The 231,165-nt window shown below is 33.9% G+C and overlaps 13 protein-coding genes across 34 annotated transcripts; 8 read left to right on the forward strand and 5 right to left on the reverse strand.

The window, feature by feature from the left end:
* The first annotated feature begins 16,798 nt into the window (after positions 1 to 16,798).
* Positions 16,799 to 28,259, forward strand: LOC105346965 (collagen alpha-1(XXV) chain). Of its 6 annotated transcripts, none has more exons than XM_011455788.4 (13): positions 16,799 to 17,205; positions 21,360 to 21,417; positions 21,534 to 21,623; positions 22,474 to 22,581; positions 22,737 to 22,826; positions 23,277 to 23,357; positions 23,578 to 23,649; positions 23,901 to 23,927; positions 24,630 to 24,695; positions 25,106 to 25,162; positions 25,489 to 25,518; positions 27,428 to 27,542; positions 27,705 to 28,259. In XM_011455788.4, the coding sequence occupies exons 1-12, from the start codon at positions 16,942 to 16,944 to the stop codon at positions 27,529 to 27,531; spliced, it is 1,047 nt and encodes a 348-aa protein (XP_011454090.2). In that variant the 5' UTR covers positions 16,799 to 16,941; the 3' UTR covers positions 27,532 to 27,542; positions 27,705 to 28,259. The 6 variants fall into 6 exon arrangements, with proteins under 6 accessions (XP_011454090.2, XP_011454088.2, XP_065944188.1 ...); XM_011455786.4 differs by having other exon boundaries at positions 27,425 to 27,542; positions 27,705 to 28,075; XM_066088116.1 differs by having other exon boundaries at positions 25,474 to 25,518; positions 27,425 to 27,542; positions 27,723 to 27,861.
* A 35,747-nt stretch (positions 28,260 to 64,006) lies between these two features.
* Positions 64,007 to 80,198, forward strand: LOC105346964 (macrophage receptor MARCO). 2 transcript variants are annotated; one of them, XM_011455784.4, is made up of 13 exons: positions 64,007 to 64,621; positions 71,700 to 71,751; positions 72,178 to 72,267; positions 72,898 to 73,005; positions 73,233 to 73,322; positions 73,826 to 73,906; positions 74,227 to 74,298; positions 74,818 to 74,844; positions 75,100 to 75,162; positions 77,332 to 77,388; positions 77,916 to 77,942; positions 78,129 to 78,269; positions 78,883 to 80,198. In XM_011455784.4, the coding sequence occupies exons 1-12, from the start codon at positions 64,328 to 64,330 to the stop codon at positions 78,233 to 78,235; spliced, it is 1,068 nt and encodes a 355-aa protein (XP_011454086.3). In that variant the 5' UTR covers positions 64,007 to 64,327; the 3' UTR covers positions 78,236 to 78,269; positions 78,883 to 80,198. The 2 variants fall into 2 exon arrangements, with proteins under 2 accessions (XP_011454086.3, XP_011454087.3); XM_011455785.4 differs by having other exon boundaries at positions 64,013 to 64,621; positions 78,144 to 78,269.
* Positions 80,199 to 84,978: 4,780 nt separating this feature from the next.
* On the reverse strand, positions 84,979 to 87,527 carry LOC117689232 (E3 ubiquitin-protein ligase TRIM71-like). Its single transcript, XM_034469555.2, has one exon. The coding sequence runs from the start codon at positions 87,471 to 87,473 to the stop codon at positions 85,587 to 85,589; it is 1,887 nt and encodes a 628-aa protein (XP_034325446.2). The 5' UTR covers positions 87,474 to 87,527; the 3' UTR covers positions 84,979 to 85,586.
* Positions 87,528 to 88,981: 1,454 nt separating this feature from the next.
* On the forward strand, positions 88,982 to 97,189 carry LOC105346963 (uncharacterized). Its single transcript, XM_066088021.1, has 2 exons — positions 88,982 to 89,015; positions 94,775 to 97,189. The coding sequence occupies exon 2, from the start codon at positions 94,776 to 94,778 to the stop codon at positions 96,594 to 96,596; it is 1,821 nt and encodes a 606-aa protein (XP_065944093.1). The 5' UTR covers positions 88,982 to 89,015; position 94,775; the 3' UTR covers positions 96,597 to 97,189.
* Positions 90,252 to 94,174, reverse strand: LOC105346962 (uncharacterized). Its single transcript, XM_011455782.4, has 2 exons — positions 93,660 to 94,174; positions 90,252 to 92,476 (listed from the first exon to the last, which is right to left on the reverse strand). The coding sequence occupies exons 1-2, from the start codon at positions 93,664 to 93,666 to the stop codon at positions 90,300 to 90,302; spliced, it is 2,184 nt and encodes a 727-aa protein (XP_011454084.3). The 5' UTR covers positions 93,667 to 94,174; the 3' UTR covers positions 90,252 to 90,299.
* A 2,002-nt stretch (positions 97,190 to 99,191) lies between the features above and the next one.
* Positions 99,192 to 110,337, forward strand: LOC105346960 (protein Wnt-4). Its single transcript, XM_011455781.4, has 4 exons — positions 99,192 to 99,928; positions 107,362 to 107,621; positions 108,275 to 108,546; positions 109,107 to 110,337. Exons 1-4 carry the CDS (start codon positions 99,855 to 99,857, stop codon positions 109,566 to 109,568), a joined length of 1,068 nt encoding a protein of 355 aa, XP_011454083.3. The 5' UTR covers positions 99,192 to 99,854; the 3' UTR covers positions 109,569 to 110,337.
* A 6,424-nt stretch (positions 110,338 to 116,761) lies between these two features.
* On the reverse strand, positions 116,762 to 124,383 carry LOC105346959 (stabilizer of axonemal microtubules 5). Its single transcript, XM_034469553.2, has 8 exons — positions 124,272 to 124,383; positions 122,731 to 123,292; positions 122,309 to 122,415; positions 121,432 to 121,663; positions 120,381 to 120,499; positions 118,021 to 118,222; positions 117,807 to 117,895; positions 116,762 to 117,556 (listed from the first exon to the last, which is right to left on the reverse strand). Exons 2-8 carry the CDS (start codon positions 123,287 to 123,289, stop codon positions 117,398 to 117,400), a joined length of 1,467 nt encoding a protein of 488 aa, XP_034325444.2. The 5' UTR covers positions 123,290 to 123,292; positions 124,272 to 124,383; the 3' UTR covers positions 116,762 to 117,397.
* Positions 124,384 to 124,610: 227 nt separating this feature from the next.
* On the forward strand, positions 124,611 to 131,560 carry LOC105346958 (vesicle transport protein USE1). The gene is made up of 6 exons (XM_011455778.4): positions 124,611 to 124,726; positions 127,547 to 127,599; positions 127,792 to 127,870; positions 129,454 to 129,577; positions 130,038 to 130,204; positions 130,910 to 131,560. Exons 1-6 carry the CDS (start codon positions 124,631 to 124,633, stop codon positions 131,090 to 131,092), a joined length of 702 nt encoding a protein of 233 aa, XP_011454080.3. The 5' UTR covers positions 124,611 to 124,630; the 3' UTR covers positions 131,093 to 131,560.
* A 4,600-nt stretch (positions 131,561 to 136,160) lies between these two features.
* On the forward strand, positions 136,161 to 147,880 carry LOC105346957 (zinc finger protein 608). 5 transcript variants are annotated; one of them, XM_066087747.1, is made up of 6 exons: positions 136,161 to 136,319; positions 141,314 to 141,879; positions 142,102 to 142,252; positions 142,580 to 142,667; positions 143,064 to 146,243; positions 146,699 to 147,880. In XM_066087747.1, exons 2-5 carry the CDS (start codon positions 141,424 to 141,426, stop codon positions 146,236 to 146,238), a joined length of 3,870 nt encoding a protein of 1,289 aa, XP_065943819.1. In that variant the 5' UTR covers positions 136,161 to 136,319; positions 141,314 to 141,423; the 3' UTR covers positions 146,239 to 146,243; positions 146,699 to 147,880. The 5 variants fall into 5 exon arrangements, with proteins under 5 accessions (XP_065943819.1, XP_065943820.1, XP_011454075.3 ...); XM_066087748.1 differs by having other exon boundaries at positions 146,702 to 147,880; XM_011455773.4 differs by having other exon boundaries at positions 143,064 to 146,230.
* A 1,061-nt stretch (positions 147,881 to 148,941) lies between these two features.
* Positions 148,942 to 165,743, reverse strand: LOC105346955 (microtubule-associated protein futsch). 3 transcript variants are annotated; one of them, XM_011455768.4, is made up of 4 exons: positions 165,532 to 165,743; positions 156,369 to 156,461; positions 155,975 to 156,007; positions 148,942 to 154,248 (listed from the first exon to the last, which is right to left on the reverse strand). In XM_011455768.4, exons 1-4 carry the CDS (start codon positions 165,674 to 165,676, stop codon positions 150,539 to 150,541), a joined length of 3,981 nt encoding a protein of 1,326 aa, XP_011454070.3. In that variant the 5' UTR covers positions 165,677 to 165,743; the 3' UTR covers positions 148,942 to 150,538. The 3 variants fall into 3 exon arrangements, with proteins under 3 accessions (XP_011454070.3, XP_011454069.3, XP_011454071.3); XM_011455767.4 differs by having other exon boundaries at positions 155,975 to 156,010; positions 165,532 to 165,742; XM_011455769.4 differs by lacking the exon at positions 155,975 to 156,007 and having other exon boundaries at positions 165,532 to 165,742.
* A 734-nt stretch (positions 165,744 to 166,477) lies between these two features.
* Positions 166,478 to 172,260, forward strand: LOC105346956 (cilia- and flagella-associated protein 141). Its single transcript, XM_011455771.4, has 4 exons — positions 166,478 to 166,672; positions 167,329 to 167,369; positions 168,528 to 168,657; positions 169,504 to 172,260. Exons 1-4 carry the CDS (start codon positions 166,586 to 166,588, stop codon positions 169,603 to 169,605), a joined length of 360 nt encoding a protein of 119 aa, XP_011454073.1. The 5' UTR covers positions 166,478 to 166,585; the 3' UTR covers positions 169,606 to 172,260.
* LOC105323811 (semaphorin-2A) lies at positions 172,120 to 216,259 on the reverse strand. 10 transcript variants are annotated; one of them, XR_004601555.2, is made up of 22 exons: positions 216,142 to 216,259; positions 208,188 to 208,339; positions 201,488 to 201,680; positions 194,498 to 194,591; positions 194,025 to 194,076; positions 193,799 to 193,864; positions 193,044 to 193,151; positions 191,486 to 191,579; positions 189,413 to 189,565; positions 187,949 to 188,070; positions 187,750 to 187,858; positions 187,003 to 187,054; positions 186,155 to 186,308; positions 184,326 to 184,518; positions 183,684 to 183,796; positions 182,541 to 182,695; positions 182,154 to 182,231; positions 180,736 to 180,821; positions 180,105 to 180,338; positions 177,499 to 177,610; positions 177,333 to 177,383; positions 172,120 to 175,939 (listed from the first exon to the last, which is right to left on the reverse strand). XR_004601555.2 is itself a non-coding variant. In XM_034469548.2 (21 exons), exons 3-20 carry the CDS (start codon positions 201,606 to 201,608, stop codon positions 177,504 to 177,506), a joined length of 2,091 nt encoding a protein of 696 aa, XP_034325439.2. In that variant the 5' UTR covers positions 201,609 to 201,680; positions 208,188 to 208,339; positions 216,142 to 216,259; the 3' UTR covers positions 172,120 to 175,939; positions 177,499 to 177,503. The 10 variants fall into 10 exon arrangements, 2 of the variants coding, with proteins under 2 accessions (XP_034325439.2, XP_065943821.1); XR_004601546.2 differs by having other exon boundaries at positions 172,120 to 176,956; XR_010714703.1 differs by lacking the exon at positions 182,154 to 182,231 and having other exon boundaries at positions 172,120 to 176,956.
* On the forward strand, positions 209,932 to 211,961 carry LOC136269514 (piggyBac transposable element-derived protein 4-like). The gene has a single exon (XM_066087751.1). It carries the CDS (start codon positions 210,164 to 210,166, stop codon positions 211,916 to 211,918), a length of 1,755 nt encoding a protein of 584 aa, XP_065943823.1. The 5' UTR covers positions 209,932 to 210,163; the 3' UTR covers positions 211,919 to 211,961.
* Positions 216,260 to 231,165: the final 14,906 nt, after the last annotated feature.

The following is a 231,165-nucleotide window of genomic DNA, read 5'->3' on the forward strand; positions in this document are numbered from 1 at the left end:
TCTCCCGTTGTGGTGACTTTGCTGCCCAGGTAGGTAAACTCCTCAACATCCTATATTGGTTTGCTATCGATAAGTACTGGATTTCTGTTGGTAGTGTTTACTCGAAGAACCTGTGTCTTTTTGGTGTTGACTTTCAATCCGATTTTGCTCGCTGTTGCTCCAAGCAGCTCTGTCTTCTGTTGGATGTCCTGGTGTCTGCTTGATAAGAGACTCAGGTCATCAGCATAATCCAGGTCCTCTAGGATTGAGGTCAGTGTCCATTGTAATCCCTGTCTCTTGCCTTCTGTGGTGTTCTTCATGATCCAGTCAATTGCGAGGGAAAATAGCACAGGTGACAGAATGCACCCTTGCTTCACTCCGGTGTTCACTGCAAAGGGCTCTGTGAGCTGGTTGTTATAAATCACCCGGCACTCAAAGTTTTCATAAAGGGACTGGATGATGTGAACCAGTTTCTGAGGTATGCCATAGTGACGCAAGATCTTCTAGAGAGACTCACGGTGTAAGCTGTCAAAAGCCTTCTCGAAATCGACAAATACAGCATACAGTGTGCTGTTCCACTCACATGACTGTTCCAGTATCTGTCTTAGTACGAATATATGGTCAACACAGGATTTTCCCTTTCTAAATCCGGCCTGCTCTTGTCCAAGTATGTTGTCTACAGCTGTTGTGATGCTTGTGTACAGGTCACGGTAAAAACAAGTTTGGATAAAAGACAACAATCCGATAAAATTAACTGCCATCTGCATATCCCAACAACAAATAATAATTTAAAGTTAGCGTATACAAATAGACAAATTTTGAATGTTATTTTTTAGAATTTTTTAGCCAAATAATGATAATTTAACAGAGAAAATTTTATCCTACCAGTTTGTATGACGTGAAGATTAAAAAGGAGGATATGACTGAATATAGAAAAGCACTTAGTAATAAACTATTTTGGAACTCAGCATGCGCAACCCGGATAATTCGGAATGAGCATGGAAGGTATACTGAGATAAATGAGCATATTCTGAGACTGCGCTTAAAAGGGGCATGGTAACGATTTTGGTCAAATTTATGTTTTTTGATTTTAATGTTTACAATGCTTCAGTAAGGCATTTTTAATAGGCAACCATGCAAAATTTGGGTGTCATTTGATGAGTCATAAGCGAGTTACAGAGCTTACAATTCATTGCTATGTAAACAAAGCGTTTGTTTACATTTTGAATGTTGAAGTAAAAATTCTAGTTTTGGAAGTAAAATGAATGTGTTAATCGTTAGGAAATGTTTATTTAAGCTTAAAATGAATAATAAGATAGACAAACCAGCTTTGAAAAGATTTTTTACTGGTATATTGAACCTATGTAAACAAAAAACAGGACACGAGCCAAGTTTACATGACGAAGAATTTTAAGCCCTGTATCTTGCTTAAAACTCAACGACTAGCACCCAAATTTCATTTGATCATTAGAAATGCATTCCTAAAGCATTGCAAATAATAAAAAAATAAAAATAAAATTTGACCCAAATCGTGACCATGCCCCTTTAATATGCGCTAATACATGTATTTACTTTACGATTACTTCTGATGTAAAAGACTCGGCAAACTTTAATACATGTATTAGTTGTTATTTATGCCATATAAGTTGTATTTTTTTTCAAAACTTTTTTCCCAAGATTTGATAAAAAATTTAAAGACACATAATGATTTGTTTATTGATTGATCAATTACATGTATATAATAGTAATACCAGCATCAACGATTCCTTTCACACACCCAAACAGATTGAAAACAAATCCAATGTAAATTCTCTGTTTGAAAACTCGTTCAAATCTTATTTTATATATCCTGATTTTTCCTATCAGCGTGAAAGTTTTGATAAATTCATTCACATGATTCACACACAAAATTTTTCCTATCAGCGTGAAAGTTTTGATAAATTCATTCACCTGATTCACACACAAAATTTCATTTTTTTTCTCCAATTTCGGTCCGTCTTGGAAAACAAATTATAAAAAAGTGGCCTTTTAAAATTCCCGTAGACAAAATTTCGGCGTAAGGATTTACGAAAGTTTTAAAAAACTGTAGAGAGCATGACTCTAAGTAAAATGCTTTTAAAAAAGGATTTCCATGGAGAATTTAAATTTATACTCGCCAAAAGGAAATTCCCCAAAATATAATTATAATATAATGCTTGTGTTCATCATCATGACACCATGTTACTCATTTAAACCAACGTTTCAGAAGTGTCGGCGATATTTGGCGACAAAAAGACTTGACCTCCTTTTTAATTAGTCGTGCGGCAATACTTAGGGGAAAATAGCAAATGTATGCCTAGCAATAACACGAGTTTAGACGTGAACACCACCGAAATCAAAGGTTTGTATGATTGACAGTAACCCCGCTAGAGGGCAAAAATAATATTGTGGGGAAACCCAACAGGAACAAAAATATATATTTAAGTACCACGTTTGAAAAAAACAATCAGTAACAGTACTAGTGATAAAGATATACTAAGCAAGAGGCCTACAGGCCTTGTCGGTTACCTGAGTATAACAGCCCCTAGACTGACCTATCAGATGATCTCACATCTAATTTTGTTAGCTTCCTTTCGGACTGTAAACCCTAATTCGAGACTCCTCTGACCTGTTACCCCCGCATTTTATTATTTGATGTTTGAACAAGTGAAAAGCTATCAATGTGACAGCAAACTGGGTTTTGTGTTATGTGAACTGTATCCATAATCCATGTCAACCCTGAATTGATAAACACTACCTACCGTATCCAGTGAAATGGAGTACCCTATATGCAAAATTTTGCCAAAAATGACTAAATTCAAAAGCTGGTATTTTTTTTCCAAAAATTATCAGAAATCAAAATCCAAGCAATATGCACACCTCTGATATATGAACAATTGATCTGCAAAAGAACAACTTCCTATCTTGAAAACTGTAGGAGAAGTTATCCGTACAATGAGGGTACCTTAATGCAATATTTACCAAAGCTGGTATTTTTTTCAAAAAATATTAGAAATCAAAATCCTTGCAATATGCACACCTCTGATATATGAACAATGATCTGCAAAAGAACAACTTCCTATCTTTAAAACTGTAGGAGGAGTTATCCTTACAATGAGGTTACCCTATTGGCAGTCGCCCGCCCGCCCGCCATTTTCACCATTTCAATAACCGGATTTTTCCGTTGGAAAACCCGTTTAAAATTATTTTTAAAAAAAAAGGGGGGGCAAAAGTCGGAGGAATCTTGGATTAACTATACCCAAATTACTTTGTGGTTTTCAACAAGAGGTTAGAAATGTAATATTGTTAACGGACGACGCACGACGACCATTTGCAATAGATCATCTGAGTGACCCAGTTGACCTAAAAATACTTGCAAGGTACTAGCTGCAGAACTGTAGCTCTCCAGGAAAAAAAATATTGACAGACCAGAGAGCTACAGGGCCACACATTGAAAAAATTGTATAGTTATTGCGCAGAAAAACGTGCGCTAGTTTTGGACTGATTTACCTTAATTATACTCAAATATAATTAAATACTCATATTCTGTGAAAACAATTAGTACCATTAAACTACTACTGATATCGGCTCTTTATTTGCCTCAGACTTTCTCCGAAACACGCTACCGACCTCGGAAAATCAAGTATGTTGAATTTACATCGAGATCGAGAGTCGCCATTTTTACATGTAAACAAAGTGCACCACATGCATTTACGGGACTGGTGATGGTGTTTTAAAGACTATCCGAGGCAAGTGAAGAGACGATATCAGTAGTAAATTGCATGAAGAATTTAATGGGACTAATTGTTTTCACAAAATTTGCGTATAAATAAGGTAAATTAGTCGAAAACTAGCGCACGTTTTCTGCGCAATAAATATACAGTTTTTCAATGGGTGGCCCTGTAGCTCTCCGTCTGTCAATATTTTTTCCCCGGAGAGCTACAGTTCTGCAGCTAGCAAGATACCTAAAAAGTGCATCTTATAAGAAGTTTAATTAGTGTCATTTTTATCATTAAAACTTAGACAGAAATGTCTGTAGTACTCAGGTGTCGTTAGTTTAAAGAATATGTTTGACACTCACTGAAGTATTTAAATCATCTTAGTAATTTTGATATTGGTTATTAAAAATATCAGTTTTGTTGACGGAAATTCCAACACTAAATCGGTAGTAAAACAAATCATTCCTATTCGTGTACCCCGGATTTCGTGATTTTATTGTTAACATAAATTTCTATTATTCAGAAAGTTCACCGTATTCTGTCGATTTACATTAATTATGGAAACATCAATACACTTCAAAAATCTCACAATGGGCAGATTTTCTTTGTTTGCTTTTTATCTGTTCTTTTTGTTTTCAATAAACACGTTTAGAACATTTTTGCGTTATAATGGATACTGAAAGAGTTCTTTACGATTCTAAAACAATAGTTGAAAAAGACAATAATCATTTTAATTGTCATTTATTTACAAATGCTTGCTTTTATAATGAGGCACCTTGACCTTAACGATTCACCTGAAAACAAGCATAGAACATCATTGTAAATGATCTATAGAACGGCATATAATTTGTTAAATACTGTCCATTGTATCCTTTTGTTGGTGTCAATGCATGACAATAAAGATGTACTTCACATTAAGGACATAGTTATTTACTCATAATACGGTTGCGACCCACCCTAATCCCAAATTGCGTCGTTTGACCAGAGCTTAGGGTTCTAGGCATCACAGTGCTTAATGCGTTATCTAGTTCAAGATATGAGTGGCACGTTTACATGTATGTATATATTCGTGGAACTAAATAACTCCAAAACGATATCCAAAATTTCTGCTAATAGAATGTAACATACTTCTCTTCAAGATGCACTAGCAAATGAAACATACCAAACTGTGTTCAAAATATGATTCGTTCACAGTTTCGTTATGCTTAGCTGCCACAATCTAACTTGAGACCTTCAGAGAAAAGAGAGTTGGAGACGACGAAAGACCTTGTTTGGAGAGTAGTCGATCAAGACCAGCATCAAGTCATCCATGGAGAAGGCTTACATAGGCATTGCCTCCTGCCTAATCCATTTAGGTAAATGTATTTTTGAATAATAAAATATGTTCAAATCTATGAGGTCAACCAAATGAGAAATTCATGACCTCTGGTTTTATCTCATGGTTCACTGTTAATGCAGTGAAAACATTTGTAAATATTGAGGTGAATTCATCATGCATCAGACACACGCCTTGAAGTGGAGAACTGGTTAAAACTATACAAATGTGTATGTACGTGTTTTGGCGAATCATTCATACACAAATAGTACCATCTTCTAGCATGTACATCAAAGAAGAGCAAAATCTGATCACAAATACGTTAATATGAAGCCCAATTGAACAGATTCTTTTTGTTAGTAAAACTTTGACGAAGACAATATATTAATGCACCAAATTCCGCCAGTTAGTCCGCAACACTCATTCCCTCCACAGTCTTCAAGGCTCAACGAAAGCACCTGATGAAAATTTCATCTTAAAATATGTGTGACATTCCATTTTTATAGTATATTACAATAGGAAAGACGTTGTGAAGTTTATAGTTCTTTTTGACCAGCCAAAAAGGTCAGGTACAGCACTGTTATAGACAACGAAAAGCAAAAACTTTAAAAGCCTTTTCGCTTGCAGTAAGCTGGATCTGATATCCAAATATAGATCCACAGCTCTAGCAAGTTCTTGGTGAATAGAGTTTAACGTTGTTATAGACATAAGACAACCTTTTCTTTTTATCTAATATTTGAGAGGAATGAGCTATGGTTAGCATTGAGCAGCAACAATCACTTGTTTATTTTAAAGCATAAGAATTTAATTTCATTCTAACCTATACACTACCGTTTAATTAAACGCTATATATCCAACTATTTGATGGTTTTGCTGAATATACATTTAACTTGGTCACACCCAACCGGAAATGTGTAAACAAAAATATTATAATAAATAATTATAGCAATTTGCTTATTAATTGTGTCTAGAAATTATATCTTTTGTCAAAATCAATGGTTTTTTATTTGAGCTCATGTTATTCTCAATGGTTATTGGATGATTTTTTATAGCAATCCATTTAAAACTGTATAAATAGGTCGTCTTTTATTATTGTAGTCAGAGCAATGATAAAGGTTAGGCTTATTGTGCAAGAAAGATAAATCAAAATCAATTACATCCGCCCACACTAAGACTGCCTATGAGTAAGAAGTTAAATAACGTCAAATTTGACACATTTTTGTCTGTGTATATAGATACCGATGCAAACCGATGCAAAAAAATACTATTTACGCTTTGTCATTTTAATATATTTACATTCTTAATTAATTTCACTACACTTTCCTTAGTTTGATTAATCTAACTGTGTCTCGGAAAAAAGCACTCACCACAGATAGAATGCCTCCCATATACCCGTAATGTCGCAGAAAATTGCAGAATCGCCCTGGAACGATTTTGGAGAAAGTTAATGAAGTTGCCTTGAAATTAACAGTCAAATTCATCACAACAAACCTTTTAATCCATAGAATGAAAGAATTCAATACCTTTTCACCAACGTACACGTATTTTCTTCGTAAAACTGGGTCCGTAGGACATTATTCATTTTTACAATAAAACATATTCTATCTTCACTCTCCTAACAAATATTATGTAACTTTTTTGCATGTAATCAAATATTTTTTGTCATCACAAAGACAAAAGTAAGTACTTAGTTGAAAAGTATATTTGTTATTTTATACTTTCTCTCATAAGAAATCATTATTATATATGAACAGAATATAAAGCAAAAGTCCAATGAAAATTTACCCGTATTTGTATTTATTCATGCAGTTGTGATATTGTGGAAACATAAACTAAAGATCCTATTAGCGTGAATGTATTGCGCAAGCGCATGTTTGTAAAATCCAAAAAATCCAGGTGATTTCCGGGATTTTTGAGGAATTTTCGTTGATTATGAGTTAGCGAAGCTTAACTGAGAAAAAATAAATTGATAATCTTCAAGTACCAATGCTGTTTGAAATATATAAAACAAAAGACAGTATTCTTCCGATTTCTCGGTATTAAAGACCAAAAATTCGAGTATATTATTTTAATATAGTAGTATAGATATTTCCCCTTGTCTTTGCATTGGAAATCTGCGACATTCAATTTTCTATGAATACGTCTTTCCGTGTTTTGAATATATTTATTTTTGTTAGATTAAATGAAACTTTTAATCTTACATAACCAATTTGTTATTTACTTTTGATACATTAATATATATCTACTCCTTAATAAAAAAGACTTTTCTCCACAAATGTTTGGCACTATATTTTTGTCGCGGAAGCTAACTAAATAACATGTTACCATGGCTGTTCCATGTATGTTTCAAATACCTGACTTAAAACGCAAACAATGGCTTTATAGCGGCCATACACAATATTTCATACAAATAGACATCAGTATGAAAATACAAATATAAGCACTGAATGCTTATTTTGGATGTCGTCAGTCCTATAACATACCATGTCGGTGCAGACAAATTGAACACCGCGCGTTATCGCGGTATTCAATTTGTCTGCACCGCTTGATGTGTCATAGGATTTACGACATCCAAAAATAAGCATTCAAAGCTCAAATTCACAGTTGCTCCTCCTGTTGGCTATAGTAAAAAGGGTTATAAACATGGGGCATGATACAAAAGGTCGAACATCTAGAAAAATGAATTGAATATGCTTCCTCCATATCATAACACTTAGTACATATAATGCTTACCTCTAAATGTACTATGTTTATGCTGTTACGATAACAGTATACTTACTTCTTGCCTAAAAACTTTCCAGGTAATGAATTTTCAAAGGAATAACTACCACCTTTGATCATTAAAACAACTCTGATGTTAAATCGTCTCGTCACAGGAACCCATGAACGACAAGAGGTAATCTTGTAATTTTGTTGAAGAAATCAGAATAAAATTCATAAAAAAAGTTTACTGTCCATTTTAAGGACAGTATGGTCCTACCGAACGAAGTCAATCGTTATATCTTTAAAAGAACAGTATCTGATCTTATTTTAAAAAAAACAACTGCATCTGTAGATCACAAATTTCTCAGAATATTTGGCTTTATATAAAACTAATCATGTTTAACACTGCGAATAAACAAGAGACCGTACACATAAGATCCAGACATAACATTAAAATCAATTAAAATTTATAGGGTCTAGAACATTTGTCGGAATTTTGACAGAAACTTAGCAAGAAGAAAAAAATGACCCGCATTCAATATAAAGGACAGATATATATTTTGTAGATAAACATGTACGAACGAAATATATATTGGTGGAAAATGTGTTACATGAAAGAGAATTAATAAAGAAGTAACACATTACTGTTTCCCTATTCTGTGCATCTTCAGTCGAGATCTCTTTTTTGTCGTCTCAGAATGCGTCGGTGGGGTGTTAATGATACGGCGCACGAATACACTGCCGTGGTGAGAGATCTGGAGCTGGGAAATTGATTTGGCAGAAATTAGACAGACGTTAATGAATGAAAGCAGGGAATAGATGGCAAGACAACGTAAAGAATTGCGGTTAGACATGAACCTATCCGTTGTTTACGAAGGATTATTTTCGAGACACCAAAATTTATTTGCAAGATAAACACATGGCAAAGTGTGCCACCAGTATTTCATTTTAGAAGTATATATGGAAACCACATGGGTAACGTAAATACTTTTGGCAACGATCAAAGGTCCTTTTGATAGTTAAATGATTCTCATGGGTATTGCAGCATGCAAGTTGGTGTCCAAAATTGCTTAAACAATAAAGGATGGATGCATGGAGCAGCCATTGCACAATTCAATACAATTTCATAAAATGATAAGGCATAAATGATCAGTGCCATCTTTCCTAAGATGACATTAAGAAAGAAGAACTTATTTGAAACCATGGCATCATGTTAAAGAAAGAGGATAATGTCGCAAGCAATCCTTCTGTTCAATGCTTGAGCTCAAACATAATTTTGTGGAATGTTTTACTAAATTACCGAATTTAACTCGATAAAAAAGAATATAAAAATTAACATTCTAAAGATTAACTGAAATCGCTTATTTCATGTCCAAATACTATATATGAAATACATATAAATTTTCTAAAAGTAACTAAATATCAATACTGAGACGGGTATTAAATGAAACTATATTTTTCTGGTTACTTAAAACAACTTATTTGTTAACTTATTGGTATCAAATACTAGTATGCCCAACTCTTGCTAGCATCTGGATAATCGATACCATGCTATGTATCTAAAGCTACCACCGTATGACAAAAAACTTGAAACTGTCTTAATGGTTTCTAACAGCATTTTCTTCAATACACGCAACCAGCTCCAAGACTTACCTTATTTTAACTACACTGTTCAAAGACTTTAACTTACACAAACATATTGGTTTTGTATAAAGATGACTGTACCTTGATAGCAAAACACATCTTGATTTTAAATTTTTTTTATGAAATCCCCTCTTCTTATCATTCAGGTAGATGTCTGATGGTAGCTCATTCTGTGGTATGATTTACACGAGTCTTTAAACTCATTTTTTCATGAGTCTTTTTACTAAACTTCCTAAATTTGTTCCTGTGCCTAGGAATAGACAATACATAAAGAACATTCCATGAAGTGAAAAGGAAAAAAAATGCTCGTTGGAAAGACATTTTAACCCATACAAGTTAAATTTTTTAAAAAATATGGAGGTGTTGAAGTAGTGGTAAGACGTTGATGGATAGTGTCCGTGTCAGTAGTGCCAATCCAAAAGTGTGCTACATCCACTGATAAATGCTGTTGGCTGGTTATAAATAAAGATTAAATCATAGATTTTTGCATAAAACATACATCATTTATCATAGTTATTAGTTGAAATTGTTGTATTGTGTCTACAAAAATCAAAATAAATAATTTTTTTCTTTGCTTTTTGCCGAATTCATGCATGGTCAAAGTACAAGAATATCAGAAGATTTGAACTCGGATACTTTTCTGTGCGTTAGTTAGTGGGACGCGTACGAATGCAGAACATAATTAATTTTAAAAAAATATTATCCTGCAGGAAGACTAGAATGGACTGTAGTATTAACACAAAAAGAAGTTGGGGAATAAGATAGCAAAAATGCCTTTTTGGTTTAGTCGTAAAATACAGTTTCCAATCCCAGTCCAATCTATTTGATAATGTTATAATACAAGTTTGTAAGCACAATTTCTAACAATATTCAGTTAAAATACTTTCACAAACGATAAGAAACAAATATAGTGTTAATTTTGGTAGCATCGAACCCACAACATTCAAGGTTACGTAAGGAATGGTGCTTTAACCACTCAGCCATTTCATTCAAAACAACATCTGTTGTTTGAAAGCTTTAAGCGACTTTGGCCACGAATTTACGGATTCAATTGTTGGGAAATGATATTTTTAATGTAGAGTGGGTCATCTCTTCACGTGTTTTGTTGATTAGAATCTGTTTGTTTTCCCGTATTTAGACTATGACAAAAATATGGAGCATAGATCCATTTTATGAAAGATAAGGCATTGAAGTTCTAAAAATGACTTTATTTGGAGGATTTGATATGCATACACCAGTTAAAGCCAACATACTCCAAGTATTAAACATATTTAACATGTTTAAGGATTACAAATAGATGTAAATATGTTAAATATACAATGTTTTTGAATGATTTGTTAAAAAATTATCAAATCTGTTGACTTTTAAATTTTTCAGTATTGTATCCTTCTTTATAAGGCATTTATTATTATTATTATTATTATTATTATTATTATTATTATTATTATACCACCCGCAAACAAAGTTTGGGGGGGTATATAGGAATCACCTTGTCCGTCCGTCCGTCCGTCCGTCTGTCTGTCTGTCTGTCTGTCCGTCTGTCTGTGCAATCGTGTCCGGTCCATATCTTTCTTATGGAGAAACATTGGAAGTTCTTACCTCACACAAAGATTGCTTATGACCTAAGGGTGTGTCATGACCTTGACCCAAAGTCATTCGGGCAAGGTCAATCACTGGCAGAAAAAGTGCAAAATTCGTGTCCGGTCCATATCTTTCTTATGGGGAAACATTGGAAGTTCTTACTTCACACAAAGATTGCTTATGACCTAAGGGTGTGTCATGACCTTGACCCAAGGTCATTTGGGCAAGGTCAAGGTCACTGGCAGAAAAAATGCAAAATTCGTGTCCGATCCATATCTTTCTTATGGGGAAACATTGGAAGTTCTTTCTTCACACAAAGATTGCTTATGATTAAAGGGTGTGTCATGACCTTGACCAAAGGTCAATTGAGAAAGTTCAAGGTCATTGTTTCAAAAAAGCTAAATTCTGTCTGTGTCATGTCTTGTATTAATGGAAATATTAGAAGCTAAAAATTAACAGTTTTCAAAAATAAAGCAGTTGTTATTGATAGAAAATGGACAGTGAAATCGATTCATCCAATATTTTCTATAATAGCAAAAATACACGCGTAATGATTTTTTTCTTAGCGGGGGGTATCAATTGTGAGCTTGCTCACAGTACCTCTAGTTATTATTATTATTATAAGGTATTTTACATGCCCTATCCACCCATCTTCTTTGAAGGAGAATATTTAAAAAAATTAAAAGAGTAAAAAACAAAATAGAACAAATCTTAAATGGTGTCATATTTCTACATGTATTATAGATCATGTTAAAAAAATCCGTATTCGTTTTGTCAATATATTTGGGTTTCACTAAGGAAGGACTAAATGAAGAAATTTTGGATTTTGTACCTCATACCGATTTGTTGGTGGTAGGTGTATTTTTCTATATTGTCAAATAGTAATGGAAATAGGAATCAGAGTATAGAACTTTGAAGACGTAACACTGCTGTTAAAAATCATATTGGTCAAGAGGTACTACATTTGCAGATTTTAGAACATTGATTTCTTCATGGTCGACGCCATCTAAGTTATCTACCCTGCTGTCGAGGAAAATTATCGGTTAATAAAATCTACTTCCTTAATTTTAGCTTGTACAATGTATGTTTTTTATTGAATTCAAATTCGACGCCTTTTGAACATGCTATGTTTGAAAGGCATTACATAAATAATGACGTAATGATATAAACTTCCGTCAACCTCTAAATAATTTGTTGCAATTCTGGAAGCAGTAAATGCAGAATGCTAATGCAATGCGATGTTTGGGTTTGATCGTTTTATTGTTACAAAGGTGTTGGAGGTCTGACCACAAGATGCAGTGGATCGAAAAATACTTTTATTATTAAGGTTCAGGCGTAAAGTCAGAGAAAGAAAACTATGCAAGGTGTCAATTGGTTCTTCTTGCTTCTTATTTACTTGAAAGAGCATTACAGCATACTGTAAGAAATACGGAATTTTGAAGAGAAATATCTATTGTATTCATGAAGGCAATTCTTCATAGATCCATGAACGGTACAATGATGAAAATAAATTGCAAAATAATTGAATCGAGAACCCTTCCCCTGAAATACAATTAATAAGTATACGATTTGAATTTTTATTTTATCGTCTATTTGTTGTTTTCAGTCGCATTAAAGCAAAGAAAACATTTAGCTCCTTGATCCTTATGAATTAGAATTAGTTGGCATGTCACACAAATTGCTGACTCTGGAAGTTTTTGTAAACGAGTTTTAGCTTGACAGCGATTGAGGATTGGTCCGTATCTGGAAAAGAGACTGATAAATGGAACCCTGGGAAATAAAAGTAGAAAGAGAAACGAATCTTTATAAATGAATCTACATGTTTTGTCAGAGTAGAGAAACTATATCTATCAGAAGTAAGGGATGAAAGTTTTAATCAGCACTGCGGACGCGGCGCCTGGGCTTTTCAATTACGTAGAAAGCGTACTGTAATATTAAAGTGATAGGGTAATCAACAATGGCTAATGCATCGAGAAGAGCTCTGTTGCTGATTGCTTCAGATAAGAAAAGAGGTATTCTGGAAACTTTACTTTAGCAACATTAGCTTAGCCTTGCATTTATGCAATTCTTTATTTGGACTATAAGGGGATTATCATTGCAAACATGTGATACCCTAACAAAGAGCATTTGAATATTTTAACGTTTTGGTGCCATATTATGCCTATAGTGAAGCATGATAGACATCAGAAAGTTAATTACGATGAACCGTTTGCATGAAATTGTACAAAAGGCCATATAACTTGAAAAATCGGCATCTTTTCATTATATAATATGGGCAAATCATGGAATCGTTTCTATTTATAATATTTGTAACATTATGTTTTACTAATTGAGCTGAGATCATTAACCTGATTAGTTACTTCAAACCATGATTAATACAACCATTAAATACTTGTATCGAGAAAATGGAATAGGATTATTCACCAAGTAACTATTCTATTCAGTATCTATTGTATATCTGAAGATTTATTTAAGTGAAAGAATCAAAGTACTGAGAAGCCTTGACAATATTTTCTTTCCCTGCATCCTCATCAGTGTTTTGAAAATGTCAAAAATCTTCTGACTTGGACACAGTAATGTAAGATGTTCCAGGTTTTCGCATCACTACAAAATAAAACTTTGTAACTTTACACAGCATCGAGACTGTAAAAAAATAGATGTTATCAATATAATATTTCTATTGGCTTGTTGTAAAGGTAACAAAGCAACCTTGCTGATTATTGTGTGCTATCATGTACGTTGTTTTTGCTGTGAGAAATCGTGTAGTTGAGAATAATTGGCCATAAAAATGTAGTCCCGTATTCCTTTAACATGGTTTTTGTGATATTATTGCAGTGAATTCCGGTTAGATAAACAGTTCTTCTATTGGAATTGACCAGAGTTCCTGACTAAAGCGTTGTCTCAGTGTTAAAAGTTATGGCCTCTAGATGCTGTAATCATCGATTTTCTTGTTTGCAAATGATTTTATTAAACACAGCTATAACTTTCTAAGTACTTTAACCTGCAGACTTTAATCAAATGCATTTCTCCAAAACAAATTGTATTCCGATTCATCGTTAGAATTTCATGTAATCCAATCACTTTAAGTTTTACATGTACGTAACTGCTCCTAATCAAAGCCATGGCGATAGATAATGCGGGATGATAAAGTGTTAAGGTCAATGAATTCAAATCAGCTGTTTAATTGTTACTAAGTTTGTTCTAAGTTTGTATATTTAAGGATGATCGATGTTCAACTAATTTAATAAGATATCAATCAGACCTTTCTTGAAATTTTAGATATATTTTAGCAATAAGCTGTTATTTAGTAGAGAATAACAAATAGGTTGGCATAAAAATTTGATTATTTTTTTTTACATATTCATGTAGAGCTCTAAGAAGATTAAGAAAGTCCAAAATGACCACGACATGATCACGATTTTGGTCAAATTCAGTTTTACTGTTTTTATCATTTACAATGCTTTAGGAATGTATTTCTAATGATCATCAAATTTAAGAATCAGGCGTAGAGTTGTGAGCAAGATACAAGGCTCACAGTTCTCTCATGTAAACAAGGCTCGTGCCCTGTTTTGCTTACGTAGGTTCAATATACCTGTAAAAATCTTCTTATTCATTTTAAGCATGCATAAACAGTTCCTAACGTTTAACACATTCATTTTAGGTCTAAAAGTGGAATTTTCACTTCAACATTCAAAATGTAAACAAAAGCTTTAAATTTGTTTGCATACCAAAGAATTGTAAGCTCTGTAACTAGCTTATAACTCAGTGAATGACACTCAAGTGTTGGTTGTCTATTAACATGAATTACCGAATCATTGAAAACATTAAAATCGGACAAAATATTTTTGACCAAAATCGTGACCATGCCCCTTTAACCCCTGGAAGACACCTACCTATTCGAGTATTCGATGCTGTGATTTGTATAATAATGTGTATACTTTATCGACATTTTTGTCAAGTCTATAACTAATACATTTTATTCAATTTAATAACTGTGAGGCTGTCTGCAAAAGATGCGTATAATAAAATTGCATAATATTTAAATAAAATCCTCATAGCCCTGCAAATATAATTTTTGACGGCTTGTGAACAAAGAAGTTGGTAGTTGATTAATTCAGTTTATATTGATTATGTGCTGTCACCACTAAATGCGTGCATTCGTTTTGCATTTCGAAAATTAATACAAAAAAAGAAGAAATCTCAGAGGATGGACCCAACAGACCTTTTACAAAGGATTCATCATTTGTTCATGACAATTAAGTAGAGCTTCAAAGTAGTTAACGCATGTTTAGTAAAAACAAACAGCTTTGTTATACAGCATAAAGGAAGTAATGGAATATGAATTTCCGGAATTGGGGTATTTGTCTTTTTCCAATTTTGTAAGAAAAACAAAGTCTGTAATTTTGATGTTGATGTGATTTGTTAACGAATTTTTTCCTCTCTGATCACAGTCACGTATTTGCATTCATACTTTAATCTGAATGCAATTTGAATGGATCTTAAGAATTGGAAATTTATGTACTAGTAACCGAGTTTAGTCTAGTATTGCAGCTTATATTGAAGTGTGAACATGGTTAATTTGAGCTTTTCTGCAACAGATATCCATACAGAATGATAGGCACAGATGTATTCAATTAATTCTGCAAATAGTTCGCAATTTGCATACCCTAAAGTGTTGCTATATGTTGGTACCACAATATTGACAATTTCTATGCCATGGCCTTTTTATCTGATACAATATACATCATAACTTTTTAAAAATGTGATTAAATAGGTCCAAGTTTCACGTTTAATGATATCGATGTGGTACAGTGTAGAAAACTTTAAGCGAAAGTTCAGCGAAAAAAAATCTGGGCTTTGTATATCGCTCTTGTGACTCGATTTTCTAAAATCAAACTTTGATCATAGAACAAAAACCCCACTATTCTAGACAATTAACATAAAAAATATTAAAATTTGAAAATTCTTAGCTGTTATCGTGGGCACGCCACTGCTAGAATTATTTATAATGAAATTTTGATGAAAGCCCTATTACAAAGTTTATCGAAATAAACACATCGATCCCCAATTTTTGTATTTTCTATTCGTCTTTAAAGTTTTCTTTTAACACCCTCTACGTTAATGGTAATTAAATATTTAAAATAACGCGAAAATTGATGGATATTGCGTTTTGTATACGTATGCATATCACGAGCTCCATATAACTACAAGTAAAATATTAACTGTTGAAAGAAGGATTTTTTTTTATTCTTGACGGCAACTTACTTTACAGAACAGTTATTGGGGGTAAAGAATTTGTACATATAGTTTAAAAAGACCTTGAGGTGACTGAAAAAGAGCTCTGATTGAATATCCAGATAAATATTCAACAATGAAATTCCAATAATAAATCTTTCAAGTTTTTTTAATATTAAATAATAATATGGCTAAAAATCAATGACTACTTTAACTTTTAACTGTAGGTGGATCTAGTGAGTACTTTGATGACCACAAATCGAATTCATTGACAAACTCGAAAGCTGATTTTGCATACAGGTGACCAAATCACATTAATTGGATAAACTATCCCTGCCATTCTTTTAGAATTTTGTTCCAACTCTTATTGTTTTAACTTTAAATGTCTACACCGACATCCCAAACTATCGATTGTAGCGGGCACCGTCTGATTTCATTTATTGTGCAGAATATGTACGTATAACGGGAATGACTTCGGAGGCATATTGGCTGCGCTGTAAGATGGACCTTTTAGTCTGAGGTATGGGTTATTCCGTGACTTTCTGGGTGTGTTAGATAATGGACTTCCGAAGGCGTAAAGAGATCCGGGCACCTTCATCTATAATGAACGACAACAAGGAAATATCGCCATAATCATTTTTTTTAAACTCATCAACATACGAGGAGCATTAGAATTTTCAAAAACATGCTTTAAAATCAAAACAAATTTACCTTAAGTATTGTAAATGTCGTCTGCAAAATGAAAGAATGGAGAAAAGCCGTGAGATATTGGAAGTTACAAGGATAGCGTTTCATGTCAAAGTCCTGTATGGATGTTTGATTGTTCACTTTTCCGTGTCCGTGTTTATGGCAGTTACCTTGTTCAGAAGTCGGGATTGTGACCAGACTCCTAACGTCGTGAATTCCACTGACCAGAAAGGGTTCCATGCTTCACATAGGACCAAAAATACTTACAGTGAGAATACAGAAGAAAACCTTCATTGGGTCCACCGATTTCGGAGGTCGTATTATGTAAGTAACCAGTAATTTTCATAAACTTTCATGTTTAGGCATTATGTATGAAAAAATATTGTTTACGGCTACTCCCAAGTTGCCAGAAATCACGCTTTAATGAATTGAAAACTCGTGTATATACATTTTGTTATATTATCTTATATATATTTTATTCCATCATACTTCTTTTTCTTGTATTGATATTTCATCAGATAATTGACTTTCAGGCAAAATCTGAACTCCCATTAGCTTATTATGAAAGGTATTGTTGTAAATGTTGCATTCAAGGTATTCCATCAGTCAGGATTTTTCAGATTGCTTTTTAAATTTTTTGAGTGTTCAAGAGAAACTGATTAGATGCATTGTATGATGAGTTTGGATTTCTAAGGCAATGCAATGGTAGAAAGAGGACTAAATTATTACAAGAGACGTCCTATTTTCTCCTTTACAAATCTAAAGTCATTCTTAAGCTAGAAGCAGTGCATACGGTCCCTTCGGGATTATCGTTTTGTTCCCTTTAGCTAAGCTAGAATTTACTATGAGGGATTTTTTTACGACCTTTTAGATTCCGAATTGAATAACGGCAAAAAACCTTGGCTTAACAACATTAAAATGGTTTTATTTTTAATATACTCTAGTAAATTATTATCTACAGTTCATTTTCAATCAATGAAACTGTCAATTTCATCAAGTTCGCCTTTCACTGTTCTGATCATTACTAGTATTTAAAAGAAAATTTGTATATTTCCAGTATAAAAGCAAGTGTTGTAGTTATTGACATGCATTTAAAACTGGTTCTGGGAGCTCTTTTTGAACAAAATATTCTTTCTAAGTACACCGCCATTTTAATGCCCGTCGTAAATGCCCTATTAATAATGCCCTTATGAAATATAATGCTTTTGTTTTTCTGTGCCCTATCTTTTTTGTGTGGCTGTCCGTCTATTCTTCTCATCAGTATTGCACAACTTAGAAAACGGGCATACTAGTATTTACATATGTAGATTGGCACTCGATTGAACGATTACGCATCCATGTACTTATATTTAACAACACAACACTCTCCGTAAATATCATCGCAAATATGGCAAGTCTAAATATGCAGCATGAACATTTGCAGAAAACAGCCACGTTCGAGGTTATTTGTTTAACAAACACACCTTGCCCCCCACCCCCCTTGGCGATGTGTTATACGTCTATGATAAGTAACAATATGAGTTAATATCCACTCACTTCTTTGTTTATTAAAAACGTCTATACATGTTTTTATTACATGTATTAAACAGTTCATCTGATGTTGTTGAATTAGGATAGATTAAACTGAACTAAAGAAAATGAAGTTTCGCTGCGTTTTCACCCAACTATAAGAATAAACTTACGAGGTTAATATATATTTGCCTATATTAACAGTACTGTTCATAATTTAGAGAAGAATTTCCAAATTTGCTTGGAAAAAGCGATGACCTAAGTGGACTTTTGATTGTCTGGATCATCGTGGTACATATTTTTGCAACTTGACCGAGAGTTGCAGAAATGTTCACCTAAATAGACCGCAATTAGACTAATCGAATACCATCGTACATCGGACCAATGAAAATGCAACAAAATCAATAATTAATGAGGTTGATTAGCTTTCGTTCGTCGAGTACCGTGTAAATTCAAGAATTATTTAATCAAACCTAATCTTTAACTAATCTTCTAGCTCGTGGGAGCGCATTTTCTGGAACAAGAATCCAAGTCGGCTCCAGTAAAATCAAGATGCCTTGTGTAAGGACAAAACAGTTAAGGATATATATACGTGCGTAGTTTGTCTGCAATCACTGAAATCATACAACAATCTTATAATTCTGTATTAATGTTATAAACATCCGTTGCTGATCCAAAAATCGTACTTTGCGTTAAAAATTGAGCTTTATTAACAACACAGATATGTGATACACACACAAACACGTATTATATATATATATATATATATATATATATATATATATATATATATATATATATATATATATATATATATATATATATATATATATATATATATATTGTGTGTGTGTGATATGTGATATAGACGAGATGGCATTTAAAATGTAACATATGGGGATAGATAATTTAAAATTTACAAATTAAAATGTTTTCCGTACACCGTATAAGCTATTCATTAGAAAGTGATGCCTAATCAAATTCCATTTTTTTGGAATGGTTTTATTGGGGGAGGAACTCGCAAGACCTACGTTATAACAATCTCTTTATTAGAATAGTTTTAATTGTCTTAAAAAGAATTGCATAAAATTCCAATGTGCTTGCAGCCAAAAACTTAATAACAATTGAAATCCCCCATGTGTGGCCTTTAACTCCAAAAAGAGATAGAACTTCAGGAAACCATAGCAGTACGAGATGGTGGCATTTTATTTCATGTTATAGAGGATAAAGACAAGGAAAAGAGTATTTTGACAGGGAGAATATTTATGGTTAATCACATGAGTAAACATTAGACCACTGGTAGTTTCTTTATATCCGATCTCCGGATATTAGGGCTAATTTTTCGTGATAGATGGACGCTAAAACCCTCGTACTCGCAAGCTAATGGACTCCAGTCTGTTTTCACACATCGAATAACATTCAATTCAACGTAACGGTGATATTTATACAGTCCAGAATGTCGCATAAAAACATTGAGTTGCTCAGCAAGAAAGCCATCCCAAAAAGTTTAATAAAAAAAACTGGCAAAGACCAATTACAATTGCCCACCATCAGAAGTGTGGACATTCACAGTTCTTTGCGTGTAACATCGAATTAATTTCGTCGGATCAAATGAGTTTCTGGCTATGTTCTTACAAACTTATATCGATTATCAACGTGTCAGCAGACCTCAACCTGAAAAGAAATAATTTTTCAGTCTTGAGCGAGAGGCAACGTTTCGCCAAAATTATTTGAGCTGAAAAATTCCCTAGTGTGCTTTGTTTAATCTACAAGAATGCCTCGTCAATACAGAATATCGGTAATTACTTACAGCATGGGAAAATGGCTGGACGCATATATGCTCATGCCTGAAGATCTTGTAAGCAGATTCGTCACAGAAGGGTTACCGCATTTGTCGGTGATTTCCCGTCATGAAAAAAGATTCCCAACAATATAATACATAAAAGGCATATGTTCTAGATGAGCAACTGTAAGATATAACGCATAGATATGTGAGTTTTGAAACAACGATAATAATTTTATTTCACTTTATTCATGATCAGCTATTTTACTTCTCTATCTAAAACTATAGCAGATAAACAAAGTTATCTTAAACTCATTGTGATTTTATGTGGCCATGAAATAAAAGGCTCGGTAAAGCAATATCAACCAAACATAATTTACACTTTTGCAGATAAAGCTTTTAAGAAAAAAGGTTTGAAATGTAAAAAGACAATACAATGTTGAACTACTGCTTGTTTTAAGCTCGGATCGGCGTGAAAGCGGAAGTGAACATTGTATGCCAACAGGTGCGCGCAGTGTCAGACTATTTGCTGAAGCAATCAAACCCTGCTCCGCGTCAATAATTCATATCAACGGGCTTTGTGCCAAACCATTTCTGTACTGTAGGGAAAAATGAACACTTTATGTTCGTCCCATCCTTATACCATTTCATTAAATAAATCCACCGACTTTTATACATTAATTTCATACAGTATTTAACGAGTGATTGACCGCTACGAACGCTAGATTTCAGAATCGTCTGTATAAAGCCTTAAATATATATTATTAATGTACTTTATTGTTTCTTGTCTGGTTGCGAATTGAATTTAATGCAAATATTGCAATTTCTTGTTCGTTTACAGAACTTATGCATTTAAAATAGTCATCTGTAACCTTCAAGATCAGAACTGAAACAAAATCCTACAAAATGTGGCCTTGATTCAAGTAAAAAATACTTTTAATAGATTTCTTAAAGGGTTTTGTGTTCGAAATCCCCCGATACAAGACCTGTAGACCATATATATGTGTCGATTTTTCTGGTCATGGAATCTCGTTACGTTTAACACTGCTTGATATATTGCTGATATACGTCCCTTCGAGAATTTTCAGCCCATTCATTACCAGTGTTGAAATCGAATGCACCAAACTCCAAGTCCATCTGTGACTTCGTTGTGAGTAAGATTAATGACAGTTTGTTATGTTTATAGCTTCTACAGGACGAAAATTGTGAAACATTTCTCCGGGTTTGTCGCAGTTCACTAGGGAGTAAGTACATGTACATCTATTTTGAAAAGCCTTCATCATTGTCCTCACACACACTTTAAACTTTGATAAAGCTTTGTGGTGCGATTTATTTTAAATAATGCTTTCTTGTTTTTCAGACTCTTTCTTAATAAAAGGTAACAAAGGTGATCGAGGGTACAATGGATTTTCTGGAGCCCCGGGCAATCCAGGGCAAACTGGACCCAAAGGTGCGTAATACAGCGGCAGAAAGATTAATTATTAAGAGGGAATGTACATTGTCGTATTTTTCAAATTTAATTAATTTATTTTCGCCCCTCTCGCTAAAGGCAAACCTAGGGATAGAATAGCAAAAAAAGATATTTTTACTCAATACTTTTTTGGACCCCTTGAGTGGCAGACATCAAACTTAGAATACTAGAACCTTCTAAAGTGTACTGTCTCCCGTAAAAGATAATTTTGTTCTATACTTGCACCATGTTAACCTCCTAAATCAAACTTGGAATACTTGTACCCCCCCCCCCCCCTTTTTGTAGTAGAGGATCATTGTTTATTTCTTCAGTCACTGGGTATAATGGACACGACTCACTCAGTGGTATTTGTAAAACACAACTCATAATTCTGACAACTCTTTAAAAAATAATTATTCGTTTGTTTCTATGGTTACTTACAAAGAACTCTTAAAAATAAACATGTATATGTAATAAAAGACTTAAAAATATTAATAGATATTTACTATGTTGAATCAATAAATCAATCTTTATATTGATAATAAAACAAAGCCCTATCGAAATAAGCGTATTAATGGATACCATTTTGATTTGACAATGACTACCAGTATATAAAAAATCTCTGCAAATAAGTATTTGGGAAGTACATAGATATAACTTTGTCTGCCCGTCCGTCCATCACATTCCGTAATGTTGTTCGGAACGAGGGTTGTAAGCTCTCTTTCAGTACCTGAAGTTAGGCTTTGTTTTGTCTTTAATGCATAAAATTCTTTAACGTGAATCGAGTTTTATAACTTGTACCTACCTTAGAAAAAAATTATATAAAATGAGTTAAACTTTTCATTTATAGGAGATATGGGAATCCCGGGGCTTGAGGGTCCTATGGGTCCTAAGGGAGAAGAAGGTCTACCTGGGCTGCGAGGTCTACCTGGAGAGAGAGGACCCCAAGGGGGAGAAGGTACAGTAATACGGCTTATAACTGTAAATAGTTCAAAGTCTTTCTGTAAAACTAAGCAATGAAATACATTTGGGATTTAAGAATTCGGCCTTGCATGTCTGACGCGCATTATTTGAGAATAACCATGTTTGATACCGTGAGTTTACAACATTAAGGACGTCCCGGACTTCCAGGATTAACAGGTGCCAAAGGAGATAAAGGAAAACAGGGCATTCTGGGATTTCCCGGAAAAATCGGGGAGCCAGGTCTGTAAACTTAACACGTTGCGACTTTTTGTTATACTGTAATTTAGAAAAAGTAATCATTTACTAGTATGCTCTACACTTTCGTTATGCGTAACTTAGATAATTATGTAATATCGTTTTCTATTAAAACTTGAGAATATGCATATTAAGAAGGCTGGGTGATAAACAAATTATCCGTCAGATCTACATGTACCAGAAGACATGGTTCTTCTATTTAGAAGAAAAACTCAAAATATTTTAGATTAAAAACTTTTAATATTTTCCCATTCCTTCACAGAGCTTCGCTTCTAGGAAGATTAATATTTAGTTTTAAAATAACCGAACCCGTCCAGACCTCTTCAAATATTTTTTTTATGTCAAACACGTTTCGTTGGATAAAAAATTGTTTGGAAAAACTATTTCTTTTCGGTAACTTAATGTATATGTATATTTATTTCAATCCCCTCTCAGGGCCCCGGGGTGACAAGGGATCTACCGGTGAGAGAGGCCTCATTGGTCCCAAGGGATTCGATGGACCCTCTGGCCCACCTGGTTAGTACCCATGGATAAACAACCTCAGATTAAAAGTAAAACTTCAGCATCGTGATTTAAAAGAAAATAAGATTTAATTTAAAATTCTAAAACTGTTCAAAGATAACGCAAACAAACAAATTTTCGTACTGTTTTTTAACCTTGTATCAGATGTTGCAATCGCAAATTATTTGTGTCTAAAAATACGTTGTGTTGCAGTCATAACTATTTTGGATTTCAGGTCCAGCCGGACCAAAAGGATATAAAGGTGACAAAGGACCAACTGGCATCAATGGTTACCCCGGAGACAAAGGTAAGGAACTATGAAACGTGAATAAATTAAATAATATTCTTTTTACGGTTGGAATGTAGTCAAACTTCACATTTTTCTTCGGTGCACTTTATTATAAACCTTTTCAAAAGGGCATGTGAACAACTATTTTTGATTAATTTTGTTTTACCATGTTCAAGAGTTCTTTCCTTTTAAGAACTGTATCCATGTTTTGTCGATTTCAATTCAGGTCAGGACCGCGTATAAACAGAGGTTTCTTATTTTATTTGTAGGAGAGGTTGGTGAGAAAGGCGAGAGAGGTAATCATGCATCCATTAATGAAATTTGGCCTGTCTCAGAGTAAATTAGAATCGATATTCACATCAGCATCGGAAGGCTTTCCGGCTCATCAACGCGTCAAATAAAGCTCTTAATTCAAACAAAATTTAATAAAAGGCATTGAGGAATATATATTTCGAGCGGGCAAATTCGTTTTATATACAATCTAGCTGCTCGAGACGAGAAAATACTAAAAATATACATTTTTTTGCGTATTTTCTCTTTGTAAGTCGTAGAGCTATACACTCTATCACGTAACAATTTGTATCTGGTCATAAATCATGCATAAAGCATCGACATCCGGGTAATTTGTGCCAAAAATTGTCTCCAAAAAATCGAATTGATACAAAATGTATGCGAAACCTAAGAACGCCTAATAAGTTCATTTTGTTTTCGTACCTGTAAATTAAACCAAAAAAATCGCTACCTTGTGTCAATGAAGTTTGTAGAGAGTTAAAAAGAGTTGAACACAAAACAGGGTTCCATGCTTTTAAAAAAATAAACGTGTGTGTTTTCGCATGTAGGGTTTGAGATTATGTATACAATGTACTTGAATTTTGAATTCCGCAAAATTTTCCGAACGCAGATATAATCCGATACCCACTCATTGGTCTCTTTTATATTAAATGTAATCTTATGTTACATTTTCATATAATGATCAACCTCTATATTGTTATGTTTAGGTTACCCAGGATACCCCGGACCAATGGGGTTACAGGGACCCAAGGGTCAAAAGGGAGAATGTCAAGGTAAAGGCAATTCTCAACATAGCACCAAGCGATTCTTACAGAATTACACTTTTCCTTCCATTTTTTTCCCGAAAAAAATAATTGCATGTACACAGTGTATTTCAATTAATTTCATTAATTTACAACAATTTTTTATGCAACAAGAAAATTAAAAACAAAAACCACACATATTTATATCAAACAGTTCTCTTGGAAAATCCAATCTCAACAATGCACATTTATCCAAAAATGGCTTTTAGCACTGTGATAATTCATACTTTAAAAACCAATATCTCGGCAAATATACCGGTACCATCTACAATGTAGGCTCTGGTACATGTACAGATTTTATTAAGCTTAGATTTTGCATAATAGTATCTGTAAGTTAGTTTGTTTGACTATCAGTAACAAATCATTTATTTCTTTGAAAGTTTCAACAATTAAAATGGAAAACTTAAGAATGGGAAAAGACGCCACGAACCGTCCAGGTAAATATTAATCTCTGGTTTTTAGAAAATAAATTAACCAATCAGTTTGTTGAAACTAGGAAGAACATCGATAATATAATTGATAATATCATCTGACTGCAAATGCATTCTAAATCTATATATTTACACTACTGAAGAAGATGTCAATGCACTGAAATGCACGATTGTTAACATCTATTGATTTTAATAAATAAACACACATTGGGCAATCAAACTATTGTAAATGATATAAACAAAGATAAAGACAACTATTGCAGGAAATGAAAATACACACAGACCATTTTCAACTTCTAAAATACATTTTTAAACAGTCTTTTGTTTTACAGCTCGCACTCCTCCTCAAAGGAATACATATGGTAAATATATTTATGACAAGATCTTATAAGAATTTTAATTAAAAACAAAACTAGTTTTGATCTATGTATGGCCTTCTTTCGTATGCATAGTGATAACTATTTCCTAACTATAAAATTACTAAAATTAAAACTTAGTCAAGTTTACAAGCACCAAATTCTATTTTTAATAAAAACTTTCGGGAAGACAGTATATCACGCATTTAACTACATTGCTGGACTTAAAATTGATGCCCTGACTATAGCACGGTGGCATTTCACATTTGTGAATTACCTCATCAGTGGCATCAGATTTAAGAGCTAGGCGGGCTGTCGGGATCGTAATGAAATAATAATTTTCTGTGTTTATTGATTCCGCACGGTACTGAGTTTGGACTTACAGTTATCACTTCAGAAACCCGGGAGGGGCTGTCACCTGAAGCTGACCCTAGGTTTATGGACAGCCTTTCAATGATTCACAAGGTTTCTGTCAGATTTTATTTCTGATGGGATCATCATATAGAAGGAGATTTTATTTCAGACCAATTGCACGACACTGCATAGACATTCTTAAGGAATTTCAATTTTTTTAATAGACTATGGTACATTTTACAGTAATATGAGAAAGGTACTAAATTCATTTGATGCAAAATTGATGGAAACTAATAATAGCTTAAACTCGATGTTCGGTGTACATTTAACACTGTAGAATATCTTACTGTTTTTTGGAGTGTTTTTTTACATTTGCAGAATATAATTTTATATATAATTTAATATAATATTATAATTATGTGGTGACAGTATATAAATATTGACATCTACTGGCACTTAAATATATGCAAGTATAAATAACAGCAAATATAAGTGCTGTTTATTAATAATTACATTTATGGTACTGATTGATATAAATGGGGAAATATATAAATCTCAAATTCATCATTGTATTCAACACATTTAACTTTCAAATTGAAAAGTTTAATAATTTTACATGTGGTGTTCCCTAATATCAAGTTTGTTTGAAAATCTAACTAACTGCCTTTTTAACATTATATTCAAATTCAAATTCATTGATGCCTTTGCATTCGTTCAGTTAGAGTAATACGTCGTGTCCAACTGAATACATCCTGTTAAAATACAAAATTGTATTTCATAATTGAAAATGAATGTGAACGTGTCAGAAGTCAAAAGTTTACTTGCTTTTACATCAGTGTTCCAAACTGGTCAAAAACTCTTCTTTTGGATAATATATCGAAAGGTATAAAGATATGACTGTTTTCTTTTAATTATAAAACATGTAGCGCGTTCTTTTTGTTATTTTTTTACGACCATTGCAAACCAATTTGTTTGCATTATCCCGTCCAAAGAAAGACATAGCATTGTATTTTCTAATTGAACACCTGCCTTTCTTAAACTTTGTTAACGATGCACTTAGCAATTTCCATTTTTTTAAATTCATATGGTACATCAAACTAAATTCCACATCAAAGCAATTATTTTCCATGTGTAATTAATTGAACTTGACCATGATTTTTAATGTAAAGGTCATTTAAAAAGATATCTTTCTTCAGTTTATACTATTTAAATAGCAGCTCAAAATCAGCATAATGTTTTTGGATCATATCTCCAAGCTATTTTCATCATTCAATCTCAATTTATATAACTTTCTAAGAATGAATTATATATTTTGATTTTAGAGTTTTAAGCAGAAGAAGTACATGTACATTTTAAAAGTGAATCCATCGCCTGTAAAAATCCTATATTCTATCTATATTTCGTATAAAACCAGATGTAGTGAAAAATAAAATTTACATTCGAAAAGAAAACATACCAAACATGAAATTGTGAGACCGTATTAATTGTACTCTACAACTCATTGCAATTCCACCCCCATAGTCATTTTATAGAAATCGCCAACATTTGTTTGTTTCAGCAGGGATTCCGAATCAAGATGGCGGCGTGCGAAACGGGGCAGAGTCAATACTAAACACTATCTACGTGATGCTCTATTCATTTATTTTCTTCTATGCATTCTGTTGACATTTATTCTGGTAAGTGTCTCTCATTAATTCACTGAAAGCATAATAGAATATTCACGTAAAGGGTCACATAAAGAGAGACCACATGTACTTTTGCAATTGAAAGCTATTTATATGCTTATTTTGTCATACTTAATTTCACATTGTTTATTTGTATTTATTTATTATGGTTAGCTGAAATTTTATTGGAAGGAATGTACCTCAAAATCACCAGTGGCCAACAACAAGACTTGATGATCATCTGTATCCTTATCCCACAATCATTATGTTGTTTAGTGTTTGTGTGGAATAGAGCTCATTCTTTCAATGATATCTCTTCGGAATACTGTTTTGGATGGTTGATAAGGAGTTGAGTGATTATGTAAATGAATTAAAATCGTGATGTTTTCACACTTCTATATGCAAATATTGAAGTTCCTTTGGTGCATGCGTGTCTGTCTTTACACTTTGGGTGAGTGGCTTTCTCGAGCGACATCCCGACTACGCGATGTCTTCATTGATTACATTATGTGTTTTCTTAAGATAACAAAGAGTGCTTTCAATTCATCCGATTCACAGAAAAGTCACGTGATCTACGAAGTGATTGTGATGTTGGTCTCAGAGAAGTACAAAGATCATTATGTTACCTTTGGGAAATCTATGTAAAATGCTTCGAAGAGATGCTCGTTTTGATTCGGTATTACATTTATATTGCATACTTTTTATATCGTTTAGTTCGGGAGGCAGCTATAAACATGTCTTCTAAAATTTGAACCATTTGTGAATCATTTACTATATATATGTTCATTTAACAGTTTGTATTATACTCGTTTTGTTTTGCTTTAATTGTAATTATTGTGGAAGTTTCTTAGCAATAATAAAACGTATTTGAAATTTACACTCTTGCTGTAATATATTATAAATGCTCCCAATACATGATTTATGTATACATAGAAACTTACTATTGTTTTTCATCAATAGTATTGAGCTTGTAAGAAACAAATACAATGGTATCAGATACATGTAACAATAATGACACATTTATGTCAAAGGCAAACGTTTGATACGTACATTGTATGAGCCTATAATATTTTGTTCTCCTGTAAGTAAAGTATCAGACATTCAAATTGGACGGGTAGATAAATGGGCAGACAGACAAACAAATTGTCACAATGTCTCAACAATTTCCCACTCAAAACTGATGTATTTGTCTATGTGTATGACAGTATCAATACATTTTTTAAACGTATGTTACGTGTAAAGATTTAAAATTAATACGCACTTTTTATAAAATAGCAGGATCAGATATTCGAACCCAGATTAAGAACACTGTAAATCCATGCACTTGTAGTTTGAAAATGGTTCGGCAAAATTACGTCTACAGAGAAACGCGTACGGACATGGTGACGCCAATAAATAACCCTTTTCTTAGCTTCAGCAAAAAGTTGTTAGGTGTTGGCTCTTGTTAGTTAAAAAACTTGCCTACATAACAGCAGCGGAGTCAGCAGTAGAAACTGCTGACCAGTATTACCGATAACTTGTATTGACCTTCATATCAATGAACTGCCTTGAGAATTGTTGACCATTGACCTGATTTTACCACCTACAGGCTCCCTTCTGAAATATTTCATATTTTTAAAGTATCTAATTATTTTCCCAAAGTACTTGTATATGCTACGTCGATTGTTGTCACGTGATCATACTATTTCCGGGCGTCATTAGGCGGTAGGTCGAGTTTTCATTAAATGTTGGGTGTTTCTGCAGAGTTATAATTATGGACAGTCATATTTAATTTGAATAAGAAAATAGACAAAAACTAATGAATTATTAGTACGATAAAATGGTATTTATTCCATTAATAGACAGTATCAGAGTTTTTGTAATTTTGTATCTAGAACAGAGGCAGTCGATCATAAAGGAATTGAATTAGACGCTAAATAAAGTTATGAGGCTGCGATGTATTATTAAATACATTACATTTGTAAAACTTTAACTCCAATATGTATCCCCCTAAATTTACGATATATTACTCTGTGTTGTCTTTCGTTTTTCAAATTTTCTATATATATATATATATATATATATATATATATATATATATATATATATATATATATATATATATATATATATATATAAAATTTTACACGCAAATTTTATATGTGATTAAAGCATCTACATGTACATCTATTTACATTCTGTAATTACTTTGTACATATGCCTTTGAGAGAAGTTTTCATATGATTCAATTTTTTTAAAGATTACACTATACACACCTTTAACATAATTTTACTATTTTTATGAATCCTATCGGCTTGTATTAGCATACATAACAAATATTTCTCAAAAGTAAGTTGGCTTATAATTAACTTAATCAGTAGTGGCTAAAACTAAGAAAATGAAATAAAATGTAGTTTAAGTAAATTATTAAGATTTATAAAAATCGTTTAATTTTTATCAAAATGCAGAGCCATTTCGGAGATATTTTTGTACATCTACATTCGTAAACAATTTAGTTTTTTCTACCTTCGAGCTCGGTGTAACTAAATTGTTTTTGTAATGTAATTAGCACAAATGAATCAAACTGCTCACATCATAAAACTCGGGTTTCTGTAATCATCTACTCCATTTTGATATTCCGAATTCGGAAAGTTAAAAGTTGTGCAAAGTGTAAAATGCATGAAAAATTCCATTAGTGACCTACAAAGATGAAAATCGGGATTTTATTCGTCTGTCCCAAGACATTCAAATTAATCTACGATGATGGAAAATATAGAAAGGGGTGATGGGATATGTGGAAGAAAAAGCCATTCTACGTTTACCAAATGAATATTTCTCTTTCATAGCAAGTCTGAACATTGAATAAACGGATTGTTGACGCCAATATTATGCCGTCTTTGCATGTTCTTGGGTTTTATCTGGGGTCCCATTTGTTTTTAAACATTAGTTATGTTAACATATTTGAGAAAAACTTTTGTTTGCTAATGGTAACAGATATTTGAAAAAAAAATTGTAATTAGCATGAGTTAAACAACATTTTTCAAAACAGCGCTATCGAACCAACAGTGGACCTTCAAAGCATGAACTATTGATTTAAGTTTTATATATACTTGATACTACAAATCTTAATGAATACTATAATCCTAGAAAGGTCCTAACTTTTATAAACGCCGTACAAGCCTGCCACCTGCTCCAAACTCTAATAAATTACATGTATATATGTCCAATTTCCCTTTCTAATTGGCCGAAAGGCAAACAAGTAACCTATGAAATTAACACATGTGCATATGGTTGCAGGAGAATTTGGGCTTGACATCATCAGTAATCCATTGGGAAATTAAGCCTACCTATCCTGAAATATGGGTATACATGACATATCTATTCTGATTAAATTAATTCTGTCTTGATGTTGCCTAACATGGACATGGTTATATATTTTTAATTACTATTTTTTGTAAGGTTGGAGAAAGGACTTCATTTCCTTATTTGATATATCTTATATAACTGGATGAATGATAAATCCTGATTAATCTTTTTTCTGTTTTGTGATTGTTTCACGTTTGGTACCCCTCCCCTTCCCAATGCCCTTTTGGTCATAGTTCACCTCGAGAATTTGTTTCGATCTTATGAATAATTCATGTCCTTAGCCGATTTTCCCCTTCACACTTTCGTAAAGGAGACTTCTCCAATCGAGTTAATTCTATGCTCGATTCACATGCATTTATTCACAAATGCATATTATTCATAACAAAACTCTCGTTTTTTATATCTCTATATAGACTATCACTAAAGAGTTTGGTTGTCGCATTGTTTAACTGTAAGGAGTAAAAATTAAAAAAAAAATATGGAAACTTGAAGTGTTTTTATACCAATTGACACATTTTTATGACAGTACGTTTCAAGATCTAGATTCAAATATCCCCAGTTCTCCTCCGTATCAAGTTGTGTGAGGTTATAATTCAGCACGTGTTGACCTTTGTCCGACTTTTCCGGACAACTTGAAAAGCAATTCGTTTATAATCATACTTCGTCATCTTTGTCGGTTACAAAGGTTAAATGTGGGTGTAAAAAGCGGGAGTTTCTAATCAATACAATAGAATGTGCAGTTGTTAGATTGATGATGACATTGAATTCACTAGAAAATCGAGCAATACCCCTTATTGAGTTTTTCTCTCGCAGGAAGCAGGCTATGTCAAGGTCACGAGTTTAAAACCCGGACGATTTAAATTCTACCAAGTGGTCTTAATTACATTGCAATCAATGGATGCCATAGAATACTAAATGGTTTCAGAAACAATCTTTCAGGCACATTTAGCAAATTGATAAATTACATTAGCCATATTGATCTGTCCGAACAGACCGTTAAGTGATCAAAGAGGGAATAAATGCATATTAATTATGAGAAATATGTTCCTCAATACCAAAAAAAAACAAAAAAACAAAAAACCCAGACACAAAGACAGCAAGAATACTAGTATCTCGGGACGTAGAAATCATACAATTTATTTGGGTAAAATGCTTTTATAGAATTAATTGTGATTGTCGTCACTGATTTTGTAATTAAACTTTGCGTGAATATTAAAAATGCATGCATGGCTTAGTTTCGGGACATATGGTTAGATGTAATAGAGAATTGAGTTCAAGTTATAAACGCTGATTTAATATAACTTTCCTGAGAAAATCGAAAGAAGAGTTCAATATCAAGAGTTTTTAATATATATATGCAGAAAAAAATCATTCAAAAAAGGTCTCTTGTGATTTATGTTCTAACAGTACAGATTAAGGCATATAAAAAGTCGTTTCCTAAAATACGAATAAATTTTTATTATTGAATCCTTTGTACACAAGAATTGATACTTTGATTATATAGATTTTCTAAACGAGTCAAAGTTTTTCAAAACCAATAGGACCACACATCTAGAATCTGTATCGAGTTCTACATACATGTACCACAGTGAAACACAATGTTGATATACGTTATATACGTTTTAATTCAATTGTACGAAAGCCCATTGAGCTCATTTTCTTAGGTAAAAAAATATTTTTTTCGCGACTAAACGCGAAACTTTCGCAATATAACGCGTTAGTTTCGCAAATAAACGCGAAACTTTCGCGAATAAACGCGAAACTTTCGCGAATAAACGCGAAACTTTCGCGATATTACGCGTAACTTTCGCGATATAACGCGAAACTTTCGCGAATAAACGCGTAACTTTCGCGAATAAACGCGAACATTTCGCGATATAACGCGTAACTTTCGCGATATAACGCGTAACTTTCGCGATATAACGCGTTAGTTGCGCGAACACATTTTAAGTTTTATATAATAAAATACATTATTATTCATTATTATTATAATATCCGTGTTACGTTAATTTATGAAGACACAATTATCTTTTTTGCATTTAGATATTAATAAATCTGATAAAACTTTATCATAACATTTTTATATGTTATATGTCCAAAGTAGATAATAAGTTTGAGCATCATTTTACGATTTCCTACGTCTGAATTTATGTTAATTTGTATAAGGTTAAATCTAATTCATTTACATCTTTATAAAATATTATTTTGTTTTATTTAAATTAATATATTTGTTTTCAGTAATTATTCTTCATAGGGTTTCTTCTATGAAATAACAATATTTGTATTTAAGTTTCGCGTTTATTCGCGAAACTAACGCGTTATATCGCGAAACTAACGCGTTTATTCGCGAAACTAACGCGTTATATCGCGAAAGTTTCGCGTTTATTCGCGAAAGTTTCGCGTTTATTTGCGAAAGTTTCGCGTTTATTCGCGAAACTAACGCGTTATATCGCGAAAGTTTCGCGTTTATTCGCGAAAGTTACGCGTTTAATCGCGAAACTTACGCGTTATCTTGCGAAGTTTCGCGTTTATTCGCGAAAGTTTCACGTTTAATCGCGAAACTTAAGCGTTTAATCGCGAAAGTTTCGCGTTTATTCGCGAAAAAAATATATTTTTTACCTACGAAAATGAGCTCAATGGGCTTTCGTACAATTGTCCCCTAAAGCGAAAAAACAATATAATTTTATCTATGTAATGTAAATTTGCACCAGCAACAACATCAGGAAATCCCCAGACACTTCTTGGTTTTTCTCTAATTTTTTGGTGATGATAATAAAATTATCACAAGCTCATCACTAATTACACAGTATTACGCAGTATCTTACAAGCCTTAATGCAGGCAATGGATTACAACGACCACATCAAACATCTTTACGAGTTGTTTTTGTTTTTGGTCAGAAAAACATAACCGCCCTTGAGCATGTGGTTTCATTACAAAACTTAGTAGTCTTTGGTAATAGCTAAATGCCATTATGTAAATACTGTTTTTGATCATTCTCTGTTAAGATTCGAGATATATCAAAGCACTCAAAAATATCAGAATTATCGACAGACAAAAGCCTCGAATATATAGATACCCTGTAGTCAATATATTCCACATTGCTTTAAATTTGTTGTACAATAAATTTCACACATTTAGTCCATTTCCTAAAACAATCATAAAGTAAGACTGATCTCGGATTCACTAAATTTGTCATTTTTCGATGTCTGTGTTTGCACAGAGACATAAATAACAGAGATTGGCAACAGCGCCATTAACGTGTTTTGTTGTTGAAAATGGTACGGGACCAACCTTACTTTGAGAACTACATTTTAGTAAACTGAGATAATGATCTTAAATCAAAAGTATATTGTTTTAATGAAAAGTGTGCATAGGTTTTAGACATTTTTGAAACAAAAAATTGAAAAATAAGATTAATATATAGAAAATATATTGGCCAGCTGTAAAACATAGACAAAATCTGGGACGACGGGTAGCCAACTGCCTCCTAAAACTCCTTTTTTAATATTGTTTATAATGAAAACATAATATTTTGAATGTTTTGGTAATAGGTTTTAGCTGTTTATATTTCGATATAATTGTTTATTAGAAAGATATACTGATATACTAACACTTTACAAAAGGGACCGCGGGATTTCGCGAGATTTCGATCAGTTTCCAATCTCTTGTTATTTATGTCTCTGGTTTGCACAATAAATCCCAACCCTAAACCCATTAAAACACATAAAAACATTTACTAGTATACATGTACCAAACTCCAACGTCAATGTATTTATACTCCAACATACTATGTACTGAACGCAAATATTAGACTACATCTAGTAAGCTCTACATATCTAGATAACCTGCTAAAGGCAAAAAAAATTATTGGATGCTTTTATAAAAATTTTAACGTTATAAATATTAGAGCAAATTGATAAGAAATGGAAAACCAATTTAAGGGGGAAAGTAACTTTTAACAATTTTACGTCGGCTTCATTCCCTGATGCTAAGCTTTCTACACTGTACACTCTCTTATTAGCACCACTTTAGATTCGAGCGCCAATACTTTTTCATCGCTAACAAATTGTTTATTGGAATATATCGGTCATTTGTGGGTTGCCTTAATGCATTCAGCAAGCCTTAATTAAAATTTCAATTGAAAACCGAATTCAATTAAGCGTTCATCGTCAACATTAAGTAATTAGCTTCTTAGTTAACCGATAAAATAAGTTTAATATTTCATGACATCAGATTTAAACTTAAGTTGATTTATAAATTGTTATACAACATCTGTGGAAGAAAAAAAATAGTGATATCGTCTGGATCTTACATGAATCAAAGTCTTGCAAATACTGTAAGCCAAGCTACTTAGATGTTTAGTTGTACACATTTTGTTCGAGTGAGACTTGAAAACACGTAATATAAATAAAACGCTTTTGATAATTTTGATATTGTGGTGGTTGTCTTCTGTGATTTGGGCAAGAGTGTTGAGTCTTGTATGTATATATAATTAATTGAAAAAAATTTAATCAGTTTTTAAACAATCATTTGCTAGAATAAATAAACTCGAAGTATTTCGTCATCAAGAATGAAATTTTTATAAAATATACCAAAAATGCAAATTTCAAAGAAAACCCCTTTAAATTAACAACACTGCAATCATTACGTACACAGTTGTTGTATAAATCAATTAAATTCATTTATTCACTCAAATAACCATATATTATACCATATATCCATTTTTACAAATATCAACGAGGATCAGAGCTACATTTATATGTATAACAATACATGTATGTTCATGGGCAGGCAATATCATGCTGTAGTGAATATACAACGTTTTTAAGAAACACAGACTTTCAAAATTGTATTCGTAAAAAAATGATCGACTTATCGGCATTTATTTGAAAAAGAAGTCCTTAGCTAAAATTATTTTTGTCATTTTTATACCGACAGGCAATATTTCACCAAAGTGATTCTAATAAGAATAATCTTAAAAAGTGAAATATTAGATGCGAGGAGGGTAGAATTGTCAGCTTGATATCACAACCTCTAACTATATAACAAATTGCTCAATCTTTCTTTACGCATTTGTAGTGCATACTCTAACTATTGATCATATTTGTTCACTTTTTCGGAATATGTTGATTTGAATGGGTGTATTAGTATCAAAACCTCCAAATAGTGTCATATTTTAGAACCTCAATGCCGTTTCTTTTATAGAGTGGATTTGTGCTCCATATTTTTGTTATAGTCTAAATAAGTTCAAATGGAAAACAAGCCGTTTTTAAATCAACAAAAAATTTGAAAGATAACCCAATGTACATTAAAAATATCATTTATATTTGTATACCAACGTTTCAGAAAAACATATTTGTAAATTCGAGGCCAAAGTCCGGAAATCAATTAAATTCAAAACTGAATATAGTTAGAATTTGTGCTTTTGCAAACCTATAACATTATCAAATAGATTTGATTGAAAAAAAATTAAATTCGAAATTGTATTTTTTGACTAAACCAAATGGGCATCTGTGCTATCTTATTCCCCATTCTTCTTCTAAACTGGTGTATAGGAAGGGTGACAAAGGTTTCTTTTAACGGGAAACAAGGGAAGTATGTACACTTTACCATGAATCATTTAAGAATTGTCAACTCCATGCTATTTAATTTAGATAATGGCAAAAAAAAATAAAAATAAAAACTTGCATCGGCTCATTAAATACGTATATCGATGGGAATTTAAAAAAAATATTGTCCTCCTGAGGCACTTAAGCCCTCCATCAGTGTACTCGATGGTTGGAAGAAAACCAATCACCTTGAGATTTAACGCACCTTCGTGAGTTTGAATAAATTGATCACATAAATATGCTGTTTCTGTAAACATTCTATTTTTAATTGCAAAAAAGAATGTTTGCTTACTGTCAAGCATTCATCAGGGTCGAATCATTGAAAATAAATTAACATTGGTCCCGAATAATGTTTGTCATAAAACATTGTTTCACGTACTGAAATTGTGAATCCTTATTATACAAAAACACTTGTTTACATGATGTCGTCTTTTGGTCTTGAAGCAGTCGAATAATCCAGATTCATTCACTAATTTGACACCAAATGATTATACTTTTAGTAAAACCCAACATGTCTTTGCATCATATAACATGTGTTCAAATATATACATATTCATTGCCCTGTTTAATGTATACATGTACGTATCATAATTGCAAAATAAATGAAAACATTCCCCTTTTTAAATAATATCAATTCTATGTTAGAATCTAAAATTTTTATAAGGGTCTGGCCACGCATGGTCACCAATTTCTTTATATTTTATACAGGGACACGCTAAGTGTAAAAGACAAAACGACACTGAAAGCTAGTTGTTTGGGGTAACCGTTGCCATGGTAATCCAGACTAAAGATTGAAAATAGCAAAACGTACCTATTTGAAGCCATATTAGAAGGTTTTGCCAACTAATGTCAACTATCAAAGACAAAAACCCTTAGTCCTAATGTCAGTTTTTATTTCATAGAAAAAATTGATGGAGAAACTGATACTTTTCTAATGTTACCATGAAAACAGTTAAAGTTTTTGAAATTGTTTTTTTATGTTTTCAAAATAAGTCAAAATGGGAAAATTCAAATTTTTTACATCCCTATCAATATCTATGCATTAATACATTTTATGTATGAATGTATGACACCCGTTGCTATGATAACAAGCTTAAAGCAAAGAAATAGGAATTGCTGAAAACTTAAAGGGGATTTTGATATACTCAATTCCTGAATTTTTAGAATTATAACAACGTTTTTTGTCTAAACCTCTACAAATATGCCTAGAGTTTCAGTATATACCACAAAAAACTTTGTTATACATCACAGAAGTGTTGCTGCTATGGAAATTAAAGTTGCATAGAAATTGACATAGAAAATTTTACTTTTTGAAAAGTCCATTGCAACAGCAATTATTTTTTTTTAAATCAGATTTTTCACATTGCTTTAAAGTTTAGGACATTATTGATTTTTTCTCATCAATAGATATTTGTTTTATATATCTATACTTTTTATGTGAATAATAACCATTCAAAAATGACTCAAAATATTATAATTTACCTTCTTTTGTAGCCTGTTACTATAGCAACGGTTTTTAATTTTCATTTTTAAATTCTTAATTGCACAGTCATAATAGTGGGTACAAAAAATTCAAGATTTGCATTTTAAATGAAAAAAGCATAACCTAAATTTCTGTTTGGTTACCATGGAAACACTTTAATGATATGAGTTCTCCATAAATTTTTATTTCTCTTGAAAAATAAGAATTTTTCATCATAAAATATTTACCCTTGAAACAACATTGATGCCTTACTCATTATATGTTCTCAAATGTGCACCAAAATGTCATTTTTACACTTATACTATCTGGCAACGGTATCACATAGCAACAAAGGCTTTTCTTACTCATCAAAGTCTACAAACTCTGAGTCTCATGTATGAAGAAAATCCGTGACTATGTGTGGCCACCGAATTTTGATTTTTACATAGAATTGATCTTAATACTACAGGTAACATAGAGAATCACAGACTGAGGTCTCATATCCTTACACCAGACGGAGGATAGTAAATAGAACCATTAAAGTCTAACCACATCATGTCACGCGAAGTACGCAAACAAGCACTTTCTAGGCCTGCGATTCACTTACTACAACAACGCCAATTTCGTTTTCTTGGTGTTTTCTTCAAATTCAACTGTATAGAAAGATTATGTAAATCGATATCTATTTTTTGCAAAAAGTTTCTCAAATCATTCGAATGTATATGAACATACATCATAAGATACGGGGTAATATAAATAACATCGCAAGATTTTGAAAGTTAATCAAAATATTTAGAATATACATCACATTGAACATGTAGGGTGTCCCATAATATTTTATACCATTTTTACTTTAACCAAATTATAAATGCATTTTAATAAATGTATATAATGTAAATTTTTACTCAGCTAATTTCACAAAAAATCATACATTTGTTTTACAAAATGAGCATGTTAATATAAAAAACATAACAAATTAAAAAAATATGCTCTAAATGACGTGCTCTTTGAGGACGTCAAGTCGATGACGAAAATTTAGCTGTACAGCAGCGCATGTCTCAGACGAAATTTTCCAAATTTCTCTACGAATTTAGATTTTGAGTTCTACTGCAGAGTCTGTTGCGGTTTGCATACAAGGTCTTTAAGATGTCACCATAAAAAGAAATCCAAAGGGCCCAGGTCAGGAGAATGCCAAACATTTGCGGTTTCAAAAGAAATAAAGTGTCCATTAAATGTCTGATGCTGCCAATCAGTAACATGTTGGGTGGTTTGTAGCGTCAGATCATCTTGTGGAAACCAGATTTTCTTTGGATTAATTCTTCTTTCAAGATAACGGGTACCGTTAAATGCCAGAGTTTCATCATTTTCAAAGCAAAAAAGGCACAATTACCACTGTTGAACTCATAGCAGCCTTAACAGTTACTTTTTTACCATGTAAAGGTTTATGAAGGTAAAGATTAGGTTTTTTGCTACCCCAGTAACATGCATTTGTGTTATTCACATTTCCATTGCTCAGAAATGAGCTTCATCAGAAGACCAGATGTCTTGAGCGATTTCAGTGTGTTCTGTCTCCATAAAGCAAACATAAGACGACTTTCAATATCATTCTGTTTGAGATGCTGCATGATGGATTATATTCCTTACGGTTTCAAGTGGAGATCAAATCTTAAGATTCTGTTCACGCTAGACCTATTACAAATTACCCTGTGTTTACATCACTTAACACTACATCTTCAGTAAGTTTTCTCACCTCATGTATTGCAGCAGGTTTTCTTACGGACCGTGGTCTGCCTTCATTGGAATGTCTGGTGTCTTGTATAGACATGTTTTCTCAAATCTTCTTACAGTTCGAAGGATACATGTACATTGCTTACTGGGTTGTTTTAATCCGGGGTATATCTTTTACATAGTTCTCATTACTTTAATGGAGACTGTGTTTTACAGTAAGCATTAAAAGGCCAGTTGCTTGTTCTCTTGTTAAATTCATAATAAACAAAATCCAAAAAACACAACATTTAGAACGTCAAATTTATTGCTTTTTTCGCCTTTGGCAACAGTTTCAGGCAGAAAGAAGCCAGTTCAATAAATGTTTACATTTTTATTCTCAATGTACAAGATGGCCCCACATCCAAGTGAAGTTCAGCAATTTGTTTAAAGAAATAAGTTAAAAGAACAAAAGATACATTAGCCACATCCAGTTTACGATGTCACAATAAACCAAATGAAAAATTAAACGAAATGTTTTTTCTTGTTTAATGAAACGAATGGTCTATATTAGGTATCGGTTGATGCATAATAACACAGACTCTTTTTGATGATAAGATTTTACAATATAAATTTCAATCTCAATTGGTTTCTCGTTTTCAGAAAAAAACATATTTCTCAATCAAGCAATGACAAAGCAAAACTTTAGTTCAGGGTTATAAAAAACAAATGTCATTTCATCAACACATGCAGATGTGCATAGATGCGCGCGTAGGTATGAACGCGATTGGTGAGATTCCCTATACTTGAGTGAAAGGGAGCCAATCTAATATGGGCATACTAATAATTTAAGTGTTAGTAAGTGGAACGAAGATATATTAGCCGAATGTGAATGTTGTCAAACGGTCGAAGACTGTGAACATCTTTTATTTAGTTGTAAATTAGTAAAACACATATGGCAAGAGGTGGGAAATTTCTTTGATTTTGGAATATCATGGAAGATATTAGTATTGGGGTTCCATTATGTAAATTATGTCAACAATAGAAGGTTAAATAATATTTTGTCATTTATCTGCTTTTCAATTTATAAATAATAACTGTCTTGTAGAATAAATCAAGAAAGAATGTCAAAAGAAAATTTAAAATATTTTGTGAAAAATAACATGCACATGTACAGACAAGTGTATACACCGACAAACAGACATATATATGCACAAACAATCTCGAATACTTTATTTTAACATCCATGGAAGTTTGAGTATTTTTAGTTAAGAAGGGGGGGGGGTGAAAGAGGGTCGAGAAAGAAAGGGGAACACTAGCTATCAAAAAGTCATACATATGCAAGTGGACACATACTAGTAGACTTATAATTTCTTTTGCCATAATTTGCTTACGATTTCCTTGCAGCTATTATAAACACATTTTATAACAAATCACAAATAGTTTGCCAATACTTTTCATACTCAGCAAATTTTCGATTCGTAGGCAACAATAGTTTCTCAATATGTATTCTATCAGTGACAGTTCGTTTTGACATGAGCGTCGAGAGTTTTGGGGCGTTCCTATATTTCCTGGCAACAATAAATTGTTTTACTGTCAGAATCAATAAGTTTTGTAGTTTATACATATTTTTATTTTTGAATTTACCAAAAAGTATGAGTTTTTTTTTTAAAATCAAATGTCATTATAAAAATAAACTTGCTTCTTATCCATTCTTCAAAGTAGTGACATATTTCTCTGACATGAAAACAGTCACAAATAAAATTTCTATAGTTTCTATATCTTGATTACAGAAAGAGCAGGCTGGGGAATCAATTATATTGAGGTTAAAAAGGTTCTCATTTGTTGGCAAAATTCTAGGTTAAATCTGGAATTGCAACCATTGAATTTGGATTCTTTTTAGGTTTTAAATGGGAGTTCATAAATATTATTCCATTCTATTTCTGTATACTGTAGATTCCTTATTTTACGCGAGTACTTAAATCCGCGATTCAACGATTTACCATCTAATCGCGAGAACATAAAATCGCGAATGCCGAAGTTTTATTTTAGTTTCATGTTGTTTACATGTGTTCCAAAATTAAAGGCGAGATTTTAAAATTCGCGAAACGAGCTTCTCGCGATTTTACGCGGATATTAATTCCTCGCGTTTAATTAGGAATTTACAGTAAGCAAATCCAGTTTCTGTCCACTTCTTTACTGAATTATTCTGTTTTTGTTACCGATAAGGATTTTAAGGGTGAATTAAATCTTTTAATTTGGAAATTAAAATTTAAACAATATCGTGTCTGGAAAAGAAAGGGAAAATCATATATTGTGATGTAACATAAATTCATCGAAATTGTTATTGGGAGTTGAGAGCAGGTAGTGCAATGATCTGTCGATTGAAGTAAGCAAGACGTTAATATGCATATACATATGGTATTCAATGGGGATGAAAGTACCAACCTAAATGTTTAAAATATGGGCTATGTTTCATCAAAGAGGTCGTTCACCTCACAAGTCACTGCCGAAAGCATCATGGAATACAATATATTGGAATGACGTTTTCTTAGCAGTGCTTGCGGCAGCAGACGACCATTAACACGCCTTTTCCCGCCAACTTATCAATTTCGTGTGAATGCTTTTCGATATTCAGTAGTCAAGGTTAAGGTCCATGAGTATGTTGGGATAAATTCCAAGGACAGCTTTTTACATTTCAATTCTATAGCCAATCTCAATCAGCATGTACTGAAAAGCAAGCCCAATGAATGTTTTAAATGTTTCTTTAAATATTGATATTTTGTGGAAACCCTTGCCAAGGTATGTCAGGTCCTAACAAAGCCTACGTAATTTATATTGATGTATAATGTTACATGTTAACCTTGTTTTCTACAAACTACGTCACATATTTGTAATTTCTGTGATTAGCAAAAGGCTGAATCATAATGTTGAATCTTGTAGCTTATTTTTTTTTTCAATTTGAACTTGCTTTTCAGCTCTTGTAAATACAAACTGGCATTTGATAATCGGAAGCTATTTACAGCCTTCACCTCAAATGAGTGCTTCTCATAATGAGCCAAAGTGTATAGATCCATTCATGTGGCATAGGTAAGAGAAAAATAAGAATCAATCCGTGTAAACATACATACATGTATTCTGCAATTGTTAATTAATGCCCGATGTCAAGAATGACTTAATGTTCATTACTTGCAGTAAGGGTTTATCTAATTGTGTCATTTTGTAGGAAATGCGATTTAGGAACGCCATGTTAATTAAACAGGTCTTGATGAGCCAAGTGGTTAACTGAAAAAAAAGTCTGAAGTTCTGGTTTCGATAAAGCAGTTTGCCGTTATAAAAGATTTCTCTATATTTATCTTAGCAAAAGGCTAAGCATTTGTATAACTGAAAGAAAAATTTAATTTAAGAAAAATTTGACACATCTAAAAAGGACAGTTAGCATTTTCACGAAGATAATGTTTGTATATATTAATGGCTGAATATATAAAAACTTTACTTGTATGTAGACACTTCATGGTTCCCTGTTTATTTTATTAATACGGTATAAACTAAACCTTTTAGTGCCAATAGAAAGTCTATTTAGTTTCTTGAAGTAAACACATGTTCAACACATTTCAGTGTAAATAAGTGATGCCTATGTTACAAAAAGCTTAGTGCGATTGAGACATTTTGCTGAATTCCGCACTTGTCTTATACTTAATATCAAAAGACTACAATGAATGTGTTGATTCATTACAGTGTTTATTCTCTTAAAAAACTATTCTCTTAAATGACAGATTTTACATAACTTTAGCACGTTCTATTGTATTATGTATTTGGGTTTTTTTTAAAATCACATCGATGAAGTAAATGATTGATGAGTTTATATATAATTATGTTATATATAATTATATCAATTTGAACAAATGTATATCGGGTCATGAAATGTATGGCATAGAATGTGTACAGTAAGCAAAATATTAACTGAGAATCTCTGATGTTTGGTATCTTAAGGGAATTCCTTCCATTAGAGACCGGAAACGAAAAATACCCTGCGCAGTGTCAAATGAAATCAAAATATAGAAAGCCTTCTGTTTACAATAACCTGAATTTAATAGGATATACTGGTGTATCGCAGATAGTCAATAATGCAGATGGTTTAAGTGCACTACCTCGCCTTGGATGACACAATACAATTGCCAATTGATGTTTTGCAACTCACATTTGGCATTTTTAGCTGTTATTTAATGTATTGTTTGACATATATTCTATAGGTTTAGGCGATCACCATCTGGATAGATCACTTTTGTATTGAGAAAGAAGCTTGAAGTCTGACCCCCTAGTTGATATAGATATTTTCCATTATTTTCGACATTTCCAATAAATGACATCTACTTTGCCTTTAAGGTGGTATGGGACAACTCCATATTGTGACGTACTTTCGATCGAAATAGATAATAAAATAAAATATAATTTAATAAATATTTTCTTTCTCAAAATTGTTACTTAACAGCGAAGCTCAACGGGTTAGATCATTCATTACGAATCTCTAAGTCTTGAGTTCGAACCCCGCTGGGTTTTTTTTTTATCATTTTTACCTTTCAATAATAGTTTAATAAAAACGTATTTTTGGGGTCAAATATTGTAGAATTTGAAAAATCTAAACCAATGAAAGTATTTTGATCGAAATGTTCTATTATCGACGTTAATATCAACAGATGTCCACCTTTTATGATCAAGCCTTTAAAAGGATCAAAGGAAATCGTCAATTTACGTATCCATTGAACCCTAGTGGGGCCAAAAATTGTCTAGGGCCACAGTCTAAACACCCAAGAGTCAACAATATGTCAAGAAGATTGCATAAAAGTAAAACCATATATTATTAACCTTGAGTTTTTTTAAAGAATAATTTAATTTTTTTCCTATGTAAACTTTGAACCCCTCCATTGTGGTACCACCCTACCCCCGAAGATCATGATTTGAAGAAACATGAATCCACACTACCTTAGGGATGCTTCCAAACAAGTTACAGCATTTCTGGCCAAAGGAAGAGGAAGATTTTTCTCTATATATTTATTCCTGTGTAAAAATTTGACCACCATCTCCATTATAGCCCCCTCTATTCCCTGGGATATTGATTGGAACAAAATTGAATCTACACTGCCTGAGGATGATTTCACATAAATTATAGCTTTTCTGGCCAATTAATTTTTTAGAAGAAGATTTTTTTTTAAAAATTGTCTATATATTACTTTATAACTTTGACCCCCATTGTGGCCCCACCCTACCCCTTGGGATCAGGATTTGAAGAAAAATCTACACTACATGGGGATATTTCTATATTAGTTTAAGCTTTTCTGGCCAAAGATTTTTTGAGAAGATCTTTGAAAAAAATATCAACAAATTTTCAGAAATTTTTAGTTATCTCCCTTTGAAATTGGTGTGGACCAAACTTGAATCCCTTTTACCAAATAATGCTTTGACTTATCTTTGGTTGAGATTTGGTCCAGTGGTTCTTGAGAAATCGAAAATGTAAAAATGCAAACAGACAGACAGACGGACGCCGGACAAAAAAGTGAACAAAAGGTTCACTTGAGCTTTCAGTCCAGGTGACCTAAACAAAAACTATTGACAGTCTAGCAAATAATGCTCTGTTTTCTTATTAAAATCTTATTGTATTATTTCTATATTTGACATGACGCCCTAAAGCAAGTTTGACTGAATGTTTATTTCTTGTAAGAAAGAGTTTTCTTACGGTATAAATTTTGTAGGAATTGGAATCTTTTTGCAATTTAAGAGCGCCGTGTTTACAGGTCTCAAGCCCACGTGGTTAATTGGGGAAAAAAAGTCTACATTTGAGAGTTCGATTTAACAGTTAGCCATTGCAAATGGATGCTCTGTATTCAGCTTAGCAAAAGGCTAGCCATTTGTAGTAAACCTTATAAAGAATTTAATCATATATAAAAAGTTGAGACAGCATCTTTTGAAGGATAACCTTTTGAAATATTGATGCCTGAAGATATGAAATCTTTGATTGTATGCAGACAATTCATTGAAGTTTACACAAAAGTCATATCCAACACATTTCAGTGCAAATAAGTGATGCCTTTGTTACAAAAAAGTTAAGTGCAATTGAGACAATTTGCCGAATTGCGCACTTGTCTTCTACTTTTTAAATATCAAGAGACTGAAATGGAGGTGTTGTCTTAAGAGAAGAAAAAACTCATTACAGTGTTAATTCTCTTCGTTAAAACAAAACAAAAAACCATTCTCTTGAATGATAGGTTTTTTCTTTTCGTTTTATCACGTTCTAGTGCATTATTTATTTGCTTTTTAAGAAGAAAAAACCACATCGATGAAATAAATGTTTAATGAGTTTGAATAATTATACAATTTGAACAAATGTATATCGTGTCGTGTAATGTATGTCATAAAATGTGTACGGTAAGCAAAATAATAACTGAGAATCTCTTAAGTCTGATACCTTAGGGGGATTCCTTCCATTAGAGACCGGAAACGAAAATTACCCTGCGCATTGTCAAATGAAATTAAAATATACAAATCCTTTTGTTTGACAATACCCTTTCCCTGAATTGAATAGGATATACTGGTGTATCGCACGTATTTAATGGTGCAGTTGATTTAAGCCTTTGAAATATATATTTCAGGGCTTAAAGGAAATCGTCCTTTTTTCCGCATCCATTATCTAATAAATGACTTTAGACCATACCGTGAAACGTTTTCAACTGTCATAAAATTAAAAAAAAAAACATCGACAGTCTAGCAAATTAAATACATGTAAATGTCCTTTTTCTTATTAAAATCTTATTTTTCTTTATTTAATATGACACTCTTGTGATTCAATGAAACATTGTCTCTAACACTATAATTATGCCAGGTAATTTTTACTGATTCTTATTTGATGACATTCGGATAAGCACACAACACACTGGTATAAATTCTTTAACATTTAAGTATTCCTTTTAACGGATGATGAGCATGTGATATCAATAGTCAGCATCATAATAAATGAAAGTAATGTTTAAAGTCCATCACGGTACATGTATCGATAGCATAGGTGTCGGAACCAGGGAGCGGTGTTTTTTGCAAAGTTAGACAAACCATAACCGATTTCCTATTTTTTTCTTATTGTTTGTTTGTTTTTTATTTTTATTTTTTTTGCTTGTCAAGGTTTCTGAAAAGTCTAGCCCCGTCCCCTGATTAGGATAGGTCACGCTTTTCTGAATTTAGTGTATATTTGCTTTCCAAAATACGAGTAATTCAATGATTCAATGAACTGTACTCTTAGGAGAGAGTGTAACTTCTTTCTGAAATTATTTACTGTGTTACTGAATAATTATTTACACCTCATGATAACACTCTTAGTGTTTATAATATTACAGTATTACAGATTTACAAGATGCAGTCATATTACAGTATTGCAGATTTACATGATGCTGTCATATAACAGTTTTACAGATTTACATAATGCTGTCATATTACAGATTTGCGGCAATACAGATGTACATGATACTGTCCAGACATGGTAACAAAAATATTAGGGTAGGTCACGCTTTTCTGAATTTAGTGTATAGTTGCTTTCCAAAATACATGTACCAGTAATTCAATAAACAGTACTCTTAGGGGAGAGTGTAACCTCTGTCTGAAATTATTTACTGTGTTACTGATTAATTATTTACACCTCATGATAACACTCTTAGTGTTAATAATATTACAGTATTACAGATTTACATGATGAAGTCATATAACAGTATTACAGATTTACATGATGCTGTCATATTACAGTATTACAGATTTACATGATGCTGTCATATTACAGTATTACAGATTTACATGATGCAGTCATATTACAGATTTACATGATGCTGTCATATTACAGTATTACAGATTTACATGATGCAGTCATATTACATATTTACATGATGCAGTCATATTACATATTTACATGATGCAGTCATATTAAAGTATTACACATTTACATGATGCAGTCATATTACAGTATTACACATTTACAGTTATACATGTGTATTTGTCAGAGATCTTATAAATATTGAATCAACTGTGATCAACCGAAGCCGTCTATTTTCTTCTATTTACAAGGTAGAATTCATCCCGACTAATCGCCAATAATCCTTTTGAACATCTTTTTAAAAGCAGATGACAAAAGTTTTACTCTGTGACAGACTTTAAATGAGACTACATCAATACTTCTAAAGAAGCATACATGTATACTGATATGTCAGATAGAGCCAGGGGTTCATGAAATCCTCCCGACTGTAATTGTCTTTGATAGAAAAAAAAATTTTGTTAATTGAGTTCTTTTTTGTAAACCATCATCCAACAACTGGGCGACGACAAGGTATTTGAAGTGATGTCATCAGAATATTTCATAAAACAAATCAAAAAACGATACTTAATAGAAACAAAAGACATTATATTGCATGTTGAGTGGAGTTTCGTCAGTGCAAATCAATGAAAAAAGAAGAACAAACATTTTATTCATTTATATACAGATGACAAAAATTTAAAGTACAGGTTCTCGATAATACCGTTACAAGCAGAAAACATGTCCATTCATATAGAATCTAATCTTGCCAGATCTGATGAATGTCTTCTATTTGTTTAAACCCAATCACCATCCCTGCATTTCCTAGCATATCGGAGCAGGAATTAGAGAGCTCTTATAAAACTAGCACAACTCGACCTCGTTTAGTTAATGGAAAATTGGTTCCATTTTCAAGATGATGACTACGCAAACAAGACAGGTATCCTATGTTTTACACGTGTAAATAGTTTCAATCTGTATTTATCGCCATCACATATTGCAATACAGTAAAAGTAGGGTACTGATGTCCTCATGAGTACATTGACGAAGCGAGGTAAAATTTACATACTGGCGATGCATGCTTCGTTGTTTTATCGCTCTCTACCAATGAGGGGTGGGGTTGGAAGGGGTTAAAACGAGACTCGTCATTCGTGACAATAGACAGGAATTGCCATCATCATTACAGCAAACCTACATGTTTGGTGTACATGCTATTACATTTTGTGTTTTTAAAAGAAATATCAACATCAGGGGGACATCCATAATAATAATGCATGTACATGTAACCAACCTTTATATTATTAACGATATAAAGCAACGTTAACGTTAAAAAAATTTGTCCCTAAAACTTACTCACCCATCAACCTGTATAGGCAATGTCTGAGCTAGGCTTTTGAGGTATTGGTCGACAGATAAAAATGTTTTGCAGTAAACTTTTTGTTTAAAAAATGTAGTAAGTACCAAAAACTACATAATAACTGACGCTTTATTTAATTTATTTATATCAGTTAAGTAAAAAACATTAAAACAGTAGGCAGACTGCCACCACCTAAAAAAATTGTTTATCATGCATAGCAGGTTTTAGGAAGAAAAAAGAGAATAATGCCAAATATTCATTTCCTAAAACACACGGAGTCGTTAAGGGCAATGTTCCTAAAGCATCTGAATCTCCGTATAATCGCATCTCATTTCTTTGTAAAGACCAAAACGTGGATGAGAGTACCTAATTTGTCATCATCTAATGGTATCCTTCCAACTGCCGAAGACAGTGGGTGGTTTTTGTAGATCAGATATTAATCCGTGAAAAGGTTTTTAAGGAAACAATCATCGTCGTCCGAGTCCCCCACTGAATTAAATTGATTTCTGTTTTGAGGTATAGCCCATTTTTATGGAAGTGCTAAGAAGGTGAACAAAGGAAAGATACTGTTGGGGTTATTAATTACATGTAACTAAAATATGCCAAGTCACTGTACAATTTCTGACGGGAATAGATCCATCCAATATGCACAAAATTCATCGAAATATTTAATGTTACAATAAACACTTTTACGTTGCTATATAACAAAGTCAACATTCTCATTGAACTAAGAAGAGTTTTAATAATTTGAATTTACTCAGTTTAAAGTAAATCCATTGGCCTTTATAGTTATTTAAATGATATACATTGTAATTATGTAATCTCAAATAAAAAATATATAAGTGAAACAGTCCAATTTCAAATCTAATAAAATAGTAAGATAACTTTTGTAAAGCTATTCGGATAAAGGGTGTTTTGTTTGTTAGAGAATGATTAAGCCAAAAACTAACTGGCTGGATACCTTTTCGGTTACACTGTACACATAAGGGATTACATCTACCCGATTGATAGTACGTGTAAGTATTATTCAGAAGATTTAAGAGAGCTAAATATCACCATCAATACTATCATTTAACTCAGGTATAGTAAGTTGCAGCAATTGAAAGCTCTGAAAACTCTTCGACAAATGCATTAGGAGCCGAAACACACAATGTCAAAACGATATAGATCGATACATTTTATTTAAATTAAGAAAATTTGGTATGTTTTTCAGTCAAACAACGCCTCGAGTCTAAAAAAAAATGCCAAGGTCATTGTAAAAACATAAGCTTCGAGAATGTGACATGTGTCGTTTAGCAAAGCAAAGTTTCATCTCCCAGTGCTAGAGGTAAGTCTCCACTGAATTGGTGTAATGAGTCGGAGGGAGTCACGCAACTGAACACATAGAATCGGAAAGTTCGTACAATTGATTCATATATATGTATTGTTTTAAACAAAAAAGTGTCGTGTTTCTGATCAATGGATGTTCATTGATGTTCATTCTGAGTTGTAACCGTCGTACATAAATAAATGATGCTCGTGGAACATTATCAGGCAGTATCGTATTAAACATCAAACACTTGCAACATTTCTTCAATGTCAGATGGTGATAAAGCACATAATAACGTTTGCATAATACAACATGGCAAGTTGGAGAATTTTTTTTACATTGTTTTATTATTGTATACTACCTATATTTTAAGTAAAAGTCCATACCCAAACTATTATGTACCTATTGCCTAGGTTTGGATGAATAATAATATGGAGAATTCTTATAAAAGATTTCTGTCATTTTGCACTTATACATAAAGGTATCCTATTTTATCTTATGGTAATTTACTCAGTGTTAATTTTAACACGAATATCTTGTTACATGTACGAGAAGATGAGGCATGAAACAAATTTTGGCGTTTATATCGTTCACTACAGCAAGCAAATGCCACGTCTAGCATATTCAATGATCCAAATGTAATGTTAACAATACATTACGCTGGTAATTTGGAGTTTCGTAATGTAATACCTATAAAAAAAATCGATTTTGTTATATTACGCCGATTATTTTTGGTTCATCAAAACTGACATTACTTTTGGATCAACGCTCGTTTAACAAAAACTCGAACACCAAATTCCAGCCTGTTTCAAATCATCTAAGAGTTTCTTGATATTAACCGATTTTTCATGCTTCTTTTAGAGGGTATATACATTCGCCATTAGAATCGGTATTTTTTCAAGATATATGAAGCAGAGGCAAGTAAATATTATTGAACTACTCAACACTACAGGAGTTATGTTAAGCTAAAAATAAAGTTAGCTTTGATCCCTGATAAATGGCAGACCCTTTCAAAATTCATATCCATTGTTTAGTTTGACAAACTTCAAAGGAATGAAAAATTGAACAAATATGTTTATTTTTCACAAGCAATAATCTATTGTTGGCGTGCACTGAAGTCCTATTTTAAAAATAGATTTTGAAGGACGAAATCACGAGGTACTTGTTTAAATATTCATAATTTCCGTTCGATAATTTTGTTTTGAAAACAAAGTTTGTACACTTGAGGTTTTGCATGGAAATGCTACTTCGATGATCGGGAAACCATTTGATTGGACACAATTAAAAATATTTTACCATTTCCATGTAAATGAAATTGGTTGTTTGACATAGAATCCGACAATAATGTAGAGGAGGGTTTAAAAATACCATGGAAATATCTCGCTGTGACGTACGTGTGACAATAAAAATATTGGTATTTGTAATTAAATATCTACTTTGATTCATTGAAAAAAGACTGTGATGGGGAATACATGTACCTAAAACTCGTAGTAACCCCTAAGATACTTGCAGTTTTACTATGTCACTTATTTAGGGTAAGGGTAAACCAAAGAGCCAAACTGCAGAAACCATCAGACAGCAAATGAAGTGTACTTGATCAAGAAGATAGCATTTAAATGCACCAACTAGCCATAGCTGTATCTTTGACGCTTTTCTCTCCTGGGACGATAATAGAGGGACAAAAACATCACAGCACTTACAACTCTTTGTACTCGATAAACATGACACAGAACTGTGTTGAACTTGGGTTGACTCTGCTGAAATTACGATCTGTTAGAGATTTTACCTTTTTTAGGGGAGATATTCCTTTTGATAACATGTGGATTTCTAATGAAGAATAATAGAATATTAGTTTTATTTGTATTACGCACTAAATAAACTATTTTTGAGTGTATAGGTCACGAGGACTGTAAATTGATAATTTTTGAGTTTCATTTCTTCCATTGTAATCCCTGAACAGAATAAAATAATAAGACAAATATATACACACACCCCTCTGCCATAACCCTCGCCTTACATGTGGGTGACATGAAATATTATTAAAGATGACAGCTTTGTGTTTACATTTTTCTTAATAAGCAGTAAGTTTTTATTCTGTGTCAATGGGCGTTGTTTAAACATGATATATAATAACACTAAATGACCAATTTCGCCGTATTAAGAACCCCTACCCTCTATGGGTGTTTTGGCCCCGCCCTAGATTCAAAAATTTTAAATGTTGATAGATCGCATTATTTTCTTAGTTTATATGCAGTCAGTTTTTATTCAGTATCAGCAGAAATAAAGAAGACGATTTTTAAAAAGATTTATTATGCATTAACACTAGATGATCATTTTGACCCCATCCTAGAGTCAAAACCCCAACCTCGGGGATATGAAATTAGAGGGCTTTCTGGTCTACAAAATTATGAATTTCAGTGTGGGAGTAGAGAAGATAATTTTTGGGAGTTGATTTTAATCAACTCTCCTATGCAGTTACTCAGACAAACCGAAAATGAAACAGTGTTTGGACCTCAGCACAAATCATTGCTGCTGACAATACTTAGTTCTTGAAAATAATTGATAAATTCGATGTAATGTATGCTAATGCATTGTTTTTTAAGGAAACTTATTTTTAAATACCTTGAAAATAGTCAGATTTTAAATGGTACGAACAATTTAAATATTTTTTGTAGTTGGTATGTATTCCTACGCCAGAGTTCAATATAGTCTCGTTCAACTCGACGCTCGGCTGTCTCCGTAAATCCTTGTCGGAGATTTATGGTGTCAGCCGAGCGTTTGGTTGAACGAGACTGGAGTTCAATATTGCTTGGATCCATACAGTTTTCGAGAAATATTTCTATTACTGATACATAGTTTGATTGAATTAATTTTATCTTTAAATATTATTTAACATGATTCATATGGGGGTTTCTCGACATTCTTGTCGAAAAAGTCCAAAAATTCATATTATAAAAATGTGCGTAATTCAAATTAGAAACTACATGTACTTGTCATGCAAAATAACATATCATTGATTTTAAATAAATAAACATCGACAAAATCAACACCCGTCAGTTCTTCAGTACTTTGATAAACATTATATGCATTAACACTTGTCTATCCATCCATTTGGCCCTTCGCTAGAGTCAAAACCCATACTCCATGGGAAATTTACAATTTTAGAAGAGGTAAATTTGAAGTCAGTTTTTCTTACAGATGTGTGAGAGTAGAGAAGAAGATTTTTAAACATTCAAGCATTAAAGCTATTTAGCCCTATTGCCCACTTACCTTCCGTACCCTTGACCCAGTTGCCATTAATTTTACAATTTTGGTAGAGGAGTTCGTGGAAATCATAACCATGTATTCAGCTTTTTAATCCCACATGTGTTGGAGTAACGAAGGTTTTCTATGATTTAATACATTTTCACTACATGGCTATATTAGTCCTGCCCTAGAGTATCAACCCTTAACTCAGGTGTCATGAATTTTACAATTTAGGTAGAAAACTTCATGGACACCATAGCCAAGTATTTAGTTTTTCTCAAATATATCTGGGAGTACAGAAGAAGATTTTCTTAGAGTTAATACACTATTACTATATGGCCATATTGGTCCCACCCCAGAGCCTGAACCCCTGACCGAGGGGCCATGAATTTCACAATTTTGGTAGAGGACTTCATGGACCTTATATCCATTCATTCAGGTTTTTCCTCAGGTGCCTATGTGTGGAAGTAGAGAAAAAGAATTTTGAACATTTGGCTTTCTTTGCATATTTGGCCCCGCCTTTGGTGCCCCGGGGATGGTAGAGCCATGGATTTTACAATTTAGATTTCTCTTACCATAGAGATGCTTCATACCAAAAATGGTAACAAATGGCCCTGTAATTTTAAGAATTTAAAAATGTAAAATTGTTAACGCAAGACGACGGACGAAAACATATAGCAATAGGTCACTTCAGTTTACTAAGATGACGTAAAAAAACAAACAACAAACAACAAACAGACAAACTGACATAATGGCATTGATGCAGTACTTAGTAAAAGGTCATTACATGTATATACAAAGTAGGAACATATATTCTGGGCATTCATTTTGCAATATATGTAGGTAAACATAAGTAATGTCATAGGTTTATCAATCGTACACTTACTAACAGTTACCAAATGTGTCTGCGTGTATGTATGCCGGTTTTAAAAAAACAAACTGCCTGTCAGTCAGTCTTTCTCTTTGTAAAAAATTGAATAACTTGTTAAAAATTATAAACCATTGCAGCTTTTAAATTCCTACATATTTAAGATTTTTCACGCGATAATCAACACGAATTGTTTTGTTGTAAAATAAGTTTACGTGAATTTATAAAAATGTCGTGTCGCAAGAAATGATACTTTCACAAAGTATTGCAAAATAAACCATTTCATAAATATTGATAAAGGCAGTTCGTAACCAACATCATAGCGCACGATGGCGCAAAACCAGTTGGTTGTTATTGTTTGTTTAAGAATCGAAATTATTTATCTGTCAGGATGGTGTATATGGTTAACAGTGTGTGGTTTGGAATTTAATAATTTCTGATTTATTTAACGCGTTTTTCATTCATGAAATCCTTACATTTTCTTTATTTAAATAGGATAACACTCGCACGAACTAGAAATATCTCTTCGGGGAAAACTTCATTTCTCTCTTATCACATAATATTAAGAATCATGTATTTGATTTAAACAACATCGCAATTACGAAAGTGTTGAGCCTCCACCTTTTTTTTTATTAGTCTAAGACAAGCTGCTATGTCACGTGATAGATTGATATTCAATTTTAAGTTTAACTTGATCAAATTCAGCATTGTAAGTTACACCATATTGGAAACTTTTATATCCTTTCAAATGTTATATATATAGGACCCAGAGCCCCTGTGTTGTGATACTGGCCGTGATCAATATTTGAATTAAATAGTTACGATAAGAGCTGTTACTGAATGAACAGTTTATTGTTTATATGAATGAATGGAATTACGCTTTATGTTTGGTTTGAACATATTTTTTGTTAGATATTGAAAACAAAAAAATAGGCACAAGTTTTGAAAACGTTGAACGCCCTTTCTTATATAATCATTGCATTGATAAGTGATATTCGATATTAAACAAAAAGTATCAAATATCAATAATATATGACATGTATACATTACAGTGGTTGACGTCATAATTCAAAAAGTAAAGTGCATTTTGCTTGTTCAAGGCACGAATTACTAAAAAGCTCTAAACCGACCACCGACCAAATATCGTATATAACTGTATATGGAAAAATTGTTTTTCATTTTCTGCAAGACAAATGGAATAACCCCACTCTAAAAAAGACCCCCCCCCCCCTCCCCAAAAAAAATAACAAACATGGATGTCTACAATGTGTAAGTAAACTAAAACACTTATTTCGTATGACTAACTTTTATTTTTCGACAAGAGCACAGCGGACTGTCAGTGATTATACTTTTAAACAGATCTTTATTCAAAACACAATTTTGTCTTAATCTTGTTTGAATTTATTCCAATAGCCTTCTCCGAAAGGAAAAAAAAATGCCGTAAAGTTCTAGAATTGGGAAAATTGTTCATAAACGAGCGTAAAGTTGTAAAATTTCTAATTTTAGACAATTTACGGGTATTGCATTCCACATATCTATGGCTGTTGATGGACAAGATGATTTGTAAATATCAAGTCTAACCTAAAAACGCTAAATTTTTGATTGACAGGAAACAATTATATTATAGAAAGCAATTATTCCGAAAATACATGTATGTCTGTAAGATAACCAATTACCATACCGTGATAAATGTTTTTAATTTTTGGGAGTTGGTTTTAATCAACTCTCCTATGCACTTATTCGGACAAACCGAAAGTGAAACAGTGTTTGGACCTAAGCACAAATCAATACCGCTGACAACACTTAGTTCCTGAAAATAATCGATAAATTCAGATGCAATGTATTCTGAAGCATTGTTTTTTTTTAAGAAAACCTATTTATTAATACCATGAAAATAGTGATTTTAAATGGTACAAATAGTTTAGATATTTTTTGAAGTCGTATGTATTCATACGCTAGACTTCAATGTACAAGTCTCATTCAACCAGACGCTCGGATGTCTCCGTTAATATCTGACAAAACAGAGTTTCTCTTGCTTGTCGGAGATAAACGGAGACAGTCGGGCGTTTGGTTGAACAAAACTAGAGTTCAATCTTGCCTGGATCCATACAATTTCTCAGAAATATTTCGATTACTGATACTACTTGCCACGCAAAATCACATATCGCTGATTTTAAAATAAAATATAATCGATAAAATCAACTCCCGTCAGTACTTCAGTACTTTTTTTTAATTTCCTCTACCAACAAGTGCTTCTTACCCAGTTTCAGAATATAAAGAGTTTTGGTATGTTATAGCATAATCAGACCTTTTACTTACTATTTTACTATTCTCGTTGCTTCTAACAATAGTTTTACTGAGCCTTGTTGAAATAAGTTTTAAAAAAACAGGTCCTAAAACTGACCCGTAACTTAAGTTAAAGATTTGAAGTTGGAATAGTAAAAAAAAACCTAATGTCTTTCATTTTTAATGTTACATGGCAAGAGCAGTAAAACGTATTCACATTCAACAGAGTGTTTTAACAATGTGTTTAGCCATGTATGAAGCTTATAGAATGGGAATTCTCTCTCACAGTTAATCCCCATACTGGTCAGAGACAGTCTATCTAAATAATTAAAGCGCGCGCCGTAATTTGAGATGAACACGATGTTGCGTATGTAAACGTCCGCCTCCTCGTGCCTAGGGTCATCCAGGAATTAATGGTATATCATCCCGAAACTGATTACTTAGTGGCTGGATGCACCAAAGAGAGTGCAGCAATTAGCGAAATAAGAAACTCGGTACGAGTGACACAGTGTTCAGAACAGCGAAGAGTAGGACAATTAAGATGCAGTTGCTATTTTTAATCCGTGGCATACGTTAAATGATGAGGTCTGGTTACATAATGGTATCTTCATCTTCTAGCTTTATGCATTATTTAAACGTAATATCCGATCCACATTATGAAAAATCGTTATGCGATTTATTTTGCTTCACTTGGCATTATGAACTCCCATTTATGAAAAGCCATTATTTCCGATCATTATGATACATGGTTCCGTTATTTTACAATCGTACAATAGAGATTTTTTTAAAAAATCTAATTGATCACCTACATATATTTGTTGAGGATTCATTCACTTGAGGAAAATATTTATTTAAATAATTAAAACTATCTCGCTTCAACGTATGTTTATATTCTAATGTTAACCTTTTTTTAAATTATAAATATATAGAACAATTGCTGCTTCGACATTTAGATTTCTAACTTGTTATATTGCTTTCACATAAATCGGTCGTCTGTTCAATAGTTGTTGTTAGTGGAAAGGTCTTAACTGAATACGTTGAAAGATGAAAAGGCATTACAACAATGAACATTATTATACCTTACGAAAAATACATAAATTACAATTTGTTGTCATTAAAAAAAAGAACTTGTGAAAAACAGTACGAAACTGGACATAGTAAGCAACTTTTTTTATTGTTTATTTAGTTGTTGAGTCTAGCTAGCGTTGGTGGTTGTGCAGACGATTCATGGTTACTAGAGCCCTCTATCGGACAAGGGTCGTCATGATTGAAAGAGAACGCGAGAAAGTGGCCATAAATCGCCCATAGGTCTTCCGAATTGGTGGCTACAAGGTGCGAACGGAAACAGATAATTTTACCAAGATAGGTTCTACAGAAAAAAACCAGAAGCCAGATAAGATAGCTGGCTGCCATGCGTCACCAGTGTCTGTCTCTTGCGAACAAGGAAAGCGTTGCGTAAGACGAATCTTTCCCTGTCGAAGATTCTCCATTAATTCACCAATATTTCCCTCTAATTTGATAGTGTTAGATTGTTTTCAACAGCATCGTGAACGGGCAATAAAAAAATCCCGATAATCATTTATACGAATCGTATGCAATATTCTTCTTATGAAGTAAGATGAATCTTTTTTATGCTTTCTTGATCTTCCATATTAAAGTAATTTGCAAGTTATTCAGAGCTGTATTCGACAGCATGCATTCTTTTTATATTATGTTAAAACGGAAAGTATTCTGACACTTAAAAAACAGGACAGACAAATGTTTTAGTCATATGATATGACATAAAATGATACAGGATTTTTTAAAGCCCCTGAAAATTTATAAAAGTGCAATATGTACAATTTAAAACCACTATTCTTAGATGTCTGTCCATTCATCTGGCTACCCCACACCCATGCCTTGTTAATAATTTTTTATGAATAAAAATATTTGAATCTCATACTTGGTCCAAAGGTTGGCTTGACATGAAGGTTGTCACGCCGCTGATCTAAAGTCACTGAACAAGGTCAAGGTCACATGAACATCATCATCATCAACATGGCACTTAACAAAAAGTGAGGTCTCAACGGGGATATTGGGGGACATCTTAAGTTTAAATTAATTACAAAAAAATATATTTTTTTTAAAAAACCCACTCTTTTTAATATGACTTCAATTCTGCAAACCCGAGGGCAATTGTTTTAGATCGATAACATCTTGGCGACAGTTTTATATTCTCCAAAACGGAAACTTGTCGAAATTAATTCAAAGAAATACAGTTCTTTCTTTTAAAAACCTTATTTATTATAAGGAAGAGATCTTTCTCACTCAGGGGAAATCATTTTGCGCTTCTAGCTATATACTAGATGTATTTCAAGCTGTATGGTTAATTAAAAGCTTAAAACGTGTTCTCCTGGGGTTTTCTTCAAGCATAAATGGTGAATAATTGCAGCGAACAAAAATAGACCCACCTTGTTTAAATTTTGTATGCAACAAACTTTCCAAACTTGCCCATCATGTACGCCGATTTTCTTTCATAAGGTTTTCTAACTCATAAGTAAAGAGAGCATTCTTCTCTAAATTAGTATAAAAATATACGTGTACACTTCAAGATTGCCTTTTACAACGAAACTGACAAACAAGTCGTAGGACATTTACAATTTAAGCATTGAATGGTTCTTTTTTTTTTTACGTCGTCATATGACAATTACTGCCGTCATGTGAGGAGACAAAATGAATAACGCGCGTTAGCGCGTCATGACAATTTGTCTGCTCAAGTGACGGCAGATATTGTCACAACGACGTCAAAAATAAATCATTTAATGATAATATTTACATCACTTTATTGATAAAATGTATTACTTTATTAAGTATATCGGTATAAATTGCAGATTGCGTAGGGAGTAAATTAGTAACAGCAAGAACAGCTGTTCCTAAAAACGGTGTACATTGGTTTTCACATAGACTGTTGAGATGAGCATTGCAAATTGCAATTAAGTATATCGGTATAAATTGCAGATTGCGTAGGGAGTAAATTAGTAACAACAAGAACAGCTGTTCCTAAAAACGGTGTACATTGGTTTTCACATAGACTGTTGAGATGAGCATTGCAAATAAATTCATGCATAATAACTCTTGAAACTTTGCATTTAACGATAGATGGAAAAACACAGTAGAATGTAAATATTACAAAATAACCCTATCGTCATAAAATGTATCTTGAAAATTCTTACATCTACATGTATTTCAATCTCTTTAATATGTCTGACTTTGATATTTTCAAAATATTTGTTGGTTTATAAAAAAAAAAAATGAGCACTTGTGTCGTACATTGTTTGGTAAACTGCAGTCCTGGTTTTCAAATTCGTTTGTTTTAGCTTCTTTTTTTTTTAAACTGTCTTAGTTTGATGCCTGCAACAATTGCACTGGTCTGCCTTATTGAATAATCGTCTCTATGTTCAGTCTCAGCGTCAATATCTAGGTGCTATTTATATAGCTTGAATAAGGACACTTTTCCGGAGATTTAAGTTCCGTAGACACAGTTTTTGATATCTTTTTTTGCAGTAATTGAGTAAGTGCACACATTACTCACAATTAGTTTTTGCAGACTAATTCTTTCTTGCTTTTGAATTAGTTCAGAAATTCAGTTAAGCATTATATAGCTTTTTGTTGATGAAGTGGTAATCAAACAAAGGCCGTTCAAAGCGTTCTGACATAGCATCAAAGCGTCCTCTTTCGATGAATTACCCGAAACGAAGGCACGCATAATCTGAAAATGGCTGTACTATCGATCATATCGGGTTTCAGTTTAAACACTTACATGTATTTGATAAAAGAATATCTTTATTAAAACTTTACCGGAAAGCTGTTAGTTTTTAAGTTGCCTAGGTTTTGCAGTCTATTTGGATGGCTGTTCATCGTCGTCCTAATTTACCACTGAAACTACTTAAGCCAATCAAGACTAGATTTGGTTCCTAACATTTGAAACGAAAGGAGATCAGCAATTGTAAAAATTGGGACCCATCGTTGAGTGGCTTACATTTTTGGTAACATGGCTACTGTTCGAGACATACACTAGGCTAATTGAAAGAAGTGGCTCTCTTTTGATAAGTTTGTCTTTTTTATGAGCAGCATATACTACATTCCTCTATTAATTTGCCTTAGTACTTTATGAAGAAACCGTCCTTCTTTGATCCTTTATTGACATTAACTGTACCCAGGTAAGTGTTTAAATATCTTTTTTTGAACGAGCATTTACTTAATAAAATATTACAGCTATACTTTATAGGACATTACATTCATTTACCTCTCCTATTAAAAGATAAAAAAAAAATTACGAATTACGACGGAACGAATGACAAGTCGGCATAATTTCTTAAGTCGACGTTGTCTTCAGACGCTTCAGTTTTAATCAATCAATTTATCCAATCCTGTCGCCAAATCTACTGGAGAAGATGGAGAAAACAAATTCTATCGTCCTGGTAAGTTACGTGATCGACTTCATTTCTCTGGGTCATAAAAACGTTTTACATTGAACGCTCACGTAATGGAGTTGATTATTTTTTTTAGTTATTCTTCTAAAATTTGATTGATTTTAGTGTTAAAGTTTTGTCATTCGACAAAACATACGCAGACATTGCATGTAACGAAATAGTTAGTTTAACTTCTGAAAATTTCACTTTTTATCTTATGCAAATTTTACTTAAGTGCATGTTTCTGTGCAAATTGAATTGAGAAAGAAATCCTGATAACCATATTAATACAAAAAAATAGACAAATGGAGAAACAAAACCTGTATTTTACGTTATGCCTCAAAACCAACAAATTTTAACTAGACTTTGATCCGTGCGTGCAGGGGTTGACATTGCATATCGGACATTACGAAATAGGTACAGCGACACACCTCATTATTGACATTTACATAACAAAGCTATAAACCTACAATAATGATATTAATTAAACTACACTTTCCTTAGTTTGAATAATCTAACTGTGTCTCGGGAAAGGCCCTCACCACAGTTAGAATGCCTCCCATATACCCGTAATGTAGCAGAAAATTGCATGCAGAATCGCTCCGGAACGATTTTGGGGAAAATTCATGAAGTTACCTTGAAAATAACAGTCAAATTCATCACAGCAAACCTTTTTGAGACTGCAAATACCTTTCAACTAAAAAATTTAATCCATAGAATGGAAGAATTCAACACCTTTTCACCAACGTACAAGTATTTTCTTTGTAATGTCTTTTCTGATATATTTCATTTTATCAAATAAAATATACATGACTAAGTAGTCATGTTGTATATTTTATTTGATAAAATGAAATATATCAGAAAGGACAGTAAAATTAACTGGGTCCGTAGGACATTATTCATTTTCACGATAAAACATATTCTATCTTCACTTTCCTAACAAATATAATGTAACTTTTTTGCATGTAATCAAATATTTTTTGTCATCACGAAGACAAAAGTAAGTACTTAGTTAAAATGTATATTTGTTATTTTATACTTTCTCTCATAAGAAATCATTAATATATATGAACAGAATATATAGCAAAAGTCCAATGAAGATTTTCCCGTATTTGTATTATCATTTGAATTTTCTGAGTTTATTCATGCAGATGTGATATTGTGGAAACATAAACTAAAGATCCCGTTAGCGTGAATGCATTGCGCTAGCGCAAGATTGTAAAATCCCCAAAAATCCAGGTGATTTCCGGGATTTTTTGAGGAATTTTCGTTGATTAATAAATAGCGAAGCTTAACTGAGAAAAAATAAAAACAAATTGATTGGTAATCTTCAAGTACCAATAATGTTTAAAATATATAAAACAAAAGGCAGCATTCCTCCGTTTTCTTAGTATTAAGGACCAAAAATTCGAGTCTATTATTTTAATATAGTAGTATAGATGCTTGTAACTCTGTGTTGTGACGTTCTTGTTCATGTGTATAAGGTATAAAACTGTTGAGTTCACACTTAATTAACTGTCTATGCTTTTCACAGATCGACAGAAATCAAAAACCAGGTATTACAAGTCAAACGTATATCAAATGTACATCCAGTAATTGGATGCAAAAAAGGATAACTGTTCGAAAATCTTTTGAAATAATAGACAAAGTTAGATTATCATCTTTGTGAAAAAAATTATTCTGTGGTTGTTGTTAGGAATTTTATTGAAGAATTTATGGAGTAAATTACAGACATTTTATCTTGTTTTTATTATGAGTAAAATCTCATTTGTTCTTTCACGTGTCCCTTGTGGAAATATTTCATTTTACTTTTGTGTTTGATCTACAAAAGGTAACCCGAGTTCGCCGGAAATGACAAGTATCACAAAGAGAAATGTTAAAGATGGAACCTTTTAAAAATCAAACTGTAGCAGATACAAGTTAAAGATTTTCTATATCTCTGTTTGCTGGCTTTTGTCTCGCTTTAAAACCTACTGAGAGAGTGATCCTAAATGTATAGTTAAACAACAAAGGCGAAATGACAACTCTATACTTATCGATATCACAATTAGCATAGAGAATAGAAGTCTGCTGGTGCGAGAACTATCATCGTTTTACGCATTCCCACCTAATGAATATGAACCTTGCAGTGTCATACCCGAGAATAGCGTTCGAAGAGACTCGTATTATTAAGTATCTTCCAGTTCGTTTACTTCTCAACACCATGGTTTATTTTTACGATCCAATATGTTACTTTATTAATTTTCTTTTGCCGACTTCGTTTTTCCCCTATAGGTTTAAGATTTATTTGACTTTAAAAGCAATCTTAAGCTTAAGGGAATGGCCTAGTCCCAAATTGTCAGTGCAGATCACTAGTGAACATACCAAATAGATCATTAAGTGTGGATCAAGAAATTGAACAAATATCAATACTTAAACTTTCATGACAATGCGGTATTTTATCAACAATATTGCCATTGTATACCTATTTAGGTTACTTTTAATTGAAATCAAATATTTTCAATAAGCCAATTTTTTACTTGATTATATTTCGCATGTATTTCTCATGTTTGCAGTTATTTCTGGCAAAGAGCAACATTTCTGTCTGAAGCAAATAGTAAAATGTGTATAAAATATTCAAAGTCAGTTTGGTTCTCTACTGTAAAGAAATCATGTAGCACAATTTATTGCACATGTAAATGATTCAGAGCTTTTGTAGTGGAAAAAAATGCTGGAAAAAATAATAGCACTGCTGTTGCACCTAAGTTAAACAAATTCATATTTATTGGCTCTTTCTAAGCTTTATCCTATCCAACATCAAAATGCATGTATCTGTAATATCACCACGCGGCGAATCTTGGAGCATCAAATTAGAAGCTGGGTGATATTTATCTCACACCTTAAAGAAGTCCGAAAATAGCAAGTATAGCCAGACGCGTGGAATCTGAAACGTGTTTTTTCCAACTTCAACTTTGTCAGCAATTAAATTTGCGTGCTGAGTATTTAATTTAAAAAGTCTATAGACTCATCACCTATGTATTGATTGCGACTTCGACACATCGCGCGAGTTGATTTATCGCTTACCGTATATAGAGAGAGAAGACCAGCCCTGCTCTCTCTAGTATATCATTGGAAGTCCAAAATCGGGTTCCTGGCTTTTGCAGTGTGCGTGTGCTGTAATGCACTTCCTTGGGCGTACAGGAAGTGAAGATCCATTTGACCTGCAACCGATGCCACCAATAACATTACGGAAGATTTTGTTGACAAATTAATTAGCGGTGGAATAAGTTAAATACCATGAATCGCCCGTGTGGATAGGCCGTTTTATTATTTTTTTGGTACTGAAAATGCCAGTATGGATAAATGTAAATATCGCTCACGAGAAGAAATGGAGATATTCAATATATCTCTTCATCTGAAGATTTTATATGGAATTTTGCTCATTAACTGTTCAGCTACTTTAGTTATGGTAATGTTTTGGTATACCAGCCATGCTGAGGGTCAAGGCCATTGTAACCAGGATTCGAGTGACCTTCAAAGTGGACAGAATATTCCAAGTAGTGCGATAGCCTTAAGACATAACTTTACAAAAAACGAAAAACCAAAATCTGAATTTCCGGAAAGATATCGAAGAGCCTTTTCATCTGAGGTGAGTATATGAATGTAGTTATTTTTATGAATGCATATCATGTTGGCTTTATTCGTTGTTGACTCTAGAGTATAAACGGCAGGGAAAATGTATACTTATATGAACTGTGTTCCTCCAAAATAATACTTATTCATTGCATTTATTTCACTTTGTGACACTGATTGTATATTATTTTGAGTGGACCTGTAATAATACTCCAAAGCAGAAACAGAAAAAAATCTGACTTTTGCAAATAACCAATTGATAACATGTATATTTATTTTTTAAAGGAATAAAACTGACGAAGGTGCTGAAACTTAAAAAAAAGCTTTGCAGACAAAGTTTCGGTTACAAAAAGTGTCCAATGTTATATATCAAGTCACTTTTGGCATTTTCTGTTTGATTAAAATGAGGAAATTTAAAAAAAGTAATCAAAACCCCACTATATTTATATGTGATAACTAATCCTTCCCTTATACATAAACTTACTTTATTTATATTTAGTGAGACACTATTTTTGATCTTAGGGTGTCGAAAAAAAACCCCAAAATCGCTGAAGAATCTAATGATATACTTTTTGATAGTTATTCAGCTTTGTATTCTGTTGATTTATACCGTTTTAAAAATGTTACACGGTTTTTTCAGAGCGAGTAAATCGCGCTCTAATAACACAAATTCTCGCTGATACTTCATTCCTACAAAACATTTTTGGTAATTTTATTTTTGGTCTTCAATACAATATTATAGTATTAATTCGTGTGATTTCAAAACCATTTTAAAAATATTCTACATTGTCGCTGCGGAGACAATTATGACACGAAGTTCTGCACCTTGTTAAAGATGCCCACAGGGTTATCTATCAAAGAGATATAATTCCTTAGTTCTTTCCACCATTTCATCACAAAATGTAAATTAACAAACAAAACACCCGAGTTTTTCAATCAGAGTAGCTTATCTGGACTGATCCTCAAACAAGTTTTAATTAATGAGCTTCACCTTTGATAATTGCATCCATTTAATTACCAACGCGCGTCGGTGTAAACGCGCATCATGATACTAACCACCCCTGCCTTTGTTCTCTTCAAGACAGATTATAGATGTTTGGGCTTTAATGGACAGTATGGAAATTTGGATAGAGTCATCAGTTAAATGACATTTAGACATCTGTAGGATGTTGTCTGGAAAAAAGAAGTTCTTATAACCGACATTTGTGTAATCCTGTACAAGTTTATTGATTTGATTCTGATTTAGCAGTTTCTAAATAATATATGTTCGCTGTCTACACAAATGACATAATCTCAGATACGGTTCATACACTAGTAATGCTTTGCAGTTGAAAATATTTTACAAACAGAAAATTACAAAGTAACTTTGTTGTGTTTTCATTGTTAAACTGTTTAATTTTTCAAAAGAAGTAACTACATTGTTTAGAGTTAAAATGGAACCCCTCAGAGCAGCATATAAGAGCCACTTTCAACTGTTCATGCAATCTGCAATTGTCAAAGTCAACAACTTGCACAATCGTCTGAGATCTTAATACAGTATGCTTTTTGTTTGGAAAGCATTGATGGATACATGCACACAATCTCCAAGGCACAGACCAAACATTTGCTGCTAGATAGTAGAACCATATAATAGATTTTTTTTTACTACTTGACAGATATTAAATATCAATATATGTCTTGTACTCTAGAGGGAGAGTAAATGATTCAAACACCAATTCTTCTATGAAACCAAAACTCTTCCGTCGTTTGGAAAACCATCCTCTGGAGGACAATTTGATTTAAAAGATAATTTCTCAAGACAAATTGATTGAAAACTGTTGAGAGCTTATACCCAAGTGATTTTATTTTTTTACGAATGTCATAAATTCATACCAATTATTAGTTTTTACTTGTACAATTTTTCATTTTGATCAACATAGTCTGCAATTTCATCGTGGATTTAATTGAATAAAGTTCGTTTTTATGTGGTGGCATCGTTTCGGCGAGAAAAGAGGAAATGAAAACTGGGGAGAAAAACTCAATTTTTTCTCGATATTTGGTCCATCTGGATCAAAATTAAACTGTAGTGTTGAAGTTTCCTGCCAAACAATCATGCATAATTAATGCACGCTACTAAGAACGGAACCTCTCGCGTCTTAATAGATTGGTTTCGAACTTTATTGCTAGAATCGATACGCGTTTGTAAAATATTGAGATGTAAAGCCGCTCCTTAAAGTATTAAATTTGTTTATAAGCTCAGAAAAGGCGCGAAAAAGAAGGAGCTAGAGCGCCGACATTGGGGAATTTTCAATGACAGAGTCTGTCTCTCTTTCACACGTTTTCTACTTGTATCGGATATTTAATTTATTTCAGGTTGAGATATGTTCAGGAATAAAATCGTTCTGTTGCAATTTTTATCTTTAAAAAAACCCCAAAACAATCAGTACCGGAAAATTGACCTTATAGGATTTTGTCTTAAGTTTTTTTTCGCAGTCGTGCATTTAGAAAGTACTTTAAGCGTCTAATTTTCAGACATCCACGTTAAAACTAATACTTTAAATGTTTTATTTCACTTTTGCCTTTGGTAGGAAGTGAAAGGTATAGGTCTGGTACATGTAACATGGGAACTATCCTACCTTTGATCTGTAAATATTCATTCTGATCAATCAATGTGGCTAATGTAATTTATCAATTTGCTAAACGTGCCTGAAAGATAGTTCCTGAAGCCATTTATGTTTTGTCCATTCCATTGATTGTTAAGTAATTAAGAACGCTTGGTGAAATTAAAAGCTGTTGAAGCCTGAACATGGAGTGACCCTCTAGTACGCCGTCATTGTGGCCTCGGTCTGAGACGCGATGGTTCCTATACACTGCTTCAGTCTCAATTAGGCAAATCGAACACCGCCCTCATCAAGAGATTGCGAGAATCGGAATCAATACTTGATGAAGATAATCGTTCTTTTGACGGCTTTCTGCATGTGATGAGATATAGGCCTCGCCAATTTAATGGCTATTCTTCTCTGTATCGCCAGTGCATATATATATGTTTCAACAAACCTTGATCCTCTGCTGCACATTCAAATTCAAATACCTGTATATCCAGTGATAAAAGTTATCATTCGTAGTAACATGTCTTTGTTTAATTTGATTCGATTGCATATAATGTAGCAGGCATAAATACCATATATTATATAAATGGTGTATAATATAGATCTGTGGATCAAGAGGACATGGTCAAATACTTCGTAGTTTTTCTAAGTTTTCCCGCGTAAAGTAAGCTGTACTATCATGATAGAATAAATGAAAAGCTTTCTAGCGATCACTTTTAATTCAACACTGGATATCTGCAAACTGAAAACGCTTGATTTGGAAAATGTCATTTATGTAAACCCTGTGATGTATTGACTATGAGTTGCCATCCTCTACTTACAGTGCTAATGCTGAATTTTAATCATGTTATGCAATCCCCTTAAGTGCTTCGTAGGCGCCAGAATTTACAATTCATGAGACATGAAAACTTAACTCTTTCAAATTTGCATCATGGGCATCTTGCAACGTAAAAAAATGATTACTTCTGAAGTTACTTAGCTTTTTGGGATCAACTGAAGAAGATTAATCTTTTTTCTGGAATATCATCTTTTTAAAAGAAAAACTTATGTGTCGTTGAAAATTTGTGTCCAGACTTACGCAAATCTGTCATTGATTTGCATTGCAAACATTATGAGATTTTTAGCTTTTATTGCATTCCCAGTATCTCAAGAACCGTCGAATACTGTATATGAAATGGTTTTGAAAGGGAGCACCGTAATACGACATTTTATTGAACGCGTTAAGGACTCACTTAAACCAGTACTGTAGCTAAAAGTCTCATTGCCATCCATTTTATATCCCATCACCGGAGATTAAATCTAATATCTTCAGATAACTGTAAATAAGATCCTTAGCTTGTACTTTATCATAGATAAATGATATGAAACACTTTTCTTTGTCAGACGGTTTACCAAATACCCTGTAATTATATCATTTAGACTATGGACGGATATTTCTCTTTTTGGCGAAATGTGAAATAAAATGCAATAAACTCCATCTCTTTTCAATCGTAAAACCTCGGTGATTGGCCGGACCTGTTTGCCGTGTGGTCACATGATAGACGATTTGTCCTTTACTCCCTTGCGTGCAACCAGACCGTACTTTCTGGCAGCGATCTTTTAAGATGGCGAACACCGGCCTTTCTGAACCATATTGATTAATATCCTTTGTGTCAAAATGCCGACAAAATATGTATTAATGCCCATTTCCCTCAATTTCTTTGTCCACTCACTCAAATTGAATATAGAAGTTCAGATGAAATATTTTAGTGCTTTATGTCAGCAGAGATAATGATTCTTTTACAAAACGACATTTTGTTCTGTTGGTTAATACATCGTCAAAGCTGGCGGCATTGACCGTGTGCATCATAGCCAGTAAGACGATATTGGAGCTAGCATGTGATATAACCCTTATCAAGAATAGAGATGTCACCCAGACAAGAACTGTTGATGATAATTACTGAGTTGAAACCAATTACTTAATTTCACGTGTATTTTGAGCCCGACCATGTGCGTTCCGCAGAATATTTGATTGATGACTAATGGCTTGCATACATAGGTTATTTTTTAAGTGTGAAACCAAAATATCGGGAGAGAGTGTATATATTTGACATACATGTATTAGTCTAATAAAGTCAGTTTCCTATATTTGTCGACACTATTTCTAGGTTGTTTGACAAATACCAGTAGAATACCCAAATCTGGCCACCAAACAAAAGCAGTAGAATTCATATTAATTTTTGAAAAAGTGTTTTCAGATTTAAAAAAAAAATCTGTTGTTCACAATAAGAAGGGGGTAGGGGTTATTTGAAATAAAGTTCTTTAAGAATTATGACAACATGAATATCCAAAAGACTTGTTCATGTGAATACCTAAAGCTGTAAACTCCAGTGACTGGTGAATCGAGTGAACCCATTAATTGCTATCATATTAACAAAAGACAGATCATTTCACAAAATCCAGGTATCTGAATTCAACATATAAGTTACAATATCGCAATGAAACACCCAGAAACAATTACAGGAGTTATGTGGTCCTTGTTACGTGTTACATTAAACGCTTTCATGGACACAGACACCACACAGGAACGAGTCGCGATCGAACACTACACCGTAAACACGGCAACAGAGTCACGATCGAACACCATATCGTCGACTGATGCTATCGGACGGATTAATATAATAAGTTTTACGCTTTTAATGGACATTCAGTTTACTTAGCTAATCAGCTGATGAAACTTAATTGGCTAATGATATTGCTGCCATTTTATTGCGATTTTTGTTTTGTTTTCCGTGTATGCGGCCCTAGGTCTCTTTATATAGCTGTAATGTCTGATGACTATCAGGAGTGTCTAATTAAGAGGAATACTGGCTTTTTGAGACTCCATCATTGAACATTTTTCGACATTATGATTAAATTTATTTTACTCTTTCACGTTATATTTGTTGACTTCGAAATATGATTGAAATTTATGGGTTTTACACGTCGTAAAGTAGAATAAATTGACATGGAATCTAACTAAAGAATAGATATTTTGATAACTGTTTGATATACATTACAGATAAAGAGTTAAACATATATTGACCCCATCAAATTGTATGTCAGTGGTGTAGGAAGATGAGTTCTTGTTTTGGCCGCATTATTATATATAGCGCCGGTTTTTAAGATAGTTCAAAAGAACTATAATTAAAAAGGGGTCCCATTTCATGTTAAAATATGAAGTGGTGATTTTTGACGAGAGCATCTTGCATTCAGTTGGCTTTATTTGAAACAAGGTACTCCTCAATATAAATTATGTTTAATAATCTGAAAGTAATATATAATTAAGCAGAATTTGAAAAATAAAAAAAAATGACTGAAGATAATTATATTTAAGTATATAAATTTGAGTCGTATTGCCACATACCATGTACCCACCCTTATAACTCCGACTATAGAATACGTGTGAGTAGTTTGGGAGGACAGCATTTTATGTTGGTACATTTCTGTTGGTGTTTGCTTCAGAGACAGAAATATTGCAATTCTTTGAAGGCTTCATTTTGCGACTAGATTTTGTCGAACCTTCATTTGATCTGTAATCAGAGATCGGAGAATCACTCATGGTTTACAGTGGCACGATGTTCAAGAGTGAATAAACAATTGGTTATGGTTGATACCCGAAAAGCCACGTGATTATGGATATGTGTGGATCTTTATGAATGGGGGACAATGAATATTGCTTTAAGTGGATATCAAGGAAGGTGCAGCGCCTACGCCTTCAGTGAAATGTTTTGTTAGGGTGTGTAACATTGCAAACGATCTATCACCGTTTAGAGGAGTGAAACTGTAAACAACCATGCTTGTCCAGTAATGAAATCATTATTTAGTGTCCCGATTGGCTGAGAATCATTGGCATCGGAGCCGATGATTGCGCCATATTAAACCCCGCAGATCAATGACCACGTCTATTCTCTCCTCACAAAATCCCTTCCTTGACAATCAAATGGGTATTGGTGTCTTCATTACCCTGTCATGTTGTTCCATCTGCGAGTCGTGATGTTGGCTAAGCAAACATTTATCAACCCTCCCAGAGCGGGGACACAATATGTCTATGTCGGCCGTGTCGTGAGAACTCTTTGAACATATATATATGATTAGTACTTTCACTTCTTCAGATGTCACGCCGGGTCCCCCCGGATACCGGAATATCGAGATTATTTCCCAGGATTCTATAAATCACACGCATTAATGAGAGAACAATACATGATGCCATTTTTCATTCCATCTACTGCTTAATATATTAAGTGTTTAATGGGTTTAATACTTTTTAATGAATTTGTTGAGATTCTTCCGGGTCGGGTGTTCTGTCAAAATAAGAAAAAAATGGTCTGCACGATGATGTAGTGTTTAGAAAATTTGATCTAATTTGTATTTATATTATATTGTACAACTAAAATGTTCACCTGGTGTTTAAAAAAACCTGTGCATGAATAAAATATGTTTCATCTATAGATAAGAATATAATAAAATGTATGTGTTAATTTCCAGATGCCATCAAATTGTGCCGTGTTCATTCGTGATTGCAAGCAAACGATTCAAGGTAAATTTTCGTTTTAAAAAACTCATTCTATACTGGCATATACTGTGCCTACAATTATTAAGTTAAAGAGTCATACTTGATCAGCAAGAGTATCTTTGTGCCACTGGATGGAAGCCTATCACCAATACACCTGTGTTTAACAATTAATGAGTTTTATAATTAATTACTTGAACTGAGCTCAAGTTCAATAGGTCCTGAACTAATCTACTTTACCGCCATTTACCTGATTAGATTACCCGTTTTAGACGTTACTTTATTTGACAAATCACGCAGTTCCAAATAAAGAGAAACAGTTTTAAACCTGATGTAGTCCGTACATGATCTTTGTGTCTGCATGTATACTTCTGTATTCTATATGTTCACAATTTTGAATTGCACATGAATTTTGACTGATAACTTAGAAAGAATTTTAATCTTTGACTATAGACTCCTTCCTACTGAAAGGACAGAAAGGTGAGAGAGGTTATACTGGGATACCTGGAGTTACCGGAAGCCAGGGACAGAAAGGGTCGAAGGGTAAGTCACGTGATCGAGATCAAGATTCTCTAATATCCGTTGCCTGTAACAATGATACAAAAGATGATATCTTGATCAACTTGTCTAATATCTTCTCGCCGAATTCTTTTTAAAAATGGAATAAATTCTTAAATTGAAATTTGTGTTAAAATGTTACAAAAAATACAGTGTATGCACGTGCACACTCGAATGGGATGCTCTGAAGTGAAGGCAAAATATAATCAATACTTAAAGATAAGTACATTTATGTGACACAAAGCAAATAGATATCAATTTTTTATATGAATGAGTAAATTTAAAGGTTCAAAATTAAAAAAAAAAACTTATCTATTTGAATCTATTATGTTAAAAGCCTCGCTAAAATTAATCCCGATGGGATTTGTTGATAATGACAACGCGTCAAAATGCTGATGTCTCAATATTTCAAGCTTTACAAAATTAATGATATATCATTCATAATCTAATTTTTTATTTAGTATCTTTAGCTGAAAATAAAATTCGAACAAATGGGCTAATGAATGATTAACAAAATTTTGAAACAGCCACTAAATCGACTTCGTGGAAAGTTATTAACGCAAGTCGTATTACTTTTTGATCATTTGGAATAAATGAAACGTTTGTTTTATACAGGTGACAATGGAGCCATCGGACCGATAGGACCCAGGGGACAGATGGGAGACGCAGGACTTCCAGGCCTGAGGGGCTCACCCGGGGACCAAGGATATCCGGGGAAACCAGGTTGGGGTGGTTTTTTATCATTCGTTTTATTGTGTATTTTACTTTTCATATTTACTACTTGTACAAGAATAACACAATGTTGAGGTAGTTCTGAGATCAATGTTGTTATAGATATCAATTTGATATTATATCAACAGGATTTAATTAATAAACAAATGTCACTGTATAGAAATAATGATCTGATTGCCACTTGGTGATAGTTAATGATATGGTCCTTCATTGTTCAGGAATCCCCGGAGAGCCGGGTTTGCCGGGTCCCAAGGGAGACAAAGGACACATGGGACTTCTCGGATTTCCCGGGGATAAAGGTCCTCCAGGTAAGTGACGTCACAAGAACTGACTTTTATTTAAATTTCTTAGTGTGTTTGGTTTGTACCGTGATTCAGAAATATGACTGATGGAAAGAAATACGTAAAGTTTGTGAATTTCAATAATAAGCACTTGGTCACACTCATCTTTGTCATGCATATTGAATATGGCTCACGCACTGTATGTACATACATGTATTCCCAAAAGGAACATATAGTGAGATACTGTGACAGTACAACAGTGTCATAAAATAATTTTCTTCCCTGAGTTTAATAATTTTTTGTTAATTTAAGGCGAACATGTCTACCCAAAGTACCATACTCGTCACTTCTTATTTATATGCAAAGTCAAATCCTTAGCATTGTATCCATACACAGTCTAGTTTTATCTAAAAATAGAAAATGCTATTATAGTGCTGAACACTAGGTAGTTATTTATTCATTTTCTTATATTATATCAGGTTGGCAATGTTAATTTTTTTTCTTGCACCGTTCAACTCTTTCTATAACAGGACCAATCGGAGAGAAAGGTGAACCAGGTGAGAGTGGACCCCAGGGACCCTACGGACCGGTCGGACCGACCGGACCCCCGGGTAAGTTACAGTGCCCTCCCACGCGTAATTAGCCCCCATAAACACTCCCTCCTCGAGAGAGCCACTGTGTGTTAAATTCTGTGCAACAAAGTCATGTATGCAGTATATTGCATACATGGTTTATGAATATTCAGTTGGAAGTACATATAGGATGGTAAATGAATCAATTGAGTACGCATATTGAAACACTTATTGATAATTATAATAGCTGTACGAGTACATTTATATTTCATACTTGGGCGTTTTTAAAGTGTGATGAACAAGTATTGTTTTAAGGCGTGGTTTTAATCCATTATAATGATAAGTGTATTTGATTACAGGACCCATTGGTTACAAAGGAGATAAGGGGGACACTGGTTTGATTGGATACACAGGGTACAAAGGAGATAAAGGCAAGAAAAACTACTCTACCCTAATACAGTCAAATAAACAGACTTAACGTGCACAAGAGAACGAATATATCGGCATAAAACCAAGCCTAGAGTACAACTATTAATTATATATCAGTCTGAAGAACTGTGTTCTGTCTATAGCCCTTGTTATCATCTCTTTATGCCTTTATTGCGATCAAATAATGCATGAGAAACGTTGTAAAAAAATACAGTTTGAGTCGTGATGATTTAAAACAATCATGAACTTTTTTCATGTCCTCCCCCACGCACTTAAACATACATGAACTAGTACGAGAGTGATGAATTCCATTGACAAGAATGTTTGATATTCTCATGTACTTCCATATTCCGAGCCATCTGCAAGTGCGAGATGATATTTGTTTTATAGTGTTAAGCTGTGAACACATGCGGACACCTTCTTGTCAATGATATCGACTGAATTTTAGTTGTGAACTGTAATGGGTGTTTGGTCGAGTGTAAACTTCATATCTAACCAAGAATTTCATTGCTTTCTTACAGGGGACGTTGGACCAAAAGGAGACAAAGGTGATTAGGTCTTGGTTAATCTCGCCCGGACTTCCTGTGCAAATTTCTAAAATCAATACACAGCAGCAAATGGGTTTATAAAGAATTTACGAGCTACATAAAATATAACATAAATGATTGATTTGCATTAAAGTAAGACTATAAAAAACGGCAATATCTCCCATTTATAGATATGCATGGAAGCATCGAATGTGTTAATGCTTTTCAGAATAAATCTTGAAATAGCCTTTTGTAATTTAGTTAATTTTTTTCAAGGTTATGGATTCCCCGGATTACCAGGACCAATAGGACAAAAAGGAGAGAAGGGTGAATGTAAAGGTAATGTTTCTGTGTGAATGAATGTAAAGGTATTGTTTCTGTGTGAATAAATGTAAAGGTAATGTTTTTTGTGTGAAAGAATGTAAAGGTGATGTTTCTGTGTGAATGAATGTAAAGTAAAGGTAATGTTTCTGTGTGAATGAATGTAAAGGTAATGTTTTTTGTGTGAAAGAATGTAAAGGTGATGTTTCTGTGTGAATGAATGTAAAGGTAATGTTTTTGTGTAAATGAATGTAAAGTTAATGTTCTTTGTGTGAATGAATGTAAAGGTAATGTTTCTGTGTGAATGAATGTAAAGGTAATGTGTGAATGAATGTAAAGGTAATGTTTCTGTATGAATGAATGTAAAGGTAATGTTTCTCTGTGTGTTGGTAAATCTGGGCTGCGTTCAAGATCGTAACAGCTAGCCTATGCGCCAGGTCGTACATATCTAGATCTATCGAACGGACCGCTAGGTCTTAGATTTGAAGTTCGAAATAGTTAACATAAGACTAATTACATCGACAAAATTTGTTAATTTCAAACGTAAATATATATGTTAAAATTGGTTATAACTTGAAAGATGAACAAATTATCTCTAAACACGTCAGATAGATTTCATATTTGTTACGATGTGGTAACTGAGGTGGCCATCTTGAATTTGATGTTTTGTATAAAATATTTAGGCTACGAATATCTACGTAACGGCTAGGCTAGCTTACTAGCTTGAACGCAGCCCGGGTAATGTTTCTTTGATAGAGGTCAAATGTAAAGGTCATGCGTCAGTCTATGGCTGACTGTGAAGTTGTCGAATCTGTCGATATAGATGACAGGCCATTCATCAGTATGGTGAACAGGGTATATAAAACTTTGTTACTCAGTCAATTGAACGGTGACCTAATTTGTAGTGAAGGAGATTGAATTTAGACTAGTCTTTTAGGCCTTTTAGACATCATTCAGGGGACTGACATTGTTTTACTTCCATGATGTGATGGTAATTTGGCAGTCTGTATGAGTGACTGTCACAATAATTATTGTTATACTTTCATGTTAAATACTGAAATCTGATTGATTAAGACGCAGTTCATAATCCGTTCTATTACCCTCAGCGTTAGCAACACACTTAGCAACGGGTAACATTAAAAATTGTTACATGCGCGAAAATTATGCGCGTACGGTTCGCTGTAGAATTCACGTTATTCCTATATAAAAGCAGTAAAATTTTCTTAAATATTAAGACATTCAGTATAACAAAATAAATAGTGCCTGTTTAGGAGGATAACTGTTGAAATTGACATCCCTAGAAAACCATTGTCAACCTCCGCTTCGCGTCGGTTGACAATGGTTTTCTCGGGGTGTCAATTTCAACTGTTACCCTCCAAAACAGGCACTATTTATATAATGTGAATGTCAACTATTGTGTTAGCAATATTAAACTAAACTTTCAGTGTAGACAACTATCAATGCAGTGAGTAAGATTAAACTGTAATGGCATTATCAATATGGATGAATTTTATGTTGACGTAACATTAAGTAAAATAAAATTATGGAAATGTGTCACTTTGAGAAAATATCAGCATAATGAGACAGAAACAATACCAAGGTAACTGTTATGTAATATTATGTAATATTATGTGTCAGTGAGAGTAAATGTTGATACTCTATGTCGGTATTAGTGTAAATATCATTATGTTTCGTGTTACCAAGAAGTGATTAGTTTTTTTAGATATGCTATGTGTTATTTTTGTTTTTGAAAAGTCATTATTAGTTTATACTCATACTTAATGGCGGCGGAAAGGGGGGGGGGGGAGACGTTAATGCGGAACGAAAAACTTATTATTAAAAACATGCTAAAATACGGAACAAACTAGTTAAAAACAAAACCAACAACCCCTTTTGTAAAATCAATAGACACCGATGCAAAACAATCAGCCATGTGGTTTTGTTTAAAGCTGGTCTGTTTGGTAAGTTGTTCGTTTTGCAGTAACGTCTGTTTTTTTTACCCCTTCCTCTTTCAATACATACTTATATCATTGTTTCAACCATTACAGGGAAATATTCTTATTTAATCGTTTTACTTTATTTCATAATCTGTTGTCTTAATATTTCATGAAAAATCAAATAATCTTACAAAGTTATCAAAAATATGTACACTTTAAAGTCTATGTTTGTATTTCTTTCTATTTGCAGCTTCTTCCTTCAAAATGGAAAACCTGAAATTGGAAAGAGATGCAACAAATCGCCCAGGTATATAATTTTGAAAAATATTCATCCAGGTAAACGATGACACTTTTGGTGAATGGCCAGGCATTTTTTTTTAAGATGAAAACTTTTCCGTGAGTTTAGCGGAGGTAACAAGTCTTCAACCAAAGTTATAAAGTTAATGGTAACCCGATCTCGCACTAGTCTGAAAGCACCCACAATGTTTACATGTTAATCATTGATTACAAAGACGAGTGTGACATCAACGTGAATTGATCTAGAGATGATTTGTAGGTAGAATCCACACGAGACTGTAATAAATGTACGGTATAGATACAATCTACGTACAAAGGTAAAATACCATTTGGTAAATGTATATCCTAGTAAAAGCATCGGTTCCCCGCTGAACATCAAAGAAAAATGAATATACAGGACGTGTGTAATCAAACCTAAATAGTATCATGTCATTTGTCATTACACATTAAACTATATTCAAGTTTTCCAAAACAATTAAATGTGTATACCATTTTTCTTTATGCATCTTTAAGTTTTTCTCTTTTTTGTTACTTTAGTTCGCACGCCACTAAACGACAAATTCGGTAAGAAACTTAATTTCTGTTAAAATATAGTTAAATACATGTAGTAACAATCTGTAATTTTCTATCGGTTTCTTGGCATCTGCAATCTCATTGCAAAAAAGATACTCGTTTTCTTTATAAAAAAATAACAAAAAATGTGTAATAAATCATTTATTTCATAAATATTCATGTCAACTCTATCGACAGAATTTATTTGTTTAGTTGAAAGTCCACATGGAAAGAACAACCACCCACCAAGGCGAACCTCTCAACTGTCGGTAATTGCGGTCTTGATGTTCTATGCAATCTGTTGACCTATTGAGCGAGGCAAACGGCACGCTTATACACGTGAGTGACATCAAAATCTTTATCGCCAACTAGCTTTTTCCCCCGGAATCTATCTGCCTGTGTAGCTGGTACTTTTGTTACATCAAATGTATCAATTTAAACTTAACTATAACAGTTCAAGACTGTTATAGTTAAATATTTCCATTATTCGTTGTACAAGCCAGTGATTTGTTTGATATGTTAAAGATTTTTAACATTCAACTTTTTTCAATAGGGAAGTAATGGAAGGAGTATAACGAAATATTTCTTTTTTTATAGTAGAAGTAATTATGCCTAAATTAGGGTCAAACAGCAAGAAAAATACCCACGTGTGTTCGCAATTATTAAAAAAAATTTCTTTTTCTTAATTATATTTTTTAAGTCATCAAATCATCTAAATATAAAGTAAAGCAGTATTTACACTGTTCAAAATATAACCCGCTTATTGAAAAGAAGACTTTAATTTTTTAGAATATAAGTTTAAGATTTTTCCCTCTTTTTTTATTGACTATTGATATCAATTTTCAATTTGGACACCGTAGAAATTAAATTTCACATAAAATATATAAATTTTTGGAGATTTAGAATGACCATTTTTGGTATCTGTTAGTCGTATTCTTGACCTATTTCGTAGGAGATTGTTCAGCTCGAGACAAACAATGGACAGCCGCTGAAGCAATCCAGGAAACAAGATCAAAGGGAAACTACTGTGTTCAGCACTCTCTACTTGTCAGATACTATCATTGAAAATTATGAAATGAACACAGAACCATGATGGACAATTTATTACTTGTACATTGTTTCCTGAAATAATGTGATACTAATTTGTGTTTCGTCAAATCAACCATTCATTATATAATCAAAGACATTTTACGGAGACCTTTTTTAATATCAGTGATTTTACGATTAAATGCAATTATCATGAATGAATGTATTAAAAATAAAACATAATTAGAACACTTAATGTGATCCTTTTTAGAATTGAAAATAAACAAAATATGCTTGACAGTTTCAACATATTTTTTCAACATTGTCATAACAATATAGAATAATGATTGTATTTAACTTGTGCGATATAAACTAAACCAGTTAGCCTCATGATATTAAGGGTTGTATTTCTTCAAAGTTAAATTATATACATATCCTCGTAAAAAATGACTCTAATATATCTACTGTCCATGTTATTTTTGTATTTTTATTAAACATTTAAAAAAATGCAAATAATACTTAATGTATTAATTATGATTTTCATTGTTTAGTTTAACAATAAACGTATAGTTTATAGTCCTGTGTCAGTTCAGTGCTACTAGAAACCGTGTATACTAGAATTCTGATATGGTATATAACTCCTTTTGTTTTACCAGATGACAAATATAACGTACATTCGAACATTAAAATTCCTTTGCTGTTAATACAAAGCATTACTGATCGTTTTCCACTTTTAGATAGACAGACTATGATTTTGCCTCAATTAAGAATGGCGATGATTTTTTTTACATAAAAACCTTACCCATTTGATGTAAATTCAGATGCTTAATTCGACTGGGTTAAGAAGATATAAAATTTTGGTCATTTATTTTCTTGCCAGGAAAGTATTAACAATTATTCACGTGACATCCACAGCTTATTCTTAGACAGATCAACAAAAATGTTTTGAGGGTCAACACCTGTATTGTTTCCATCAAGTTCACGATTCTCAATATTTTGTGATAAAAATTGACCCTGCGAGTACGAACAAAATGTGAGCAATTATGACGCATATGTTTTCCCCTAAAAAGCTATTTATATATAGCCCATGGGAGAGTTATCCTATTTAAAACAGGCAAGAGTAGGAATATCATTACTAACAAACGTATTACATGATAAATATCAAACCAACTCCTGCTAACGATATACACCATGATGACACAATTAGGAGTGAAATTGTAGTTATAGATATACTACGCCAGCCATCAATTGGAATTGGGTTTGCACGACCATTTTTATCATTTTCTCTTAAAAATTGATCATTTTATTCAATACAACAGAGCAAGGGTTAAAAGACAGCACTATCTCTCTGAAAGTGAGCAGAAGTTAATAATTTTAGTTATTACATGTAATAACATTTGTATGCATGTAGTAGGTTTTTTATTTTTATAGTGTATGTCTCCCCTACATGTTAACCAGTTGAAACAAATTTAAAAATCCACTGAAAAAACCCAGAAATACGACCAGTATCTGCTTCACCTTTTCTCCACAGATTTAAAAACTCTCCTTTTCAACCTAAAGTTTAATAAGAATGAACATCTCGTATTTCAGCAAAAACAGAAGAAATAATCAGACATAAATATGAAATAAATAAATATCAAATAACAAAGCGATGTGTAAAATAAGGTGTATATAATTTATTTTCAATTCATTCATTATCTCTACAACAACAAAAAAGAGAGGGGTTTCCCGGGGCTTCATCCTCACCAAATATGAAGGCCCAAATATGGGATACAGGGTGTTAGCCAGCCCCTTGAAAGATATCCCATTATAATTGTATTATACGAAATTTCCTATTTTCGCCAGGCTAGCTCAGCCTGTTAATGGTAGTGCAAACCCAATTCCTTTTGAGGGTCGACTGAAAGTTCCCGGGGCCACATCCGCACCAAATATGAAGGCCAAAAAAGGGGATACAGAGGGTAAGCCATCCCCTTGAAAGATACCCCATTTTAACTAGAAATAAAAAAGAATTTTCTCTAGAAAGTTCCTGGCACTATATTTTTTAGTCACGGAAGCGAACTAAATAACATGTAAATATGGCTGTTCCATCTATGTTTCATAATCCTGACTGAGAGCGTATAATGGCTTTACAGCGACAATACACGTAACTATATTTTATAAAAATATACGTCAGTATGAATATAAATATAAGCATAAAATGCTTAAATGAGGCCGATTTTATGCTTTTTAAAAGGGGTATCATCATTGCTGTTAAAAACTGCCTCACTGAAACAAAATTTTAATTAACCCCACTTATATCATGTCTAGAGTAGTCGAGTTGAAGATTATAATGCAGAATGGCATTGAAGAACATCATTCTGAAAAAATTAGGTCTTTGATTTATGAGGGAAGTTTGTAACTTTCATGTTTATTTCATTGTTTTTGCAAAATCTTCGTGCTGTATTTTCACGCATGCGCGTCTCTCTATTACAACAAAACTGAGATTTGAAACTAAAATTTGAAAACTTTCATCTCGACTAGTGACTAAACTCCTTTATAAAATTCAAAAAATGCTTTTAATCATAACCGAATAAATGAATTAAAAGTATGAGATTTTACGTATATCATATGCCAATGGCCCCTTTTCATACGAGAATTAAAACAAAAATGCCCCATGATTTTGAAAATTTTCAAACAAAAAAAATTAATCTGCCGACATACATGTAGCTTGATTAGTGCTTATTAGCTCACCTGAGCTGAAAGCTCAAGTGAGCTTTTCTGATCACATTTTGTCCGTCGTCCGTCTGTCCGTCCGTCTGTAAACTTTTTTACATTTTGAACTTCTTCTCTAAAACCGCTTATCCAATTTCAACCAAATTTGGCACAACGCATCCTTATGAGCGTGCGAATATAAATTGCAGAAATAAAAGTCCGATCTGTATGCAAAGCGGAGAAAACCTTGAAACTGTAGAAAAAGGGGGGGTACATTTAAAAAATCTTCTTCTCAAGAACCACTGAGTCCAATTCAACGTAGTTTAGCATAAATTATCCTTATGGGAATGAAAATATAAATTGCAAAAATTAAGGACTAATTCTGTTTCAAATCTGAGTTATTACGAAAATAATAATAAAGGAAAGGCGTGTTTCGATCAGTTTAATAGCTTCGGGTTCGGCATCCGGTAAAATGGGTAGGCAAGACTTGACCTGGGCAAAACAAAAGATTGGCAGTTATTAATCTGCCAATCTCATTAAAATTTCAGGATATTTGATGGACCAGTATATTTGTATTCGCTGTAAATATTGCTGCAAAATAATGCGTATTTGGAATTGACAATTGCCGATCTGCCCCGGCTTTTATTTGCCACGGCCCGGGTTTGCATACCCATTTTACCAAGACTCGTATTCCATACTTCTAAAACGAGGTTCTTTGTTTAAAGCAGCCATGACATTATACGAAAAAGGGTCGATCTGACTATGATGAATTTGCTTGTTGTGCAAATACAATTCATTCTATCGGTAATTCGGCATTATCTTTTGCGTGATGGTAGATTAATGCAATAAGTTTTGTTGAGATGCTCGGCATTTTCTCGAGTTTATTCAGTTTAAATAGAGTTTGATATCGCTGACGGAAATATGTAGGTATATACATGTATATATATATGATTCATTTCGAAAAAATAAATTGTGTTCTTTATTTGTTATAGTGCATGTTTCTTGTGTTTAATTGTTTACAATTTCTATTTACTAACCATATTTGAGTGTTAAGCTTCGAATTATAAGCAAGATACATAGATTTGCTCTCAATTCTATGTTTGTACACAGATCTTAATAACTAAAGATTAAAAAAGTAAAAAATTTGTCAATATTTATTAAGAAAATTTTCAAAGTCTGTTCTTCCAGAAACCAACTTTAACAACTTATTGTACAAATGTATTGTAAACTTAACCTTTTTTTCGTCATTATTACTCCTACTGTACATGTGATCCTTGACTGTGTTTGTGTACATTTGTATAAACTGATTTTGAACCTCAAATACCAGTGAACTGGTCTTGAGTGAATAAAAGAATTGAAAATCTTAGGCCATTCTTTTTTTTCCATTTTAAATGCTGAATAGGAAATACCAAGTTAAAAATCTTAAGCTGAATGTAATAAACTCATGTGAACAAATATGACTCAAACCTAGGCGAACTGTGAGCTCTGTATCTTGCTTATAATTATACGATTGACGCTGAAATTTTGGTTGAACATTAGAAATTCTTTATGAGTTAGAGTATGTTAAATACTTGTACAAACAAAATAAAAGAATGATAATCTGTATATACCTACTCTCTGGGGCCCCCTCTTTATACAATAAATAATGTGAACTCTACATCAATTTTGATAGTTTTTCAGACACGAGTAAATAAAAAAGACATCTTTAAAACAGTTTCCATAGTTCTGACACATTTCTGTTGCGGGGATAAAGTAATTATCGCTATTCCTAAGAAAATATCACAGTGGAAAATTATCCTGGTTTGTACACGAGGTAAATAACAGTCATTTAATTATAATGGAGAAGACAAATTAAATTTTTGAATGTTATTAATTTGAGGAATTGAGCACATTGAGGTAAAATTTTCTTCTTCACATCTATACATGTAGGATTTTTTAAATAAAATACAATAACTATTATATTTTTTAAAAAAATACAATAACTAGTAAGTAGTTGATGAAAAAAATGTACCTATATGCTCTAATATATTTTGATCGCTTTACAAAGTGGGGGGAGGGGAAGAACGAAAATATAGGGAATTGGAAGTTAACAACTTAACAGTGTACCCCTACCAAATGTTTAGTTTTATATCTTGCGTAGGATTTTCTTATTCTGGTAAAAAATAGTATTTCATGAAGGTACAATGTCAAAGATTACGTGTATGCAAAAATAAGTGTAAAATTCGAATATTTTACAATATTTATTTTTTGTTATTCTACCGAGGGACCATATGGCACAATTTCTTTTGAACGCCCATTGTTGCTCAGGTGAGCGATGTGGCCCCATGGGCCTCTTGTTAATTAATAGCCTTGGTTGTTATTTTATTGTGATTATTTACGCATTATTAATGACCCATTAACCGGGAATTTTGTTCTGGTTTGTGACCCTATTCTTTTATTGCTCACATAGCAACAATAGCAATACCATAATCTGCTTTATGGGGACATATACAAATCAAAGTACTGAAGTACTGACGGAAGTTGATGTTATTGACTATTTTTATGCTATAATCCACGATATGTTATTTGCTTGGCAAATAGTTTCGCTGTATATGAATAATATTGCGCACATTTTTTCTAATATGAATTTTTTGGCTTTTCCAAGAAGAATTCTAAGCTACATGTATGTATTGTAGAACCCCACACATAGTCATCTAATTTGACTCCAAACATAATAAATGTATCATTTGTATAAAATTTCAGGTCAGCTGAATATATCAGGTCAATTCAAATTTTCGAGTCTTTCATATTTTTGCGTAAATAATTCATATGGATGTCATTTCATGATATTTTTCTACCACATTTCAAATATAATAAACACATATACAAAGTCATTTTATTTGACGCAAAACATAAAAGTATATCATTTATATAAACTTTCAGTATGTCCCGGTCCAAACACTTTTCACTCCAGGTTTGCCAGAGTAACCCGAGGTAGCTACAGAGACCCCCGCTCTCGCCGAGGCAGAGCAGCCGTGTACCGCAGGCCGTCCCGGGGTAATATATGCCTGTACAATAGGTTTTTCAAAGTTTTCTTCAGATATTTTTTTTATGTTTAGCATATAGCCACTTTTAAACAGGGTGATTTATAGTCATATTACTTTGGCTTTTTAGAAGATTTGCAAACAATTCCACTATATACATATTTCTTTGTAAAAATTCAACAACCCGGCCCCCAAATGTCGCCACAATGTAACCTCAGGGATCGTTATTTGAACAAAGTTAACATAGTTTGAATCTACACTATCTGGGAATGCTTCTACACAAGTTACTGCAATTTTTTAGAAAAAGATTCTAAAATATTTTTCTTTATATATTCCTATCTCTAAATTTTATCCCAAACTGTAACCCCGCCCTTCTCCCGAAGATCATGATTGAATCTACACTACATGGGAATGCTTCCACACAAATAACTTCGAAAAGATTTTGTTCTCTATATATTCCCATGTTGAAATTCGACCCCCCAATTGTAGTCACAACCTATTACCGGGGATCATGATTTTAACTTTGAATCTTTATAAAGGATCATGGTACAGTAAAGAAATATCGTAAAAAGATAACCGTGTTTCATATCACCTTCTGCTTTATCGTGTCTATGCTTTGTTAATAGCCGTGTGAACAAAATCGGTTTTTTTTAAAGTACAAAAACTTATATATGGTTTATATCTGCATATGGTAATATACATGTACAGATAAGAATCTATTTTAATAGGAATTTAAAATTTTATCTTTATCAGAGATATAATTTTTTTTTTATTCAAAAACGTTGTTCAAAACAAAGAAGCTATTTCTAATCCACCTAAAGTATAATAAACTGTACAAAAAAGAGGTAAAGAATATTTTAAAATATTCTGTAAATATCTGGAGAGTTTAAATTCAAGTCATCAATGCAAATTATATCTACCATGTGGTTTCAAAAATCTTTACAACGCCTTCGGTGTTTGCAACAAAAAACCTTTGACTGTTTTTCTTAAATTTTATACACTGTGGTGAATCAATGTCAAATTTTTTTAAAAGATGTCCATCATCCGATAGAATATGAATTTTTCCACTGTCCTTACCGTTAACAAAGATAAAGCCATTGTTGTCGATAGCTAGGCCATATGGTTCTACGTTTCTGTAAGTAAACATCCTTTTGTAGTTTAGGCTTGGATTCTCTTTAGTGATTGTCGGTTTGCCACAGTCTCCAAAAACTACGAAACCATCATTGTCGACAGCAATGTCATAGGTGATATTTTTTACCCGAGATTCAAGGTGGATGAAATCTGAGGTGAATTCCTCAATGGATTCTTCGGTGCCAATCAAATATCTGCCTTGCCTTTTTGCAATCCCTCCACATTTACATGATAGATCTATTGTTTTTTCTATAGCTAGTGTGTTTTCCTGTAAAACTACTACTGCCTTTTCACCTGGTATTGTGACGAGTGTTCGTCCATCAGATTCAAAATATGCATCCCATGGTGCACCAGAGAGAGGTATTTCCTGAACAACCGTTCCATCCTCGCTACATACCATACATTTTTCTGAAGAATAATCACACAGTAACAACTGACCACTTGGAAGAAATCCTCCGCCATTTATATCGCTACCTGGAATACTGAACTTAGCAATTTCTACAAAAGTTGCATGCTGAATGTCATTAAAATCAATATTTTTTTCAGTTGTTTTAGCACTGAATAAAGTACCTAGGGAATTAAGTTTTTCAATAACACTACTCACTTCGGCACTTATGCCAAGTTTCTTTTGAATCAAAGATAAACTTTTGACAGCTTTCAATATTTGTTTAGCATTCAAACACTTAGTGACAAGTTCCTCTTTAGTTTGAGTCGGTGCATCTTTTGATAATTCATCTAACCAATGTGTTAGATACATCTTCCTTTGTTCAAGTGACCTAATTGATCCCTCAAGCTTTTGTCTTACATCCTTCGAAACCTCGGCCAACTGATTTAAATATGTCTCCTCCAGGTTTCTCAATCCAACAACCATTTCTTCAATCATATTCTTGATTTTCTCGGAGCAAGTGTCCGTTTCGTCATCTACATCAAAAATATTCTGTTTTCCTTTTTGGATAATTGTTTCAACCTTCGATAAAATATACTTAATCTCTTGAACTACTTTCAATTTTGTTTCATCTGAACCCTTTTCAGCAGCTTCTGAAAAAGTAGAAAACGTTTCACATTGTTTGTGTTCGTTGACAATGCAGAGAGAGCAGCACCCTATTTGATGAAGATCGCAAATTAACTCGATATTTCTCTCTTCGTGTTTTTCACAAAGTCCTTTAAAAGTTTTCTGTGATTTTTCTAAAAATTTAACAATGTCTGTTTCAAAGTTTGTGATGGGTAATATCTTATGGGACTGCAATGCTTTGAACATGTTGTGCCTTTGAACACATTTCTCACAAATTGAGTCTTCGCACTCTATACACCAACTCTCTGCTCTAATGCCATGCTCACCCAATATTTCACAAGGTCCACATGTAGTGTCACTCGGTGATACTTGCTTACGTATACACGCACTTAGGAACGAATTTTCCGGGAATCGACTCGCCCAGTCTTGAGTTGGATATTGGCGCAAAATTCCGGGTGCTGGTACAAAAACGCGACACACTGGGCAGGGAAATCCAAAGGCTGGGTCAGAGTCCTGGCATGAAGACTCGATGTGGGCTGATAAACAACGATGACAAAACATATGGGAACATGGCAAGGACCTCGGAGTCTGAAGCTTGTCTAAACAAACAGGACATACCGTAAAATCGACGTTAGCATCGTGATGGCTTGATGTTGCCATTTTTACGAGAAACTTTTCAAAACGAAAGTAGGTCGGGTTTATGTATTTATTTTTGTAATCTAGATCCCGATTTTTATTGCTGCTGTTCAGAGACTCGACACACCAATATCTATTTTGTTGGATGTATAAAGTAACATTCAAAAAAATATGATAAGAAATATTAGATTGAAAATATACATTTCCTAAATTTTGTCTGGCGGTCCAGAGATTTGGCTATATACATGTAGATTCACTTAATTATGTACCGACAGACAAAATATTTTTCATTTGACAAAAAAAAAATCCGTACTTTTTAATTGTTCCTGAATTTTTCTTTGTTGTCACGCGATTTTAAAGCATATTCTTTATCATACATGTATGGTAAAAAGCATATAAAATAGAAATGTTTTATTTAGTTTTCAAGATTTCTTTATCATTTATTCACGTTTATCAAAAATTATATTGTAGAGTGTTTAACGAAAGTGAGGTTTTAACATACAAAGCAAACAATCTTTGAAAATAAAGTTTATATCCACGGAAGATTGTTTTGTTTAGTATGTATTTTTAAAACACATAACAAAGAGGAGATAATCCACATTAATTTTGCTTCGATCTCTCGCAAGTTGACAACCAGTATTAATATGTATACAAGGTCTAAAACGGTGAATCCTTTCATGTAGATAAACTTCAAAATGATATTCATTTGAAGATTATTTACCTATGTTTTCAGAGATACAATTTCCAAGTGTTATTTTATTTTGGTTATAAGTAAGATTTTGACTTTTTAAAGATTCAAATGAAGAGAGTAGTAGTATGTAGTTAAAAATGGATGCATCAAATTTGGAAATACTCAACAAATATCATTATTTTGGCTTAATATTTTTTTAATTAAAAAACATGTATATTCTTGGGATTTCTAAAGACAAACTGACTGTTCGGTATTCCTTTAGAGTGACAGACATGATTAAGATTATAATTGGTTCTTTTTTTTAAAATAACGCTATTTTACACTATAGTCTGTCCCAAGATATTTATGCAGCACATTTGGACAATTTTTAAAAAAAAATACACATACCTGTGAAAGAAGTGCACTTGTAATAGTTGAAAAGGATAATTTCCAAGATAATTTCATTGACAAATTATCAACTGTCACTCAGAAAAATTCACAGGAACGAAAACAGATTCCTTACGGAGATTTATAATGGGGAATGTTTACATCTTTACTCCATTCGGAATACACTCGGAATACATCGCGCAATTTTTCAACGTTATCATCCGGGCTTGCTGCAATACAAAATCTCCGTAGGCATCACATTTTTTAGCATTATATTGAAACCTGATACGTTAACAGGGGCGTTTCGACTGAGAAATCTTGGAAATTTTTTTATACTTTTGAATGAACATCATTTGAACCCTGAGGTATTTATAGATATCAAGCAATTAAGCAAAATGTGAATCCAAGATATCTTGGGACAGACTATAACAAATTACACTAACAAGTTTAAGTTCTGTTTATTCACTCAGGTACAAGAGGAACATATATACAGAATAAAACTAAAAATCGTACATGTAAGAGGTCTATATATACATACTCATACAATGAAAAAATAAAAATCGACATATACCAGGTTTAACCCATTTAACCATATTTAAGCAAGGCTTTGGTATATAGGATCAGTTCATGAAAACAACTATAGTAAGGTTTGGAAAACTATTTTATTAACTGAGTATTTTTAAAAATCATCTCAAAGATCCCTGACAGCGTAATAAGGAAGGGTTAGTGTCATACTTAACTCTACGTTATATGTATGTACATGTATTTCCGAGTATAACTGTTATTTCCTTATCAATTGTAATTTATAAAACAATAGAAAGATGAGTTGTATAGCTCTTTCTCCACGTACATGGAATCACAGGAAATATATCAGTTATTTTATATATTTTTCAGTGTCATATATAAATGCAACAGATACTAAAGGTAGAAAGGGTTTGTCGGTCATCCATTAAAAACAAAACGTATAACAATGCCGATACAAAAGAGTTACACAAATGAAACAAATTTCAACTCGTTTAACGCCAATATATATTTCAGTGGGTGGTTTTTTGGTTGTTGTTGATTTACGTTGATTTACGTCAAACCTTTCGTACGATTTAAACAAGAACTGCTAAATGTGTTTTAAATAATAATGTCAACTCGTTTTCTTTCTAATATTGGAATGCGCTCAGCACTTCTTATAGAAACTCATCGAATATTTAGCACACTCAACAACCATTACCAAGTGTGCGAGATATCCGAGGAGAACCAATGAGCTGTATGAGAGACTTGATCATTCTACACAAGCTTTGCGAAGCTTGTGTAGCACGACCTTTGGTGAGAAAATGAGACTTGATGCCATTATAACAATTTTACAACATCGCTAATCATTTTAATTTTTAAAAACACCCAAAATTATATATATATATATATATATATATATATATATATATATATATATATATATATATATATATATATATATATATATATATATAATTTTGGGTGTTTTTAAAAATTAAAATTAAAATGTAAAAAACAACCAGTCCCTTCTTTAAGACAAAAGAAATAGATTACATGAAAACAACAACAAAGAAAACAATCAAGCACTATAACTAACAATACTAAAGAAAGTAACAACTACATTTAAAACAGTTTTTAATCACAGTCCTTATGAAGGTGTTGGCAATGCCGCCAATCGCTCTAAAGTTATAATATATATATATATATAGATATATATATATATATATATAATTTTGGGTGTTTTTAAAAATTAAAATGATTTTATATATATCAAAGAAACTACGAATTGGTTACACTGGTATCAAAGATCGAAGCATCTGAGCAATATAGAACAAAACTGAAGTTCTGGTATACCATTCTGGTCGGTCCGAGTTGTGTACACTTTCAGCCGATCTTCTTTTGTGGATATGCGCTAAACAGTAACACCGCAACGCTTCTTCGTAGTTTCCCAACTTCACGAAAGCAACGCCAAGCATGATGTAGGCCATATATTGTTTTCCTTTCGTTGTTCTCTGCAGAATATCATTTAGCATTACTGACACAATTCCTACCATTTCTAGGTTGCCCATGTTAGTGTAACACAGAACTTTTAAAAATCCTGAGTACAGTTCAGGTGGAATGGTAAGAATTGATCCTGTGTTTCTCATCATAACTACCTCGAGTGCGATCTCCATTGGAATAAGAGGCATTGACTGATAGACTGCGAAGTCGTATGAAGCCGCTGACGACACCTTTTCCATGATACTCAATCCCTGTCCACAGAAGGAATGAGGGTACTGTTGATCAAACCTAACAACACCTTCACATATAGGAATATGTATACAGCCACGGTCCTCTCCCAGTTTTTCATCATATTTCTTGATGTAATCAAGAGCCGAGTCAAACCTCCCTATGCAGTAGTAGGCAGTTGCAAGCGTGAGATTCCCTTTGCTGATATCCGAAAAACGAACAAGATGCAAGTAACGAAATGCTTTACGAATGTATGCGTACCTACTTCTTGTTGTGTTTTTCGTCAGTGAAATGTTGAGATATATGAGCGCGAGCTGATATAAAGTATGGAATCGACGCAATCGCAGTATATCAAGATCTAAAGTTTCCAAATTTCTTTGAGTTTCCCGTGTTAGAGATTTCTTAAGTTCTAGTTCAAGTACCTGTACTGAAGGTGATGCTGGGGTTTTGGCAATTATTTCGCTGACTAAGGCTGCGTCTATATTTGCTTCTCCATATACTGTGTCTTCATCCCTTCTTGAAGATTTCAACACTTTGAAGTCCTCCTCCGGGTTTGAGATAGGGTATGAATTAGGTGTTATCAGCCGTCTTGCATTTTGTAAGTTTTCCTTCAAGTAAACTAAGGAGTGGCATTGCAACAGGCATCTCCAACCTTCGCTGTGTAATTCATAAAGCTTGCTGCTAATACGATCAAGTTGCCATTCTTGTACCTTACCCATGAACATGTTGTTTTGCCTGATGAAATAATTTGGGCAAAATCCATTCTTAGTCCATTCAATCAATCTTCGAAAGCAAATGTCAACGCAAAAAATCAAACGTTCTGGTTTCCAGTACTCAGACGGCGTTTCTTCAATTGTCCAAAATACTGCTGTTTTGAGAAAATAGGAACATATACAGTCTTTCACTCTCTGATCTTGTGAAAATACCTCTTGATTCAAAAGCTTGAAAATGCCATACGTCAAGAACTGTGTGTTGTTGAAGGAGTAAATCAGATGTTTCTCTGCTACAGAAAAAGACATCCTCCATTGAAGAGGATCCCCTATCCAAGTTGAGTTTCCCAAATCATCCGAAGAAAAATCACTATGTAGTTTCTTGGATCCAATCGCCATTAAATGGCAGCCGATATTTTTAATTTTTCTAACTAGTTTCTGCGATGGCCACCCGTGTTGTCTTTTCCTTTCAATCCATTCGTTGGCGCATGCAGGCCAATCTTTGTATTCCAGACAAAATGCCCTATCATGATCTCCATGCTCTGTTCTGTCTAACACACAGGGTCCGTGAAGAACACCGGTGGGATTTAACCTCTGGTGCCATTTTACATATAGTTCACTAGATAAGAAGTTAACCCCAGATACCCTTTTGGTAGATTCTTGAATTTGTTGCAAAGGCGCAGAAGGAGTCAACACAGCAAGTTTTACATACCCAGGTGGGTCATCAGGAGACAATACCAGTCGCACGACTGCCACGTACACGTTGACATTCTTTGGAGTTTCTGCTACAACTTTGATCAGTTTATTAACATACATTATGTCTACATCCGTTCCTCTAATGCGGAATCCTTCCGCACACCCGCCAGATCTGATAACTTCCGTTTGGGCATTGCAGTATTCGACTAAATCCATAACATCCATGACGTGTCGCCGTATTTTTTGCACATCTGGATCCCCGACTGCATTCACTAAATTGTCCGCAATCAAAAAGGACAGATGAGGATCGTCTAGCCACTTTGAACAGTGTTCTAATTTTAAAAATGAAGATACGTATTTAAATCAACAGTAAACTTGGATTTCTGATCACTCATGAATACAAATACCAAGATCTGTATTAACAATTATGAATAGCAATTCGTATACATTAGAGATCAATAATAAATCAACAGAGGCGGATCCAGCAATTTGAGAAAGGGGGGTCCAATCGATTAACATCAAAACGTGTAAAATCTAGCGCTGGTTAAGGTGGTATGGGACACCTTTCGATTATATATTGTTGATAGATTCGATAGAAGTAAATGATAAACAAATTACTTTCACCTGTTTTTCAAATTTTACAAAAAATTGACCAAAAAGTCTGATTTTATTGTTTATTTCGATAGAAAGTAGGTAATAACAAGCAGGTGTCCCATACTACTTTAACCTTTTATTCGTCAAAAGATCGACCACTGAGAGACCAGATAGCTCCATATATGTAAAGGTTACTTTAGCACATGTATCTACAACTACTTAGAGTTCTGGCCGTCGGGTTAGTCTGTTTTAAATCTTTTAATGTAGCTTTTGTTTTGATTGATCAAGATATAATCTATGCAAAGGCAACGCAACTGAAATTTAGTTTGCTAAAAAATACATTTGAAAGAAGTTTTTATGAGTAAAACGATAGGGTGTACTCAAACGTGACTTCATTTTACTTAATTGCTTAGGTTTCTGGCTTGTCAATTCAAAACTTTATGAACTACAATCGATTCTATTAAGAAAATCAAAAGGAAAATACCTAGTGGATATTAATAAAAATCTCTGTATTTAGCGATAATGTTTTATGTAAATTTTTTTTATTTTCCACATTCTTACTTGAAGAAATCAACATTTGGATGCTGAAGAAGAAAGTTTTATTTTTTCTATAAAATACCTCCTACAAAATAAATTTTGTTTATAAAACTACGGTTCGTTGTACGAAATTTTAAATAAGCTATTTCCAAAATCACATAGATTAAATATTTTTATGTTAGATAATTATAGTATTTAGTCTATAGTATAGATTAAAGATGAAAAAATTGCTTCTAAATGAGCATTTTAAGTTTTAAAAATCATGTCCTAGAGATAGTGGGTTTCAAACCCCTTAATCCCCCCCCCCCCTTCCATCTATGGATCCGCCAATGTATCAACCTGCTAAGGAAAATATTGTAGAGATTAGTTTGAAAACGTATTTACCTGTCATCACTTTCTGTTCGTTGAGAATTTCGTTGGTAGCCAGATGTGTCTCGACGTTTTTGTAAAAAATAGGGTAATGCAATACTCATATACGTCGTCATACAGGGAAATAATACAATCTACAGAGCCTGTCCCGGAAATATCTTATATAAGACTAATTAGGATGTCCTATAACATATAGTGTAATTCTAAAATCACGAACTACAATGAATTCGTCATTAATACTGTATGTACTGACGGTGGTAGTGTGTGTGGGGGGTGGGGGATGCCCTATATATATCCCATAATTACCTCAACTAAACTATAAAATATTTTAGCTCTATGTGTTTAAAAAATCCATTTATGTATATATAATACAAATTTAGCTTTTTTAAAGAGCTTAACGTATTTAGAGCAAACTCTAATTAGCAATATGTTATCCAGGAAAATTAACCTCTTTTTTCTATACATTTTATAAATGTCCCCTTCCTCTACAATACATGTGGAACTTTTTTATATATGCCGTAAACGTGCGTGCCTAAAATTGTTGTTTAGTTGAGATCGAGTAGTAGTAGATATAGCAGGGGAAAAGAGATCTTGGGAAGGGTTCATATCATTTCAATAAAATCAAAGTTAATACCACATTATTCAGCATCTTGTTTTCTTGATATTGGTTTAACAATTTGTACATGTAATATGCATATTTTTTTTACATTGGCCATACCGTATCAAATTTTCACTTTTTTTGCATTTCCATAAACAATGCAAAAAGAAAAAAAATTCCATAGATATTATAGAATATTGCTTTCAACTAGCTGTATCGATAAATTAAAGCCTTTTTTCATTTATAGCAAATTTTATTCTTTTTTCGTTTTCTCACTTTTTAAGATTTGAAATCTACGAAAATTATTAAGTCGTACTGAAAAAAGATCATCAGAAAATTACCTCCCTAGCACCAAACAGTATTTCAACCAATGAAATAAATGTAAATTTTCACATCATGTGTTTTCTAAAAATCACATAGAAGAGGAAGTGCACAACCCGGGACTGTATATTATTTCAACTCTTTATAGTCTTTATACAGTCTTCCAAGGAAGACCGTAATCATCTAATTTTTTATTTATCTTTTTTTTCAGGATGAATGCCCTTCTAAATGGTGCAGTATTTGAGGAATTCCGACGGCATATTTTACCATCCTCGGAGGAAACGTTACATTTTTCACAAGAAAACAAGTCACAGTTAACTTTTCCTTCAGATGTCATCGATCCAGACAACGTGGTAAGAACTCAAAAGTTCTTCAAACGAGCTGATTCTCTTCACGAGACAAAACTCCTTCGTGTATTCGATAAACTGGATCAGGTGAATCGAGTAGACCCTAAAGATCCAAAGACAGCGGAAGTGGCGAATGCGGTGGTGACTTTTGTGGAGCGGATCATTAAGAAAATTGGAGAAATCGACCCGCGATTCACCTCAACTCTCTTACGCGGTGGAAGCTTTTTCGATGACGTAAAGGTGGGAAAACCTGACGAATTTGATTTCACCGCTAAGGTAGAGAGGCTTTGTTCTGCATGCGACGCACTTGAGTCACGGTTTTCGAAACGCAAGAAAGGATTTGTATACCTGGTGGTCAAAGATGTCGGGTTCATCCAGGATTTCACGGAGTTCGTTACTATGGCAGAAGAGGATGGAGTATTGAATGAAGGAGAACAGATCTTGTCCCTGCGAAAAATTGAAAATCATTTCAGTGAGCTGGTAGATAAAGCACTTCATTCCATTGATGTCCCAAAAGCTTTGTCCCCAGCAGGTGTAGAAAAAGGTCTCTTCTGGCATTCTGTTCACAACGGTCCGTGCGCTACGATTAATGCTACTTACCGTTCTTCAACGTCGTGGGAAGAACTAGGTCTGGATATTGATATTGCTCCAACGTTTGATTTACCAAAACCTTTATACACGCCACCTGTCCTAGAGCTTAGAACTTGGAATAACATGTCTGATTCTAAAAACGAGTTGATGTCAAAGTTAACTGAGATGCTTCACTTCAAGCTCAAAATTATGGTTGTTCCGTTTGCCTTTGATAAGATACTTGAAACGCAGAACACGGACATAAAGACATGGTCCTACAGATATAGCGAGACATGGCGAGTGTCTTTTAATTCGCTTGAACAATTCGTCTTTTCACAGTACGACTTTGAATCAAAGGAAAAACAACTTTACAGAGTGTTGAAGATTCTGAAAGAGACATTTATCCAGAAAACAGAGGATCTAGAATCAAGAGCGGGAACATACGATATGAAGCTTGATGAACCACCCAGCACGACCTTGACCTCGGTCACGGCGGTGCCACTCGGGGTGGTGCCTGCCTTCACAGTAGAACCACTTGCAGGATGGCGCCAGGAGTTGGGCGATGACTCGAGCGATGATTCTGACGACGAGGCGTCATCGAACTCGTCATCCGGTCGTAGGATTAAGTACGAGGTTCTCTATGATCGATCGTCTTTATCGTCTAACTCCGATGTGGATGACCATAAACCTTCAACCGAAACTGGAGAAAGACCTAGTGGAACAGTTGCTTCCTCTGAGAGTGTTTATACGGAGCTAGATTTAAAGAATAAATCTGTAACGCAGAATCCTACATCAGATGGTGACAACCTGAACTCTACACAAAACTGTCGTAGCTCAAAACCACTGATTAAAACCTATTATCTAAAAATGATATTTTTCTTTATGAAGTTTATGCTTACAGACAATGAGATATGGACACGTGAGAACTTGCCAGCATTGGTGGTATTTGTGCTGAAAGCTCTTTTCTTCGTCTACTCATCGAATCAGAAAGCATTCAACAACTTCTGGTTTCAAGATATGATCGACCTCCCAGCCAGACCCTCAGTGAGTTTGGAAATCCTACAGTCACTGGAGGATATTGTGGATGAACTCGAAAGAAGAATGCATGATGTTTAAAGACGTACCTTTTTGTAAAATTTATGTAGTAAAGCCAACATAAGCCCCGATAAATCACTTATTTTAAGAGAAAAATTTTGTAATAATCACATTATATGGATAATTTTATTTAATTAACGACAAATTATATGCTAATCATAAAAAGGGAGTTTTGGCCAAATATAGTTTGCGCTTTAGAAAATTTAAAGAGAAACAGAAATTCTACAATTGTCTAAATTGAATGACAGGATGCCGTTTTATCAGGGCACTGAAGAAAACACTGCGGCACCACCTTGGATCGACTACATCATCAATGACGTCATTTTAAAGCCAATGTTGACTTCAAATGAGTGTCTTTTGAATGTTTTGTATTCACATAACACATCGTATTTAAAGGCAATAAATGTGAATATATTTCTGGTAGGAACAAGGTACAGTACATAAAAATTGGATAACAAATGCTGTCAAACAAGGGTCTGATCTTTCAAATTCATCCTAAGGGACATTACTAGTGGTAAGTTTAGAACAAAACTTCTAAGGTTTAAATTGAATGACTTATAAGAATTATTGAAATCCGGAAATAGTCTCTCAATATATTTTTTGTTTAAAAAGGAGCTTTTGTTGTCTGCAGATTTTATACTAGTTTTGTTCAGTCGAAAGTTAAACAATATAACTTGAGAAAAAAGAAATAGATATTCATGTAAATTACACACAAATTGATTAACAGTTCATTGCGTTCGATGCAGGTTTTTAACAATATATTGAACAATTCTTTGATTTAAAAAATCGCATTTAAATATGTATATCGATTTGAATCGCATGCCAAACATCGAAAATTATCTCTTATAAGAAAATTGTTTCATTTTATGCACCTTCTATCAACAAAGACATTTTTCTCCTTTTTGATACCCCCCCCCCCCCACCAAGTACATAATTTTCTTGACCAATTGCATGAAAATGACGCTTTATTTTTATAGAATATCGTTATTATAGACATAATGTAGATCATAAAGTTAAAAAGACGAAGCAATTCATTAAGTTAACATTCTCACAGTATCTAAGAGTATCAAGCGATTTGAAACCTTTAAATGTAGAATTACCCATCGCTTTTGGTTTAAACGCAAACTTGCTTGTGACTTGATGCTACCCATGTGGTAAAATCCATGCAGGGACCTCGCCAAAAAAAGAATTCTACATATGCTGTGCACTGCAGTAATTTGCAGTTTTATACATATGAGTTGCTTCCCTTTCCACATTGACACTGGTAGATTCTATTACAGCCTACTCAATGGTTTAACCATTTTGATAATGTGCATTTCTATGTCTTTTCAATTCTAAACTATTACACAGACAGTATAGTTATGTTTATACCATAAAACAGGTTCAAATCTCTCTCTCTCTCTCTCTCTCTCTCTCTCTCTCTCTCTCTCTCTCTCTCTCTCTCTCTCTCTCTCTCTCTCTCTCCGTGGTACACGAAAATACCGATTTTCTTAGATCATGTTAATTTCGCAGGTCCACGGGTTAAAATAACATAATTAATATCGCCTGATATTACACTTCTGATAGATCTGAAAAAATTCTTTGATTTTGTTTTTAAAAGTCATAAATCACAATTCAAATGTACAAGGAATTTTTATTTTTAAAATTTTATTCCTGGGGCCATCTTGAACATTTTTTAAAATAATTCCGGTCGTTAATTTTTAAAACTTTCGTACCCCCGGGTGGTCTTGTACACCTTTGATATTTTTCTTATCTATCACACTTGAAAACAATCGGCCGTACACCCATTAATTGGATATTTGTCGGTAGTGAAATAGATAAGTAATCTCTAATGAGTATCAAACATTCTTGTTTGTTCAGCGATCTGAATCTAATTTTTGTATAATACCACTCAAATTTTAATTTAAACTATTTTAGAGTGATGTTTGTAGCATACCAGAGAGAGACTGAGAGGGTTTTATTATTTTGCTTCTGAAGTTCTGTAGCTCTCAATATATGAAATTGTAATTGCAATAAATTCGTTATCTTATTGAAATTCTTCAATTTTCATGACACAATTTGTTAACATTGTTGCATTTGTCTTCAGTTTGAAAAACACAATCTAGAAAAAAATCTGATATTTACTTCGTAAAAATAATATGCAAGAATACACCCAATAAAACAATAATTATTTAAGATATGTTTAAAATTTTCTTTAAATACTATAAGCGGTATGGTATACTTTTTTATGTCAATATCGTGTCAAAAAGCTGTGAATCGCTTGAGAATCTATTATTATAGTCGACATGCGAAAGCGTTAAAATCTTCCGAACAATGGATGAAAGGTAGAAATTTCAATTAAGCAATTAAGATTAACTGTCAGTGTCACTGTAACAAAACACACGGTGAAATTTTTTTCATGAGAAAACTCCAGACTTTTCACGGCGAGTTTTATCGCTATAAAAACAAACGGCGCTTCGGTGTTTTGCTGTGAATAGAAATCTTTTGTTATCAAAGTAATTCGAAAGATATCTACTGCTTGAACAAACGGCTGGGTTAACAAGAAGGTGTTTTTTATTGTTTCATTCTGAAATTAAAAATAATCTTGTTAATTTTTTCGTCTCGAGTAACCTGCCAGACGTTTTTATTTTCAATCTGAATGGGCGGGCGTGACGAGGTACACTGAGCAGCGCTTTGCTAAATATTCCGCCGATATTTTCAGAGACCTGTGACGATTTAAGATCATTTATTTATCAACCAGGGACCCGGACCAATCAGAATCCACGCACGTCGAACTGCTTTCATTCATATTCCCACCCCGGCATTGCGTCTGTCAAATTCCACTACTCCGCTACAATTACCGTCACCCAAAGTTTTTAAAAAGAAAAACATGTGAAAAAATGGATTTTTTAAAATTTACCTGAGGATATAGACTTTTTACACGTACTCTCTAATTAACGTGCGGTTACTTTGATCCCGGGGCAACGCGACCGAATCAAAGGGACACTACAGCGATCAGTTTGTTCCGTCTAGATCTAATTTATGATGTATGTAATTTTATTTTGGAGGGAAAATGTGAAATAGACCTCTTCGGAAAAGGACGATATAGGTGTAATAAATTATCTATTTGACTCGGACTTATCACTGCCGATATTTTCCCACCTTTATTCTAACTATCGACACCTTCAGACATCGGTGAAGAATTCGACTGAAATGTGTGATAATTTCTAATAAGTGCTGCAAAGTTTTCAACGGGAAATTGCTTCAGTTTTTTGTTCCTGTATAATTTTTCCAACCGGAATGAAGACCCCTGAAGTCTCCTGGATTGTTCTGTACCTGTTTTCCGGAATTTACCTCGCACAGGCATCATGGTGGTAAGTTTCATTCAAATTAATTATCTTAATTAATCATTTACATGTTAGAATCTTCAAGTTAATGTTTTAAAATTCTTCATCACTTTAAACCATAACAGTTCATACTTAAAGATAATTTGATATCCAAAATTATCAATTTTAGTGAAAATCTTCTTTTGAATTATTTTTTTTAATACAACAGAATTTTTGGTTTAGCAATTGCAAAGAATTGTTTGGACTTTATGTCTACATTGTATATGTTACTGATATCTTTTAGAAGTAAAGTACAATAACAATTTATAAATATATTTGTACTTGAATGAAAACCACAGGACTTTTCATTATTGGCAAATCTTTTATACGAAACCCAGTTTTCCCCGGATACCAACCAATATTAAAAGAGATCGCGATAAAATACAGGACAGAAGATTATTGTTCAATGGTCAGTTGTCAGAAATAAAAACTGGAGGAAATTAAAAGTAAACAACAAAATCCCCACAAAAGACCGGCGTTTTATGCCTGGGTCCAGAGTGAAGTGACCTCGAGGAATAGGTACAAAAACCCACTCATATTTACTTGACAATAAATACAAGAATGAATACTTGATTAAAAAGTACATATATTATAATAGACAAGTCACAAATTAATTCAAACACGGTATGTCAAGCATTAGGTACATTGTGCCGTCGATTTTGAAAAATCTCTCTCTCTCTCTCTCTCTCTCTCTCTCTCTCTCTCTCTCTCTCTCTCTCTCATTTAAGATGTAAGCACGCCTGTTTTTAGAATTTTGCGAGCTACACCAGATAAAGATGGAACACTAGTCTGTTCTTTTCAGACATCCAGCGAAAATTCCTACATGCTAATTAGCCAGATTAAAAATCTATTGCACGTTATAATGGCGTGCAATTAAGTGAATCTGTTTTCAGTCTATCTCGCTTTCTTTGTAGTAAAATCTGCCGCAATACATTCATTCAACAGATGGATAACCGTTTGTTGGGTCCAATAAGCGTCATCAAATTTCAGAAAATTCTTTTTGAAATTGTGGTTTGGCATACAATTTTATAACCGATTATCGCGTGTTTCAAACTATTTACTAAAGCTTTTAAAAAAGTGCAAGATATGTTACCCCTTTTGCAATATTACATTTTAACAGTACTTTTCAAAGATTTTCTTCTGGAGACTTAACTTTAACAATGCTGTTATTTCGTTAACAGATACGCAAATTGTTTTTCGTTTGGTTGACAAAGTATTCGAAATCTCGTTTTAAAAAATAGCCTTTATAATTGATAAATTGGTTTTTTTCTTCTTTATTCCTTTTTTTTTTTTTGAAATGTGACACGCTGGTCTAGTGATTGGATTAAAATCGCTGGATTAGGGAGGATTAATCTTAGATTCTTGTTTATAGACATGGCCACGATTTTCTTTTCTCCGCCACCGAGAGAGAGAAAGTGACACCCCAAACCCCTTAATCACAGCGTAAACACTAGTGAATTCAGTGGATTAATCCCCCACAAAAGCCGATACAAGTTCAGCAATATTTATCAAATCAGTCGAGTTCTCTTGTAAGTTTTATTTATTTTATCAAAAGACAAGTTTAATCGCAGTATGGCGTTGTTGTGATCAACAGGGCGGTTAGCACTGAACTTTTTAAGTGTAGAAATCAGCTCTGGTGCCGTGCCTTTCAGCATCTACAACACTCTTTTAAAACATTCTTTTTTTTTTCTTTTTCTCTCATTCTTTCCCCACAGAGAGATTTCGAAGAACAAAAAAAAAACTCATTCCCTTCCCGTTTCTTTTGCATATGCCATTGGTTTTCTCCCATTACAGACAAATTTCACTGGAGAATTTTCATCACCCGAATTCAGACATTCAGAAAAAATAATTAATAAATCAATAGATTATTCAATATAGACACACTTCTGATTTTTACATGCATTTATTTTATTTAAAAAGATGAACGGGTACAGCTCAAGAAAAATAGATTTATCCACAGTCTGTACATTCAATATTTGAGTATATATTTTATCTCCATTTTAAAGAGGGCATTCGATGTTAATGCCCACTGCCGGTAATTTTGGCATATAAGTTTTCGTGATTTTGAGTTTAAATTTCCTAAACAGAATAGATTTGTTTACATTAATTACTACAGGAAATATACTAGTATCCAGAAGTTTGAAGGTTAGAATCAGCGGAGTTTATGTTCCATTCATTTTGATCTTGCCAACATGCTGCTATTTTCTATCAATCATATTTGAATTATCCTTTGAATTAAACCTAAAACAGAGATGTTCTCAGAAAAATTTGTAGAAATGATAGGATTAAATACGGAAACAATATAAACATAAAAACAGATCCTGATACCATTAATCTTGACTATTAAGATTTAGTATTTAATAGAATATTAAGATAAAACAAAGAATAAAGTTGGGTTCTTGTTCATTTATTTCTCTGAAACAATTCTAGTGTATTTTATTTCACGAAAATCGCCGTCTCATACCAGCATATAGAAATGAAAGGTATGCAAAACGTGGAATTTAAAATTGTGTGTTTTTACCATTCAAAGGCTAAAATTGCCCTGTCTTCGAATTAAACGACAAATTATGGGGCAATTGAACTTGAATCAATCATACGAGATATATTGATATGAGATATATGAGATATAGAGAACCTTCGTGGTAATGATATGTTTGTGTGAGAGTAACAAGTCTGTCTTACCATTGCGCACTTCAGCCGGCCTTGACATGCGAACAAGGAAATTGACACTGTTTTCTATGGCGGGTATAATAATAATTAGTCAAATGGTCTACATTCGATGATCTGGGGTCTAATTGTGGGGTGGTAACTTATCCAAATTGTGAATGAATTCTGGCTTTATTCATTTTAATTACCCCATCATGTTTCATTTGTGGAGAATTAACCCGTGGGATATTAGTAATCCAATTAAGTTACCATGCAAAGGGCTGGCCGGGTGTAGGATTTCCCGTGGACCATTTAACTATCTGTACCGATGATTTAAATGAGCCAGGTCTGAATGCTCATGTCGATTATCATCATTTCTACATAATGAACCCGAAAACGGGATATGACGGACAAACTTCAAATTTTCTTTAATGGAAAAAATCAGTGGATTAAATTTCAAAGACAGGTCGTTTTTCTGAATTAAATCGTAAGCATCTGCAAACGTTATATGTCCTTAGTGCACGAGACAAATTGAAATCGGGTACCTCTTGAGTTAAGCACTCTACCGGGGGCTGAATTATCGGGGGCCTAATCTCGGACCTGGATCTCTATTGTATTGGAGTATCGGCCAGAACTGGAAACATCACACCTTGTGTTGTAACAACAAGGGAAGCACCCACTAGACAATTGGGTGGTACACATCAATTGCCGGCTATCGATAGAACCTCCCCATTCACAAAACACGAAGCAAACTACAAACGGTTATCAAGGATAATGCAATGCATTTAAATCAAATCATTTATTGTTCCACAATATTCATTTAACTTTTGAGAAACTGGAACAACTTGGGGGTTTTGCCAGATACGCAAAATGCACGTCCATCTGTATGTCTCGATGCCAAAATCGATGGATGATTAACATCAGCGTATACATTTGAGACATTAAACTGACTTACTACCATCGGTTTCTTTGTTTGTCAATAGTCATGAGCTAGTATGGTGACAATACTTTTGAGGGTTTAGCAAGAAACACATTTTCTTGAAGAGGCAACATCGTCCTTAACATCATTTAGAAAAAGAATAGCAGTTTGATAGCAAAAGTCTACCCTAATGGCCTTTATGATAGTCAGTTGAAATATTGGTGAAAATACCGGCAGTAAAATTTTTGATTTTGAGACAACATTATTTAACCATTAATTTAATTTTCTTTAAGCACAATGATTCCATTCACAACTCCGCATAAATCATCACCACAAATATGTAATAATTTTAGAAGTTTCTGACAGTGGTTAAAACTACAACCTCGGTGGTCAAACCATATATCAAATTAATGTCATACAAGAATGAAGGCCATTACAAGGCAAGGATCCTAGGAGGGTTATAGAAAAACGGTTGATAGCCGAGATCACCGAATTCAATCGGACACTGATAACATTGAGGAACAGTCCCGATAAACCCCGATAAGCTCCCTTTGAAGCCTGCGCAGAGGCAGATTGGCGAAGTAATTCGCTCACTTTCTTTTTCCGCACGAGCTCTTTGTTTTTTGTTGGACATAGCACTTAAAAACCAAAGATCTGAGATTCTTTTTTTTGTGTACAACATGGAGTAGATTTAGATTTAAAACATTATGAATTACATTCGAGTTTTTTTTATGTCTGGTGATACAACCATCCCAGACAAACTTGTTCACATGCACATTGCAATGTGCTTTTTTTACCGGATTGTTCCCCGATTTCATATAAAAAAACCCTCTAGAAAACAGATCACTTCCGAATTCTGCCTTCAAAGAATTTATCCGACGTTTCGTTTAGAGTGTCAGAAATTATTAATTCCTGTGTATAGACCATAAAACATACGTCATAACACAGATGATTCATTTGAATATTTTAAATACATGTAAATTAATTTTGATTTTCGACAAGAAATATTTTGATGAAAATAGTGCACCGGAGATCTTTTGTACATGGACGTGTGGTAGGGTAATAATTAGATCCTTAAAAGTTGCATTAAAATTCTGATAATTTATCTTATGCGATTTGGTTAGCTGTTATAGTATTTGGAAACAAATGAAGTGTAGTTTTTACGTAGTACGTGCCAAAATTCTTTAACCATAAAATATGACCGCTTCTTCAATAACGTCTTCAACTTATGGGTGGCAATTGATATACCGAGAAAAGCGTTTTGTCATATTTACTGAACACTCGATCTCTTTATAATAAAAGGAAATTTTTAGTCATTAAACAGTGACATAACAGAGAATTTTAGTATCGGGTTCGATGTGTAAATATTTGTCAACACACAGATAGGTGTCATCGACTTCAACGAGAAGTGCGTGATCTCGTTAACGAGACAATACGAGATGATGTCATTGCATAAAGATTTGTTTTTGCAATATAAAAATCAATCGGAGAAATTTTTAAATCTCATTAAAATAGATTTTGACACAGTATCATATTACAAATATTTAAGGCCCGGATTTTAAATCGTCAAAACGCACTCGCAAGTTATCCATCATAAAAAGGAGAGAGCTGTCTGTGTTTACCTGACCAGACAGGGTCGTGGAATGAGTGAAATAATTGGGTCCAGGTAGCACAGTACTCATATTGAAAATTCAGCTTTGATGTTACAGAAATAAAATTATGCAGTCCGTTTATTTGCATAGACGTTTGAATGTGCAAAGAGGAATCTTTATTAAGAAAAAGAAAATAGGAACTGGATCGCTCGATTTAATTCTGTTTAAATAACAACCATAGAAATATATCAATGATCAAATTAAGCTTGATACTTTACAGCATTTTCTCCATCTCTTAGCAAAGTTTAAATGGAGTTGCAACAGTACTGTCGTATAGATATTTCCAGCCATTTGGTGTAGTAATAAAAGAACCGCTTTGGTAGAATTACAAAATTCCGATCGCATCTGTTGGGTTTTTATGATTGTGTTATCACTAATATCAGTTTTACTTGATTCTGACTATTAGGGTTATTTGTGCTAATTGAAGGGGAAAAGAATTGATCCATCATCATCAAACTTCTTTCTAACCCCATCATGGCTTTGCATGTACTTTTCATAACGAATTTTTATTTCACTTATTCTAAATTCTTGTTCGAGCAGCTTTTTTCACAGAAAACTTCTATTTTCAAGGATTAAAGGGGAAAAAATATCAAAAAGCGGGTATATATGATCAAAGGACTCGACGCCTCAAAGAGTTTATTGTCTGATTAAATTTGCCCTATCATATTCAATCATCTCTTCGCCTCATACTTAGATACAAAGTAGAACCACAAAGTGTTGGATTCATGCATAAATTTATAAGATTTTATCAAATGCTTATAAAAAAAACCGCTCACAACTTCTTGTGAAGGGAGGTCTATATACACAGATGAACATTGCCTATCACGTGGGGAGCCGAATTGGAGGAGTTTCAATTAGAACATATTTTATGAGCCGCTTTTACGAGCACCTCAATAGGGTTTTTACGGCTATAATGATTCCGGCTCTTTTAAGCCTAATTTATGAGATCATATCATAATTTTCTGCTGAAATGAATTGATTTACCGTTCTCCATGCTGCTAAGGTTTTATGAATCGATGGTCATGACAGCGGTGACGCTGGCGTATAGGGAGAACTTTCTTCTGGATGTTATTTGCCCCCAATGGAACGGTTTCCATCGTCGAGCGAATTTATGAGTTTGTTCGATTAGAAATCCCGGAATGAGATTAACCTACCGAGTCTTTATGGCTCTACATGATATCAGTATCAACACTACTAGCAATGAATGATTTTCCCTATAGATAAAGGATTTACGTCAAAGATCGGTGAACATTCTAAATTTGAATTATGTTCTTTCTGCATGTTTTAATATCGGGGGATTATGTAAGTATAAGGGTGTTTTCCAGTCATGTCGACTCTTGAAATCGGGGGAACACAATTTTCTCTATCCTTCAGACGCAGGATGTCCTGTGTACCAGCGGGAATAATTTCTGGTCTCTGTGTTTTATGAAGCTCTATATGAACACTTATAAGTGAATTATTGGATGTGATGAGGCCACACACAGATGTTTGTTTAGAAGCCAATTCCTGCCACTTCAGCCCCAAGCACTTAATCAGTCAATTATTCTCTCCAGCTAGTTATTCTTTGAGACATTTAAAATATAAGGATTCTTCTCTTTTCTCTTCCTTTGATTCCCTGAATATTTCGTTTCATGCGAACTGGAAAGTTCATGTCTCTTTGGGCCATCACCGTCTTTTCTCCAAAAAACTTTGTCCCTTTTTATATTACCTTTCAATAACACCCCACTTCTGTCATTTAAGAAGGCGTTGGTTTGCGCATACCTTGTAACAGTTAAAAAGATTTTAAGCGTACAATCAACCGATTGGTTTATCTGTATGTAATGTGCCCTCACATTGACAGCAATATGTGTATTATGGTATCAAGTTTCTTTAAGATTTCTTGAACATGAATGATGCGTTTTTCTTCCAAATTTTTCATTTTAAATTACCCACCCACATAAAATTATCGATAAATTCTGCTTCTCAAACGTAACAGTATTTTTGTTTTTCAAATAAAATAAAATATATAAATAATTTTCAGAATACTTTTTTGAGAATGAAACACATACCTTATCATTTTACGAAATGGGATACTTTGTAAGTTTCTGTTGACCTGACTTTTAAAAAAAAATATTTTTCTGGAAATGAAAACGGTAAATGCACTTATTTTTTTTAGAATATAAAACTTGAAAATGAGATTCACGTAATAAATTAATTCATTATAGGTACCTGGGAATCATCGGGTCCGTTCGACCGACTATGAGGGAGATTGTGACGTCAGAAAACAAGGAAACAAATTGTGCTAACATGAATTTTCTGTCGGAAGATCAGCGGAAGTTGTGTGGAAAAGAACGCCGCCTACCCAAAGTGATCAGTGATGGCGCGTCTTTAGGAATCCAGGAATGTAAACATCAGTTTGCCAATCGTCGATGGAACTGTTCGACTTATAACTCAACAGACGTATTTGGTGGCATTTTGAAAAAGAGTAGGTTTCATTTTATCCAAAAGTACTACATATACATATTTTGATACATGTGTTACTTATTACATAAGCTGAGAGACGATTCATTACAGCATACTTTGCATGAGCATTTCAAATTAAAATTATAGTGACCAGTGACCATTTAATTTAGACCTCTGTTTAAATGATAATTTTTATAGACAAAGAAATGATTTATTTCTAATGGTGAAAAATAATTTGATTTATTTAGTCTTCAGTTGTATTTTAAAAGGCATAAAACTGTCATTAATATAGTGAGAAATTTCTTAAAATGAACGTGAGCGGAAGTTGATCAGAAGTTCGTGTTGTGGTCAATCGGGGACACCACTGATAAATTACCAGTATTATATACAATTATTATCGCGCTCTTTCCCTGAACTCGACTAGACGTATTAGATGATCGCTTTGATCGACAGATAATTTGATTAAGGAAAACAGAGAGGTGGTTGGAATCATTGATTATCGATACTACATTGTTACGTGTCATATTACAACAAAAACATGTCATCAATTTGTGACCGAAACTCCAATTTAATAACAAGCTTGATATAAAAAAATTTCTGTAGAAATTATAAGCTCGATGTGAAATCGAAACAACATCTTTATAGCTGACTGTATAGAATTTTTCTTTCTTTCAGAAATTCGTGAAAAAGCTTACATTTATGCTATATCGTCTGCTGGTATCATGTACAGCATCACCAGGTCATGCGCCAAAGGTGAGCTGGACAACTGTGGCTGTGACATGAAAGTCAGGCGGAAGGATACACAGGGGCAGTTTGAGTGGGGCGGGTGTTCCGAAAACACGAAATATGGCGCCAAATTTTCCCGCAAATTTGTGGACACAAAAGAGTCGACAACAAAAACAGCAACGTCACTGATGAATTTATGGAACAACGAAGCCGGGCGGAAGGTAAAGGATACATGATATGCAAAGAAAAGAAAAAATATATCTTTTTGATTCAACCCCGAAAATCTATTTTTTATATAAAAACCACGGTGTATCATTCTCCTGGCATATAATAATCATTGCTTGTCTTTTGTTTTGTATTTTGTACCGATACAAATATATGAAAATTGTAGAACAATTTAGATCAGTTAGTATGAAAAATGTAATATATTGTAAGATATTTTAATTACAAACTTGTATTATACATGTATATAAGAACTAGAGATATAAAGTAAAAATACATTAAGGTAGAAAAATTGGTTTTTCCTTTTCGCTTTAACATATTCATATTATCTAGATTCGATATAGTGTGGTTCAACTGTAGTTTCAAATCTGGAAATAGAAAATAAAAAAGCATTATAGGTTTTTAGAAAACAAAAAATATTTCAGTGACTTAAATAAAAACACAGAAGATATGACTGAAAATCCGACAAAATAAAAAAAACCCACTGTAGATATAACTTATTTTATCCAACGGGAACTGCAAAAAATTTTATTATATATTTTTCTCTTTTCTTTTTAAGGCTGTCAAGATGAAAATGGACCTTGTATGTAAATGTCACGGAGTCTCTGGATCTTGTTCAATCAAAATCTGCTGGCAAAAGATGAAAGATTTTCGGTCAATTGGAGCATATTTAAAAGACAAATTTGATGGTGCAAGCCTTGTTCAATATATCATACAAAAAAACAAGTTAAAAAGAATCAGGAAAAATATGAAAAAGCCAACGAAAAAAGATCTTGTATATTTAGAAGAATCTCCAGATTTCTGCGAAAATAATCCCGAAGCCGGGTCACTCGGAACAAAGGGAAGGCAGTGCGTTAAAGACGGTTATGGACTAGATGGGTGTAACTTGATGTGTTGCGGGCGTGGTTACCACACCACTGTCGAGGACATTCGAGAAGACTGTGACTGTAAATTTGTCTGGTGTTGCCGAGTAGACTGTAAAACTTGCACGCGTAAGGAGGAGAAACACTTCTGCAACTGAGAGATTCTGGGACTCTATTCACTGAGAATTCCCGCCAAAAACCCTCCATGTACCTTCATGTACTTCTGATGAAACCGAAAATCTGTCATCGGTAAATTAGAGAACACTGTAGAAAACAAGAGACACAACAAAGGCGTTCCGAAAGAAATTCAGATGCAGGGTTATCGAAACGTTTATACTTCAAACAGTGTTTCATGTAATGTTATGATGTATAAGATAGGTATTTCCGAGGCGATTGAAAGATTTGAAAGATTCTGATGTGGTTTTCAACAATATTTTCAGGATGCGACCTTATCTGAACTTCTGAACCGCCGAGTTCGGGAATTCTTAGAACGGGTCGACAATCTTAGACTCTCAAAGAAGAGAGAAAAATGTGTGAACTTTGATCATATTCATACGGAGTTTTTACTGTTGAATCTCTGAAAACCAATTGGCTTGGTTAGCGAAAGAAAAAGGAAATTCCTGAAAGTTGACGGAAGTTTGTGTTGACATTGCAAATATAATATGTCTTCCGCAGCTTGAGCATCCTCTTTAATTAGATTGGAGGTTAAGTCGATGAGAAAACTCGGACGTGAAATGGACACGTAATTCTCCTCATCGAAAACAAGAATCAAAACCGAACCGAACCACGGGTACACATTGTATTTATTATATGTTATATAGAGTTATTATATTTCCTGTGGTGTGCATTGTTTTGTTATTCGTGAAGTTTTACTACTGAACAACTGTCTTAAAAATACTTTGTTAATAAATGAAGTACTACATGTAATTCCTTGCGCAGATTATATATTTTTTGTTGATCTTGCAGACTTCTACATCAGCTGTACAATGAATCAGCTAGATTTTCTCAATTCAAGAAACAAAACCAGAACCAGGTTGGCTCTAAGTTGCGCCTATTGAACCATGTTTTCTCGCTAAAATAGTTTTTAAAACTATAAACTAATTCGTTCATAATCAAAAAGCAAATCATTTTCTATTTGATTAATATGAAAAATCACATTCATTCACAATAAATGAGTGAATTCAGAGAGGGATACATTTCTTGAACAAACAGAAAGTCGGACATTGAAAATCAACTATCTGGCACTAGTCACTCGTTAAAATAATGGATGTTTCAGAAATTTGTGCAAATAGTTAAAAAATAAAATGTAACATTTTGATAAAAAAGAATATAAATCAGCTTGCAAGGTCGATCGAGATTCGCGCAAAATCTTGCAGCGACTTTCTCTTTTCTTGAAGCCTGGTGCAAAGGAATGCAGCAGAGCTTTTGTTAAAAAGACTCAAGATTTATTTTGAACAAGATAGCTGGTTGAATTATAAACATTCATAGAAAATTTTGGAAAAGCTTCAAAAATCGAAATAATCAAGAAAGTGGAGGATGTACACAAAAATGATATCAAAGACATGAATTTATAATGAATCAGAAACAACGCTCTTTGTTGCAACAGTTTGGCAAAGAATGCAGCTAGCGATAAATAGCAGTATCTTAAGCTTGCTCACATACTTGTCGAATTTTATGAACTTTTGTTTTCTAAATGCAAGCATACTTTTAAACATTCTTAATCTAAAACTACCTAAAATTGTTTCTCTCACGTACTTGTCAATTTTTATAGTCATTTACTTTCTTAACGCAGGCATATATTTACACTTTCTTATTTCAAAAGTACCCCAAATCGTTTCTCTCGCCCCAGTGGTCAGTGCGAACGATCCTGTATAGTCAGCCGTCCTGTTGGTTTCGCTTGTTTACAAGTTAAGCTTCAGAATACATAATGACTCGTAAAGAATTGAATTTTAACCTTGGGGGTATGAATAGTTTGTTATTTCTTCCGTCTGTGAAATGGTCTTTTATTCTTCAGGCAGGTCGGCATTGTTCGAGTGGCATACTTGGTCGAATTATACAGTGGGATATTAGAGCTTTTAATTGTATTTAAAAAGTTATCCCGGGAAAAAATCACAAAATAAATAAAGAGATTCTCACAATATCGAGATAAGATGGCATTCGCGTCAACGAATGAAATGAAAAAATAACAAACCAAACATGAACATTGCACATGATAGGCTGTCATTTCGAAGCCGAGGAAACTCTAGCCAGTGTAAGTTTTATCAAACTCTGCATTGGGAAGAAATGTATTGCAGAGATGTTAATCAAACATGCACGTGTGGCAATTACTTTACCGATGCCATTGCACGTACATAGAAACTTTATTTCTCGTTTCTTTGGGGTTGAATTAAGATGTAACAAGTTGCACTTGGATTTTCAGATTGTTAGGAAACATCTGTCTGCTAGTGCTTAGAGTCGAAAATAGAATCCTTTTTTAATTTTTTTTCTATGCTATTGTTATCTCAGGAAATTAATCTCGGGCCAAAAAAATGTCAAAGTTCTTGTTAAGTGCCGAAGTTGACAATAAGTTGTATAACTGAGATTAATGTGAATGTATTAGGCATTGGATGACACGCTAATCTATGGTGGTCGCAGGGTGCGGTCTGGGTATAAAAAATGTTTCGTCATTCATTCTCACAGAGTTTGATATTGAGAACTTCACAATATTTGTTTCTTCTACTGATAAGATCGTGTACAAAAATAAATATTGTTACGGATTCCATCAAGAATGAGATCACAGCCATCTATAATGAACATATGGTACTTCCATGTGACCCTACACGGTCCAAGACGTAATGGAAATCGTGAAAAAAATAAGTTAAAGGAATCCCCATGAAAATATATAATGCGATTATTCAATTGTACTGTCAATGTTTCAATAAACCAGTCAACGGTTATTCAAGTGTGTGTACTAGAAATCATATATCCCTTCAGAATGTACTCTTAGCTTACTGCTGTTGCGTGGTACAGAAAGCTTCGTTGATTCCAATATGGCAAAAGACAATTTTTGCAAATTATATAACCCCTGAAAGCCAGATAAAGAAAATTGTCCTAATGGCCCCTTAACACCCCTATCTTGTTTATGTGAGTTATAATGGTAATTGGTTTGAACACTTTTCTCTCGCTTGGAATGGTTTTGAAATATCTCAAAACTCGCATTTCTTTACAATGAATGTGTTCTTTTAGCCTCGCGTGTTTTTTCAGATTTTAATAAGACGGTAATCTTGCTGGAACAATATTGTTAAATTCCTCACAATCACTTAAATGACAAATTTCTTTAAACTAATGAAAATCAACACAAGTGACGTGCAAATATTGACACATACCCCTTAATGTTATCGTTCCTTGATACTCTTTGTGAAAGTCAAGCTTTAAATCTATACGGACACTCTGATAGAATTAAGCGTAATCATGACCTAGGGCATCGATCGGTCATTGATTGCATTGGAGATAAATTGCTCTTTAATTTGTTCTAGACAAACGTATTCATGTCTTTGAAGAGGTTAAATGTAGCGAATTGCTCGTCTCTGGCGATCTCTGCAAGAGACAATTTTTTGAAGAGGGCGCTGCTGACACAAATAATGTCTAACGTTAGATGACGTAATTTTCTAACACTGAAAAGAACGTCAGATTTTTATCTGAAGATTCGATATATTTGGTTAAATTAAGTCAAAAACAAAATTAGCGAAAAAAATTAAATATCATAACTGGACCCCTGATATACTAGTATTTTTTTTTCGTACATCAATCGTCAAGGTTCAACTAATTGTTTTAAACAATGTGGAATACATTGTATATTGTATGGCATTAGTTCACGAGAGTCAGCTGATATAAACGTGCATTCCGCGTGTGTTCCTTTATCATCTTTTTTACAGAAGTGAAGACAAAAATTTGGATCGCAAAACAAACTGGAATCAAAATTGATATTATTTTCTACTTGTACTAATTGTTAAAATTAGTCTTCATCCTATCTTCCACATTTATCTTCCAGATGATAACCTCTAATTCGAGCGTGCATTTTTGTCCATCTTAAAGTGTGTAAAACTTGTAAACAGGCCTGTGTGAAATGGAAGGTTTTTGTAAAGACAAACACTGAATTATCTTTGATTTCATTTTATAGCTTTATGTTTTTGTAATATAAGACGAACAACTTCTCGAGGTGCGCTCAGTCGTGCAAACCTAGTCGACCCTTCTTGGCAAAAGCTGCTTCATTCCACTTTCATTTACGTCGTTTGGAACCCAGAATATTCTTAATTGTCGATGGATTATTCACGCACACAATTCCTTTATTTTTGTTTCGATCGTTTAAATTAGCTTAATTTAAAACATATTTGTAACAAATTTCAATTAATTACAAGTAATCAAAATATTAAGCTTTCAACTTCACTTGTTTTATTTCATTTTTAACCATATCAATTGTACAAAAGGTACAAAACAAAATGTATTTACAAATTCACAAATACCTAACATTATCAATGTTACCAAGAATTTTAAAATAGATATGTATTGCTTAGTATTGTCCTATATTAGGCTATATAGCTTCTGATTAGCTTCACTGGACACACTCTCCGACGACTTAAAAAGTCATCTCTACTTTCAGTTCCAATTCAAGAAATTCTTTGCAAGTTTTTGAGAGTCTTTTTAACAAGGAATTGTTTCTGCATGGTGGTACCTGTTGTAATCTTTTAGAAATGCATTACAAACCCGTCGACCGCAGGTGCTCTGTCTCTCCCCGGGACCGCCGTGCCGAGCCGGCCTCGCTTTGATCTTGGCGATCTAAAGATACAGATGTGGTACGCATGCTCGTGTACATACACCAGACTGTCATTTCGTCCGAAGACTTTAAAGGGATCTTTGAATTTGCAGGGAATTTGTTAAAAACTGCTGATGTGACGAAAAAATGAATGAGAATGTTTAACGCATACGTCCGTTTACAAACGAATTTCACTTTTTCTTAGTATCACCACCAGTCAAATCAAGTATATTGGGAAAAGGGGGGTTCATCTCTCTTCTTAACCACCTAATCCATAATTGTGGTATATAATTTTAAAAAATAAAGGCCTCATTACTTAATTCTGTATAAATTCTGAATAAACATACATGTTACATATTTACGCATTTTGGTAGAATGACTCTAGCATGGCTTTTTTTCAACAACCCGAAGAGCTTTTAGATTTTTTTTTAAATATCCCACTTGTTTTGAACAGTATTTTAACTAGTGAAATCATGAAAATTTTAGCATCATTTATTTTCTAGCAATCAGAAAGGAGAGTACGAAGTAGTCCAAAGAGAGTAAAAATGTCGTCTTCCACAGAAACAGAAACACGTTTGACTAAAAGAAGGAACACATCGTCTTAATCGCACAATGCACAGCTGAAGACTTTCAATCTAACATTATGACCTCGAAGGAAAATCATTTTTCTAACTATAAAATTATTTTAGGTAATTTTGAATATACGAGTTATTTAATTTTCAGGTTAAAATATGATACAGAGCCCATCAAGGAGAAAAAGGACAGAACCGCGTACTGATTGAGCCTTGAAAAGCTGACTTTGTGGAGTACCTGTCACCGGTGTCACACAAAAGGATGCCATGTGTTCTTTACCCCCCCCCCCCCACAATAAAAATACAAGTCAACGACCGGGCGAGCAATATTCTCTATAAGCATTCTGGATTTGAGTCCCAGATAATTCTATCCCCCTTTTCCTGTGATTTGTACGTTTATTAGAGCTTGCAGAAGTCTACAAGATCTTCCCCATCAACAATTTACATTGTGGCATTTTTATGTCAGGCTTAGCGTAAATATTCCACGAAACTCCCCTCTCTTCTTGTTTTTCATTTTGTCGAATTGTGATTGAATTCTAACATCGACAGCACACCATCTCATAAATGTCACCCCCGCCATTTTTCAACAAAGTGACAGAAGGCACTTGACAAGTTGTAAGAATGCAGACGGTTTACTGGTTAGCTTTCCAATTAATGGGCCTTTTACACAATGATTGCCAATGTCGTTGCTTTTTTCAAGTCCTACATTTCAAAAGATGATTTGATGTATGTTTTTTTTTTTGGAAGAAGCTTTGTTTGTATTTTTATATTTTCACCTGCGCAATATTCACAAGCCTTGTCATTAGAGAGAGAGAGAGAGAGAGAGAGAGAGAGAGAGAGAGAGAGAGAGAGAGAGAGAGAGAGAGAGAGAGAGAGAGAGAGAGAGAGAGAGAGAGAGAGCAATAATATATCTAGATTGGAACTCATATTTCTGAATTTTAGTGTAAATTAAATTTGAAACTAACTTCTTATCAAAGATATATCTAATGAATTATCAAACTACATAGGCATGCAGATATCACTAGAGATAAGTGAACGCACGCTGGGAAAGGCTTGCTTTTCTGGTCGGAGATGCAGATCCATTTTTGTTTGGGTTTCAGTCTAGCACTGTCGATTTGAATTGAACTATTGCACAATTTTATCAGTGAATTGTTTACAAATTGTTTATACGTGCTTTTAATCAGCCCGGAAGAACGCATATAAACGCATCAAACCTCAAATTGGACGATGAAATAGATATTTATATATGTCAGTCACAACGAGAATCGCTGCATAATTACAACTTGACAAATTAAATAAATGTCGGGTCCTTGTGAGGGAGCACCCCCGCTATAGCAACCCGTCTATGTCCGGGGTTGACACCTATACGACTCTCCCTTTTATACCTGGATGCAAACTGCACTTGCAATTTATCTTCCAAAATCATACGATATTTTCTTGTAATGACGTAATTTTTCTTTTAATTTTTTGAAAGGAGGGCCTTTGGCACAGATTGATTCAGTTTCACCCGGTACGTATCAAATAAGATATTTCATGCAGAAAAGTAAGTCTGACATCCATTGTTTCTGTTTTCAATGAATCTTTACTTCAGGAAGTCATTAAAAGATAACACAATTGTGAATACTGAACACATTAAACATAAACAAGGGACAGCACTTTCACAGCAACAAACAACTGGATTTAAATAAAGCTACAAGCCCCATCGCCTCTCCTCTAAATATAAACAAGTTTGGACAAACTTTAAACTGTACGGGACTCGGCACATATTGATAAAAATTATGTGTATACGATAAAAACTTCAAAAAGGACATAAAATGCAACAACAATTTATAGCATCCGTAAAATAAACGATAAGAATAAATCTCTTCAAAAATACAAATCAACAAAATAAGACATTTATTATTATGAATAAGTTAAAAAAAATCGTAATACTGTTAGGGTTGGTATTATGCATGTAAATGCTAGTACTAATACTTTTCGACGCATATAGTTAATACTGATGCTTGCAACATACATATAAAAAAAACTATAAGGCAAGACGCAAGACTTTAATACTAGGTTGAGCATTCAATAAATATTATTTAATATAAACTATAACCCAGGTCAGGGTATCTGTTTGCTTGCTAAATTAAATAAAAATTTGCTCATAAAAGTCATACTTGTGATTATCTAGGTTAAAAGCAATACACAACTACAAAACATGGCGGTGGTCTATAGTTATGAAAACTACCTCCATTAACACACACACTATAAAAAATTTCAAAGACCCCTTGTAAATATACTTTAATTTCCTTGAATCTTGCTCTCGTTGATTTCATTTTGATAAGAATTTTATTAATATACTTTATATTCCTCAATAAACATTTATCATTTATCCTGATGGGACCCGGGTCTTATCTAGGTTTTCTTGCTATATTTAACCACATTGATAATGCACAAGTGTTAACAAAATAAATCAGGGGGGATATTAATGTTTAATTGCATTTCCCCCTATACATTAAGCACTCTAAATTCAAAGTTAAATACTTGACAGCTGACATTTGCAAGCTCTTGTGAAATTTAGTAGTAGAAGTGAAAGACTTCTGAAATTTCAAGCTTGCAAAGAGAGACAACTCTAAAATGTCTAGACAATTTTCAGTGTTCCCAGAGGAACGGAACTTTTCTGCAGCCTCTGTGAGTCGTAGACATGTTTCTCTGACGACTTTGGGGTAAACATCACTTGATGGGTCGTGTTGTGCAGTTGAGACCCGCCCAATGGGGGCAAGATGTGGGACATCTTCAACTAGAAAAAAAAGTACACATTGTTTCAACGCATTAAAAATACCAATATTACATGAAGTAGCATTTTATTTATTGTCAAGAATTAATGCTAAACAAAAAAGATAATTTTTCAAACACAGATTTGAAACAAGTATGCAAAGAATTGTTCTGTGACCTTCATATTCAACATTTTATTCATGAAGACAAGGAAATGTGGCTCTCCAAATAACAAAATCGTTAACCCTATTTAAAGATGGACAGAGAAATCTTACGTTTTCCAGGGCAGGATTGTGCATGTTCATCCTGCCGATCCTGGGGTCCTTAAAATCCATGAAGGAAGAAGTGGGCTTCACCTCGTTCTCTGAAATGTCAACAAAATATATGTAAGAGAGAGAGAGAGAGAGAGAGAGAGAGAGAGAGAGAGAGAGAGAGAGAGAGAGAGAGAGAGAGAGAGAGAGAGAGAGAGAGAGACTGACTCTGGCTTACTATCATAATAATCCATTGGGATGTTGGTCTCCTTGTGGAACTTGGTGCGGTCGTACGTATAGGGAACGTTGGCTGGCTTGAATGTGCTATGAGTGGTGGTGTCATAGAACGTTTTCGTCAGAGGTGGCTCCTCAAATTGCACGTTACTCTTTGTTCTAAGGTTAGCTCCCGAGACAATCCGATTGTGAAGGCCCAAAGGTGGCTAAAATTACAGCAGAAATTACAAGACATGCGCTTCTATCAAACATTTGAAAAAATCGCTGAAAAAGTTATACTATTCATGTATGGTGCTTATTTCTGAAAATATTAAAAGTTACGTCTAAAAGTAAGTGTATCTACATGCATATCAAGGTGGTATATGACACATCCATGTTGTGACGTACTATCTATCGAAATAAACAATAAAATCAAGTGAAATTTATTAAAAAGTTTCTTTCCCAAAATTGTCACCCAACAGCGTAGCACAGAGGGCCAGAAGGTTCACTACGAATCTATAAGTCATAAGTTCGGATCCCGCTGGGGAATTTTAAAATTTTACTTTTCCAAAAAATTTTAAAACGTATTTTTGGTGAAATATTGTAAAATTTGAAAATTCTAAACCGGTGAAAGTACATGTATTTTAATTATAATGTACTTTAAGGTCAGACGACACGTTCCTCGAGAATATTTTTTGTATCTCCTTGTAATAAAGAGTTCCAATAAAAAATATTAATTTTATAATTACTTTAAAAATGATCAAAATTTACTTGAATTTGATTATATGTGTACATAGTCGAGTGGTTAGAACCGTGTCCGCTATATAGCGTATAGGTTCTAGATGTCGTGTGTTCAAAGTCCCGCCCCGGCGGAGATATAGTTCTAATTCAGTGAATTTCGCTGTGCTGTAAATGTATTTATTTTTATATCAGCAATTCAATTGTATTTTCAAGAAGATTATATAGGAAATTGCAATCTCTAGTATTTTGCAGAAATGCCTGGTAAGGTACCCTATTTTTTTGCAAGAAAGCTTGTCAAAGTAGTAGTAAACCATTAACAAATTCCTGGAAAAAATTACCTAAAATTGAGGAACGTGTCGTCTAACCTTAATCCATGCTTATATCGACAGATGTCCCATACCACCTTAAGTTTGAGATAAATAATTAGGATAATTGTGCAAGGAAAGTTGGCTGAAGTACAAAATCATGTTAGTGAAAGGAAACTCTATATAAAACCGTTCTACTTTTCAAAAAAAAAATTAAACTGTTTAAATTCTCCGGATACACATGTCGTTCAAACCTCTGAATATTGTATTTTTCATCAGGCAAAATAAACATTAAACAAATCAAAATAAAGTACGTTGAACATAAAAAATAAATAAATCTAACTAGAAAATGATAAAATTATCAAAATATACTGTTAGTAAAGGTTGTTATGACAATAAGTATATATGATAAGTTGTTAGAATAACCTAATCGGAATCGGAAGTGATCTGTTTGTGTATCACTCAACTATATGACACAGTATTAATCTGGTTTTCCGATTTCGATGAAGCTAGTCTTAAATTGTAAACGATTAATGATCTTGAAATCCCATTCACCATTATGAAATATTATAAACATTACCAATCTTTCTAGCGTTCTAAGCGGGTGAATAATATTTTCGCTACAGATAATTTCTTTCTACCAGAAGTTACATCCCTTTTGGACTCAAACCAAGACCCCAATTAATATAGATATTTCTATAATCAGTATAAATAGAGTGATCTAAAAGAGCTGTACAATATATTTCTAAAAATGGCTTACTTACGACATGATGGAATGCTGTAAAACATTTATTAATCAACACAATGTATGGTTAACAAAGCAATGAACAGGATGATAAGCAAACAGAAGTGATGGCTGAATTTTTTATGGTCACTTGGGATAGCTTTTATAAATTCATTCATAACTCTATGAACATAAATTAGTAAACTTTAAAAAATCACTACCGGTATATATTCTGTCAAATACTGATGTTTTACGATGTAGATGGATTTTTTCTTGTTCCTTCTTAATTCTCAGACGATGCGTGTATGTACATGCACAAATTTTTATCACAACACATTATTATATACATGCAAAAATCGAGAAAATGCAGTTTATATTGAGAATACGAGATAAAACTAATTTCTGACTAGAAATTCCAGCAAAGCTTTTCTGTTACGAAATAATTCGACTATTACTTTAGTATTTTCACAATTAGTATTCATATATATTGAAATGTTTTCAAATATTATTTTTATGTGGGTAATATGATGCATGATTAAAACGTCAACATTGCAATTCATTAGCTAACTTCAAACAAAGCAGACGATTTATTTTCTCTAACATTATTAAGCTTACGTTGCCATGGTAAAATCTTGATGTCGTCATGTTGACACGTTCGGCAACTCTGGATTCCTGGAGGTCCCCCTCGGGGAAATCGCTGTGGTTCCGGTGTTTCCCTGGACGGTACCTTTCAACTGTACAAAAAATGCAACAAATACTTCAGTGTTATTTGGTTATAATATATATATATATTTATTTTTTATGCAACAACGCAATGAAATGGGACTTTTTTGGTTTCAGAAATAGAGAAGTATCATATAATGTACGGTTATAGTAGTAATATCATAAGCCAAAATTGGGGTTTGATTTATACGGCTTAAGGCTGTAATTTACTCTGAAATTCTTGTAGTCAATTGGCAAATCAAAATTGTTCAGTCTGTCCTAAATTATTTGTTGGCCAAGGGCGCCAATCCAATTCTGTCGATATTTTTCATATCAGACAAAGACTTGTGTGTCCCTTCCAGTCTTTTGCCAGATCAAAAATGTCTCTATAGGCATTTTCATCTCTCAAGTATACTCCCATAACCACACAGAAAAACCTATACATTATGTACATGTATCTATCGTGGTATGGGAGATCTTGAGATAAACAATAAAACTAAATCAATTTTACAGTTTAAAACTTGTTGGTACAATATTTTACCGTGAAATTCGTTTTGAAAATTCTTAAAAAGGTACAAAATTAAAAAACCCAAGTGGGTTTCGAACTTATTGCTTGAAGATCTTCTTTAACCACCGCGCTGCGGTATTACATTATGGTCTTGAACGAAAAAAGTGCCGCATTTACAGGTTAAGTTAAAAAAGTACATTTTTTTTATTCTTTGTTTGATATATAAAAAAAAACAAAAAACGTCACAATATGTAGATATCCCATATCTTTGTCATGTTGTAAATTTAACGGGTGGCAGTAAATACAAAATTTTGTAAATTTCGTATTTACTGCCACTTGGTAAATTCAAATTTACAACACGATACCTTCTTTACTTGCTGTCATTATATGGTATATAACGCAAGACCAGTGAAAAAAAGCCTCCGAGCCTTACGAGGACAACACCGGCATACTTACACTGGGTGGACGCTGGCTGGAAGGAGACACTGGCGGTGCTCAGGTAGTCGTTGTATCTGCCGTGCCCGTCCCTCTCCTTGAAGTTGGTCCTCCCTAGGTAGGCGCTGACCGCGGACTTACAGTACGGCTTGGTCTCGCTCTTGTCGCTCAGGAAGGGGTAGGTGTCCTGCATGGTGGTGGCGTTGATGGTCACCTTATCCGGGTCTCCGACAGGGATGTTGTAGCCGTAAGGCTGTTGTAAAGAAATAGCAACTTACAACAGGGTTGTTGTATATAGCGTTAGGTTGTGTAAATAGATCATTTCTTATAACAGGGATGGTAATAACCTACAACATGGATGTTGTAACCGTAAGGCTGTGTAAATACATCATAATTACTATAGGAATGCTGTGTAAATACTTCATAATTACTATAGGAATGCTGTGTAAATACTTCATAATTACTATAGGAAGGCTGTGTAAATACATCATAATTACTATAGGAATGCTGTGTAAATACTTCATAATTACTATAGGAAGGCTGTGTAAATACATCATATTTACTATAGGAATGCTGTGTAAATACTTCATATTCTACAACAGGGATAGTGTCGCCGCAAGGCTGTGTAAAGTTACACTTTTTAACGCAGGCAAGTATAAGGTGGCAATGATTGCATCAACTATTAAGTGTCTTTGGAAAAAGTACTAAGTAACCAAATATCGTCTTTTAATTAATGTAGTACTCAATAAAAAAAACTTAATTTTTTAAATAAACTAATTAGAATGTTAAACTATTATTAAATATTATTTATCATATATTATTTGTATTGATATTTCAAATAATTGAATAGGACTGTTGTCAAGTAAGGCCCCTCTCTCAGACGGACCGGATCACTTACCGCCGGCAGGGTCTGCACGGGTTTCTCCCACTTTCCCTGGAACTGATCGCCATGGGACGTTTTAAAATTCGTCATTCGATCGTCTCCCTTCACTGTTGGCGGGCCGCCTAAAATAAAAAATTGCTTTCCGATGTTATTCTAAGTATTTCCTAAAAATTATGAAGGAAAAATTTTTCTATCAAGTGATGTCGATGAATGAAAATAATCTGCGTCATTTTGTATGCATCTTAAATATGATAATTAGGTCTACGTACATATTACATATGCTATTAATAGCGTTTAAATATTTGATAAATTCAAAAATAAACCATAAAAATTCCATCATGATTTACATGCATGACCAGTCAAACATCAAACAAATTAAAATTTAACCGTAATATACATTTTTCTTGAGAAATGCTCGAGAAGTAATATCAACTGACCTTCATGCATTGAGGGTGCCCTGTGGGTCACGTGAACTGAAGTATCGTGACCCATGAAGCGGTCACGGTAATCCGAGCAGGGTTCCAGTGCTTTATCGGGGTCACCTTGGGGGATATGGCTGACTGACGTTGAAGCCGCCGGCTCTGTCCGCTGATAAGCTGACGTCATCTTGGGTTTAAAGTATGATGTATGCATTGTCTCAAATACATTCACTTTATTAACATCAGTATCCATCTTAAAATTCGTAGATCGAAGCTTTTGATGGATGTCATCTAAAGCAACCGGCTTTGGGAGATAGCGATACTCAAAGGCATGGACAGTTTCAGAGGCTCTGTCCTTGAAGAAGGTGTCATCTCGGGTCATGACCTCAGCAAGCTTTGGTCGCTCAGATTCTTTTTCTCGGCCGTAGTGCTGGTATGGCGGATAGTCCTTCTTGAAAACGCTCTTCATAGACTCCTGTAGGACGGACATATCCTGGGCCACTTTAAAGTTGGTGGACGCGAGAAAATCCGACCCCGTGTGGGGATTCGTGAGCGGGGTCGCCATAGACTGTGACATGTTCTGAAAATCCCAAAATAATAATGTCTGAACAAAACACGATTTTTCCTTTACAACGTGGACAGAACATTTTTGTTCTGTCAGCAAATCAGCAAAGATTTTTCTTTAATTTACATACAAAAAATTGAATTAACATGGAGATGGCCCCCACTTTTATGGGACCATGTAAAAAATTGAATTGAAAATAATGAAATAAACAGTTGAATTGAAGTTAGAAGTATACTTGTCCCCCCCCCCCCCCCCCCCCCCAATAGGATTTTGGAAAGTAACGATTTTTTTGGCTTGTCAAGATTTTTTGGATGAGTCTGCCCGCCCCCCCCCCCCCCCCCACTTTCAAATACGATGCTACGTGCCTGTATGTGGTAATGATTACGAAACTAATGCTAGAGATCTCACTGCTGTCCATAAATTTATGACAAATTCTCGCGGGTTAACATAATACTGTGTTTTCCTATTATTTTTTTTTACCTTTATTGTTTATAGTTGATAGAATGTTCTATCGTGAAAATGACAGGAGTCCTACGGACCTGACCGTAGCCTGGTCTCAGTAAGATTATTCGTTCTAGTTTTATAGATATATCATGTTTCATTAGGTGAAAACCTAGTAAGTTGCCAGTACTTGTTTTCAAACCCACTGTAGATTATGCTTACATCGTACAATAAAATATGCATGGCAAAAATTTTAGATTTAGAGGGAAGAATTTAAAAAACCTTGCAATATTTTGCCATGGAAGCATAAGAAATTCTATATCTAAAATTTAGAGCTTTTAAAATTGGTCTAGAAGTGTGACTCTTGAACTTTAAAAATGTTAGTTTTCGATGAAATATGTAGTTAAAAGAAAAAAAATGGCATACTTTTTAGTACCTGAGTGCGTACATGTATGTTTACAAAATCGGGTAACAATCACATCACTTTTTCAATCGTAATTGCGTTCATTTTACTTTTAAAGACATATAAATTTTTATTTTATTTTTCATTTACCTTTTTGATAAATCAGTATAAATCAAGCAATCATAATCTTTTCATTTCAGTAGAGGAACCAAGGCAAGTGGGGATTTTTGTGTATAATTTCCATAGCTACATGCTACTTCCGGTACGCAGTTTTTAGATAGGGTCTTCAAGGTTTGTCTATTTATTTTTCCTCAAATAAATTTTATCTCTTGGCTTGCAACATAGATGTCATTAATGAAATCCAATATTAAAAAATTTATTCACCAAACATGAAAACAGTAAATAAAAAATCAATACGATTCAAGGATCTTTTGTATTCAACGTACAAATTGTCTACATCTATTAGCTCTTCTGTATTGAAAACCATTAAAATCGCCTTTTTTGCCAACATGGCGTCAAGAACTGAATTGAGTTTTAAAAAAATGTTAAGTAGGTGTGAAACCATGGCTAAAGACAGGAATTCTGGAGAATGGAGGTTTGAAAAGGTGGATTGTGTTTTTGAAACGATATGTTTTGTATAGATATGGTATATTTTAACGGAATCCACGAATTATGAAATAATTCCACCATATGTTTTTTTTGTTTCACTTAGCAGGGGCCTGCGTTTAAGGTCCATTTGTATATACCATGTTATACACAAGATCTTTTTACAAAACAATTATTCTTTTTACGATTTATAAGTAATATGTTAACGGTGTTAACGTTGGACCAAGCGCAGATTTAACACAATGCAGTTTGATTTTTGTCAGGTTGGGACCAATCTCCCAAATGGGATATAATAGCCCGTTTGGGATAGAATAGCCCAAATGGGATATAAATTTAAAGTGCAAAAAATAAAAATGTTTGATTTTGAACATTTTGATATAAATCCGTATTAGAATAGATGAAATACAACAACTTTTGGTAAACAACTTTTTTTGCAGCTGTACTATTACAGAGATTGATCCCTCAGTATATTCAAAACTTCTTGGGGATCAATCTTACCAGGGTTGGCAAAAAAGCGGGAAATACTCATATTTCCCAGGACGGTGGGAAATACTGGTAATTCCCGGGAATTACTGGTATTTCCCGGGAAATACTGGGAAATAAAGTACAACTACATATTATAGTACTTCATACTTAAGACATTAGTCTTAATTAAATCTGTAGGGATGTAGACAATAGTACACCTTGTCAGCAATGACATTTTATAATGGTCTTTGATTTTAACAAGTTTTGACTGGTCAGTAATGCATTGGTTATCTCTTATGAATACTCAAAACATGGTTCATTCATATACCATTGTAATTTGTTTTTAAGGCTTTAATCAGGTATAGGTGCATCTACACAGTTATCATAAACATGATATCAAAGGTTCCATTTTCTGGTTATTTGGTGAATATGAAAATGGGGCAAGAAAATAGTGAAAAATAAAGTGTGACTGTGTCACTACCTCAGTATGCAACACACCTAAGAAGAAGCCAATTAGCCCCACTCATAGTATATATCTCCCCAAAACAGGAGCACAAAACTGTCAAGTGTAATTATTTATTAAAAACAACATGTGTGATTATTGAATTTTTACTACAACACCTACACTAATTATAACAGTTTATTTTGTGCTTTGAATTATAAATCTGTAAAACACAAAACTTGAAGTTAAAAAAACTGAACTAAAATTTGTACATTAGCAGCTATAGATTTTTGGTTAAGAAGTTTTTCTATATGTCTATAGTTTGTAAGATTATCTTACAAACTATAGACATATAGAAAAACTTCTTAACCAAAAGTTGTTGCATTTGATTCACATTATTGCAGATTTATATTAACATTTGTGCTATTATACCCCAAAGAGGCTATTATATCCCATTTGGGAGTTTTGTTCTAACCTGTTTGTAGAACAAAATTTATTTGAAAAGCACACAGTACGATCCACCTGGTTGCCTACTCAAATCATTAGCCAAAGTTTAACTAAATGTCGGATGCTCAGTCTACATTATGACGTCATGTTTCATGCATAAAACGTACAGGTTTTGTCTTCGGAAATAGTCGAAGAGAGTAACGTTATTCTGAACTCTTTTTTTTTCTTCTTTCATTGTTTATCAATTTAATTCATATAAATGCCGTGGTAATAAAATTGAATACTCTATCCAGTATCTAAAAGATCAGTTCCTTGATGTTAATGTTTTTATTTTCCATCTGATAATTTGATAAGACATACATAGAACTAGTTTTGTTTCTTGATTGAAGCACTTTTGAAACTTTTCTGGTGTCCTCTTTTATTTCTGTTAATTCAAATCACCTTCTATTGAAACACTGGAACATTTTAATTTAATCGAGTTTAGTGGCAATAAACATCGAAGTAGCAGTCAATCAATGATCAAACTAACTTTTTAAAAACAAAATGGCAGCCAATATGGCGGCGAAAAGGCTGGAAGAAACTTTTTTGGCCTTAGTACCCCTGATTCAACTTTCATTTTTCACAGATTTTCTTATATATATGTGTTACCATTAATCCTCGCTTCGCTGCGCTCGGTATAAGACAGGTGAAATACAAGTTTGAAGAATGAACTACACAGACCCAATGATTCAAGAACCCTAATTAATTTCTGGTCATACTACACTCTGTCCAAAGATATCCTCGATTCACATTTTGCCTAATTACTTGATATTTATAAATACCTCAGGGGTTAAAAGATGTTCATTTAAAGCATGAAAAAATTCCAAGATTTCTGCATTGAAACACCCTCTTTAGTTTATTAGGTTTCAATATATGGCTAAAAAGTATTATGTCTGTGGGGATTTTGTATTGAGGCAGACCCGGATGATAACGTTGAAAAATTGTGCGGCATATTCCGATTGACTTCCAAATAGAGAAAAGATGTAAACACTCCCCATTATAAATCTCCGAAAGAAATCTGTTTTCATTCTTGTGAATTTTTCTTAGAGAAAAATGATAATGCGTCAATGAAGATATCTTGGAAATTTTCCCTTTCATCGATTTCAATTGCACTTCTTTCACAGATTTGTGAATTTTTATTAAAAATCGACCAAATGTGCTGCACAAATATATTGATACAGGGAAATTTTGACTTGCTGAGATTTGGTCGAAACGTCACAAAATACAAAGTGGTATCAGAAAAGAATGAATTTCTTAGAGCCAGCTGGTGTCAATCTTAAACCCACCTGAATTATTTGAATTCTATTTCATTGACTGCGAACAGGCTGATACTTTGCTGAATTCAGCTCTAAAAACTTATAGTCAGCGTGCTGGCGGTCAATTATCAGCTATGATTAATGCATTTGACCTTGGTTTTACATTTTAGTATGTTGACACACTGCAAGAATTACTCAGTGAAATGAGGAGGTCTCGAGTCAGGTATACTGCTTTTGATATTGATATCTGTCACTTACAAGTACAACTGTAACTTTTGCTGTTATTGTTACTAAAATGCTCTCATAACCAGTAGGGTGTATAAATGTAAGCAATGGACATCTCTAAATATTAACATACATATTGCTTTATTACAGAAGCGTTTTTCTAATTTTGTACCGGTGATATTTTATTTAGCCGCCCTCCTCAGGAAAGTTTGGATGAGTACAGTGAAAAAGTCCAATACCTGAAGGAGTTAGTGGATTCTGAGAGAGAGGTAAGACTTACAAATCACTATAGAAACATGTACCCAGTAAGATGAATAAGAGTACCTACTGTACAATGATAATTTTCTGTCAGCCGAAACTTAATTCTGAATTTTATAGGTAAACTTTTAAATTAAGCAAGCAATTTTAACTACATATACCAATGCTCTTTCAAATGTCTAAACCCTAAGTTTCATTCCCGTTAGATAAGGAGGTCTTTGATTGATTCAATGATTTACAAGTAATATTGGATTGACTTTAGTTTCATACATGTACACCATTAACAATTACATTAACCCTGAACAAACTTTTTTTCTATAGAACTTATTTTGGTTACAAAAAAGACAGCCAAAGTTGGGTCATATTGTCCATGAGGATATAAAATCTCATAAGTACATAACAATTTTTTTTAAGTTTATAAATAAACAGGGCCCGCTCTGCAACGCCCATTAGTAATCAGTCTGTCATTCCATCTGTCCATTCTTCTGTCCTTCTGTTCATCCGGAGTATATCTTCTCTCCCCTTGCCCCTTGGCCCAATTGAGATCATACTTCACCAACGAAATGCCTCTGGGTAAAGGGTATGCAGTGACCTTGAACCATGTTGCTAGGTTTAAGGTTAAGGTCATAGCAGCATTATATATAAAATCCTTGTCCAGGGCATATCTTCTCTCCCCTTGGTCGAATCTGGCTCATACTTTACTCACAGAGTGTTTTGATTAAAGAATACGCAGTGACCTTGAATGAAGTTTGTAAGTCAAGGATCAAGGTCATATTTGACCATGCAAAAATCAATTTTTCTTAGCATATTTTTTTTACTGAGCCCTATTTGGCTCATACTTTACATAAACAGAGCTTTTGAGTAAATGGTGTATTGTGACCTTAAACCAATTTTCAAGGTCAAATGTGAAGGTCATAGCAGAGTTGTATGAAAACCCCTTGTCTGGAGCATATCTTTTCTCCCATTGCTCTAATCTGTCTCATATTTCACCCACATGGTGCATTTGATCAAAGGCTGTGCAGTAACCTTGAATGAGGTTTGTAGGTCAAGTGTCATATTGGAACACACAAAAATTGTTTGTTTGTTTTTTCAGAGCATTTATATACTTTTCAATTAGCCCTGTTTTGTTAACACTTTACTTAAACAGAGCTTTCTGGTTATTGGCATGCAGTGACCTTGAACCAGGTTTATATGAAGGTCATAGCAGATATCTTTATAATCAGTTTAAGACCATAGATCATTTCCCATTTGCTTAATCTTGCTCGGATTAAAAAAAAAATCCTGTACGTAAAGGGTAAGAGATTGGATTAGAAGTTCAATGCCAGCTGAAAATTTTTGAAGTTAAAGGTCAAGGTCAAAGTAAAATTTTCTGAAATTCTTTTCATCCTATTGTCCATTATTTAAGCGGGGCCCTTTGAGCTTGTCACCATCTCAATGTTGTCTAGTTTATAATCATTGTGAGTATTCTTCATTTTGGAATTTGTTTTTATACCTTGGGTGCATGTGCACATATCATCTCAAAACTGAGTGCAATATCTAATTATGTTACACAAATACAGTACCGGTAGTAACTTAAATGATTTTTTTTTACAAGTCTTCATCCTTGAACCGAAAACCATTAGAAGACAGATTGAGTAACTCCAAATTTTCCCAAGTGCAAGAGCAGGCTCGCAGTTATCAAAATGAACGCTATGAACTCTTAGGACCAAAAAATTCAGGTACAAGAGAAACTTGAAAAGAAAATATATTTGCAAGCATTTTTAACTTGTCAACATGGCACACTGAAATGTGCTGTTTCTGAAGGATGAAATTGATAAGTTCATTTCATGATGAGTATTGAATATTAAAGAAATTTTAGCGGTTTGCTAAAAGAAGATTAATTTAATTAAGGTTTTGGTAATTTGAAACACCAGTTCATGTACTTCTTCTTTAAAGGCCTTAAAATCATGTAGGTAAACTGGGGTATCAGTATCATGATATTAAGATTAATGTACTGGCATGTACAAATGTTTATAATCTCTGTTTTACTTTATAAAATTCTTCATATTTCTGATAATTTAAAGTGACATTTATGATTAAAATGTAAAGCAGCAATGATTTTTTTACAAATAGGGTTGGATCATCTATAAAATGATTACCTGGTACTTGATTTTTTATGTCAAATGGGTGATTTTTCAGATTCTGAGTTAAGACACCGAAAACAAGCAGATGGTGAAGATGCAGAGACAATCATAAGACATCAAAGGGGGATGCATGAAAAACTGACAGAGGAAATGTTGAACTTGACTCGTAGTCTTAAACAGAGTGTGAGGGATTCTGGGAGAATAGTTCAGGAAGACAATAAGGTATTCATTGGTGCATGGGATGTCCAGAAAAGAGGCAGAGCTTATTGCTGTTTGTTCTGTCATTCAAATGACATAGTATAATTTTTTTTCCATGAAGTTTTTGTTTCTAATGATGTCACAATGACATGCTCTGTTTTGACATTGTCATTTGACAAACAATTTACATTATTTTGGATTTGGGATTTGGATGAAGAAAAGATTCAGTAAAGAAATTTATTGAACAACTTTTTTCAGTTGTTTATTATAGATTGCAAAATTTTTCACATTTACCTTGGCTTCAAAAATATTTTATTGCAAAAAAAAACGTAATTTATTTTGTTAATTAAAAAAATAAAATAAATGTACCTACTGTAAAAGTGGTTATTTACACTGGTGGTTAAGTACGCGTTTTCTATGGTCAAACAATACGTGTGGACATTAAATACACAGAGGTGTAATATGCTACTCTAGAATGTTGAGTTTTTTAACATATGCGCAGGGTTGTTTTACTCGGTTTTAAGCCAACCTCATAACTAGTGTAAATTTCCCCCATGCGTAAATAACCACTTTTACAGTATTATGAAACCAAAACTAAAAAAATTGCACCTACAGAAAGAAGCAGTTTTTTGGTGGCTTTAAAAAACTGGTTAATAGTTGGATAATTGCAAATAAATACATTTATTTCATTAAAAAATATGTTGCCTAATGAAATTTTACAATTTTTAGACTTTAGAAACAAGCATGAAATTGGCAGATTCAAACACAAAGAAACTCAAAGTGGAAAGCGATCGCCTTGAGCAACATACCAAGACTTGCTCATGGTGGATCTGGATCATGCTGGTGCTCGTCACTCTCACATTCCTCTTCATGATTGTATTCATGCGCTTATTTGGCAAGAAAGCATCTTGATGATCCCGACCTTTAATCGTGGACTATGTGCAATTGTGATACATTTTATGTTTGAGCTGGTGCTTGATGGTAGTTTTTAAACATAACATTGATTTAACTGTCATGATTTTTGTTCAGTTGACATCTGTGATAAACCTGTGAACATTCTGTGAAAAAATATTATATTTTATTTAGGGAAATTGTTTGTATTTATTGACCAAGCTTAAAGCTTTGCATGTACCAATAACCCATCTGAGTTTTATGTTATTTTTAAATCATAAATCATGCGCAGAGTTTAAAATGATAAATATGCCAGACCTGTACTTAGTACGATAATTATTATTGGTTATTTCTATTTTCCAACCCAATATTTATCTGATGAATGTCAGTGTTTTTTTTTACTGGTGTGTTGATTTTAGGCTGAGATAATTACAATTATTGTACATGACCTTTGTGTTAAACATAATACAATACTGATATGATTTACAATTTATTGTTATTTTTTATGAAATGACGTGGATGGGGAAAGTTCAAATACCTTTATCAGAAAGAGGAAAGAATAAGGAGCCACATAATTTAAAAATTATACTCTGTCCCGAGTTTTTGCTTCCACCACTTTTTGCTTGATATTTCGAATATCATAAATACCTTTGAGTTCAAACTACGTTTATCCACTAAAATGAAAAATGTCCAGATTATCTGTTTTGAAACGCCCCTCTACCGCTTCAGGTTTCAATACACATCCTAAAATAAAAAGTCTACGGGGATTTTTCATTGCATCAGCCATTAATAAGCCGGAATGATAACGTTGAAAAATTGTGCGAGGTGTCCCGAGTTCATCTGAATGGAGAAAAGATGTAAACATTTCCCATTATAAATCTCCGTAAGAAATTTGTTTTCGTTCCCGTGAACTTTTATGAGTGAAAAATGATAATTTGTCAATGAAGATATCTTGGATATTTTCTCTTTTATCAATTTCAACAGCATTTCTTTCACAGGTATGTGTGTTTTTATTAAAAATAATCAAAAAGTGATGGAAGCAATAACTTGGGACAGACTATAAGTGATTTTGTGTAGAATTTATGTTCTTTTGTATGTTTGGTGTTTTGTTGGATTTGTGATGTTGTTTGGTTTTTGTGAATTTTTGTTGGATTTGTTGGCTTTGTGACGATGCAGATTTGTGATGTGTTGGATTTGTGAAATTGCTTTGGATTTGTAATTTTTGTGAAGTGTCAGATTTGTGATGTGTTGGGTTTGTTATGTTGTTTTGGATTTCTGAGGGTTTTTTTAGGGGGATTTGTATTTTTTGTGATGTGTTGGATTTGTGATGTGTCAAAAAGAATATGAAACATTGGCTAGCCTGGTCTAATCTGTGTTCCATGATGATGCAGTAGCTGCTGACGACCAACAAAACAGCTGTTGTATAAATAAATTAAGGCAATAGCATAGGTTGTTCAAATATCTTGATGAAGGATTGACAGTGGCCAAATACCACTGTAAAAGGTTTAGAAAGACTGGTGTCCAATTACATCCAAGGAATCATGTAATCAGTATTTAACAGACTAATGTTAAGGTATCCGATCCATATTAGGACCAAATTTTTCCAACCTTGAATATCCATCATATATTCAATACTTTGATATTTATTTAAGGCATTTAAGTGTAGAAAAAGATTCACCGAAAGAAATTTTCAAAAATATTATTAACTAAGCAGTAATTAATTAATGAAGATTGCATTAAGGTCTATGAAGACGAGTACATTTTTTAAGATAAAAAAGTAATTACTAGGAATATCAAAAAATGCTTTGGTGGAAAGATGTAATATATCATAACAATCACAAAGACTATTGAAAATAAATTTTCTACCGTGTACATTTTTTTAGAATTAATTTTTATAGAATAAAAACAAAGGGGGACAACTCTTCAAAAAAAGAAAGGGGTCAATTAATTGGGACACATTCCACTCGTACATTTTGATACTTTAATAGGAAAATTATGTCCAAGTATATTGAGTATTAAGCTCATACATATCTGTAATGCGCCCAGATTCATTGAATCTGAGGCTATTATGGATCGGATACCTTAAGTAAAAATATTTGCATTTCAACCAAAAGTGATAATAACATGAAATTTTAACATTAACTGTAAAACTAAGTACATGTTACAATTTCTATTCATGTTTATTTCGTCGGGTAAAAAGGTTGGACGGCTTATAAATTTGATGTAAGAAATAATCGTGTTTGGAAAACAAAATGAAAACAATGTGTCAGTTATATTTTTTTTTTACATTTTATGACAAAGTTAATATTATACGTTGTGTTTGGGTTGTTACAAATTTAGAAAATAGAGAATAGATTAAAACCACAGGCACCTACTGATGTTTTATATTTTTTCTTATGAGAATAATATATTACGTTGGGTGCCTGTGGTTGGAACTTCGCCATATTCAGAATGAACATTAGTTAATACAGTTTTTTTTCTGTAGACTAGTTATAACCCTGGGTTGATACACTAGACTATTGATGAGGCGATCGTGTGACAGTCCTGGATAATCATTAAGTTGGTTGGGAGTATCGTTTTCTGGGGAATATTACAACTTGATGACAAACAAGAAATCTGGAAACGTTTATGAAATATCAATTTTATGCATGTATCGTAAGAACCTATTGAATATGTGTATATATAATCATACCAAAATCAATAAATCAAAAATTGTTTTTAGGTCCAAACCTGCGTTAGAAAGATGATAGGCAAATGTATTGAGTTACAATTGTATAGATGATTTTTAGGGATGAGGTCTAAGCTCTTCCAGATCCATCGCAGACAACCAAGAACAAAGCGAAAACTGATTAAACAAGTTGAAATTAAACGGGAATTAAGAATCTGATTGCATCCACCCCAAAAACATGAAAACCATTGTGAAATCTGAAGAGAGAATTATACTAAATTATGAACGACTTTGATTATCTAGAATAACCATGTTTTTCCCCTCCACGTTTCTATTGTATGCAGTGTACGTATTACCCCCCCCCCCCTCCCCCAACACAACTTCGAGCTACATACGAATCATGTACGTGAATAGTGAACAAGTTCGAATTGTCACTATAGCGTACTTTTTTATTTCATTACAGTATTTAATTACGAGTGAGAAAATGAGTGGGTAAATAACTAATTAATGGATATCCAAAGTGGACACCCTTTTTGACCGGAGTTCAAATCTAATTTTCTAGATGTCATGTTTATGCTCAACCGTTAATTTGTTTTAATTTTTAAAAATTTCTTATGCCATCCTTCTTTTTATTTTCTTGTTTTAACTATAAACTGCACGGACTTCTTTCTTTGGGAAGCATCGTGGATCAACAGTACTTGCACATAGCAGATCGATAACTGGTATTTCCTTGATCATACCAAAGCATTACAGAACAAACGCCAGGAAATCATTTGATATCTTACACAATCATGTGAAAAATAATACTTTCTTTATATTGAACACATTTTATTCAATCAGACAGCGGAAACCGGCTAGGCACGGGACTCCGTGTACTTGTTTGCACGCAGTCAGTGCCCGTTACAAGTACGTAGCAAGGAGGAGGGAGTGGGGCAAGGTGGGGCTACCCCAACAACTTAACAAGCAAAATAAAAACTTGCTTCGTCAAATGAATCTTCAAACACCGTTTATTGTGGGGACTGAGTCAGTCATGGATGTGTCATATCTTTAAAAAAAAGTGATCTATATGTTACGATTACCTAAAATATTAAGTTGTCCATAGAAAAAAAAGGGGGGGGGGGGTTCGTGTGAAAAAAATAATGCTCAAAAATAGATCTGTATATTATTAGATTCCACTCAATCAGCGGGAAGTTAAAAGCACTGTTCAAATTAAATTGTCACCAGTAATCGGATTAAATGTACTATCGAGTGGCAATTACGTATAGTAGTCCCTGTACATTCATATTTTGTTATATGTTAATATGACAGATTTGGTATCTTTGTGCTATAAACGTTTCTCAATCTGCCACCTGTTCACATATAATCACATACAATTATATATATTTACGATAGAAATACATCAGTAAAAATGCATGTATATTCATAATAGTATTGGCATTATTAAGACCCGTAAAACGATTTAAAAAAAAAGGGGGGGGGGTACATGTATATAAATGTAAGTATATAGTTGGTGATTCCCTGTAGACCAGAAACTGTCATATTTTTATCACGCACGATTCCATTTTTAATGTTATATACATGTATGATAAATAATAGGAGTGTAAAGGTATTTCCACTATAATCTTGATATTATCAAGACCTTTTGTGGGCGAAAAAATAAAAGTAAGCATATTAGTGGGTAATATTGCAGCTATCGCCATTTGAAGCTTCTATTAATCAATTTTGGGGAACGACATTAAAATCAAAAACCATTGGCTTCACTGGAAGAAGTCTAGAAGATCGTTGTTTTTACTTTAGAATTCTAAATATTTCAAATGCAACTGAAGCTACTCGAGAAGAGATGAATGATTTACAGGCGCGTAGCATCGGGGGGGGGGGGGGGGGGGGGCCTGCCACCCCCACTTTTTCTCGCAGCAACTAATTTTTTAAAATTTACATATAAAAAATTGAATTATCATGGAGTTGCCCCCCCCCCCCCCACTTTTTTGGGAGCATGTAAAGAAATTAATATGAAAATAAGGAAATTAGGATTGAAATTGAAGTTATATACTAAGCCAAATTACGTAAGACATGTACACATATATATGTGAAATCCTTGGGAGATAACTTGTGACAGTGTTAACTCTCCCGGTGAGTTTCCTGTCTTACAGTTGTCCCGCTGGCTTATAAGAGAGAGAGAGAGAGAGAGAGAGGGAGAGAGAGAGAGAGAGAGAGAGAGAGAATTGTCAAACGATGTCATTTTTAAAGAACTTTTTATACAAACTTCATACCCTATGGTAAACAAATATCTGTTCAGCCTGTTTAGTGGTTACTAATTTTGTTCTGCCCGGTAGCTATCAACGGGAAATAAATATACAATAGCCTTGATCGTTCAGAACACAAAACTCGCAATTTCATTGGCCGAGGAAAATAGCTCTTAACCAATCAGATCACCATACTGTACACTCTAGTTTAGACAGTAGGAGCTGAGACGAACAAAGAAGGCCCGATTAAAAATCGTCATCTGTCGCAATGTAGACAATGTCTGGATTAAAACGAACTCATTTCTAACAAGGGACATCTTTATTCTCTCCATCAACAGTAAGTATAATTTGTTTTTTGACCAGACTACCATGTAGTTCGTGGAAAGAAATTAGATCGGTGAAGTGTTTCCCGGCCATATCTGTGTGTGCGACTGGGGAGTACTGTTGAACTCGTAATGCACGTCCGACGGCGTTACAAGATCACAACGCAAAAATGTGGAAACTGACGACATTTTCTAGACTATGTAAGAGTGGACTTATGTTTGGTTTGTATGAAGACTGTTTCTGCAAAAGATATTGACATAAAATTAGCAGATCAAATGTGTGCGTATTAGGCCAAGCAAAGTAAATGTTTGAGGAATTTTTACAGGTCAAACAGTTCTTTAAATGGCAGTCTATAACTCCTAACGATATGCGGATTTCTCTTTCTCTTTTTCTCTCTGTGTTATTTCAAATATGTTTATATTTAGACAGGGTTTGTTACTTTTGTTGTTTTTTAGGTTAAGCAACCAGGTATAGTAAGTGAACAGTTGACTTTAATTGCCTATCGTTTAAATAGTGAATTAATCATGTCCTTTACCAAAAGAATGTGTTAACATACCAGAGTCGCCTAACCATGACCCACTGGGCCCTTGTACGTACGTGTGGAATACTCTCTTTTAAAAGTTGTATTTAATCTTTAAAAATGTTACGCTATAGTTTACACGGCCAACAACTGGCTCTGAATAAAGAGCAAGGATTTATAAGTTACATAGCAGATCTTTATTTGTGTGCCTGGCAGTCAAGCATACAATCCCCTCTATTTTTCACATATCAATGCAGGTGTAATGTTCTTAAAGTGGTTAAAAAGAAGAAAAAGGTCCCTGTCTGGTCAATGTAATTTATTCTGTTTTCATATCTACACCTATATATGGTGGGGGGATTTAGTCCATACAGCTCTATTTAATTAGGGAATAGTGAGAATCGAATGCAAACAGATAGGATCATTATACTCATGAAATATTAATGAACAGGTCTTTTTAAAAGGAAAAAAATGTTCAATTAGCGAAAATTCTTCTTTGAAATTCTGCAACAATACTTGCAGTGTTACTGTATTTTTTGATATATTACGACAAGCAATGAAAATTTTCTGTTCAGTTGTATCATTTCAAAGTCCTGATTAGAGTCATAATCATAGTACATAATTAAAAGAAATGTCACTACCTACATCAAACAACCCAAAAAGAAAAAAGGAAGAAAAGAGAAAATTCTAATTGGCTTAAAAATTGAATACTAGTATAATGATTAATTAATAAATTGCAGTTAGTTATTGTAAAACTTTTTATTAGACAATTTTTAATTAATCAATGATAATAGGCAAATTAATATTACCGGGTGTGTGAAAGAAAGAAATGCAACAAACCTTCCTTATAATTGTCACAAACTTAATAAGCAAAATCCGGAAGACATGCATTATGCCAAATTTGTTTATAGGTTCTTATTTTGGGATATCGGTACTTTACATTGAATTGAAATGAAATAACTGGTACACTAGGTATGACTAATATTTAATATTATTTCAAAAACAATGAACTCTCTTAGTATACGTATACTCAGAAATTCAACATGAATTACTACCGGTAATTGAGAGAACATTTACACACAAAATAATTTGTCTTCAGGATGTGAAAAAAAAAATGTGGCTATTTTCATCATAGCTATTTGACAGGATGTATCATTTGAATGTCAGAAATTCATTTCTAGTCTCTTTATAGCACTGAATTGGATATTTGCATTTTTTTATATTGAGGAATAACATTGTGAAGGGGAAGGGATATAAACATTTAGTAGTACGTATTACTGATTCGAGGGGTACTTTTGTAATCAAATAGAGATCATTCTAGGCCTGAAAAAGAAGCAATTGATTACTTGATATCGCCTTTGTAGCTTTAAATAGCCCCGATATTGGCAAGCGAAACCTGTTACTTGCGTGAAAACTTCTCGCTCACTCATTTTAAATAAACTGAGAATGCATTTGTTAACATGTACCAACCTCTGGAAATTTACAAGTAATAAGTACAAGTAATTGATTGTTGAAGAGTATGATGGAATTTTAGGGTTGAGGGGAGAGGGAGAAAGAGGTGGGGGGGGGGGGGGGGGCTCTACATGGAGGGTGAATAAGAGATTCAGGAAGATTATCTCTTAAAACATATATATTACATGGATAACAATGAGGCCAATGGTGCATTGATTTTCTTTCCCAAGTGATTGTATATGTGGCCATGCAGCTATCAAGTTATGAGGGAATTTACTACTGCATACTAAAATACATTGCTGGGGGGAAACTTAAAGCATTATCATCTGTACTGTACTTGGTAGGGATTAAGAAAGACATGTGTTGTACAGTTTGGCAGGAGTATTAAGGTTTGTGTTTTTTCTTTTACACACCTCTATGAATAAGTCTGAAGGCAGTGCCAGTTATGTGTGTAAATAGCCTTAAAATGATGTTAAGTGATATAATCTTTACCTGTGTAGAATGAAACTTGATAAATAAAGCTTTAGGTCATGCCAGATAATTACACCAGGCGTAGTCGTACATGTGTACACACAGAGGCGTGTACCATGCTTCAGTTCTCTTGATACTTCTTGAGGACGCGCTTTGTGTGTGTACAGTGTATGAATTACAACCGATAGTCAAATTGTGGGATCTTAGAGTAGCACTAGCACAGTCAGTTGTTCCGCGGTAGGAAGTTGGTATGAAGTACATGCATCATGACATATTGTATGTCAGTTCTATATCAAGTACCTTGTTGGTATAACATGTCATGTACATAGCTTTCATATAGAGGTAAATATTTATTTATTACATCAGCGTTATGAAAAACTTAAGTTCATTATCACATGATCATCAAATAATTCCTCAATTTGTTGATTTGAAAGCAAAGCATTTGATCATTAATCTCGAACTGCAGTTGTTTTTGATGAAGTGACAATTTTTTAAAATGTTTAAATGCATTACACAGAGATATCTTATGTACTCCCACGATTACCGGAGAAGATTTTACTTAGTCATGTTAACGACAAATTTGCTGGAAATATGATGCCCGATGTGTTATGGTAGTTGAGCTTTAGTTTACCTGGCATGAAAAGCAGTTTAATAATCTCTTTAACACAAACAACCCGTCTACTTCATACACACAGCGTTTTTGTTTGTCTTAGTATTTATTATAACGCTGCGCTTATATATACTCTACAGATGATATTTAGAATAGTGACCAGACCTCTTCTTATTTCTACCACTGAGATGATAAAATTGATATGGGTACACAGTGAATGATCTAGCAAGTAATTAGCCTTCCAACATTATGATTAATTTTGATCAGTTATTTGATGTACCGTATTCTTAGAAACGACATCCCTAATCCTTTGTACACAGAATATGGTACATTACATCCAGGGCATTTATTCTATGATGTCAAGTGGTATGTATTTTCCAGGTAATCGGCTCTGTCAAATTGATAACAGGGGTACAAGTTCCCCATTGCAGATTTGTTGTTGATCAAGTTCACAGCATCAAAAAGTCACAGAAGGTCATTTCCCTCTCAAGAGAGGAGTGCAGTTTTTTTAAAGGAAAAAATTGGTTTTCTGAAGAAAAGAGATTTGTTTTCTCTCAATTTTATTTTACTTCAGTTTCTTTCATTTTTTACATGTAATTACCTCAGGCTATTCACACTTTTTATGAATGATTTTAATACATGTATATATTTAAATCTTTATTATTGCAATAATCTTCAAGCAGGTTGTTAATTTGAGACAGCAATTACCAGTAAAGGTGTCATTTGTGGATAATTATGCTATCTACTCAAGTTGAATGTGGTGGTTTTTAAGAAGTTGTCAAAATTCTTCATGATGGTTGTAGAATTGATCAAGTCATAGATTAAAGACCGGGCCATAAATTTAATTTAAAGCTGCATGGTCCAATTTTATTGCTATTACAATATCAAATAATTTTCTATACAGACCATTATCTTAAAAAGTTATAGACTTTCGCCTATTTACACTTGCAGAATCGGTTTCATTTCAAAGTTAGAAATATTCAAAGTAAATAAAATAATTTCTTTATGGACATACAAAAAAACCCAAACCAAACTGCATCATGGGAATGTTTAGAAAATAGAACTGTTTGGTTCAACATCAGTGGCGAATTTTAATTTGAGGCAAATAAACGTGCTGTCACAAATTTTGTACATCATTTTTTCTTTAAAATGTGACTGAATTGACCAGGAAAACTACTGCATTATCTTTTATTATACACATCTTAGAATAACCATGGTTTAATAGCGGTCTCAAAATTTTTATATAAAATCTGACCAAGCAGGTTTTAAAAAATCCTTCAATGATCATAGACTTACCTTAATATAAATCATATTCATGTATATTGTTAATGATTGTCGTTGAAAATATTACGTTTAGTCTCAAGGCGACCGACTTCTTTTGTGCCATAATTAAGTTTCATGCAGAGTCAGGATTCTGCTCTGGGTGTGTCCATTTTAAACTATCTTTGGGTAAATACATGTGTTTAGTTTGGGAGTGGTTTTCTATTTTCTAGCTCTTCCTTGCAGTACATGTAGTGACTTTCTGTGTGACAATATGTGTGAGGAGTGGGTAGTGGGGACATGAGGAACAACGTCTGGTTTTAATTACATGTATTATGTTTCTAAGATCTTTCAAAATAACTTATTGTTTTCAAACCAGAGTTGATTCTTTGTATTACATGTGTATTGAAAAATTTATTTACAATGTAATGTAATGATGACTGTTATAATATGAATCATATAAACTGTGAATATATTAAGTATATTGTCAATAAGTCATGGAGTACATATAGTATATCATTTAAATTGTTTTCAAATCAAAAGGTACTCTGCATCATTATATTGTTTAAACCACTTAACTAATTTACACATAATATAGGTAGGGTAAGTCGTCTTGTCTGTTGGGAGCTTTAACATTTAGAAATGACATTTTTACAAGGCTATACACTTGATAACCTAAGACTTTCTTTCATTGCAGATTTGATTTGTGCTGTGGAAATTGAAAGCAGATCTTAGATGGATGAAGGACACACCCGGGGAAAGATTTCCACCCAGTTCTCCCTGGGACTGTAACTTCCCTCGAGAACGATGAGTGCTGAGCACCAAGCCACCGTTGATAAAGGCTTGAGAATGAAAATAACCAAACGCACAAATAAAAACTCAGCAGCCATGAAAAACGAAGGAAAAACGGAATCTCAGAAAGGGGGGGATCAGAAGAACTCTCAGGGTGATAGAGGAGAAGGGGGAGCAAGTGGTGGCACGGCCAACGGGGGGACAGGTAAAGCTAACCCAACCGGGGAGAAATCCCCCAAAGTGAAGGGTGTTCACAAAAAGGACAGGGGGAAGGAATCCAAGGGAGGCAAATCCAGTGAAGGGGGAACAACTGGGTTAGCCTCAGTGAGTGCATCACTAGATAATGCTTTCTCTCAAGTTTCACTGGAACCAAAACTAGGGGAAACCGCTGATCCATATGAGTTCAATGCCAAAGTTGAGGATGGCATCAGTATTCCTGTAAAAAGCAAAGGAAAGGGAGACAAAGAGAAGGTAGGTTTGTTGTGATTAAATTGTAAACTTACTTTGACTACCGGTAATTAATATATATGCAAGTCAAATACTGGCACATGTATCTTCAAACAAATGTCAAAAGATTGAATTGATTTCTGATTTGTCTTTACCAGTATATTGACTCTTTTTTTTTTTCAATTTGTCAGCTATTAAGCATGATTGTGTATTTTTCACCAAATGATTATCACTGATCCGTTTCAGGGTGAGGGTAGCAGCGATGGAGTGTCTGACCAGTGTGTTGGTACAGATACTTGCTCTGTAGCCACGGAAACAGAACCAGATTGTTTGGGTCCCTGTGAACCGGGTACACATGTCAACCTGGACGGCATTGTGTGGCAGGAGACAGAGAATGGTATGTTATATCAGGTCAAAGCTGGCAGTGTTTGTGTGTGTGGTGGGGGTGGGGGTGCACAAAGCCAGGTCTGATTTTGTAAAGGCTGAATCAGTGTTTGATTATCTGGTGTTGTTCTCACAAGGCAAATGTTCCAGGATAATTCTGGAAATGCATGTGTAAAATTAAAATTGCCTAGGATATGGGCACAATTTATTTTATGGTCCTGGAGTTGGATATTTTGTGAATGAGTATATCACAATCTCTTGTTTTAATGATGATTTTAATATTTCATTTCAATACAGTTACATTGTATGTTCTTACAACATTTGTACTATTCTTTTGTAGGTGTCTTGGTTGTAAATGTCACATGGAGAGGCAAAACCTATGTGGGAACACTGTTGGATGCCACGAAGCATGACTGGGCGCCTCCAAGGTACTAACAACTTGGTTTAGAACTGCACCCTGTATCAGTTTGGTGTAAAAAGAACAATGTATTCTATTTACAACTGATGCTTTATATTCATGTTTACATTAATAAAAATTCATTGGGATTTTTGTATCCTTGTATGTTAATAATTATGAAATTTTATGAATGATTGACATGTTTTTGGTGATCATTTTCAATCAAACATGTTTCAAAATGAATTACAAAGGAAATTGATACTTGGAAAAATATTATCCATGGATAAATGGGTTTTGTTCATTGCTATTAAACCAGCATTTAGAGAATGAAAAATGTTTAAACATCTGTATTGTAGCATTTACATCTGTGAACTGAACCAGTGGAAACTATTCCAATTGTATAATTTTGAATTCTTTTGTTTTTCAGACCAAACTGTGAATCGCCAGTGAGTGACTTTGAGACAAGAACCCCAAAAGGCAGAGGGGCCAAGAGGGGTCGTGGTAATTCTACAGGGACCCCAGTTAATGAAAAACTTATGGAAGGGAGGAAACTGCGTAAAGGCAGACGGGGGAGCGCATTCACAGCCCCACCCAGCCCTGCCAAATCGGACATCTCAACTCCAAGTTCTGGTGTGAAACGTAAGGGACGCCCAACAGACATAGATTTATCTGGGGAAAAGTCCAACAAGAGGAGTAGGTCTTGTTCCCGTGGAAATTCAGGCGAGGCCGAGAGTCCGTTGTCTGGACTACTTGAATGTCCTGAACCCTCATGTAATAAAAAGTATCGAAATCCAAATGGTCTCCGATACCATCAGTCTCATGCTCACTCCTCTGTGGGAAGTGGGGCGGACATTGACGATGAATCGCGAGACATGATGGATAACGAGGATTCCAATCTGGATGATCTGGATAGTAACCTTGGTGATAACAACTGTGATGTAAATTCTAGTGCTATAAATAATGACCTCAATCCACTGGAAATGGAGGAGGAAAGTAACTGTAGTATCAAAAGAGTGGAAGATGAACTGTCTCGTGATGGTAGTGCAAATAAGACCGAAACAGAAGAGACTGATAGTGCTACTGTGACTCAAGTTCCTGTCAAACCAATCAAAAAGGACATCATAAGCGTGGCTCCACACATACAACCCACACCTACAGTGGCTGTGGCAACAGCCACTCCTTTCCATGTCGCATCTACACAACAGGTTTCACCGAGTTTTGGGAACACACTTTCACAATCAAAATCTGTGTCAACTGGCTTAGTAACCCCAATCTCTGCTACCATAGTAACAGGCACTCCTATACAGGCCTCCTTGCCAATGAACGATCAAATGGCAAAGCCGCTCATCAGACCAAAGACTGGAACTGGTCATCCCCGTCCTATCATGCCTTCAAATTTCATTGCCTTGACAACTAACACGGCTCACAGTAGTTTGTCGCCAGTGACAACACATGTTCCAAGCACAACACAACTGAAGCCGATTCAACCAAAGCCAACTGTAATGGGAGAAACGCCACCTGCTAGCACTGTTCTTCTTGGCCTCAACAAAGAAAGGAAACAGAAACCAAAGAAGAAAGCCAAGGATTCCGTGTCATCACCAATATCTTCTACATCAGCAATATCATCTACAACTACACCTACCTCATCCTCACCTTTTGGGCCAAGTCACAAAAAGTCTCTAGGGAAGTTAGATGGTGGCAAGCATGAACCTCAAGGTGTAATAAAAGTAGCCCCTATCATAGCTAAGCCACTCGAGATAAAGACAGAGAAAAGTGACCCTGAGCCTATTCGACCTCTTGGTGCTAATGTGGGAGTGATTCAAGCTCAGGTTCATCCAATGAAAGGAATCGACCTGTCATCCAGGAATTCTGAATCATCCCCAAGTGTTTTAAAAGTGACACCCTCTCTTCATGTTTCTGAAAGCAATAAGAGTATGTCAGAAAATGTGCAAAGTCCGGCATACTCAGACATCTCTGATGCAAATGACGGGGGATCACCAGGTCCCCCGCCCACTAGTGATAGCCCACAAATCAGAATGGAGGATCAAGTGCCAATCAACAAGTCGAAAGACTTGCCTGCTGATGGAAATTCTGCGTACAGCATGTATGGACAGTACTACTCCCAACCGAATTACATGTTACAAAATCTCTCTCCTTCAGCCCACAGTCCATCAGGCTCACAAAAACCTCCTAGTTCTGGATTAAACAAAGACCATACAGGAGATTCTATGCAATCCTCGAGTACGGATGCACCCCGAAAAATAAAGGAGGAGGTGAAAGACGACAAGAGAGATGGCGGTGAGGCAGGAAAGATGGAGCCTGTGCGTCCGTACTCTCAGTCCGATTACCATCAGCTTCAGCAACAAAAATGGATGCATATGTATTACATGCAAGGTATGCCCCAACAGTATCCTTACATGCCTAACTATGGACCAATGATGGATCCAGCTTACCACATGCATATGATGCAGACAGACCATATGTATAGGCAGAATTTTGAGAAGATGATGGATGACCCACGCAGGATGGCAGAGTACATGAATGGTAGAGACTACAAACCAAAGTCAGATGATGGAGGCCCAAGGTCATCGTCCGCAGGGCCATCTAGCTCTGAAGGTCACAAGAATAATTTGGACAACAGAGAAGAAACTTCTGATGAGAGAGCAGCACGAGACAAACAGAACGAGAATCACCAGATAATGAGAGAGAACCATGATCTCAAGACACAAATGGATAGAAATCGAGGGGAGCCTCCTTCTGGTAATGACAGGGTTCACCCAAGACTGACCGAGGAACAACAGAGGCGACAGGCCATGTTCCAACAACAAAAACACATTGAACAGCAAAAGCGTGAGGAACAAAGACGATCAGAAGTGAAGACTGAAAAAATCAGTGACTCTAAACGAGATGAAACCCCAAAACGGGAAAGTGAATCAAAGACAAAACTAGAAAATTCTCGTGGATTTGACGAGAAAAGCAGGGGACAATCATCGATGGATAAATCAAGAATTACAGACACTCCAAAATCAAAAATAGGAATCATGGGTAAAGACTCCAGGCCACATACCCCATCATCAACACTTCCATCTTCATCATCAGGGTATTACAATATGTACCATAACCAATTCATGCAGTCTCCACCCTACGGGCATGTACAGTTTGACCCCTCACATCCCATGTATCAGAGAGGCATTAACCCCAGCATGATGTACCCTGCGGGGGGCTACATCCAACACCCCTCACAGCTGGGCTACAGGATGGGTGAGGATTCTCTGGACAAGGACCCAGCTAAACCAAAAGTGCCATTGGAACCAGACGTCAAAGTCCCTCCAGAAACTACCCATAATGCTTTGTACCATTCAGGAAGTAGTCATAAAATTCATGAGCTTCAGGAAAAAGGACGTCGCAGTCCTCACCGGGCCTCTCCGGTGCTGGGAAAGTCCGACGGTACTGTCGCTGTGCCTCCCGTGTCTCTTTCAGGGTCCGTTGATAAAGGACGGGAGTTCAGCAAGTCTCCACCCACCCAAAGGCATGTTCACACCCACCATCACACTCATGTTGTAGAGGCAGCCTATCCTATGTATCCATACACAGGTAACTAAAAAAAGTACGATTCACTTTTTTATATTTTTTAATAAGTATTTGATGCATTTACTTTCATTAAATGGAACTTTAATTTTAAAAGAAATGAAGTCTTGTTGCATTTTCAAAATTTGTCACTAGAATTTGGAAATGAAAAAAATGATTGTAATTTGTTTATGAAGTTCTGTACAATATTTGGCCTTAAAATTTAGAAAAAAAAAAATTATTGAATATGTTGATTTAACGTATGTATTTATATTTGGATAGCAAGAAACATTAAATTGGAATGATGATTTAATGTACAAATTTTGGCCTTGAAATTGGGATTATATGAAAGTTATTGAAATATGTATATATACACGTTGATATAATGTAATGTATAATGTCGGCCTTTAAATTTGGAATATAAAGTATTACTGTATTAATGTATTAAATTTTTAATAGAGAGAATTATTTGATATATTTGTTATTTTATTTTAGCAGGTATTCTTCCTGGACCAGTCAGCCAGTCATCCACACCATCCTCCAGTTTAAGTCATCCTTCGTATCCACCCTCCAAGTAGTCCTCCTGTTGACCCCCTCCCCCCACATAGTCTGTTTCAACTAGTCACCTTACAACAAGTAGTTCAGCCTAGTCAACAGTTATCTTCCCCTGAACATCTCACAACAGCAGCAGTTATCTTTTCTTGAACTCGGAATTCAATTTTATTTTCTGCAATCATTTGAAGTATCAACGAGAACAGATTAACAAGTGTGTTTTCACTTGTTGTCTTATCAGTGTTATTTGTGTTCAGTTGTATTTTATGTGCTAGTGTCAAATCGAAGAAAATAAAATATGTTTCAATGGATATGCTAGCACTATATAGACACTTTGTGTAGGTTTTCCAATTTTGAATGTAGGATCAACAAGAATTTAAAAAAAAATTCTTCTAGAAAGTATTGTATATTAAACTTTCAAAACACTTTAATTATATAAAACATTTGTGAAAATTTTGCACAGATTTTGAATCTTTTCACCCGAGTTTAAATAAAATATAGACAAGTTCCTTGATTGCTATACATATATCTTTATATGAAGATGCCTAGTATGATACAATACAGATATTTTTCATAACTATGTGCTAATAGAAGTAGCCAATATGACAGTATTATCACATTCTGAAATGTTGATTACATGTGTATACTTGTGAATCAATGTGGATAATCGAAAGTTGGGTTTTTTTTTCCTCACCAATCATACACACCACATTCTGACAATGTAATAGTTTTCAACAAAGTTTGTGGCTGCAATATACACATCACATTTGAATGTGATTTTCTTTTTTACAATCTTAATATTGTATATTCCTGTTGACTTGGGATCGTTATTTGACTTTTGTCCAGTGGGTGGTGTATTGTACGTGTACCGAGTAGTAGCAAATTTGCTGAGAGTGAGACGAGAGTGTGAATGAATGTGCAAGTTTGATAAGAATGGCTCTAAATATATATAAAAATTTTGGAATTTTCCAAAAATGTGTTTGTGAGAATTTTTATATATGTAATCAATAGCTTGTACAGGATATGTTGATAGATTTTATTACAAAGAAACTGCAGCTTGCAGTTTAGCATCAGGGCATCTGTGAACCCTGTTTTATATATTGAATAAATTTTTCTGTAAAAATATTCCTGTTATGCTTGTCTATAAATTTGAGTTGCTTCCCTTTCTGTTGGGAAGAAAATGTTGACCAAATCCAGTACGATAACAACATGGTTGTTCGGAGCAATATTTTACTGTAACTTAACCGTGAACAGACTTTTCAAATTTTTCCTGTCAGAATAGTCTCCCCTACATTTACCACAAGTATCCATTTTCAAATTTATAATGTGCTCACACAGAAATTAAGGATCGATGGACAGCAATGTGGCATCACTCTTTAAAAAAATTAAGCACTTTGAAAAGTTTTTTCAAATCGCATTATATTTGGGACAAAATGAGCACACTCTGAAAAAAATTTTCAAGTCATGATGTGTGTACATTAACATTTTTTTTTTATCATCATTACACTTGATTCGTTGACTATAAATCACAAAATATTGTCTTTGTTTTTAACCGACTTCGTTTAATTCAGATAGTGTTTATATTTCTTTGTAAACATTGTTCAAAGATACAGTGCAATTACCAAAATAATATACAGATTGATTTCTTCAAGAATGCATCTGCATCTTTCCTTCTAAAACATCATATTCCAAACATACCTGTATATCTTTCTATAAGTTTCTATAACTTGCATAACTCAGTGCTGTGGTTTGAGCAACTGGAGGCGGCTTAACGGATAATGTTTGAGAAAAACCAATATTCCTTCTAAAAATTGTCACAGACTACACGAAATTTTGCCTTTGCATACTTTTGTTGTGATCGAAGCAGTTTTTTTGTTCCATCTAATTATTGAACAAGATGGTTTTAATTCTGTTTATCTAAAGTTCATACATGTACTGTATACAGGGATATATTCACTCCTATTTAATTTTCACCCCTTTAGCCCTCGTTGTCAGCAGGCAAATTTAAGAATGAGCAAATTCTGATTTCTCAAATGATCTCTTTTTAAAGCAAACAGTGTCTGTGCAAATTCAAAACAGGATAACTCTTTACAAGTGTAGAAGGGCGAAAATTACAGAGAGAAAATAAGCAATTATACACTATAACGTATTCATACTAAATGTTCTTTGCAATAAAAATCAACCAGTTATTAAATGAAGGCCAGATTTATTTGCTTTAATGCACAGTGAGATATTGGCACAAAAATGGTTAAGGAATGAAAAAAATGACAAACATTTTATAAATATGCGTACAATAAAAATTTACAAAATGTAAAAAAAAGAGAAAAGATATTGACAACATAGCACTATCATTCACAACTACATGTATTAATACATCAAATAAGGTGTTATCTTTTATACATGTTGAAAATAATGGTACATGTAGTAAGTCACCAGCTAATGTTTTTCTTGAAAAAATTCATATCAAAGACACAATATCAAGCCTTGTGACTTGCCACAACTTATTACAGATGTTGCTTTGGTTTACACATTTTCATCCATGATTGAAATATGTTGAACTTATAATGCATTTACAGAGCCCTCATTATATGACAAAACACCTCCTGGTTATCTGAACTTTGACATTCGAGGTGCACTGGTTATCTTTACACTCAACAAAAACAGTAAGTACTGAAAACCGACACTTCTGATTACTAGATATTGTATTTCCTTGACTAGATTTATATTATTCTGTTGACAAAAAATCCTATTGAAAAACAAACAAATTCAGTCTTTTTCTTGCAGAAAACCCATTCCTCACAATACAACATATACAATTTAATACATTTATTTCAGCAGCCACAAGTAAATTAAGAACCAGCCTGATCCTTGTTCAAATAAAAATCTGCACCTCACAACTCCACTTTTTGCTACAGTGATCAAGTAGCATATTAGTTGCACCACGTAATTAATCTCCGATGTGCATGTCATATACTGCATTACAACAAAACCATGTTACATTACAATCACCTCACATTTTACAATTACCTTATTTGCATTACAATTAAATATTGCTCCAAGTCACATTAATGTTACAACAGTCAGGTGCTATATCAAAGTTAGCAGGATTAAGTTTTCACAAAATCCAGTCTGTACATGGCAAAACCTACAAACATCAGTTGTAAACATGGTAATTGGACTCGCACTGCAGCAGACACAAGTTATGTATTACTCTCTTTTACTCATACATTTCATTACATATCTGACAAGCTTCATCTTCCAACAAATAAGAAATAATCCAAATACAAGAAAAAACTAAAAACAAAATTGAAAAACTAATTTGCTGAACAACCAGAAGCTCAGAAACTGACCTTTACTTGTGCAGTTTATTTTTCACTTGAAACTCAAAGAAATGGAAGCGAAAATGAATTATTGCATCAACACGAAAAAAATCACAAGTCTTGTATCACACCCATTATATGACTCTCGATCAATGACATGGACCCATCATTTCACATTGAACTGAATATAACAAGGAATTATTTTCACAACACAAACCATACGCACTGCCTTTTCATCTCCACAGCATACACTGCATTCAAATATAAAAGTAACGAAAAAGGCCATCAAAGCAAGCACTACAATGAAACATGTCACAACTAACAAGTGCTTGATAAACAAGGAACATTTTATGTTCCGCTGAAACTTCACACACAGAGAATTTAGGCACAGTCAACTAAGGAAGCTTGCACTTTCATCGTCATCAACCGATTTCATGCATCATTACACATCTGTAATCTTTCTTCAACTGCACAGTTCTAACCTATAGGCCAGACAGCAGGTCTCATGCTCTTGGAGCTGTACTGTACATCTGCTTGCAGAAGGTGCTACCTCAACTTTTAATTCTGTCAACCTCTCTTGCTTTTCCACCATCCACTGTCTGAGGACATCTGTATCGTAGGTGGGAATCAGTGTGACTTGTAAGTCTGGCTCCTGCCATGATGCCTTAGCATCTAGAAGAGCATTCAAGGTTTGAGTGTTGGGATTCATGGAACTATATACATAGTGCTTAGCTCTGACTCTCTTGAAAAACTCCACATCACATGTGGCAGGATTGCCATGGTTAGGGATGTAGGCCAAATCCATATAATAAGCATGCAGGGCGGGCAGGGATGGCATCTTTGTAGCTGATGGAGAGGCACGAGTAGAGCCGGTGGCAGTGGCAGGTCTCTTGGAGGCTGGTTTAGTTTTGGGCTCTCCCACTGTTGCACTAGCCGGCCGGGGCTTGGAAGTGGTAGAGGAGGATGTTTCTGTTCGAGATGTGTTTAACTTCTCTGTTCTCGTGGTGTTTAGACCTCCTTTCTTTTCCGTCAGAGACTTGGAAGTTGCAGCCCTGCTAGTTGCTGTTTTATTTGTTGTATTTGAACTTTTGGCTGGTTCTTTACTTGAACTTGCTGGCTTAGGGTGTTTTCCATTGGCCACTTTTTCAGTTTTCTTTACTTCAGCCTCTGCTTTTTCCTCAGGTGGAGGTGGGGATGGTAATCCCATAGGTCTTCCCCAATCTTTGTCTGCATCAAATTCGCCGACGTCTTCTTCCCCACTATCACTCTTGGTTTCCCCTTCACCATATGGATCAAATTCATATCCTTCCTGGCAAGGAATTTGCCTCATGCTCACTGGGTCTTTTGCAGGTTGATAACCCATACTAAGCTGTCCATGGAATGGGTCATCTGAAGCAAAAGGTTTCTGTTCTGAAGAAGGTTGATTTATCTGAGCTTGGTCTAAACCATTAAATGGATTGAGACCCATTCCCATGGAATCAGTCATTCTTCCATGGCCTGCATCATCTTCCTCCCGAATACTGTCTAGTGGTGCTCCATTGGCCTGATAATTGATTTCCCTCTGTATGCTATTTTCATTTTCATGAAATCCATCATCAAATATGACTGGTTCAGTGAAAGGTTTATCCTCTGCTGGGACTTCCTGGGGACCACCACCATGAGATTCGTCATCCTTTTCAGATTCACCTTTATCTTCAGCCTCACTCTTTTCTTCAGATGTATTAGTCTGTTCCGACATTTCATCTACCCCTTCATCTTGGTTTTGTGAAAGGTCTGTGAAACCCTTGTTTTCAAATGCAAATGGAGAAACATCCTCTTCTCTGTCAATTGGTTTGGCATCCTCCTGACTACCTTGACTCTCTGGGTCAGCCGTCACTTCTGCAGAATCACCTTGACTATCCAACTCATCAGCCGAGTCATCGCCATCTTCCACCTCTGCATCTTCCTTGTCCAGTGCATCCATGGTAGCAGCTGCTGGCTCCACAGGTGACTGTAGAGCTCTGTCTGCACTAATTGCATCAACTGATGTACCTTCATCATCCATCAAATTTTCAGAAATTTTATCAACCTGGCCAGGAGGAACAACATCCGGTTCTCCCATCAGGTCTTGTTCTGGCTGGCTGAATGATTTAGCCATGTCATTGGGAAATGCTTCTGGGATTACATCCGGCTCTTGTTGAGAGAATGCCACTGGTGCAGAAGGCTGAATGAGTTCTTGCTCATCTGGGACAGTATTATTCTTCATGGAAAATGGATCATCCATTAGGTTTTGTTGCTGTGCTGGGACTCCACTGTCAGTTGGTAATCCTTGTGAAACATTAGAAAATGGATCAAAGTCCAAAAGATTTCCAGTGGCTGCTACCTCTGGTTCACTTGGGACTTTGACATCTTTTTTATCAGGCTCTGCTGTAACGGGAGGTTTTGCAGAAGCCTCTGATGTAGGGGTTTTGGGTTTAGTGGGAGTAGCAGCTTTGTTTTTGACTGGACTCTTTCTGGTTTCTTTCTCAGGTGAAGCCTTTTTAGGAGTAGATTCAGCGACTGGTTTTATATCCTTTTTGGGTGTTGACTTTGAAGGCGTTCCTTTATTGGAGGACTTCTCCTCTGGAGGCTTAGAGGTCTTCTTTGGTTCTACTTTTGCTTTCGGTGCAGTATGTTTTGGAGATTCAATGGGTTTAGCTTTGTGCTTGTCTACAGTTTTATTTAGGTCTGACTTGGAGCGTTGGACATCTTTCTTCTCTGGTTTAGTTGCTTCAGCTTTACTGGACACCTTGGTGTCACTTACAGACTTTGGTGGAGCTTTATGATCAGTGGAAGGTCTTGCTTTGCTTTGACCATTTAGAGATTTAGAGGAAGCAGCTTTGGTATCATTTGGGGGTTTTGCTGCAGCTTTTCCAGCCTCAAGAGAGAGTCTTCCTACTGCAGGTTTGCCAGAAGATGGTCTTGTTGCTGCAGCTGGTGGTTTCTTCCCGGCTCCTTTTGAAGACAAGTCTTTAGCACTGCAACTAGGGAATTTCAAAAAGTCTAAATGTTTCACTTTCTCTAGGCCCTCAGCAATTTTGTGCTGAGGTGCATTTCCAGGGAATAAGATTCTGATGATTTTTTCACTGGGATTAGCTGGTTTCCAGACTAAAAGAGCACAAATGGACACAAGGTTTGGCAGTGGCATGCCTTGAGAAAGTCCAAAATCTGCACCATTTTTCTGCCATTGTTGTAAGAATTCCTTCAACTCTTTGCTATCAGCGACTGGATTCAGGACATACATATCCAAAGTGCCATGTCCTACTTTATGATAAAGGTTGACAGGTGCTAGTGGACTACTGGAGTTGGCTCTTGTGCAGGGATGAGGAGCAAGTCCAATCTTCTTGCATGCCTCTACGATGCCTGTGCCCTCTTCAGCTACATTGATTTTCAGACTCGCCAGTTTCAAACCATTCGGAGAGGCTGGCTTCTCAGTTGCATTCATGTAAACATATCCTATGTCAGTGCTGACTTTGCCTTCTGATTTTCTTTGTAGTAATGAAGACATACCAAATACATTATCAATGCCTAAGTGGGTAATCAACATTGCATCTATTCTTTCAAGGTGTCTAGCAAAGTCCCAGAAGCATGACTTTCTGCGGAATCCACCATTGATGAGCAGGTTGAATTCTCTCATGGCAAATAGAGCCGAGTCGCCTTCACAACCTGGGAATATATACATGGTGGGGCTAGTGAACTTTAAACTTCCTACTAGGTCTGTGGATTTCATTAAATCAGTTATGGTCATGGGTTTGACAAAATTTGATATGTAAGCAGCAAACTGGATAATTCCATGATGGTTTGTCTGTGTCTCTGTCGGAGTAACAGTAAATCCGTGATCTTTAAATCCAGCAACTTTCAGGAGATTAACTTGTTTCCATTCTCCCTCCTGGTGACATTGAACACAGAACTTCTTACTCTTGACCTTGAGCTTGGGGTCATTCAGAACACTGACGACCTTGGAAACGGAGAAGATGTCATCCTGTAGGACCCAGGCCCCACTGCCCTCCATGTAGGGTCCAGCGAACACCAGGTGCTTGTACGGCATGTCGATGCTGAAGAAGTTCTTCAGGGCTGCGGTCAGGGTCTGTAGCTGGGGGTTGACCAGGATTTCAGATGCCATCATCTCAGACCTATGGCGAATGACCCTCTCTCCTGAAAGGAAAAACACACAACTATAAGTTTTGATGTGAAATTTAGCAGACAACTTAGGAAAGAATATTGATGTATCAAACAAGATTAAATATAAAGAGTCAATAATATTCAAGCAATCAATGGACATCCTGCCTCCTTGATAATTAAACCCCTTGGTTTTTACAAGACTGAAAAAATATTCATTTAATGTGTCTGCCATCTACTGTCAGGAAAACACTAGCAAATGAATCCCTCCACAATTAATCACAAATTTTAGATATATTATACATGTACTGGTATTGAACAGTTCTTTGCAGTCATTACTAATTAATAAAGATAACAATTGGTCATGAAATTTTACGAAAGGATGATTTACAACTTATAGTACATATATATTGTTGCAATATAATTTATAGCACATTACATTTTTTTTAATCCATTGAAAGTCACATGCAAAATACTCATATAATGTCTAAGTAGACATTAATTATAGTTACACTTATGTTCAATGACCACCTACTAATGTATATACAAATAACAGGCTAAACTGTTCTGATACTTATGGGCACTACAACAAGATTAAATAAAGCACTTGGTTTGTTTATCAAATCCAAAATAACTCCCAAAGTACTATATTTTTTAATGGCTTAAAATGTTTGTTCATGTATCTATACATATACATGTATATTCTAATTGATATGGAAGTCCAGACTACTACATTGAGGAAATGAAACCCCGTTTGGCCTCTGGTGGGTGCTAATTAGAGCGAAGACTACAGGAAGCAGAATGAGAGCACTGTAACAGAAATGGGAGTAAGCTCTAACAGATGTAGGAGTGTAGAACAATTCACCAGATGATCAACAGAAGCTCACCACATCTGTTGTCTGTCAGGACATACTGCTGTAATCAGCAGCTGAAGCTCAATGAAGCCAGATCTACCCCCCCCCCTCCCCCTATCTACTGGTACTCTCATGTTTACATATCCAGTCTGCATGAAGCAATGATCCAAAAGTTTACCAATGAATTTAATTCCTTTAGTCTCAACATGTCTTCTATGCAATAGAGTTTACAACAAACGTGCATTAAATCAAAGTGCGAAGAAAATTTTTTGATTTGCATGTTGTATATAGGTACCGTAATACACATTTACTATACAACAAATTCTTACTACATTAAAAACAAAAATTAACACCATTGTACCATAGCCCAAGGAAAATAAAAATTTGACAAAATCATTTCCTGTTTGAAATAAAAAAAATATGCAAAGCGGGATTTGTTCCAAGGTCATGTTCGCAATACTGCAGGAAATTCTTTCTAAAACATCTGTAGACTTCAATGATGTCATTTCCCACTTGGCACTGCACATTTTGGTACTTATGTAATTTTTTTTAAAAATTTTATACTTCCCTTTTAGGCTTTTAATATATAATTTTCTCTTTGCTCAAAAGCACTTTTGTTATAAATATAAACAACCTTTTCAAAATGCTTTGTAACAGTCAATGTGTTGTACTCAGAAAATCATGTTACAGAGAAAATACACAATTTTCTGCTCTTGTACTAAAGTTTTCAATATTCTGCTTTCTTAATCAAGTTTCCTTCAGTGATCACCTGACTACCACCAACTTGTGCCATTTACTTCTGATTTTAATTAACCACCTGTCTAATTGATTTCCTGCAGTAAAACAAACACCTTGTGTAGACTGGAGGAGAATTTCTCTGTCCGACAAAGCTAGCAAAGTTTACTTACTAGCACCATCTTGGTGCGGTCCGACAGGGTATACTGCTAAAAATGAGTGATTTATTAGAGACTCAATCCTTCTAGTATATTCAATCTAGCATCAGCATTACATAAACCTACTTGCTCTGTTATATGTGTCTAGCATCTATATGTGTATTAAAAATGCATCTGTAGGTCAATACAGGGCAAGATTGCCTTTTACCTACACTAAGACTTGTAAGTAATGTCTAAAATATTCCAATGCATCCATTATTCAATTTCTGCTCTATATATGGTAAGACAATGTGCATTCATTACCACTATGTCAATATTCTTAGTTCAGAAAAACCTTGTTCTGCACAAAATGCTTATATCAGATAGAGGTGGAGAGACATTGAGACAGAGAACTGATGAGACAGATTACCATTGATCCCCTCCTCTCCCAGTGCTGCCCGGTTGGCGATGCCCGAGAGTTCCTCATTGATGTCCACATCCTCTGATCCCCAGTACTTGAATGCTACAAAACACAAGATTCAAATCTCAGTAAGTTTTAAATTACATAGGCCTGCCTCATAAAATAAGTTACACCCATGTCATTTTAGGTTTCCTTTAGAACACTTCATATCCATACAAAGTGTAAAATACACTCTTATTCTAATACTGGTACATGTACATGTGCAAATTAAGGTACATAAATTGTACATGTAATACATTTACCAAGTAAATGTAGTACCTGTACATTATGTATTACTGAGGAGTGGGAAACCAATGTTTGTGCCCTAACAACAGGTTTCAATAGGTTGTGGGGGTGTATTAATTTTCTTAATTTCACTTTAATGAAAACTATAAGCAGATTACTGTGGATGTAAATTTTTGGAGGAGAAATCAGTGAGAATTGAGCTACCACAAACATTAATGATTCAACTGTACTCCAATTAAAACTCTAAAAATAATTAATGAAACATTCAGCCCAAGATGTAAAATACTGTTCATGCCGAATTATGTTTCAATTAAATGAATACGAGGCTGTGATGGCGAATATTGACCCTTTAGGTCAGTCGCTCTATGAACAATGGAGTGCTGTCCTGAATTAATTAGTACAGCTAAATAAATTATGTTAATACAACAGAGATTCATCAAATTTCCTTGCTTTGTTATATTTTTTTTGTATGACTCAATGATCAGAAAATTATGTTTGTCTTGGCACCAAAAAGGCATATGACAATGCACATCTGAAGCCAAGGGAACTGGCAGACTACACTTGACAGGAAGTGCTGTATCTGCTGCATCCTGGGATACATTACAGACAACTCCCAAAACAAGTCCATCTGAACAGAGACACCAATTATTGGGGATGTTCCTGGGTATTATGTACATAGCCCATTACGCTGGCTATTGATTTACTTCTACATTCGGAATAAAAAGCTTCAATTGACAAATAGTGTTTTAAACACGAGACATGATCTTTATCAGCTGTTGAATGCAATCTGAACAATGCTGAAATGTATTATTTACTTCTAAGCACAATTTCAAGCGATATATCTTGTAAATGCTTTCATACTGTTGCTGCAGTAAAACTGATATTTGAAATATTGGAGAAATGATTTAAAAGCAATTAAAAGGTTAATTGGTATAACAAATGTGGTTATATATTGATTATGAAAAATTACATCAATGAAGGAGGGAGATTTAGAAAAGGTCACATTCATTTGAAAACTGCCAACATGGCAAAAGCTTTACAATTCACATTGTTCTAAATTCTTCCTGTTCAAGTTTTTAGACTTTATAACAAAAGCATATGAACAGCATATTTTCCCTTCTTAAATTCCTCTATAAATATTTGGGCAAGTTTAGCATCTACCGTAATGAAAATGTAATGTAAAGATACAGTGTTACAGATCTGTAAATAATACCCAATTTCACCTCTATAAGTCCTTCAGATAGGTGGTCTTTAGTATTACATTTACTTAATATTCAAAATTACTAAATTTCACACGTTTTTTAGTTCATAGTTTTATCTATGACTCAGAAATCCACAATTTAATACAAAACATTTCATAGGTTTGAGGCTTTTTTTTTAAAATCCTCAACATGACATATACACAATGCTAGACAATAAATAAACAAATTCAGATTATTCTACAGTCTACTCTCACCAATTATACAACTATGTTAGCCATGATTATTTTTTATGCTTATCAATTTAGTTTAAAGTTATTATTTCAAATGTAAAGGAAAGAATATTTCCAACAAAGAGTCTATAGAATTTTCAATGTGAAAGGTGTGACATTCATTCAAACAATGATATAATGGTGAGAGCGCTGGGATAGTTGCGTGAGGTTTCGTAGGTAAAACACAGAACTCATTGAGGCCGATATATTATGCGTGTTAGACATTAGTCACCATTGATAAAAACTCGGCAGTCAGTGGTGGAAATAGGAGCAAACAGGTACATTCCAGCGAATACCTGGGTAAATACTCACTACCTGTGGATATTGGAGTGAGAAACCCAAGCACTTAACACACCTATGTCATTCATAGAGCTAAACAGATTTATGGTGATTTTAAAACTAAAGTGATCTCCAATGTTTGTCATTGTCAAATTTCACCTGTGAAAACTGTTCTGTCAATTCCCTGAATACTTAATTGTCTGCACACTTGTCAAAATTTGCAATATCCTCGTCTTGATTAAATAGATGGAGTATTTCAGTTGGGATTACTGGTTTTTTGGGGGGGTAACCTTACCTATCAAAAAAAGTCAATGTTATTTTAGCCTCATATCCTTTTTGAAACTCAATGAAAATTGAGGCAAGTACATTGTATTTCAAGGGAATGAGAACAATATGAGTTCTGAATGAATAACAAAGTATCAAAGGAAGATATTTTTTTCATATTTCTAGTAAGAGAATAATATTCTTTAAAAAAGTTTCTGAACACCATATACATTGCTTTCTGATTCAGTGGCACATCTACAGCTCAATTTCTTTTAACATTTCATTTTGACTTTGAGAAGTGCACCACCATTGTGCATATACAATAACCTCCGCAGATCTATTTAAATCTATGTATGATTTAGAGGATTGTGTTTACTTATAATCTCCAGAACTTGGTCCCCCCCAAAAATTTATAGGCGCCCTGAAAGCTAGCCACTTAAGCCTCGGGACTGGCTGACTTTATGCCTTGGAGATAATCTATTTGTTGTTGGATGATAAATAAAACTTCCCCTGTCCGTCAACTGAACTGTCGAAAAACCTATTTCTTCAGATCAAGCCTGTTCATACTTGTAAGGGGGTAAGTCTTGAGATCGGAGTAAGGGGGAAAGACCTGGCCCTCCCGAGAATCATGTCCACCCTAAGGAAGAAAGTGGAGGAGAAAGTGAGAGAGATCAGATTGGTAAGATGTCCATTTCTTTCCCTGTCCAAATTCTTGTGTCATTTTTGATGGATATGTGGTATACATGTATATTGGTATATTACATGTAGTACATAAAACCACAATGATTTGAACCATTCTGTGACACAACTTAATTCACTTACGTATGCATGCATGTATGACTGACTGGAATTTTGCACATGTAATTATTGATGATGGGGTACCCTTATCTCGGTAATTTGTAACTGATAAATCAGCCATGTGTTGAAGTTTAGCTGATAACAGAAGATATGTGTTAAAGTTATGTAAAGAATCTTCATCAATTTCAAATACATGTACTGATAAAAATCCATAGGATGTATAGAAATACATGTACAAATATCAAGAATTTGTATAATTCGAAATATTGAATGTTTCAAATGTTCTGTCAAAAAATGGATCATATCAAGATGCCAAGAATTTTTGATGACCAGCAAGCACTGATTGATGAAAAAATTTCTAGCATTGCGTAAAAGTTTGTGCGCTTTGAGATGAATGGGCCAGATAAATTTTGTCACCATCCCCCTATCCCCGCATAAAGAGTAAGTACCCAAGGTCTGTTTAACATGGCAGTTTATGGATAATCACAGGTAATCAATTGATGAATGGATGTGTTCACACACCCTGACATCAGATGAGAGGCCCACTGCTCAGTGTGGTCACTGTGTGACCTTACTCTGACCCTTACTTCCTCACAAACACCATGTTGACACTGAATACCATCTCCATTCTATCATCTAAATTAAACGAGAAACTTTTAGAGAGCTTGTGTCAATTTTAGAATTATTATCAAATTTCTACCAACTTCTTTGATTAACCTGATATCAACTATTAAACTTCTTGGGTTATAAATAAGATAAAAGACAAGATCCAGCCAAGAAAATTTTGCTTCAGATCAGAGGTCCATATCAAAGAGAGGTTGCATAATGTAGCAATACATGTACAACTTCTCTTACCCCCCTCCCACCCCCCCCCCCCCAAAAAAAAAAACCAATCATTTAATAGATCCAACTTTTTGAGTTCAAGATATTTGAAAACCGTTAAGAGTTTTAACCTTTTACCAAGTTTGTTGTGATACATGTAGCACAGAGAGATAGACGATAATAGGTGATGACATCTGGCATAGTGAACAATTCTGCTTATAAAAACAATGTTGCTTTATATAGTTTTGTAAAAATAGGGGAGAAAAGTATGCGATTGATTTAGAGTCTCTTTCAATAAAGTCAGATGGGGTTCACCCAAATCAGAGTTAGATGGTACAATAAAGTAAGTGGACAGGAAATTTGAAGAGAAATACTCAGAGCCTCTTGATCAGAGTTCCCGAAACCAGTCCAAAATCTGTCGGACAATTGTCCTGTAAATATTCAAAATTCACCGGACATTTGTAAAATCTACCGGACATTAAAACTATTGCAAAAATATGCAAACTAAAATAAAAAGAGTTGTTTAAAAATGTTTCAGACTAATTTATTCAATTTCTTATTCAAATTATTCATGATGATTATTTTATTTCAGAGATAATATATTAGTTGAGTATTTCAATAAAATACACTTGTTATGAAATTTTCTTTCCCTCTTCTTTTCTTTTTCACCGTGTTGCTCTTTCTATACTTCTTCTACATCAACTTTTCTTTTCGCAGTACTCTTTGTTGCCCCCGGTGTCCATTTAATCGACCTCGAGATCATGATCAAATAGGATATTGACCAACGTGTGTAAAAGAAAAAACACGTAAATCCGGATTAACAACACCGCACGTTTTTATATTTTTTATTGCATGTTATTGAAATACTCAACTAATAAATTATCTCTGAAATAAAATAATCAACAGTTTTAGACTCTCTGTCTCGTAAATTGTTTTTTATACAGTGCCGGTGTCATATAATATTTTGATACCCCGAAATATTGAACCCGGGTTCAATATATTATGCGATATTATGAACCCGGGTTCAAAATATCGCTGCGATATATTGAACCCCCCCATAAAATATTGAACCCCGGGTTCAAAATATTATGGCCGCGACACCGGTCTGTAAAATTTATCGGACATTTTGACTGATTAAATTTAGATTTTACCGGACCCATTCAAATTTTACTGGGGATCCCCGGTGGACCGGTGCGTTTCGGGAACTCTGCTTGAAAATGGAGCTTTATTAAGACTTGTATCACTTCATTTACATTGTTCTTCATCATTGAAATCTTTTTGTCCATGCACAATGTACACATATGCTGCAAGAACAAATCTGATAAAAATGTCAAATTATAAATCTGTTTGAGTTCCAGTGACATGTTTCAAGTCTGCAGTTTTTTTCTACATTAACACATATTTAGGAGACAGAGACAAAAGTTTGGAAGAACGCCCAGTTATAACCTAGCTAGCTAACAATTTTTTCCCCTCTCATGATTGATCTTTAAATCCTTTCGTTAAGGATTTCCCTCTAATGATATACCACACTGGTAGTGCTAATTACCCATGAAATATATTGCCCTGATTAACATTGAGCCCTAGATCTGGATTTTCTATCAGATTCTTGTCTTTTATAGACAAGATAGAACTGTTATCAGTGCTGGTGTAAACACGTAGATCTGTCATTCCAGTTTGCATCTGTGCATAACTGCAGCAAGCAGCCTCTGGAATGCATGCCCCTTAGGGTAGGGAAGATCTCAAAACATGAAAAAGATAACACAGATGGTGTAGGAGTCTGGATTAATGAGAAGTGTATCAAACTCTCTTAAATCCTCTTTACTTTTCTTCTTACCTAGGGATTTTAATGTGTAGACTTACATATGAGTAAATATATATCTGTTACCAAAAGGTAGAAAAGTATCTTGGGGCATCACAACTCACAAACAAGGACACAGCTCAAAAACTTCAGTTTAAATATAAACATATCAAGGGATATCTCAGAGAGCATCTCAAAACTTAAGCTGGGCTTTTCAATTTCAACCCATAATCTGATTTTTGGCCTACATAAAATAGCAATATATTGATGGATTATTTCCTGATGAAGTCACTGATCCCTAATCACATTCATAAGGTCAAGACCCTCAGGTTAGAGCCAGCAACATCTGCACCTTAACTAGGAACATGATCCCAACAGACCTGTACTGGACAATAAACCATCTGGCAGACATGTTTATGATAGAGCAGAGTAATTAATGGAAGTTATAGAGATGCTTTTCTGATCACTGAATCCAACAAGCCAGTCTGTCTGCAATTCTCTTACAATGACCTTGACCTTTGACACCTACAAATAATAACTTACCCAAGGCAGCCATTCCGACTGATCTAGACTTCTCCTTATATTATTTACAAAATGATTTACAGCAAATATTGGCACTGACAGCTATGATTATTCATCAATAAGCAAATATCTACAATTTCGTATCATTGTCACTTGATGTGATCAGCATGGCTATTTTTATACTACTTATGTCATTATGGGAGCAATCTGATATCAATGGAGCTTGATAATGGATGAAATCACTCACCCCATGAACAGATACAAAAATCAATATATACAGCAATACAGATTACAATAGTTTTCTGTCACTTTACTAATCCTTCTTCAAGTTTTGACAAATAATGGTTGTAGAGGAAACTTAATCTTTTTAATTTGATTGCTGTGTCTGTAAAATGCTGATTTGTTTATGTATATATAGTTGTGGCCCAATTTCAAAACAAGGTCAGAACTTCATGATGTGCACATTTCTGCTTTTGCATCCTTCATTCATCTAATGAGAGCTTCGAGTCCTTGTAATATGTTGTATTCTGATTTTTTTGCCATGATGGCATGTTTTTGGAGGGGTGGTACCGGTAAATGGTAATGTTTTGAGACCCCTGTGCCTTTACATGTTCTATGAAGCAGAAGAGACAAGCAAGCTCTGAAGCAGTGAATGATCAATTGTTAGACTCCTGTTTCTGCCACACAAACCAGAGAGCTGATTCATCCCCAGTCAACCTTCTCATCTCCATACAGAAAGCTCTGAATTGGGGGCAAACATACAATCTGACTAGTTAATGAACAGTAGGAAAAGCAATCTCTTCTTGTATCGCTGTTCTGAATTATTTCTTTAACAAGAGAAGACAGCCAAGTTCAACAACTTGACATTACATTGTATTTTGTTTCACGATAGTCTACTAGAGCTAGAATGCATAAAAGGAACATCTTTTCAATGGAATGTAAAAATATAGGATGGATGGGAGTGAGGGTTGATTAAACAAATAAGTTCATCATGAAGTTACACACAGCAAGATGTTTTCATCTAAATCCTGTCCATGCAGTCTTATTTACACAACATAAAATTTCTCTTCACTGTCTAACATCATTCATGGAGAAGATTTCCAGCTTCAATGAGAGAGAGTCTAAACACTTTACATCTGTTTCTCTTTCACATTCTTCCAAACTTGTGTTAATTCAAAGAGCAACAAACCAAACCCACTCGAAAAACAGTCAAATCTTGACCTACTCTGTACCAGAGTGTTCCAAATCCTGGGGTTGTCAATAAGAATATACCAATATTCCCCTCTCAGATTCAAGAGATCAGCTGATATGTCAATCAAATCAGCTCAAAAAGTAGTGTGATCCTATACCAGCACTCTGTGTGTGTGTGTGCAGTAGATACTAGCTGCGCCCATTTTTCACTGTCACAGCTGCCACCATTGATATTTTCTAAACACAGTTACTTACAAAACAGCCCCCTTACAAAGCAGGTTGTGTTACTTCACAGTTTCCTTGCTTTACTCCAACAAAACTTTTTACCTGCAGGTGTTGCATTACAGTTATTGAAATTCTGATAGCAAGATTGTGTTGCACTTCATATTTAACAGAAAAACTAAAATATTCAATATCCCTGCACAAAAAAGAATCTGTTCTTCTCTTATTTCTTCTAAATACGTGCACCACAAAAATCTGCTAAAAAGTAGGTGGGACAAAAATTAAAGTATAATGCACTGTGAGGACCTGAAGTTTGCATTACATGAAAATTCCGTTAACATCCATGCCATGTATGTGATCAATTTATATTCTTGAATACACAGAATTTCAATTGAAATACAGCACTTTACACATTTACTCAGCCTCTTAAGAAGCTTTTAAGCTCTCACATTCAACTGTATGACTTTTGTCGGTCTTCTTTTTTCCCCCATCTAGCACAAAATTTTAAAGAGCATAACGTAATCATACATGTGCCAGTGAATTAATTGACTGCCATCACTGCAACGGCCAACTGAGAGTTTTGTTTTTATTCACTGCTGTTAATTGCTGGTGCAGTGTCTTCATCCTCCAGTGAACTTGTTGTGATTTCTGACTCTATAGGTATGGTTTAACAGATAACTTTATCAATCTACTATTACACAAGGGGTAAACAGAGAAGGCAGAGTGAAAAATCAACTTCTTTGGTGATAAACCATTGAGCTGTTATCATTACAATTAGAGAAAACCCGCTGGGAGGCTGATAAATAGGACGATCTGAAAGCCCAACAAACACTTCCCCCATCATCAGAGAGTTTTGAAACATGGTGGGCTGATAATACAGTTTAGTATCATCTCTCAAATAAGTTATATGTACCACTCACACTGATAAACAAAACAGAATATGCCTGACAGCGTCACTCTGTACAAAAAGGGGTGTGGAAAGTATGAGTGTACTTTTAAATAAAAGCAAAAATATGCCATGTTTTGCCTGGGCTTCAGAGCATGTCTATCATGATTAGGATAGAATACGAGACAGCATTTAAACTTTGTCAAATCTAGTTTCATTTTCAAAAGCATATGAATCATCCCAATCGATTAATGTAATGCTGGCAGTCTGAAAAAGTTATGTCCCCAGACAGAGACGAGTATAACAGCAAGGGAATAAACACACATTCTGTTATTGCAATGTTTGTTTACACATATACCGGCGTACAATAACAGTCGCCGAGGTGCTTTTTTTTTCACTACTCCATTATCATAATCTATGTCAGCCTGGATTGCAGTGACTCACGCCCGTCAACACTCGACAGAGCTGGAGATCACTACACACAAACCATTTAATTTTTTTCTTTTTTTATTTTACTATTTGTATAAGGTCCGAAATTCCTTTTTATAACTTTTGCTTTCATCTAGCATTATTTTTATAACAATCATCGCATAAATTGTCACTTTTGAAAAAAGGTATATTTGATGTCACCTACCTCGAGTGATCTCTCCTAAAATTTGAGTTTTCTCATCTTCTGTGCTGGGTTCCCCAATCACTAGCAAAAGTGCCGCTCCCTTATCCACACCTGGAACAATGCTGTCACTCCCCGCGATAGCGCCTGAACCGTTCTCAGACTCCATCTTTTCTGCAATAAACCGGTGCGAGCTCAACAGGAAGTACGTTCACTTTCGGGGAACTTCTGTTGTTATCGCCGTCTGTCACCAGATGCTGTGCAGTGTTCCGAATATGCATTAGGTCATACTTTCTAATATTGAGCCGAACAATTTTACATCAGAGGTTATACTAAATATGAATTGATAAACAAATACAAGTTTAGGATATTTAGGAGCTTTAATTATCACATGCATAATGTTACTCATATAAAGTGTAACGTATTATAGGCTAAGTGTCAACTATTTTTTTTGACATTGAGATTATGGATCTGTGACAATTTATCAGTCAACGATAAAATTTAACAGGGCTTTATTGGTCTATTCACAATATCACTATTTTAGAATTTTTATCTATACACATTAACACGTTACGTACGTGTTGACTAATTAAAGTGGTTAAAAGAAATATTAACAAAATAAATATTATCAAGTCAATAAATATATAATTGAAGAGAATAAAAACCATTATAAATATTTAATAGTACTCGATAAAAAGTACATTGAAAGTAAATTTAAAAGAAAGTTGAGACATCAACGTACTTAGGTATAGAAACGAATTCAATCAAGAACGATTTGTCTAATTAGCCATTATAATATTCATACGCATACATTTGAACTGGCTATCATTTTCTTTGGAGGGAAGAGGCAAATTAAATCTGTATTCTATAGAAAAACAGTCGGTTAAAATAAATACTTCTTTTGCAAATCTAAATGCATAACACATAGATTAAGTTAGTAATGATGAAATGTCTACGTGGTTATTTTTTATAGCGGCGTTTGTTTACTGTAAGTAAGTAAATTGGTCGATAGCAACCGAATAGGAATAATTTCACCCATTTATGTAAAAAGAAGTTATTACACACTAAAGCCTCCAAAATGAGTATGTCAACAACTTTAAGGTTCGAACTGAACACGGGTAACAATATGAAGGATGCGTTTCTAAAACAACAAGAAAGGATTCAGGTAAAAGTATACAAACCTGTTTCGAATTTTCTCAGATATATATTTTAGGAAAGATAGCGGAAGAGAGAAAGAATGAGAGAGAGCGAATCAGATAGACAGGAAGAAGAAAAAACTCCTTAGTAGTATGCCAATCGTGAAGTGATTGGTTATGTGTCATGTGTCTGCTTCTGGATTTGATCTTTTCAATAACTATTCCTTAGAACTACTGTCATAAGGACTGATAGGGTTGAAGTTTTAGTTTACCATATTATCAACAATTTTGCAATATCATATAGTGCATGGAGTACGTACCTTCCAAATTCAGAAAAAAAACATGATACAGTGCATTTTTACGTCATTTTTTGTATTTAATTTTATGTGTTGATAAAATGATGTAACAATGCACTGGTGAGAAATGGTGCTTGGCATGTACTGGTCGCATGCCAGTAGTTAATTGTTTTTAAACGGTAGTATACATTTAATTATACAATTCCCTTTGCATAGGGGCCTGAACATATACAGGTAGATAAACAACTTTATTTGACTTGCAAGCATTCATAGTTTATTATACACAAATTATGCACAAAATATATTTTCACATACGAATGTTTTCTTGTAACAATTCTCAAAGATTATAACTCTATGCATAGTTGACATATTTCCTCCTTTTTTTGTAGAAAGATGAAATGATGGCAGAAAGAGAAAACATTGTAAGATTGTAAGTAAACGGAATCAGATTTAATTTGATATATAATGATCAAATATAAGAGTATTTTTTATAATATACATTCTTGTCTATTAATCCTAAATTTGTGATAACTGTGTTTCAATCATAAAATTAGTAATGGATCAATTTTTTAAAACGAATTCATGGGTTCCATACACTCACAAATATTCAATTTACATTCCCAACAAATTATGAAACTCCATAAGACTCATGACTGTATCTATTACATGTATATGTACGATTGAGCAAACCAGCAAGATTTAATGCCCATGAATCTGGAAATAATTTCAAATAGAAACAAATCAAAACAAAAATATATACTAGTACTTAACATTGTATAGTGGTGATTTTAGGTAGAATGCCCAAAATGTGAGGTAATAGACATTCTTTTATTAATTTTATTAATCAAATTTTAATTTTAATAATGTATACATGTATATTGACATGTACATGTATATGTGAGAAAAAAAATTGTTTTAACCAATATATCTTAGATTAGTATACCTATACATGTACAATGTATTTGGAAGACTGCTTATAAAAACAACGTATACCGGTATATGATTTCACCTGTTGTATATTGGATCTTTTAATTAATATGCTATATATTTATCTCAAAGACCTTGAAACCTGCTCCCTTCCACAGGACTGTTAAAGCTGAACACCGCTCGTAAATAGGCACCGTCACACAGATACCTGGTATATAAACCCTTTGATTTCGTTACACCCGATTGCACACCTGAACCTCGTGGCCGACATGTAGTATTCCTTTCGTGGTCTTTAGATTTTATGCATTTTTTCCTATCTTATGTTCATTTTCTGTTCGTAAATAATGCATTGACCAATTTATTTGATGTTAGTATTCTCATGGCTTCAAAAAGGTGCGTAAAATTTGATAATTTCATCGCGACCGAGTAACACGGCGAGGCAAAATGTACGTCCACACAGGTGAGACCTCTACAGCAAAGTACTTTGAACTGTTTAGAGGTCTGTCCCTTATATAAGGGTTGTAGGGACAGCAGTGATAAAAGAGAAATATGGCGGACAGTGGCTATTTACGAGCGGTGTTCAGCTTTAATAAAGATTTTACAGTACCCCTATAATTAAATTCTGGTTTTCTAACTGATTAATTAAATTGTTCATATTTAGAGAGAAAAACACCAACTTGCGAGCAGAGTGGAATGAGAATTTAGAAAAAGTTTCCTGGAATAAAAGAATCCAAAATGAAAACAAAAAAATTCAAGATGAAGTCAGACTTGCTGCAAAGGCAGCTATTGCGGTAAGTTTAAATAAAGCTTATTCAGTTAATTAAACTTGTACTATACCAATATCTTGGTAAGTTCAAAAGTTTATTCAGTTAAACTTGTAATTTGCCAAGGGAGGATAGGCTAGTTGGTTGGTTTGTTGGAGTACCAATATAAATTCAAAAGGTGGAGGAGGAAGAGGGTAGCAAAGATTTTTTCTCTCAGATGACCTATTGTGATCCATGTTAGTCAGCTCATCTTAACATCTGAATATATTCTTGAAAGAAGTCCTCACTTCTGTGTATTGGATCAGTTCAAAACTCCAAACTTGTTGGTGAAAATTCACTGGATATCAAAATGTATATTTTGTATTTACATGGGCATAATATGCAGATTTTTAGTTAAAGGAATTATCAGGCTATGACATGAGGTCAATGTATTTACTGGTAGTTGTAGTTTGATAGAGAAATATATCATAAATGGATAATTCAATGAATTGAAAATAGTAAAGACCTGGGGTCTATACTTGGGGGTAAGGGTGGGTGGGGGGGGGTCTTGTATACAAGCACCTGTGGATGAATGTAGTACTCTTTTAGGTTAGTATGCTTGGGCTATCATCACTGTATTCCCTCCATAATTTATTAATAGAATTTCTTTATAAGGTTCAAGACTCCAACTCCATAACCAGGGTATCTTCTAGATGGTCGCTAATTAGTTTCATGTTTATACATGTAATACACTCAGGTGACTGTTAAGGCCCTTGGGCCTATTGTTTATAGTTTTAAGATGTGCAAAGTGATCTGAAAAATGCAGCTACAAATAAAATTAAACATGAACATGTGAACTGAATTTTCTTATCTTTAGAAGTTTTGTGTTTTTAGGTTCGAAGGAAAGCTCTGCAGCAACTTATCCAAAAAGAGATTGACATGTATGAGCAGGAACTTAGCTTACTGGGTAAAACTTTCTTCAAACAAAGGATATGAATCTCTACAAGTCTGTTATCTAGGACTATCACTCTGGCTGTGAAACTTTACTTATTTGTAAATGAGAACTGATGGAATTCTTTGTGAATATAATCTGTCTCAAAGAGGGGTATATCAAAACATTTTCCAGCATTATAAACTATTTTTTTCCCTGTCGATATGTGCCTGTTTTTCCATTTTTTTTTTTAAATTGCCTTTATTGGTTGCAAGTATAATATTATACTGCTGAAAATGTATTCTTTATGACTAATTTATTCTTTCTTAAGCTTATATGTTGTGTGCCTTATTTACTTTTCATCTTGATTATCATATTTAATGAATTGATTGAATTTTTAAATGTATTTCATAATGCCATATAATATATAGCTAAACCACATTGTTTATGTCACTGTATGGTTTTTTTTACCCAAATCTTCATGAGATGTACTTTTCAAAATGTGTAAAAAAGTTCAAAATTTATTCTTAAATAAATATTAATGATTGAATATACACATTGTGCTGAGACTCGGGTGGTCTTTAATGATTACAGAACTTTCAGAAATGTCAATCTGTTTTGTTGACTCTTGAAATAAAAATTGATATGTTTCCATATGTTACAACAATGTAGATTTGTATGTGGTATATTCCATAGAGTGGTGAAAGTACAATATACTGTAAACATATTATATTAAGCATGTTTGATATTTGGCGGAAAATTATTTTTTAACAAGTTAGCGTGGATTTAAATAAGATGTTTTTTAATGTGCTTATTCTTATACATATATGCATGGCAATTAGCGATGCTTGATTAAGTGGAAGCAGCTTACTGCCAAAAACGCTTTAAAGAACACGGCCAAATGTAATACGTTTACAGTTGTGCGCGCCAAAAGTCCTAATGAGAGCCTTCAAAATTTAAATTGCATTGGCCAAAGTACAATATCCAGATATATTATACAATTACAATCTTTCGATGAGGTCAATTTACCTAAAGAGAAAATCAACCAAGGACAAAATCCATGCAAGGTTGATATACTCTCATTGGGTCTATAAAAACATAAATTGACCACTATATGCCAAACGGTTGTAATTGTTTTGTTGTAACAAATCTAAAACTAGTATTTCTCATGATCATATCAGTAAAATACTTGGTTCACCATATTGCTTTTTTGACATCATAATATCACACCAGAGCCTGCAAGGTTCAACACAATCATGTGACAACAATTGACTAATCATATCTGGGGGGGGGGGGGTGATGTAATAATTCCTGCTGCTTCGAGTATGAATGTACCTGATCTTATACTAATGATAGTGTGAATCTATTTAATAAGAGGTGCTGAAACAAATAAATTGCCCCTTTTGATACAGAAGCCAGATGTACCAGTGTTATATATATTTTGATACTGCGAAATATTGAACTTGGTTTCAAAATATTACACGATATTATACAATATTTTGCAGGGTTCAAAATATATTACACAGGTACTCATTCATTGGTTAATGACTCCTACAGTACAGTGCACCAATTCACAGCATAGTGTAAATAATGATTGTATGCCACAATGGGAACAACTTCTTACAACTTATCTACCACCCTCTCCCTTTCCTATATTTCCCAAATTGTGCAATATCCTGAATACTGCACCATCTACCCATAAATCTCCCTATCCAAGCATCGTAAGTAAAATAAATGTAATGCGCAGCAGAGCAACTCATATACTAATATTTAGCTGATAATTAAGGTGTTATGGGCTACCTGTCAATATTAATGTAGACAAAAGTACATTATAATCAAAATACTTTCACCATTTCAGAATTTTCAAATTTCATGATATTTAACCAAAAAATTTTTGGAAAGGTAAAAATTATTTTAAAATATCAGTGGGATTCAACGCGGGAGTTAGATTGATAGCTAACCCTCAAATCCATTGCGCTATGCTGTTGGGAAAGAAAAAAATATACTTGATTTTATTGTTTTTATCGATAGGAAGTAAGTCATCCGATACCACCTGAAGGTCCATGAGCCTGTATTTCCGGGTTATCCCCTTGGAATATTGTGCCTTTAATTTGACAACATTGAAGGGTTTTTATCCAAGGATTTGTGGCTTTTTGACACATGCACTTGGCCTTATAAACATATCTTTTTTATAAATAAATATGTATAGTTTCCCTTACTATAATTTTAGTAAGGGAAAATATCTATCATTAAAAAGAAATGTTTTTACCTTCAGTTACCAGTGCTCTAAGAGTACTGTATACAGTGTTATTTTCGCCCTGTGTAATTTTCACACTTCTTTACTTGCAAGCAGTTTTGTCCTGTCTTGAATTTGCCCAGACTTTGTTGTGTTTAAAGAAGGATAATTTGAGACATTGGAATTCGCCCAGTCTTAAATTTGCATGCCCACGGACAACAAGGGTGAAAGTGGTGAAAATGAAACAGGGGCAAATATTTCCCTGTATACTGTATTAAAATGTGTAATTTAGGCCCCCAAATATATATGCAAGACAAATACCAATAAAACCTTAAACACAAAACAATGTCATAAACTTTATTCAAGACATGCAATAGATTTTATAAATTAAGTAAAATAATGATCTGAACAAACTCGAGGTTAAGCTCTTGGATGAAAGGAAAAACATTTTTACATGTAAAATTACCAAATTCAAACCTCTTAACTTTTACATCTGTGAACACAAAGTATATTACAGCTGTAATGATGACCAAAGATTTTGTACACAAAGGAGACTACATCAGAGATTCTGAAAAAATGCAGTAGACCTTATGTTGCAAATGTACAATGATCCTTTGAATTTATGCCTGAAATAAATAAACACAACTCTTTGCTCCAATTATAAACAAGAGGCCCAGGGGCCACATCGCTCACCTGAGCAACATTTGCCTTAATTCTGATCAAATTAGCATTACAGTATCAAAATATCTTGACAACTAAGTACAGTAGATCTTGCTAAAAAAAAATTGAAAATCTGCCAATTTTTATCCACCTCTTTCTTTTGGTAAATACCAAGCCCCTTTTGTTGTTGTACCTGTAAGATGATTTTTCTCTTTTCCTATATACCCCCCCCCCCCATTTTGTTGCCCCACTTTTCTTTAGGGTATCATGGTTTCATCAAACTTATATCTGCATAACCTGTGCTTTCACACTAAGTACTGAGTTTTGGACCGAAAAACTTTCCCAGAATATTTTTAAAGATTTTCTCTATACATGTTAAAAATTCAAACCGCCATCACGGCCCCGCCCTACCACTAGGGACTGTGATTTTGAATTTACACTACCCGAGGATGCCTCTACACAAGTTAAAGCTTTTCTGGCCAAAAGGTCTTTAAATAGAAGATTTTTAAAGATTTTCTCTATATATTCCTATGTAAAACTTTATCCCCCAATTGTGGCCCCACCCTACCCCCAGGGATCATGATTTGAACAAACTTGAATCTACACTACCTGAGGATGCTTACATTTAAATTTGAGCTTTCTGGCCTAATAGTTTTTGATAAGGAGATTTTTAATATATATTCCTATGTAAAAATTGATCCCCCCATTGTGGCCCCGGGCGCCCTTCCCCCATGGACTATGATTTGAACAAACTTGAATCTACACTACCTGAAGATGCTTCCATTTTAATTTGATCTTTTCTGGCCTAATTGTTTTTAAGAAGAAGATTTTTAAAGATTTTCTCTATATATTCCTATGTAAAAATTCATCCCCCTATTGTGGCCCCACCCTACCCCCGGGGACCATGATTTGAACGAACTTGAATCTACACTATCTAAGGATGCTTCCACTCAAATTTGAGCTTTCCTGGCCTAATAGTTTTTGAGAAGAAGATTTTTAAAGATTTTCTCTATATATTCCTATGTAAAAATTCATCCCCCTATTGTGGCCCCACCCTACCCCCGGGGACCATGATTTGAACGAACTTGAATCTACACTACCTGTGGATGCTCCCATTTTAATTTGAGCTTTTGTGGCCCAATAGTTTTTGAAAAGAAGATTTTTAAAGATTTTCTCTATATATTCCTATGTAAAACTTTATCCCCCAATTGTGGCCCCACCCTACCCCCAGGGACCATGATTTGAAAACTTGAATCTACACTACCTGTGGATGCTTCCATTTTAATTTGAGCTTTCCTGGCCCAATAGTTTTTGAGAAGAAGATTTTTAAAGATTTTCTCTATATATTCCTATGTAAAAATTCATCCCCCTATTGTGGCCCCACCCTACCCCCGGGGACCATGATTTGAACAAACTTGAATCTACACTACCTGAGGATGCTCCCATTTTAATTTGAGCTTTTGTGGCCCAATAGTTTTTGAAAAGAAGATTTTTAAAGATTTTCTCTATATATTCCTATGTAAAACTTTATCCCCCAATTGTGGCCCCACCCTACCCCCAGGGACCATGATTTGAACAAACTTGAATCTACACTACCTGTGGATGCTTCCATTTTAATTTGAGCTTTCCTGGCCCAATAGTTTTTGAGAAGAAGATTTTTAAAGATTTTCTCTATATATTCCTATGTAAAAATTCATCCCCCTATTGTGGCCCCACTCTACCCCCGGGGACCATGATTTGAACAAACTTGAATCTACACTACCTGAGGATGCCTCCACACAAGTTTTAGCTTTTCAGGCCAAATAGATTTTGAGAAGAAGATTTTTGAAAAATACCAACAAATTTTCAATAATTCTCAATTATCTCCCCTTTAAAGAGGGCGTGGCCCTTCATTTGAACAAACTTGAATCCCCTTCACCTAGTGGTGCTTTGTGCCAAATTTGGTTGAAATCTGCCCAGTGGTTCTTGAGAAGAAGATGAAAATGTGAAAAGTTAACGACAACGACAACGACGACGACAACGACAGACAACGGACAAATTGTGATCAGAAGAGCTCACTTGAGCCTTTGGCTCAGGTGAGCTAAAAATGCATCAAACACTGATCATAGATTCTGAATGAGTAACAAACTGTGATCAATTAATACATGTACCAGATTAACTCTTACTTCGTTTAATATCAAGGTTAATAACGATTATTTGTTGATCTATCAATTTTGGAAGTACCATCAATATGACATTACAAACTTTGTTTCATGCATTTATAAACAATATAAATTTAATCAATACAAATTCTCAAGTTTTTTAAAAATTGAAATGCAGACTATACCAGTACTTGTATCAATAATTAGATTTAAATACACATGCATTTTCCCATCATAAGTACAAGCATTTTTCCATCTACCAGTTATTGAGTTAATATGTTTATACATGTATTGAATAAATCCTAAATTACATGCAAAATATAAACTTAAGATCTGAATGTTTATCTTGTTCAAATATTCTGTTCAAATCATTTCAGTTTGAACATATGCCTAAACATCAAATCTGCCAAAGTTTTACTGATGCAATTTAGTGAATGACTGATTTTGACTACTAACAAAAACTTAAAAACAGAAGTTTTCTTCATTATACCATACATATCGCTGGTCATCTTGCCTGCACTGGTTATTAAGTCTAGTAGATACTGCACCAGTACTATGGATATGAAATTCAAGGCTGATGCATAAATCTACTTATATTTCTAAAGTTGCAGTCTTTTACTTTATGTAACTACATGTATACCTCTGAATAGCAAGCCACATACCAAGAAGCCTCAAATATGAAATTTTAATTAAGTCTTGTACATACATAGTTTGCAAAAAAAAATCCCAGTTATCAGTTAACATGGTTAAAGTATCTGTAAAACTTGTGCTTTGTAGTTTAACAGAGAAATAACAACGATGGTTCGAGATTGCAGAATGTGGAGTGTGTTAAAAACTTGTAAATCCGAAATACACATTCATGTGTCAATCAAATGAACTTACAAATGAACACAGTATCATATGGCAAGATATATATTGCAACCAAAATCAGATTCATTACTTGTTGAATCTTAAATCTTTTTTATTTGTTTTTAATTACCTGACCTTGAAAGTACTTGTACACAAGATACAGAACTTCATTATCATTCTGCATTTATCAATAAGTACAAATACATTAGTTCAAATTAAGAAAAATATGATTAAACTTCTACAGAGGTTGTTGGCTTTGAACACATACATATTACAAAGAAATTTGTATATCACGAAAGTCCACTAAAAGCCTTCTACAGTGCTAACTGTTCTGAGGATGGAATAAGCACTAGCTTTAACTAAACTTTAAGGCATTATATAATGCATTATTGTGTATTGTCCATTGGCTAAAAAATAATTCAAACTAAAACATTATACAAATTCACATTATTTTACTCGACAACTAGATTTCAAGAAGAAAATTCTTCAAAGATTTCTGCAGATACCAGTAGACTGAAAACAATGAAAAGCGTAAGTTATATCATTTTGTTAGCTGATTAATTACAATACTTTTAATACATGAGACAATAAAAGTTTAATTACATTTTATTTATTCATGAGTTAAAAGTATTAATACCAAACTTAAACCTTAATACTTATTTGTTAAAAAAACTAGTGAGTTGATTGTGAGGAGCTATCACTTCTTTAGGTAAAACGGCAATTAATACAAGGCAAATTTACTCGTTCATACTGGAAAAACCAAATTCTAACATAAAATGACCCATTTGCTACTGGCCAAACAAATAAACAAAAAATGCAAAGATATAAACATATGGCTAACTCACTATGGAAGCAAACACTACATGTAGCAAATTTGATTAAAGCTTTGATTCTAGCATGTCCACATTGCTATCACAGTGTATTTATCTCCCCTTTCAATGCTCGGGTTGAGTTTCTTTAGTGGAAAACACAGGTATATGTTGTATTGGATTCCTCTTGAAGTGGACAACACAGCTACATTTTGTATAGATTCCTCCTCACACACATCAATTATGGGATTTATCTCTGACTAGACAATTCTTGCGTATAAATACTGATCCTGTGTAGATCCTGTGTTTCTTGAATCCACATCAATATGAAATATTCTCATATAAATGGAAGTAAGTTGCATTGCATTACAGCATTTTTTGTAGTACCATGAAAACAATTTCCGTGCTCAACCATAACACAAATGTTGAGTACACACACACAAACAGATAGACACATGTACTAACACACGCACATACTCCGGTATGATGCATGTTTCCATGGTGACACTTATTCAAAATGGCAGAAGTTAAAAACAAAAAATTTTTGAATGACTTGGGCATGTTCCAGTAATAGAATATGACCTGGAATAATCTTCTTTCACAGTTCTCCCTCAGAAAAGACTGGAATTAACCAGTTTGGATTGATCCAAGCCAATTCACACTGCTGTAAAGTTTCATACAAAATATCCTAAAATCCAAAGTTGAATGCGCATGCATTTACCTAGAAGGAAAAAAAAATTGTCATTGATGAAAAAAGGAAGCTATAGTTTGACTTCATTCCAACTTTGTACATTACTGTAGCCAAGTGGTCATACATGCAACAAAATATCTACAGAAGGCAATTCATATAGTTACCTTCTTTTGATTTGTTTACAATGACTTTGCACACTGATATTTACTTGATCACACATTTGCCTAAACATGGCGTTAATATCACTTAAGTAATGAATTTTGATACATGTACTACATGTACATATCTTGATTTGAAAATAAATATTAACAAATTCTGCTGAAATTAAAGTATTTTATCATCTCAAAAGATTATAAGAAACAGCGTTAAAACATATGTAATGAAAATATTCTTTCGTGAACTGTACCTGATGGAATATGACATTTTATCCGAGTAATGTGTTTTTCTTTCCCCCTTTCTGAGATAAAAAAACACATACAGCTTGTTTGATAAAAAATTCCATCATAAATTATTTCAGATCATGTGTTGATTACAGGTTATATGACTGAATAAAGAAATGTCTGTACTACTACCTTTGTTAGCAAGATCCTTGATTGCAGCTGGCAGAGTATTTTTTCACCTGATCAAAGACTTCACACCACTCTGTAAACCTAGCTTTCCAGGCATTCTCCATGTCCTCGTTTGCTAAATAAAGCAACATGGTTTTAGTTTAAATATTTCAATTTTTGATACATTCCTTTTTTACAAAAACAGAGTTCTAGATTGGGCAAACAAAAAGTCCAAGGTTTGCAAGGGTACCTGAGTATAATACAACCTAATACATTTAGTGATTCACATGAATTAATAGATCTGTTCAGTCAAACTGAAAGACTGCATTTAAAACATGAATATGGAACTTCAAGAGAAGCAAAACTTCAACAATTTTCTTATCTTTTAATCCTGGAAGATATTTATCTATTTCAAGGATTTTATCAAGTTTCTTTTCCATGGTATAACAATACATGCATACATAGTTTTAATCTCACAGAAATATCAACTCTCACACAAATATCAATATTCAATGAACCATTGAATTTTGAGAGTGTCATTTTTTTGTGGATTGCTAACTTTTTTTCACAAGTTCATGGGGACATATGAGAGGTTTAGCAGACCAACAGGTACAAGTACTTGTACGTGTAGGTTACAAGTTAGAACTACGCGTACCAGCTCACATTACTTTTCTTGTTTAGCAGTTGTAACGTGTACCTGTACATGTAAATGTTTTCCTCTCCAACTAAGCTGAGAATTTTAGTCACAGTCAAAAATTAAGAATTCTGCATATGTTAATTTTATTATACATCATTGTTTACATATGTATATTTTTATTTATCACAGATGAATAAAATAACAGAGTCATTGCATGTTTTGGAGGAAGAGATATGTGTATCTAATCTCAAATAACATATTAAATTTTAATGAAAATTTATGTTTGTTGACATCAGTATTCGCATTAAATATTCAGGCTTAAGGAAAATAAACATATTTGTTAAAATAAATAGCCAACAGGGAAACAGAAGCTACAAGTTCCACCTTTTGGGTACTTTGCAATTTACAGATATGTTCATTCAGGTACATACATGTAGAAATTCATCATTACACAAACTGATGACGTAATGCACATATTTTCCTTTCTACACGCATGCATACACGTTGGTTTGCTAAACCTCTCTATTATCAAGTATTTACATGTATGACTACTGAATCAAAACTGTGAACCACAATTCTGGAAGATGTAAATTCATGGGTGAGGGGTATACCCACAAAATCCATGAGAAAATTAGTATGGGACATCCGTTGATATCAATGTGGATTAAAGTACATGATAACTAAAATACTTTCACTGGTTTAGAATTTTTAAATTTTACAATACTGTAGAAGCAGAAATATTCGTTGAGGATTTAATTTCGTTATTTTCGTTGGCAGTAGAAATCAACAAAATTAAATCCTTGACGAATTTTTAACCAAAGTAATAATGAATACAAAGATATTATGATGTGACGAAATTAAATGCCAACGAATTTTATTTGGTTTAAAAAACAACGAAATTTTGACCCAACGAAAATATGTGTTTCTACAGTATTTAACTCTTTTTGGAAAGGTAGAAATTTTAAAATGCCCAGCGGGATTCGTACTCATGACTTACAGATTTGTAGTGATGCCTTTGGATCAAGTTAATGCTTATGTATATTTATACAGAAGGTTCCGCTTAATCTGATAGGCAATTTATCAGAGAAAAATTATCAGATTAACCGATTATTAAATTAACCAATTTAGCATTTTTGTGGTCTTTGATTTTGGTAAATAATAAAATATAACTTGTTTCAAGACTTACTAGTAATTTATCAATGAAAAGATATAATCTGTATGTCAATAGTTTGAAATGAAATAATTTACCTTGCATTAGCAATGAGATAGCATTTAAGACTTTATTTTGTTTGTAAATGCTCAAAAGAAATTGTTTCTCTTTATTACGATGGTTTCAAAGTGGCCACCATTTTGACAGGAAGTAGAAAAGGAAATGGCTAATTGTCAGAACAGTTCCTCTTTTCACCTGGAGAATTTATTTTAATTCTTTTTCTGTTATATAAAATTAATAATGCATGGTAAAAAATTATTTAAATTTTATTTGTTAAGTTTTCTACCCCGATGTAAAATTGAAAGTAATCAGAATTTCCTCGATATCACATGTTCCAAAGCCAGTCACTTTTGATTCAGAAATTACATGTTTAAATAATTCTTAATGGTGCAAGCCCAGCATAAAAATAACTCATGCAATTGGTAAATAGAATGTGTACACAGGTAAGGTAAGTCCTGTGTGTGGACATCCGGAACAACTATCGATGTCCGTAGCTTTCATCTTACGAAAAAGGGAGCCACCCGTGTACCCTGTACATAAGAGGGGTGTCAACCAATTAAACAAAGGAATATACAGGTGAAAGAGGGGGAAATCATTATTACACGGTCACAATCCTATCAGATTAACCGAAAATGACATTTTTCCTATCATATTATCAGGAAAAAATATAAAGGAATATATAAGAAATGGTTCGGTGTTTCGATATTATATCAGATTAAACAAATTATTCGGTTATCCGCTATCAGATTAAGTGGAGCCCTCTGTATAGTTAATTGTGCTTACTCTCCATCAATTTAACTTCCACTGTATTTAGCTTTCTGTCTTCAAGATAAGCAACGTATGTTCCTTCATCGTCCTTTTCAGCTCGAGACAGAACCAGATCCTGGTTGCAGGTCTTCATATTGGACATATCCAACTTCACTTCCTTGTCCGTTTTGGCATGTCGCCATGTCACCTTCTTTCCATCCAAGGTAAAAGGATAGTAATGGGGCAGAGTAGTGGAGAATCCAACACCAACTGTAATCAGAATCAAATGTTGTTTTCAGATGAATTACAGAATATAGCCTTTCTAAACCTGAGATCTTTGGAAGGCTACTGTCCCTCATAAAAAATGCTTCCCCAAATGAATGTGTTTGTTCCCTTGGGTATTCTTAACTCTCAAAATTAAGAACACAATAAATAAACTTCCTATTGCTGTGTCTGTGTATTGCATAACAGAAATATTAAGTTTGACCTAAACACCAGAAACCATTTGTTATACAGGTAAAATGATTTTCCTGATACAGGTATTGCCAAAATGTTGAAAATTTTCCCAGTTTTAACCCCAGGACCAAAATGTGATGTAATAGCTAATACAGCTTGTAAGCATTTGAGATTTTCATCTCTTACCATCAAAAGAACATCTTTTACTTACCAATTCTACTGGTTACGTTGTCTCCTGCTTTATTGAAGTATTCATCCATTAGCTTTGGAATGTTCTCATGTGTGTATGAATTCCCACTAAAATTACCAAAAGATTTCTTAGTGTATTTCCTCAATACAAAGCATGCAGTGAGCATACTTACTCTTTTCAAAATTATAACCTTTACCATGATATAGTTTTGTTAATATTTGAGAATGGTGAATACCATATTATTCCTTAAAACTAATCACAAGAATTATTCATTTTAAACTTATCTGGTTTTACCTAAATGATTAAAAGTTCAATTCAATTGCTGTAGATTCCTAATGAAACGTGAGGAATTAATCTCCGTGTAAAATCGCAAGAAGCACATCTCGAGAATTTTAAAATCTCGCTTTTATTTTTCGGACATATGTAAATTACATGAAACTATGATAAAAATTCCGAATTTGCGATTTTATGTTCTCGTGATTTGATGGGAAACGGTTGAATCTTGGAATTAAGTACTCGCGTAAAATAAGGAATCTACAGTAATACTCTTTATTGCTGACATTAGTCTACCTGCTCCGATTTAGGGTTCTAGTATTTTGGACAGCTTTTAAACTACCATTACCGTATATCAATTCCAGGCCAATAATTTCCTTTAACTACATGATCAAATTAAAAGGTCTTCCAATAAAGATATGATTTAGGAATACATGTTAATTACTGGCTAATCTTTCAATCTATGTACCTGTACATGTAAAATTGTCAAACATAAGAATTGTGTTAAGAAATCAAACTCAAGATCGTGCTCATAAAAGGTAATGCAAAATTTACACATGACAAATAGAAATACATGTGAATTTCCAAGCCCCAATCAAACTTTTTTCAAGTAAATTAAGCATGCAAAGATAGGATGCTGTTAGTGTAAAGCTGAGAATACAATGAATTAAAATGATGTGATCTTGCCTTGTTTCAACATCTAGTCTTATCATTTTATATAATCCAGAGTTCTTTTAAGTGATAAACCATTTTTTAATAATTATATTTTTGACTTGGCTGTTTAATAACTGAAAAATATTTAAGAAACTAACAAGGCAGCATAGCCGCTGTTGTCTTTCTCTAACAAACTTTTAAGCTCAGGACTTTCTGAACCAATATCACTATAATTCTTATATAATTATAATGAATGTAATTATGATATCAGTAATCCAATTGGAAAATAAATTTTAACAAATTTATAAAAATAAAATAATACACAAAATTAAAACATATTAATTTTATGACCATGAAACCATCCTTAACCCCTCCTACCCCCCCCCCCCCCCCCCACCCCATCTAAATGTCTTGTAAAAAGAGGAATGACAATTGAGCAAAATGAGTATGATGAATGTTTTTTGCAAAACTTCACAGATTCAGAATTCTACACGCAACGTTTCATTCCTTACGGAAATTTATTGATGAAACCACTTTTGGTGTTTTGTCCAATGATATTTAATCCTTTCCTATCAAAAACCTGAGACATGCTATAAAAACACAACAGATCCTCAATTAATATAAAATCATGCAAGGATTTAATACAATTAAGTAAGTAAATTAATGTAGATTTTTTTAAACAATGGAATAAAAATATATACACAACAAAAGGAAAAATATCTAAACAATAACAAAATTACAAAAAAAAAGTTATTCTCAGTTTTCAAGACAAGTACTTAAAAATCATACGGCATTCACATGAAAAATTGCCACAACACTTAACACAAGACATATGCTTCAATTTGATTTGCAAATGCTCATACCACCATATACTGACATTGGAATATATCGATTCTTACGCTGGTTTCCTGACTTGACAAACTCCGGCGAAGATGCTGCCATTCCAGGTGCAGTATGGGTCATAGAGACAGGCGTCAACCTTGTTGTACTTGTCGCACACAACCACACCAAACTGTTTGACAGACGAGTCTGTGCTGATGTACAGAGTATCATTCTGAAAACAACCAAAATAAAATAAAGGCAAGGTCAGAATAGTAAAGGTAAGGTCAGAATAGTGAAGGCAAGGTCAGAATAGTAAAGGTAAGGTCAAAATAGTGACGGTAAGGTCAGAATAGTGAAGGTAAGGTCAGAATAGTAAAGGCATGGTCAGAATAGTGACGGTAAGGTCAGAATAGTAAAGGTTAGGTCAGAATAGTAAAGGTAAGGTCAAAATAGCAAAGGTAAGGTCAGAATAGTGACGGTAAGGTCAGAATAGTAAAGGTCAGAATAGTAAAGGCAAGGTCAGAATAGTAAAGGTCAGAATAGTAAAGGTCAGAATAGTAAAGGTAAGGTCAGAATAGTGAAGGTAAGGTCAAAATAGTGATGGAAAGGTCAAAATAATGACGATAAGGTCAGAATAGTGACAATAAGGTCAGAAGGAAGGTCAAGGTAAAAAAAATATGTCTCAGTTGCTCTCATTAAGTGCTATGCACATTGCTGGAGTTTTCAGGTCAATTTTTCCTTGGATACATCAATCAAAACAAAATTATAAAATTTATTTTTTAATCAACAAATAATTCAACAGCTTTTTTTAAACTGAGATAAATCCTGGTTTTAACACAATGAGCAATGGATGAAAAGATGGATGGACAGAGGGCACACATGAGAAACGCTGTATCCATGGACATACATACATGTATATGACAGGCAAAAAACAGCAATATTATACCTACTGATTTCAGAACTTATAATTTCTTAATTATTATTAATTTTTTATCTATTGGCCATAGATAATTTAATTTATCACCTCTTATCAAAAACTTCACAAGATATTTGCAATACTGTATCACTAATATTGCAAATATTTTTTACATTAATTGGTAGAGCAGAGCCAATTTATTATCTTTTCTCTCTTACAAGAAACAGATCACAAATTTGTAAAACAAGTATTATAATACAAGAATTTACATGGCCGTAACAATTCATGATGGATTGCCTCTTACCAGGAACTTCATATCCCGGATGCCCTCATAGCTGGTCAGGGGAGAGAACACAGTAGCTATAGCATGTTTCTTGCCGTTGTCCCATGAGTGAATCTTGTACACATCCCCAGTGTCTGAAAGCACAGGTGTCCAATACAAAATATGTCATACAGATAAATCATTGTGGTTTCATTTCAAAGAAATACAACTTTTACAACTTACTAGTACCAGACACATTAACATTTCTCTTTATCAAGACACATATATACTTAGAACAGTATATGTACTGTAAACGTACTACATTTGGCGGTGTATTCTATTTAGCGCTTTTGGCGGAATGCGGCCCTCCGCTAAATCAAGTACATCCCTAAATGCCATACATCTATGTATAAGAATAGTCACATTCAGGAATAAGCCAATTCAAATCCACGCCAACTTGTTCAAAAACTAATTTCCGCCAAATATCGTACACGCCAAATACAATACGTTTACAGTAAGTCATTATGTAAATAAGTACCAGTATTCAAAGTCATACAAAGATATCATTAGCAATGCACAGTCTCTGCAACCTCTTTTTTCTACACTTCAAAGATTCACCTAGTATAAACTTAATTAAAAGTGTACAGTTTTCTAGCGTAGCATTGTGACATTTTAAAATCTTACTGGAGCCAGCATACAATATGAGGGACCCTCCCTGTTGACTTCGCTCTTTGTCTATCTGCAGCACATGCATCTGAATGTCGTCCAAGAAGACGAGGGGAGCACCCCCCTTCTGTTGTACAGGGGCATCCTTCAGTGGATACTCCATCATAAAGTTCTCCTCAACGTCCTTCAGGGTCTTTGAATTCTCAATACACTGTAAGAAATAAATAAATCAATTAATAAATCCATTCATTACAGGATAGTCATAGAAACATATGTTTGAATTAGAAATTTAAAAGCAAAATTTATAAATAATTAAAATGAACTCCAACATTTAATAACATTACTGTACATAAAGCCTTGTGTATTTCAATGCTGTTTATACGTGTATTTGTTCTCAAGATTTTTAAAAATAAAACAAAAGTTTTTTAAAATTGAAATGCATTTAATTACATTTGTCAATTAATCAATTATCAATTGAGAGTAATTAATTACATTTGGAAAAATCAATGTAATTGTAATAGCAAGTAAATGACAATATTATCAATTTGAAAGTATTAAATTACATTTCAAAGTTATTGACCCCAACCCTGTCTGGAACCGTTTAAATCAGTGGGGGCTAATATTCATGCATTAATCATTGTAATGATACTTTATACAGGGTTATTTTCGCCGCATTTAATTTTCCCCCTTTTATACTTGCAGTTTCTTTTCGTCTTGAATTCGCCCAGAAACGTTTGTGTTTAAAAAGAAGTAATTTGAGACATTGGAATTCGCCCAGTGTTAAATTGGCCTGCTGACAACAAAGGCAAAAAATGAACGAGGGCGATTTTTTCCCTTTGTACAGTACATGGATTGGCTGTTTTGAATAATGAATACAGAGAGTACTTAACATAATTTCTTGAGGATTTAAATTTGCTGTTAAAGAAATTCATGAAAATTGAACCTTATAAAATTAAATATTTCAACTTATAAACAAAAGCAAATCAAATTTTACAGAATGAAGGCGGAACTTTAAATCTAATTAAAATTAGACCGTAAAATCTCTTCTCTACTGTACGTACGCTATACAAGCAGGGTTTGACACTAACAGTAGCCCGCTAGCTGTGGACAACTGAAACTTGATGTCAAGCTACCAACAGTACATTGTAATACAGGTTGTCCTGTGGGGCTACTGAAATTTTCAATACCATACTACCACTGGAAGCAATGTGTTAATATTTTTAAAATGTAACATACAAATTCAGAATATTCCCTACCGAGATTTTGAATCGTCGTTGCGAGATAACTCGGTCTCTCTACTATGTTGTTGCTCGACATTGTTTTGGACCGACTTATCAAAAATCTTGATTATCGAAGTGTTTGAAACGTTAGTGAATTAACAGAGAATGCACGCAGTGCACCGACGTATAGGCCTACTTGCCTATATAAAATTTGTTTCTTCCATTATGGTAAAAAAAAATCATCTTACTTTTTATTGATAAAGTTACAATTTTTCTCAAGAATACAGCCAGAATGCAGGATTTGGCATGTTTATTTCCAAAATTTTCCGGGGTGTCCCCCAGCCACTAAGTACATCAACTCAGGATGAGGCTTTATACATAACTTAATTGTATGTTTACCAGGTACATGCAGTGATGTGTCTCAACAAACATTTGCAAACAAGAAGTAGTTGAGAATATTGCAAGTTTTACTTGAATGCCTTTGAAAATGTTTCATAGTTTACCAGTTTCTAGTTCTACAGCTTTTTTATGATAAAGCACATAACAATTGATCTTTGACTGATTTTACATTACTTCTGAATAGATATATTTAAGATGACCCTATGTTGTTGATAGACAACCACTAACCTTGCCAGGAGAGCTGTCGGCAGGGATCTTTTCTGCGGGAAGGGGGGAATAGACAGAGGTCAAGGTCTCTCTGTACTTGTACACTCGGTCAGCAAACCGGTCCTTGACAGACTGCACAGTGAAGGCACAGATAGCTGAGCCTGACGACCCATTCCTGGAACAACATAACATAATACAAATGGCTAAGCCTGACAACCCATTCCTGGAACAACATAACATAATACAAATGGCTAGGCCTGATGATCCATTCCTGGAACAACATAACATAATACAAATGGCTAGGCCTGATGATCCATTCCTGGAACAACATAACATAATACAAATGGCTAAGCCTGACAACCCATTCCTGGAACAACATAACATAATACAAATGGCTAGGCCTGATGATCCATTCCTCCATGAAACAGTAACAACAAAAGATTGATACGAATAGCCAAATAGCCGGGCCTGACTACTCATACCTGCATGAAACAACAACAAAAGATTGATAAGAATAGGCAGATAGCCAGGCCTGACTACTCTTACCTGCATGAAGCAACAACAAGACAGATCAACAACTTCCTTGCTTTAAATTTGTTTGTGTGATAAATCTGATTTGGGTGTTTCAAAATACCCATTATTGTTATTTCAAAAATCAACAGTTAACCTGCAATGGTATATAGTTGTTAAAAAGAAAAGTTATCCCTTTTTTCCCCATATTTTTCACATACAAATATGAATAGGTCATTGGAGTTTTAAAATTGACCATATCAGGTGAGGTGGACAGCTTCAAGGAGTTTACATGTAATAGCTATAGTATACAATGTATCAAGCATTTTTGTTTAGAACAACTATAAATCTTGACTTACGTAGACGAGATGAACAATGCATAAAAAGTGTCATTCACCAACTGAACATCCTCTGAAAAACAGAAAATATCTATCATTCATGAAAGGATGTTTTCTTCATCTGAAAAAATTATTCTGTAGAATCAGTTTTCATAATAAAAGAAAAAGAGAGCAAGCTCATTTACCCTACGCTTCCCCATTACCAGGTATCTGAGTGATACATATTATGACCCTTAATTAATATGTATATATTATACATATTATGAATGACAAGGTATGCATTAATACACAAAATGATTCGATACAGAGCATAACTTGCAAAAAATAATTAGCTTAAAACTTCCTACAAATATGCACATCTATACCATTATCCTTAATGACTAAGAAAATTTAAGTTCAAAAGTCCCTAATTAAATTCCCCAAAAAATAAGCGAATCAGAATATTCTGCTAATATGCACATCTACACATTGTGTCATTAATTCCTACAAAGTATTACAAAATTCTGTCCAGCAGTTTAAGAGGAGTTGCATTTACTAACTGTTCATTGATATATTTGCACATCTACACATTGTGTCCTAAATACCGACAAAGTTTTATGAAATTCTGAGCAGCGGTTTAAAAGGAGTTGAGCTTACAAAAAAACGGACTGACTGACAGGCCAGTCAAAAACATTGAGCTCCTTAAAAGTTGAAATTTTGAAAAGTTTTGAAAGATGAGTACCAGTAAAGACTCTTTCCAATTAAAATGTTTTCAATGTTTTGACTTACGAATTTCATCAAAGTAAAATGGAAATGTTCCCGGTAATGAACAGTTAAGTCTGGCTTTCTGATATGTTGTCCATTTGTTGACAAGTAAACTACTTCCTCCCAGGTCTTTCTGCAAAAGAAACATTTATTCAAACTTGAGCTTTTTTCCTTGTCCCCCTCTCTCTCTCTCTCTCTCTCCACACCTCTTTCTGCCCCTTACCTTACAGACCTGCGCCACTCTAGATACAATTTTTTTCATAAAACCAGTGAATTCTACTGCAATTTCACGGAAGAAGAAATAAACAACATCATCAACTTCAAAGGATGCCACAAACTGGGGCTCTACAATTAGAAAATTCAGTTTACAAAATAATTTTCAAAAGCTTCAATTTTCAAAATTTCATTAAATTTTGATTTCAATTTCTAAAATCTTCAGCTAAGAGGTTAATTCATTTACTTTTCAAATTACAGTGGAATGCTACACCCAAAATTTATTTTATGGATCACTTAAGTATCATTTCTGAAACATGGTTTCGTTGTTCAAAGAAGGATACGGTATATGCTCTGAATTACATGTACCGTAGTTAATACAATTTTTAAAATACAATTAAGGGCAGACATCCTTCTTTGAACAACAAAATCATGTTTTAACAAGTGAAAAGCTGTCAATGTGACAGCAAACCGGGTTTTCTTTTATGTGAACTGTATCCATAATCCATGTCAACCCGTATCCAGTGAAATGGAGTACCCTATATGCAACATTATGCCAAAAAAAGACTAAGTTCAAAAGCTAGTATTTTTTTGATAAATAATCAGAAATCAAAATCCTAGCAATATGCACACCTCTGATGTATGTACAATTAATCTGCAAAAGAACAACTTCCTATCTTGAAAACTGTAGGAGGAGTTATCCGTACAATGAGGGTACCCTATATGCAATATTTTGCCAAAAAATGACTAAGTTCAAAAGCTGGTATTTTTTTGCTAAATTATCGGAAATCAAAATCCTAGCAATATGCACACCTCTGATATATGTACAATTGATCTGCAAAAGAACAACTTCCTAACTTGAAAACTGTAGGAGGAGTTATCCGTACAATGAGGGTACCCTATATGCAATATTTTGCCAAAAAATGACTAAGTTCAAAAGCTGGTATTTTTTTCATAAATTATCAGAAATCAAAATCCTAGCAATATGCACACCTCTGATATATGTACAATTGATCTGCAAAAGAACAACTTCCTATCTTGAGAACTGTAGGAGGAGTTATCCATACACTGAGGGTACCCTAAATGCAATATTTTGCCAAAAAATGACTAAGTTCAAAAGCTGGTATTTTTTCGATAAGTTATTGGAAATCAAAATCCTAACAACATGCACACCTCTGATATATGTACAACTGATCTGCAAAAGAACAACTTCCTATCTTGAGAACTGTAGGAGGATTTATCCGTAAAATGAGGGTACCCTTTTGGCAGCCACCCGCCTGCCATTTTCACCATTTTAATAACCAGATTTTTCTGTTGGAAAACCGGGTTAAAAATGATACTTTAATAACTCATACAATAAAATTTGGGTGAAGCATTCCACTTTAACATTTGTAATTAATAAATAAATTATTCCTTTCAAACATAGGGTTTTATTTTACTGCAAGAGCATTAACTCTGGTATCTTTCAGTTTACCATTGAGCCAGTGAAGAGGATCAGCATTCTCCAGCTTATCGCTTAATTTAGTCTTATCAGACGTGATCAGTTCAGGTCTAGAGATGGTGGCCTTTCCATTGTCATTGATTGTTGCTGCATAGAGGGCAGGCAGGTCACCCGGATTACCAGTTCCTGCAAGGAATTCGAATGACTCAATAGTTCCATCACAAAATGTTCTGACAGATTCCAAAAAGTAATCAGAGTCACATAAACAATTTCTCTGACATCAGTTGTAACACTTCAGGATAAAATAACCAGTCTCATGTATCATGCCAAACCCTGTATATGGTACATTTTATTATAGTTTAATGTGATTGCAAACACAGTAGAGAATGAATGTGTGCCAATCTGTTACTCTGGCTGGTTTGTTTACACTAGTTGATGGTTATCTGCTGGCAGCGTTGTTTACTTGCTATAGATCTAGGTCACCTACTGCCTGCAGACACATTCTTGGAATCACCACAGATCAATATGAAGGATGTTTTAAGGGTGCTTTTTTAACCCAGTTTTACAGAGACTTTTTTAAAGCATCAATTTTATTTTTATTTGACACTAACTTTAAAGATTTATTGACAAGAAGTTATAATGCCAGAATCTCATGGAAAAATAAAATTTACTGATTCATTCCCAGAAATATGTTGGTTTATGAATGCATATAGATGCCATTAAAAAGGGAAATAGTCTCTTATTTTAATGAACACATTAAATGCTTTAACAAGATTTCTCTTGTTTTGTTTCACATGGGCTTGTGTCTTCTGTACTAAATAAGTCTGAATGAACATAAACTGCTGTATACTTGTCTGTATGGACAGAGACTTAGTGACATAGACTGTTGTAGTGTTGTCTGTATGGACAGACACTTACTGACATAGACTGTTGTAGTGTTGTCTGTATGGACAACAACTTACTGACATAGACTGTTGTAGTGTTGTCTGTATGGACAGAGACTTACTGACATAGACTGTTGTAGTGTTGTCTGTATGGACAGAGACTTACTGACATAAACTGTTGTAGTGTTGTCTGCATGGACAGAGACTTAGTGACATAGACTGTTGTAGTGTTGTCTGCATGGACAGAGATTTAGTGACACAGACTGTTGTAGTGTTGTCTGTATGGACAGAGACTTACTGACATAGACTGTTGTAGTGTTGTCTGTATGGACAGAGACTTACTGACATAAACTGTTGTAGTGTTGTCTGTATGGACAGAGACTTACTGACATAGACTGTTGTAGTGTTGTCTGTATGGACAGAGACTTACTGACATAAACTGTTGTAGTGTTGTCTGTATGGACAGAGACTTACTGACATAGACTGCTGTAGTGTTGTCTGTATGTACAGAGACTTAGTGACATAGACTGTTGTAGTGTTGTCTGTATGGACAGAGACTTACTGACATAGACTGTTGTAGTGTTGTCTGTATGGACAGAGACTTACTGACATAGACTGTTGTAGTGTTGTCTGTATGGACAGAGACTTACTGACATAGACTGTTGTAGTGTTGTCTGTATGGACGGAGACTTACTGACATAGACTGTTGTAGTGTTGTCTGTATGGACAGAGATTTACTGACATAAACTGCTGTAGTGTTGTCTGTATGGACAGAGACTTAGTGACATAGACTGTTGTAGTGTTGTCTGTATGGACAGAGACTTACTGACATAGACTGTTGTAGTGTTGTCTGTATGGACAGAGACTTACTGACATAGACTGCTGTAGTGTTGTCTGTATGTACAGAGACTTAGTGACATAGACTGTTGTAGTGTTGTCTGTATGGACAGAGACTTACTGACATAAACTGCTGTAGTGTTGTCTGTATGGACAACAACTTACTGACATAGACTGCTGTAGTGTTGTCTGTATGTACAGAGACTTACTGACATAGACTGTTGTAGTATTGTCTGTATGGACAGAGACTTACTGACACAGACTGTTGTAGTGTTGTCTGTATCGACAGAGACTTACTGACATAGACTGTTGTAGTATTGTCTGTATGGACAGAGACTTACTGACATAGACTGTTGTAGTGTTGTCTGTATGGACAGAGACTTACTGACATAGACTGCTGTAGTGTTGTCTTTGGGATCACGAGGACAGGCTGTGGCCTTGGATGATTTAGTGGTTAATTCATAAGAACCTGTAGTTACCTAGAATATTTAAATACATAATTTTGAAAACATATCTAATTACATTAAGATATAGGTAGTAAAAACTGTTAAAGCAGAAAATATTGTTGTAATTAAATTTCATCTAATATGTTGATAAAATCAATCATTAAAATTTATTCATATACATGTATATACAAAATGGTTTTTTATCACTATATGTTCAGTATGGTATTTCTGCAACAACTTAATCAAATCCCCACATAACCAATCAAATATAATTGTTTTCAAGTTTCACATTTTGTGACCAACAACATTTTCTGATATTACTGTAGATATCACACACATTTATAACAATGTTTAATTCAAATATCAGTTCTATCTGATGTGTATGGTACATCAGACAAGACAAAGTCATAAAACATCTCTTATTACTTAATTGCTATAAATAACCATATTGTTAAATAGCTTATATCAAGGTCCTGCAATGTTTTTTTTAAAGAATGACACCCTTATAAAATATTTTATATCTTTACAATGTAGTTTTCTTATAGCATTAAGGCACTGACTAGCTATCTATTAAGAATTTAAAGAGCATTTTTTATGACAAAATATTGTGTGTCCTTTTGGCAGCCGTTCGCCCAACCGCCTGCCATTTTCACCATTTCAATAACTGGATTTTTCCTTTGGAAAAACCTCGTTAAAAAACCTGAGAAATATTCCTTATATAGGGCGATGGTTTATGTGTCAAATTTTTAACTATACTGCAACAAGGATAATCTTATATTTAGGCTAATAACAATACACATATGTAGTTTATTTGTTATTTTTTTCTCATTACCAACAAAATATGATGCATGGATAACTACACAGGCACTTAGAAAAATTGTTCATCCTTCATTCACATATCGTTCACCGTGCATCAGCGTTTACTTTGAGCTCACGTTTGTGCTCTGCATTTTACTCACAGTTCATCGTTTCATTACCACTCAGCTTTCAAGTGGGAAAGTAGAATGTTTCAGGGACTTTAGTTACGGAAAAAATGCTGTAATTATGCATTTTTATTGTGTATCGGGTATACAAAAACCCTGTCAGGCCACATTTAAAGTTAATTGACGTTGAAATCCTGTGATTCTGATTTTGTTGCGCTAAATGTAGGTCCATCAGGAATAACAAAACTTTCATGCTAGTGTTATCTTAAGAAAATGTAACTATTGAATTTCTTATGGTATAATTACGTTTTGTCTCATGACCACCACTGGTATCGTACATTATTTTACCATGATTCAAAACATGCATGTGTTTTACTTCCATTTGTCTACTGTATCCAGGGAAACATTCGCCCCCGTTTTATTTTCACCCCTTTCGCCTTCGTTGTCAGTGGGCAAATTTAAGACTGGGCAAAACTGTTCACAAGTGAAGAAAGGCGAAAATAACACGGGGCGAAAATAACCGTGTATACAGTATTTACTTGCACTGCATTAGGTACAGTACTGTTATAATTACATTGTACTCTGCCGTGTACTGTGATGGAGTATTGGCATCTGTACCACAGAAAGACAGAGTGAGGGTGTCCACTCGCACGACGTACTTTATATAATTCTGACAGTATTCCTAAAACAAAAATAGAAGAGTGATAATACATGAATTTATTATTATATCACATATATAAAAAAAAATGATAAACATAACAAATATGTTCTTGACAATCACATACAGTCATTAATATTCATAGGCATCAATTCTACAATATGTTACAAAAAATTACACTTCGATTAGGCTACTTTTTTAGCTATAGTCTGTCCCAAGATATTCATGCCACACATTTTCTTTAATCAGACAATGTTCATCCAATAGTATGTTGAAATTCCAAGATTTCCCCTTTAAAACACCCCCTCTAGCTTGTCAGGTTTCAATATATGGCTAAATTATTAAGTCTATGGGAATTTTGCATTGCAAAAGAGATGAAGGTACCCGGATGTAACGTTGAAAAAATGTGCGAGGTATTCCGAGTGACATCTGAATGGAAAAAAAACCATTTCCCATTATAAATTTCCGTAAGAAATCTGTTCCTGTGAATTTTTACACATGAAAAAAAATATGTCAATGAAGATATCTTGGATATTTTCCTTTTCATTTCAATTGCACTTCTTTCACAGGTATGTGTATTTTGGTTAGAAATCCTCCAAAAGTGTTGCATAAATATCTTGGGACAGACTATAGATATTTTTCAAGACCACTTGGTCACTTCAGAGACTTACATCAGACTTTCCATTGAAAAAACATGGTTTTCTATTTGATTCAGAAGCTGGAACTTCTAGTATTTTCTATATGGAAAAAAAATCAAATGATAAGAAATAATGAATGAACGTACAAGTACTAAGAAACAGTGAATAGAAGAAAATACATTCATCAGTGCATCCATGTTATAATTAACAGTTTATATACATAAGATCACATTTTTAATAAAGCAGACCCACTACTTACCACGCTATTTGAAGCATTGATATTAATTAAACTCAACTGTACTAAACGGTTCCTGGAAAGAAAAAAAACCCAGAAATGATCAGTCAATGCTGTATTATCTAAAGGAAAATGAGTGGGAGATGAAATATTCCTAAAATCAGATTATTTATTCTTTTGTAAGTTGATTATATGAGGTTAAATTTTATTTTCAAATTGTCATGATCATGCAGACCGTTAAATAAATACAGTTCGCAACTGACTTAATTTATTTTTGTTGATAAAAGCTATAACAATATACAAGCCCATATACACTTTGAATATATTCTTCAAAGAAATCAATCCAAAATGCTGACATTAATGCTTATATATGTAACTCCATCATCAGATATTCTCTCTAGAATTTATGTTGTAAGCGAGTATCATCCAATTCCTAAATAAATATTTTTTTTATTAAAATGTAAGGGTATATAAATATGTTTCAAGTGAAAACTTACCTAGCACCCACAAATAATGACCCTGTGGCATTGTCAATATATAAATAACTGTAGTTCCTGATGTTAGAATTCAGGAATGTGTGTATCATCAAATCTACAAATTTAATAAGAAAACTGTTAGATCATCTGTAAAATACAGTCAATCCTTAGGAGGGCTGGGGGGTCGTGGCCATTTTTTGACTGTCTTGATCTTCTTTAGAAGAAAACCTCTATATAAAGGAAAATACTCAAATTTAAAAGCTAAACGTTATGGATTTTTTCTTGACTACATAATAGTAAATAGCTTAACAAATCATATCTACAGGTAAATATTTAAGGTAGATCTGATGGCTAGTTTTATTGACCACCCAGCCTCCTTAAAATAGAGAAACATAGTAACACTATCAGTACCGGTACGACCATTATTTGTTTTACACCGGTACCCCATTTCATCAGACCTGATTCAGGTAAGTGGATCGAGTGCAAAAAGGGGCAATGACTATCAAAAGGATGTACCTTAGTTATCGGCATCATGTATAACTTTATGTATTTAAAGAACTAGGTACAGTTTCAGTGATATTTTGCCCAGTTTTAGAGTGATTTTTTTTTAAATATCACAAACAATTGAAATGTAACGTTCATTTACACAAGAATACCCATAAATTAAGAACCTGTACATAATTACCTGATTAGACTTTCACAAAGTTAATTGTCACTTCATAAACAGTGCATTTCCCCACAATCTTTATAAAACTATAATATGTCTATTTATATAGACACAGGTTTCTTGGTGTTTTTTTGAAAAGTGAAATATGTCCGCAGCTGATGAAACTTACATTATAACTTTATTATGTAATATTACATTAATTTCACTGTGGGCGACAGCTGCGGACACATTTTTCTCTTCAAAAAACAATGAGCCATTTTTCATAATTTTTTATCAAATCTTAAAAAAATATATGCCAAAATGTTGAAGTCATAATTATTTTTTGCAACAATATAAAAGTGCATTACTTGGTTCTTTATATACACACATGTATGTGTATTTTTATGAGATTTAAACAACTTTTGTATTTTAGGGCAAATATCGAAAGAAACTGTACCTTCTTTATAGACATAACTTAAATATTGACCTTTAACTTTCTTTGTGAAATGGATATCGAGACTTAATTGGTTTTAACATTTACAAATGCTTCAATGCCAAATCTCATTAAAAAGATAAACAGGGTTTGTAGTGGGTTTTTTTTCTTTATTTATTGAAATATTGCTACACATATCTTTACCTATGCAGAAACCAGTGACCACCCACAGCTGTGGATCATCCAACCTCTAAGACCAAGGAACTCCTCTCCTTGAGATACAGGAGAGAACAACATCAAAAACATCAAGAAAACCTCTAACAAACATGCTTATCTTAAGATCACTGATCTTCCTAATTGCCAAATGGCTTCTGGACCTTGTTCATAGAACCTAACTCGTTTGTAGGGGATATAAAGTTTACTACGTTTTTGGGTTGTAAGAATATCTTATTTGCCTCGAGAAGGCCAAACACTTTTTTGACTCATTCAAATGTCACCTTAGGTCTAAAATCTTTCTGAAATTTCATTAATAGTTCATTAATTTCATGGGCAGTGCCAGCATTAGGACATTAAAATTTATGCACTGAATATAAAGTTACAAATTAAGCTCTGAAGTTTATACTATGAGAAACTTGGGAAACAAAGGCGTGATTATTCTTGAAATGAAGTCATACTGGCAGGGACCCAGATTCTGTAATGCTGAGAAGCAAAGTATGTCACAAACAGTGCCTACTTTATTTTTTTTCCTTCTCTCTTTGAGCATCTTTAAACAATATTTCACATGTATGTGTGTACACTTTGTAGGAGAACTTCATCAGACAAAACTGTCCTGGAATGACTTCACAGTTCTGATTGTACTTTTGTGTCCTACACTTCTTATTCCTATAGAGACAGTCTAAAACATCAACCAGTTGATTCATGAATAATGAACTGCAATGGCATCGAACAATGAAAAGGTAAAGAGATGTTAAAGAGATGGAGATCAGACTATTGAACAGTCTGGTGTACAGAAATATATATCTATAAACCAACCATATGGCTCACAAAATCAATAGGGCGTGTAAGGAAAGAAATAAGAAACCTTTATCCAGCAAAAATGAAAAAAAAACTCATCTCCAGCATAAAATACAAAAGTAAAATCAATACAGCTTAATATGTGTCATCATGGCTTCCACAAGCTGACTGCCCGATCAAGCTTGTCATGTTAGAAGTATTCTCTTTACATGACTATGCAAGCAGACAATTACATTTGAATTTATGTGATTTTTTTGGAAATGGTAGAGGCAGTGACTTTAACAGACATTTAAACCAATAAATTTTAGCTGTAATCAAAGTTCATCATTTTAAATTTACACTGTAGATCTATGGAAACCAGTATTTCGTCTCACTGCAGATTTTTAATATGCACCAATTTGTCTGAAAACAATGTCTGGTGACCGAAAAAAATAAAACCTCCCACAGATTCTTTGCTAAAATCAACATTCCTGTACCAGTTCAATTGTGCATTTACAAAATTCATTTAAAATGTCAGAAAAATAATAATACAGTGGAGCATATGACTAGTTGATTTGGCTTACAATGTATAATCACAAATACCCTTTTATTTTCATAAGTCTTCTTTTTATTTTCATAAGTCTTCTTTTTTATTTTCATATCAATAAGTCTTCTTTAATAGCCCTTCTGACTTGTAAAGTAAATGCTAAGCAATAGAGAATACTTATAATTAATTCATTAAGTGTACATAACATAGAAGTAAGCATGAAAGACTTGGGATTAATGGTTTCTTAATCTTTGCAGGTTTCTATATCTCTAAACTGACTCTTTTCTTTATTCACAAAACATCTAGTAAAACAAATTATGCTACGTTCTGTGCATCATTGCATGACCTAACTCACATACACAGTCTCTAATTCATGTACAGGCAGTGTTATCTTTCCACCTCATAAATTAACTATTATCGATAAGAAAGTAATTTGGTAATTGAAAAAGTGATGAAGTAGATTAAACATACAAAGGTGAGATAAGGATAAGCAGTTAAGAAAAGAGAAAAGAAATGTAAAGAGACTGGATAAAAATAGCAGCCAATCACAAATTGTCTGGGAAATTTAATTTGTTAGAGCTGCTCGAAGATCAGTCAAGTTATACAGTGTTTCATTCATTTATAAATTGGCTGGTTTGGGGTATTAAAAAACTTTATGATATTTTCTTTGCAACATTGTTTATTTATTTATTTATATACTATAACTGCTTACAACCAAAAAAACCTGGCATATTGCAAACAGTAGAATTGAAGCATATATTCTTTTTATCAAAACTTCCAAAACAATTCTGCAAATAAGTTGAGGAGACCTGAATAAAGTAAATAAGCTATTCCCACAACTGTAGAGGAGGCACATATCTTTCATCCTATGAGAGCTAAATATCAAAATATCAAATTTGAAAAATCCAGCAACTGATGATTAACATCATTGCATGCAATTCACACATAATTTCATGAGCCAACATGCATTAAACTTAAGCAGGTCGTGCACAGACAATTATCTTCAAAGTGCAAAATTTAGAGTCTGAATCACATTTAAAGCATAGCATTCATAAAAAATATATCAAAGATCATATCAAGTCCAATTCTGTTTACTTCATACACATATTTCTAATATAATTATTTCTCATGAAAGATGCATGATTAACTCAAAAAACCCCAATACAGCTAGGTTATTCTTAAGAACAAACAAACAGAGAAAATTTATAAAGAGGCTTTTAGGGACTTCAACAACTATGTTTAATGAACTCTCTGAGTCTACAGAGAAGGTAGATGAACAAAGAGGCAAAAGAAATGGTGACGGATCATGAGCAAGAAGCCTGCTACAAGACTAATTCTAGAAGTTTGTTTTTCAGATGAACCATTGCAGGAGAAAATGTGGTTGACTACTGGTGATGAACTCAAATGCTTACAATTGTAAGTATGTAACATCACCAGAGAGCCCTCCCACAAGAACCCCATGTACCAGGAAGAATGAATAACTTTCATTCTCCAAAAGAGATGAGATTTAGTATCAAAGTAAGCCATCTATTGTCTGAAAAAAAAAACTCGTATTTTTTGGAGTGTTGGATCATGCATACCTGGTACTCACATCTTGCAGGGCTAGCTGTCAAAATGCGCCATTAACAAGCTAACAAACCCTTTTCTTTGAAAAGAATTGTTTTCTGGGAATGTTTTTGCTTGAAGTAGCATTTCTGCCATGAATCGGTAACCCAGCCACACTTAATGTATCATCATTGATGAATTTCTTTAGGCACTGGGACACGTTTATGGATTCTTCATGCAGATAATATTAGTATTCATATTTGTTGTATGACTCAAAATTGTGCAAATTTTGCATCAACCTACGTATTGCAAGCTAAAAAAATCCCTATTTTTTAGTTCCACCACCAAGCAAAACCTATTTACACTTATTATGCAAAAGTTGTAATTACACAATTATATTCATGTAATAAAACCAAAATACAAATTTTCCTAATGCGTGAACCTGGCCCCACCCACACATGTAGGCTGACGGAGAACTAATCGCCTAATTGATCACACTGAGGCATATCCATTGATGAATCAGTCCTACTGATGGGACGATTATTTCTCGTTTGTCACGAAATCTACTTCATTATCTTAAGAGAATTGAATTCTCTGGACTGACTTAATTGACACTGTCCCCACTTAATCAATAAGTGACTGTCATAGTACTCCAATCCATCAAAGGGGGAACCATTTTTGTAAATTTTAAAAAGTATGTAATATGAAACCACCGACACCCCCCCCCCCCCCCCCTCCAACCCCACCAATACTGCTGCCTCAAAACACAATTAGAAAACCTTTTCTATGGGTCATTTTAGTTACAAGACCTTGCTTTTGTTATGAGAATTATCAAATTTTAATACACAAAATGTTATTCATCATAGTTTAAGATCTCACTTTTGTGGTAAGTGTAATCTTAATATATTCATGCAAATGCTTTATGCTATAAATTCAAAATATGCTACATTGCTTAACCGACAGGGAAAAAATGAATAAAAAAACTTCTGTATAATTTCTCTCAGCATGTCTGCATGCATTGTGACCTCAATACTGATCTTCCTGAGAAACATCTCCTCTTGCGTATTTTTATCATCTGCCTTTTTCCTCAATAGCCCATCTGCCTTTTTTGTATCCTTAATTAAAGATCAAACCTCAGACATTTTAACAGATACACGAAATATCACTGAAAACGTATTGATCCTGTGCATCGTATAAATGTCTACTAACAAAAATATCAGGGCTGATTTTATCGTGTAAACTGTAAAATAAGCCTGATTTAGAATAGAATTTTTTCTGTAATCTGTCTCTGGGTACAGACGTTTTGTTGTATGGCTTTTATCTGAGGTGACAACCTCACAACGGGAATCTAGCTCCACCCCTGAACCTCCAAACTTGTTCTCAAGATATTTTGATGGCTATAGCTCTGCAATGGACTGAGAAAATCTCAAGAATTGAGACATTTTTTGCATACAAGTTTCAGTTCTCACACACTTTATCGAGATCTTTTTCTTTTTTCTAGAGTTACCAAGTTCTAAAATTCCAGTTCCCATTTTTCAGCACCCCCGCAATTCACATTTTGTACTTCTCAGAAAAGAAACATCAGAAAAAAACATTAGAGTTGAAATCTCTGTTCTTTAACAGCAATTGATAGCTCTAAGATAACCATCTTCTGATAACCAAGTAATATTAATAATCAGGAACAGCAACCACCATCAAGATCTGATGTTTGCCAAGAACCCATGCCATTGTGGTTTATACACATGTAAACCCTCAACTATTTCTATCTCTAACAATTCACCACTTCCCTATACAAACATCAACCACTTTTCTATGCAATTATATCCCCCACTTCTATCTGCATCCATTCACCATTTTCCTATACAACTATCCAATACGAATGTATTATTGATGATTGCTTGTTATCACTCATTTCCTATCATTGAACGCACACATTTGACTGTGCAAACTATGAAGCACATTTGCATTGCATACTTGTCCGACAATATACTGAAAATTATTTTGTTCATCACCTACTAGTAATTAATTCAACAAATTATATTTACAATGTCATGACAGTGATAATACATGTAAAATATAACAGAGTAACACAACTTTTGGCTTAATTAAATTGACCTATATTCAATATCTTGAGTTTTCAAGAAGCGTAAGTAGTAAAAAGTATGACATCAAATGGCAGTTGAACTCCATCAAAAGCATTACATCAACGTGCTGTTGCCTAGCAATTTATATGAACTACCAATTACCTACAGAACTCTTTGGTTATTTCATTAAGTAATTTTTTTAATATTAATACACTCAGAGAAACAGCATGAAACTTGGATAGTTCTTAATAAATCACACATTTTCCCTGTCTGATATCAGTACCCAATGCTTCAAAATTCTTTGTTCCAATTAGATTCAGTTATACATACATAAAAACACCATGGGTATAGCAAATGAGAAAATATTGAAAGCCCTGAGTATATATGTATATATATTAATGTGCCTTGATTTTCCTTGTACTAGTATTAATAAGTAATGGTCATCCTACTTTTGATTGGCAGTTGAATTGCCATTACATGTTTTAATTTTTCCTTACACTTAAAATGTTTTGATACTCAACTTTGACAGTCAACCATCTAAAACCCTTGTATATGTACATCACTACAGGTACTTCTTGATTGAATGCACATAAAGTAAACCTTTACCATTCAGAATGATCAAAATTATAACATAAGAAAATACTTTCAGTAATGAATATGTATTTGTTACATTATGTAACCTTCTATATTTAGCAGCAATGAAGGCAGTGTTGTTCTTTCTGATGATTGCATGTATTTACAGTTAATATCTGAATATCAATACCTTTTTCTTTAAAATGGTTGGATTTTTGGGCCTGTCCCAAAACAGTCATGTACAGAAGGAAGAAAACACAGTGTGTAACGAAATCCATCACCCGGCATCTCACAGAAATCCGGACTGCCATGGTTCACAATATCAGTGGTAGAATAAGAAACAGAGGAACTGGCAGTCAGTCAGGAATGTTCCTATACATCATCTAAAAAAAAAGACCAAACAATTAATTACTGCAGGTTTTGCGCATAAATCAGTGGGTAAACAACAATCAGTGAAACATGTCAATTACTGCACAGTTCGAAACCATTTAAGCCACATACCGGTGCTTCTTCCCCTCCCAATTCCACACAACAACAGCATAGCTTATATTTTTAATGATATCTCAGGCGGTCTATTTCTGATATATTGTTCACATGCATACGTAATTAGGATACTGTCATGACTTTTTCCTCATTTATATATATGGAAATAACTATAAATTGACAAAACTGTCATGTGATCATATTTAAAATAGTGAAATACACACACTTGTTCTCATTACAGCCTTTTATGGCAATTTCTCATCTCAAAATAGTTAACATTTTTTGAGTACATGTACTAACACCTAATGTGTTCTATAACCCTTTTAATTTCAAACCACAAAATAAACCAAAACAAAATACCAGCAGTACATGCACAGAATGATACGGATAAGGTTGTAAAGTACTCTGATTAATTAGTGATCACTCACAATCATTTCCTTACAGTGCTTCTTACAGTGGCATTACCCAATAGCTGACAACTAAATTCACTCTCACATACAGCCAATTCAAACTCACTGGTGCTCTTGTTTTTGTACAAACTTCCTTTAATCTAAATAACATTTACTATTGTAATTACAAACTGTGTATAGGCCTGCCTTTTATACGCCTGCGAGTTCAGTACATGCCATACATTAAACCTATTTTATTTTTCAGATAATTAAATGTTTTATCAAGATAGTGCTGAAATACACATAATGGTTCTGAGCATATAAAAGACCAAACCTCATTAAAAAGATTTCTCACGGATGATTTTGGCAATTGAGTGATATTATCGCTAAGAAAAAGTCTCAATAAAAGTTCTTGTTCCCACAAGTTTAGATTTGTAACAAGACAGAACTCAAAATAATTGTCACTTCTGCAATGTTCACTGTCATAATCAAGTCTAGTATGTTTAAAATAACCTTGACCCTGGAGCAAGATCAAACTCTTTTCTTTCCAGAGTAAACCTACATGTGGACAACAAAAGTCAGAAACAATAATCTTGACTTATAGGTCATATACGTTAGGAAAAGCTGAAATATGACCCGATATATCAATTTCATCAAAAGCATTTACCCTTGAGATCTACAAGTCACATGACCTTAAACTAAATCAGTTACTTCCCCATCTCAACAGAAATCTGAGTGAAAACAGAAAACAGAGTGGAGATAGATATAAAAGTCCATCACAAGAGGTTTCCATCATTCTCAGAGAGTACCATACATCAAAAACAAAGCATTGTTTCCTAAAACTACATGCCTCCTCTTGGACTTCAAAATGTGAAACAGATCACTAGATTATATAAATATTATAGTACCAAAGAACAAGAGTGTGACATTATCTTAACTACCATCTAACCAGGAAGAGATGTTCAATCACATGTTGACCTATATATTGGTCTTCAACATATATGTCTGACCCACTTACCGATTAATCTATAGACACATCAGTTCCTTGTTTTTTTAAATATGTTTCGATGGGGTTTTATGGTGGGAATTAAATATCTGATAAAACTTCATGGCAATGTATTGATTCTATCTCATAAGGAATTTTTTTCAATATGACACATCCTCATCTTATGAAAACGTCAAATATCTGAGCATGCATCAAATGATACAAATAACAGATGACAGCTCAGAATTTCTCTCCTACTCGAACTCAGGAAAAGGAAAAAACTTTTTGTTCCTGTTCATTGCCTGATGTAAAAAAAAAAAAAATAATAAATAATCAAGTTTTTATTCCAAAAGTACATATGTGGTCATGATAAGGATGGGTCCATTCACTCCCTGGTATATTTATTCCACAGGTGTGTCAATTGAGAAATGCTTGTTAAAAGTCAACATGTTGATAATCCCACACAAATTTGTCATAATGTGTTGAAATTAAACCTAGTATTCAGAGAAGTATGAAAATATACTTTTCAAAATGCTCTAAGATCCTTTTTCAGCTTTTGGCATTTATACTAATAGTAAACATCCACAAAAGTTTATCAGATTTAATTCAACTACATAATTCTATACAAATTGTTCATGTACCCTCTCTCCAGGAAGTCCACCATTATTTGCACTTATGTTAAGTGCCTTATAGAAACTGCTTGACGGTATCTATCAGAAAAAATGAACTCTACCAGTATCCATAAAATGATTTTTGATTCCATAACCCATTACATCACCTGAAAATTGGTTTGATGTAATTCACATGAAAACAATCTAACAGGTGCCCCCATGGAGTGACATTTTCTGATCTTGATGATGCTTTTCAACAGGTGAATGTTTTACAAAATGTACATACCTATTACATAATATGCACCTATTACATCTATGCACCCAAAAAGCTCAAATCAAAATATCTAATAAGAAAATTGCAGATATTTATTAACACACACTCAACAGTATAAAACTTGTATGAAGAAAACATCAAAGCTGATTCTCTTACAATTTTCAACTTTCCCCACATTTCTGTTATCACCTAATATTTAACGACATTTTTATGACCTAGGGCATTAACAAAACCTTTGCCCTTTCTGTTTGCTGCTTGCTTCACTGCAAGAAAAATAATGACCTGGTATTAATTTCCTTTTTGAAGTGCTCCGTGTCATCTGTCAAACTTTTCAACTAGGTCAGTAAAAGCTTCAGCTTCTTCGTTATACACTATATACATGGCCTTGTTAACAATAGCCTCACCTCTGTTTGTGCCATCATAAGAATATGAGAACGCCTTGCCCATGTCGGATAACTGAAGAGGTTTTGGGTGTTCCTCCTTTGACAAAAGTGGCAACTCAATTTCACATCAGTATTTGGCAAACAGCAGTGGAATTAAGACAGCCATATGCATGTATTGTTATATCACATCATATCCCCAGACCCTTTAGCTATAGTACCTGCATGTACTGAAAGTTTTGATCTTTGGTAACCCTGATCACAACAGACCTTTATTGAACTGAGAAAAGGAAATCCATCCCAAAATTCCACAGACTTTCATATCACTCTGGACTTCCTGTCCTTTTTTCAACTTCCTCTTTGTTGGTTATTAATGATTCTCTTGATCCATTCAGACACTGTACATTTGAAATAACTTTTGTAACAATTTCATTGGATGGTGATTTTTAAACACTAACTGCCTTTAAAGCTAATTTTTACCATATAATCTGTGACTTTCTGATCATCAAAATGACTGAACATTAGAAAAAAAAGTGAACAAATTTAAATACATAATGTTAATTAAATTTTAAAGTCTGATCCCAACACAATCTTCAAGGCCACTTTATTCAAGTGAAAATATCAGAGTAAAACCTTGGATTCAAATTCAAAGTACAATTCTTTGCCATCATCAACACAAAGAGTTTATCAAAAAATAAGAAATTTATCTTTAATTTCTTTTGAATGCTTGACATTCATATAGGTGAGGGCCAGTCAGTTCACACCATATCTCCACATAATCATCAAATCCGAGCAACTCTTTTGATCTACAAACAAGTGAAGTAATCATACCTGCAAGCCAATTCCTTCCCTCAAGGTTGGTTTTTTTTTCAGAATTCAGATCATAATTTTGTTACAATCCCTGCTCTCTGTGTAATATCTTCTTAAAATTTATCCACTTATAATAACTTATTCATAATAACAGGTGGTTTCCACAAAAATCTACTCAGTTATAATGACCTTCCAAGAAATAGAGATGCAACATATTGCAGGATTGCAACTGATGCCATCTTGTGTACAGGTGATTTGCTGTGAAATACCTGGGTTATTTCTACCTGGTTCATCAATACCTACCCATACCTGTTTAGTAACAGCAGCCAGTGGCCCAATCTCACTGCAAGCACTGTGCAGTTTTATATCAGGCTTAACCCTGCATCTTTTGCTTGATTTATTTTCTTCTTCTTTAATTAATTTGGATGCGGCATACAGAGTATTACACATCAAACACATTACATCACATGTCTGGATCTAAAGAAAGATAGTAATTCATTGCCTGAGGAAAAAACTAAGAGGTTTTAGATAACTCTCTCTCTCTCTCTCTCTCTCTCTCTCTCTCTCTCTCTCTCTCTCTATTTATTTCAAAACAACAAGAACTTCCATCAATATTACAGTGTTCAGAAAAACTGTACTTTTATTATCAAAGGGTTTTAATTGTGAATCAACATTCTTTCAAGCCTTCAATATAGCAACCACAAACATTAAATTGGTCTGTGTACGTAGATGAAACATTTTCAAAGTTTTCATTTTGTTTCTGAGTCTAGTGCTTCCTCAAATTACTTTGAAATCAAAAGATATTTCATTTCATACATGAACTTGTAACAAAATCCTCTCAATATATGATTATTTCTCAGCATAATTTTATAATAATCATGCTATTTCTGATACATCTCGACAAATGTTTACACGGATATTATATACAATGCATAAATATAGCATAAAAATTACTTCATATAATTTTTCAAATTTCACTTTCCTTCCTTACTTTACATAAAGCCATTAACATTCATACCAGCATGCATATCTAAAAATATTATCGATATTATATTGCTTAACTGAGAATTTCCAGAACATGTATGCACAATTTCACGTTGCACTTTGTTCTCAACAGTACACATGATTTAGTCTACAATCTACACCACACGGCACCAACACCTCTGCTATCTAGATCATACAAGTTGGTATGAAAAGCAAATGATTATTAGTACAGATAGATGCCCTTTGCTGTACTAAAATCAGTTTTAGGGGGAAAATTAAAACATTTTAAAACATGAAAAATACCACGGTTAGCACTGAATGTATGTTATTTTAAAGCAACAAATTGAACCTCTGGGAACATTATAAAATTCAGGACCTACAGTCCTGATTGAATAAGTACAGTACAAAGCACAAAGCTATTATTTTTTCCCCATCATTAGATTACAAGTAGATTTGGCCGGTCAATGCACCCTGTGTTGGGCATAGTTTACCTTTTAATGACTGTAATTAATGAGATTTTTTCAGTGCCTGTATATCTGGTTACCCTAATTACCCTGGGAGCTTGATGGTACATGTACATACCCTGGCTTAACTACCCCAACTATATTTTCACTACCATCGGTACGTCCGGTAAACTCATCAATCACTGTACCTGTACTGCGTGTCTGTTATTTAACAAGATGGAAGCCACTGATGGGATCATTACATACGTCTCTCCACTGAGATTGTCCAGCACACCTGAACTCAGGTGCAACATATAAAGTTCAGATCATAAAACCCAATGGAAAGTTGATAGTTTTTTAACCGATTCAGCCTCAACCCATCACATTAAAAATAAAGAAGTTTCTTTCACAGCATTGTTAGAAAACCTACATAAAAGCTTATGTACATTGTTTACTCTGATCCAGCACCTGTGAGTATGTAATCGATACCTCGGACTAAATTTTTTACATATTATAACCACCCCTAGAAACTGTGATAACAACCAAAACCCTGTGTGGTCTGGCTTAATAATTATTTCATCAACAAAAATTAAGTTTACAGCACCACTCTGTACATTGATCCATCTGTTACCATGTTGATGGTATTCCCACCCTCATCTAAAACTATGATACGGCTTACTCGAACACCAACATCCTGCATGTTTTATAACAGTATGATTATGAAAAATCAATCATGTGGTACATGTATATGTATTACTAATAAGCAAATGAGCTACATGTATCAAATGATCTGAGATGAATGTTATTTACTGCATAGAACAAACCTCTTCATTATTAAGAGCATGAGGGAAGGTCCTATTGACATGCACTTCAAAATGTTGACGAAATAATAAGAATCAATAATGAAAAACTTGGCTTTAACAAGGATGGACCCTATAAATTATGATCATTTCCAAAAATTAAAAAACCTAACACTATTCAAGGTTTGAGTCACGAACATTTCAATGACAAAGTATTCTGTAATGTCACGTTTTATTGTTAATTAAAACAAAATTTAAAAATCATCACCAGTTAATTGCATCAATATGAATCGGGGTTAAAATTCTTTCATTCGAAACAAAGTAAATTAAAATGATACAATACCTCTAAAAATGTGGTCAGTTATCCTATATAATACATTCTTTATCAAATGTCACTGTCTTTTGAAGTATTGGAGTCAATGTCTTTTGAATAACCGTTAAAATCCAATTTAACAACAACGAGAAACAAAACTAATTCAGCTCTATCTCTTGAGAACATGTTCCACATGACATAATGTCTGGGCAGCCATCTGGTATGATTAAAAACAATTCATTTTCATATGTAAACATTAAATTCTACACTTAGTATTCAACCGTACGTAGCTGAGGGCTATATTTGATTCTACCTCAAGGTGAAGCAGACAACTCTGTATAAGTAACATGTCAGACATAAATCTCTCTCTTTCTATCTCTCTCTCTCTTTCTGCCTGTCTTTTCTTCTTTTTTCTTACCTCATTTGTTGATCAATAAACATATGGGTGATAATCCAACATATAACAGACTGGCAGGTCTTTTCCGACAACCAGGGTGAACAAGGATGTTGTGTGTGTGCGTGTGGATTACTCTACAGGAAGCGAGTCGTCATCACGCCTTCGCCTTTACCCTACAGCAAATCAAAAAATGATGTTTAATCAGCCTGAACAAGTAAGGTTTTCTGAAAAAATTGCAGGGAATTTATATATTAAGTGATAATTAAAGTACACAGCAAATTGATCTCAAACAACCTTTTACTTTCATTACTATAAATTTGACTACAATTCAGTATCTTCAATTGTATGCAATATGTACGGTATACACACTGTATTCCGAAATACCTCTAATGCAACTTGGAGGATTATACATTAACTGATGTAACGCAATAACGACACGGCTACAGCATGTCAGTTGATGTCTACATTTTTTTTTTTGTAATACTCTTTTTGTAATAATGTTTATACACTCAACACTGAGTCTGCAAAAATGTTTAATTAATGTTCCCCCTGTTTACTGCATTCCTGCCATAGCTAACTCAAACAGGAACACCCTTCTGAATGGAATTAATCAATTCTATGAAGATTCTGGGAAAAAGAACAATGAAACCTCAATATTAATCACTGTTTTCACTTAAAACAAACAGTTAATGGGATGTTAAGGCAGATGAAATTCTTTCTAAAGTTAGATTTATTAATCAACAATTCTTGAAAGCGCCATGACCATTTTTGAATTGTTCTTTCAAAGTTTCATAACCATGCTAAAAAAAATGTTTTACAATTTGCACATATAAAAGAAAACAAATCAAATACATGTATAATTTAGTGTTTTGAATGGCAAATATGGATCTACATATTCATGAAGTTATTCTTTACAAAGATGACACATAATAAATCTACATACTGGTACATGTACCGGTATATACTTGAATAACATAAACATAAATGTATACATATTCATGCATGCATTTATTTATCATAGATGTTTCAACAAGATCATATGATTATAAAACACCAGTTTAGTATTTAAGCAACAAGTAATGGTCCAAAGTTTCATATTAATTTTTTTTTGTTATCATATGACACAACTTAGCAATCTGCATAAGGCATATCAATAAAAATAGAATCCTGAGACCAAAGTTAATAGATGTCACTGGTTCTCTGCTACATGAAATAAAACTAAACAATGATACTGATTCCAACAAATAGGGGTATTGAACAATCCAAAGGGTATTCAAAAAAGATTGAAGGTACACATATATAAACATGAATTGACAGAGAATGTTAAAGGAAGAAAGAAATGGACATAAAAACTTAGAAGAAGTTCTGGTACAAAAAAAGATTAAAGATCTGACATCTTACAAGTCAGCGTGGTATTTTATCAATATACACCGACAGAACTGTAACTGGTGTACCTGGTATATGTGGTATACAGGTACATATATTTATTTATTAACAATAACTGAAGTAAATACACCTTGAGGAACAGTGATGCCAAAGTGAAGACTTACATTTCTGAATATATTTGTTTTAAAAGAGGCCCATGGACCACATTGCTCACCTGGTAACATTAGGTATGATAAAATCAGCTTGATGGAATCATAATACAAACTATCTGGACAATGTTGTATAATACATGTAGATCCTCTATAAATAAAAATCCATTTTTCCCCCTTGGATATTCTTATTCTCATTACCATTAGTCCCTTTTCTAACAGGATAACTCTTTCCCACTCACTAGCGTCTATGGACGCCCAACCATTATTTCCGCACAAGCGCTTCTCGACGCCCTACTTAGATTACCGCAGTAGCGTCTATGGACGCCTGACCGTGTTTTCCTCGCAAGCGACTTTGGACGTCCCTCTATTTTAAGAGCATATGAAAACGAGACTATGACGTGTACAGGTTCGGGGTAGATACCAAAATGTAGTAAAATTATTGGCCAACAAAAATAGCTTATGCGGATTGCCATAAAGTCACGTGGTACTAAAAATAAAACGGGTTTTACCCACATAAGGAAAACAAAGAGAAAGTTAGAATTCAAAATGGCGGACCTTCCGAGTAACGAAGACATACTACGAGATTATTTCGATTCAGATGACAATGATAGCGATTTTGAGGGATTTTCAGAAGTTGAATCAGATATATCGATACCTGAAGAATCAAGTAGTGAAGAAGAAAGCGAAGAAGAAAGTGAATCAGAGCCAGAAAATGAGGATGAATGGACTGACACGCTGCGTGGCGTCCATGTTGAACGATTTCACGAAGAGACTGGGCCTGTGTTTCCTGCAAATTTCGACGTTCAAACAGCAACCCCAAAGGACTATTTCGATCTGATGTTTAGTCCAAACATCATTTCGGACTTTGTACAACACACAAACAACTATGCCCGCTGGAAAATGGAACAAAAAGGAGAAGAAGACAGCGTGTGGTACGAAATCACCGAACCTGAAATGAAGGCCTACCTCGGACTAAATATTGTAATGGGGATTAATCAAGTACCATCCTACAAAGATTATTGGGCCAAAGATTTATTTCTTGGAAATGAAGGTGTGAAATCTGTCATGACTGTCCGAAGATATGAAAAAATAACGGAGTATTTTCATGTCAGCGACAGAAGATCCGAGCCAGCCAGGGGGACCAGAAACTACGACAAACTTTACAAGGTTAGAGAAGTAATTGTTATGGCAAAAAACAATTTCAAAAATAACTACAGGCCAAGTGGAAACCTTGCAATAGATGAAGCCATGATCAAATGGACTGGCAGGCTTTCATTCAAGCAATATCTACCTGCTAAACCTATCAAAAGAGGAATCAAAGTTTGGATGAGATGTGACTCAGAAAATGCATTTCTGACAGACTTTGACATTTACCTTGGCAAAGGAACTGCAAATTCTGAACATGGATTGGGACACGATGTAGTTACAAAGCTGACCAGAGACTTAACAGGAAAATACTTTCGTGTTTTTTTTGATAACTACTTTACAAGCGTTCAACTTATGCAAGATTTATTGGCAGATAGGATTTACGCTTGTGGTACTGTTCGGATGAACCGTAGAGGATTTCCGGATGATCTGAAAGTACGTCTTCGTCTCCAGAGAGGCCAGTCAATGACGAGACAGAAAGGAAACCTTACAGCATCTGTGTGGCAGGATAAAAAACCTGTTGCTTTCCTGAGTACTCTCAGCGACCCTCGAGCCGAAGTACCAGTGACCAGGCAGCATGGACGCCAGGAGCTGAGAATGACTCAACCCCATTCAGCAAATGAATATAACAAATACATGAATGGAGTTGATCGTCATGATCAGCTACGTATGAAATACTCTCTTGGAAGAGATAGTAAAAAAGCATGGAAATATATGTACTTTTTTCTTGTAAACTGTGCGATTGTAAATGCGTTTATCCTCTTCTCGGCAAGTTCCACCCGTCAGAATTCCAAGAAGAGATATACCCATCTGGATTTCCGAATGGAGCTTGTACATCAGCTTATAGCTGGATTCAGTGGGAGGAAGAGGAAAGCAGCGGAAAATGTGCAAGGGGTCCAGGATGCGGGAAATTACCAAGGACATGAATCTGTGCACATGGGCACAAAAAGAAGGTGTCGTGTTCATTTGACTAAAAAAGAAAGAAAAGAGACTGTTTTTGGCTGCAAAGTTTGCAATGTTCACCTATGTAAAGATGGGTGTCATTTTGCCTATCATAATGGACAATAAATACTTCAAACTGTGAAGTTATGCAATAAATTAGTGACTTTTATTGTTGTGTTTATATTCATCCTTCACATTTGGAGAGCAATATTTCTTTACTAATTAATTCAAATGGACTTTGATAAGCACAGCTGTGAAGGTGAGACCCTCCTGAAAAAGAAAATATATGGTTTTATATACTTGTTAATAAAAATAATCATAAAGCAATAAAATTTGTAAGAGCAGTGTGATTTCTTTGTTGATTCCTGAAAGTCTCTGAGTAAACGGGGTTATCAGTGCTGCTGCTTATCTGTGGAGATAAGCCTGGGGCAGCAGGCTGCTGTGCGAGTATGCAGTGATGCCTTATCTCTATAGCTGTGAGGGGGAAAGAGATAATTTCATTGTCATAATTCATGTGGAGCATTGCAGTTCTCAAAAAGATCCTAAACAATTGTTTATGTATATGGGATATAAACCTACATCAAACTATGAGCCCCTCGTGACACCCATGAACTGTCCTGAGGCCAAAGTCTACACAATTTAAAAGAATCATCTGGCTGAAAGGTTTCTGAGGAGAAGAAGAATTCCCTTTGCCAAAGGGTGCTTTGTGCCAAGTATGGTTGAATTTGGCCCAGTAGTTCTTGAGAAGATGTCGAAAATGTGAAAAGTTTATGGACAGACAGACGGACGGACAGATGACAGAAAAAAATGTGATCAGAAAAGCTCATATAAGCTTTTAGCTCAGGTGAGCTAAAAATAATATTTGCAAATATTTTTACCCAAGTAAAAGTTTAATTTCTTCTAGAACAACTAAAAAACAACTAAGTCTTCATTTGATTCACTGCAGATGAATAATGAAAAGGACATGATCATGATTTAAACAGTCATAGCATCAAATTTGTATCCTATTTTATGGCAATTTAAAAATGCCAGTGTGCTTAAATCACCTGTCAAACAATGTAAAGCCCTTGTTTTGCTCCCTGAGAACATTGATATAAGCCCTCTCTGTCACTAGCCACATTATATACAATCAGATTCATTACATTTTCATTGCTTGTTAACATTTCGCATGATTTAACTGAATGACTGAACCACTGCATCTTCTGATAACTTTGGGGGAGAGCGTAGATAGGCAGATTTATACACAATAAAATATTGTTGAAATTAACTTATTCCTCTGATAAGCTCATTCAACAGTAGTTCAAGCTGTAAGTTACCCCTTGATAAGAATAAGGTACTGGAATACCAGTTCATGAATGTGTCGCATGTTTGTTCCACATGACTCTGTTGCCACTGGCATCTATTAAGTTGACGATTTTGTGACCTTAATTCTGTTTATCAATTAAAGCAAAAATTTTTACCTGGTCACATTTTTCTCAAGCACAAAATTTTGAAAGTTCAACAGATTTGAAAAGGGGAATAACTCAATTTACATTCTTTTAAACTAAAAATTGAGTATCTTTATTCCTCTTTTCTATAAAGCAATAAAAATCAGTCAATGCAGGAGCACTTGACCTGATGTGAACTCTAAAATACTCATTAATTTTGGTTTAAGCCAAAATAAAGTTTACAGCACAATTAAGATAAGATTAACATGCCTTGGACACACAGTGGTTGCTTCAAACTTGCCGTGTTCTCTTTCTGTCGTGGACTTAAAATGACCAATTACTTTGGCAATGGATAGGGTTTGGCTTGACTTGTTACAGAGCTTTTATAAAAGTAAGCAAGGTTAAAGATATCTTGGTGTTTATACATATACCAGTAATTAATATGCTTGATGGGACTCCAATGTCTGATGGTCATGCCAAAGTTAAATGGTCTTTGCCAATTTTTAAAATACCTCGATGGCTTGACATGCCAAAGTTTGATAGTCCAGATGCAGTCGCCAAGGTCCGATGGTGTGAATTACACCAAAGCCTGATGGTCTTAAATAGACACAGCAGGTGACAGCACAAATATTGTTCTCTTTATTCATCATTCCTCACAATGAAATTGTAATAGCACACACAAAAGTAAATTGCATGTAGAGTAAAGAAGAAGAAAAAATTATGTTATTTTAAATTCAGCCCCAACTTGTTTGATTGCTTAGATTTGATCATCACTGCCTAATTAATTCATTTACTCTTAATTTTCATCTCTCCTTCTATTCTACATTTTGAATAGATAGCAGCAATGTCACCAATGACATTTCCATGATGTGACATTACAAACATATCAGACAACATCAGACTTTGGTGTGGAAGGCCATCAGGATTTAACGCAGACATTCGTACTTCAGCATGACCATCAGACTTTGGAGTCTTACAAATATGTGTATAATTTATGAAATTTAATTAAAGAAAAAGTACTTATTACATGTACCAAGGTTGTCTGATTTTTGACACCGACTTACCCTCAAAATTATTTTTTGGTTTTGTATAACTTGTTCCCACTTATAAATGTATTGAATTGAATTGTGGGACAAGTCTTGCAACCCATTTTGTATTGTGAAGGGGGCATTTAAACTTTGTCTCAACAATCATTTTTTGATAGAATAATCAAATATATTTACATTTTCAACTGTCTTTGTCTGTGATAACATTACCAATACATTTTGAACCCTAAAACCCAAGAACTTCATGAAACATGAGACAGTGACACAAAATGGGCGTGTCTTATAACATAACCGAAAAACGGCATTGGCAGCGCCATGTAGTAATACATAGCATGTGCTACATTAAAAAATATTGGTTTTAAAACAATGTTGTTTTAAAGTGCAAAAATTGGAAATAATATAAATATAAGTAATGAGAAATTATTCTTTTAATATTATGAGGTGATAATTTCGGTCGGAAAGTGGTCAAATCTATCATACAACCCTACGGGCTTTATTGGATTTGACTTCACCCTGACCGAAATTATCACCTCATAATACTTAAAGAATGATTCCTTATTCCTTAAATAATAACACCTATTGGCATAAAACACTTGTATGAATTTGATCTGAAAGATAGATCAGTTGCAAGACAGCAGTGTACTCCATATAACTTTGAGTTGAAATACTTTGTGTTATTAACTTATTATGATGCTATAGTCTGTCCTAAATTAATGTTTTGGTCACATACACATATCTGTGAAAGAAGTACAATTGAAATCGATGAAAGGGAAAATATCCAAAATATCTTCATTGATACATTATAATTTTTAACTCAGAAAAAATCACAGGAATGAAGTACAATTCTTTAAAGATTTATAATGGGTAATGTTGACATCTAAATTTTCTACATTCGGAAGTTACTTGGAATACCTTGCACAATTTTTCAACGTTATCATCCAGGTACTTTTAAGCAAAATCCCCATCAATTCTGTATAGTCTTGTTCGACCGGAGGCCAAGCTTCCTTTGTAATTCTCTGCTTGTCAGAGATTTACATAGACAGCTGAGCTCTTTGTTGAACCAGGCTGCATAGACTCCTATATTTTTAATCATGTATTTAAACCTGTTAAGTCAGACAGGTCCAGTTCAATCTCCTGATTTAGCTATATAGCTTGAATAAGATATATAGCTTTATTAAGCTATTCAGAGTAGCTTTATAAAGCTATTTTCTCATACATTATTTTTACATATGTAATTTTGTTAGCATGTAAAAAAAAAAAATGAAAGTGATAGTTTTCAACTTTGAACTGTTCTGTAAACAATGCATGTAAAGATTATGCATCAAATAATGTCTCTTTCAGAGACTTTGCACTTAAAGCTTTAGAAGTTTTGGGGCAAATGATTCATGACCATACAGTTACTTGAACTTACATGCATACTTCTTGATTGAAATATAGCTCAAAACTGCAATGTTTAAATTGTCTGTAATTATTGTTACTTTTTAAAGGTCCATAGTACAAATATGAACAGAAAGAAAATTGCAATTTTTTTGTCTATTTCTTACCATTTACATTTTGTGGAACACTGCGTGTATGATCATGGCATCGGTAAGGACATACTCATGATTTAGTGATTATATTTGCAAAATCATCAATGAAAATGGTAACCCGTGTTATATCAAAGTAAATTATTAACTACTAGTACATGATCTAGTACATGATCATGACTAGCTTGGCGTCAGATGACGAGATGTGTACCTATTTCTCATTTTTGAACTGTTGAATTAACGTATTGTACGTGGTCGAAATCAATCATCATTTTAACTCTGCAGACACCGGACCCCGATAGTCATACACAGATTTCACATTTTTTGAAAAATCATGCAAATATACACACCTTCTTCTCGGATCTCGCTTTGAAATCATCCTAATGATCATAACCATGATTGGCCATTAACATTCGGAAAACAATCGATCATATAATAAATCTGAGGTAATCCGAATATATAGAGGATGCTAATATAAAAAACCACTACCGTCTTCAGTTCCGGATTAATGGCACTTTTGGTCCAAAAGCAAGCCTGATCTACGAAAATGTTTCTGAGCAGACGTTTGGTCATAGACTTGCATTGCTTTTCTGTGCGTACGATAGAGACAGATAACCAGTAGGCTATAAAAAAAAATTAACGTCCAATGTTTCTTATAGGCCTAACTGAAATGCACACAGGTCAATGATCCTAAGTGGAGAATCAGTCATTTTTTTCACTTTGGAACTTTTCTACGAAAGACGAATAGGGCCACATAAAAAATATCTTTATCTCGTTATTACAAGAAAAGATCTCGTTATTACGAGTTAATTATCTGCTTTTTACGAGAAAAGATTTACTGTATAAAATGGTGCCTTTCTGAAAAGCCCTCCAAGTCGACTGGTTCACCCTTTCAGTCTGTCTTAATCTTTTCAGAAACGTTAATTCAATTCTTATTAATTTTTAAATAACAACGGCCATTATTCATTAATTTTTACATAAAATGATCGGATTTGACATTTTATCTTATATGAATAAGTGGAAATAACATCATGTAATTCTACTTTTCATCCTGTATATTATTTTCTCACTCCGAAGTAAATACCAGGTAGTCCTAGTCGTAAAAACACAATTCTATTTGTTACATAATTGTGTTTTATTTGTTCATACACAACCTATCTGTATATTGAACATAACAGATTTTGTATATTAACATTGTAGAGTCTAAGAACCTTCTTATTAATAAATAGTTCAATTGATTTGATAATCAATTTGCTTTGCTCCTCCTTCTGAAATTTCTATAAAACTGCTTGGTCCGATTTAAATGAAATTTTGTGTGCGCCTTCAAACGATGATTATACTAAGTATGTGTATAATAAAAGACATTGCAGTAGCTCATACACTTTACATAAAGAGAATAGAACAATGAAACGCGCCATTTTAAATAGATCTTTTCTCGTAATAACGAGATAATTAACGAGATAATAAGCTCGTAATAACGAGATTTTTTTCTCATCATAACGAGATCTTTTCTTGTAATAACGAGATCCTTTCTCGTAATTAAGAGATCATTAACTTGTAATAATGAGACCTGATAAAAATATTTTTTACGTGACCTTATTCGTCTTTCGTACATGTGTTTGTAAAGTGATCCTCCATATTGCGACTTACTTCCTATCACAATAAACAATAAAATTAATTAGAATTAATTATGATATTAAAATTTTTCATCTTTCTCATAATTGACACTTAAATGTGTAGTGCAGTATTGATAGGTTAGAGAGTTAACAACGAATCTGGACGCATTTAAGTTCGAATCCCATTAGGGCTTTTATTACTTTTAACTTTATAAGAAGTGTTAAAACAATTCTTTTTGTTCAAATGTTGTAAAATTTGACAATCTGACAACCTTATTTTCTAACAAACAAAAAACTTCACTCGGACCTCCCCCCCCCCCCCCCCCCCCCATGCCTTAAAAAATCCTTGATCCATCTGGAACACAACATGCAAACTACATCACATACATGTACATGTGGCAATCGGAACATGGCTCAGCCTTTTCCGTCAAGTCGGTACATGTGGCTAGAATGGAGTTATTTCCCGTTTACCATTGCAGAATGTTACCTATATAGTATGAATACGGGACATATGTTTAATATTTAATACGTGACCGGGAATGGACCAGTGGTAATTGTATGGAAGGGTGTTGGGACACCTGTAGCATTAATCGTTTTTTAACTTAAACTGCTTTTGGATTTCAAGATACATTTACATGTAGGTCTATTATGAATATTCACAGTGTTCGTATAATTTATTATTTTATTTTTTTTTATCACATTTTAACCTCTATTTAAATAGTACCGATCATGGAATTTTCAAGTATATAATTTTGTACTTCAAAAAACACCGCATAAATCCCCCTTACATTCAAAAACGTAAAGGTACTAGAGCGTCAATATTGAATGTACATGTACTTTTGTTGCTTCACCCTTCCCTTTTATATCATAAAAAGGATTTGTAACTATATCCAATATATGGGGAGACCTTCAGTATTCTGTGTCCTCTTCTAGTGGACATGATGCCAACCATCTTCCCAAGTCAAGGGTTTCTGATCCGCTGTGCTCTACATCAGAAACCCTTGACTTGGGAAGATGGATGCCAACTGGGTTTTGGTTTTATTTTTTGTAGGTTTTTTTTGGGGGGGGGTGTTTTGGGTTTGTTTTTTTGTATTTTTTTTTTGTATTTTTTTTTTTTTTTTTACATGTCTTTAATATTTACACCATCCAAAATGTCCTCTATTCAAACATTTTGAGAACTTCATTTTGTGACGTATTTTTCGTCGTCTTTTGATCTGTTGGTCACTGGTTCGACACTTGCCGAGGCTGTCGGTCATTATGTTCTGAATAAGATGTTATTTCATACATCTCAATATGTCAAACTGTTTCATACCGGCGTAATGTATTTTGAAATGCATGGTAGCGACAGAATATATAATTCAGGGGTGGGGATGCGGTAGTTTTCAAAATGATTGGGGTATATAGGAAAGAGGTTGAGGCACTAACGTCACACAAAACTCATTGCCACTCTAGACAAATGGCATTAACAGACAAATGTGTGACAATCCACAACAATACCACGCAGTGTCTATTCTAGTATACGGTTTACCTACAAGGATTGGGATCCCAACCAATTTTAAGATGTCTTAACTACATGTAAGTAAATGTCAAAAAAATATATTGGCCATTCATAAAAAATGAAAGATTTGAATGACTGATTTGATTTAAACATGCTTTTATTGTACATAAATGCATTTGGGATTGGGTACAAGTTCCATAACTTAGACCGCCCTCTCCCGGTACAAAGATAAAATACAACAGTTGTATACGTAACATAAATAACGGTCAGTGGATCAAATGGCAGTCTACATATCTGCAACTGACATGTTTATAATTAACAGTGGTGTACTAATAGTATACTAGTATTAGGGTCAATTAAATCTTTGATTGTTTTATATATAACTATTAACTAATGTAAATTAATGTTGTTTTTTGACACTTATTGCACTCTCACCCCACAGTGAAACATGGTTATTGACAATGTTTAGATCTATGAAAAAATTCATGAAATAGAACGTTTCTAGCATCTTTATATTTATTGCATGTAAAAAATAATGGTAAGTACATGCATCTTGGAGCTTACCACATGAACAGAGTGGACTGTTGATAATATTACATCGAAATAAATCATTATTTAGTGCACAATTGTGACGAAGTCAGGTATGAATAATATTCAAATATCTATTAACATAAATAAAAAAATATTGGTCTAGTTCTACAAGTAAGTACATTTTTATTTTTAACAGGAACATGTATTTTTTCCCCTTAGAAATACGAACAGAGTCACTTTCACGGACATCTGTTGAAAGCGCATTCCATTCAATTTATACAATTCCAAACGATCGACATCTTGGTGTATAGACTATCCCAAGTTATTGCTTCCATCACTTTTTGATTATTTTTAATAAAAATACACATACCTGTGAAAGAAATGCTGTTGAAATCGATAAAAGGGAAAATAACCAAGATATCTTCATTGACAAATTATCATTTTTCAATCATTAAAGTTCACAGGAACGAAAACAAATTTCTTACGGAGATTTATGATGGGAAAAGTTTACATCTTTTCTCCATTCGGAAGTATTCGGGACACCTCGCACAATTTTTCAACGTTATCATCCGGGCTTATTAATGGCTGATGCAATGCAAAATCCCCGTAGACTTTTTATTTTGGGATGTGTATTGAAACCTGAAGCAGTAGAGGGGGCGTTTCAAAACAGATAATTTGGACATTTTTCATATTAGTGATGAACGTAGTTTGAACTCAAAGGAATTTATGCTTATCGAAATATCAAGCGAAAAGTGGTGGAAGCAAAAACTCGGGACAGAGTATAGAGTAATTTTGTGCATTTCTGTAAGTATAGTTAGATGCATTAACACGCTTTTTTGGAAAAATATCCATTGCATAACTGGGTAAAATGTTTCCGTCAATTTTATATGCATTGTTTTTAGCCTGGATATTTTCCTTCTACGATATCGATAAAGCGTTCCACCTTGTTTCAAGGTAAAGATATTCCCAAAATCAAAAATACATTGTAGGTAAACCTGTAACAATTTTTGCTGCAATCAGTTGTATTTTTTCTAATTGTTCAGAATCAGTAGTTATCACTGATAGAACATCCGCCCTATACATGTACATCAGATGCATATTCTATCTGACGCCTTATTAATGAAGTATATAATGTGATGACCAGTGATTTTCTGTTAAGTTTAGAATTGAGTTTTTTCATCAATCCCGATTTCTTTTGATAGACTTCAAATAAGATGACCAGTAAAGGTAATAAGAAAATATAACACCTAAGTGCTTATACGGGTGGATACGAATTCCAAATCGCATCCTTGAAGTTTTAACGCAGGGGTTACTCTATTATGTTTATTATAAAAATAAACAGCCTTAGTTTTTAAGGATTAAAACTCAAGAGATATTTCTTATACCAAGCTTCTAAATTTTAAGTTGAATTCCATATTGCGTAAATTGATTGGAGCATGTTGAAAACTATTATCATCTGCAAAAAGTCTGCAAAATGTTTGCATGTTATCTGACTGGGACCACATCTTAAGGGGGATGTGCGGCCATCTTTTACTTTTGAGAATAAGAATGTAAAAATTTCTTGAACTGGCTTGTTTCTGACCAAAATTGACCAAAAATGTTGCCTAAAGGTATAAAAGCAGTAAATATGAGATTCTGCATGTTCTTAAAACAGCTGTCAAACTGCGCAGCTACAGAGTTATTTTGAAGATTTAAAAATCTGAAAAAATATATGAGGGGGGATTCATTGCTGTCCTCTCTACAACCATTTGTTGAGAAAAAGGTTGAAATTTGCACATAAATGTAGAAAATTTGCCTCAAAATAGGGCACCGTATTTTTATCTGTCGGCATGGTATCTATTTTTAGAACAAGAAAATTCCAGGCTATACTTGCAACTCCTGTGTCTATGGAGGCACATTGACATTATATTTTCATTGATTAGAATAAATGTCAATTCAAAATAATCTGAACTGAATGTGACAGACATCTCTATACCAGTTCCAATTGTATTGTTTTAGTTCTATTAGTTTAAGTTAAATTCTCTTTAGAAGTAGGAAAGGGGTCCAAAAAATTAATTGCCTTAAAGAAAAAAAACATATATTTTTCAATGAAAATATAACTCTAATGTACCTCCATAGACACAGACAAAAATATATCCTGCAAATTTATGGTTTTTTTGAGACTTATTATAAGAATAGTACCCTCATTTGAGAAAAAGTTACAACTTTAATAAGCAAGCTTTGACCTTTTTCTCAACAAATACTATTTTCATACTTTTAAATCTTAAATTTTAGTCTGTAGCTGCGCAGTTCAAAGTGATTTGCAAATGCATTTTTCTACACTTGCATGCATAATTTGCATACAAAACAACATGTTGAACGTCATATTTATTGCTTTTGTATCTTCTGACAACAGTTTTAACAAGTTTTAGACAGAAACAAACCAGTTAAAGAAATGTTTACATTTTTATTCTCAAATGTAAAAGATGGCAGCACATCCCCCTTAAAACGACTATCTATTTCCAACATTAAACGTCATATATATACATAGGGCATGTAAAATTAAAGTGACGTTTCAAAAACCCTGTTTACAGTAACCACATTCTCAATAAGTTCATTAGAAAGTGTACTGTTTTGGAATAAAAATTTTGGCTGTTTTTAAGCTACATGTAATTAACCAGTTATAGAATGAGGAGGGTGGGCTTGTGAAGACCTCTACGGCACTTAAATTGTTTAATCAATTGTTCTGTACATCTTTAAATCAGCAGAAAGAATGTATAAAAAAGAAGAACTAAGGATGGGATAGTTCAATTCTTTGTAAGATGTTAAACCATGCGCAAATGCACAATTTTTTTCCGGAAGGGGGTGGTGGTGGGGGGGGGGGGGATCCAACGGTTGTTTGAGTTTGCCCGGGAGGGATTGTCTGTGGCATATTTTTTGTAATTTTATGTTATTTCAAGATACCTGAATTTCGGGGGGGGGGATGTCTGGACCCCATGACTCCCCTCTAGATCCGCGCATGTTTAACCGTCCTTATTTAATTAGAGAGGGACCCCCCCCCCCCTCCACTCACCAACCCCACCTGGAGACTTGATCTTCATGTTAACATTACCTTCTCTTACCTTATACATGTACTTAGTTTTCCCGAAAAATGCACCACAATAAAGAATCAAGATTTATTTTTAAATTCTAGTGTATTTTTCTAAGAAAATGACCCAGAACAATTAAAAATACTTCGTAAGTCTCTATGCTATATATTTCAAGATTAGTTTTGAAGTAATATTTAGATGAAAGTGACGACGGACTAAGACTGCTTTAAATACTAGTATATGCTATCAGAGTACCTCATGTAAACTAACAGATAAAAAAAGGTCCATGTCTTACATCGATCACATTATCAACAATGCTAAAATTCTTTGAAGTTCATTGCAAATGTTAAATCATTTTATCATATGATAAATTAATATTTGGCTCTCTGATTGGCTGAAATCCAACATTCTAGGAAAGTTCATATGCACGTGACATACGAGGTGAATAGTATACAACATTTCATTTCTTCTTTTACATTGCTACGATTGGTTATCACCATTGCTCTCGTCCAATTAAATTTCGCATTTCTCACTGGGTTCAGCAATTTTAACATGAAGTTAAAAAAAAAAACTGTAAGATTAGATAACAATCAATTTGTTATGCATGTATCAATTTGTCACTGAATCATATAATAAAACAATTATTGCTTTTTTCGATCAATGCAATGGTTTAGCAACCTTTGGGTTCGATTAATATTATAGATCATCTTGGGTAGCTAAATCATCGTACAGATCTCAAAACAGCAATATTTTTATAATTTATCTCTTAAAAATGGAGAAAAAAAATTGTTTTTCTTAAGTCTTCGCATAGGCTCGGTTTCTGATCTATTTAAATAAACCTAACAAAACGCGAATATATTTTACTGTATATATGTATTTTGACCCGCTTTTGTACTCTTCTCAAACCCATAGTGTTATGTTTGAAAATAGCTTTAAACTCTATTGCACTTGTTAATTTAAGAACTTTATCCAGGTTGTCGCTGGAAAAGTACATTATAAATTATGATATTTCTCAAAACTATGTAGAATAAAAGTGCATAAGTTCATGATTTAAAAAAAATAGAAACACGATAACAATATCAAATTTAAACGAACCTCGCGTAAGAGAGAGAGAGAGAGAGAGAGAGAGAGAGAGAGAGAGAGAGAGAGAGAGAGAGGCAGACAGAAACAAACAGACAAAGCATTTCTGGCCTTGGCTGAGACATTTTGGAGATATTTAGATACAGTGTAGGAAATAAAGTACAAACAATTTTCAGTCTTAATGTAAGTTGTTGATGCTTTCTAGTTTTTGATGAAAACCATATACACCTTCTTCGTATGGAATGAGATCGAGTTGGCTTTGTTTCCTCTTTAACACGGTTGATGCCATGGGAACACACTCAACTTTAACTGTAATTAACGGCGAACAGTCTAAAACAGGATCAAATGGATGCAAATCACGACACTTTAGAAAACAGTGTGGAATAGCATGCTCATCGGTTCTAAATGTTAGCTGATGTTTTCCGCATCCGGTCTCCATTAGTCATGTGATAACACCGATATCCAATCACAATTTTAACGACGATCGCTAGATATCACATTCTTTGCCAATTACCCGCTTTTTGTATCTCAATTTGCAGCTTTCCTTCCAAAAATATCGATAGTACTTTGCGGCAAATGGTTTCCATAACGAGAATAAAAACACAGGAATCGAGAAAATGAAAGCAAAGACACGAGTGACGGCGAACGGATTAATAGAATCCCAAATTTTCCCCCTGGGCTTGTAAGGACAATTTCTGTGGCTGTAATCAGATAAAGTTAGCTCACGATAAGGGAGGATGATTGTTTCAGGTTTCTTCACAGAGAAAACCACAACTTGTCGCAGTTAGCATCACGACTAGGGGTTTTGTTGTTTGTTTAAATCAGATTTCTTTTCCATCGTTTATTTTCAACATGCAGTTTCCATGACAGACGATTATCAAAATCCAGACCTTTTTGTTTAATGTTACTTTACGCAAAATATCTAGTTCTCTTGATTGGGGAATGATCTCGGACAACGCAATTCGATTTTTATTACAATACATCACAATGCAATATGGTGTAACTAGGTAATGTTACAATTATTACATTAATATGATAAGTGAACAAAATAACACATTTAAAATACATAATCTTGCTTCCCCAATTTATCTTAAGATATAGAAGAATATTACTTGCAGTTAAAATATATCAATTATTTTTTTTCAGTACTAAATGATATAGGAAGATCTAATTGGTTATTTATTGAATACCCAGTCTCCTTAAAGATTATATTTTCCGTAAAACAATCGAAAAAATTGTGGGGTACAGTGCTTGTGGATTGCCAAGTCTTTAGAGGTTTGTTGGGATGACATTTCGTGGTAACCGTTGAGCTTGTTATGTACGCATAATTACTCAAGGTATCACACCGGTAATCGGCCAATCAAATGAACTCAATTGTAGTTCCACATATACTTCAGAATTATTTTTTTCCTTGACGGCATTTTACATTTTCCTTTACTCAGTTTTGAAATTTTTTGTACCACTGAGTAGGATATTTCATGTATTTTGCTAGGTGATGATCTTTTTTCACAGGGACTAATTCTTTCAGGGCACATGCAGCAGCTTCATGGGGAGTGTGCAGTCTCTTTACATACAAATGGAAAACACGTGGTTTTGAGGGTAGACCTGTTTGGAGCTAGATATTTTGAGAAAATGCTGTATCGCTTGCCCTTTTTATGGTGTTAGCTGATGAGATAGGTAACAAATAACATTTCCTCCTAATATTTTGTCATGAGGAATACAAACTGATTTTTAAGAATTTTTTCCCCTCTATAGTGCTATAAGTGAAAACAAATACCGGTGTGATACCTTGAAGACGGAGTGACGATTCGTGGGTCGGGAGTCCCCACGAAATCAACGAATAATGAGTCGCAGTTCGAAATCTCTGCAGTTTTCCTGGCCTTTTTAATGATTTTGATATTTGACGAGTTTTCCTGGCACATCAAGTATCAAAATCGTTAAAAAGGAAAGGAAAACTGCAGAGATTTCGGACTAAATGAGCCCCTTCGAAAGTCTCGTTCAATCATACGTTTAATAGCAAAGCTTCGCTTAGAGAGACAGTTTGGTTGAACGAAACCATTTATGAAATCTTATTTTAAGAATAATGAAAAAGCAAAATGTATTTAGAACCATTTTAACAAGGCCTTGGACTTTCCGTAGGACGTAGCTATCATTTCTTGCGTCAAAACATGTTAAAAATGACGCTGGTTTCAAGTAAAATATACACCAATTGCGTAGTCTTAGCTCAAAAGCCAGACAAATCTTGTTGATTTCAAAGAGCAATGGCCAACAATCATGAAATAGACAAGCCTACGTCACAATTTGACACCAACTACCCAAAGTCCAAGCTCTTGTTAAAATGGTTCTAGTAAAATAATGGTATTGTGTTTCTTTGCATTGAAACCCTTTAAAAAGAAAAAGAAAAGAAAAAAACATGTAAACTATAAAGACAGATTATTTAATACGTGTATTTTACTGATTTTTATGCTTATGATTTGATTAATAATTGGTAGATTGATTTTAGACCACTATACATTTACTGTGCTTAATAAATATCATAAAACATGAACTGACTTATGATTTCAAAAGTCTAAAGAATAACAACAGAAGGATCACAATGGTTATGATACAATACATTACTTGTATGACACAAAGATATAATTCACCTGCGGAAAATGCAACGATATATACTATAGAGGATGAAATATGTAATAGTAAAACAGTTGTAATAGAATAAAGCGGAATGAAACATTCTTCAAATAAGATATATATATGTACATGTAGAGCACATACTAATTGGCTAAAGAGTACAATTATTTAACTTTATATTTAGAGTGGTACGTGAACATACATGTATTATACAAATACAATGAAGACTTAGTATAGAAAGTATATAGTTTAATATTTCAAGGCTGAATGCAGTTTCAAAACATTTCAAAGTTTTCATTTATGTAATTTTTATCTTGAACTTATGACTCATTTTGGCTTGAAACTGTGGAAGTCATTAGTCTGATATGTATGTATACTAGTATGCAGAAAGATGAATTGTTAGCCCAATATTTACCAAGTAAGCGTATACGCCTGTAAAATTTTGTTTACGAGGTCGGCCATATGAACCACGCCTGTTCGTCTTTTTATTTTTGAAGTAGCATATGATTCAATATCACAGCTGATGTTTACCAGGGAATGTTCGTGTAGATCAAAATCATCTTGTTTTGTGCAGACATAAAGTTGCTCACTTTGAAGATAAATTCATTTTAGATCGAAGACGGGAAACGTAGTCCTAGTACATTCTGGTTACGGTTCAAGCTTGGACATATTTTTGCCTTCGGGTTGTATCTAACTGTTGGGGATTAGGGTTATTTCGATTGCAAAGAAAAATATGTATTATATCCCACAAATACTACAAGTTAAAGAAAATAAAGCAAAAAACATCGTATCACAACACTGCAAATCTCTTAACGCCAAGCACTTAACATACAAAATACGTACATGTACATCGCCACAACAAGACCTATTCATCAACTTGAAAATGAATATAGAGAATTAGAACAAGCAACAATTCATCTATTGATAGAATATGGGCCAACGCACCGAATAAGAAACAGAGAGAGGGGGAAAATCGGAAGTATTGTTTTAGAGTAATAGCTTCCCTCCTGTCTTCTCTGAACGTGTATTCAAGGTTAAGGTACAATTTATGCAGACTCTGTGGAACGTTTGAAGCAGTGCTGTAAGGAAAGTTAATTTTTGTATGCGTTTATCAATGTAAGTATTAACGAAACTCATGAAGACATGCAATCGTTGCAATGTAAAGAATATAATTAATATAAGATATACTTAAAATGTATCTTTAAATGATAATTTGCCTCATATTGACCTCAATCATGTCAATATCAGAGAAAAATATACGTCATGTCAGCTTATAGATAGGGAAGATATTCTATCACTCATTGATTAAAATTAAAAAGAAAATAGCACCAAGATTCTGGAGTAGTTTTTATAGAGTTGTTTCCCATTCTAGTACTGTCTGCATATCAATGAATTTCTCAGACTTATTTCTTTGCAAAGAAAAAAATCTTGGTCATTGTGTTAAGATTTAAGATATTTTCCTTATATAAAACTGTGCTGGATAAATATGTCTGTGCCATTGTGGCATTTTTGATCTCACTTAAGATGCAGTTTCGTACAAATCCTAAGAACATTGCCTAGAGAGTATATAAGCACTTTTATTTTTGGTGTGTCTCACCTGACAGGTAAGATATTTACCTTCAAAAATGAATGTCCCATAGGAAAAAAGTAATTCCAATAGAAGAACAAACATTCCTGCGAGACAATATTGAAAATCGTAAAGTATTTTTAAAAAATCATTATTAGGAATTAAATTCCTGTAAGAATTTAATTCAGATAGGTAATTTTATCTATAGAAAATTAATCTTTCCATCGGATTTTAAAATCCTATGGGATTTTCTTCAAACCTATCCAAATTTAAAGTCCCATAGAAAGTTTTTTTATTCCGCCAAGAAATTGCAAATATTCTACACGAAAATTGTCTTTTCCTTTGGGAAAAATTATTTTCCCTTAAGAATTAATATTTTGAAGGTTAATATCTCAACTGACAAAAAATCCCATCGAATTTTCTTAAAACTCTATATAGGAATTACATTTCCTACAATAATTTAATTCGGATAGGTAATTTTACCTATAGGAAATTGATATTTCCCATCGAGTTTTAAAATCCTTTGGGATTTTGTTCAAACTATATCGGAATTCAAATTCCGATTGGAAGTTGTTTAATTCCACTAGGAAATTCAAAATATCCTATTAGAAAATTGTTTTTCTATGGAAAAAATATTTTCCTGTAGAAATTGTTTTTTGGAAGGTAAATATCTCACCTGACAGGCGAGATACATCAATAGCAGAAGTGATAAATAACTCATTCAGCAATAATCTATTATATGTACACGTATTTCAAATTTTTCGATACATGCACCTTAGACGGATGCAAAAATGTCGCCAAGGCACTGACGTACTTATCCAACAAAGTGTTATATAATATTCAAACATCTTCATCACGAAAAGTATACATATATGTAATAGATCTAATAGTTGAATGTACACTCTGAAAGATTCCTATATTAAAAAAAAATACCAGTAGGTTTGATCATATTACATGTATAATTGAGAGAGAGAGAGAGAGAGAGAGAGAGAGAGAGAGAGAGAGAGAGAGAGAGAGAGTTATATTGGGTGGAATATTGAGCACAATCGTTCAGATCAGTTGAATGTCGTGTGGATATATAATTATCCGTTTCAATCATCAAGTGCCACCATGCTGTCTGCGCGAACAAAGTGTCTGAATTGCAAGGTGAGACATCTTTAGGTCGAACCTTGATTAAACTGCAGCTCAGCTTTGTCTTTTATCTGGCAGTTATACATACATGTACATTCCAATCATTATCTAGGTTAAAGAACGATAGAGAAACGAATAATTCTTAAAAGTCTTGAAAGTGGGTACTTGAGAGTTATTTTTAGCAAAAGAAGGGGACAACGTTTGTCCGTTTGTTAGAAGGTTCATTAAACATATCGCCACACCAGTATCCCCAGTAAGTAAGTTATATCATATTCCCGACTAAGAGCGTATTTAAAGGTTTTAAAGCGACGACACACAATACTTCATACAAATTTACATAATTATGAATACAAATATAAACATTGAATGCTTATTTTTGGATGTCGTTGGTCCTGGCCTATAACACACCAAGTGGTGCATACAAATTATCATACCGCGATTACGCGCGGTGTTCAATTTGTCTGCACCACCATGGTGTGTTATAAGACCAACGACATCCAAAAATAAGCATTCAATGATTAAATGACTGAGAGAGTGTTTGCTTATCTATTTTTTGTGATCGCTAGCTTTGTTTTGTTTTATTGAAATCGAATACTTTTTACTTGTGAACTCAATTTATCATCGCTTTTCGCTACTTAGAATCAGGAACTAGAATGTATAGATTATAAATATCAAATGATCCACACTTCTTCATCTACAAAAAAGCGATGATTTTCAAACTTGGCAGAGCTTCCTGGATCTAGCTGGCGTGTACTGTTGCTTGGACTTAGCAAAAACTTAATATTTTTGGATCAGCTGGTGGAGGAATACATGTAACATATTGTCTTCCATTGTCAATTCTTGGAGTTCGAATCTTACTGCATTGTATACAAAGCCGAAATACAATATTATTTTTCCACGAATTTTGTGCACGCGATTTCTCGAAAACTATTCGGCCGATTTCGACCATTTTTTCTCAGATGATTGCCAGTGGTCATAATTCTAGGAGTTTTTTTAAATTTTGAAATCGGCACTTCCGGTTCCGATTTACGGCCGATTTTGTAAGTTTTTACGACTAATTTTGTGCAGACATAAACTCAGAGACTATCAGAGATAGGAATATGAAATTTTCAGGATAGGTACACCATAGGTTGAAGTTGTGCACAATGTAGTTTTTTGGCGCCAGTGGCGCCATTTCTATGAGCTCGCCTAGGCTCGAAAATTGGGTACGAATTTCGAATCAAATTTTTCATACGTTTTGATCTGTATCTTTTTATGAATTGATATTTTGTTAAAACATATATAACAAAAGTGGTAGATAATCAAAAGTTTTTTTCAACAAAATCAAGAAATAGGGGCTGGCCCCTTAAATTAGGGGCCAAGACACTCGTAAACTCTATTACAAGTAACTTAAAAACGATAAAGATTTTGTAATGCATTATAGAAGCAAAGTTGTTGATCGTACCAATATCTATTTGAAAAAATCATTGGCACGCCCACTTATTACGTTATTAGGGATTTTTAGGGGCCAAAGTACTTAAACTTTGACGAAAAATAACTAGAGAAGTATACATATTTTGTAAGACATCATAGAAGAGAAAATGTTTGAAAAAATGATTTAAATTGATTCCACTTATCAAAACACGAATTTCTGTCCCCATTAAGGATCTAGAGGGCTGGCTCCTAAAATATTCAATCATTTGTATCTCAAAAGTGATCAACAATTTTAGATGGATGTAAGAACAAAAAATGTTAGTATTAATGAGACCTTTCTTTTAAAATCAAGAAAAAGGGGCTGGACCCTTAAATTAGGGGCCAATAGACTCCTAAACTCTATTACTCATACCTTAAAAATGATCAAGATTTTGTAATGCATTATAGAAGCAACGTTGTTGATAGCAGCAATATCTGTTTGTAAAACTCATTTCCAACTCCATTGATGACGTAATTAGAGATTTTAGGGGACTAAAATCTTAAATCTTTGATGTGCTGTATGTTAAAAAGCAAAACTCTTTGTTAAGCATTTTAAAGGATATTAACAATCGTATACATTATCTAAAAGGAGGTGGTTGAGGGAGAATTCTGAAAATTCATTGATATTTTAATCGAATCGTTTAAAAAATTGAACGGAAGACCTACTCGTTACTCGTAACGAGATCGTATCTAGTTATATTTGTTATTCATAACAACAGAACAGTTATTTATATTCTTAAACATGTTACCTCAAAGAATAGATTTTTACAAAACAATTAAAATATTTCGATTAGTCTAATTTC

Source organism: Magallana gigas, chromosome 6, assembly GCF_963853765.1.
Source record: "Magallana gigas chromosome 6, xbMagGiga1.1, whole genome shotgun sequence".
NCBI lineage: Eukaryota > Metazoa > Mollusca > Bivalvia > Ostreida > Ostreidae > Magallana > Magallana gigas.

Coding starts and splice junctions, on each gene's coding strand:
- LOC105346965 (XM_066088116.1), top strand. CDS start 16,942: ATGGAGAAAAGCCGTGAGATATTGGAAGTTACAAGGATAGCGTTTCAT. Junction 23,358..23,577: donor TGGACCCTCTGGCCCACCTG/GTTAGTACCCAT, acceptor TTTGGATTTCAG/GTCCAGCCGGACCAAAAGGA. Junction 25,163..25,473: donor AGACGCCACGAACCGTCCAG/GTAAATATTAAT, acceptor ATTTTTAAACAG/TCTTTTGTTTTACAGCTCGC.
- LOC105346964 (XM_011455784.4), top strand. CDS start 64,328: ATGGATAAATGTAAATATCGCTCACGAGAAGAAATGGAGATATTCAAT. Junction 64,622..71,699: donor GAAGAGCCTTTTCATCTGAG/GTGAGTATATGA, acceptor GTTAATTTCCAG/ATGCCATCAAATTGTGCCGT. Junction 77,943..78,128: donor GCCACTAAACGACAAATTCG/GTAAGAAACTTA, acceptor CTCTATCGACAG/AATTTATTTGTTTAGTTGAA.
- LOC117689232 (XM_034469555.2), bottom strand. CDS start 87,473: ATGGCAACATCAAGCCATCACGATGCTAACGTCGATTTTACGGTATGT.
- LOC105346963 (XM_066088021.1), top strand. CDS start 94,776: ATGAATGCCCTTCTAAATGGTGCAGTATTTGAGGAATTCCGACGGCAT.
- LOC105346960 (XM_011455781.4), top strand. CDS start 99,855: ATGAAGACCCCTGAAGTCTCCTGGATTGTTCTGTACCTGTTTTCCGGA. Junction 107,622..108,274: donor TGGTGGCATTTTGAAAAAGA/GTAGGTTTCATT, acceptor TCTTTCTTTCAG/AAATTCGTGAAAAAGCTTAC. Junction 108,547..109,106: donor ACAACGAAGCCGGGCGGAAG/GTAAAGGATACA, acceptor TTTCTTTTTAAG/GCTGTCAAGATGAAAATGGA.
- LOC105346959 (XM_034469553.2), bottom strand. CDS start 123,289: ATGTCACAGTCTATGGCGACCCCGCTCACGAATCCCCACACGGGGTCG. Junction 122,416..122,730: donor GGCACCCTCAATGCATGAAG/GTCAGTTGATAT, acceptor TTTTTATTTTAG/GCGGCCCGCCAACAGTGAAG. Junction 118,223..120,380: donor CAAGATTTTACCATGGCAAC/GTAAGCTTAATA, acceptor CTGTAATTTTAG/CCACCTTTGGGCCTTCACAA.
- LOC105346958 (XM_011455778.4), top strand. CDS start 124,631: ATGGCGTCAAGAACTGAATTGAGTTTTAAAAAAATGTTAAGTAGGTGT. Junction 127,600..127,791: donor ATGAGGAGGTCTCGAGTCAG/GTATACTGCTTT, acceptor TATTTTATTTAG/CCGCCCTCCTCAGGAAAGTT. Junction 130,205..130,909: donor TAGTTCAGGAAGACAATAAG/GTATTCATTGGT, acceptor TACAATTTTTAG/ACTTTAGAAACAAGCATGAA.
- LOC105346957 (XM_011455773.4), top strand. CDS start 141,424: ATGAGTGCTGAGCACCAAGCCACCGTTGATAAAGGCTTGAGAATGAAA. Junction 142,253..142,579: donor GTGGCAGGAGACAGAGAATG/GTATGTTATATC, acceptor ATTCTTTTGTAG/GTGTCTTGGTTGTAAATGTC. Junction 142,668..143,063: donor CATGACTGGGCGCCTCCAAG/GTACTAACAACT, acceptor TTTGTTTTTCAG/ACCAAACTGTGAATCGCCAG.
- LOC105346955 (XM_011455767.4), bottom strand. CDS start 165,676: ATGGAGTCTGAGAACGGTTCAGGCGCTATCGCGGGGAGTGACAGCATT. Junction 156,462..165,531: donor TTTAGGAGAGATCACTCGAG/GTAGGTGACATC, acceptor TGTGTTTTGTAG/CATTCAAGTACTGGGGATCA. Junction 156,011..156,368: donor GGGAGAGGAGGGGATCAATG/GTAATCTGTCTC, acceptor ACTCATTTTTAG/CAGTATACCCTGTCGGACCG.
- LOC105346956 (XM_011455771.4), top strand. CDS start 166,586: ATGAGTATGTCAACAACTTTAAGGTTCGAACTGAACACGGGTAACAAT. Junction 166,673..167,328: donor AACAACAAGAAAGGATTCAG/GTAAAAGTATAC, acceptor CTTTTTTTGTAG/AAAGATGAAATGATGGCAGA. Junction 167,370..168,527: donor AGAGAAAACATTGTAAGATT/GTAAGTAAACGG, acceptor GTTCATATTTAG/AGAGAAAAACACCAACTTGC.
- LOC105323811 (XM_034469548.2), bottom strand. CDS start 201,608: ATGGCAGTCCGGATTTCTGTGAGATGCCGGGTGATGGATTTCGTTACA. Junction 182,232..182,540: donor TGTCAAGTCAGGAAACCAGC/GTAAGAATCGAT, acceptor GTGTTTTTATAG/CATGTCTCAGGTTTTTGATA. Junction 180,822..182,153: donor GGTTTCATCAATAAATTTCC/GTAAGGAATGAA, acceptor TGGTAATTTTAG/TGGGAATTCATACACACATG.
- LOC136269514 (XM_066087751.1), top strand. CDS start 210,164: ATGCGGATTGCCATAAAGTCACGTGGTACTAAAAATAAAACGGGTTTT.